This window comes from Schistocerca cancellata, chromosome 4, assembly GCF_023864275.1.
Source record: "Schistocerca cancellata isolate TAMUIC-IGC-003103 chromosome 4, iqSchCanc2.1, whole genome shotgun sequence".
Classification (NCBI taxonomy): Eukaryota; Metazoa; Arthropoda; class Insecta; order Orthoptera; family Acrididae; genus Schistocerca; species Schistocerca cancellata.
This window is the reverse complement of record NC_064629.1, coordinates 745,762,329-746,036,180: the sequence shown is the minus strand read 5'-3', so window position 1 is coordinate 746,036,180 and position 273,852 is coordinate 745,762,329. Positions and strand designations below refer to the sequence as shown.

Genomic DNA, 273,852 nt, shown 5'->3' with positions numbered 1-273,852 from the left:
TCAATTTGAAACTGGAAGAAGGTGCAGAGAGACCTAAAATGCTGCAGATACACCAGATGTGGAGTGTGAGTGAGGCACACTTAGACTAAAATAAAAGGTTAAAAATTTAAATGTGGATGTGTGCTGAAGTAAATTTAGAGTTTATAGAGCAGTAAAGAATGTGGAAATATGCTACTAACATAAGGCATGGACTGTTAAGTTATTTGCAATTGGCCAAATATGATTGTGTTGGTATACCTGTGGGAAACAATTGACACAGATTTATTGTACATTGAGGTGACATATTAGAACTTGGCAGTAGGAATAGCTGCAGGATAGACATTTTACAGGAGACTGTGAGGGAGGTCTGAGATTTAAATAGTGACTTTTAAATGCGCAACTGACAAAGAACCTACAATGAAATGAGCACCCTTAGCTGCTTATAGGCGTTGACATATGTCAACGGGGACAGATGAAAATGTGTGCCCCGACCGAGACTCGAACCCGGGATCTCCTGCTTACATGGCAGACGCTCTATCCATCTGAGCCACCGAGGACACAGACGATAGTGTGACTGCAGGGATTTATCTCTGGCACGCCTCCTGCAAAACCCACATTCTGAACGTATTGTCCTGCACTACATTCGTAGTGCCCCCGCTCAGATGGATAGAGCGCCTGCTATGTAAGCAGGAGATCGCTGTTTCGAGTCCCAGTCAAGGCACACATTTTCATCTGTTCCGGTTGACGTATGTCAACGCCTGTAAGCAGCTAACGGTGTTCATTTCATTGTAATTTCATTCTAATGAGATACATGGTCACCGATGGTATCTATTCTTTTGGTCGGACATGTCCGAAAGAACAGATACCATCTTAGTAACAAAGAACCAACTAACCTGCATATGAAAGAATACTGAAACTAAGTAACACTCTTGCTGTATAAAAATGTAAAAGTTCTGGTAGAACATGAATAATTTAGGAGTAAAGGAGATCACTCACTGAATAGCAGAAGTGTAGAGTTGTCAGAGGGCACACACAGAAGAGAGAGCATTTATTCCAAAAGAAAGAAAGCAAGCAATCTCTCTCTCTCTCTCTGTCTGTCTGTCTCTCTCTGTGTGTGTGTGTGTGTGTGTGTGTGTGTGTGTGTGCGCGTGCGCCTGTCAATAGCTTCTGGTGTTTGGCAAGTTGTCTCCTTTACTCCTAAATTACTTAAATTTCTGTTGCTGGGCTGTTGTGACAATTAATGATGTGGACAACTGCTGAAAGATAGAAATGTGATTTCTGTACAGAGAAATGTTGCATGTTAATAGATTGGAGGCTGGCCTAGAGCATATCTGTGAAAATAAATATGCGTATATATTTTATCATTGCAAGGGAATATGAAAGGAGTGTTGATGCTGGGGATAGTTGTTTAATTTGATGTACAAAAGACAAAGTATTAGTAAAATTACTGAGGTACTAACAGAAAATAGTATTGAGGTGGGCTACTCAGTCCAATATTAGTGCAATAGAGCGGACATAAAAATTAGGGATGGAAATGAACAAAACGAAATTGCATGACTTGGTGGTGGTGGTGGTGGTGGTGGTGGTGGTGGTGGTGGTGGTGGTGGTGGTCTCTTCAGCCAGAAGAATGTACTAACATTAGCCATGGTGCTATCGTAGGCAGCTTGCCCTTGCCTTCCTCTGGCTTATAAACTATCTTTCCATGCCCATGCCAGTTATAGAGTGACCTACTGTTTAACATGGACACCAAACCACTAAGAAACTCAGAATTTTTCACATTAACTTATCATTGCTAGGGGTGAAAAAAGTAATAACTGACAGGGAAAAAATCCAATGACTGACTGAGTATTGAAGCCCTAACCTATGCACTTTTATTGTGACATTACACTCAGTCACACTTTTGACTTATTTATTTGAGTTGCTTATTTAGCCTGACCAGGAACAACGCATACAAAAATATTACATAAGTCACAATAATTATAATTTGCACTATTAATAAAAAGTAATTGGCAATAATAATAATAACACTAATAATGGTGATAAAATAATGGAGAAATTAAGAATGATATTTATTAGTTACTACATAACAAACTCAATAATAATAACAATAATTTGCAATGATAATAAAGTGACACTAATTTATTATTATTATTACTATTAGTAGTAGTAGTAGTAGTAGTAGTAGTAAAATAATGGAGTTTTTAAGAATGATTTAGATTTCTTTAGCATTTGTGAAGCCTTGTTTTGTATTTTTTAAAAAGTGGGAGAGATAATGAAAGTGACAGTGGTTGCTGGGAAAGAAGAGAATCTGAATAGAGAACTTAGTAGACAGTGGGAGGGAAAAGTGGTGGGGGAGGGAGAGTTGATGAGAGTGAGCTACAAGAAGAGAGAGCTATTGTGACAGAAGGTGGACCATTAGCTGTCATCTTAAATTTGAAAGCATTTTAATTTCTCTAATAGTTTCAGTAAGATTGTTCCAAAGTCAGCTTCCTTATACAGAAAATGATTATTTTACATAATGATTTTTGTACTGTCTATTGTGACACCTTGAACCAAAAGCTGTGTAGTGCATTAAGTAAGCTTCTTGAAGATTTTCATTGCAGTAGATTTTATAAATTGATAATATTAAGTCAACCTTAACAATGGTATCTTTTCTTCACAGCACTATGATATTGTATCTCCCATTTGTTGGTTTCTGTTTTTATTCCGTTTTACAGAATTCTACTGTTATCACAATTTATATAATTTTATTGTACATGGTGAGATACATAGTGAAGTGTCTCTTTGCCCCAGTGACAAGTTATTTTATATGGACGTACAAGGTAAACCAGACCTCTTCTGTCAAATATTTGGAGGCCATTCAGGGAGACCATCTGAGTATTTTGGTATTGGGGACCCAGTCTGTGGTGGCCCATTACAGAGTTATTGCATTTCATTTGGTTTAATGGCACCACTAGCTTTGTATCTTTATTGTGCTGAAAATTGTACATAGCAGAGCAGATATTCATGTACACTGTGTGTCTCGGAAACAAAAACTTGTTCCATTCACTCGTGATACTTACTGTTCACAACAAAAATGCTCGTTTTACTCTACGCCCTCAAACTTGCTTTCAGTACTACATTGTTCTGTCTAGTGTTTGTTTTTCTTGCAGTGTTAGTTGTATGTTAATAGTGATACATAGCATTGTGGATAGGTTTACTGATGGAGGTGACTGATAAGCACTTCATGCACAGTTTCGCCAAATGCAGTGGAAGAATGGCACAATGAGACCTACACTGAATTGGTCATGGAGTGATAACTGCATCACAGTCCTTTTGCATCTGTACATAGGTTTCTACAAGAAATGAGATGTGTTGTACATTTTGTTGGTTGTGCGTTACATTCTTTTTCATTGTTGTGACGGTTGTTGCACAGAAAGGAAGATAATTGGGGTAACAAACAGAATAGAGGACTGTTTTATTGTTACTTTGTAATGGGCCACTGGAGGCTGTAGGTAACTTCCACCAGAATACTCGGAAGGTATCCCTGAACAACCTCTGAAAGTTTGTCAACAGATTTCTGCTTCCGCCTGTGTAATGGTAAATGAAATGGGACCAGGTCTTCTTCTTTTGTATCTTGTTCCCACATCATCACAGGACAGCTGCTATGCAGTTTGCAACTGTAGAACAGTGGAATGCCAAAAGATTGTCTCATAAGTACGTGCACTGAGCTGAACTGAAAAAGTAATACTTGTAAAGGGATCCAGCGTCATCTCTGAGTCCACTATGCAGTTTTAATCATCATTGAAATTACTTTTTATTGGTTATTTTCTCAGTTTCAACCAGAAAAATTTGATTTCTTGAATGTTTCATGACAAAGGTAGTTTGGTAACAACTAAATGATACCGGCTGTTTTTACAAGAATGTGAAATTTCTTTATTGTAAATTGAGTTTGTGGCCTGTAGTCTGAGAAAGAAACAGAAGTTTGCTGTAGAAAGGATTAGTAATTTTGCTGAAAAGAAAACCATAAGTCTGTATCCTGTTTGAAATTAAAGTGAGGGGGATTCCAGAAATGCACAGAAAAGAACCTTCATAACTATCAGGTATTTGAAATAGAGAAAAATTTTGTGACAAATAGTGAAGAAAGATACAGCATATAATTACTTAAACTAACATTTTCTGAATTCCGAAACTAAAATTGATTTGTAATTTTGATTTTCCTACTGATCTTGAAGTTTACAGAGGTGTTCTTAAACTTGTGCTGCCTCTACACTAGTCTCAAAATCAGCCTGTGCTTTGCCTAGAAAGTGTTCCTCTACCAATGAGACTTGTGGCTCGGTTCCTATGACTTCCTTTATTCAACAGACATTTCATGTTTGAGGTTCTGTGTAATTCGTTAGATGTCCTTAACAGTACAGTGTTTCACAATAGTAGCTCGTGTAAATTTCTGGAGCCCAATGTCTGCATTAATTTCTGAACACTATGTCTACTGTTCAGATTGTTCAGCGGAATTCTTTTTTCTGCTATGGTAAAATACGTTACACTCAGTTCTAAAGTTGTTGTAGTTTGTACCTTGCGCTGAGCAGAATGGCTTCTGCAGTGGCTGACAGTCTGAATACATATTTGATATGATGTGATAGTATACCATTCCTAAAATGGGAGATGAAGACTGCTTTCACTTGATCTTACTATTTTACTATTTTGCTATTTGTGATTGTGCACTCTGCTCAAAAGTATCTCAAATTTTTTGCCTAACAAAAGGCTTTATGAAGAGTATGAAGACATACCTGGATTGAAGTTTCCTGAATACAGGTGGTTGGACCAAATGCATCTACAACTATAACGGGTGAAGCGCATGGCAGAGGATACAGCCCACTGTACCTGGTATTGGGGCTTTTTCCCCGTTCCACCCACATGTTGAGTGCAAGAAAAATGATCGTTTAAACCCCTATGTGCATGTTGTAATGCCAGCCGGAGTGGCCGAGTGGTTGTAGGCGCTACAGTCTGGAACCGCGCGACCGCTACGGTCGCAGGTTCGAATCCTGCCTCGGGCATGGATGTGTGTGATGTCCTTAAGTTAGTTAGGTTTAAGTAGTTCTAAGTTCTAGGGGACTGATGACCTCAGAAGTCAAGTCCCATAGTGCTCAGAGCCATTTGAACCATGCTGTAATTAATCTAATCTTATCCTCATCATCCCTCTGGGAGCGATATGTACAGGATTGTAGTATATTTGTAGAGTCATCATTTAGAGTCGGTTTATGTAACTTCCTCTGTAGACTTTCTGTCTATCTTAGAGTGTCTGAAAGTACAGTTCTTTGAACATCTCCATGACTCTCTCCCATGTGTCAAACAAACCTGTGACCATATGTGCTACCCTTTTCTGTATACATTAAATATCCCCTGGCAGTCCTATTTAGTATGGGTGCAACATACGAGAGCAATATCCTAGCATAGGTTGCGTGAGTGATATGCAAGCAGTTTGCTTTGTAGATTGATTGCATTTCCTTGGTATTCTACAAATGAACCAAAGTCTGCTACCTACTTAACCCACAACTGAGCCTACGTGGTTGTTCCACTTCATGTCCCTAGTAAGTGTTACGCTAAAGTATCTATGCTCAGGTGACAAAAGTCATGGGACACCTCTTAATAACATGTTAGACCTCTTTTTGCCCAGCACAGAGCAGCAAATTGGTGTGGCATGGACTCAACAGGTCGCTGGAAGTCCCCTGAAGAAATATTGAGCCATGATGCCTCTGTAGCTCCCCACAATTGCTAAAGTGTTGCAGTTGCAGGATATTGTGTGTGAACTGACCTCTAGATTATGTCCTATAAATGTTTGATGGGTAGCCAAAGCATTCACTTGAATTGTCCAGAATGTTCTTCAAACCAATTGCAAAAAGTTGTGGCCCAGTGATATGGTGCATTGTTACCCATAAAAATTCCATAATTGTTTGGAACATGAAGTCCATGGATGGGTGTAAATTGTCTCCAAGTAGTCAAATATAACCATTTCCAGTTAATGATCAGTTCATTTGGACGGGAGGACCCAGTCCATTCCAAGTAAACACAGCCCACACCATTATGGAATCTCAACAAGTTTGCTCAGTGCCTTGTTGACAACTTCATAGGTCTGCTCCACACTCAAACCCTATCATCAACTCTTTCTAACTGAAATCAGGACTCATCTGACCGGAACACAGTTTCTGACCAGAACACAGTTTTCCAGTTACCTAGAGTCCAACTGATATGGTCATGACCCCAGGAGAGGCTGTAGGCAATGTGCTGTTAGCAAAGGCACATTAGTCGTCTGCTGCCGTAGCCCATTAATGACAAATTTTGCCACACTGTCATGACAGATGTGTTTATTGTACATCACACATTGACTCCTGTGGTTATTTCATGCAGTGTTGCTTGTCTGTTAGCACTGACAACTCTACCCAAATGTCGCTTCTCTTGGTCGTTAAGTGAAGGCCATCAGCCACTGCATTGTCTGTGGTGAGAGGTAATGCATGAAATTTGGTATTCTCAGCATACTCTTGAGACCGTGGACCTCAGAATATCGAATTCCGTGACGATTACCGAAACGGAATGTCCGATGCATCTAGCTCCAACTACCACTCTGCATTCAAAGTATGTTAATTCCCGTTGTGTGGCCATAATCATGTTAAAAACCTTTTCCCATGAATCACCTGAGTACAAATAACAGCCCCACCAAAATGCAGTCCTTTTATACCTTGCATACGCGATACTACTACAATCTGTATATGTGCATATCACTAACCCATGAATTTTGTCACCTCAAGTTTATATGAGCTTACACATTCCAGCTGTAATACACTTACATATTGATGGGATACTATGTTCCTTTGTTTTGTGAAGTGCCCAGTTTTGCATTTTTGAACACTGAAAGCAGGCTGCCAATAATTGCACTGCTTTGAAATCTTATGGAGGTCTGACTGAATATTTGCACAGCTTTGTTCAGACTGTACTTCGTTGTAGATAAATGCATCATCTGCGAAAAATCTGAATTTACTATTAATATTGTCCACAAGATCATAACATACTACATGAACAGAAAGGGACCCCAACACACTTCCCTGGGTTACACATGTAGTTAGTGCTACATCTGTCAATGATGCTCCATCCACAATCTGTTCTGGGGAAATTGCTGCAGATTGTGAGCTTCGTTGAAACTCCATGAGTGAGGCTGGTATTCTCAACCCTCTGTGCTAGTCACTAGAATGATCCAAGTATGACCTAAGAGCCCAGACGACAGGCATTGTTTGTTCCAACGTGTGCCAAAATCTGTAGTTGGTTGTACCCTGTTCCCTTTCAGCATGCTGAATGAGGCCTCCAGGCATACGAACTGAGCGTACCTAGTGTCGCTTCCAATCCCTTGTTACCATTTCCCTAAGTGGTACCATTATTTGCTGTAAAATTGAACTGTTGATGATTAATAGACCCTACCCTTTTGTGTTTGCCTCCTCTTGACACGGGACAAAGTAGGTTTCCCCAAAATAGGTGAAATGAGGCCCACTGGCTCAGTTTCAGTGAAAGACAGAACCTCGAACTTGTTTATTTGAGGGATTCATACATCACTCAAGAGTCCTCCGTCGCTGTCTACCTCTTAGAGGATTCCTGGACCCGACATTGACAAGTTGCTCACAGTCAAGTGGAGGGGTAATAAGGGGGCTTTTATTTCCTGCAGGAGAAACGTGTCCACAGGAGAGCATAGTATTTGAGGAGTCTTCGGTACCTCTGGTACACAACTCTTGGTAGCCCTTCCAGCAGACCCATTCACAGCAGTCTCCAGTCACTTGACAGTAGTTAAGGGCAATTTACTGTTGCTTACAAGTAGTAACCAACGCTTCCCGTGCCTGAGAACAGGACAGTGGGGCTGCATTATGCCTGGTGCAGTATTTTACAGAATAGTAAACAACGAACTTTAAACTAAGCTTGCTGATTCTCTGTTAATTTAAAAGTTTGATATGCTACAAATACTGTCAATGGTCTTTTCGAATTTCGGTAATTGCTAGCAAGAAAGAGAGATATCCATTACCACAACAAAAATTGGTACAAGTTTTATTGTAGTACTTCTATAGAACGTTTTTCTGGTTGTTGTTACTAAGGAAATTAGACAGTAAGTACTTCACGATAAATGTAGACAATATTCACTCTTATTTAGACAGAATTTATATGACGCGGTATTATTCACACTAGAATCACAAATACCTATTTATTATGAAATAGGTTATACGAAACACACGTAAATTGAGAAATCTTTGCAAGCATCCAAAACGTCTCAAACTATATATCAGTTCATACAGGAGCCGTGTGGGGGAAGGAAGGCGGATATGGAAGGCAAGGCGGAGCGCATGGCGTTCAAGGATTTGGAGGCCCTTGTAAAAGCGGGTGGGGGCGGAGATCCAGGCAACGCTGGCATAACAGAGGATAGGACGGATGTGGGATTTGTAGGTGTGGAGGATGGTAGAAGGATGCAATCCCCTGTCCGGCCAGACAGGAGTTTGAGAAGGCAGAGGCAGGAATAGGCTTTCTGCTGGACGGTCTGGAGATGAGGGGTCCAGGTGAGGTGTCGGTCGAGGGTGAGGCCAAGGTATTTCAGGGTGGGGGTGAACTGGATGGGACGACCATAAAGGGTGAGGTAGAAATCATGGAGGCGAAAGGAGCGAGTGGTGCGGCCTATGATGATTGCCTGGGTTTTGGAGGGGTTGAGACGGAGGAACCACTGGTTACACCAAGTGGTGAACTGGTTAAGGTGGGTTTGGAGGGTACGTTGAGACCGTTGAAGGGTAGGATAGAGAGCCAGGAAGGTGGTGTCATCAGCATACTGGAGAAGGTGGACTGGTGGGGGTGGCTTGGGCATATCAGCTGTATACAAGAGATAAGGGAGAGGACAGAACCCTGGGGGACGCCAGCCGTGGGGTAAAGGATACGGGAGTTGGTGTTGTGGAGGGTGACATAGGAAGGACGGTGCGAGAGGAAGGAAGCAACCAGACGGACAAAATTGATAGGCAGGGCGTAGGTTTGGAGATTAAAGAGGAGACCGGGATGCCATACACGGTCATAGGCATTTTGGAGGTCAAGGGAAACAAAAATGGTGGAGCAACAGGAGTTGAGCTGGAGGGACAGAAGGTGAAAAAGGTTGAGGAGTTGGTCTTCCGCAGAGGAGGGGGGTCTGAAGCCACACTGGGTAAGGGGGAGGAGGTGGTGTTGAGCAAGGTGCTGATGGATACGGTGGGAGAGGATGGATTCAAGGACCTTACTGAAGACGGAGGTGAGGCAGATGGGACGATAGGAAGAGGTGGCAGACGGGGGTTTGTTGGGTTTGAGGAATAAGAGGACGTGGGAGGTCTTCCACAGGTCAGGGTAGAAGCCAATAGAGAGGATGAAATTATAGAGATGGGCGAGGACAGTCAGGAAGGAATAGGGGCTTTCTTGAAGGTGACGGTAGGTGACACAGTCATGACCAGGGGCCGTGTTGCATTTGGACCGGAGGATAAGTTTAATGTCGTGTGCTGTGATGGGAGTGTTTATGTCAGAGGGGGGCAACTGCCCGAAGTACTGGAGACTAGGAGCAAGTAGAGCGACCGAGGTGTCGGCACATTCCATGATGGTGGGGAAAAGAGAATAATCAAAGTGGGGATCATCGGGGATGGAGAAGACCTCAGAAAGGTGGGAAGCGAAGTGGTTGGCCTTACTGAGGTTGTCAGGAAGGGGGCGATCGTTATGGAGAAGGGGGTAATGGGGAGCGGAAAGGGAACCAGGAAGGCGATGGAAGGCGGACCAGTACTTGGAGGAGTTGATAGGGAGGGTGGCGTTGAGTTGTGTGCAGGTCTGGCGCCAGTCTCGGCGTTTCGTTGCTGTAATAAGGTTCCGTACGTGTCGCTGTATTTGCCGGTGGCGTTGGAGTGTATCCCTGTCACGAGTGCGCAGGAAGGAGCGATAGAGGCGACGGGATTCACGGAGGAGGAGGACAGCCCCCGGAGGGAGAGTGGGACGGTGTGGGTGGATGGTTTTAGTAGGAACATGGGCCTCCACGGCGTCAGTAATTTCCTTCTGAAGGAAGGACGAGGCGTGGATGATGTCGTCAGGATGGCGATAGGTAACAGGGTGGCTTTCGACCTGTCTGGACTAGGGCAGAGCGGGTCCCTATATACGAAACCGGAGGGAGCGGCTATTGGCCGCTGTCTGCACGTGGCTTAGTGGTGGCGCCCTCGCTGCGCGAGAGCCGCTGCGCGGAATAGCCGCCGCGGAGGCGGAGCCCTCTATGGGCTGACCACGTCCATTTGTTCTGCCGCGTGTTCGACTTCCGCGGTGGAAGGTACTAGACAAATCTCTTATGGCTAACAAATGCGACTGGAGAGGATGTACACCTTGACTCTTTATGACACGACCTAAGATACTGCAACTCAGGCTTAAAAAAATTACACTTGTCCAGTCTACACTTCAGTCCTGCATAAGATAACATGCGAAACAAAGCACACAAATTTGCAATATGTTCTTCAGGTGTACGACCTGCTACTACAAATCGTCCAAAGCGTTTTAACTGTTTGGCACTTGTGCAGTCAGCTGTTCCAGATGCCATTGGAAAATGGCGGGTATGGAAGCACTGACAAAAGACAAACGCAAATATTAAAACAAACCCAAATGAGTATTTACTACACATACTTTTTGAGATTCTTCATCGAGCAGTATTTGAAGATAAACGTCGCACAAATCAATTTTTGTAAAGTAGCGTTCAGTGCCTATTTTGTCCACGAGATCCTCTGGGCGTGGCAATGGATAAGTATCAATGACAGTTTGTGGATTGACTGTAGACTTGAAGTCAGCACAGAGGTGAATGCGACTTGAAGGTTTGGGGAGCAAAACCAGTGGACTTGCCAATTGACTAGCTCGTATGGGCGCAATAACTCCACTACCTTCCAATTCCTTAAGTTCAGCCGCAACGTTGTCTCGTAATGCAATGGGAACAGTTCTGGCCTGGAAAAATTTTGGTTCAGCATTGTCTTTCAGAGTAATATGTGCAGCAAAATTGTTAGCGTTGTCTAAACCTTCAGAAAAAAAAGTTCTGGGAATTCCTTTAGCAAGCTAGCTGCACTGTCTTTTGCATTGAATGAAGACACTGACAACACATTGTCCTGAATGTTAAAGCCAAACAAATCGAAAGAATTAAGACCAAATATGTTTCCATACTCGCATGAAAGTAGCACTGTAAAAGTCACTGTTCGCATATGTGAGCGATGCGTGGCAGGCAAAGTACATTTTCCGAGAACGGGAATGTCTTGTCCATTATAAGCCGTCAGTTGCGTGCTAGTTTTAGGCAGGCGAGGGGAGCCTAACAGTTAATATGTGTGACGATTTATCAATGCGGCAGAGGCACCCGTGTCCAACGGAAATTTCACACGTTTCCCACAATGAAGTAAATGAACCAAAAGTTTGACTGGTGTGTCACCGAAGAAACTGCACGGTTCCTACTTTTACTAATGCCTGTTGTAGACTTGGAATATATTGCATGGGCCTTGTGACCAGATTTTTGTGAGTGGGCTGAATTCTTATGTTTGTTCCGTTGTAAACATACGGATTGCACACGTCCTTTGCTACCGCAAGTGCAACACTGAGTTTGTCAGAAGTGGCAGTCCTGGCGTTTGTGCTGTGAATAACACTGATGGCAAGACTTAATTCTGGTTGCCTGTGTTAGGACCGTTTTTTGCAATTAAAGAATTGATACTGAGCTGCTACCACATTTACCTGTTGGTCGTAATAGTTAGTTAACAAAGTGATAACTTGTTCATACGCAAGTTTACTCAGAGTGGCGTTAGGGAACAGTTTTTGTAGGAGCCTAAACACGGCATTTACTACTGTTGATAAGAGATAGGAAAGTTTCACAGTACCTGGTGCGCTGTGAGCTAGTAGGTGGACCCTGAACTGTGACAACCACCCAAGCCATTCCTCTTGTTCGTGAAACTGTTGAAAAGGTGGTATAGCAGCTGTAGGTGGTGCTTGTTCCATCGGGCGTGCAGCATTGGTCAGTAGCTGTTATGTTGCAAATGGAAATGAGCGTTTGCGGTCATTGACCGGGAGGCCCCTTACGGGGCAGGTCTGGCTGCCTTGGTGCAGGTCTTATTACATTCGACGCCATATTGGGTGACCTGCGTGCTGGATGGGGATGAACTGATGATGAAGAAAACACCCAGTCCCTGAGGAATCGAACCTGGGCCCCTTAGGATGGCAGCCCGTCACACTGAGCATTCAGCTATCAGGGCAGACTGCACCGTGTTGAGTAGAGTAGATATCTGCTGTGTCTGGAACTGAAACATCTGCATTAGCTGTGTGGCATCTAACACTTGGGGCTCTGGCGCCGGACCAGGGGGGCGGCATAGGTAAGGTGGGTATGTTGGAAGTGACAAATACAACAAACAAACAGACAAGGCAAGCAAGCAAAATGACAAAAGCAAAGAAAATATCTGCAACACCCACCTGAAAACGCTGATTAGCAAAAACGACAAGAAATTGTTAAAGCGAATAAACGCCCCTGCAAAGTAAAGACAAGAGGGAATTAAGGGTCCAGCAAAAAAAAAAGAGAAGAAAATTGTGTGGGCTCCAGGCAGTGGGTTTGGTGTAGAACTCGTCGCCAATGTGGGGTCCTGCCCACTCATCTCTTAGGCCAGTATTACACTATCAAATTTCTTTGTCAAAGAAATTTGATGGTGTAATAGGGAACTTTGTCAAATGTCAAATATTTGATCAAATCTGTAGATTTGATCAAAGAAGTCGCTTGTTTTCTGTTCACTGCAATGTGACATGTTACCACGTGGAGCATGCAGCGTTCTGTCATCTGTAGTGTTTTTATAAACATTGCCGGTAAATACAATTTGTGTGTACTGACAACTACAAAATTAATAGAGATGTATGAAGCTGATGTGGTGCTTTACAACGTGAGGTATCCTGAATACAAAAATAGATTAAGAAGATTGGATACCTAACCTAACCTAACCTAACCTAACTCTCTCCTGTAGCAAGGAATCAGAGTGCTTCAGTGAGCCTGTCTTCTGCAGATCCAGCAGTTCTTAACTGAGTATTGTGCTTTGTGATAAGAGGATACACTTCACTGAGCACATACAGAAATGTATGCTCATCCATTCTTAAGTAATTGATGTACGACTTAACGTCCTGCACTATAAGCTCCGCTACGGTCGCAGGTTCGAATCCTGCCTCGGGCATGGATGTGTGTGATGTCCTTAGGTTAGTTAGGTTTAAGTAGTTCTCAGTTCTAGGGGACTTACGACCAAATCAGTTGAGTCCCATAGTACTCAGAGCCATTTGAACTACACTCCTGGAAATGGAAAAAAGAACACATTGACACCGGTGTGTCAGACCCACCATACTTGCCCCGGACACTGCGAGAGGGCTGTACAAGCAATGATCACACGCACGGCACAGCGGACACACCAGGAACCGCGGTGTTGGCCGTCGAATGACGCTAGCTGCGCAGCATTTGTGCATCGCCGCCGTTAGTGTCAGCCAGTTTGCCGTGGCATACGGAGCTCCATCGCAGTCTTTAACACTGGTAGCATGCCGCGACAGCGTGGACGTGAACCGTATGTGCAGTTGACGGACTTTGAGCGAGGGCGTATAGTGGGCATGCGGGAGGCCGGGTGGACGTACCGCCGAATTGCTCAACACGTGGGGCGTGAGGTCTACACAGTACATCGATGTTGTCGCCAGTGGTCGGCGGAAGGTGCACGTGCCCGTCGACCTGGGACCGGACCGCAGCGACGCACGGATGCACGCCAAGACCGTAGGATCCTACGCAGTGCCGTAGGGGACCGCACCGCCACTTCCCAGCAAATTAGGGACACTGTTGCTCCTGGGGTATCGGCGAGGACCATTCGCAACCGTCTCCATGAAGCTGGGCTACGGTCCCGCACACCGTTAGGCCGTCTTCCGCTCACGCCCCAACATCGTGCAGCCCGTCTCGTGTGGTGTCGCGACAGGCGTGAATGGAGGGACGAATGGAGACGTGTCGTCTTCAGCGATGAGAGTCGCTTCTGCCTTGGTGCCAATGATGGTCGTATGCGTGTTTGGCGCCGTGCAGGTGAGCGCCACAATCAGGACTACATACGACCGAGGCACACAGGGCCAACACCCGGCATCATGGTGTGGGGAGCGATCTCCTACACTGGCCGTACACCACTGGTGATCGTCGAGGGGACACTGAATAGTGCACGGTACATCCAAACCGTCATCGAACCCATCGTTCTACCATTCCTAGACCGGCAAGGGAACTTGCTGTTCCAACAGGACAATGCACGTCCGCATGTGTCCCGTGCCACCCAACGTGCTCTAGAAGGTGTAAGTCAACTACCCTGGCCAGCAAGATCTCCGGATCTGTCCCCCATTGAGCATGTTTGGGACTGGATGAAGCGTCGTCTCACGCGGTCTGCACGTCCAGCACTAACGCTGGTCCAACTGAGGCGCCAGGTGGAAATGGCATGGCAAGCCGTTCCACAGGACTACATCCAGCATCTCTACGCTCGTCTCCATGGGAGAATAGCAGCCTGCATTGCTGCGAAAGGTGGATATACACTGTACTAGTGCCGACATTGTGCATGCTCTGTTGCCTGTGGTTCTGTCAGTGTGATCATGTGATGTATCTGACCCCAGGAATGTGTCAATAAAGTTTCCCCTTCCTGGGACAATGAATTCACGGTGTTCTTATTTCAATTTCCAGGAGTGTATAAGCTCACGTAACAAGTTTTGTTGAATGCTTTTATAGTGTCGTAAAATCCATGGCTTCACCCAGGTATGTTTCCTTTCTTCCCCCGCTTCTGTTCCGCATGTGCACACAGTGCAATTGTGGTTCATGCAACTGTTGAGGTTAATAAGAAGTTGTTGTTGTCAGCCATCTTGAACTTTGACGAAAAATATGATGACAGTGTAATACCCCTTTTTAGCGCCACATCAAAGATCTTTGTCAAATATGTTTGACGAAAATTTGATCACATCTCTGGTCAAATTTTTGACAAAGAAATTTGATAGTGTAATACCGGCCTTACAGGCTGCCTAAGGGATGCTGCCTTCTTAGATAGCTATACAATAACACAAGCAAATGAAATTAATAATTTTTATTACAGTAAAGAAGATTGACAATACTTAACTTTGGATTTACATTCTCTATGGATTTATATTTTCTTCGAGTAGAGGCCGCCCCTATCGTGTTGCAGTCCTAATCAGCGCACCATTGGCCGACATCTCACAGCCTTCTCTACTCTTGCATTCTTTATCTTTGTACCGGCGCTTGTGGTTAGCTGGAACACTGCTAACCAATGTGGACCATCGAAAGTCTTACAAAATATCTTTAGCTCGACAATTATCTTTGATGACTTCCCATGTGTTCTAATTAGAATTCTACCTCTTACCGCTTATCCTTTTGGAATAATTTTGTCGTACTTAGCTTTCCGAGATGCTCCTTTTTCTGCCAGCCTTTCTAAGGCTAATTTCCGTTTCTCCTTCAAACTCGTGTCAGTTCAATTCCGAAATTTCAGTAAACGCTCAGATTTGTAGACTTGTTACCAGTTAGCAGTTAGCATTTCACCAGTAAACCCCGAAATCTTTAAGGAATCTAACTCACACGTATAAAACAGCATCAAACGTCTATGCACGTTACGTGTGAGTTAATATGTTAAATACATTAACAGAAAATGTCTCAACACAAAGCAGGAGTTGTGCGACATAAACGGAAGTTGGTAGGTGTGTTTCTGCATCTGAAACGTGACGTCTGTTCAAATTTCGTGTCAGTTGCATTAGTGGCGCTAGGAGCACCACTATGAGGATGAGGATGGAAATCAGGTTTGCTGTAAGTACACACTGTAACAGTCGTGAGTGTTAGCTGCTTTTGAGATTGAACGTGGTGAGTGGATGTTAGTCAAGACAGCCTTTAAAGCAGCGAAGATGCCGTTTTCCACACCTCACTAAGTTTGAAAGAGGTCGTGTAACAGAGCTGCGAGAAGCTGGATGTTCCTTCTGCGATATTGCAGAAAGACTCAATAGGAATGTAGCCACTGTACGTGATTGCTAGCAGCGGTGGGCAATTGTAATTTGACATTCATTGGCGAAGTCATTTCAGTGACTTGGTATGGACTGTGGTACTTGGCTGAAAACTTTTTACTTTCACCTTGAGCAGTATACGGGTTTGTTAGCACAGCCCACTGACCAATTCTGTACTGCAGCAGTTTGCCTACATGTTGCCCCCTCTGTTCGTGACGTTTCATGACTTCACACGGACATTATGCAAGTTCAGGCTTTATCTTATCAAAGGGAGATGACATACACTCCTGGAAATTGAAATAAGAACACCGTGAATTCATTGTCCCAGGAAGGGGAAACTTTATTGACACATTCCTGGGGTCAGATACATCACATGATCACACTGACAGAACCACAGGCACATAGACACAGGCAACAGAGCATGCACAATGTCTGCACTAGTACAGTGTATATCCACCTTTCGCAGCAATGCAGGCTGCTATTCTCCCATGGAGACGATCGTAGAGATGCTGGATGTAGTCCTGTGGAACGGCTTGCCATGCCATTTCCACCTGGCGCCTCAGTTGGACCAGCGTTCGTGCTGGACGTGCAGACCGCGTGAGACGATGCTTCATCCAGTCCCAAACATGCTCAGTGGGGGACAGATCCGGAGATATTGCTGGCCAGGGTAGTTGACTTACACCTTCTAGAGCACGTTGGGTGGCACGGGACACATGCGGACGTACATTGTTCTGTTGGAACAGCAAGTTCCCTTGCCGGTCTAGGAATGGTAGAACGATGGGTTCGATGACGGTTTGGATGTACCGTGCACTATTCAGTGTCCCCTCGACGATCACCAGTGGTGTACGGCCAGTGTAGGAGATCGCTCCCCACACCATGATGCCGGGTGTCGGCCCTGTGTGCCTCGGTCGTATGCAGTCCTGATTGTGGCGCTCACCTGCACGGCGCCAAACACGCATACGACCATCATTGGCACCAAGGCAGAAGCGACTCTCATCGCTGAAGACGACACGTCTCCATTCGTCCCTCCATTCACGCCTGTCGCGACACCACTGGAGGCGGGCTGCACGATGTTGGGGCGTGAGCGGAAGACGGCCTAACGGTGTGCGGGACCGTAGCCCAGCTTCATGGAGACGGTTGCGAATGGTCCTCGCCGATACCCCAGGAGCAACAGTGTCCCTAATTTGCTGGGAAGTGGCGGTGCGGTCCCCTACGGCACTGCGTAGGATCCTACGGTCTTGGCGTGCATCCGTGCGTCGCTGCGGTCCGGTCCCAGGTCGGCGGGCACGTGCACCTTCCGCCGACCACTGGCGACAACATCGATGTACTTTGGAGACCTCACGCCCCACGTGTTGAGCAATTCGGCGGTACGTCCACCCGGCCTCCCGCATGCCCACTAAACGCCCTCGCTCAAAGTCCGTCAACTGCACATACGGTTCACGTCCACGCTGTCGCGGCATGCTACCAGTGTTAAAGACTGCGATGGAGATCCGTATGCCACGGCAAACTGGCTGACACTGAAGGCGGCGGTGCACAAATGCTGCGCAGCTAGCGCCATTCGACGGCCCACACCGCGGTTCCTGGTGTGTCCGCTGTGCCGTGCGTGTGATCATTGCTTGTACAGCCCTCTCGCAGTGTCCGGAGCAAGTATGGTGGGTCTGACACACCGGTGTCAATGTGTTCTTTTTTCCATTTCCAGGAGTGTATTTCTGCTGTAAACCACCTCGTATGGCGAAAGACTGCTACTTGTATGGACTTTGGAGTTGTATGCCAAGGCTATGAATTCAAGATACATATCCCGATCGTTATTAGGCTATTAACGTACTGGCTTAACAACCTATAAGTGGTTCTATTCACCCTCCCTGTTCAACCATTTGCTTGCAGATGTAAAGATGAATGTGAAGGAAACGAAACAACGCTTTGATAAATCTGATGTGAAATCTTGACGCCGATCAGTAATTATGGTATCTGGTACACCAAACTGAAGGATACAGCTATTTACCATGGCTTGTGCTACTGTGTTAGCTTTATGATCATTGCTACGCCTTATGAAAAAATGGTCTGTTATCGTTAGTATATACTTACTTCTACTGGTGTTCTATTAAATGGTCATAACCGAACTAGTTTGAAAGGTTTAGATGTCACTGATAACCTTCGTAATGGAATTTTGTTACAACTAAGGTCAGCCCTCTGCACAAAATGTATGCAGTTTTTCACATATTGTTCCACATAACATCTCCTAGTTCTCCACCAGAACTTCGCTGCAACTCATTTTTACAACGTTCTGTGACTGCCATGACCTCCTAACATGTGGTCATGAACTTGTTGCTAAACATCGTTTCTGATAGCCACGGGAACCATCAGGCATGGTCCACACCTTTTCAATCTGCAAAACAATCCATCGTGCATCACAAACTGTGGCTGTGACTTGAATGCCTGACAGCATTCATCATATTCTTGTGCATTCTGCCATTCAGCTACGCTTCTGCCTAATGCTTGTTGGACTGTGATGTTTCTACTTTCAGGACCAGCATTTGTATGCCTCTTACCTGGTTTATGAATAACTTCATAATGAAATTAATTTGGTCAGAGTGCTCATCTTTTCAGTCTACTAGAGGAATTTTTCCATCCCAACAACGATTTTAGCGATGCATGATGTCTTACCATTTTAAATTTTTGCCCATAGAAATAGCAGCAAAAATAGGTGATCCCAGAAATAGTTGTTAATATATCTTTTTCGGTAGTGTAGTTCTGTTCTGCCTTGTTTAGTTGTGAAGACGCATAAGCCACTGGGTGTTCTTTACCATTTACATTTTCACTCAAAATGCTACTAATCACACCATTGCTGGCATCAAATGAAAGGATGAACTCACATACTGCTGATATTAATTTGGGATTAGTTTTCACACCTCCACTAATTATATGTGTGAGGTAATTAACTTGTCAGTGCAAAATGGCAGTTATCCAAGCTGAGCGTCAGATATGCTGTTTGTAATCTGTTGAATATTACTTCTAAATGGCTCGTGTCTTCCTCCATACCTTTCGAAAATACTCTGATGTCAAGTAAGTAGACCATACACTCTTTAATCAATGAAGTAATCAGTCCAATAAGCTCTGAAATGAAGCTGGTGTATTCTTGAGTGCAAATGGGATTGTACAATACTGACAATGATCCATGGTATCATGAAGACATTGTTTGGCCTATCTTCTGAGATGATATCCACTTCTCAGGTTCATCATTAAAAAATATCAGCATTAGCCTAAATTGCCAATCTCTCATTAACACTGGGGATGGGATATACACACCTCAACAAAATTTTGGAATACCATGGAGTTTACTACAGGGACTTTTTACAGTACATCCATTGAGATGTGTACAATACCTTATTAACAAAGTAAATGTAATTCCTTCTGAAAAAAGAATGATTTTGCTTAGCTACAAAATTCATTACAAAACAAAGCAGCCTCTCTCCTAAGTGTACATCCTGGAACAAAAACGGCCAAAATCTTTATCTCATGATGATGATTATCAGTCTTTAGTGGTAAGTATGTCCTCACTGCAAATGGATGAGTTCTTCCATTCTGCGAGACATGCTCTGGATGAGAGCATCAAGTTTATCTTCGGGTGTGAGGTCCCACTCCTCAGTGGCAGTTTCAGTGAGATCGTGAAGGCTGTCAGATGAATTCAGACGCTGTGCAATGGCCACCTTCAACAGGTCACATGCATGCTCAGTTGCATTCATGTCTGTGGACTGTGCTGGCCAATGCATTTGGTTGATGTTGCATCTTTGATGATACCAAGACATTGCTAGAGTATTGTGCAGCCTTGCACTGTCATCGACCAGGATGAAGTTGTCGCCGACTTCAGGTCTGTAGGGCCTTACGATCGTTTGTAGAACCTCCTGGAGGTATTGCGGACCAGTCAAATTGCTGTCCCATCATTATCCCCTCCCAGAACATTACACTTCCACCTGCAAGTGGATGGACTTCCTGGATGTATCGGCATTCCTGGTGTTATGTAGCGCTTCTCCGAACACTAACACATGTAATGTTCAGCCACAAATCAATCCTGGTCTCGTCAACAAACATGACATTACTCCATTCTGCTATGGCCGGCCGGTGTGGCCGTGCGGTTCTAGGCGCTACAGTCTGGAGCCGAGCGACCGCTACGATCGCAGGTTCGAATCCTGCCTCGGGCATGGATGTGTGTGATGTCTTTAGGTTAGTTAGGTTTAATTAGTTCTAAGCTCTAGGCGACTGATGAGCTCAGAAGTTAAGTCGCATAGTGCTCAGAGCCATTTTAAACCATTCTGCTATGGTCCGCTGTTGATGTGCAAGAGCCTAGGTACTTCGATTGGAACTGTTCCATTGGTTCAACGCAAAACTTCTCATTGGTCTTCTGGAATGAAGACCACTCTGATGCAATCTTCTATGCATGTTTGGTCTGAGATACGAATACCTGTTGCCTAGGAGAAGTCATTTCCAATATTTCTGGCAGTTGATGATCGGCGCCTGTGAGCCAATAGTTCGATTCTGCATTGGTGTTATTATACAAGGACAACTATTGTGAGGTCTGTTGTTCACATTTCCCATCTCTCTGAACTTTCTCCAGATCTTAGACACGCCACTTTGGGTGACATGTAACCAATCGGCAACATCTTGCTGTGTATGACCTGCTGAAAGTAAAGCCACTATCCTGACTCTATCAATGTGTTGTATGCCTCTACGTGGCATGTTACTGCAGTGCTGAACACAACCTGAATGAAGCTGTTGTTGATAATGGACTGTTCGCGATGTGCCACTGCGGCAGGGGTATGATTACATGACTGGCAAATGGCCAGCAATAAACACTGTCCAGTATATGATCTCTAACTGGATAATGCATGAAGTTCCTAGGTCAATGAGACCTCTAGTGTCATAGACTACATTGTACGATAGTATTCCAAACTTTTGTTGAGCAGTGTACTCTAAAATCTTGAACATCGCTGGATGGAGCAACTGTAGAACGGAATCTTCTTTTCCTCACAAAGACGTGATATGCGTCAGTAGTCGCTTTTGCATTCTGTATCGTAGTGTCTATACTTGTTAGTACCATCTGCTGATTTTTTTTGTGACAATGAAGATACTTATCCCCCCCCCCCCCCCCTCGGGTTGCAGATGGCTTAGCACGTGGTATGGTTTTCTATAGACTGGTGTATTGTTACCCTTGGGTATACACTGAGGTGACAAAAGTCATGGGATAGCTATATGCACATATACAGATGGCAGTAGTATCACATGCACGAGGTATAAAAGGGCAGTGTATTGGCAGAGCTGTCACTGGTATTCCAGTGATTCATGTAAAAAGGTTGCTAACGTGGTTGTGGCCACACAACGAGAATTAATAGACATTGAATGTGGAATGTTAGTTAGAGCTAGATGCATGTGAGATTCCATTTTGGAAAGCTTTGGGGAACTTAGTATTCCAAGATCCACAGTGTCAAGAGCGTGTTGAGAGTACCAAATTTCAGGCATTACCTCTGACCATGGACAATGCAGGGGCTGGTGGCCTTCACTTAACATCTGAGAGCAGCAACGTTTGCATAGGGTTTCAGTGCCAACAGACAAGCAGCAGTGGGTGAGATAACGACGAAATCAATGTGAGACACTGTTTGGACAGTGTGGCGAAATTTGGCGTTAATGAGCTATGGCAACGGACGACTGAAGCACATGCCTTTGCTAACAGCACGACATCACCTGCAGTGCCACTCCTAGGCTCGAGACCATATCAGTTGGACTATAGGTGACTGGAAAACCAAGGTCTGTTGAGGTGAGTTCTGATTTCGCTTGGTAAGACCTGATGGTATGGTTAAAAAATGGTTCAAATGGCTCTGAGCACTATGGGACTTAACTTCTGAGGTCATCAGTCCCCTAGAACATAGAACTAGTTAAATCTAACTAACGTAAGGACATCACACACATTCATGCCCAAGGCAGGATTAGAACCTGTGGCTGTAGTGGTCGCACGGGTCCAGACTGTAGCACCTAGAACCGCTCGGCCACTCCAGCCAGCATGATGGTACGGTTTGAGTGTGGTACAGACCCCACAAAGCCATGGAACCAAGTTGTCAACAAGGCATTGTGCAAGCTGGCGGTGGCACCATAAAGGTGTGGGCTGTGTTTACGTGTAACTGAAGCGATCATTGAGTCGAAATGATCATGTTCAGCTACTTGGAGACCATTTGCAGCCATTCATGGACATCATGTTCTCAAACAACAATGGAATTTTTATGGATGACGATGCGCCAAGTCATCAGGCCAAAATTGTTAATTATTTGTTTGAAGAGCATTCTGGACAGTTTGAGTGAATGATTTGTTCATCAGACTGCCCAAAATGCATCCCATCGAACTTTTATGGGAATTAATATGGAGGCCAGTTTATGCAAAGAATCCTGCACTGGCAACACTTTCGTAATTACGGACGGCTATAGAGGCAGCATGGCTCAGTATATCTGCAGGGGACTTCCTACGACTTGTTGAGTCCATGACACATCGAATTGCTGCACTATGTCAGGCAAAAGGATGTCCAAACGATAATGGGAGGTGTCCCATGACTTTTGTCATCCCAGTGTATGGTGATGTGTTAAAGGTGTTGCTAGTAATAGACCATTTGTATTAAACAAATCCACGAGTTATCATAGTTAAGCTTCCATCTCTTGATGATCACTCACTAGTAAGTGATCCAGTTTTTTGCATAATGCAGACACACTAACAGATTGCTTACAGCTTTGGTCACCACATTACCTTTTAGTATCTTCCACATCCAGAACACTTAATGTGGAAATCGTTAGGCCCGTTGTCAGATTAATCTCATCCATGCCAAAATTATCTTTGCTAACAGGAACCATAAATTCACCATTTATATTACTAATTTATGTCACACTTCTGTGCACAAAACAACGCATTTTATCCATTCTGGATTACTCTCTAGCGGTTCCACCATATACAATACCTCTTGTGGCAAATTGATATCTACAAGACACCAAACTAACTTCCCTGTACCTGGCTTTATAGTATTGTAGGAATCAATCCTTAGCATATGTGTTCACAATGCAATTGGCAATCCCCTCATGATCTGTGCATCTTGTGATATTGCTTCACTTGTAGTTGATGGCCCCAGTGGAAGTAAAGTTCCTCTGAGTTCAGTTATATGCAACAAAATATCGATTTTAGTATGATGGTTATCAAGGAAGTACAGTCTGAGAATTGCAGAATGCGCTTCACCAACGTGGGGCAATACTTCCGTTTGCTCATGAAAACTTTTAGCTCCAGCGCTAAAGTCGAGCTGCGGTTTTCCTAATGACCTAACGTAATTGTCACCTATAATGTGAAGACCCGAGTCTCTTCCTGTATGAGAGGTCCAGACTAACAACTGACACGTGCACATCTGTGTCTACTAAAAATTTATGTTTCTTACCCAGTACTAAGCCTCATAAGCAGTATTCTGTCCCTGCGTACGTCTGTGTAGTACGTATTATGTTCTACTGGGAATGCTTTCCGACAGATGATGCATTCCCATTTGCATTTAATGGACGCTTTTTCAGTTCCTGTTTCCTTACTTCCTACTCCTGCACTCTCATGCCTTATGACCATCTCGATCGCAATAATAACACTCCAGTTGATGAAACTGCTTTCGCAGATGGCCTTTATGTGCATATCTGTAACATGTTACTTAGGAAGTGAAGGCCTGAATAGTGGGGTAAGGGGGTTACTGGGACAGTTTCAGGATGGCAGACCCATCTCCCCTAACCCTCTGGGGAATCCCCAGCCCTCCCTTACCACTGTCCCCTGGTGTAGCTGTGGCACCATCACACTGATGATGTTACTGGATGACATCATGGGCTCCCCTCACTCCGACCTTCCCTCCCCCACTTCATCTCCTCTGCCTCCACTTCCACACCTCCCCACTTGGAATTGGTGGAAAAATCACTCAGTCTGTGACAGTACATAGGGTACTTAATTTTTTTTATTTTGGGCGTTATCTTATTGGAAATTTGTGGGAAAGGCTCAGTCCCTCTCCCATCTACGCTCTTTTCCCCATTTAGAAATTGTTGGGATATCGCTCAGTCCCTTCTGAACTGTTGGTACAGAAGGACATTGAGTAGTTTATTTTCTTTACTATTTGTGCTATCCTGTTGAAAAATTATTTATTTCATCAGATTTGGGGTTAAAATTGGTGGTAAATTCAAACTTTGGGCTGGAAACAGAGCTGACAATTATCCTACAGCCTAGGTGTGTGACAGTTCGCAATACCACTCGAAATTCAAATTTTTTGTGGGAAATACTTGTCTGTATCCTAACTACAGACATGATTCAACACACAGCACCAAAACTGGTGTTACCCTGGCGGAAAATGTTTCAAAATTGTTGGTAAGATGTCCTCCTCTAATTACACTCTTACAGATAGGTGGGAATAACATATTGCGAAAAACCGTGTCTATGAATGTCCAAAAACATTGCTAATAAAGATCTAAACATACCGCAAACATGCGCTGCACCTACACTGTCCACTGACAGTTCTGAAGACAAACACCATTACTGCACTGCGCCAAGTGTTGGGACTGCTGACAGCTCTTGAGCAGAAACACCATTACCAGTACCACTGACAGGTTACCGCAGGGTTGCTCCCCACCTGCGATAGCCGACGTGGGTCTGGTGGCGGGAGAGGCGATTGCCACCAATACGGCAGGTAAGTAATATTATTCTTAGGTACTACATTGGGTGGTGGACAGCACACCAGAAGTAGTAATATGCTGAACAACTAATGATTCCCCTGTAGTCAAACATATGGGATTGTGCGACCTGTCCTCTTCCACAACCCTAGACCAACATCTTGGACCTACTGATGACAAACAGACCCGAACTTTTCGACTCTGTAAGCGCAGAACAGGGAATCAGTGATCATAAGGCCGCTGCAGCATCTCTGAATATGGAAGTAAATAGGAATATAAGAAAAGAGAAGAAGGTTTATCTGTTGAGCAAGAGTAATAGGAAGCAGATTTCAGACTACCTACCAGATCAAAAAGAAAATTTCTGTTCCGATACTGACAATGTTGAGTGTTTATGGAAAAAGTTCAAGGCAATCGTGAAATGCGTTTTAGACAGGTACGTGCCGAGTAAAACTGTGAGGGACGGGAAAAACCCACCGTGGTTCAACAACAAAGTTAGGAAACTACTGCGAATGCAAAGAGAGCTTCACTGCAAGTTTAAACGCAGCCAAAACCTCTCAGACAAACAGAAGCTAAACGATGTCAAAGTTAGCGTCAGGAGGGCTATGCGTGAAGCGTTCAGTGAATTCGAAAGTAAAATTCTATGTACCGACTTGACAGAAAACCCTAGGAAGTTCTGGTCTTACGTTAAATCAGTAAGTGGATCGAAACAGCATATCCAGACATTCTGGGATGATAATGACATTGAAACAGAGGATGACACGCGTAAAGCTGAAGTACTAAACACCTTTTTCCAAGGCTGTTTCACAGAGGAAGACCGCACTGCAGTTCCTTCTCTAAATCCTCGCACGAACGAAAAAATGACTGACATCGAAATAAGTGTCCAAGGAATAGAAAAGCAACTGAAATCACTCAACAGAGGAAAGTCCACTGGACCTGACGGGATACCAATTAAATTCTACACAGAGTATGCGAAAGAACTTGCCCCCCTTCTAACAGCCGTGTACCGCAAGTCTCTAGAGGAACGGAAAGTTACAAATGATTGGAAAAGAGCGCAGGTAGTTCCAGTTTTCAAGAAGGGTCGTCGAGCAAATGCGCAAAACTATAGGCCTATATCTCTGACATCGATCTGTTGTAGAATTTTAGAACATGTTTTTTGCTCGCGTATCATGTCATTTCTGGAAACCCAGACTCTACTCTGTAGGAATCAACATGGATTCCGGAAACAGCGACGTGTGAGACCCAACTCGCTTTATTTGTTCATGAGACCCAGAAAATAGTAGATACAGGCTCCCATGTAGGTGCCATTTTCCTTGAATTCCGGAAGGCGTTCGATACAGTTCCGCACTGTCGCCTGATAAACAAAGTAAGAGCCTACGGAATATCAGACCAGCTGTGTGGCTGGATTGAAGAGTTTTTAGCAAACAGAACACAGCATGTTGTTCTCAATGGAGAGACGTCTACAGACATTGAAGTAACCTCTGGCGTACCACAGGGGAGAGTTATGGGACCATTGCTTTTCACAATATATATAAATGACCTAGTAGATAGGGTCGGAAGTTCCTTGCGGCTTTTCGCGGATGATGCTGTAGTACACAGAGAAGTTGCAGCATTAGAAAATTGCAGCGAAATGCAGGAAGATCTGCAGCGGATAGGCAGTTGGTGCAGGGAGTGGCAACTGGCCCTTAACATAGACAAATGTAATGTATTGCGAATACATAGAAAGAAGGATCCTTTATTGTATGATTATATGATAGCGGAACAAACACTGGTAGCAGTTACTTCTGTAAAATGTCTGGGAGTATGCGTGCGGAACGATTTGAACTGGAATGATCATATAAAATTAATTGTTGGTAAGGCGGGTGCCAGGTTGAGATTCATTGGGAGAGTCCTTAGAAAATGTAGTCCATCAACAAAGGAGGTGGCTTACAAAATACTCGTTCGGCCTATACTTGAGTATTGCTCACCAGTGTGGAATCCGTACCAGGTCGGGTTGGCAGAGGAGATAGAGAAGATCCAAAGAAGAGCGGCGCATTTCGTCACAGGGTTATTTGGTAAGCGTGATAGCCTTACGGAGATGTTTAGCAAACTCAAGTGGCAGAGTCTGCAAGAGAGGCGCTCTGCATCGCGGTGTAGCTTGCTGTCCAGGTTTCTAGAGGGTGCGTTTCTGGATGAGGTATCGAATATATTGCTTCCCACTACTTATATCTGCCGAGGAGATCACGAATGTAAAATTAATGAGACAGAGAGATTCGAGCGCGCACGGAAGCTTTCCGGTAGTCGTTCTTCCCGCGAACCATACGCGACTGGAACAGGAAAGGGAGGTAATGACGGTGGAACGTAAAGTGCCCTCCGCCACACACCGTTGGGTGCCTTGCGGGGTATAAATGTAGATGTAGATGTAGATGAACTGACCTACTTCGCACTATCGCCACTAGACGGCGCTCGAAATTGTGCCGTCATGGGTTTTCCCCCTTCCCTCACCTCACAAAGGGCCGTTGCTAGTTGAAATCTGTCAGGCTATTTATATAACATTGTGGAATTCGGATCCTTTCTTTGTACCTGTTGGTCACGAGAGGCTAAGCCGCGACTCCCGGTCGTCAAGCCTCTGTAACCATGCCTGCCACTGGCTGCAGACACTGCGAGACAAGCAATTGTAACTGCAATTCCACCCCCGATATAGACTCGACAGTTTAAAAAAAATCCTCTTTATCCAATCCAAGACGGATATGTTGTTGTCCATACTCTTCGAATTTGTCACGTGAAATGTAGAGTCCTGCCTATTATGCACGTTATTTTTTTGACAGACAGAAGAAACTAGAGGAGACATGCGTTTTCACATCGCTTAAGTATCGTTCTTAGTGTGAAAATCCTGTACAATAGTATGGCGTAGGAGAACGAAGTCTTTCGCGACGGCACTGATATGTAAAACATCCCCGATTTTCTTACCACGTCAATTGACGCCGCAGGAAAACAGAGAATGTTTTACATAATATGGCATAGGCTATATTTCTTCCAAGTATTCTCCCATCCGTTAAAAAAAAATCTGTTTATATCAGCTTAATATCTGTTACGTTCTGCAGGACGAGAATATTAAACTCATTTTTGGCTCGTGATGGAATGCAAAGAGCATGCTCTATCACCGGAGGCCTCTCGTCACCTATGACGTCTCTGAAGGTGGCCAAGTAGCAGCGCAGAGGAGTGGTAAATATCAGGTTAATACTTCGTATCACTTTATAAATTCGGTTATATAGAAGATTTTATTAAGATGGCCATTTCTCCCTATGTATTTGGGAGATTTAAATTTAGTTAAAAGACCTCGCTGGAACGAAAAAACGTCTGATTACCACTCCAACTCGCGAATCATATGCGCGGCATTCTCGTCCTCGCTCCACCCGCCCGGCAGCACGTCATTGATATCAAACTGACTAATTATTTAAACTGATTATGAGAGTCGCTTTTTGCATGGTGAGTAATTTTTATCTTCCTGCAGTGGTATTACAATCGCCAGGTGACTCAAATCGGAATCTCTGGAGGGAAGGCGATGTTCTTTTCAAGGAATATTATTAAGAATCAACATTTGAAGCAGACTGCAGAAGGATTCTTCTGCCACCGACATACATCTTGTGTAAGGACCACAAAGGCAACATACGAGAAATTAGCCCTGATACGGAGGCATATATATAGTCTTCTTTTCCATCTCTGTATTTGCGAGTAGAATAGGACTAGTACTGGTACAAGGTGCTCTCCGGCATACACCTTACGATGGCTTGCGAAGTATGCTTTTAGACCTAGGTGTAAATTTAACTTACCTTTTAAGATGTCAGTGCATCCATTTGTAAGCTCACAAAACTCACGGAACAATGTTGTATCTCATTTGTCTAGAAAAACTCAGAATTTCTGCTGCTGATTGTCTCCCTCAGTAAAAACCTTCGTATTAGCCTCTAATTTCCTCATTGCAGTCACTTCGCGAGATGTGTATGGGAAGCTGTAATATGTTTGCCCCAAACACTTAGGAAAAGTGGTATAGGGCTCTGATCTCAACTCACTTTTTGTCAGAGTATCGCTTACCCGCCATATCATCATGAATCTTCCAGTCTTTGATATATAGCATCCGAACCTAATGATTTTGACGAGTAAGAGATGTCCCATGTCAAGTCACAGACACTTGCTAATTCTCTGGAAATCCCATCCTGTTGCGACAGCACTGCTCCGTTAGTTAGGAGGCTGTCCAGCCCTCTACCTGTCACTGGCTATGTAGAGAGCTTTCAAAAGGAGAAAAAAAATAGCACACTAACGTTCTGAGAGAAATTCACAACCATTTGCATGGTCGCATTCAGATATTGTTTACGATTGATACTGCTTCTAGTGATTTTTAGTCATTGATGTAATAGAACAGTAGTAGTTCTCTTCGGTTATTTTACATTGAATTATACACTGATGCTCCAAAGAAACTGGAATAAGCACGCGTATTCAAATAGGCAAAATACGGCGCTGCGGTCGGCAAGGCCTATATAAGACGACAAGTGTCTGGCGCAGTTGCTAGATCGGTTACTGCTGCTACAATGGCAGGTTATCAAGATTTAAGTGAGTTTGAAAGTGGTATTATAGTCGGTGCATGAGCGATGGGACACAGCATCTCTGAGATAGCGATGAAGTGGGGATTTTCCCGTACCACCATTTCACGAGTGTACCATGAATATCAGGAATCCTTTCTTCCAGGAGTGCTAGTTCTGTAACGTCCGCAGGAGAACTTCTGTGAAGTTGGAAGTTAGGAAACAAGGTGGTGGCGGTATTGAGGCTGTGGGAAAGGATCGTGAGTTGTTCTTGAGTACCTCAGATGGTAGAGCACTTGCCTGCAAATGGCAAAGGTCCCGAGTTAGAGTCTTGGTTCGGCACACAGTTTTAATCTGCCAGGAAGTTTCAGTCTGGTGAAACACCAAATCTCCGACATAGCTGCGGCTGACTGAAGAGAATCGTTCAACGTGACAGAAGTGCAACCCTTCCATAAATTGCTGCAGATTACAATGCTGAGCCATCAACAAGTGTCAGCACGCGAACCATTCAAGGAAACATCATCAATATGGGATTTTGGAGCCGAAAGCCCACTTGTGTATCCTTGATGACTGCACGACACAAAGCTTTACGCCTCGCCTGGGTCCGTCAACACCGCACAGCCATTGGACTGTTGATCACCAAAAACATGTTGCCTGGTCAGAGGAGTCTCGTTTCATATTGCATTGAACAGATGGACATGTACGGGTATGGAGGCTACCTCATGAATCCATAGACCCAGCATGTCAGCAGGGGACTGTTCAAGCTGGTGGAGGCGCTTTAATGGTGTTGGGCATGTGCAGTTGGGGTGATATGGGACCCCTGATACGCGTAGATACGACTCTTAGAGGTCACACATACGTAAGCATCCCATCTGATCACCTGCATCCAATTATGTCCATTGTACATCTCGACGGACTTGGACAATTCCGGACAATGCGACTCGCCACACATTCAGAATTGCTGCAGAGTGGCTCCAGGAACACTCTTCTGACTTTAAACACTTCTGCTGGCCACCAAACTCCCCAGACATGAACATTATAGAGCGTATCTGGGATGCCTTGCAATGTGCTGTTCAGAAGAGATCTCCACACCTGCATACTCTTATGGATTTATGGACAGCCCTGCTGGATTCATGGGGTCAGTTTCCTCCAGCATTACTTCAGACAGTAGTCGAGTCCATGTCACATCATGTTGCAGCACTTCAGTGTGCTTGCGGGGTTCCTACACAATATTAGGCAGGTGTATCAGTTTCTTTGGCTTTTCACTGTAGCATTCAAATCACTGTAGCTTACTGGTGTCGCAACTCTGCTATAGACAGAAGTAGTGGAACAAAGGGGGGTGGGGGAGGGGCACCACCCCACCCTCCATTGTTGCGAGATGTATCCAAGACGTCGGCGATGACGTCATCCAAGATGGTGACCTGTAGACTTAGAAACAGCGCATGACGTTTTCCAAGATGGCGGCCGCGACCTCAGCTGATGACGCAAGTACCGTTACACAAGATGGCGGCTTTTGGCAGGCATGTGCCATGCCCCCCTGGTGGGAAGTTTGAATCTTGGTGGGAAACTGAATTATGTGCTTCTACAGGTCACCCAGCAGTCCCCCACCGGCCCCCTTTCCGAATTTTCGCATGATGGCGCGTCATCCTCTTGGAAAATGGGTGGGAATTTCGAATTTTAGAGGAAATTTTGCTCGTGCAGCTGAAGGGAGTTAGTATGGTGTTGCCCCCACTACAGACTGCTCATAATTTCATTCAATTCGAATATAATTTGTTTAAATTTGTATATTTCTTTTTAAATTTGTTGAAATTTGTTTAAATTTATTATCTACCTACAGCAGTAGTGTGGTTTTACCACCACAAGAGGCTGAGATATCAATGCTTGTTGAGCTGTCTGTGTGGAAGGAGCATGTATTCAATTAGCGAGATGTTGGTGTCAGACAGGGAAAGTTTTAATAGCTGTATTACATGCACTCATCGAGCAGAGGAGTACATCCACAGCTCAATGCACAAAGAATGCAAGTGATCATTAATGCTTGAACATATGAAGAGTAAGAATACGACAAGCATTAAAGATGCATTACACTATGCATGGGAACATCTGTCTCTGCTGGAACTGTCTGTGATTTCTAAGACCTACATATAAGCTCCCACCCCACAAGAGACAACTGCCTTGAATCCAGCAGGCCAAAGAACTGAGATAGTTCGCGAGTTCACCGCGATAGGTCAGGTGATCGTGCAGTTCAGTCAATAGGAGTGCAGCATCATGATGATGTCTTGAGTTTTCTCAGCTGCACGTGTGTCCCAGCCTACCCTATTGGAGGGAATTTCTTTGTCCAAGGGCTGTGCCGATGTGCTCACTCCACTTGGGAATTGGCAGGAAAAGGAATCAGCCTCTTCTGAGCTACTGGAGAGACGAAGGAGTGTACTTTATTTATTTTTGGAACAATTTATTTAGCGATGGATTTCAACTAGTTTATTTATTATGCTGATACAAAACACTCACCCAGACGTGCTTGGTGTCACAATATACAGTTCACAGACCTGGAAACTACTCGTAAATAATGCAGCACACTGATGTGCAGAGACGCAAACAACTCGTAAATTACCGAAATAAATCAGTACACAGCTTCCAGACGTGCGAACTTCTCGTAGATCACCAAAATAATGCATGCGTAACACTATGCAAACACGCTCACAATGCTTAAACACCCGAAAATAATGCAGTGCACAAACACTCATTGTACATAAAAAAACGCAACGTATCAGCATCTCGAATCCTTTTTCTACTGGATGGAAAGCCTAAGTACACTCCCTAACATATGGAAACTGTCCAGATGCGGGAGAGAAGGTTAGGTTAGTGTCGTTTATTTATTTTGGTCGGGAAACTGACGCAAATATCGATCCTAGTTACGTAATTAATCACAAAGATCGGGCCTAATTACATAACTATATGCATAGCGCTATACAAGGACAACAAAGATGCGCAGTACGCCGCAAAAACTGACGATACCATACAGCTGGTGTTCTCCTGCTGGGAAAATATTTCGCAATACCACTCGAAACCAGCGACAGGAACACTCAAACTCTACCCTACATCTACAAGCTAGAGGGAAAAAAGTTGAGGTGTAAGCTACTATCTTTATTCTTTTTGGTGGGAAATGTGTTCAATTGACTAGATGCTGGTGTTGGACAGAGAGAAGTTTAAAAAGTATATTACCTGTAAGCATACAGCATCTATCGCTGTTTCGCGTCAGAGTCCACTACACATGCTACTAAAAATCACCCTGCAGCCCAGCTAACCGAAGCCAATACACTCTATCACAGCTGATGGAAAAAACGCATTACAGTTCTAATTACACTTCGAAATTGTCGTGAAAAACCAGCACTCGTACTCAACGGCTCACAATGCGTCACATGTACTGGGGAAAATCATCGTCCTAAAAGACTACAGAGCAGGCGGTAGTTGAACGTGTCATCTCCTCGATGTACACTCACAAACTGCCGAAAATCGAGGTCCTCCAAACACCTACGGGATGGATGGACCGAGGGAGCTACTCCACCAGCAGCCTCGCGACACGTGCTGGCCGCTGGCCGCCTTGAGTTGTGGTCTTTCGTCAACACAAAAGCAGGTATAGTTAACTAAACAATAGGAGATAAAAGGACTGCTTCCCCAAATGTATCTTGGTCATCTAACGTATAGTTTCGCGGCCGCCCCTAATGGGTAGGGTGTGCGGCTGTGGCGACGAGCTGTCACAGACTAGACACAATGCTTCCAATAGGCCTCTCGTTCTAGGATGCAAAACACTTTTGTTTAACGTTACTTAGGATGCTCCGGCTGAGACCGGGCGAGAGCTATGGTCTTGTAGAGAAGGCGACTGCTGGTCTGCGCTGGATTATTTAACATCAACTCGACTCTTATAATAAAGCAACTACTTAATAAAAAAAAAGAAAATACGATAATAAATGTCCTCTTTCCACGAAAATAGACAAAGTCCATTTTTATTTACTTTTATGAGCAAAATCGGTATAGTTTTTTACGTCTGATGGCACTCGCATCTCATTATTTTGTGATGTCTAGCGAAGTGTACCGCCATCGATCACAAATGATCAGCAGAGACATACCCATCCTGCGTAAAATCAGGATAAAGAAATGTCGACTATTTTGATGCGAGAACTACCGATCACAACAGATTGTCCTCGTTATTTCGAAATTAAATTTATCATGAGAGTCACATTGCATAAAGAGTAATTTTTGTTCTTGGTTTTTCTGTAGTCGGATTACATTCACCAGGTAGGTCAAATGGGAATCCGAGGAGGGAACAAGATGTTCTTTTCGAGGAACACTGTTGAGAAATGACATCTGAAGCTGACCGCAGAGGGATTCTACAGCCCACAACATACATTTCGCGTAAGGACCGTGCTAGTAAAAACACGATCGTCAGGACTACATTACAGTCACCATGTGAAAAAAAGAAGCAGTCTTGAATCTACAGGTACACACACCAGCCGCTGATAGTGTTACGATTACTAGTAGAAATGTTGTCAGAGATTTGGAATCAAGTCTATCCATTCAAACACTTACTTGCGTTAAATCCTGCAGAGACATCTTTTAACGATTACAGCCACTGGTGAATCATATTCGTGGCACACTCATATATCTATGTGATTATCCCAATTTAAGTCTGGCCTACACGGAATTCGGAGAGTGCTATATATAAGACCTTCTGCATCCTGTAGGGAAACAGGATGAGCTGAGTTAATGCGAGAGGAGCGCGTTTTGACCACTCTGTGGAAATGGGAACATGGTGTCATATCTCAGCCAGCCGTGTACAGTGCGTAAGACCAGCGCCAAACGAAGCTTTCCCATGCAACACGAGGTGGTAGGAGAGATAGTACGAGCCATTATCATGGTGAAACTTCCTGCCAGATTAAAACTGTGTGCCCGACCGAGACTCGAACTCGGGAGCTTCTGTAAAGTTTGGAAGGTAGGAGACGAGGTACTGGCAGAAGTAAAGCTGTGAGTACCGAGCGTGAGTCGTGCTTTGGTAGCTCAGATGGTAGAGCACTTGCCCGCGAAAGGCAAAGGTCCCGAATTCGAGTCTCGGTCGGGCACACAGTTTTAATCTGCCAGGAAGTTTCATATCAGCGCACACTCCGCTGCAGAGTGAAAATCTCATTCTGGAAACATTATCATGGTGTTTCTTGTTAGGAAAATTGGGAGGACCATCAACGGCATGGAGGATGGACGAAGGTTTTGCGACACATCTCCAAACTACATACAGGTAGTCCGAAGGAGATCTGTGTCTCTCAGGGTACATTCATGTCTATCACCCAAACATATGTAGCGATCCTATTAAATATACAGGTATTGATTCATTGGAGCAGGTGATTTGTGATCGAAGTCGCATCCGCAGACCGATGTAAGGTTTTATGACCTGTACTGTAGAATGACCATATCTGTCAGACTATCAATCACATGAGGGGGTTTCTGTATTGCTCCTTCATAAGCAGTTTAAAACATTGTTTTTTCGGTTGTAACACAACCAACCAGCATACACAGCCATACACTTTGTTTTTTCCTACCATGACTTAGAGACCCGTGTCAGCTGCTGCTAAACCGACATTAACACGTTTCGTTCCTCAGGCTCTCTCAGAATACTGAACGTTGCATATCATACCACAGGCTGTACAAATAAAACACAGATGCGATGGTTCTCACTGACAAATATGTGGAAGACATCGCAGCGGTTCCAACAACTATGACTTATACATTTAATCTCATCTTCCCCTCGAAAGGGTCGCAGACCTCTCGGTGCTCTGTTTCTAAAAGCATTGGTCCCTCATTTTGAAGTCGTGTACATGATTACTGTTCCAGTGTTGACCATCACCAGAAGGTGCTGTTCACAACAGGCGTGAGGAAGCACAAATAAAAAGAGGTACTGTCGTCTTATTGGTGAAAATAAATAAATAAAAGAAACACATGTGTAGGTTATCGCAGCAGATGGAAATAAGATGAGTTTGTAGCAATGAGGAGCGCTTCCAAACAAACCCCTATTTTCCGCAACGACAGATAGCAGATATCCAGTGTTCCGTCAAGATTCCCTCCAGCTTTGCGGAGTGGTGCCAGTCAATCATTAGTCGAGAGTCAACAGCGTACCGAGTGGATGGTCGGAACTGGAAAGACGCCATTCATATGGAGCGATGTATTGTAATACACACTTAAGTTGATAGCGAGATCAATTTTAGCAATTTTACCCTGAAGTCAGAGAGAGCAATATCCACCACATTCTGCAACCTGTGTAGAAACAGAGTGAGCTGAGTTAATGCTATAGGACCATGTTTTGACCTCTCGGTGGAAGTGGGAACATGCTGTTATCCCTCAGGATCCATTCACGACTATCATCCAAGCATTCTGTTATCGTTATTCTGTACCATCCAGCAGAGAAAAATTATGAACTGTAAAAGCACCATTCATTTCATCCGATAGATTTTTACCGCATCTCTCTCTTCCGTTATATCGAAAACGGATACCGTGTATGTGCCAGTATCGAGCATATGCTGCGATCCTATTAAATATACATGTATTGATCCATTGGAGCAGGTGGCCAGTACCTTGCACATAGCGGTGTAAAGTTTCATCGCCTGTACTGTACAGTACGAGAACCTACTCCCACATGTTATCAGTTGCAGGAGGTGGACCGTGTTTCACTGTTTGATAAACAGTTTTTTCTGCTGTAACACACTTTGTACACTGCCATACATTTTTCTTCCACTATGGCACTGACGTCTGTGTCAGATTCTAAACTGACATTAACACGTTGACTCCCCCAGGAAACTAGACATCGCACGGTGTAAATCACATTATGTGGTAATCAACAGCATACCTGGACTCTTGGGATGGAAAAGATACCGTCGATATACAGTAATAATAAGCTCGTAGGGGTCTAGGGCTGGTCCAAAATATTTACAGTAAAAAATGTCTATCTATAAATACAAAAATTAAACATTATAAGTCGGTAATTAAACCAATAATGCTATATGCCAGCGAAGCCTTGACACTTAAAAGAAAAACAGATATGGAAAACCTGAAGAAAGAGGAAAGGAAAATCATTAGGAAAATTCTGGGACCAAGATGGACCAAAGAGGGGTATAGATTACAGAAAAATTCTAAAATTGAAGAATATTCTAACATAGAGATAGACATGAGGAAGAGGCGTCTAAAATTCTATGGCCACATAATGAGACTTCCCGATCACAAACTTACAAAAAGAATAGTAAGATACGTAGCATCCCTTGTTAATGGAGGAGAATGGATCAAAAATGTAAAGAAAGATCTGGAATTAGCCAACATTACTACTGAAGACATGAACAAAAGAAACAATTTCAAACTTAAAGTTGACAAATGGGAGGTCAAACCAGAGACAAAAGCGCCGAGAACTGGAACAAAATGGAGCGAAGAAAGAAAAGCTGAATTCTCGCAAAGAATGAAGACCTGGTGGGCAAACAAGAAGAATAAGAAGCCCCAGAAGTGAACCATCTTCACTTAGCGTCTTCCATTTGGGAGCTTTACGACTAATAATAATAATAATAATAATAATAAGCATCACCCCTCCCAGGGTGGCCGAGCGGTTCTAGGCGCTACAGTCTGGAGCCGCGCGACTGCTACGGTCGCAGGTTCGAATCCTGCCTCGGGCATGGATGTGTGTGATGTCCTTAGGTTAGTTAGGTTTAATTAGTTCTAAGTTCTAGGGGACTGATGACCTCATAGTGCTCAAAGCCATTTTTGAACCATCGTGAATGTAAGCAGACTGTGCAGTACGTTCATTCATTGTTAATACTCGAACAAATACACCAAAGTATACCAGACAGCGGCCTACTTATCAATAACACTTCGATCATAGTGCATAACTTATGATTTTTCTCTATGTGGATGGGAGTCACAGGGCATTCTCGCATGCTTAGGATAAAATTAGAGACCGGAAGACCACCTCGCATTGTCTTTGACCAACGCACCCTACAGCTGACCAGAAGTAGATCACTAAATTCCACGTTTCGTGTAGGAACAGTGCGAACTACTGTCCATGCAAGAGCACAAGATTTCTTAGGATGCGCGAATGTCGAGGAGGTTAGCACCCCTAATCGGTGTAGAGTAGATATGAAACCGTTGTGATGATATAACAGACGATTGAGAACAAGAAACGGGCGGTTTTCATGTCTCATGGAGCTCCATACTGACGGAATTTGTTGCGTTTTACGTAAATCAACTGTGCTAGCAATTCTAAAGTATTGGTTCAAGTGGCTCTGAGCACTATGGGACGTAACTAGAACTACTTAAACCTAACTAACCTAAGCACATCACACACATCCATGCCCGAGGTAGCATTCGAACCTGCGACCGTAGCTGTCGTGCGGTTCCAGACAGTAGCGTCTACAGTATTGTTCTAGTGTCTGGAGTCATTACCAAGAAGGTATTGGTAAGAGAGAACATAAACACAGGCACTCCTAACGCTACAATTTTCTGCACTTAAAACACGCTATACTGTTAGATTGTTGCGGTTTCCGTTCTATTAGTCGTATGGAATGCAACACTGTTACTATGTAAGAAATATGTTTCCAGCGCATGACATACATTCTCCTTGCAGGTTTCTCTATGATAAACTATGGTGATAAACTGTTGATAAACTGTAAAATGAAAAACTACTTCCTTAAAACATCGATTCCTTGTGATACACCTATAATACAGCTTTCCAGATGTGTATAGCCCCCACTATTCACATCCAATGATGATTCAGAAATTATACCTTGCGTGCATCAGTCCTATATAAAATGATCTTTAGTAACAGAGAATGCCTCTTACAATGAAAGAGACAAACCCATAGCAGCGGTGTTTTAGATGTGAAATTACACGTCATGCCGCCACTAACTCCGTAAACAGGACATCTGTCAAGCAGATGTATACGTGGGGATTGTAGTACCTCACAAAAACCTGTCGCTAACTTAGAATCACCGTTGTTATGAAACTGAAGACTCGATTTTATGTCCAAGATGTGGCAGGGAGATGGTGTGCCTTGCATAAATCTTCGTTCATCTAGAGGAATGTTTCGAAACAGGATGAAAGTCCTCTGATGGCCGAGATGTTTGCTGTCATCTTAAAGGATGACAGAGAGTGGATGGAGTGATAGGGTGAGATGGTGATGTAATGTGATAGGAGTTAATGGTAGTATAGTTATGTAATTAGGCCCGATCTTTGTGATTAATTACGTAATTATGATCGATATTAGCGACAGTTTCCCGACCAAAATAAATAAACGACACTAACCTAACCTTCCTCTCCCGCATCTGGACAGTTTCCATTTGTTAGTGAGTGTACTTAGGCTTTCCATCCAGTAGAAACAGAATTCGAGTTGCTGATACGTTGCGTTTTTTTACGTGCACTGAGTGTTTGTGCACTGCATTATTTTCGAGCGTTTAAGCATTGTGAGCGTGATTGTATAGTGTTACACATGCATTATTTCGGTGATCTACAAGAAGTTCGCACGTCTGGATGCTGTGTACTGGTTTATTTCGGTCTCCGCACATCAGTGTACTGCATTATTTACGAGTAGTTTCCAGATCTGTAAACTGTATATTGTGTCCCCAAGCACGCCAGGGTGAGTGTTTTGTGTCACCATAATAAATAAACTAGTTGAAATCAATCGCTAAATAAATCGTTCCAAAAATAAATAAAGTACACTGCTTCCTCTCTCCGGCAGCTCAGAACAGGCTGATTCCTTTTCCTGCCAATTCCCAGGTGGGGTGAGCACATCGGCACAGCCCTGGGACAAAGAAATTCGCGCCTGAATTCGAAATTCCCGCCAATAGGGTAGGCTGGTGCACATGTGCTGCTGAAAAAACTCGAGATGTCATCATAATGCTGCGCTCCTATTGACTGAACTCCATGATCACGTGACCTATAGCAAGTGAGCTCGTAAACTGTCTCAGTTCTGTAGCCTGCTGGATCGGAAGCAGTTGTCTCTTGTGGGGTGGGTGTTTATGTGTAGGTTTTAGAAATTACACAGGTCCAACAGAGACAGATGTTTCCATGCATTGTGTAAAGCATCTTCAATGCATGTCGATGCAAAACATTTATTTACAGGACCGTATTCTTCCTCTTCATATGTTCAAGCATTAATGCTTGTTTCCATCCTTCATGCAGTGAGCTGCGATGCACTCCTCGCCTGAATGAGTGCATGTGCAGCTATTAAAACTTTCCCTGTCTGACACCAACATCTTGCTAATTGAATACATGCTCCTTCCACACCGACAGCTCAACAAGCACTGATATCTCAGCCTCTTGTGGTGGAAACACCTCACTAAGTCACTACTGCTGTAGGTAGATAATAAATTTAAACAAATTCCAACAAATTTAAACAATTAAAAAAAGATACAAATATATACAACTTTAAACAAATTATATTATAACTGAAAAGCAAATTTCCCTCCTAAATTCGTAATTCCCACCCATTTTCCAAGAGGATGATGCGCCATCATGCGAAAAATCGGAAGGGGGACTGCCGGGTGACCCGTAGAAGCACATAATTCAATTTCCCTCCAAAATTCAAACTTCCTGCCAGGGGGGCGTGGCACTTTCCTGCCAAATACCGTCATCTTGGATAATGGTACTCGCATCATCAGATGACATGATGGTCGCCATCTTGGCTGACTTCATTGCTGCCATCTTAGATACATCTGGCAACAATGGAGAGTGGGGTGGCGCCACTTCTGAATACTGAATCCACTACTGACAGGAGTCTACATCTATATAGGTATTCCGCAAACCACTGCAAGGTGTGGGCTAGGTCCTCACAGCATTATCGATTTCTTCGTTACTTCTCCAATCACATTAGTAATGATCGATTTGAAATGAATGTCTGTATACCTCTGTACATATCGTAATCTCCTGAATGATAGCTGCGCCAGATATAGGATTGTTAATGGCCAAGAAAGCCTTACTGTTGCAGCTCTACTGTATGAGCACTGCAGAAAGAAGATCTGATACATCTGCAATTAATCGGTATCTTATAGTTGTCTGTTAATATACCCCTGTACATATCCTAATCTCCTTCTTTGTATTCTTATGGTTACTACACTAGAAATATGACAGTTTAATCGTGATGGGGTCTTCGTTTATAGCATAGTGTTTCGTGAGAAATACATCACCTTTTTTTCGAATGGAGTATACCTCCTAAATATGAATCCAACAGTATCACAGACCTCCCAATACACTATCCATTGATTCATTTACATTGGTGCAACAGCCTCACACCTCCATGCATAATTGAGAGCTACTGCAAGAGTAGGGGGAGACTCGGGACTTAATCACAGAATTACTCATTTTTTACCCCTATACACTGTTCGATAGTGGGTAGAACATGACGATACTGAATTCCATCTAGAACACTGTTTATCTACCTGTATAGTACAGTATGCATAGTGACAGTTATTTATTTAGAAACAATCCAGTAGTTACATACTTATCCAACTATCTTACACTAAGATCAATTAACCATAAGTACAGGCCAGTCCAAATCAATGTCAGTGTTTCCTCCAGCAACATCAGTCATCTTAGTACCTCTTACACATGGATCCGAATTGTAGTCCAACAGTGTCTAGGTGACATACCGACAAGATTTGCGATCATTCACCTCCTAAACTGTCACTTGCTAGTGGGCACATCACACTCTCTTGAAAAATCTATGCAAATTAATTTGAGCATGACATATTCTTCTACTTTAGCTCACCGCCTTGTCAGTTCTTAGTGTTTCTAATGCGTCCCTTAAGATTCCTGCAAATGAATCCGAACCTGACAGCTCGCTCCAGATGGTTACTGCTGGGAATTTTACGGCAGTTAACACTTCAGATGATAATGTATGGGATTTCTAGTCCTATTAATGTATAGTAGATTTAGTTATGTTCAGGTCTGCTACCAGCTTCATCACAGGCCTTCCCACCTGCTTGCAGACAACTCCATCACCTATGAACATCTCTCACCTAAAGCTAATACACTGCAAGCGGCTGTAAAGTGCATGGCGGAGGATACATCGCACCAGTATTATCGATTACCCTTCTATCCATGTGTGACATGCTGATCCAGTAAAAAATTGTCAATATACTTCCACACATACCCCAGTGCACCCCCACGTTTCTGGGAGAAATACATCGTCTTTCCCAGAGATTTTTTTTCCTTTGTCACATATTCGAAAGGATTATGCAAACCAATATGATTCTAGCAGAATTCGCATGATGCTATTGCTTCACAAATCAATCACGTAACACGAACAGATTTGGGCTCACAGGATTGGTAGACAGCGACTATGCAGATCTGAGCGGTGGGATCGATGTTACTCTTCACCAGTACATATCATGTTACCAGAGACAGGTCTCTGCGTATTGATGTTGGGATAGCAGTTGACAATGATCTTAAAGTTACAGTGGAAACTGAGAATGTATAATGAGATACGAAGGTGAGGTTCGTTCAAATAGAGTGGGGGAAGTTATGTGGCAAACTGACAGCTGACGGCTATGTCCAACACATTCTATCCCAGCGTTCAAGTCTTCGTTTTTGCCCTTCTTAGAGCTCCTAAGCGAGTACGTATATCACAGTATTTAACTGGGGCGTAGATAATGGGGGGGGGGGGTCCAACCCTCCCCCCAAGAGCCATGAAGTTTTATTTTTCCTTTTTTTACGTGTCTTTACAATCGCGCACGTTAAAATACGGCAATTATTACTTGTAATGAATATGAGATTAAATTTTGCCTGTTGAACGCTTACAGTGACTGCAATGATTGTTAGACTGCAAAGTTTGGCTACAGCGAGAAGTGCTACGATGTCTATGAAGTTGCAATACTAAGAAGAGCTTCGGCTTTATACTTGTTGATACACTGCGTGGCGACTGTCTGTTCCGACTGCCGCCAACTCTAGTGATCTAACAGTCAGTGACAGCACCTTACTAGTGTGGCGAACTCATGTTGTGTGTCAACTGAAAAACAAATAGCATAACGCGTGTGCTTGAAACGAACATCTCTATTATGTGCTTCCATATAACTTTGTTACTTCCATGTGTAATTTATACAATAGCTGCTTATTATCTGTGTAGAAGCATGCGTAAAGCAGCATCATTGTATCGCAGATAAATAACATTCCCCCCTCTTACTCCCCTCCTCAACATGGGGAAAAAATTCTCCTTCGTGCTTTGTCCGCACCTCTTTCCACTGACGTAGAAGCTTAACTTAGCACTGACAACTTTTATCGACTTCTATCGATATCTACAGAGCGGAATATGGAATCTGAGATCACTTTAAATAAAAAAACTGGATATAAAAAAACATGGTTTAAATATCATAGCGACTACCATAAACTTCAAAGCTTTTAATACTTTAGACCATATCTGTGTTTAATTTGTAGTGATGTAGTAACAGTATACCCATATGTTTACGAAAGGGGCGGGGGGGGGGGGGGGGAGAGCGTAAATGGGGCACTTGTCCCCACCGCTTCCCCTGGAAAATGAGGTACAGAGTTTTTATTCATATATTGAGTGGATAACCATCAATGCTATTTGATATAATATGTTTATTGTGCCACCTATTCAATTTAGCTCTTATGGCATGACATGTCTCGAAGCTGTCTAACTCTTTTATATAAAAAATGAGGATTCTAAATCTTATCCCCACCTCACCTGCAAAAATTTCTGTGAACACCCATGGATTTCCATGGATTTCCATGGTTTCCACGACCTTGTTGTCTTTTCAGTGCCAGTTCTCCATTGACAGTCTGCAAGCGCCTACGAATATCTGCGATGCTCTGGTATTCCGTCAAAAGAGACTAGTAACATCTCTGTGCTTGGAACACCGGTCCTTTGCAGATGCCTTTTTTAGGGATATGTACAGCGATGCGACCTACTGGAACTTCATGAAACTATAGGGACTGAAGCGGGAATATTTCAAAATTTACCACAGCAAATTCCGCATTTTTTCATCCGAAATTGGCCGAGAAAAAATTGTTGCATTACTTTTGAACGCCCCTCTTATGTTCATCACCGACTCCCCCACTCTCTGTGTGGTGCAATAATATAATCTTCGTCTCTGTTGTCCGTGTCTACCTGTTCGAACCCCACTCTCTGTCCACCTGCTACTGCCTGCTCTCTCTCTCTCTCTCTTTCTGTCCATCTTCTCTTTCCTTTCTATGAGAGGCATTTAATAAGTAATGCAACACATTTTCCTCTGAGAGCAGGTTGGTTGTATCCAGGATTCCAATACGCCATATTATTCCCCATTCTTTTGTCTACAAAACCCTGTTTTTTAACATAATCTCCGTTCAATGTAGTGACCTTACGCCACCTTACTGGGAGGGCCTGTATGCCGACATTTTACCACTCCACTGCTCAACGTCGCAGCCAAGATCTTGCTGCATCAGTAACCTCCCAATCATCCACGTATTGCTTCCCCTAGAGTTCATCCTTGGTTGGACCAGACAGATGGAAGTAGAAAGGCATGAGGTCTGTACAGGGTGGTAGCCAGTCATGGAATATTTTAAGGAATTGATTTAAAACATTAATTTTAAAGGTCCCCGGCAGATCTTTACAAGTTTTCTCCCAGAGCAACTTCAGCTGTGCCTGTGTGACACAAGTTGCCTGCCTCTCAGAACCGAGGCAGTTCTGTCCAGTTAAAGATGCTGACAAGAGAGGCCTCGAACCGTATACTGAAACTGCTAGCGAATTCGTGCTATCAGTTTTAACCAACAGCGTGCATGGGAAACACGCCACGTGGGTGGACTCTGGAGGATTCTGCAGTACAGAACACAGTTACTTCACTCTCTTGTGATCCAGACCTCGAGCAAAACAGACGTCCTTTTGGGAGGCACAGCCTCTGGCTCTGTGCACTGTGGCCGTCCACCGACATCAATTGACATGAACCGCCTCCCCTTCCGTTGCCTGTTTTAATTAGTTGTTCGACCTCCTAGACTGGCCTAAACCTTGTAACTTCCGACCCTAGGCGCGCCCCTTGTATTCCGCATACTGAAATATATTTTCCTTATTTTACCTAATTTTCTGTACTGTCATTTAACGGCAGTCCTGGATGCCTACCCACAAGCCTTGACCCCTCGACCTCCTGTACATTGTCGTCATAAGCAAAATCCAACAAACTTTTTCCCCCTTCCGTGCCCATGTTCAGGGTGGATGAGGAAGAAAAGTCCAATCAAGTTTTGTGAACTCCTCTTGGGTGCGCAGACTTGTGTGAAGCTTTGCTTCGTCACGGAGAAGGAAAAATTCGTTTGCATTTTTGTGGCGACGAACATGCTGAAGTCGTTTCTTCAGTTTCCTGCAGGTAGCACAATGCGCTTCAGAGTTGATCGTAGCACTGTGGGGGAGGATATCAAACAGAATGAACCCCTTCAGAGACCCAGACGACCATCGCCATGACTTTACTGGCTGAGGATGCGGCTTTGAAAATGTCCTATGGAGGAGAGATGTTGTCGCCACTTTATGGATTGCCGTTTTGTTTCCGGTTCGAAGCGATGAACCCATGTTTCATCGCCTGTGATAACGTTCGACAAAAAATTGTGACGGTCAGCCTCGTAACACGCAAGCAATTCGGGTCACATGATGCTTCGTTACTCTTTACGGTCTTTACGGTCTCCTTTTAGGTGGCGAGGAACACCTCGAATGAGAGTGTCTGCAAATCCCAGCACTGCAGCAGTCACAGCCGGCCTGTTCTCTTTTCAGTGCCAGCTCTCCATTGACAGTCTGCAAGCGCCTACGAACATCTGCGATACTCTGGTATTCCGCCAAAAGAGACTAGTAACATCTCTGTGCTTGGAACACAGGTCTTTTGCAGACGCCTTTTTTAGGGCTATGGACAGCGACGCGACCTACTGGAACTTCATGAAACTATAGGGACTGAAGCGGGAATATTTCACAGTTTACCACAACAAATTCCGCATTTTTTTCAACCGAAATTGGCCGAGAAAAAAATGTTGCATTACTTATTGAACGCCCCTCTTACGTTCATCTCCGACTCCAAAAAAAATGGCTCTGAGCACTATGGGACTCAACTGCTGAGGTCATTAGTCCCCTAGAACTTTGAACTAGTTAAACCGAACTAACCTAAGGACATCACAAACATCCATGCCCGAGGCAGGATTCGAACCTGCGACCGTAGCGGTCTTGTGGTTCCAGACTGCAGCGCCTTTAACCGCACGGCCACTTCGGCCGGCTCTCCGACTCCCCCTCTCTCTGTATGGTGCAATAATATAATCTTGTAGGTACATTCAGCGACATATGTGGATACTGCCTGCTAAATACGTTGCGAATAGAGATAGTAGCAAACACAGAAGTTATAAATTTAAACGTCATGACGTCATGCCTGATGTGGTAGTTTTGCTGCATGAACAGTGAAGATGTAGTAAGTGATAAACTTTCTTCCTTTCATCGTTTTGTGGGGGTTGTGAGGAGAAACATTTTCGTAAAGGTTTCTAATTGTGTGTTAAGTTTGTTGCAAGCCACTAAGTACTCTCGTTCTCAAATGATGGGATGAATCAAGTCTGGGTATTAGTATATCCAAGCCTAAACTTCTTTTTCACACCCACCCCTTTTGACAGGTAGGTGGATCTTACCCCCACAACGATTCATTCCAGACAATAAGTGGTACATATACCAAGTTTAGCTGAAATCAATCCAGTGGTTTTGGAGGAGGTGTGGAACATATGTATGCAAATTATTTAATATGTGTGGATATCTTTCTTTTTTACCCGATTTTGATTAAATAAAACCTACATGGTGCCCAAGTTGATAGTCAGTTTACCTGCAAAAAACGTCATAATTCGTCTAGCAGTTTTGCAGATTATCGTGTTCAAACAGATAGACAGACAAGAAAATTTTAGTAAAACTTTAAATTAAGATATCTTTTTTCTGTAATCAGATTTTGATGAAATAGGTAGCAGGGCTAGGGCAGTGTGGCCCCATGTTGCATTGTTGCCAAATTTATTCAAGATGGTGGTGATAGATGTGGCAATGTAGCAATGACATCATGGTGAGTAGTTCAAATTTTGGCAGGAAAATCCAATAACCTAAGAAAATGGCAAGATAATTTTTGTGGGGATAAATAGCGAGAAAAAAGGTCACTTGGACTGTCTCCACTCACCTCTCCCTTCTCTCAATCTGGAAACTGGCAGGAAAAGGACTCACTCTGTGCTGAGCTGCTGGATAGGACAGAAGTAAGTCTTTATTTTGCATGCATTGTTTATTGAAACAATTTGAATTGTCACAACCAAAAGCTCCATCCAGTGTGTTCACCGTGAAGTCAGGAGTTCAACTGACCTAGTACACAGTACTGCCACCAGAGGGCGCTGTCATCCCTCCCCTCTCCCCTCCCATGACATAGTCCAAGATGGCGGTCCACAAAAATCGGGTGGCAACCAATAGGAACCCTGAATCTGGTGACATGTTAGACTTCAGCCAGTATCAGGTAATGACATTGGAGGGGTATAGGGCAGACTCAGCAACTCTGTGACCTCAGTCTCGCTCAGTCAGCCAGTAGCAGCAGAAGAAGGAGAAGGAGAAGGAGGAGGAGGAGAAGAAGAAGAAGAAGAAGAAGAACCATGAAGTGTCAGCATCAGTTGTGATCCAGCACAAACCTGCAGAATTGGAAGAAATGGAAAGTAAGTATCCCATATGAAATCTTTGTCTGTGGTTAGCATTATTATTATTTATTGTTGTTTTCAAGTCTTGGACCATATGTAATGCTTCCTCCTCTTTGATCAACAGTAGCCCTTGACATGTCCAAGCCTGCAGGGGCGAGCGTCAACATGACCTCTGCCACACCCAGACCTGCAGCAACCTCACCTGCCCTATTGTCAAGACTTGAACTGACCTGTGGACCTGCAACAGCAACAACCTCCAGCATGCCTGAACCTGTAGCGACTACGTGTGGTCCTGTAGCACACATAGCCGACTTGCTAGAACAGGACATGGATCTGTTGTTGTCTGTCCCACTCATCGATTTATGTGATGAGAACATGTGGTCTGTTCCCAATGCATAGAATGCTGATGGTGGTCCTAAACATCAGCAAGATGGAGGCCAGTACTTGTCACCAACATACGACTTATCCCAACATAACACCCTCATGCTAGTGCAGGCACAGAGTGCAGATGCTGTGGATAAGAAGGTATCAAGAGTACCTATGTTTTTCACTTCTACATGCAATTTAACTCCCAGTGGAACAAAATGTGTAAACGTGGGTATAGAAACACATTATGACTGGGGCTTGCATGTGAGAATAGAAACTGAAGATCCATCTAAGGGTGTTAAAGTACCTAATTCTGAGTTAGACTGGGGCGAGACATGTCTTGCAGAGAGCTACATCAATCAGCAGATGACTACAATTTGTCCCTCCCTGGACAATCACTTTACTGGTGTAGCACTATCACAACAGTGTGTGAGAACTCTGCACTGTGTGTGAAATCGGGTGACAAGTGTGTTTATCTATGGCACACCTCAGTAATGAATTTATACGATCTGGATACTGCACTACAACTTGCACTGGAGAGACTAAGTTGTTGGATGCGAACATAGACTCCGCATACAGTGATGTTGTAAACTTCCTAAAGGTACATAATGTACATGTTGATGATTTGGGGCAGTATCTTTGTTTTTACATGAACGCAGAACCAAAAGAGAAACAGGTTAAATGTGCATCTAAAACCCCGAGTATTGTGAGATACCATTGGCTTGAAGGAGATATGCACAGAGTTTACTCCATATCAAAAAGCGTTGTTTGGGAAATACTGTACAGGTGGAAAGAAGAAGATACAGAAAGGGTCTGACGCTTTTTTTTTTTAAATACTGCATCCGATGTGTGATATTTAAATAAATAATGTATGTATATATAACTCAAACTGTGTTTGTGTGTTTTATTTCATACCTCTCTCATTATAGTATAAGTATTACACTTATTAATATTGTCACGTAGAAGATGGTGTAATTAGATGAATGACGAACACTAACTGCACTTAACGAAGGTTTATTCAGCACTTATACAAGAGCATGGAGCAAACTGCCTCCGGCCAGAACACATACAGTATATATACAGCTACAGAACATTCCAGTACAATGATGCTTGACATTTGTGGATACATCTAGAATGTACTCGAACCGAATATAGAAATTAAAATTCGACAGCCCAGGTGAGTTTTGAACTCACAATGCTCCCTGTAACAGTTTAGTATCATAACCACTACACCAAAGTCCTACACAGCTTCTTCTGCAATATTGCTCAATCCGTAAGAGAACAGCATCTCGGTGTTACGTCCTCCTAGTCAGGGAACGAGTTATCAGTCCTGCATACTCCGATTCCCGATGACTGGTGCTCACCCCTGCCATGATCTTCTTACAACTTTTTTTGCCGCTACGCTCTTCGTCACCTTTCCGCTTGTTGCCTGTCGCTGGAGCTTCGAATTTACCCTGGGTTGCAGGGTCCTTGTAGGGATTCATTCGAAGGACGTGGGCCACATCTCTGATCTTTCATCATCTTATGTCGGGGTCGAAATCTTCAACTTCATAAGTAACATCAGACAACTGTCTTACAACCTTATGAGGTCAAAAGTAGCGCCTGAGGAGCTTCTTAGAGATACCAACCTTCCGAACAGGAGTGAAGATCTAGACCAGGTAACCAGGCTTGTAGACAACAGGGCGATGGCTCGCGTCATACTTTCCGCGATCGTTTTCTTGAGCATGCAGTGTGCGGAGTCGAGCTAACTGCTAAGCTTCCTCAGTTCTAGTTAACACCTGGCCGATGTAGTCGTCGTCCACGTCATCAGGATGTAAATGAAACAATCTGTCCATCGTCGTAGTCGCTTCACGCCCATGCACCAGGAAAAAGGGCGTAAATCCCATAGTGTCTTGTTTGGCGGTGGTGTCACTATTTCCTGGAAGGGCTTGATGTGACCATTGGCTCTCTTTCCAAACAACAAGAATGCTTTTATGATTAATGACGTTTTCACAAGCATGCACACACATTATGAAGGCCATTAGCAGTGAGAGCAACAGCAATCATTTCTGAGACATTTGTTGAAAGCAGGATGTCACGATTTCTGAGAAGGGTAACATGTGATGGATGGGGTGCCTCGTTAGGGCCATCAGGAAGAATGGATTCGGTCTTATTATGGGATACTTTCGTAAACAGTTTCTGAAAGCAGTGCAAAGACTTCTATAGTATGCGTCTGTCCAGAGGGAGATTTGTCTGTCAGCTACATTTACGTGAGTCGTCTACATAACACTGTCAATCTTTTAGCTGTGCCATGCTTTTGTTCCTCGAAGGCAGGTCGCTACATACGTTAATTGTATGTGCTGACCCATGTTTTGTACAGTCTGTTCTGTTAGGACAAGAATTTCCATGCAGACAAGCTGAGATATCACGAAAGCTCCTACAACAAAAGCACTAATTAACTATCACTGTGGCACTTTACAGTTTCCGGGAAGGGGTGATACGTAATGCATGGGCTGTCTCGTTAGGATCGCTAGGAAAAATGCATCCTGTGTTTTTCTGGGATGTTTTCATAAACTATTTCTGAAAGCAGAGCATAAGATTTCTATAGCGTGTCCAGAATGACACTTGGCTGTTATTTACATAGACATGAGATGTCAGTATAACAGTGATAACGTTTTACCTCCTCCTGGCAGGGTGGGTCACTAGGAAAACGTCGCACTCAACAATTAGGCCATGTCATGCAGCTGTCACATCTAGAAGTTCTCAAAGAGTAGTCGTTCACATCATGGGCGCCAGTCAGACGTGTCTCGCCTGTGGGACAGGTTGGCAATACGTAGCAATTTGAGGAGTGTGTCTCCTAGTGTTGATGCTAATCCACATGAGACCCACAGGTGCAAAGGCGACACATCAGTGCGCCAGCCATGGTGGCCAGGTAAACACGTTACCACCCTCTCCAAGCGTGCACGCCCAGATGCGTCTTGTCTGTGGGACATGCTGGACCTGCATCATTCTGCCCTGGACCTCTGTGGGGAACAAATCACTGATACGTCGCATTCAAATTTCTTAACGATAGTTTGAAAGCGTTTTTACATGCAATGATTGTTTGTGCCCTGCATTATTTCGGCTGTTTAAGCATTGTGAGCGTGTTTGCAGAGCGTTATACATGCATTATTTTGGCAATTTTATGCAGAGTGAATGTGTTTGTACGTCAGTGTACTGCATTATTTTGTGAACACGTCTGTAGGCTGCACAATGCGTAATTTCGACAGTTTACAATTAGTGAGCGTGTTTGCAGAGCGTTTTACGTGCAATATTTTGATAATTTACGAGTTGTTTGCGTGTCCGTACATCAGTGTAATGCATTATTTCGATAATTTACGAGTAGTTTGCAGCTCTGTAGGCTATGTATTGTGACCCCAAGAACGTCAGGCCGCGTGTTTTGCATCAGTGTAATAAATAAAGTAAGTGAAATCTACCAAATAGATAAATTGTTGGAGCTCCCTAACTGAAAGTAAATAAAGTACACTTCTTCCTATCCTGCATCTGGGTCTGTAGGCTAAGTACTGTGATCCCGACACGTCAATACGAGTGTTTTGTATTAGCATAATAAATTGTGTGAAATTCATCACTAAATAAATTATTGCAGCTTCCCACTGAAAATAAACACACTCCTTCCTCTCCAGCAGCTGGTTGGAGACTGACCGTTGCCCGCCAATCCCAAGGAAGAGGTGGTGGTTAGATGACTTACGTTAGTGGAGGTAGCCAAGTGACCTCTTTTCCTCACCGTTTTTCCTACCAAATTTTGAACTTCACGCCATGACATCATTGCGACGTTGGCACATATCGCCGCCATCTTGGATCCACCATCTTGAATAAATTGGGCAACACTGCTATGTGGGACCACACTGCTCCTGCCCTGCTACTGAAATAAAGCACATATGTTGCCTTAAGCTACACAGAAGTTACCAGTGGCCGGCCGGAGTGGCCGAGCGGTTAAAGGCGCTACAGTCTGGAGCCGCACGACCGCTACGGTCGCAGGTTCGAATCCTGCCTCGGGCATGGATGTGTGTGATGTCCTTAGGTTAGTTAGGTTTAAGTAGTTCTAAGTTCTAGGGGACTTATGACCACAGCAGTTGAGTCCCATAGTGCTCAGAGCCATTTGAACCATTTTTTTTAGTTACCAGTGACAATCTCACAGATATCTGTGTAGTAGTTTTGGAGATTTAGATGTTGAAAGAGGAACATTCAGATGCAGCAGTTTTATTGTTCTATTATTAGTATAGATTAGGCACTTATTTTGTCTTTACTTTCCACCTGCGATGGTATACTTACAATGTCTGTGTCCATGAATGCCTGCACTGTCCTGTAATAGTCTATCTAATCACTGCTGTAAGTCTAGTGAAACTTTGTGGTGGCGAAGAAAATCCGCCCCCAATATTGCCATTGACAGGTGCCTCATTCTACAATGATAAATAAGTGTGTAATTAATAGCACATAGAAAACTCCTTGTCAATTTGTTGTTTAAACGAGATTGTTGTGCACAGTACAGTGCTACCTGCTGACTCTGGGTCTACTACAAAGAAGTGGCCTGACACCCGATCCCTTATGAAATATTTGGGGTGCGTAGGCTGATAGAGTATAAGCTCGTTTCGGCAATCTGCACCTTGTAGCCTGCCCACATCTTTTCTTACGCTGTCCAGCTCTTCTGTAGTAAGCTGCTGTTACTGCTATTTGAATTGTACGTGAACTTCCAATTTCACGTCGTTGCGCCAAACTTCTGACGATACTTGCATATTTGTCGAAAAGGTGAGTCGCTGGTATACGGTGTGTTGTGTCCCTTCTACATCTACATCTACATCCATACTCCGCAAGCCACCTGACGGTGTGTGGCGGAGGGTACCTTGAGTACCTCTATCGGTTCTCCCTTCTATTCCAGTCTCGTATTGTTCGTGGAAAGAAGGATTGTCGGTATGCCTCTGTGTGGGCTCTAATCTCTCTGATTTTATCCTCATGGTCTCTTCGCGAGATATACGTAGGAGGGAGCAATATACTGCTTGACTCTTCGGTGAAGGTATGTTCTCGAAACTTTGACAAAAGCCCGTACCGAGCTACTGAGCGTCTCTCCTGCAGAGTCTTCCACTTGAGTTTATCTATCATCTCCGTAACGCTTTCGCGATTACTAAATGATCCTGTAACGAAGCGCGCTGCTCTCCGTTGGATCTTCTCTATATCTTCTATCAACCCTATCTGGTACGGATCCCACACTGCTGAGCAGTATTCAAGCAGTGGGCGAACAAGCGTACTGTAACCTACTTCTTTTGTTTTCGGATTGCATTTCCTTAGGATTCTTCCAATGAATCTCAGTCTGGCATCTGCTCTACCGACGATCAACATTATATGATCATTCCATTTTAAATCACTCCTAATGCCTACTCCCAGATAATTTATGGTATTAACTGCTTCCAGTTGCTGACCTGCTATTTTGTAGCTAAATGATAAAGGATCTATCCTTCTGTGTATTCTCAGCACATTACACTTGTCTACATTGAGATTCAATTGCCATTCCCTGCACCATGCGTCAATTCGCTGCAGATCCTCCTACATTTCAGTACAATTTTCCATTGTTACAACCTCTCGATACACCACAGCATCATCTGCAAAAAGCCTCAGTGAACTTCCGATGTCATCCACCAGGTCATTTATGTATATTTTGAATAGCAACGGTCCTATGACACTCCCCTGCGGCACACCTGAAATCACTCTTACTTCGGAAGACTTCTCTCCATTGAGAATGACATGCTGCGACCTGTTATCTAGGAACTCCTCAATCCAATCACACAATTGGTCTGATAGTCCAATTGTCTGTGGGGAACTGTATCGAACACCTTGCATCTACCTGTGAACACGTGTCTATGGCCCTTTGAGTCTCGTGGACGAATAGCGCGAGCTGGGTTTCACATGACCGTCTTTTTCGAAACCCATGCTGATTCCTACAGAGTAGAGTTCTAGTCTCCAGAAAAGTCATTATACTCGAACACAATACGTGTTCCAAAATTCTACAACTGATCGACGTTAGAGATATAGGTCTATAGTTCTGCACATCTGTTCGACGTCCCTTCTTGAAAATGGGGATGACCTGTGCCCTTTTCCAATCCTTTGGAACGCTACGATCTTCTAGAGACCTACGGTACACCGCTGCAAGAAGGGGGGCAAGTTCCTTCGCGTACTCTGTGTAAAATTGAACTGGTATCCCATCAGGTCCAGAGGCCTTTCCTCTTTTGAGCGATTTTAATTGTTTCTCTATCCCTCTGTCGTCTATTTCGATATCTACCATTTTGTCATCTGTGCGACAATCTAGAGAAGGAACTACAGTGCAATCTTCCTCTGTGAAACAACTTTGGAAAAAGACATTTAGTATTTCGACCTTTAGTCTGTCATCCTCTGTTTCAGTACCATTTTGCTCACAACAGCCTTCGTGAGGCTGACAAACACGGGACAGTGTCCTTCACTAGTGAGGGATCGGTTATGGGATAGAAGCGACTGACAGCGTGCAACCTCTGGATACGTGGTGGCACTGCAGTTACAAGTAGCAGCATTGGGCGATACGCTCGGGTGTCCCGCCTTCAAACAACTAACTCAAGCTACCAGAGCGAGACATGTTTGTATAATGTTGTAGCTCAAGAGTAATGCAACAAAATTATTTTAACTTAGACCTGTGCATGAAGTTTGCAAAGGGAAGAATCTTCATAAAAAATTCCATAATACATATGATGAACGGCAAAGATCACTGGACAAATTCTTCGAATTTATGAGGATGAGAAGAGATACATTCGACTATCTTATCAACGAATTAAAAATGGCTGTTTCTTATACGACCGCGAACTTTCAACAGCTGAGTCCATGTGGCGTCTGTGGTGTTATGGTAGCACATTAGGCTAGTAATCTGAATCGTCATGGGTCCTGGGTTTGACCATAACAACTACTTGCATTTTAACTGATTCATCTACACTCCTATAACTTGTTCTGTGTACCAAGTTTTATATACAACCTTTCCACTGCATTGCACAGTATATTTTTAAGGGCCTGGCAAAGCGCACCTGGTCTTTAAGTGTGTATGTACTTATTTCAGTATACTGGGTGTCTCAAACCATTTGGGTCCGGTGATAATTGGTCCAAAACCAATTATATTGAGATAGGGGACCAATGGTCGGAAATACATATTTAAAGTGTTATGGACATACACAACATAGCAACAAAAAGCTTATAGTAATTGTTCAAAGTGATGATGCCAGTCTCTGTGCACATATTGCAATGGTGCTTGTAGTTGTGCTACACACTCACAAAGATCCCAGATGTCTATTGTACACTAGAACAGGCAGCAGCTGATAAACAGCGTACTTCCCCCACCACCAAACAGACACAGTGTTCACAACTTAGCTCATAGTACATGTGTAATGTGACGACCGCATGCATCATACTGGTACATTAACTCGTGTCTCAGGCACACCACTATCCCTGGTGTCAGTTGTCCATACATTGGACAGTTTGTGATGTGTCCATGGTGAGATGTGTTACTGTGTACAGTACACACCTGCTACCCATATGTGAAGACAGAACATTACTCGTCATGAGAGTTGTCAGGCATGCATTTAATGTGTGGTGTGGCAGGATGTAGTGCCAGTAAAGCAACACAAATGTACAGAGAACGCTTTTCCAGCAGGTGTCATCCTAATTGGAAGGAGTTTATCTCCATAGATACCAGCTTACGAGAATGGGGTCGTTTATGCCACACTGAGCTGGCCAAGGTTCCCACCAAAGGCATGTCTGAACATCTGACTTTCAGGGGATTTTGTTGGATCATTTGCACTACCCAGCAATAAACACCTGTCAAATTGCTCATGAATTACACACTTCGAAGGATACAGTGTGCAGAGTCCTGGTGGGACAGGTATTAAACTAATATCATAATGACTGTGTGCAAGCACTGAGGCCAACGAATAATAAGCCCCACAGTCATTTTTGTCAATGGATTATCCGGCACAGTGCTGTTGTGCCAAGCTTCACACAGTTTGTATTATTCACAGATGACGCCTTATTCACTCATGGTGTTTTCAACAGCCGCAATAGCCATGTCTGGAGAGAGGGAAAGCACCAAACCACCCATATCGGTGGCCACCAGAAACGATTCTCTCGCGACGTATTTTCGGGTATTGTTCAGTATCACTTAACAGGACATTATTTTCTGCCTGCCCATTTGACTAATCCACATTACCTGATGTTCCCACGAGATGTGTTGCGAAAGTTCAGAGACTGTACCCCTCGTTGTCCGCGAAAGGATGTGGTTTCAACATAATAGTGCACGATCTGACTATGTTAATGTCTGCAAGCACCCGAACATCATGTACCCTCACCATTGGATTGAAAGGGGAGGTCCTGTCGCGTAGTCAGTGTGATTTCCAGGTCTCACACCCTGAGCTTCTACCTCTGGAGTTACATTGCAGCGATACTTAATGGTTCTACACTGCTGAGCTGCTTTTCTAAACAGTAATCCATACGAGCAAACGAATTGGGTCTTTATCCATGTTACTCATACTTTAGGTTCGTGGGATATGCACGGTTCTCTTTAAAAATAATAACTTGATGTAGTTATAGGGTTGAGCCACGCATGTCTGCTTTCATGTTCTGCAGCTAAATCCTTACAAATAGTAATCCGTAGCTGTGATGCTGCAGTCAAACAGTCTATGCCTTGGCTAGAATTGCGAGTTAACGAAATACACAGAAATACAAAAAAAATTTACATGAGTAGTTCAAAAATAAGGTTCTGGTCTAACATTTGCAATTTATGTAGAAGGCAGAGAAATATGTTGCATAATGTTTATTCAAGAAAGAACATATATATATTTTTAAAAAAATGGGAGTGGTCCTACTATATCAGTAAAATACAGACAGGAAGTACCCAAATCAAATGCGGCAAAGTTACGTTGAGAGCGTTAACATGATGGTAGCAAAATCCCCGTACTAAATAGTAATCAAAGATATGCAGGAAGTAAGTCCATTTTATAAACACAATACAGGAAATATTCACCAGCTGAACACACTTACGAGTTCAACTTGATGATTTACAAATTATTACATGCGATACAAAGGTAGTAGCTGATGCTCTGCCTTTCCTCAGTTCCAGAATAAAAGTGGGAAAGTTAGACTCCTACACCTGAGCACGATCAGACCTTTCGAACTAAAAATCCCTTCAGAAGGGAATTTATGGTAGCAGCCATTCACCGCCCAGAATCAATCACCTACATGATCGAATATCACTCGTTACCACAGGCAGGTCTTCCTCCTTCCAGAACGAGCATCCTAGTGTCCAGAATCACGCCCTTAAGCTCTTCACTCGAAAAGTCTCTGTCTTTACTTGACTCCCGTAAGTGTTCTGTTCCTTTCTTCTTTTCCATTGGGTGGAGGCCGTATCCTCCCCTAAAATAAATTGTCCTTACGTTCTAGAAACATGTGGTTCAACTTGACCACTTCCCAACCAAACAAAAATGTTGCAACAATATTTAAATAAAGGAATGTTACAAACATTCAGTCGCACCCAGATCATTCACACCAAGTGTAAATAAAGTTTTGTCCATAAATAACCAAGCTAGTATTCTTGCTCAAGTGCGCTCATGATGAATAACAACACATTGTCAAATATTGTTTAAATAATTATTTAGGCCTGCTCGTCATATGCATTATTTGTCAGTCTTAAAAATATGATGTCAACTAACACATGTGACTGATCATTTCTTAAATTACTATTATTTTATTATAAGTTGTAGCTAATATTTAAATAAGGTTACTGGAAAAAATAGTAAACCTTTCATTAAATAAATACACAAGTATGACAAAATGTGAGGTATTCATGCTGTATTCATTTTTTGTGCAGTTGTGGGGGATATGATGTTCTGAAAGATTTTCATAGTGGAAAAATATAAAAAGAGGTACAGTGGGAAACGTTTATCTGCTGTGAAATATTAACTTCTGTTTTAAAGATTTTGAAATATTGATGGTGATGAGACAGCAACCAGTCACAAATTTAAGATTCTTTATTCAAATAGTGTATGCTGCACATTTTTAATTTCAACCCTCTTTCAACATTGCCCCCTCAATGGGTCAGTTTCAATGTCCCTTCCTTCTTCCCCCATGTTTATGTGGTAGACATTACAACATCAGACCAACTCTCAATCTCATTATCACCATCAAACAATTGATTAAACACTTCCTTTGCCCCTGTTTTGTCTTTCCTTCCTTAAAGACCTCTTGCTACTTTATACATCTCCTGTGCTCACTAGTGAGCAAGTAATGACTTCAGTATTTCTCCATATTATCTCCAATCACTTACAGATTAGTAACTCTCTTTCGTCGATAGGCTTTAAATCACCCTCATCCTTCATTTCATCATTCCGATTAGCATTAAATATACTGTTCCTTTCCTCTGAAGTAACGCTATCAATAGTTGCAATATTCTAACAATTAAGAACACAACTTAAAACTTCGACTCTCTTAACCAAATCCCCACTCATTACCGCCAAAACACTATAATCTATCACAGTTAACTCCATTAATATCCGCTGATAACTCACATGCTTCACTTCTTAAAACATACATTGCATCTGTCAATACATAATAGAATTCACCATCAATAACTCCATCACTCTTTGCCTATACACAATATAAATTAGGTGTTTGGACAACATGGTCATGGAGTAACAACGATTAGTATAAATTAACATCGTATTACGAAAACAATCTTAATCGCGTTTTTTTTATTTTTTTATTTAGTGCCGCCCGGTTTCAGCCCATCGCAAGGGCCATCTTCAGAACGAACATACTGTAAAATTGCAATATATGTCTTAGACAAGATTAATGATAACTATCTTAAAAGCGTGGATTACGTAAATATTCTTTACCCACTTTTCGACTGCTGGTGGCGTCACATCTACCAAGGTGTGGTAGGAGACTGCAAGGAATTTACTTTTTTTTTTCCTTTATTGAGTTTCGATTCCCCCTAAAGGGGGCAGGCTGGCAGCAGCGTATTACGCCGCTCTTCAGCCTACAGAATTTGTTTTAAAAAGATGAAGATAATAAAAAAATAATAACAGTTGGCGATAAAATCGGTGACTTAAAGGTAAAATGGCAGAAAATTCTGGAGCTTAAAACATAAAACACAGGGTTGATGATGCTAATAAAATACACAGGAAGCAGAAAAATAATAGAGAGACAATTAAAAACACGGCGACAGTCTGGGTTCTGTTCGCAAGAGATATAAAAAGCATAGCCAGCGACAGCATGATTTCTGTTCGCAACACTGTGGAAAGACGCACAACACTGAACACTCACTTAAAAACTGTACTAAAAAGTTGGCACAAATATGACATACCACACCCGAGAGCAGGTGGGGGGAAACTGGTCAGATGACGGGAAAAAAGGGGGGGAAGGAGAGGAAAAGTGAAGGGGGAGGGGGGAAAGAAGCCAATGGAAGATGAGGATCCATAAGAGGTGGGGGGGTACCGAGCAGACGTGCCAGGGAGTGGGGAAGGCAGAGGAGGGGAGTACAAAAGGACTCGGTGGATGGGGGGGGGGAGAAAGGAGATAGGGAGAGGGTAGGCGGGGAGAAAAGGAATTTACCATATGTCTGGGTTTATATAGCAAGCTATGACCACGTGAGCATAAGCAACGCCTCTAGCGGTGACCAATGGTAGAGGTCTAGGCTTAAAAATTGAAGTATATATGCAATTTGTGTTAAAATTACAGTGTAAAAAACCATGTTCATTTTAAAGAACACTGTTAGATAAATAAACATAAAAAGTATGAGAAAAAACTTTTCAACGTCAAACTTATGAAAGAACGTTAGTAAGTTAACTTATCTTCATTCATGATGTATTATGGGAGAAGGATAACAATTTCCTGTCTGTATTCTATTTACTTTTTGCTTATTTATATCCTGTTTCTATTATTTAATAACGTAACAAGTTTAAGTGTGCCTATCTGTAATCCTATATACAGAGCCCTCTAGTCCAGGTACTATGGACGCCGTTACCATGGTAGCGGCCCAACATGGCTGTCCTCTCTGCTACGATGTTATCTGTTGCCTAGTCCAGGCCCTATGGACGCTGTTGTTATGGCAGCGGCGCACTTTGGCTGCCCTCTTTGCCACGCTGCTGTCCGTCGTTTAGGCAACGACAGGATCGATACATACTTTGGAGGGAATCCATCGTCATAGTGCAAAGGATATTGCCAGCCTACACTGTGTATATACGCATCCGCCAAAAATACTAACATTTTGCCTTAATATTTAGTATGATTGTATAAACGATATTTAGGGAGTGACGTGTATTGATTTTTATTTTAATGGATGTCGGTTGTCGTATTGCTGTCAGCTGCATAAAAAAAATTTTTCTGAGTTGTTGTGTTATTGTCAAACTGTACATTATGCTGAGAGAAATCCAAGCTATGTCCATTACTGGGTTATGGTATGGATATCATCATTAAAGCATCGTCGCGCTACATGTCACATATGATTATCATAAAACTATGTAAAACTTTAAAGTAAATGTATTAAGGTCATAATTAGATGTCATGTAACTAGAAAACTTATGGACGTCAGTTACAAAGGAATACATAATGGCAATTGTCGTATATATAGGCTGCTTTTTTTAATATATTAAAATCAGATTTACAAGAAAGGAAAAGTATCATCCTTACATGCAAATAATACTTTCGAAAAGCCCAAAAAATGTTCCATCGTAAAACTCCACTTGCTCATTCAGTAGAATGTTGGTTCCTGTTTATGATGTATGAAGATCTCCAAATTTTCTAAAATATCCGTCATCGGCCCTTTTTGGACTACATGTAGTATCTTTAAATCTTCATCAATATTTATTTCAGCGTGTTTGTCTGTATCTAGGTGCTGTCCAAAAACTGGTTTACTGCGTGATAATCCTAAAGTATGTTCTTTAAACCTTGTCTTGAAGTTTCTGCCGGTCTGCCCGATATAAAGTTTCTTGCAGTCCTTATATGTCAATTTGTAGATTCCCGATTTGGTCAGTATCCTACTTTTGGAATCTTCTATACTATGTCTTAAACTATTGCCGAGAATGTTGGAGGAGAAGACTATTGTGATGTCTGAGTTTCTAAAGAGTCTATTCACTTTATCAGATATGTTACCCGTATCCATTAGTTATCGCTATTTGCTTCAATATATTAATTTCTTTCTGTCTTTGATCTGGTGCTAGCGGTATCCTGTTCAGTCTATTTCAACATCTACATGTACGAGATTACTCTGCTATTCACAATAAAGTGCCTATCAGAGGGTTGTATGAACCACCTCCAAGCTGTCTCTCTACCGTTCCACTCTCGAACGGCACGCGGGAAAAACGTGCAATTAAATTTTTCTGTGCGAGCCCTGATTTCTCTTATTTTATCGTGGTGACGTTTCTCCCTATGTAGGTGGGTGGCGACAGAATGTTTTCGCAATCGGAGGAGAAAACTGGTGATTGAAATTTCATGAGAAGATCCTGTCGCAACGAAAAACGCCTTTGTTTTAATGATTGCCAGTCCAATTCACGTATTATGTCTGTGACACTATCTCCCCTATTTCGCGATAATACAAAACGAGCTGCCCTTCTTTGTACTTTTTCGATGTAATCCGTCAGTCCCACCTGATGAGGACCCCACACCGCACAGCGATACTCCAGAATAGGGCGGATAAGTGTGGTGTAAGCAGTCTCTTTAGTAGACCTTTTGCACCTTCTAAGTGTTCTGCAAATGAATCGCAGTCTTTGGTTTCCTCTACCCACAATATTATCTATGTGATCATTCTAATTTAGGTTATTTGTGAAACTTCCTGGCAGATTAAAACTGTGTGCCAGACCGAGACTCGAACTCGGGACCTTTGCCTTTCGCGGGCAAGTGCTCTACCAACTTTTTTTTTTTTAATCTGATTTTGTTCGCTGTTGTTCGTGGCATCTGCTCGGGGCGGACGTCGTAGGACGTCCAGTGAAGTTCGTTGTTGATCGATTAACTCAGTTTTTTTTGTTACAGAGGGCACTTAACCCTCTGACCGAACACGCTGAGCTACCCAAGCACGCAACTTTACAGAAGCTCTCCTACGAACCCTGCAGAACTAGCACTCCTGAAAGAAAGGATGCTGCAGAGACATGGCTTAGCCACAGCCTGGGGGATTTTTCCAGAATGAGATTTTCACTCTGCAGCGGAGTGTGCGCTGATATGAAACATTCTGGCAGATTGAAACTGCGTGCCGGACCGAGACTCGAACTCGGGACCTTTGCCTTTCGCGGGATAGTTCTGCAGGGTTCGCAGGAGAGCTTCTGTAAAGTTTGGAAGGTAGGAGACGAGATACTGGCAGAAGTAAATCTGTGAGGACGAGGCCTGAGTCGTGCTTGGGTAGCTCAGTTGGTAGAGCACTTGCCCGCGAAAGGCAAAGGTCCCGAGTTCGAGTCTCGGTCCGGCACACAGTTTTAATCTGCCAGGAAGTTTCATATCAGCGCACACTCCGCTGCAGAGTGAAAATCTCATTCTAGGTTATTTGTAATTGTAATTCCTAAGTATTTAGTTGAGTTTACAGCCTTCAGATTTGTGTGACTTTTCGCGTAATCGAAGTTTAGCTGATTTCTTTTAGTGAACAACTTAACACTTTTCTTTATTCAGGGCCAACTACCACTTTTCGCACCATACAGATATCTTATCTAAATCATTTTTCAAGTCGTTTTGATCATCTGATGACTTTACAAGATGGTAAATGACAGCATCATCTGCAAACAATCTAAGACGGCTACTCAGATTGTCTCTTATGTCGTTAATATAGATCAGGAACAACAGAGGGCCTATAACACTTCCTTGGGGAACGCCCGATATTACTTCTGTTTTACTCGATGACTTTCCGTCTATTTAACATGGAAAAGAAGAAAGCTCTTTTATATCTGTTTGGGTGGCATGATCCAGCATGAATAATAGCATCTGTTGTGGTAGGTTTCCTATAAATACTAAATATATGTTGTCCGTTAACATTGGAAATGGTAAGGTCCAAACTACCGCTGCTGCATAGTTCTACCTTAGAATTCACAGTACACTCGAATTGTTGCGCCGAACTCGGATCTACCTTTGACTCTGTTACATTTTCTCTACTCTCAGAGTGCTCTGATACTCTGCATTCTGGTCTACTACCTAACACATTAGTTTCACATTCAGGACACTTAGAAAATGTAACAGATCTACTAAGGAGACTGCCTACACTACGCTTGTCCGTCCACTTTTAGAATACTGTTGCGCGGTGTGTGGTCCTTACCAGATAGGACTAACGGAGTACATCGAAAAAGTTCAAAGAAAGGCAGCACGTGTTGTATTATCGCGAAATATGGGAGAGAGTGTCACAGAAATGATACAGGATTTGGGATGGACATCATTAAAAGAAAGGCGTTTTTCGTTGCGACGGAATCTTCTCACGAAACTCCAATCAACAACTTTCTCCTCCGAATGCGAAAATATTTTGTTGACACCGACTTACATAGGGAGGAACTATCACCAAGATAAAATAAGGGAAATCAGAGCTCATACGGAAAGATATAGGTGTTCATTCTTCCCGCACGCTATACGAGATTGGAATAATAGAGAATTGTGAAGGTGGTTCGATGAACCCTCTGCCAGGCATTTAAATGTGATTTGCAGAGTATCAAAAAAATGGCTCAAATGGCTCTGAGCACTATGGGACTTAACATCTGAGGTCATCAGTCCCCTAGAACTTCGAACTACTTAAACCTAACTAACCTAAGGACATCACACACATCCATGCCCGAGGCAGGATTCGAACCTGCGACGTAGCGGTCGCGCGGTTCCAGACTGAAGTGGCTAGGACCGCTCGGTCACGAAGGCCGGCTGCAGAGTATCCATGTAGATGTAGATGTAGATGTAGATCCTTCCACATCCATTCATAATTCATGCTTTCATAATGAGGGTTTGGTTCTCTTCCATAAAAAGAAATAACTGCACAAATACCTCCCTCGCAGATATCTAGATTAGTCTCTTCAACCTTCGAACTGCAGCACTTAAAACATCTCCCTTTAACAATAAATCACCGACACATAATGAAATCCATCACCAGCTGACGAGGCTATTGCTATGTCATCCTCACAAATACCTTCACATACTTCTCAAAATTCTTCTCCAGCTGACGATACTGGAGTATCGCCGCTTCACAGACAGCTTCGTGTACTTCTTCCTATACAAAATCATCAACACTACTTTTATCTAAATTACTATAATTGTTGCTACAGACTAGTGCCTCATCAGAATTCGTCATACATTCTACCTCCACCAAATTCCGATCCACCTCAGCCTTTCTTCTGATCACAGAATCTTTCAAAAAACATAGATTCATTCCATCGTTCACTTGTGTTCCACAAAATAAATATTTCAGCCGCATATCCTCATCAAATTTCTTACACATTTCACAACCTCTGTTGCTACCTCTCTATGGTTGCGCTGCTTAAAATTATTCATTTTATTCTTACTTGTTATAACCTCCAACATTTGTGGTTTCTTTGCCGAATTTTTGACACCCACAGAATTTTTAAAATAAGGTGTCTTTTTCAACAGCGGTTTATTCCGCCACCTCCGGACCTCTAATTTTCCCACCTCGCATTCTAACGTAGCATTTCTTGAGGCTCCTGCCCTTCAGATCTTCGTTCCTGGTTTTGATTTCCGTTGTGGGAATTCCAATTTCCCTTTCCTCTTTGAAAATTATTATTATAGCGATAATTATTTTTGCTATTATTGTCATAATTATTGTCGATATTACTATTCTTCCCGTTATGGTAACCATTTGCCTGTCTACTGTTCCAATTACATAGTTTGAATTTTAGTGCCTGTTCTAGTTTCTCAGTAAAATCTAAAACCTTGTCAATGGAATTTGTCGGACTGTGGACAAGATCCCATTATTAAAATTCTAGTAGTCGCCTGTTGAGAGTAGTAATCTCCGTCCACACTCCCAGCAGACATTTTATGTGTGTCAACTTTAGCCAGTTCACACACACAGAAATCCCGCATCGATCTACTACTGTGTCCGAAAATTGGGCCGTTTGGGAACTCATTTCTGAAGTCGCGTTTACTTCGCTTTACTCCAGCATTTGTTCAGGAAAAAAACTCCCAAACACTTAATAAGTAGTAAATGAAGCACTCAATGAATTTGCCCATGATTGTGCATTGCGCACAAGATGCTTTTAGTAAATTTAATTTTTGCCTCTTCCGACATTCCTCTCACAAAACCATCTCTATATGCACCAATAAAATCAACTAGATGGTAGTTTTCATTGTCTGCAACATATTTTGTCGTTCCTGAATTACCCGATGGAACACCTGTCACAGTAGTAGCCTGATTTGCTGCAAAGGAATTTAATTCTGCCCTCTAGTCTTTAAACTGCTGTTTGTGCTGCACAGCTTCTTCACTTCAAAATGTGCTCTCTTCTTACGCACCTTTTTCTCACATTCTACTACTCTTCCTGATAAATTTTTAACCAAGATAGTGGTCACTTCCTCAAGCGTATTTTGCCTCAGCATACAGTTCCTAATACTTTTCCAACTTTTCTCCGAAATCTGTTTCCACTGTATCGATTCTGATGTTTACTAGGCCAACATCCTCAGAAATCATGCCCACATTTGCCCTTATACCTAATTTTGATTTAATCATCCCTTCTATGCCAGATTTAATTTTTTCCACCTCAGCTTTTACATTTTCTGCCGCACTTGACCCTACATTTTTAATCTTCGTGCCTAGTTATGTTTTCACAGGTTGTATCTCAGTTTTTACAGACCCACCTCAGTACCCAACCCCCACGTTCTAGATTACATTGCGTTCATACTAGCGTATTTTGCCTCAGAATATAATTCCTAATACCGTTACCCAGCTCTTCCTATAACTTTTCCAACTTTTCTCCGAAATCTGTTTCCACTGTATCGATTCTGATGTTTACTAGGCCAACATCCTCAGAAATCATGCCCACATTTGCCCTTATACCTAATTTTGAATTAATCATCCCTTCTATGCCAGATTTAATTTTTTTCCACCACAGCTTTTACATTTTCTGCTGCACTTGACCCTATATTTTCAGTCTTCGTGCCTAGTTCTGTTTTCACAGATTGTATCTCAGTTTTTACAGAACCTACCTCAGTCAGTACCCAACCCCCACGTTCTAGATTACATTGCGCTCATACTAGATTGCATTTCTAGCAAAATTTCCATTAATTGTGAAGATGTACTGTCTGAAAACTTGCTACCCATCTTTGATTTTGGATTATTTGTCCTATCAGTAAGTTCCCTTTTGGCACACCCACATTCAGCCATAGGACTAAATGGTCCGATGATATTATCTGAACCACTCAGACTTGGTGGTTGCTCATTCATTAAAGGCTCAATTACAGAAAATGATTGTGAAGTTTCATGCATCTTAATGCTACCAGTGCAAGTACTTAACTCATGCTGACTGCTACTGCTGTGCTGCTGCTGAAAGCGTAGATGCTGCCAGTGCTGATGCTGATGACTTGAAGTCGCCTCTGGTAGCCTGTGTTGTTGTGACTGTCGTCAGTCCCCTCTGCTGCTGACTCGAACCCAGCATGCCTCTGCATAGCCTCCTTCTTCTTTCTTGAAGTTCTGTGTCTAACTTCCCACACCTAACTCTTCCTGCCAATCCTCAGACTCGCAACTGCTGCAATTCGTATGCTCAGAGCCTTCATGAAAACTGCCTATCATGTAGTAGTCTGCATCATACAATATTGTATAGTTACAGTTGTAATTCTAAATGGATTAGATTCATATCCCAGACGAGATAATGCCAACTGCGATGGTACCTAACGGTTTTCTTCTAGTGTAGGTGCTCCTCCAAACAGCATCCCACACAAGTAATCTAGTTGGGTATTTACCTGTGTTACTCATGTAGTAGGGCAAAGTTGGTTCTGGGACAATTTGTTTGTATGGATTGCATACATTCATCAGCAAACTTGATTGATTTATGACTCCCTGGGGATTGTCAGTCCAGAAAAACCCTTACTTCTCTCCATGCCCTTAACCTGTTATTATACTAATTCATGTACAATCCCCTGGATGTAATCACTCCTTCTCAGAAACCCCAGCCTTCCCCTGCCCCCTCCCTTTACCTATTGTTATGCTAATTGATTTATGACTTCCTGGGGTAATTCATCCTTCTGAGATACCACACATCACATTCCCCTCTCCCTCCTCTTTCCCCCCTCTGCGAAATCCTCAACTCCTCTCCCCTCCCCTCGCTAATATCAAATTACTTGACTAATTAAATCGACAAATTAATCAAATGCTGTCCCTCTAGGAAATCCCTTAGCCTTCCTCTCCTCTCGCCCATTTTCCCCCTCCCCTCCTCCACCTGTGAATTGGCCGAGAAAAGACTCTATCTGTGCTGGAGAAGAAGGATCTCACGACATGAAATTCAAATCAGTGTCAATAAAATTTTGATTTATATTCTTTATTTAAACCTTTGCAAATTTTTATAATGTGCCATTTGTTGTATCTTTTATATTATGGTTTGTAACCCTTTTTATCCTGTTGTAGGCCTTAAAGGACTGTAAATGCAATAAATGATGATGATGATGATGATGATGGCTCTTTATTTAAACAGTTTGTGGGAGACAGGACTCCCCCACTTGAGTAGAGCTTCATCTGCCCCAACCTCCAGTGATGTAATACCTGTAAGCACTGAGGAATGGAATGAAGTGTGGTATATTAGCCACCATTTGAGGTCACCCATGCACCTGTCTGTCATTCTGGCACAAAGCACAAACTTCTGTATGCCACGGATGTCGGCAGGAGGTGGCATCACCAGATGTTGGTTGGAACACTGAGCTCCGATAGCTCCTTCTGCTGTGGCACCTGTTGGGTGCATCACAGCCTGCTGCAAGTAAGTTATTGTTGGAGGCCTCACAGCTAGCCTCCACATTGGCCGTGGCTGGTCTGACTCGATGCATGTGCATCACCCCCTCTCAAGTGACTGCCTCCTGTCGAACAAAGGCAGTGGCAACATTCCTTTCTGGAATTTGGTACCCTCGAAAACCATCTCCACTCTCCCTCAAGTGGCTACTTCTTGTTTGTACATGAGCAAGCATGTCGAAAGATGCAGACAGAGGTTTTCATCCCTCCTCAGAATACAGCATTCCTATTGGCTAATGATGAAGCCTACCCCCTCCACTCTCGCCCTCATTCTGCTGTTGCATTACTTTGATTGTCAGTTTGCCTGCGTCATTGTTAACTTTCTTACAAGATGAAACTTTTTCAAGCAGCACCAGTGGCAGTGCCACATGCCCGAGGCACAGAGCATTACCAGCTAAGCACACATTTAATTCCTTGGCACAAGATCAGATTTCATAGTGCATACTTTCGTAAAAAAGATTTGCAGTGTCAAATCACAGTGTATTCAGATTTCAAAGTATATATTCATTATAAAAGTTTCGTAGTATCAATTCACTGTGTTCAGATCTGGAAGTATATCTACTGTTAGACATATTCTTTTCAAAAAATTTCATTGTTTACATAATATGTTGCTTATTCTTTGTGGTTGTAGATGATTTCAAGTAACAGGAACAGGGTGGGACAGAGCTTGTGATGCCATCCACATCACAGCTATTGGGTAAGTAGATATTTGTTCATCAAATTTTTTCCTTAGTTTTGTGTGTGTAAGGGTTTTGTTTCATTAGTCAATACATTGCTGTTTTAGGTGATTTTGGAAGCCTTGATCGATTGATACATGGTGGTTTGGGGGAGGAGATGCCTGAGTGGGTGGAGGAGATTGAGAGGAAGCTGCTTCTCTGTGAGGAGATGCTGGTTGGCCTGACAGATATGTCACAGAGACAAAGTGATATACAGAATTCATACATGTACTGATTCTGCTTACAATTAACCAGTATTCTTTCTTACCTTGCAGCAGCAGGTGATGTCCAGAACGTTGTACTTATTTGCCACTATTTTTCTTCCAGTACTTACACCTGTGGGACAATAGCAATCCCCACAGTGCACTGTAGTGTGGGTACTGAGGACAGTGAAGGAAACACCAACAAGATGTGGTCCTATGTGGCATGCTCCACTGTGTAAGATGGACCCCATTGTTGAATGGGAAGCCACTTCAGAGCAAGCAGCCACAGCAGTTGCCACCCCACCCCTGGCCTCACACCAGCTCCTCTCTGTATCCAAGATCAGCCACAGCCAGGCTGCTCACACTGGGGCAATGCATGTTCTCCTCCTCCCCTACTTTCATTCCCAAACCACAATGTATGCAGAACCTCCCTGCTCCACACAGCAAGCAGAAGCATCGTCATCAACTAGTTGTACTTATAGTATTAACAGTAGTAATCTTTTGGCTAGTGGCAGTTATCACTCCCATCTTTTCCATGAAGGACATCAGATCAGTAACCACAGTTAGAGTACTCGATGATTGTGGACGCCTTTGAGGAGCCAACCGTGTTCACTACATCAAGGGCAGGAGGGTACTGTGACCCTGTAGGATCTCTGAAAGTATGCCTTCCTGTTCTGGAAAGGGAGCTCCTCAAGGTTGTTATAGATCTACAGTATCCCACCACTAAATTCAGTGCTGTGTTGTGCAATGAGCTGTCGCACCACTACAAACAGGCCTCTGTCATTTGGTCCACACTGAGTTCTACGCTGGACTGGTTTTCAAAGATGGAAGTTAGTGCGTCAGCTAAAGAACTCAGCCAAATACTACACCTTGATATCAGATGCATGTCTGTGATCCAGTATATGGAGGAGCCAGCTATATGAAGCTTCCTAATGATATAGCTGACAAGAAAACATTGGAGAACCAATAATTTATGAACCAAATTGTCCAATACATATTGTAATTCCTGAAAGTATTCAGAATTTAGTAATTACTGTAAAAGATGAAAATTACAGTTTAATTTTCTTCAATGGTTCAACTGTTACAGTTATTTTAAAAATGATTTAATAACATTCTTTCTTAATAAATCATGAACAAAATGGTGAGTTATCAGTTTTACTCTCTCCCAGTTAATGGGAAAACGAAGAATAATTTAAATATTCCAAACAAAGAAACAGAAATTCATATTAATGTTGGTGATGGATGGGTTCATCCAAATCACACACAATTATATTTGATATTTGATGTTGTTCATGCAGAGGGAACAGATTTTTTAGCATATGATGGTAAATCAAATCTTAAACTAATTGATTATTATGTAATAAAACTGTACGGTGTTATTACAATCAAAAGAGGGAACAATAATCTGTCTAGAATATAATATCTATTTATTTCTTCATCATTTGTTGTTTGACTAAATTCGTCTTTATCAAATGAATTAACTATGGAAGATCATATTCTTCACAACAGTAAAATTGAAAACAAGCAAAATGAAGTACTTTATCTGTTAGAATTATTGCGTAAATTTTTTTAAAGATGTTCAAGAAATAATTTGAGAACTAGATTTAACACTAATTTTCACTTGGAGTTCAAGTTCTGACGATTCTATTCTTAGATGGACAAGTAATAATGATAATAGTACACTTCCAAAAGAAGGTAAAAGTGTCGTAAAAAGTATGGAAATACATGTTCCAGTTGTTAAATTTGAATTAGAATATTCACTTGAATTAGGACAAGAAAGAATGCAAAAATTCCAATTTTTTTCTTTCAACCACAAACTGTAGTGTTTGCAGAACTGAATGGAAAAAGAAATTTTGAACTAGACATTACTAATTTTTACAATTATGCAGAATTCTATATGCCTCACTTTAAACGAAAAAAATAATCAGTTAATTGATTCTTCTCAGTTGGATCATATTAAATTACAGAATATCTATATAAAGAATGGAATAAACGAAATTTTTCCTCAAGAATTATGGAATTTAATGTCAAATAACTTTTGAAAATCTTTTAGAGATTTTAAAAGAATAACACAGTTAAATAATGATGACAATGTAAGACCATTCAATTTTATTCAACATTACCCTACCTACGTCATAATATGACTAGAATAAATATTTTTACCACACAAAAAAACAATGAAATTATGTGCCACTTTTAATGAAAAGTACCAAATGATACAACTGCATGTGTAATTTTCTATGGTGAAGAGAATTTGACTTATGATTCACAATATAGAATTTTAACTGAAAATTTTTAAGCTGGAAAATTTAAATTTAAAAAAATTTAAAACCTAAATGTTTTGTACACAAATAAAAGCAAACAAAATGAACATGAACGATAGCATTGAAAATCAAATAAGTGAACTTAACAGTTACAGTAATCATTATGCAGAAGTGTACACTAAATTACTTGAACTGAAAAAAATAAATCTTACAGTATTTCAAAAGTTGAAATTCTGAAAATTAAGTATGGTAAAAAGTTTTATTACTTTTAGATGATAAATTAAAAATTACTCTCCCAGACCATTACACTAAATTCTTTTCAGGAGATGAAGATAAATTCAAGAATATTATTAGATTAAATTTTATATATCGAGGTGAAACACAAAATAAAGACTGTTCAGTTTATGTTATCGAACCTGAATGATTTATTAATTTTTTCTATTTTTTAAAATTTCAGCCAAATAAATTTACTTTGTTGAATATTACATTTTAACTGAATAATTTTAATTTTTTTAATTAAATGATCATTTTGCGCATGGGTATAGATAAATTTTTTAAATGGGGGATACAGTAAAACTAAAATCGTATTTTCATATCGAGGATTTTTTCTAAAAATATGTGCTCTTTGGTCCAGAACTCTCATGCATATACTACTGACATCTTTATCCCCCATTCCATGCCATATGTACCGTGGTGGGTTCTATTGCTTATGTTTCACCAGATCACTACTGGTGACCGACACATGTACCCCTGTGTCCAATAATACCAACTCTGCATAGAATTTCGTAGCATCCAATCTCACTGGGAATTACTGTAGGTGGATCCAGGGTTCCCACTGACGTTTAACACCTTTTTCTTCCCCCGTCCTCTGTTTCTATGACTGTTACATGCTCTTATTTTATTCACATCACCCTGAGGCTGGCAACACTGCCTGCTTACGTACGCTGTTCGTCCACACCTGAAAATCTGTATACTAGCAGCAACCACTATCCATTTACCCCGCATTCCAGTCGACAGATCGATTTCCTCACATTTTATAGCTAACCACACTACTGTGTGGAAATCCGTCAGGCCCTCTGTCTTTACACCTCTTGAAATTTTCACATGGAACCCTCTTAAAAAGCATCAAGCACCCTCTACTCATATTCTTGCAAAATAATTTGATTGACTACAGCATCCTATCCTAATTCATAGGTACATCCATTAATTTTCCTCATTCTATCGGCAAATTGTTTTTCAGTTTCCGTATTTTTCTTAGTTATTACCCCTTATTGTGCTCTATAGTGTCTGACTCAATTTCATTGTATATACCTCTGAAATTACCTGCCTTTAAATTTTTTGAATTTTGTGTCTCACTTAAGAGATTTTTTATATCATACATAAGTTTTAGCTTTCCCTGTAAGTCTCAGTTTTGCAACACTCAATAATTCCTTATCAGATCAACCTTCCATCCCAGCCAGATTTCCAAGGTCTCCCACAAAGATCTATAGATCCCCGGTTGCCTTACCGGATAAAGGAGCAGTTTAACTTGCAACTGACAAATCTACACTCCGTTGTGACGATTCCGATTCTACCAACCAATGCTGTCCTGTATTATCCACTGTTTATTGTGCTACCTTTTCTAACCATATGCCTACAGCTTCCAGCTCTGGCTAGTGGCCGATACAGAAAAACCTCAAGGAGGAGGGCGCTAAAGATATCCTGAGCTACCTTTACTTTTACCATAATAAAAAAAAAATCAAGTCAGATGCAAAGTTTAAGAAAGTTTTATTTAAACTGATTATACACATTTACAAGACAACGCCATCTTATGATATAAAAAATTACAATTGTGATTCTCCTCCTTAAATGATGATTTCTACCCGCCTATTCTTCCTGGAAAAATTGATTAAATACGTTGTCAATAGGACAATCAATGTCAGGGTGAGTGTTCAACAGAGGTAAGCCATCAAGTCGATCCTTCTTCATTGTCGACCTCAGTCATGTCTTTGCACGCCGCAATGTTGAAAAACTTCTTTCTACTGTAGCAATAGATGCAGGTAGACAAGCAAATATTTTGTACAGTGCGTGCAAAGTAGGCTAGTCAGATCTAGGACAAACAGACAACATTTGCATAACAGAATCACGATAATTAAGGGCGTTTATGCTCTTTGCTTGTACTGAAGATTCTCTCCCATTAGTCTCTTTTTAATCATAAAGTGTGATTCTTCTTCGAAGACTGGTAGTTCGGTTAAGCACTGATTCAATTTATGTGCCAGATCATTACCATCATGTTTCAGTAGTTGTGAGAGAAAAAGTATGTTGAATTTTAAATGATAAATATCTTTGTCAGAAAAACATTCTTTCATGTCAGTCGTAAGATGGTCCAGTGTTGGAATAAAAACAGTTCTTTTCCAATCTGTCATAGCTACATAGGAATGCATAACTACTCTACAGCTCGATTCAGTCGAGTCGACTGACTAAAGAAACGAACGAATAGCGTGCGGGGTGACTGGCGAGGGCGGTGTGGGTGGCAATGTGGGCGGCCCCGCAGTGGACGCGGGGGGGGGGGGGGAGAGGGGGTGGCGCCCCGTGTACCCCCAGTGTGTATCCGCCACTTGCTCTGGCATATCTTGCATCTCAGGTTCTGTCGAAACTTTGTCCTTGACAACACTCATGTAGAGAACTAACATTCACAAGACAAGAAAACAAAATACATTAACTTAACTGTTACATGTAATCCTGAGCCTTCTCGACCCCCTGTATTGCGTAGCCGTATGCCCCCAACGATTACATGTGCCACATTTTACTGAAAGTACCACATTTTACTGAAACTGATTCCGTACAAGGTGCTGAGTGGTCCTCATGTCACAGTGCGCACATCTAACAGGCACTAACCAGTTGTGACTTCCATTACCTCCAAAACAAGGTAGATCCATTGGTTCTCTATTAACAACAAAATCCACTTGATAAAATGCACGACTGTCAAACCTTTTCTCCATGACTAATATATAATCAAAATTTTTGGACTCACCATACCACAGGCTGTAGGTTCATACATTGCTTTAAGAAGGTAATGTCAATGTTAGGTCTTGCCCACTCGTCTCGTATAGGGTGCCTAAGGGATGCTGTGTCCTCCGAATGCTATACAACAATTCAAGCAAATAAAATTAGTAGTTTTATCTCTATAAAGCAGATTCACAATGTTTAACTATAATGTACAAAGGTGTCACAAGCGTTGGGCGACATGCAACATAAATGCGAGTCCTGGCTATACACAATGTTCAAACAAGCAATGGATATGGATCACTACAATCTGATATCGTAGCACTCTCTGCTAGAATGGCAGCAGCGGCGCTTATATTCACTTCTCGCAGGCGTCGCTCCTGTCGTGGCGCGGCCCTAATCGCAACCTTCCGGTCGTACCCCGCCATCCAGCCTGCGCTCTGGCGAAAACGTCCCCCAGAAAACGACCAGAAGGGTACGCGTCCACCTTCCGGTGCCGTGAACCGGGTAAAGAAGGTGGCGACTGCTGCGGGTGGGTGGGTCCAGTTGCAGCGGTAGGACGCGAGGAGGCGAAGGCTCCGTCTCCATGGGGTCGTCCTGCTGTGTCGTGATGACACCCTCTGGCGGCTGTTGTGGCCGTGCTGTCTGCTGGACCCGTGAATCTGGGGGAAGAGAGATTGAAAGATCGTCGTGGACATGGCAGAGGCAAAGTTGAATTTGATGGTGGCGCTGCAAGCCATGTGGACCTGAAAGAAGATACACGCAATCGCCAAGTCGACGGACGATCTCGCCTCGCACCCACCGTCTGCTGCCGCTAAAAACCCTGTAAAAGACAAAGTCATGCAGCGTGAAGCGATACTTGCGGCCTTCCTTTGGCTCTGGATGCTGAGGAGGGTGGAGCAGGTGGAGCAGTGTCCGATGGCGGCGACCGTTTAGAAATTCCGCCGGCGATGGGTCATCTCGTGGCAACGGCCTTGCCGCAGTGATTACACCGGTTCCCGTGAGATCACCGAAGTTAAGCGCTGTCGGGCGTGGTCGGCACTTGGATGGGTGACCATCCGGGCCGCCATGCGCTGTTGCCATTTTTCGGGGTGCACTCAGCCTCGTGATGCCAATTGAGAAGCTACTCGACCGACTAGTAGCGGCTTCGGTCAAGAATGCCATCATAACGACCGGGAGAGCGGTGTGCTGACCCCACGCCCCTCCTACCTGCATCCTCCACTCAGGATGACCGGCGGTCGGATGGTCCCGGTAGGCCACTCGTGGCCTAAAGACGGAGTGCATGGGCCATCTCGTGGGTGCAGACGATATGAGGCTTGATCGCTGCTTGAAGGTTCTGACAGAATGTTCCGCTTTGCCGTTTGACTGTGGAAGAAACGGTGCACTAGTTAGATGCTGTATGCCATTACGTCCACAGAATGTTGCAAATTCATTTGACGTGAACTGAGATCCATTGTCTGACACTATTAGTTCACGTAAACCTTCTAGGTAAAATATCGATGACAACACCTGAATTGTGCTACAAGACGTCGTCTAGTTCATTGGCACAGCGAAAGGGAACTTGCTATTCTACTAGTTTGTCAGGATCAGAGTGAACTGAGCAATGCATCTTTAAGATTTTGAAAAGCTCCTTGGCACTCATCTGTCCAAACAAAGCGTTGCAATGGAGCCGCGATTTGCGCAGCATTCGGTATGAACCGAATATAATCGTTCATTTTCCCTAAAACTGACTGCAATTCTGTGATATTGCGAGGAACTGGCAAGTCTCGTATGGCTAACAAATGCGACTGAAGAGGATGTATACCTCGACTGTTTATGACATGCCGGCCGGAGTGGCCGAGCGGTTAAAGGCGCTACAGTCTGGAACCGCACGACCGCTACGGTCGCAGGTTCGAATCCTGCCTCGGGCATGGATGTGTGTGGTGTCCTTAGGTTAGTTAGGTTTAAGTAGTTCTAAGTTCTAGGGGACTTATGACCACAGCAGTTGAGTCCCATAGTGCTCAGAGCCATTTGAACTTTTTTTGTTTATGACATGACCAAGATACTGCAATTCAGGTTAAAAGAAAAAACACTTTTTGAGATTCTTCACCGAGCGGTATTTGAAGATATGTGTCACACCAATCAGTTTTTGAAAAATAGCGTCCAGCGCCTAATTTGTCCAAGAGATCCTCTGGGCATGGCAGAGGATCAATAACATGTCCGTTGGTTGACTGTAGACTTAAAGTCAACACAGAGGCGAATGCGACCTGAAGGTTTGGGGAGCCAAACCAGTGGAATTGCCCACTGACTAGCTTGTATGGGCGCAATAACTCTGTTATCTTGTAATTCTTTAAGTTCAGCCACGACTTTGTTCTGTGATCCAATGGGAACAGTTGTGACCCATCATAATTCCTGCTGAGCATCGACTTTCAACGTAATATGTGCAACAAAATACACTCCTGGAAATGGAAAAAAGAACACATTGACACCGGTGTGTCAGACCCACCATACTTGCTCCGGACACTGCGAGAGGGCTGTACAAGCAATGATCACACGCACGGCACAGCGGACACACCAGGAACCGCGGTGTTGGCCGTCGAATGGCGCTAGCTGCGCAGCATTTGTGCACCGCCACCGTCAGTGTCAGCCAGTTTGCCGTGGCATACGGAGCTCCATCGCAGTCTTTAACACTGGTAGCATGCCGCGACAGCGTGGACGTGAACCGTATGTGCAGTTGACGGACTTTGAGCGAGGGCGTATAGTGGACATGCGGGAGGCCGGATGGACGTACCTCCGAATTGCTCAACACGTGGGGCGTGAGGTCTCCACAGTACATCGATGTTGTCGCCAGTGGTCGGCGGAAGTTGCACGAACCGTCTCCATGAAGCTGGGCTACGGTCCCGCACACCGTTAGGCCGTCTTCCGCTCACGCCCCAACATCGTGCAGCCCGCCTCTAGTGGTGTCGCGACAGGCGTGAATGGAGGGACGAATGGAGACGTGTCGTCTTCAGCGATGAGAGTCGCTTCTGCCTTGGTGCCAATGATGGTCGTATGCGTTTTTGGCGCCGTGCAGGTGAGCGCCACAATCAGGACTGCATACGACCGAGGCACACAGGGCCAACACCCGGCATCATGGTGTGGGGAGCGATCTCCTACACTGGCCGTACACCACTGGTGATCGTCGAGGGGACACTGAATAGTGCACGGTACATCCAAACCGTCATCGAACCCATCGTTCTACCATTCCTAGACCGGCAAGGGAACTTGCTGTTCCAACAGGACAATGCACGTCCGCATGTATCCCGTGCCACCCAACGTGCTCTAGAAGGTGTAAGTCAACTACCCTGGCCAGCAAGATCTCCGGATCTGTCCCCCATTGAGCATGTTTGGGACTGGATGAAGCGTCGTCTCACGCGGTCTGCACGTCCAGCACGAACGCTGGTCCATCAGAGGCGCCAGGTGGAAATGGCATGGCAAGCCGTTCCACAGGACTACATCCAGCATCTCTACGATCGTCTCCATGGGAGAATAGCAGCCTGCATTGCTGCGAAAGGTGGATATACACTGTACTAGTGCCGACATTGTGCATGCTCTGTTGCCTGTGTCTATGTGCCTGTGGTTCTGTCAGTGTGATCATGTGATGTATCTGACCCCAGGAATGTGTCAATAAAGTTTCCCCTTCCTGGGACAATGAATTCACGGTGTTCTTATTTCAATTTCCAGGAGTGTAGTTAGCTGTGCCTAAATCTTCAGAAAAGAGTTCCAGGAATTCTTTTAGCAAGCTAATTACACTGTCTTTGGCATTGAAAGTAGACACTGACAACACATTGTCCTGAATGTTAAAGCCAAACAAATCAAAAGAATAAAGAGCAAATACGTATGTTCTCACACTAGCGTGATTATAGCGCTGTAAAAGTTCTGCGCTGTAGCGCAGGCAAAGTACATTTTCCGAGAATGGGAATGTCTTGTCCATTATTAGGCGTCAGTTGTGTGCTAGTTTTAGACAGGGGTGGGGAGCCTAACAGCTCATATGTGTGACGATTTATGGTTCAAATGGCTCTGAGCACTATGGGACTTAACATCTATGGTCATCAGTCCCCTAGAACTTAGAACTACTTAAACCTAACTAACCTAAGGACAGCACACAACACCCTGACAGCACGAGGCAGAGAAAATCCCTGACCCTGCCGGGAATCGAACCCGGGAACCCGGGCGTGGGAAGCGAGAACGCTACCGCACGACCACGAGATGCGGGCTGTGACGATTTAGTTATGTGGCAGAGGCCCCCGTGTCCAACTGAAATTTCCCACATTTCCTACAAAGAAGGAAATGAACAAAAAGGTTGTTTGACTGGTGTATCACCGAAGACTTGGAATCTTTCTTTCTTTTTTCGCTTACGCCATAGTCCCACAGCGATCGCAGGGTCGGCGTAGTTACAACGGATTTGGCAGTGTTAGTGTTAGGGATGGCCAGATGCCCTTCCTGCCGCCACCCTGTACCCCCCAGGATGGGATCAGTGTACCCCAACTGTCTGCATTGAGTGTAAATCGTCAAATAATGCGGTCGTGTTTCAAATGTCTGCGACGCGTGTAACTGAGGCGGAACGTGGGGACCACCCCAGTATTCACCTAGCGGGATGTGGAAAACCGCCTAAAAACCACATCCAGGCTGGCCAGCACACCGGCTCTCGTTGTTAATCCGCCGGGCGTCGACCCGGGGCCGGCGCGGCTACCCGAGTCCAGGAAGCAGCGCGTTAGTGCGCTCGGCTACCCTGGCGGGTTTGTTGCAGACTTGGAGTATACTACATTAATGTCATGGGCCTTGTGACCAGATTTTTGTGAGTTGGCCGAATTATTATGTTTGTTCCCATGTAAACATACAAATTGCACATGTCCTTTACTACAAGTGTTCTGAGCTTGTCAGGAGGAGCAGTCTTGGCGTTTGTGCCGTGAATAACACAGAGGGCACCACTTACTTCTGTTCGTCTGTGTAGCCGCTTGTTTAGCGAGCAGCTGACGCAGCGTGGCGAGGCATTTACTCGACGTGCCTAGCGCACCCCCACGGTGCGAAATGGGGCGATCGAAAGCAAGGGACTCAATCCGGCTAATACCTGATTGCTCAAATGTATGAGCCGACAAGGCACCGGAATCGTACTGATCTAGTATTTGCACTACCTGCTGAAATGATAGATCTTACTGTTTCAAAATTTGTTCTCTGAGTTTGACATCAGGTACACTGTACATGATTGCATCACACAACATAATATCTGAATATAAAGCACCACGGGCATATTGAATTTACATTTGTCATACCCTGCAAATCTGTTACCCACTCGCGATAAGATGGTTCTGCCGTTTTTTGCAATTTAAGAATTGATATCTAGCTGCTACCACATTCACGTGCTGGTCATAATAGTTTGTTAGTGAGTCTATAACACTGTCATACGCAAGTTCACTCAGAGTGGCGTTAGGAAAGAGTTTTTGAATTAATCTGAATACTGCACTTCCTACCTTGAATAATAGATACGGAAGTTTCACAGTACCTGGGATGTTGTAAGCTGGCATATGGGCATCGACCTGGAGCAGCCACTCGAGCCATTCCTCGTCTTGTTTAGTATACTGTCGAAAAGGTGGTATGTCAGCTGTAGCAGGCGGTGCTTGGTCTGTCTGGTGCGCAGCGTTGGCGAGTAGCTGCTGCACCATGTTGAGTAGTGCAGAAATCTGCTGCGTGTGAAACTGAAAAATCTGCATTAGCTGTGTGGCATCTAACGCTTGCGGCTGTGGCGACTGAGCAGGTGGCGGGACAAGATCGGTGGGCATATTGGAAGACACAAATGCAACAAGTAGACAAGCAAGAAATCTAAATAACGACAAAATCAGAGAAAATTTCTGCTACGCCCACCTGAAAACACTGATTAGCAGAAACAAGAAACTGTGAAAGCAATGAAGCGCCCCAGAAAAGTAAGGACAAAATACAACTAAGGCGCCAACACAATATACACAAAATGCCGTAGTCGTCAACACGGAGTTCGAAGGAGACTCGTCGCCAGTTGTTGGGTCTTGTCCACTCGTCTCGTATAGAGTGCCTAAGGGATGCTGCGTTCTCGGAATGCTATACAACAATTCAAGCAGATAACATTAGTAGTTTTATTTCTTGTAGAAATTGACAATGCTCAACTGTAATGTACAACGGTGTCGCAAGCGATGGGCGACATGCAACATAAATCCGAGTCCTGGCTACACACAATGATCGAATAAGCCAGGCTCATCCAAGAATTGCGCCCGGCGGGCGCGGCTGCGCTCCGCGGGCGCAAGGCGGTAAAGTTCAGCGCCCTGTACGCGACCGTATGTCGCTAGTGTCCGCATAGGAACGAGAGAGAGAGCTGCGGAGCGAGTGAGACCGCACACCACTGCTCTACGCTGGACTGTCCCGCGGTCATATTCAACGTAAACAAAATAACAGAGGAAGTGCAGCTCTGTAAAAGTGGTCGATGAGCGGTAAAAATGAGTGTGAAATCTTATGGGGCTTAACTGCTAAGGTCATCAGTCCCTAAGCTTACACACTTACTTTACTTTACACGTGGCTAAGGCCTTATCGACCATACACCAGCTCTACGAGCCTCTTCCAATTATTTCTATCCAGGGAAATTGTTGTCCAATCAGAGTTGATGCCCATCCTAGCTGCATCTTCCCGGATATTCTCCATCCACCTAATTCGAGGTCTTCCTCTTCTTCTCTTTCCTTCTAATTTCTTATTGGATGCTATTTTGGGTAGTCTGTTCTCCGGCATCCTTGCTACATGACCATCCCAGTTCAGTCTTCTCTTCTTTAAAATTTCCACAATGGTACTATGTTTGTACAGCTCCCGTAGTTCTTCATTTTCCTTACCCTCCACTCCATGACATTTTCATGCTTACACACTACTTAACCTAAATTATCCTAAGGACAAACACACACATCCATGCCTGAGGGAGGACTCGAACCTCCGCCGGGACCAGCCGCACAGCGTCCAGACAGCTCGGCTAATCCCGCGCGGCTGAGCGGTAAAACAAGCAAACCATTTACTGTTTAGGTAACAATTCGTGTTCGTGTATCAGAATTTCTACGGAAAGCTTTAGAAAACAATATCCAAAACAACAACCGGAGAACAACTTAGTAGTTTTCTGATCCACAGGTTGATTCTACTAGTATTGCACATGCACACTCGTCATAAGTGCAGTAGGCGTCTTTGGAAGATATATCAGTTTCTTAAATGAACTAGTGTCATAAATATTCTATTTTAGAAATAATTTTACGTAAGGGATATAGAGTCTCATTCTTACTGTTAGTAGTTACAAGTAAATATTTTTTGTTGTACTTCGTGCTACAGCTTTCTGTATCCCTTTTCAGAGTTTAGACATCGGATCGTTAGTTTGCTGTTTTGTACGCAATAATTTTAATTGACCAAGTTTGAAAACTTATTAAAAAATAGAATTAAGGTTATAAAGACATTTAATCCTTACAGTCAACACTGTTAAAAAAGACAATTAACATTTTACACATTTTTCTTTTTATAGGAAATGATTTTGCCTAGGTTTGGTACAATATTCCGGACTGCTAACCTCTACGAATTAGTCACATTTTCATCGCTAAGTAGTGAACGGTGCTTAGCTTTAGCAAGCCTTAAAATGGAGAAAAAGCGCTAACAAATATACGTGGAACCAAACACTGAGAGAACTTTGGCCGCATGCTTGTGCAAAAGAGGATACTTCTCTCGTGGAAAACAGCTGTAAAAGTCATCCAAAGCTTTACACTTAAGAAAACGGTCCTTCAGGCGGATATCGCACTGCAGCTCAATCATCTCTAGTTGAAACACTTGTCAGACGTCCTCTCCCGGAAGGGAAGTGTCCACAATTCTCCTCGCGCAACTGTTTTTCCAACAAAATAATTTTTTTATTTTTTTAATGCTTGAATCGTCTGCACTAAATCAACAACAGAGTGATTTTCGCCTTGGAGTGAAATGTTCAAAGTATTTAAATGACCAGCTTGGTCACTCAAATAAGTCAAATTCGCCACCCACTTAAGATCACGATGTAATTCCTAAAAGTTATTGATCTCGTCCCTCAAGAAGAAAACCGATGAAGAACCTCAGCCATCGAACTTCGGCGGGGTAGGGGATGTCCGCGTATTCCACTTCGATATCAACCAGAAATTCTTTAAATTGGCGTTGTGTGAGTCCATGCGAGCGAAGATAATTAACCGTTCGAACAACTGTGTCCCTTACATTTTTTTATGTTGACAATACTCGCACAAAGTGCCTTCTGGTGTATGAGATAATGGACTGCCGCGAATAAGAAACAGCCCACTTCAGCCATTTTTGACCTGACCTAGCCGGCCGGAGTGGCCGAGCGGTTAAAGGCGCTAGTCTGGAACCGCACTGCTGCTACGGTCGCAGGTTCGAATCCTGCCTCGGGCATGGATGTGTGTGATGTCCTTAGGTTAGTTAGGTTTAAGTAGTTCTAAGTTCTAGGGGACTGATGACCATAGCAGTTAAGCCCCATAGTGCTCAGAGCCATTTTTTTGACCTGACCTAACCCAGGAACCCAGTGCGTATCTCTCGTAGCGCAGAGGCTTCATCCGTTGTTACTCTGGTCAGGCGTTCCCATTTTAAAGGCATTGACTCGAACTCGTTCTCCACGACTAGAAAAATATCTAAACCCGTGGTTGTGTCTTTTAATGGTATGAGGTCGAGAAATTCTTCGGTGACACGCAGATTGTCATCGACACCCCGAATGAATATGACAAGCTGATATATGTCCGCAGCGTCCGTAGACTCGTCAAGAGCGATAGAAAATGCAACGATGTTTGCTGCTCTCTCCATTAATTGCTGCTCCATATCTGAGGCCATATCTTCGACTCGGCGAGCAAGGTTTGAGGCGAAAGAGCTATTTTTTCGAATTTTTTCAAGAGGTCTGCTGGACAAATGCAACCCGCCGCGTCGACCAGGCAGTCCTTGATGAGATTCTCAGCCACAATTGGTTTCCCTGCTTTCACAATTCTCAGCGAGCATTTGTAACTTGCGCGCAAACTTTGCCCACCTGCCTCCTGTTCCTACCACAGCCACAAAACCCTAGAATTAATTTTGTACAATCCTGTTTTTAAAACACTTTTATCATTTTAACAATTCATCGTTTTATTCATTGAAACCTAAATAAAAAAAACTAAAAAAAAAGATTGGTTTTAGGTGCGTTTTCCACCAGTTCCACTGAAAAGCAGCCATAGACGCTAGCAAGTACAGCGAAATGTGGTCGTAAAATAAATTTTTATGTATTGGAATATTTGCGTTTTAATTAATTGAAAACTTAGATCAAACTACAACATATGTTTTCCCATTCATCAAAACACAAATACACAAAAACAAAGAATGACACTTAATAACACTTTGCTGTCCGAGAGAGAGTTTGTGGCGGCTTTTCGGAAAGTGGCGAAAAATAAGGCACTGGAAACTTTTTTTTTTTTTAGTGTCTGTGCGACGTGATTTAGTTTAACCCAAATATAAAAATTAACCAAAATGTTCCTCGTTGCCGGGTTCGATTCCCGGCGGGGTCAGGGATTTTCTCTGCCTCGTGATGACTGGGTGTTGTGTGATGTCCTTAGGCTAGTAAGGTTTAAGTAGTTCTAAGTTCTAGGGGACTGATGACCATAGATGTTAAGTCCCATAGTGCTCAGAGCCATTTGAACCATTTTGTTCCTCGTTGCTGACGATCCGATATTCGATAACTGGCCCATTGATAGCTGACATATCGGATTATAAAATATAGTTTTATTTATCATCTTTATAAATAATAAAGAGTCATACGATAGGAAACACTTACTTCATTGTAATGCTGATTGAAATTTTCTTTCAGTTCTTCAAGCTTTGACTGGCTTTCCTTTTGCTACAAATTCTCCAACTGATTTTTGTGACAGGTATTAAAGTGCCGTTCAGTCGAGTACTTCTTTAAATACGTGAGGGTCCGATGACACACGAGACATTTGGCAAGATTTTCGACAGCAGTACAAAAGAAACTAATTTCTCACTCGGATTTAAACAGTGCGGACGCACCGCTCCTTCTTCTTCTTTTGTGTGTTGCTGTTAGACCATCCATTCCGGTCCACTGTAGCCTCATGTCTGTTGACTAACGGCTTTGTGTCGTATCAATGCTTTTGTCCGCTGCTGTCCGCGGCGGTCTGTCTTCCGTACGAAGCGCGCGTACAGCTGTATGGAGAGGTGCAGCGGGCGAGCCGCACGGTCAGCTAAGCGACACGGCTCGGCCACTGCAACATACCAGGCCACCGCGGGCGCTACCGCCCCAGGGGCACAGTTTGGGCGAGCCTCAAATAAGCAATGGATATCACTACAATCTGTTATCGTAGCACTGTCTGCTAGGCCGCGCTAATACTGTCCACTAATGTCAGGCCGAGGCTTGCAGGTGTCGGTCCTATCATGGCGCGGTCCAAATCAGCGCACCTTTGGCCGACATCGTTTCACCACCTTCTGTTGTCTCGCTTTCTTCGTCTTCCTTCAGGCGTTTGTGCTTACGCCAGAACAGTCAATGATCTGACACCAGTATTAGATGACCCATCGATTGTCACCCATGGAGGGTGAAATGAGACGTCAGGAGAGCAGTGGATTTGTTTAATTAACTCCTTTATTCCGGCCCTCAGCCACGGTACATCAGGAAAAGCTCGGTGAAGGCGTCCAGTTGCCTCTCGTGAGAAAAAATAGATGTCTTGCATCGCTGAAAGCGAAAAAATTAGGGCCGAGTGTGTCGTAGCTTGACTGCCGCTGTCAGTTACGTCTCCAACTGTGACCGTGGTGACAGCACAGCAGCGCAACTGACGATATTGCTTAGGTGGCTGAGCTCCCCCCAGCGAGCTGGAGGCTCTGCGCTCTGGCAGTGGCTTTCTCGTGACTCAGGGCAGGCTGCCTGTCCCTTGGTCGATGTCTCTCCAGGTGTCGCAGATTCGTGTCGTAGGCTGTCATACTGAGACAAGAATATTTTAGTACACGAACGGCTGAGTACTTACATGCTCCAGACTGTATTCGTTTAGGGCTTAAGGCACATACTCTAAACACTTCCATGGTGCCCAGTGAGGAAAGGCTTCCGTCTTTCCACTAGCGTACTCCAGTGTATAACACTGTTTATGGCTCATCTGAAGTTTTATAATTTTTTTTTGCCTTAAAATTTTCACATATTGGTGTTATATGTAATGTACGTAAATACTATGTAAATTGGTTATTACGTTGATTAATTTTCTGATGACATTTTGTATTTAAAATTATTTGTGTGTATAAACTGTTCATGTTGATGTAAACTTGACAGTTGTGAGAAATGGTCGCCGTGCGGGATTAGCCGAGCGGTCTTAGGCGCTGCAAATGGCTCTGAGCACTATGCGACTTAACTTCTGAGGTCATCAGTCACCTAGAACTTAGAACTAATTAAACCTAACTAACCTAAGGACATCACACACATCCATGCCCGAGGCAGGATTCGAACCTGCGACCGTAGCGGTCGCTCGGCTCCAGACTGTAGCGCCTCGAACCGCACGGCCACACCGGCCGGCCTTAAGATACGTTGTGCAAGACGCGACAGTTGGCTGCGACTGCGACGCTGCCCCCTCCTCTTTTCCCACCCTGGCAGACGGCGACACGGCCGCAACACGACAGAAGTCGTCGCTGTTTCCCAAGCTCCGGTCGGCGGCTGCGGATTCAAATACATAAGAAAAATAAGAATTCCGATTTTCTTGCTGTAAAAAATACTGTATGTTAATGCAACAAAGTTACATCGGCTCCCAGAGTTAGTTTTTCGATGCAGATTCTCTTTTTACTTTAAAAAATTGATAAGTATCTCTTCCAGTTTTGCGTGTTTTTTTTTTTGCTGTATATTACTTCTCTATCAATTGTGAAGAAAGTAAAAGGCACAAAAAATTGATGTTTGCGTATCCTACAGTTTCACATCACAGCTTGATAATGAGGTGTCTATTTTTCCGATATTCGTCACAGTTATTCCGATACTTAATTTACAACTAACCTAATGCATAAAATTTGAATTGTGTACAGTGAAAAATGTGGTCGCTGGCTACTTTACGTATGGTTCACGTTAGGTCATACATCGTTGCCGATGAAAAGAAGCTAACATATCGAAATTATTTTTAAAGTTGAGATCAGAATGATATCGATCTCCGTTTCCGAGATTTGGGCTCATGTATCTTCGGGAGCGTCGCGACTAGCCGCCAGTTCTGTCGACGCGCAACGTGAATCGTGTGGTCATCACACGATAGAGAATGCATTTGTTTTGTTTCGCTGACACATTTGGACCTAATGAAACCATTTTATGTCATATATTTCCCCGGTATGAGTTACTAATATTTCTCCATATGCTCTTGACAATTTCATTTAAAATGCCACGAAATGTAGGTTTCTTAAAAGTAAAGACATGCTGCCTTCAATATATTTTCTTCTCATTATTGGGAAGAGGATAAATTACTCACCTCTAGTATTTTCTTCTGAACCTGGACGAGGATACTCAAGTAGAAGTAGACGTCCTAACAAAACCAACAAATGTTAAAAATTTACGTTCTTCAACAGAGCGAAAAAACTTTCAAATTAGTTTAATATCGCCTTGCCATCAATTATATTTTTATATGATGTGGTAGGTAAATCATAGCGACACTGGGTTTGAGTATTACTTCCCGTGAATATCGCATTGTCGCTTCACAGTACATCATGCGAGAAGTACAGATGGGAATGCCATGTGTCGCTCAGCTGTATTTGACCTTCACTTGTCAGTAGCGGCGCGTGTTTCCTAAGCTGCGGTCTGTCATTGACATGATGGAGAGAAGTAGAGCCACATTCGATTTCACTTTAAAGTACTTAGATATTTTACAGCAAGAAGAAGACGATGACACAGTTACGTTGTTGTGGCTCCACGAGAAAAGGAAAAAGAAGAAGGTTCATTGTCTTTTTGCGACATGTGGCGATGATGGCTGTTACAACATTTTGATTAACAGGCACCTTTTAAATGACGATACGAAATTCAGACATTATTTCAGATTAAGTGTCAGCCAGTTTGCTCATGTTTTGGAACTTATAGAAAGTGACATACAGAGAAAATCGTGCAACCGGGTCAAGAAACCTATCAGTGCAGCTGAAAAACTCGCAGTGACGCTAAGGTACGTGTAGTTTTATTATCTTATGTACGTTTGCGGCGCTGGGATCAGAACAATTGATTGTTCATCTGAAACTTTTGATGCAGCTTGTATTTCTTTTGTCAGGCTTTTATCAGATTTATTTATATGAATTCAACTTTCGTATTGTCTTTGAAATCAGTCCCAGTGATGGAAACCGTCTATCACTTCATTCAACTGAGAGGGCAAAATATTGCAGACATATCTGGAACAAAGTCTCTCTTGTTATAGCTCGTTAAATGTATCAACAAAAGTTGTAAGGAAATGCACGAGAATGTGTTCTATAATATTTACATTTACGTAAATTCATCAGATTCGGTTATAAACCGTATTCCAGGGAATATGGAAAACAATACTCTTTTACTTATCGCACATTTACTTTCGTTCATATGACCTAAGCTAATTTTTATGGTGCACCACAAAACCGATTGAATTGGTATGAATGAAATTATTTCAGCAAACACTGTTATGCATTTCAGTTTTCCTTGACTGGCTCGACATCTTTCTGGCAGCCGTACGTCTTTGTGTCGTCCGACTTCCATCGCAACACTGCTCACTGGTGCAGTGCTGCGGCAGCTATAGCAACAGTCGCGCGTCGCATCCCAAACTCGAACTGCGCATGCGCCAGCAAGCAACTTCTGACGTCACGTAGCGACCCGTCGCAGTCGCTAGTGTGCGTCGCGTCTTGGACAACGTACCTTTAGGCGCTGCAGTCATGGACTGTGCGGCTGATCCCGGCGGAGGTTCGAGTCCTCTCTCGGGCATGGGTGTGTGTGTTTGTCCTTAGGATAATTTAGGTTAAGTAGTGTGTAAGCTTCGGGACTGATGACCTTAGCAGTTAAGTCCCATAAGATTTCACACATATTTGAGAAATGGTCACGCTTAGAAACGATGTAAGAAATACATTTTATGTAAAAGCAAGTGTGCTTTTGTTTGAAACGAAAGTGGAGAAGGTGGCAAAGGCGAATTGACGCGCTACCTAGAGCAAGCGCGGCAAGTAAGTCACACAGTCTGTAGGCAGCAGTGATTGAGGAAAAAAACCTTTGTGTAGCAGGAGAAACTTTACAAATTTTCCCAAAAATGCCTCGGATGAAAGCTGCAAACGGCTTATGGCATAGCTGCGAGTTGTTGGGCTACTGTACGAAGAACTCAACTACGCCAAGAAGAGAAATTGAGCTCTAAAAACAAGAGTTGGCAGCCCTGCAGCAAGGCGACTAGCGCGAGTTTTGATGTTCTCGTAAAGATAAGTCATTTTAGATTATAAAAACATATAGTTTAGTATTGTTAACGTGGTAAATAGGTGTATTAGTGTGCCTTTTAGGCGTACCATTAAAGGTTTCATTTTTGTTTACGTAATATAGCAGAAAACGCGAAAAGATCGTGCAGTCGTATTTTCTGTTTACGTTTTGCCGAAGAAAATTTATAGAATTTCGTTTAGTCGTTCTTTGCTCTCTCCAGAAATTTAACTGTAGCGTACCTCTTCATTATTTAATTCACATTTCCGGAAAGTAGCGTAAAGTTTAAGTTGTTGTTTGAGAAACTTTACACTGTCGTGTTTGTTTACACACAGTTGCGTATAGGTCAAATTTGTGGAACCATATTTTCGTGTTTATCTGTAATTTTACTGACTTATTCTTAATAAACTATTACGTTTATCATGAGTGAAAAGTGCCTGACTTTCAGTAGAATTGTTAGGTCGGGGCTTTGGTGTGATGGGTGCTGTAGTTTTTTCCATGTAGGTGACCGAAGTGGCGTGGGAATTGGGGAAGTAAATTAGGCTCATCATTGGTTTTGTAGGATGTGTAGTAGAGATAGGAAAATACTAGAACAGGAGGGGAAAATAGCCGCCCTTCAGGCTGAGTTAGACAAGGCCAGTGGAGATCTTGACAGGTTAAGGAGGGAGAAGGATAAAGAGACGTGGGAAGTGGCAACAGGCAACAGGAGGAACAGGCCTAGAACTTTGTCTGACAGCTTCGTGGTGAATGTGGAAAATAGATTTGACCTGTTGCTTCAGTCAGAAGCTGGTGAGCCTCAAGCAACTGCAAGTGTAGACAGGTCACAACAAACTTTCAGCAGCAAATTGAAAAGTAAGAATGTAGGGAAATCAGTAAAGAGAAAGAAAGTGTTGTTGTTAGGTAGTTCCCATGGAAGAGGTGTTGGCTAACTTTTGCAGGATGAACTACGACCGGGATACCAGGTCACCATTTTTTTTAAACCTAGTGCTGGTCTGTAGGATTTAGGATCACTTTGCAAAGATTTCACTAAGGAAGACACCGTGGTTATAGTGGGTGGGCCAGGTAATAATACTGACAGAGATCCTGGGTACAGTATAGAGTGTGACTGGGCAAAGATTGCATCAGCATCGAAGCACATTAGTGTTGAGTTTGTATCTTTTCTTGGGCGCCATGACCGACCTCATTTGATCACCTCTGTCAAGAGAGTTAATTTGGAGTTGGAACGGCTGCTTATGTCGGATGCAGGGTCACACATTGGCGTGGTTCCTGTTGATTCTCTCAATAGGTGGGATTATATTAGGCATGGCCTTCGCCTCAACAGGACAGGGAAGGGTAAACTGGCTGGGAAAACAGCAGGAAAGTTAAAGGGGGGAGGCACTGTCATGAGTGGTAAAATACCAGTGGTTATAGGGTTCAGAAAAGGCCCTTTTTAGGGTAGGGAGGACAGAAAGAAACCAAATTTTAAGAGAGGTTAGAACTGAGACAAACCTTCAGTTTTAGAAAGAAACCAAAAACCATAATTCTAGCTTATTACATCAGAATAAACAGCTATTGGTTAAGAATTTTCAACAATCAGCAGATATTTCAACTCTACCCAATTTTAACTCAGTCAATGGGAAATATCAGCTATCTTTATTGCATCAAAATATTCGAGGACTGAGAAATAAAATTAATGAATTAATTATCTGCATACATGAATTAGAGTCCTCAAACTCAGCTGACATAATCTGCCTCTCTGAACATCATGTTACCACTGGTATAGAACTTTTAAGTGTTACAGGGTTTAGGTTAGAATCTCACTTTTGTAGAGCAGAATTGGAGAAAGGATGAGTTGCCACATTCATCAGGAACTGTCATAAATTTAAGAACATAGACATTCATAAATTTTGCCTAGAACAGCATATGGAAGTATAGAATTTGACAAAAAAATCCTTCATAATATTAAGTATATACGAGCACCTGCAGGCAACTTTAATCTGTTCATAAACCACCTTGAAGCTGTACTGGCCCATTTAACAACCACAAACAAAGAAATAGTGGTTGCTTGTGATTTCAATGTGGATTTCCTTAAAGACTCTCCCAATAAGAACTTATTCGAGTTAGTAGCACTATCGTTCAATTTAATTCCCACTGTAAAGTTCCCCACTAGGTTAGCCAATTGCTCACAAACAGCCATTGATAATATGTTTATACAAAAGTGCAATGAACAAAATTATATTACAAAACCAACAGACAATGATCTCTCAGACCATGACATGCAGTTCTTTCTGTTAAATGTTAATACTGAACAGGATATAAAATCTGTTAAATCTGAGCTCAAGAGGGCAATCAATAAGCAAAAAATTGATTATTTTAGGACACTCCTCAGAGACATTCACTGGACTGATGTTTACAGTGGTCATTGCATGAATGAAAAATATAACACTTCCGCTAATAGAGTGCTTACCTCATTTGAGCACTGTCCCCCCCCCCCCCCCCCCAAAACTAACCAAGGTTGGAGCAAAGTCTACAAAGTAGTCATGGATTACTCCAGGAATAGGGGTATCTTGTGAAACAAAAAGAAAACTGTATCTGTCAATCTGAAACAGTTGTGATGTTTATGCTATAGCACATTACAAGATATACTGCAAAATATTAAAGACTGTAATACGAATATGAAAGCAAATATATTACAAGGAAAAGATAGTCATATCAGATAACAAAATAAAGACAATATGGGATATAGTGAAGGAGGAGACCAGTAGAACCAGACATGAAGAGCGACAAATAGCATTGAGAGTAAATTATACATTGGTGACAGATGTGTACAGTGTTGCAGAACTTTTTAATAAACATTTTATAACTGTTACTGAAAAGATGGGGTTGTCAGGTTCTGTAGGTTCTGCTATGGAATACCTCTGACCAGACATTTCAAGTAACTTCCATAACATGAATTTGACCCTTACTACCCCAGCAGAAATAATGTCCATCATAAAATCTTTAAAATCAAAAATCTAGTGGGTATGATGAAATATCAACAAAGCTAATTAAAGAATGCGATTCTGAGTTAAGTAACATATTAAGCTACCTGTGTAACCAGTCGTTTATCAGTGGAATATTTCCTGAATGGTTAAAATATGCTGAAGTTAAGCCACTGTTTAAGAAGGGAGATAAAGAAATATCATCAAATTTCCATCCAATTTCACTTTTGCCAGCACTCTCAAAAATTTTAGAAAAAGTAATGTACAATCGGCTTTATAACCATCTTATGTGAAATACCATACTGTTAAAGTCACAGTTCGGATTTCTTAAGGGTTCTGATATTGAGAAGGCTATCTACATTTACAGTGGAAATGTGCTTAATTCATTAGATAAAAAATTGCAGGCAACTGGTATATTTTGTGATCTGTCAAAGGCATTTGACTGTGTAAATCACAATATCCTTTTAAATAGATTAAAATATTATAGTGTAACAGAAAATGCTGCAAAGTTCAAATCTTATATCTCTGGCAGGAAACAAAGGGTGTTATTAGGAAAGAGACATGTATTAAGCTATCAGGCATCATCCAAGTGGGAACTAATTACATGTAGGGTCGCTCAAGGTTCCATTTTAGGGCCCTTAGTTTTCCTTGTGTATATGAATGACCTTTCATCAGTAACATTACCAGATACCAAGTTCATTTTGTTTGCCGATGATACATACATTGCAATAAATAGCAAATCAAGTGTAGTCTTAGAAAGATCGAGTAATACAATATTTGTGGACATTAATCACTGGTTCCTAGCCAATTCTTTCTCACTAAACTTTGAAAAAACACACTTCATGCAGTTCAGAACTTGTAATGGGTGTCCCATGAGTATATGCCTAACATACGATTACAAGCAGAGAGAAGAAGTGGACAGCGTTAAGTTCTTGGTATTACAGCTTGATAATAAATTCAACTGGGAGGAGCACACCACAGAACTGCTGAAGCGTCTTAACAAATCTCTATTTGCTATGCGAATTTTGTCAGACCTAGGGGTTATAAAAATTAAAAACCTGGTATATTATGCTTACTTTCATTCCATAATGTCATATGTGATTATTTTTTGTGGTAATTCGTCAAGCCAAGCTAAGGTTTTCTGGGCACAAAAACGTGCAGTAAGAGTTATATGTGGTGTGAACTCAAGAACATGCTGCAGAAGCCTGTTTAGGGAACTAGTGATACTAACTACTGATTCCCAATATATTTATTCCTTAATGAAATTTCTCATTAAAAATATATCACTTTTTCAAAGCAAAAGCTCAATTCATGGAATAAATAATAGAAATAAGATAACCTTCACAAGGATTTAAAGTCACTTACTCTTGTACAAAAAGGTGTTCACTATTCAGGAACACACATTTTCAATATCTTGCCAGCAGCTATAAAAAGCTAAACAACCAATGAAATTCAGTTTAAGAAAACCCTAAAGGATTTATTGGTGGCCACCTCCATCTACTCCATTGATGAATTTGTGTGTGTGTGTGTGTGTGTGTGTATGTGTGTGTGTGTACACCTATTACATGTTTATTACCTTAATTCAGTGCATGAAGTGTTTGTAAAGTGATTCTTTCATATAGTGTTCATTAAAAAATGACAATCATTCCACTTGGGATCTGTGGAAGGTACATTAGCTTATTTGTTTCAGTTGTAAATATTTGTCATGTATTATTGTTTTTATGACATGTTCTACATCCTGGATGACCTCCTCACTATGGACCAATTGGAATGAATGTAAATCTAATCTCTCATCTAATACTTGCAGGCCACACTGTGTGACTAGTTGCTATAATTGTTCGCCACTCTCAAGCCTACAGCCACCAGATAAGATTTTTTTGTATTCTATGTTTGTACAACGTGAACCATTAACTGAAACTGTGAATAATCATTCTTGAACTTAAAAGAAATTGGTTCACACTGTTGTTTCATCCTAATCATACACCTATATAGGGCTCCTTCCTCGTGTTCTATTAATCTGAGTATCCTGTTGTACAAATTTATGAAAGCCAAATTAATATAAAGAGGCACCATTTAAATTGTTTTTGTGTAAATAATGAGAAAGTTTTATTAAGTATTGCAAAGTTTGCTTACATAAAATTCAATCGGAGTGAAGCCAAGTTACTAGTATCTGTTAAATGACTATACAGAGTTAGTTCAAAGAATAATATGTTCTGAGAGTAAATTCTAATAAGAAAGAGGTTTCCTTGAAGTGAAATGTTCAGTATAAAAAGTGTGTGCTTTAGTATCTAAGTATTTTAGTATTTAAGTTTTTGATTATGGAAAGTGTTTTTCTGAAGGTCCCCCCTGGCCAAACTTGTTTAGCTTCCTTAAAGTTATCTACTGGGCTTTTTCTCTTTTAAAAACGTAATGTGTAAGGGTGTAGTCCAACATTGCTTAAGTGGAGTGATATTTATTTGAAGAAGCAGCTTAAACTGTAGCAAGAAAATAGGCAAAATACATACTTCTGCTTTTCCAATACTTCACTGTTTCATTGCCTTCATAATACATATTTTAAACCACTAAATGAACTTCGAATTGAGTTTTCCTAGTTTCAGTATAACACTATTCATACTGCGTTTCTTTAGACACAGCACACGGTCAAATCCTATAAAAAGAGTAACTCTGTTGATTAGCTTTTCCTATTAACAGCACTATCCTCCCATAGCGCACTTATTTGGAAACTAAACTAAATTTAGTAAGAGGGTTATATGTGGCAACAAGGAGACAGTGTTTTCTGTTCTTTAGGTTAAAGCATATTAAATTACAGTAGTAGTGGTAGAGTTATAAGTGTCGCCTGTTGCTGTACGACATCCACCTGGCTCTGCTTCGCAACACTTTTCAGCCTTGTTTTGCTTCACAATGCATAACACACTAGCCTGCCTGCGGCTGCCTCTGTTGCCACTCACTTCCCTCCTAGCGCACTTTCAGACCAAATATAGTCGATATGCTACAATACAGTTGATAATTTAAAAGAAACAGCAGATTAATTATTAACATTACATTTGTATGTTACAGTTGATAATTTTTTTATATCATAGAATGGGTTGGCTACTAACAAGTCATGCAGTGTTATTTTGAATGTTTGTTCTGGTAGATCTTGTTCAGTTTGTGGAAGCTCATTAAAAGTGATATTGACAGTCTGTGGTATGGCGTATAAATACATCTATTACTTCATGTGTTGTAACAATATGTATTTTCTCTGTGTTATGCTTCTGGTGCATATATATATATATATATATATATATATATATATATATATATATATAAAGTTTATTACTGTCAAGACTTTTTGTACATAAAACAAATGATATTATGTTTTGCAAAAACGAAAAATTTATTGTTCTGATGTATATTTGAGGTACACAATCCCTAAGTCACCTTGAAAAATAAATTGCTCTTGTCAACTTACCACTAAAATACTGTACACGTTGATCCCAAGACAATTTGTTGTCTACATATACCCTCCAAAAGTTAACATAACTTGTCTTGCCTGATGGAAGCTAGTCTTTTAGACTAAAAACTATGTGATGTGTTCTGTTTTCATTCAGTAAGAATCCATTTGCTTTAAACCAGTAGGATGCTTGATCAATCGTCCTGGCAACACAAATTTTAAGGCTGCTAAGATCATCACATTCAAATTCTTCAGAGAAAGCTGGAACTATAGAAATACCTTGTAACTTGAAGGTGAGTCTGTATCTCCATTTGTGTGTACTGGAATTACCCTAGACAGTTTAAACTCATCAGGAAAATATCCCTTAGATATACACTTGTTTATACAATATGTTATGGAGTACACAATACAATCAACTACTTTCTTTCGCCTGTTACAAGATATGTCATATACATCTACACTGATGTTTTCAACTGTTTTACTACTCTTAGAGAGAAATGAGGTGAGACCTTGGAGAAGGTAAATATATTTGTATTTGTTTAGGACCTACAATTTTTTTAAAAAGTGGTCCTGATGGATTGATAACAGGTTTGGTAACAGCATTTCTTACTTCTTCAACTGATTTAATAAAAAGATCATTCGATTTTTAGGGACTGATATTTAGTTTGTTTTTTGCATTTTTGCCAACACTATCTATTAGTTTTCATGCAGCTTTCCATTAACAGGGGAAATTCTCAATCTGCTACAATTCTGTGTTTTTTCCGCTTCTACAATGGCATTTTTATACTTATTTCTACATGCAACATAGGCTAATCTGGCACGGTCAGTATTCAGACTATGAAATTTATTGTACAACAACATAACGTTATTTTTCAAATTTGTAAGCTGATCAGTATATAATAGATTTTGTTTGCTTGGGATCTTGATTTTACAGCCTTTGTCTGTTGAAACTTCCTGGCAGATTAAAACTGTGTGCCAGACCGAAACTCGAATTCTGGACTTTAGCCTGGCTGAAGTAAAGTTGTGAGGACAGGGTAGCTCAGTTGGTAGAGCACTTGCCCAAGAAAGGAAACAGTCCTGAATTCGAGTCTCGTCTGGCTCACAGGTTTAATCTGGCAGGAAGTTTCATATCTGCACACACTCCAATGCAGTGTGAAAATTTCATTCTGCTTTTGTCAGTTACTTTGCATTTATTTATGGAGATGTTGTCATCAAACTGTATCAAATATGATTTAAAACCTACCAAATGTTGCCTTTGCTCACAAACCATTACTTAAAGTGTATTGCGGGTCACCATAACATTGGCCAAACCAGTCTCTCTCAGCAAGAGTCCCACAAAGCCTGATAATTTTTCCATCAGTAACAGGTCTGATGATGACAACCTTTGGGACAAGGCCTAGTCATATTAACCTTTCAAGAGGGAATCTATTTACATAGTTTAAAGATACAGAATTATGATCAGGAAATGGAAACACTGTCATATCACATGATTCTTCAGTAGTTTTAAAGTTGACAAAAATATTGTCAAGGCAGGTTCGATCTCTTGTGGGCCTATTATTGATATAGTGTATATTGTGCTAGTAGATTTTTCACTTCTGTGACACTAAGTTTACGTGGTGTTACATCAAAAATCGGCATTCAGAGCTCCACCTATTACAATGTCATAATGCATCCATCTAGTCTCTCTAAATACATCTAACATCAAGTCCAATTTTTCTAAAACTATGGTGATGATACCCTTGGATGATCTGTACAAGGGTATTATTACTAATTTAAAACTTTCAATAACTATATCATAGCTTCAAAGTTCTGTTCTTCACACAGAAAATTTAGATCCAGTTTAATAACAGAGCAACTGAGTCATTGGTTAACACAGATTGCGACATCACCTCTTACATGCAGTTTTTTGCAGTAACTGTTTGCCAGTTTATAGTTGTCAAATTGAACAACTGTAAGATCATTCTCAGTAGTCCCATATTCACACAAACAAAAAACTCAAACTTATTCTCGAATCCAAAATCATTTATAATAAACTGTTTATCATTTGCTCCTTGGATGTTCAGATAGCAAATTTTTACATCAAAACTGTGATTTGTTTTAAACATTTTGTCAAGGGGCTATAAAATTTTTAGGCTTACCATTACTTATCTTATGGGTTTCTTCCTCCTGCCTGCTTTGACTAAAAAATCATTTCGACAGAGAGGAGGCACTGTTTCCCACTTATCCACAACACTGGACAATATTTCTTCTATATTAGCTCTCTTCCTTCCTTTTGATGGTACTGTTGTTGCTATTACTATTGTTGCTACATCTGCTGTTGTTGGTGCTGCTTCTGTCACTGCTGTTTGTGCTACCAATTTTGTTGATGTTTTTACTGTAGTTGGCGCAGATGCTTCCAGTTTTGTCAGTGCTGCAATTGTTTTTCATACAGATGTTGGTGTTGCAGCCACTAGTCTCTGTTGAATCTTCAGATGATTGTCCATATGTCCCTAATGTAGATGGCGATGTATCAGCTGCCAAATTTTGAAGGTGATGTTCGTCATTTGGATCAAATGATGAATCTTTTGCTGCTGCAGGTGATTGTCACGTTGGTGATATAGTTGCTGCCATTCCTGAAATACGGTTGGCACTCTATTGAGTTTTCGTTTGAGCTATTTCCGTAGTAATACCACTTTTCTGTTTTGTTGCGTTGCAGAGTACAGATAACGCTATTTTGAGCACCATGTTCACACAGTTCTTTCTGCAGTTTGCTTATTTTGTCACAAAACGTAGCTGTGATACATTGCAAACACAAAATATCTTCAATGATTTCTTCGTTTCTATTTATTATAAGCTCATCACTGGATTTCATCAGTGAAACATCGCCCATATCTGCACTCGAATCTGCGGAATTTAATTGTTCAAGCCTTTCTCTCATTTTATACTGTATTTTGCACTTAAGTCACAAAGAACACAGTATTTTGCGCCTTTTACACGAATGTTTTCACATATCAGCACAATTCTTTATCATGTTTACATACATCACTTGAATAACTATTCAACACAACCAGCCGCCGTCTTGTCAACTTTTGTGCTGCCTACTAAATTTGTTGGCATCACGCAGACCTTACCTCTCATTTAAGTTCACTAATTTAACAAAATATTGCCCTTTGATTTTATTTTCATTGTCTGAAATGGTACCACCTAATAGAGAATTCTTTTCTGCAAGTATATTACGTGCCAGCTTTGGGATGTGAGCTGTGTCAGGTATGTAAAATACCTTCATGTCATTATCTGAAGGGTGGGGTAACCAATACTGTGTTTCCTGTTCATCACATTTGATCCCTAATTACGCCATTAAAGAACGATTTATGGCAATACCACCACAAACCACAGCTTCCATAGTAATACCAGTGTCTTCAGGTTTTCTGAGATATTTTTGAACCAAATTTACTTTCAAGTTTTCATGTTGGCTTTATACGCTTCTTCAGTAGCACATTCTCTGCTTGCACTCTGTCATATTGTGCTTTCAACTTTTTAGGACTTGGAAGACAGTAACTGTGGTCATCACAAAGAGATGTCGGTCCTCTAGGCATTGAAAGAATGCAATTACATTGTAAGATTATAACAATTATCTTACTGGATAAAAATAGAAATTACCTAATTCAAAGCAATAAGATCATGAAGTTGAAGGTTAACCCTTTGGGGACTTTATAAATGATTGAGAATGAAGCAAAATTTACTAATAACATTTTTTTTATTAAACCATACATAAATTATGCTAAACAAGTTATTGATTGAATATCGTAAAAGAACTAACAGGTGGTTTGGGTACACTGGACAAGGATCCTGGGTGGCAGAAGTGAGTCAAGTACTCTGGCCCTAAAAAATGTGGATAGCGCAATGTAAATTGATCTGACACTGAGCAGACTTTGTCTGATCAAATCTACTGTAGTTTCGCTACATAGGTGCAGCTGACAGCAAGTTGCGATTGAGATCTGTACACTTTGACAATTCCGGAGCGACAGTGCATTACCCTGTTTGATTTGTGCGGCGATGTAACTTGCAGCTGGCCAAATGTGTGCGTTGGAGGTGAGACGTGAGGCGGCATCTGTGAATCGATCGCGGTCATGAAAGAAATGCAAAAATCTCACGTTCTACCGATCAGGCAGACGGATCGCAATTTACTCTCTACCATAGCCCTGAAAACATGGTAGATTTCAGTGTGTGACACACCCATGGTTGTACGAAGAACCAATTTGGCTCACTTATACGACAGAGCACGCAAGGATACCAAACGTCAAGACTGGTACACCAAAAATGAGTAAGTGTGCCCTCAGCAAACGAGTAGTCCGAGACGTTTGAAGTCATACTGTTGGTACAGTATGAATCTCACTACAGACTCCTCAATCATCAAGCACATAATTCTCAAATTCTCAGTGAACAAGGAAATCGCATGTGTAATCTGTTTGTCTTAGTACCTACATTTTGAAAATTTGTATATTATTTTTACGGCATGAAAACAAATACAGGCACATAATCATAGCATTAATAAATGTGCAGAAAAATATATATCTCACGATCAAGACAGGTCAATTGATACATACAAGAACACTAAAGGTATTACATAATGATATTACAGAAAGATATCATATCACTCCTTCCACAAGGGCCCCTTGGGAGACAAATTTTTACAATTGAAAATGTCACACGAATTGAGAAAATGGCACTTATGCAGATGCACAAACCATGACCAGTAGGACAGAAGAACGGCAATTTGCGCCAGAGTAGAATGGCCTCTCACTCAGCGCATGACATGGAAGAAGTGGCAGCAGACGTCTCTGGAGTTTCCTCTCATCTCAAGGTAGCATAGGGCGACTGGGCAACAACTGGTACCTTTGGCAGCTTCTGGATCACAGCTGGACTCTTGGCATCATCCTGATCAGGCAGCTGTAAGCTGTCAGAGACTGGCGTGACAGTATTGCATTTGACATGCAGCCCACCCCCTGGCGTAGAAATCCATTCAGCGTTAGTGGACAGCCCTGCTCTTCCCATTTGTCTCTGCATTGGAACGCACACCTGCTGGCACGGGACATCGGATTAGTTTGCCTTTTGTCGACGGGACACCTTACTCTCAGCACCCCACTGAGTTGGTTAGGCTGTGATGGCACGCTACTCACTTGCCCCTTGATTAGCAGCCTGGCGGGTCGTTGGCTGCTAGGGGGTTGTTGCCGGGGTGAGGTGGCATCCCCCTATCTGCGCTGGCTTGTGACATGCCGCATACAGTGGTAGACGCCAGGGCTGGGTGACGTAGGCACATCAGCTGGCAGTGGCCGGTCGCAGCGGGCGGTCCAGTCCCTGCTCACCTGGGCTGCCACAGCTGATTCATTCCGACTGTCTGCTCCCTTTGCCCCTCAGGCGGGCCACAAGATGAGACGCAGGCCCATGAGGCGATGCAGGGGGACTCACGCCAAATTCCTCATGGCAGTGTGAGCCACGGTGACAATCATCGCAAGTTGGATCACAGTTTCAATACGCAGTTTGCTGAGGAACTTTGGCTCTGGCACAGATGGCGACTACTTCTGCTATGTTAATAGATATAAGTTCAGAATCGAATTCCGATTCTGAGTTTGAGTTCGAAACGGTGTGTTACATCGCTTTGATGAAATAAAAACCAGAAAAAAGTGCGTACATGAAATCGGGAATTCGCTTTAACTAAGGAATTTGATGATGAAAAATTCACGAACTATTTTAGATTAAGGCGTGATCAATCCCAAGAAGTGCATGGTCTCATCAAGAATGAAATTGACAGACAGGGATGCAGCTTTACAAGGCCGATTGGAACCAAGGAGAAACTAGCTGTGCTTTTAAGGTAAGCTATTATGATTAACATATGACTCTCTATATAAAAAAGGTTCTGTTGGTTTGTGTATAGCCACTAACCTCCGAAAGCTCTTGACTGATTGCTTTGAAATTTTGACACAACGTTGCATTCTAATACAGGATGGTTTTTAGGTACCAGTTTCTTTAATATATTATATATAACCTATATACATGTAATTTTTCACTATTTTTCGTAACAATGATATAAAATTGTATAAATTCATATATTACACCTATATATATATATATATATATATATATATATATATATATATATATATATATACTCCTGGAAATTGAAATAAGAACACCGTGAATTCATTGTCCCAGGAAGGGGAAACTTTATTGACACATTCCTGGGGTCAGATACATCACATGATCACACTGACAGAACCACAGGCACATAGACACAGGCAACAGAGCATGCACAATGTCGGCACTAGTACAGTGTATATCCACCTTTCGCAGCAATGCAGGCTGCTATTCTCCCATGGAGACGATCGTAGAGATGCTGGATGTAGTCCTGTGGAACGGCTTGCCATGCCATTTCCACCTGGCGCCTCAGTTGGACCAGCGTTCGTGCTGGACGTGCAGACCGCGTGAGACGACGCTTCATCCAGTCCCAAACATGCTCAATGGGGGACAGATCCGGAGATCTTGCTGGCCAGGGTAGTTGACTTACACCTTCTAGAGCACGTTGGGTGGCACGGGATACATGCAGACGTGCATTGTCCTGTTGGAACAGCAAGTTCCCTTGCCGGTCTAGGAATGGTAGAACGATGGGTTCGATGACGGTTTGGATGTACCGTGCACTATTCAGTATCTCCTCGACGATCACCAGTGGTGTACGGCCAGTGTAGGAGATCGCTCCCCACACCATGATGCCGGGTGTTGGCCCTGTGTGCCTTGGTCGTATGCAGTCCTGATTGTGGCGCTCACCTGCACGGCGCCAAACATGCATACGACCATCATTGGCACCAAGGCAGAAGCGACTCTCATCGCTGAAGACGACACGTCTCCATTCGTCCCTCCATTCACGCCTGTCGCGACACCACTGGAGGCGGGCTGCACGATGTTGGGGCGTGAGCGGAAGACGGCCTAACGGTGTGCGGGACCGTAGCCCAGCTTCATGGAGACGGTTGCGAATGGTCCTCGCCGATACCCCAGGAGCAACAGTGTCCCTAATTTGCTGGGAAGTGGTGGTGTGGTCCCCTACGGCACTGCGTAGGATCCTACGGTCTTGGCGTGCATCCGTGCATCGCTGCGGTCCGGTCCCAGGTCGACGGGCACGTGCACCTTCCGCCGACCACTGGCGACAACATCGATGTACTGTGGAGACCTCACGCCCCACGTGTTGAGCAATTCGGCGTTACGTCTACCCGGCCTCCCGCATGCCCACTATACGCCCTCGCTCAAAGTCCGTCAACTGCACATACGGTTCACGTCCACGCTGTCGCGGCATGCTACCAGTGTTAAAGACTGCGATGGAGCTCCGTATGCCACGGCAAACTGGCTGACACTGACGGCGGCGGTGCACAAATGCTGCGCAGCTAGCGTCATTCGACGGCCAACACCGCGGTTCCTGGTGTGTCCGCTGTGCCGTGCGTGTGATCATTGCTTGTACAGCCCTCTCGCAGTGTCCGGAGCAAGTATGGCGGGTCTGACACACCGGTGTCAATGTGTTCTTTTTTCCATTTCCAGGAGTATATATATATATATATATATATATATATATATATATATATATATATATAGAGAGAGAGAGAGAGAGAGAGAGAGAGAGAGAGAGAGCTGTAATATATGAATTTATACAAATTCTACCATGCGTGAAGTCCAGTGCAACGTTGTGTCCAAATTTCAAAGCATTGGAACTAGGGTTACTATATATCCAAATGAAGCAACCGAGGGTATTATAGTCTTTATGTGAATACAATGGCTTAATTTTTTTAATATACAAATATAAAAGCATATTTCTCGCTTCCTCGAACTTTCTTAAGTAACTATTCCTTGGATTAATTGTTTTCATAGATTTGAGAAAACGTGAGGTCTTTACATGATATAAAAGGCACTGTCCTAATTGACTGAGTAATTGACTCATAACGCCCAGTCGAAACCATTGACGATAGTGTAGGATGTATACACATTTCCCATCCATATTTAGCAACTGCGGAAGTATAGCCGGGTCCGCTAGTTGCCTATACTTCTGTATGCGATATAATATTGCCATCACCAATGGCAGAGGGTAACAGTTTAGTGTTCATAGAAAACTCTTTATTGAATAAACATAATAATATTCAAATGGCCAAAATATTCTGTAATAACACACAAATACCGTCTGCACAGCAAATGTAAATAGCAAACTTTTTACTAACATTCAGTTTTCAGAGAAATCATTAATAAGTGTGAGCAGATCATGCCGATTTAAGACCGTAGTTAAAGTGCTTTGTTGAAACTCACAATTATCTTGCGTAGAAAGCGATGGACTGTTGGAATGTAAAGAATGGGATGGAGTTGATGAACTAGAGTAGGATGGACTGGAGGATTGGTTACTGTACGGAGACAACTCGTGATATGATGGCTGCTGAACTGTGTTGGACTGTGGAGTTCTCACAGGAATGTTGAGCAACGAGGCCTCCATTTCTGTAACCACACGGAAAATGTCATTTCTGATCACATACTGAGATGACAGTGGCCTGCATCTGGTCATCTGGTACATTGACATGAAGAAGTGGTACAGAGGATCGCTTGGAGCACTCGTTTGTGTTAACAGATTTCATCTTTCTTCTGATCTCGATCTTCTTCGTTCTTCATGTTGTTCAATGCTTCGTTTGAGTAATCCAGCAATAGTGTCTTTCTTCATTTTTTTTTTTTTTGTTTTTGTTTTTTGCAGATGTCGGTTCTTGTGGCGGAGGTGAAATTTCAGGAAGTTCAAATGGCTCTGAGCACTATGGGACTCAACTGCTGTGGTCATAAGTCCCCTAGAACTTAGAACTACTTAAACCTAACTAACCTAAGGACAGCACACAACACCCAGCCATCACGAGGCAGAGAAAATCCCTGACCCCGCCGGGAATCGAACCCGGGAACCCGGGCGTGGGAAGCGAGAACGCTACCGCATGACCACGAGATGCGGGCAATTTCAGGAAGTGCCCGTGATTGAAGTTCGTCCCGCGCACTTCTGACTACCTGCTGCATGTTGAGTGATTCCTCACCCTCGTCGACTACATCAGTTGGACTACCAGTGACACAATTTTGTGATGTGGTTTCATTATCATCAGTGATTCGTTTAGGTTCCCTTCTCGTGTTTTATTGGCCATATACGATTGTAGAAATCCCATCTGCTTTTGAAATTTCCATTCTTTAACCGATTCAGCCGGTGCCCCACTTTTCATGGATTTTTGCTGTCTTCTGAGAGCATCTCTCAGCAAATGTCTCAATTTCTCCCACAACGCTTTCGCTTCAACACCTGCAACAACGATGTCAAAAGAGAATTTCGCTATGTCAATTATTCACTTTTTAATTAAAAAATAAACAAATGCAGCTACAAATCTATCACTCCTTTTTTAATTTTTTTCTTTTATGTTCTAGGTATCTGGCGACAGGAAACACATACAGAACTATTGCATACAGCTACAGAATGGGAGAACGAACGGTCTGTAACATCGTATCGGATGTATCTCAAGCTGTATGGAAAGTAATGCAACCAATATTTATGCCAGAACCCACAAAAGAACAGTGGGAATCAATCGCAGCTGGTTTCCAACGAAGATGGCAATTCCCACACTGCATAGGCGCCATTGATGGGAAACATGTAGTAATAAGAAAACCTGGTAAAACTGGATCCTCCTATTTCAATTATAAACACACTTTCTCCATCGTGCTAATGGCTACCGTAGACTACGAGTATAAATTCATTACTATTGATGTTGGGGCACAAGGGAGGTTCAGTGATGGAAGTATTTTCAATACAAGCGTTTTGGCGGAAAGAATGATGAAACGCACTTCACACCTTCCGTCACCTGCAGCACTACTTCCAATACAGGAGGCAATGCCTTTCGTATTTGTAGGCGATGAGGCATTTCCTTTATGTGAGAATTTGATGCGACCTTATCCAAAACGAAGCATCACTGACAATTATGAAAACAAAGTGTTCAACTATAGACTGTCAAGAGCACGCCAAACGGCAGAGTGCGGTTTTGGTATACTTGCTTCGCGTTTTCGAGTTTTTCGAGCATCATTTGAAATTAAAGTAGATAGCGTTATCAGTGTTGTGAAGGCAGCCTGTGTGTTGCACAACTATTTAATTACTTCTAAAGCTGAAATAAGTGGAGACGACACTATGGAGGATATGCCAGAGGATCAAATGCGAGCATTATTACAATCAAATGTAACACGAAGTTGACAGAAAGCTTTTACAATTTACAGAACTTCACTACATACTTTAACACTACAGGAATGGTTAGTTGACAAAGGAAAAGTGTTTCGAAAGGAAAGTACTGAGAAACTAAGAATATCCATACAGCTACGACATAATGTTTCAAATACGTAAATTAACTCATAATATTTATGTCATGCTTCTATTTTGTGAAACAATACATTGGTACATGTTAATTGCAATAAAGGTTTATGTTGGGATCAATATTAATTAAAATTTTTAATTGATTTACTCGAAAAATGTTATTATTATAAACCATCCCGTACAGCCTGCAAATTCAACCACCTCACACTAACACCACCAATTTCCAAACCTGACCCATGGACATCCCTTTCATATCGCTAGGCCTGCTACAAGTGGGCCACATAAACACACAGTACCTACTGCCCCAGTGTAACGACTGTACAGCATGTGCGCCGACTACGTGGATGTGCCAGTGCTGGAGCAACCACCAACATGCTGCACCCACAACATTTTTAGTTTGATAAAAATAAAATGAATATTTCTCACTTGCCTTTATAAAAAGTAGAGAACTATTATACCACTGAGATAGAAGTTAAAATTTCTGACCTCTAAACAATGTCTTTTTTTTTCCAGAAGGGTTTGCACATAGCATGGAATCCCTTCTTTTCGGCTTGCTTTCATTTCCTGAGAAGTGATACGCTACAAGACGCCTGATTCCATTCGTCAACAGTTGTTTTTAAATATGTCCTTGCCAATATTGAGCAATAATAAAGAACAATCCGAGATACAAAGAAGCCGATTACTATTTTTTTAAACATAACAGCAGTGTCGTTTAAGATTTCAGTGCAATTGTTTTCACCTATTTGGATTGCTATCGTTTTGTTTGTTGAGACCATGGTTTGAAGGATACCGGAGCTTTTGTTGTTGACTGACGTGGTTGCAAGCCCTTATGTGGGAGAGATTTTTATTAAATTTTATTTTTTACATGTTTAACAAAGTTTGGTAGGAGTGGCTGACTAGCTGGCTGGCTACAGGTTCTCACGCCAAAGAAGGCACGAGGAGGACCATATGGCGTGAGTCAGAAGGGGCAGAGTAGCTGGTGAGAAAAGCCCTTGCTGTCGCCAGGCCTACTGTATATATAGCGAGAAGTGGGCAAATTTCATTATTATCAATTAACAGAAACAGTATTTTCGCATACAGACATTAGCAGAAACAGAATCCTATTAGGCATCAGGACTATCCAACAACAAATCAATTTAAACAGTGCTAATAGAACTTCGTGTCATTCCCTTTACATATCAGAAATGTACTCGGACGACAGTTTCGATTCTATATTGATATCAAAGGTGTGGTTAAATCCATCTATTCCGTTTTCACTGGTAGATATGGAGGGCTACACGCTAGTAAGGAATGATATTGTAAGGAAGCTAGGCATCTTTTTTGATAAACATTTAACCAGGACAGAGCACATCACGAAAATTTGCTACAGAGTTTTAACAATGTCAATGTAGAATGTTAACAACTAATTACAATGCAACTGACCATTTCGTATGTCCGTTTCCTTGGCCACTTCCTCCCACTTCTCAGCTTTCAGCTTCGTTTTCAAGTAATCTTCATGGCTTGTATCATACAGAACTTTGCGAAAACGTATGGCTTCAATTAGCTTTTCCTCCATTTCGAACTACCAACAGTCAGAACCACCGTGAGCCTCGCAGTAAACTGTGTACAGGAGACTGCGGTCCGCAAGGTCATCAAGCGCAGGAACTGCGTCACGTCACGCTGCGCTCTAACGTGCGCAGGACCATTCAGTTGTGTGGTTGGCAAAAACTCACCGTGAATCACCCTGCGTCACCTCACGGACCTGCGTCTCATCTTGCAGCCAGCCTGAACTGGCTGGCGTGGGCAGTAACGTCCAGTCTGCCATGTTGGTTCCGGAGTCTGCACAAATGTCATTACATCGGTGTAATCCATTTACGGAAAAAGAAAATAATGATGAATACAATTTTTTTCTTCACTTAATATATTTATTTATTTTATTACTAAGGACACAAATCAAAAAATAAATTTAATGACTGCAGGGTCCTGTTAACGTTGTATGTACGTAAATTTTGTGGTGTAAGGTTTCTATACTTGTGTCTGCTCGTGATTCTGTTGGGTTTTTGGTTAGTTCTACTCCTGTCATGCACTCAAATTTTACGCTGGCGTTTCTTCTATACCTCCACCAAACGTACAGACTTCTTCCAATACTAAATACTAACTTATTGTATTACCCTATGCCTTTGCTAATACTACCAAAGCGCATTTTCATGCATTTTTATTCCGTGTATACTCCTTTATTTTTCGATGTCCGGCGGTATTGTCGCTGACGCTAAGTGGCCAGGAAGTGCGTCTACTCACTCAGGTGTTGGTGACTTGCCTGAAACCTTTTTAAGTGGCATTTATGATTATATAGTACAAGGATGCCTCCGGTCTCCGGTGTCAGGATCGCTGCTACTGAAATGAAACACAAGCATACTTCATTATATATATACACTACTGGCCATTAAAGTTGCTTCACCACGAAGACGACGTGCTACAGACGCGAAATTTAACCGACAGGAAGAAGATCCCGTGATATGCAAATGATTAGCTTTTCAGAGCATTCACACAAGGTTGGCGCCCGTGGCGACACCTACAACTTGCTGACATGAGGAAAGTTTCCAACCGATTTCTCATACACAAACAGCAGTTGACCGGCGTTGCCTGGTGAAACGTTGTTGTGATGCCTCTTGTAAGGAGGAGAAATGCGTACCATCACGTTTCCGACGTTGATAAAGGTCGGATTGTAGAATATCGCGATTGCGGTTTATCGTATCGCGACATAGCTGCTCGCGTTGGTCGAGATCCAATGACTGTTAGCGGAATATGGAATCCGTGCCTTCAGGAGAGTAATACGGAACGCCGTGCTGGATCCCAACGGCCTCGTATCACTAACAGTCGAGATGACAGGCATCTTATCCGCATGGCTGTAACGGATCGTGCAGCCACGTCTCGACCCCTGAGTCAACAGATGTGGACGTTTGCAAGACAACAACCATCTGCACGAACAGTTCGACGACGTTTCCAGCAGCATGGACTATCAGCTCGGAGACCACGGCTGCAGTTACTCTTGACGCTGCATCACAGACAGGAGCGCCTGCGATGTACTCAACGACGAACCTGGGTGCATTAATGACAAAATATTTTTTTCGGATGAATCCAGGTTCTGTTTACAGCATCATGATGGTCGAATCCGTGTTTGGCGACATCGCGGTGAACGTACATTGGAAGCGTGTATTCGTCATCGCCATACTGGCGTATCACCAGGCGTGATGGGATGAGGTGCCATTGGTTACAGGTCTCGGTCACCTCTTGTCAGTGGACGTTACATTTCAGATGTGTTACGACCCGTGGCTCTACCCTTCATTCGATCCCTGCGAAACCCTACATTTCAGCAGGATAATGCACGACCGCATGTTGCAGGTCCTGTACGGGCCTTTGTGGATACAGAAAATGTTCGACTGCTGCCCTGGCCATCACATTCTCCAGATCTCACACCAATTGAAAACGTCTGGTCAATGGTGGCCGAGCAAGTGGCTCGTCACAATGTAAGTAGGCGGTTTAGGTTCTTATATTGGTAACGCCACCGCCACGTAGCGCTCTGTATGAAAATCACTGGCTGTGCTGTGTGCAGTCTGTGGCTGGGTGGCATTGTTGGAATTTGCTATTGTAGTGTTGGGCAGTTGGCTGTTGACAGCGAGTAGCGTTGCGCAGTTGGAGGTGAGCCGCCAGCAGTGGTGGATGTGGGGAGAGAAACGGCGGAGTTTTGAGAGCGGACGATCTGGACGTGTGTCCATCAGAGACAGTAAATTTGTAAGACTGGATGTCATGAACTGATATATATATATATATACTTTTGAACACTATTAAGGTAAATACATTGTTTGTTCTTTATCAAAATCTTTCATTTGCTAACTATGCCTATCAGTAGTTAGTGCCTTCAGTAGTTAGAATCTTTTATTTAACTGGCAGTATTGGCGCTCGCTGTATTGCCGTAGTTCGAGTAACGAAGATTTTTGTGAGGTAAGTGATTTGTGAAACGTATAGGTTAATGTTAGTCAGGGCCATTCTTTTGTAGGGATTTTTGAAAGTCAGACTGCGTTGCGCTAAAAATATTATGTGTCAGTTTAGTGTTGATCAGAATAGGTGAAGAGCGAAATGTCTGAGTACGTTCAGTTCTGCTCAGCTGTTTGGAAATTAAATATTGTAAGAGGTTTATCAGCACAGTACTTCATTAATTTTTCTAAGGGGACGTTTCAACAATACGCCAGTCACTACTCTTGATGAACTGTGGTATCGTGTTGAAGTTGCATGGGCAGCTGTACCTGTACACGCCATCCAAGCTCTGTTTGACTCAATGCCCAGGTGTATCAAGGCCGTTATTACGGCCAGAGGTGGTTGTTCAGGGTACTGATTTCTCAGGATCTATGCACCCAAATTGCGTGAAAATGTAATCACATGTCAGTTCTAGTATAATATATTTGTCCAATGAATACCCGTTTATCATCTGCATTTCTTCTTGGTGTAGCAATTTTAATGGCCAGTAGTGTACATATATTTTTTCTAATATAAGTCTCATCCATGGACCATCATTTCGTCTTTGCTTCCTATTTGCGGGTCTGGGGTTCGCCACTCTACCGTGACTTGCCTTTGTCCGTGCTAATTCCCCATACACAATGTTTCGCCGATGGCGCTCACATAGCTCTGGCAAAATGCCACCACGAAACAGGCTACAACGCACTATGTAAGTAGGCTGTTTATGTTTTCTTTATGTAAGTTTGCTGTTTATGTTTTTTTATTGGCAACGTTACATAGCACTCTATATGAAAATCACTGGCTGTGCTGTGTGCAGTATGTGGCTAGTTTGCATTGTTGTCTGCCATTGTTGTCATGAACTGCTATAGCTGGATGCGAACAGCGTGTAGCGCTGGTCAGTTGGAGGTGAGCCGCCAGCAGTGGTGGACGTGGGGAGAGAGATGGCGGAGTTTTGATAATCTGTAAGACTGAATGTCAATTATGAATATTAAGGTAAATACATTGTTTGTTCTCTATTAATATCTTTCATTTGCTAACTATCCCTATCAGTAGTTAGTACCTTCAGTAGTTTGAATCTTTTATTTAGCTGGCAGTAGTGGCGCTCGCTGTTTTGCAGTAGCTTGAGTAGCGAAGATTTTTGTGAGGTAAGTGATTTGTAAAAGGTATAGGTTAAAGTTAGTCAGGGCCATTGTTTTGTAGGGGTTATTGAAAGTCAGATTGCGTTGCGCTAAATAATATTGTGTGCCAGGTTAAGCATAGTCTTGTATAAATTGTTCTAAGGGGACGTTTCACATGTAAAATTGTTCAAAGGGGACGTTTCATATGTCGACCCTTAGCCTAGGATACCTCACTGGAATCTTCTGATTTTTTCTTGTAGTTTGTGTATTTAGTGTAGCTTTTGTTTATTGCTAGTGCGTAATTGTAGAGAGAATCTCCTTTGTAGTTGCAGTCTTTCATTGTTGTACAGTAAAACAGTTGTGGCATGCATGTAGCTTTGCGCCAAGTATTTCGCTGCTGCAATTAACTAGATATTATTTTCAGTGGTATCTTAATGTGTTCTCTTATTTTTGCTATTCAAATTGTGCTTTTCTGTGTTATCGTGTGAAATATTGTGACAATAATGGCGTGTGAAAAACGTAACACTCGGCTCCAAAGTAAACTAAGAAATGACAGTGAAGACGAAAGCAGTGTGTTGGCCCCACCATGTAATGAGTTAACTAATGTTCAAAGTAGTAATTTGGTAACTGTGCATAGGGAAATGGAGCGGGCGTCAAACAATGGTGTAGCCAGTCAAACAGGTAATGAACAGGGAAGCATTATCGATCGATCGGTCGGCAACAGCTCGCCTCAGGAATCCGAAATGATAGGACACAATTTTGCAAATACTGTAGATTCAGGTTTTGCGTCCTCACCGTTTTCTCAAATGAGTCAAGACACATTTTCTGCTTGTCAAAATGTGAATGTTGCCGGTGAAAATCCACTGCCAAAAAGCATAGAGAAACAGATTCCAGACACTAATACATTATTATTGCAATTAATGCAACAAATGGAACAAAATCAGAGACAAATGGGACAAAATCTTCAAAAGTTAGACACAATGGAACAAAATCTTCAAAAGTTAGACACAATGGAACAACACCAGAGACAAACACAGCAACAGTTAGACGCAGTGGAACAAAATCTTAAAAAGTTAGACACAGTGGAACAAAATCTTCAAAAGTTAGACACAATGGAACAAAATCAGAGACAAACACAGCAAAAGCTTCAAAAGTTAGACACCACACTTGAACAAACACGTGAAGATTTAACTACTGAATTACATAACATTGAATCGAAATGTCAGAAAGTCTGTAATGATGTAAAAACACAAATTTGTGAGCATTTCCAACCTATTTTTTCGCGGCATGAAAATACATTACAGAATCACGAAGCAGCCATAAAAGAACTGCAAACTATTGTTCATGAAAATCATGAGACCTTGCAAGCTAAAATTGACTCAGTTGCATCTACCGATTCGGTTACGCAACTTGCAAAAACTCAGGAAAACTTAAAGGACACAGTAGAAAGACACATGGGGGAAATTAGTTCATTATCAGAGAAAGTAGCCGAACTTTCGGATCAGGTCACTAACTTATCTACAAAGGTAGATGATGATCTGAATGACACAAGACCCATAGCCTTCACTGACACAGAAGAGTATGAACAAATTAGAAAATTCAAACAAAATCAAAATCAAATCAACACACAGTACAAAAGAGAAATGCGGGAAGTACAAGATCAGCTGACACAGGTAATACAAGAATTACGTATTTCAGAGGACACTCGCGCTCCAACACGGGAAGAGGAACTTAGAAATACGCAAAAGCCACAAAATAATAACACAGGGCATTTCGGTAATTATGAAAGAAATTGGCAAGGTACACCGAATTTTGAGATGGAACCGCCGACACGATATGCTACTCGCCGACACGATGATTTTGACTATAAGCTGTTCATTACTACACGTAAATTCAAAACATTTAAGAATTCTGGCAACGACATTCATCCACAAGCATGGCTCCATCAATTCTCTCATTGTTTCCCTCCCAACTGGTCACTGGAGCACAGGTTAGAATTTATGTGTGGCTACTTAGAGAATGAACCAGCTGTAAGAATGCGATCGGTCATTCACGATTGTCACAGTGAAGGAGAATTTTACCACGCCTTCCTCTCAGCATATTGGTCACAAGCTACACAAGATCGCGTAAAACATAGCATCATGATGATGAAACACTTTGAACAATCTGAATTTTCCAGTCTTGTCAAATATTTTGAAGACATGTTGCACAAGAATCAGTACCTGTCAAACCCATACAGCCCCTCAGAACTCATCCGCATTTGCTTAATCAAACTGCCTGAACATTTACGACATATTATTTTGGCAGGACGTTGCAAAGACGACATTGAAGCTTTTCAGGGACTGTTACAAGAACTGGAAATTGACACAGACAGTCGCGGGATGCGAAAACAGGAAAACAATCACTATAGGTCACATCCGTCACAATTCCGTGACGACAGAAACAATAAATGGCCACGACAAACCTATTCTTACAACGTAAATCGTGACCAAAACAGACACCACCCATATGACAACCACTGGCAGAGTAATAGTTACAGGGAAAGATCACCTTTCCGCGGTAATGACTATCACAGAGACAATCAGAGAAACAGACAATATGGGAACCAATATAACTATTATCAAGGGACACAGAATAACTTTAGACGCAACGGTCCAGCACGCAGTTACGACTCAGGCAGAAATTCTCCACCACGTGACCGACAAACAAGAAACTATGTAAACTACCGACATGACGACAGACGATATGATCGTAACGACAGACCTGAATTGCATCAGAACTGGCGAGATTTAAACAGAGCAGAGCACTCTCGTCACGATGAATTTGTAGAAGTTAGGTCTCCAAATCCCAATAACGACGCGCGCCAACAAAGAGACAATAGGCAATGACTCACTCCGCTGGCAGCGACAATATGTACTTATGAAACTGACGACGGAGCTGCCGTAGCTAGTAATTACGTAAAAATGGAAGACATTAGGGACATCTTACTCCAGGAACACGACGTAAAACATAACAACATTGCATATCCTGTGATTCACATTACTGTAAATGACGTAAAATTTACGGCAGTACTTGACTCTGGCAGTCCCATTTCAGTAATTAGTGAAACAGCTTTTAGCAAATGCAACAAATCGAACGATTGCCCCACACTTCCGTTACGTAAGATTAAATTACAAGGTGCAATCTTTGGAAAAAGTGTAGATGTACGCCAACAAACCAATTTAGAATTCTTTTGCCAAAGCCACAGCTTCTCTATGAACTTTCTTATTGTTCCATTATTGTCGACGGAAATTATACTGGGAGTAGACTTTTTGAATGAATACAAAGCAATTTTAAGCTTTCACGATGCTGAAATAAGTTTAGAGAAAGAAGGTATGTCAATAGCTTTGAAATTTGAAGACTGGCTCTCAAACCATGATGAGGAAATTAATCGGCTTTACCTTCTGTTAGATAACAGTTCGGAATTTTCTACGGAACTAGACACTAACAATCACTCTGCAAGTACTGACAGGGATGACATCGACGGCATATTTGAAATTAATGAGTTAATTCAGAATAAAATTCAGACAATTGAGAATTGTAATGACACTGATAGGCAGGACCTTTTTGAGATTTTACAAGCACATTCCACAGTTTTTACTCACAAAACAGGAACAATCAAGGGGTTTCAATACCAATTTCGTGTTCGTGAGCATACTAAATTTTGTGTTAGACCATACGTAATTCCAGCACATTATAGGGACCGTGTTAGAACAGAAATACAATCTATGCTTGACGAGGGCATTATTGAGCCTGCAGCAAGCTCATACAACAATCCGTTACATGTTGTTGAGAAGAAAAATGGATCGATCAGACTTGTCTTAGATTCGAGACAAATCAATACTATCATTATTCCTGAAACAGACAGGCCGCAGACGATGGAAGAACTTCTTCAAAATTTTAATGGTGTAAAAGTGTTGTCTTCCATTGATCTCAGATCCAGCTTTTATCAGATCGAACTTCATCCAGAATGTAGAAAATACACAGCTTTCCTTTGTTTCGGCGTTTGTTATCAGTTTCGGAAACTTCCTTTTGGTTTGAACATTTCTTCAGCAGCATTCATTCGCGGGTTAAATTCCATATTACCTGAGTTCTTAAAACGTCACATCACCTTATATGTGGACGATATTCTAATAGCAGAAGCTTCATGGGAACAACATAACCGCATACTCAACAGTTTGTTACGTATTTTTGCAGAATCTGGAATTACAGTTAACTTGGAAAAGTCTGAATTCGGTAGGACGAAGGTGAAGTTTTTGGGACATATTATTTCTTCTGAAGGCATTCAGCCGGATCCTGAAAAGTTAGAAGCAATTAGAGCCATTCCAGTTCCATCCACAAAAAAACAAGTACGTAGTTTTCTAGGTCTCGTAAATTTTTACCGTCGTTTTCTGAATATGCAAATTCTAGTTACACCAAAACTTTGTTCTCTCACTGGAAAAAATACTATTTGGAACTGGGACGAACAAGCACAGTTGGAATTCAATTCTTTGAAAGAAGCGTTACTTCACGCGCCAATACTAGCTCATCCAGATCTGTCACAAGATTTCTGCCTTAGCACGGATTCTTCCAAAGTTGGTCTTGGTGCCCATTTATTTCAAGAAGCCATAGAAAATGACACTACCATACAGAAAACCATTGCTTTTGCTAGCCGAGTGCTAACAAAATCTGAAAAAAATTATTCCGTTACTGAATTAGAAGCTTTAGCTATCGTTTGGGCATTTAACAAATTTCGTTTCTTTCTTTCTGGTAAGCACGTAAAAGTATACAGTGATCATCGTGCATTACAGTTTCTTATGTCTTCAAAATTAAATCATGATAGGTTAAAACGTTGGGCATTGTTTCTGCAAGAATTCCGCTTCACAATAGTCTACATTCCCGGCAAGGAGAACATTGTTGCGGACGCGCTGTCACGCGCACCGGCTGGGCTTGAGAAAAGTAACACAGAAGGCAACCTCGAGAAAAATTTCAGTATTCTTTACATTCAGAAAGTCGCCTTTGAAAACTTCATCACCACATCTTTAAAGGACATTGCTCATGAACAAGATAAAGATCCGATTTGGAAAGATATCAAAAGTAAATGGCATGAAAAGACACACACTCAGATTCGGCATTATTACCTGGTTAGAAACAACATACTCTTCAAACGCTGCACTGTTGATGACAAGCTATGGGTACTTTGCATTCCAGACGATTTTGTTAATAAGCTCATTTGGTACATTCATTTCAGCTACGCACATTTTGGCCCACGAAAATGTTATCATATTCTTCGAACGACTTGTTATTTTAACAATATGGAAAAGCGAATTCGAAGAGTCTTGTCTATTTGTAAACTTTGTCAAAAGGCGAAACCATCTACTATCTCACATCGTGCTCCGTTGTTTCCTATTATTCCTTCCAAATTAAAAGAATTTGCTGCTGTTGATCTCTTGGGACCCCTTGTTACAACATCGAATGGATTTTCGTACGTTCTAGTCGCTGTTGAACTTACTTCAAAATTTGTTTCTTTCACTCCGTTACGTAAAGCCACTGGACGGTCTGTATCCAACGCCTTTGTTAAAAATTTCTTACGTGAAGTGGGACACGTTAGTAAAGTCATTTCAGATAACGGACCGCAATTCAGATCTGCTGTTTGGTTACGCATGCTTCGGAATCATAAAATCAAACCTGTTTTTATTTCATTGTATTCACCACATTGTAACCCGTCTGAACGGATTATGAAAGAAATCAATAAGCTTTGCAGACTTTATTGTCACAGAAAGCATCAGCATTGGGACAGATATTTACACTTATTTCAAAATGTGCTGAATGAAATGCCTCATGATTCCACTGCTTTACCACCTACTCTTGTACTGAAGAATGTAGAACCTCCGAACAGAATCAGAGAGCTTGTACCTTTCCCGAATACACGTAAACTTCGACACAAAGACATAATTGATTTGGCTCTTAAAAATATAAAATCTGCAGCAGACAAAAGGAGAAAACTACACGGTAAAGCAAATGCAAAGAAATTATATATTGGTCAGAAAGTTCTCATTAAAGCTCATTCATTGTCACATAAGAAGAAACACTTGAGTCACAAATTCTTTCTAGTTTACAATGGACCTTACAGAATCCGACGTATACCACATGATAATTGCGTTGAAGTTGAAACTCTGCGTACTAGGAAGAGTAAAGGTTTACACCACATTTCTCATGTAAAACGATTTATTGACAGATAATCTGCTTTTTAACTTTGTCTTTGCAATTTTCACTTCACACCACTTGTACAATTTGTCACACTGAGAAACTGGTAACATGCAACTATGTTTTAAAGCTAACTAACCATCCAGTCAAGAACATAGGTAACTTAGACAAGTAATTGCGAATGCATTATTATTGCGAACAGACGACACATTCCTCCTTGTTAGTTGCACGATTACATAACGAATATACGGCTTACATACTTAGAACATATACCAGCACTGCTAATGAAATTTTCATGCAACATTTTGGTTTGCTTGAGAGTGGATTCAGGATTTGAGGTGCTTTCTGTGAAATGCCAGATGACACAGTGGTTAGTTTATGTGACAGCTACACGATTTTATCACGACGCTGCTAATGCGTGACAATTTACAATGTTGCTTTTGCGGTGTATCTGTTTTATATCTGCACAGTTTTTTCTGAATTCTTCTATAAAGTGAGACATGTTTTAGTGGTGACTTTTGTGCTATTGCTACAAGGAGACAGCCTTTTCCGTAGGACAACAATACGTTACAGCACAGTACTTTCCTCATCACGGCAATAAGCGTAATAACTAAGTTATCTATACGCAAAGCATTTCACTTTTGTGTATCATGAGGTAAGTACATTGACTTCTACAGAACTTAGCTTTCGGAGGACAATAACTACGACACTTCCCAGAGATTATCTTACAGCAACACGCATATTTAGCGCTACTGGACACGTATTTGAGTGATTAATTTTGTACTTAAAACATTTATTTTTAAAGATTTTTGAATTACAAAGAAAGTTTTTCGTGATACATTTCATTCCATTGCTGTAATCTGTAACACCTGAGGATACAATTACAAATCCTCAGGGGGGTACACGTTTACTTTGTGTACCATGTGTCTGGCAAGCACAAGGAGCCCTAGCTAATATGGTATTTGCTTATACAATTTAACACATCGGTACCATATTTCTCTAACACATAAATTACACAGCTATCTGATCATTTAACAGAGAAACAAACATCTTTTTTACTACGTCAGTGACACATGTTTACGCAATTACAGAGTTGGATTACTTCACACTTAAGAAATTGTATTTTGTCTGTACTTTGTGAACTGTTCATATTTTTTCAGAACCATTGTGATACTATGAGAGCTTTGAATGATGTATTTGGTATGGGATCATGATTTTTAAAGAACGTTTGAGGTAGATGACACTTTTGACATGAGCAGAGAATTTTTTTAGATTCTGAAATTATTGCAGAAAGCTACGACGTTTTTGAGATTTGACTGAGGTGTTATGATGTTACTATTGCGACGACGATGTGTATTATGCTGCTGAAGTATGTTTATGATCAATAAGCTAATGCTATATGAGTTATTTGATTATGCTACGTATGTTATGATGAAATATTGAAGAAGTGTTGACGAATAAGGTAAGGAATAATGAATAGAAGTTAGGGACTCTTGACTTTTGAAAAAGGATGTTGGAAACCAAGAATCGTACTTTAAGAGTTATGAAATGTGTGTGTAGATGCGTGAATGTATCACAATGCCGGCGAAAATTTTTTTGGACACTGTCATATTCATAGGATTTCTACACATTTGCAACGTAAATTCTCGACCTGTGAAATTTTTATATGAGACTGTCTCTGTAGCGGAAACTGCTGTCGTAAATATTTCCGTAAGAAAGTTAATTGACCACCTGCACGTGCGTCGTCGGGACACAGCTGTGTCAAACACCTGGAGAACAAGCCATTAGGGTGTGCCTTTCATCGCTAATGCGACACCCTCGTTACTTGAAAACATATGATTTTTGTAATGCGTTGTGGGCACACAGCTGTGTCAAACACCTGGAGAACAAGCCATTAGGGTGTGCCTTTCATCGCTAATGCGACACCCTCGTTACTTAAAAACATATGATTACTCGCACTTTGTGCTAATTATTGAAATGCTTATGAATTAATGGGAAATATTCGTACATCTGTACACCTGATTATGACAAGTGTCTTTCTCCGAGAGTTGAGTGCTACTGACTTACGAAATGCCACATGACTATTGAATGATATTTTTATGCTTTGCTTTTCATAGTTGCTTATTTCATTTAATATCTGGTTTCCAGCTGTGTTGCAGCATTAGTTTTATAAAATAAACTTAGATGCATTTGCTAATGTGAACTCTTTCTGTCAACAGATCTATTAAATAATTATTTTATGATCCACATTCTTTAAAAAAGGAGCACTTGGAAAGGAAAGAACAATAAGAAGTAACTAGTAACAGTAACACTTAATTTTCTTTTCAGGTACATGGTAATATTTTTTTTACAATCAGTTGTTATGGTGCACCACTTTAATTACATAGACATTAAGATGTGAATATGCATTTCCCTTGTCTGCATTGTTGTTTCCTGTAATATTTTTTCTGCTTGAGCTATGTCATGTTTAGGTATAAGTTGCTGCTGTTTGCCAGGCATAGTGTTATTGAATTTGACTTTTGCTAATTTCTTAATGCTGCTTGCTTCGCAAATCTGCATTTTTTTTATTGCTGTTTATATTAACTGTTTTATGTGATGCTGCATTGCCTCGTCCCTTAGTTTAGCATCTGAGCTCAGTAGATTTAAGTTAGCTTAAGAGGGGGTAGACTATATAAGAAACTGACTATGGAGAATAGGTAAAGAATGCAATGCGAAGTTATATGAAAAAGATTTGGGCCCAAATGAGTATTGTACAATCAGAAATAATTAGTATGAAAGAAATATGAATAGAATACAGGAAGGAGGTATAAATAGGACTTTTGGGAATAATGATGAACGAAGGGAGATCTCCAAGCAAAATACCGCAGTAAACCAAACCCTGTCCTTTCCTCTTTGCTGCCTTTTCCAAATATGTAATTGTGTATTGTCCTTTCCTTTTGGTGTCATCCCTCTATATGTTTGTGTAACCTTGTATATTTGTGTTTTTCCTGTCTTTATGTGTTGATGTGTTTATGTGCTGATGAGAGCTATGTTGTAGAATTTTTCTAATACTCTGTTATTTTCTTTGTAAAGATGCTTAGACATTATTTATTCTGTTTTGTTTTAATGCTCATGTGTGAAGTTGACGTTTCAAAAGTGATTCTGATCTTTTATTTTTGTACTCATGTCATCATTCCTGTAACACTGATGTATATGTTTATTTCTATTCTTTTGTAAAGCCTGTACTACAAATGTTATCTGTATTGTTATGTTTTTAATTATGTATTTTGTACCTTTGTCATTGTATTCTTATGTTATAAAATTGTAATTGACAGCAGTTCATCAGATTAAGTAACTTGTAAGTTCCATCTCACTGCACACATTTCTGTTGGTCATAGTATATGGACAATATGTGAGAAGTAGGGACTGATAGTGTTTGCACGTGTGTTAATAATTCAGCAAGGGACTGGATAACAGCATTGCTGGTTCTAAGGACAATTCCAAAAACTTTGTGAGTGCACAAGTGGTGGTTATGGACTTGTTATATTAACTGCAAGACTCTTCACTGGTGATTGTGCACCCACACAATCGCAACAGATGGCTGCTGGCCGTCTCTACAAGGACTACAGTGGGTCTGCATCTCTGGTGGCCCACCAATACCACAATCTCTACCAGGACTACAGTGGGCCTGTCCACACTTTCTACAAGGACTGCAGTGGGTCTGCACCTCTGGTGGCCCACCAATACCACACTCTCTACCAGGACTACAGTAGGTCTACTCTGTGATGACCTATCTACCAATCTTCTTCAAAACGTCGAATGACTCTGCTGTGGTTTGCTCTGTTGTGGCCCATTACCTGTCTGCATGTCAAGAGTCAGCACTGTCTTTCCGTTGGAAGGACCACACTACTTCTTCAAGACTGCATGGAAATCCACTACTTCTGTGTGCAATTTTTTTTTACTAATGAGACAATCTGAAAAAAAAACTGTAATTACTATTGTGATGAACGATCAGGACTGTCTTTGTGGACTGTGAGAAAATTTTAGCTTTTGACCAACATTGTATAAATAAGTGTGTGCATTTGATATCTTTGTTATTGTAATTATGAAAAATTTTATCAAATCTTTATTGGCCACTGCCCAAAAATATTTTGTAAAATTTTTTGTGGGGAGCATGGGGGCTATGTAAGTAGGCTGTTTATGTTTTCTTTATGTAAGTTTGCTGTTTATGTTTTTTTATTGGCAACGTTACATAGCACTCTATATGAAAATCACTGGCTGTGCTGTGTGCAGTATGTGGCTAGTTTGCATTGTTGTCTGCCATTGTTGTCATGAACTGCTATAGCTGGATGCGAACAGCGTGTAGCGCTGGTCAGTTGGAGGTGAGCCGCCAGCAGTGGTGGACGTGGGGAGAGAGATGGCGGAGTTTTGATAATCTGTAAGACTGAATGTCAATTATGAATATTAAGGTAAATACATTGTTTGTTCTCTATTAATATCTTTCATTTGCTAACTATCCCTATCAGTAGTTAGTACCTTCAGTAGTTTGAATCTTTTATTTAGCTGGCAGTAGTGGCGCTCGCTGTTTTGCAGTAGCTTGAGTAGCGAAGATTTTTGTGAGGTAAGTGATTTGTAAAAGGTATAGGTTAAAGTTAGTCAGGGCCATTGTTTTGTAGGGGTTATTGAAAGTCAGATTGCGTTGCGCTAAATAATATTGTGTGCCAGGTTAAGCATAGTCTTGTATAAATTGTTCTAAGGGGACGTTTCACATGTAAAATTGTTCAAAGGGGACGTTTCAACTATAGGCGATGGCTCATATCGCAATGAGTCTTAGCGTCTAGCGTCGACACGCGCCCAAAGTGTGGACCGCTAACACAATACGAAACACACCCGAAAATCGAGACGCACGTGCTCTATGGTACGATTTACCGTCTTGACACTACGAAAAACATAAAGTGACGTATATCCGTCCCTTGGGCAGTGTACAAGAAGCCACGGAAAGTAAACAGAAACAATTTCATCGACCATGGTGATAATTGTGAAGGCTCTTTTACGAGAATACTATGACAGAGTACGATGCTCAATTGCGGAAATCGGACAACAGTTGTGAGGTATAAAGAAATAATAGCAGTGCCCAGTTGTTTGGAGTATTCAGTATTGCAACTTGCATGGTTTGGTATGCCACAAAAAGTGGCAATTGTTGATGACATATCACTTGCAACGGAATTTTAATTCTATCTGCCACCTGCCAGTGAATGTTGGCGGGAAGATGTCACAAATACACAACTCTTTTGACCATGTTCAACACGGACTCATGATGAAAACAAATCGAAATGACAAATAAACAAAATAATACCGAAACAGAACAAATCTAAAATTACGCTAAACAACACAATATCAATATTAAATTACATTAAACCGTTCATCCATGAAGACTATTTACATACTGTACCTTCTCTTCCCGTTGCAGTTCTCTTGTACCTTCGTACTCTAACAGATTAATATTGCTCGTTCCGATAGTTTTTGCGGCATTGTATTGAGCTGAGTCCACAGCCGCTGTGTATCAGTTCCTGTTTGAATTTTCTCTGCGTGACCCCTGCGATGGGTTAGGTGGCCTCAATTCCATACATTCGCTACGTTGGTCATTCCATTGACCTTGACCCTTGTATTCCTGACATTACTTTGCTGTTGGGCCCTAGAATCCTGTTGGCCCTGGTTCGAGTTCTGTTGCTCTCTCCAGTTTCTGCTTCGTCGGTAGTAGTAGTTGTTGTTATGATCATAATTTTCTCGTCTTCCTCTATTCTCCCATGACGGCTGGTTATTCCCATTGAAGTATGAATTTTTCTTTCGATTCGATCGATGTTTTCTCCCATTTCGTCCATCGTCATTCCTCTCTGCCGAATCTGACCAGTTACGGTCATTATTTTTACTTCTTTCCCGAGAGTTGTGAATTTCATTCACGTACTCGAGTTCGCACAGCGCACTCTTGAAAGCTTCAGTTGAACCGCTGCATCTACCAATGAGCAGTTGCTGCTAACGTAAATGTGATTTAATGTAGCACGCAGTGGTTAGCAAACTGGACTCGCATTCGGGAGGACGACGGTTCAATCCCGTCTCCGGCCATCCTGATTTAGGTTTTCCGTGATTTCCCTAAATCGTTTCAGGCAAATGCCGGGATGGTTCCTTTGAAAGGGCACGGCCGATTTCCTTCCCCATCCTTCCCTAACCCGAGCTTGCGCTCCGTCTCTAATGACCTCGTTGTCGACGGGACGTTAAACACCACTAACCTAATGTAGCAGTGCCTTATAATTTCCTCGGGACTGGACGGTTGATCCAAGAATCGGTTCTTCTTGACCAGGGATTCGAAGAATTTGATCGGACTGCGGAATCCTGACGCTTCTAAGTCCTTTCCTAACATGATCCCCTGTTTTATCGTTTCCTGTGTGTCCTGCGACCAGTATGTGTTAAGGAATGCGTCCTTAAATTCTTGGTAGGAGCGACAATTCTCCGCAACTCCGGGCATATGTTCTGCAGTCGACCCTTCTAAGAAACCACAGATAAACTGGAGCTTCTACTTCAGTGGCCCAGATTCTGGTAGCACATGATCGTACTGTGCCATCCAGGTCTTTGGATGTAATGCGTTGTTTTCCTCCTTGTAGACTTGAAAATTCTGGATGGTCAAGAAAAGTTTGTGGTAGAAATGCTCGACGTATCCGCCATACGAATTTTCTCCCTCGTCTGCAGCGCGCGATTCCATGTATCCGTGCCCCTGCGATCCTCATGCACTGTTATGGTATCCCCTCGCGTTGTCAGATTCACGTAATAACGTTTCTGACCACCGTAGATGTGTTCAATTGTTTTCCGGCTCGGTCTCTGACACTGCGTAATGCCGACGGAGCATGTTCTATTACGCGTTTCGCCGCGGTAGGAGCATATTCCTGCTGCGTTCGCCCATGTACAGGGGTTGTGTTCTCATATAGCGGTTCGGAGAGTCGCAAAACATTTTCTGCACTCCTGTGATGATCTATATGGCGCTCTACCGGACGAGACTGCAATTGCGCGACCCGCTCATGTGCCTGCCGTTCGTCCTTTGCCAACTCGTTTTGTTGCGCGGCGACTCGGGTCTGCTGATCTCTTAACTTGAGAGAGTTCGGCCTGTTTGATTTCTATTTGTTCTATGTGTTCTGTTTGAAATGGGGCATTTGGTGCGTGACTCTCCTGTTAATAAGAGGGAGAGATTGAACAGATGATATCATTGGAAACAGAAGGGGTAGGACACCCGCTCCCAAAATGGTATTGCAACATTACAGCCATGATAGGGGACACCTTACCTTATATTTGCGCTCCCTTAACAAAGACTCTCTTTGCCCACTTATAGATTCTGACAGTTCAGTTTCCCTTCTTGACTACCAGGGCGATTTCATTTTCAGGTCAAGAGTTAATATGTCACATCACTATTTCAAAGTTTGCTGCAGAAAATATATGTTGGAAATTCCACATGACACCTCTCCAAAACTACAATATTTTGAATTTCTGGTTATTTGTTAAAACTCTACAGACCTCTCTAAATTAGAGAATTCGTGAAAATGTCATAACGAAAGGGAAAATTGAAAAATTGTAATTAAGAAACGAAAGGTCATAGAGATCTGAATTTATTTTAGATAAATACTTTGTTCACAATAGTATGAGACATGATTAATACATATGCACTTCTGGGCTTGTTTTTCATATTTGTTTCTTTCATAAATGAAGTATGAAAATTTGTAACTTTTTGCTAATTTCAAAATTATGTTTTGAAAATATGAATAATCACAGGATGTTAACTGTCTAGAGAAATGATAAAGTGGGAGGACTGCTAACTGTTGGCTATGACATTAATGCATGAAATTCTTAAACTGTCAAAATATTTGTACATAAAGAGGAAAGAACCTAATTTTCTTTACTACTTAGACATTATTTTCTCCAAAACCCTCCTCCTAAATGTTCTGCAAATTTCATGGTACTTTAGCTTATCATTGTACTTAGGGAATGTATAATCATAGTCAGCAATACTTTCCTATACAAAATGTGAGAAGTTTTTTCGGTACACCCAGCTCCACTCTCAAGGTCAAAAAGTCATAGACACATCAATATTTAAATTGATCAATTATTTTTCCTAAATGTCTTGGAAACTGGTATTTCTGAGAAAAATAATTATTTTACAACATTATAACTGAATGGGAAAAAATTCATAATTTTGTTCAAGAGCATTTTATAACAAAAATGAGATATAGAATGTTTATACCCATTTTCCTTTTTATGATATTATTCACAAATTATTATTTTCTTCTGTCACAATTTTACTTTTTCATGACATTCCTTGAATTAAAATTGTCTATAATGTAACAGTCAACACTGCACTGTTGAAAGGAGTTCATTTCTTTTTTTTTTTCATCTGCTTCTCATTGAATTTGTGTAGCCAAACTGCATTTGCGCGTGGACAAGGATGATCCAACAAGAGCAATACTTTGGAAATGGGAACTGCACACTCATCTTTTGATGATGGCCATTTCAAAGCATTAGCAGGACCATAAGGTGTCATAAAGGAGATGGTTATATCTTGCAACTCAGGACAGACACTTACTATCAGTCCCACCTACCACTGACTGTCATGCACACAAGAAATGAAGTGGCTCACTTGAAAGTCTCCTAATGTACAGGGTGTTACAAAAAGGTACGGCCAAACTTTCAGGAAACATTCCCCACACACAAATAAAGAAAAGATGTTATGTGGACATGTGTCCAGAAACGCTTAATTTCCATGTTAGAGCTCATTTTAGTTTCGTCAATATGTACGCTCAATGGAGCACGTTATCGTGATTTCATACGGGACACTCTACCTGTGCTGCTAGAACATGTGCCTTTACAAGTACGACACGACATGTGGTTCATGTACGATGGCGCTCCTGCACATTTCAGTCGAAGTGTTCGTATGCTTCTCAACAACAGATTCTGTGACTGATGAATTGGTAGAGGCGGACCAATTCCATGGCCTTCACGCTCTCCTGACCTCAACCCTTTTGACTTTCATTTATGGGGGCATTTGAAAGCTCTTGTCTACGCAACCATGGTACCAAATGTAGAGACTCTTCGCGCTCGTATTTGGACGGCTATGATACAATACGCCATTCTCCAGGGCTGCATCACCGCATCAGGGATTCCATGCAACGGAGGGTGGATGCACGTATCCTCGCTAACGGAGGACATTTTGAACATTTCCTGTAACAAAGTGTTTGAAGTCACGCTGGTACGTTCTGTTGCTGTGTGTTTCCATTCCATGATTAATGTGATTTGAAGAGAAGTAATAAAATGAGCTCTAACATGGAAAGTAAGCATTTCCGGACACATGTCCATATAACATATTTTCTTTCTTTGTGTGTGAGGAATGTTTCCTGAAAGTTTGGCCGTACCTTTTTGTAACATCCTGTATACTGGGGTCTCTGCATTTTACACACAGTAACAGTCTGTATTTCGTGGAGAACCGTTCTTGCAATGTATGTGCCACTTTTGGAATCAACACAGAAGTGACCTGGTTTAATTCCTAGAACATGCTTCATAGCAGACCACTCTTCTCTCTTTTTTAAACAAAATTTCCTTAATGTGCTTTCTTTTAAGTCTAAGAGTTTTTTATTTGTTGATATGGTGTGTTCAAATCCAGTAGCATATCTTAAATCATCGACAGTTTCATGCTGGAGATTAAATGTTGTTGCAAGATATTATGGAGACCTACTACCTCATTGCATGCACTTTTCCATTATGTGTTGCTGAAAATATCCATTTTTTGTCTTAATTCCTGCACTACAGTGTTGACCAAGCTCATAAAGCTGAAATTGGTTTTTGAGATGACATGCAACTCCATCTGTCACATACTCATGTTTAGGAAATGCATGGCTCCTAGATGTTATGTCATAAATTTTCATGCTGACAGTGTAGCATGCATATGCATTATCATGAATGAAATCATCACTGACAATAGCAAAACAGTGTGATGTTCCAAGGAAGTGAACAACACATTTGATTATTGATACCTGTGGTGTGCCTTTGGCAACTTTGAATTTAGTTCTGCAGTGCAACAGACCAGTTCTCAGCAAAGTTGAAATGAAGAACTAAAGTGTGAGTATTCTGGGATGTGGCTGATTTTACTTCTCTATGGTCTGTCTCTGAATCTTCTGGCTATGGTGGTGAGCTGTTCCTTTCATGACCCAATGCCTAACCTCTGTAGCAAACTTCTCTGGCTTTACTGTCTTCTTCACCAACTCTCTTCCCTCCCACTATGCATAGGTTACACCATTGTCAGTATCCTGAAGGTGTAATGCTTCAACAGTCATCACTTCAACATCAGGACACATTACACACTTCTGCAACCAACATTTATCTTGCAGCTCTTGACATACACACAAAAGCATCAGGCCCATCTCTGTGCACTTTCCTGTGGCACAGCTTATGGCGAAACAATCAAGTTTTAAATTAGAGCAGTAAATACATGTGCATATTTCTTTCACTGGCTGGCATTTTATCCATTTTGGTTGTAAGAAACCAGTTTTTAAATTCAGGTTCTGCTTTTTCATTAGGAGATACGCTTCTCTTATTGATCTTGTCATATATTTTTTACCTTTATAACTTTTTCACCATTTTAACTAACAGGAATAACATCAGCCTGGTTAGGACTTTGTCTGCTGCAGTCTTTGTTATCACTTAGGTCATATTCCACAGTAACACAGTAAGCATATCATCTTGCATTGGATGTCTACAGTGAGAATCTGCACATGCCCAAATACCTTTCTCATTCTTCGTTTTACGAGCTCTTGAATTCAAATAATGTGGAGAAGTGGATATGTATTTCTGTACCTGCTGCTTAAAGTAGCTACCTGGAATCATTGTCAGTAACTGTACCTTCTGAGTATAGGTGGATACTGAGATAGCAGTATTTTGTTTCTGAAACCACACATCACATTTTGTGCACATATCACTATCTTCAGGTTCTGCGCCACGTGCATCTACATTAAACACTTCACAAAGTTTTGAAGATGTTGCTTGTATAAAACTTGTTCTTCCACATTTCTTTTTATGTACTGTTTTATACTTGTGCTTCTTACCTTTCCTGACGTTGAAGGGGGATGTAGTAGGGGTTACTGCAGAAATGCTAACATTCAATGCATCAACAATTTCACACCCAGGAACATAAACATCTGTACTGTCATCTTCAGTTTCACATTTTGGTGATGGTGATCATTCAGGTGGGTTGTCACTAAATTTTTTCTTGTAGTGAGTGTAGCAATGCCTGCACAATGCATGTGATGCTAATACTGTTACTTGAGGACCAAGCTATTTCTGCAATACCCCTGAAATTTTCCAACAACTGTGATGTGTTTTTCACTTTTTTAAGCACCACCTTCTTGTGTCTTTTTTCATAGTCCACACACCTCACTCTTTCACTACTGTATTTCCTCACTAAAACTGTATCTAACAAAAAGTTCAAACCAAATACAAAACTCGTTGTAGAATGGCTTATGTGCAAGTTCTCATTCGTTTGTTATAAACAGAAAAGCGCTGTAAACAGTGTTGCCAACATGCATGTTTGCACTAGAAAATCAGTGATCGAAATATGCAGAATGTTGAAAAATTGTTAACACTTTACTCAGAAAAATACTGCCTGCTATGTTCTCACTGACTACTAAAATATTAACCATCAGAAGTTAGTGAGGCATTACTATTGTCGTCATAAAGAGTTTAAAGGTAAAGTAGGGGAAGGAGCTTTTCTGCAGAACCCCAATGCCACCTTAAAAAGGGAGGCAGATTACACCAGTAAATTGGATCTGCAGTCTCTCGGTCCCTTTGAGATCTTGCAGAATTTAATTCCTGTTAACCTTCTTTTGCACACTTTCCACAGGGGTAGATTGTTGCAGGCTCACATGAGCCAAGTCAAGGAGAATTAGTTTGTTCTATCAAAGAAAAAAAGGGGAGGGAGAGGGCCCTTCCCTTTTCTAGTTTTGGTGGGGCAGGTTGAGTCTTTTACAAATTGCCTGCACATGAGTTCGGGGCTACAGATAGAGTGCACTGTGACCTAGGGGGCGTGGTGGTGGTTCTGTGATCGAGGAAGCGTGATGTTTCAATGGGCAGTAGTAAGCTGGGACCAGTGGTGCTTGGGCAGCGACGACCACCTCTCTCAATGTCAAGGGGGTTACATGGCTTGAATTTGTGGTGAGGCACACTGACTTTGGGCATGTTGACGTGTACGCACATGGAATATGTCACGTCACAAGACACAACGCGATCATGGAACTGATTTTCGTCATTTTGCATTCGCTAGCGGTAGTTGTCGGCTTATTTGGCTCACAAACCATACAGTTGCACGCCGTGTGGTCTAACACACTGCTTTCCGAGCGGGAAGGCGTACCAGTCCCTGGCACAAACCCTCCCGGCGGATTAGTGTCGAGGTCTAGTGTGCCGGTCAGTCTGTGGATGGTTTTTAAGGCGGTTTTCCATCTGCCCCGGCGAATGTGGGCTGGTTCCCCTTATTCCGCCTCAGTTACACTATGTCGGCGAGTGCTGCACAAACGCTGTCTCCATGTATGCATACACCATAATTACTCTACCACACAAGCATTTGGGGTTACCATTCTCTGGGTTCGGTGTGTGGCGTAGGTGGAGTGAGTGGACTGCTGTAGCCTGTTGTGGGGTTGTGAACCACTGAGGGCTATGGTGGAGACGAAGCCTCTCCATCGTTTCTAGGTCCCCAGTTCAATACAATACAATACAACCATACAGTTTGTTCACGAAAATGGATGCATGTAGAATTCCTATGTTAGCTCTATTAAAATGCACATTTCCTTTCTTGACCAAATGTTAGTCATCCTGTTCTGCCTGTTGTATTCATTAATAAAAACTTCAATGTCTGTGAATATGTACATGTCCGCTCAGAAAGAACATCAGCTTAAAGTTCAAAAAATCGAACAAACTCATTCGTGACAGAGAGTGCAGTTGTATTTGAAATGACACCTTCCAAGGGTGTGGCTTAACCAAAATCAAACATATGAAAGGACTGGGTCAGGGTTTAAAGTACACATCATTCACCATTTTACAAACTGTATTACCATAAAAAACACTATATATCCTAACAGAAAAAATATCAGAGATCAGCAGCACTTGCAATAAACAACGATTATAGATTGAAAAACAGTTTGGATATGACACTGGTTATAAAATTAAATAGGACCTTTTATCAAATTATAATTCTTCATAGACAAACTCACAAACTGGAAAGTTTTAATGTCAAATCATAATGAAATGTTATCGTCATTTAAGCCACAGGCTGTATATACACTCCTGGAAATTGAAATAAGAACACCGTGAATTCATTGTCCCAGGAAGGGGAAACTTTATTGACACATTCCTGGGGTCAGATACATCACATGATCACACTGACAGAACCACAGGCACATAGACACAGGCAACAGAGCATGCACAATGTCGGCACTAGTACAGTGTATATCCACCTTTCGCAGCAATGCAGGCTGCTATTTTCCCATGGAGACGATCGTAGAGATGCTGGATGTAGTCCTGTGGAACGGCTTGCCATGCCATTTCCACCTGGCGCCTCAGTTGGACCAGCGTTCGTGCTGGACGTGCAGACCGCGTGAGACGACGCTTCATCCAGTCCCAAACATGCTCAATGGGGGACAGATCCGGAGATCTTGCTGGCCAGGGTAGTTGACTTACACCTTCTAGAGCACGTTGGGTGGCACGGGATACATGCAGACGTGCATTGTCCTGTTGGAACAGCAAGTTCCCTTGCCGGTCTAGGAATGGTAGAACGATGGGTTCGATGACGGTTTGGATGTACCGTGCACTATTCAGTGTCCCCTCGACGATCACCAGTGGTGTACGGCCAGTGTAGGAGATCGCTCCCCACACCATGATGCCGGGTGTTGGCCCTGTGTGCCTCGGTCGTATGCAGTCCTGATTGTGGCGCTCACCTGCACGGCGCCAAACACGCATACGACCATCATTGGCACCAAGGCAGAAGCGACTCTCATCGCTGAAGACGACACGTCTCCATTCGTCCCTCCATTCACGCCTGTCGCGACACCACTGGAGGCGGGCTGCACGATGTTGGGGCGTGAGCGGAAGACGGCCTAACGGTGTGCGGGACCGTAGCCCAGCTTCATGGAGACGGTTGCGAATGGTCCTCGCCGATACCCCAGGAGCAACAGTGTCCCTAATTTGCTGGGAAGTGGCGGTGCGGTCCCCTACGGCACTGCGTAGGATCCTACGGTCTTGGCGTGCATCCGTGCGTCGCTGCGGTCCGGTCCCAGGTCGACGGGCACGTGCACCTTCCGCCGACCACTGGCGACAACATCGATGTACTGTGGAGACCTCACGCCCCACGTGTTGAGCAATTCGGCGGTACGTCCACCCGGCCTCCCGCATGCCCACTGTACGCCCTCGCTCAAAGTCCATCAACTGCACATACGGTTCACGTCCACGCTGTCGCGGCATGCTACCAGTGTTAAAGACTGCGATGGAGCTCCGTATGCCACGGCAAACTGGCTGACACTGACGGCGGCGGTGCACAAATGCTGCACAGCTAGCGCCATTCGACGGCCAACACCGCGGTTCCTGGTGTGCCCGCTGTGCCGTGCGTGTGATCATTGCTTGTACAGCCCTCTCGCAGTGTCCGGAGCAAGTATGGTGGGTCTGACACACCGGTGTCAATGTGTTCTTTTTTCCATTTCCAGGAGTGTATTTTAACAAAGGACACAGTTGGGAGAACAGTAATGGGTACAAATAAGTTAAATTCAATTTTCCATTGCCTTTGACAAGAACATTACAAACTTTCCCCACTGGGTTGACTCAACATTTAAACAACCATGAAACTAGGATGACACAACCTGCATTTTAGAATTACAAAAATATAACAAATATGAAATACCAGCACTAGGTGCTGCCTCTGTACCCCATGCAAGAGAGGTCACAGTTAACAATGCACAACCAGAATGTTTGACAGGGATAAATCCCCTAAGCATGAGGTTTACGCCATGCAGCACAAATTATATTCTTTTCCTCTTGCAAGATTTGACTGGTAACACCAAACACAACAAACAGACACAACATGGCGATGACCTGACAAAATAATGAATAACTAAAAACAATCAGTTGGTATATAGGCTCCTTGCATACGAAGTACAGTCAACTGTGGACAAACCAAGTGCTAGGTGCACAAAACTAGTGCCGTTACAACCCCCAACATTAAAAAAGGGGGGACTGCCACATTAAATTAGCTACTAAACAAAAAGAATGAGCAGTTTACAATGGGAGTAGCTTCCCATAGCAATTTAAAAAACTTTCGCCAGTTTAAAAACAAATGGTACCAAACTGACATAGAATAACTAAGAATGAGAAAAACAGCACTTACATAAAAGAGTTACTAGATGACGTTTACGTAAGTTAGCGAGTGCCGACCTCCACTGACTGCTTAGGACTTTAGAATGAAGTAAACAGCAGTTACATGAAACAGCTAACAGATTACTGGTACATAAATTGACGAGATTCGACCTCCTGAGTAAAGGTGGTATAGGCCGTGTGGCGCGTAGAAGCACAGTTCCAAAGGCACTATGGCCAAGAGTCCCATAAGATGGCATACCACGCTGTGCCTGACGCTGTAACAGGCTAAAAGCGTGTCTAAGTCGCGACCACCACTACACACCAACACTCCCGCAGTTATGAGACTCAGCGAGAAGACTAAAGACGAATAATTATTATAGCACAGACAAAATTTGGGTATCACAAAAGATGATAGAATAAAAAAATAATCGCAGAAGTACTACCGAGCATGGACTACCAAACCTAAACAGCAAGAAATTTTCTACTCAATTGGACTCCTCTCCGATTTACAACAGCACCGGGAGCGAGAAGGGTGCGTCAGTGAGTCTCTTACACGGCCGAAACAATCACGCTCACTGTAAAAGAGAAATTTATCCTTTCAGACAAGAAGTAGGTTTCTCAGAGCCAAAATTCACATTAGGCGGACAAGCAATGTGGGAACTTAATTCCATGGCCAGAAAACAGCTACCATGCGCGACCAGATTACCACATGGCAAATTACTCAATTTCGGAAGACCTGAGTGGGCTCTACACTAAAAAAGCCCTTGTACACTTCCCCTTAAGCAGTCGGCACGATGATGGTTTTACGCGATCGACTTTCTAGTCTTAATTGACTCTCGAGACAGGCGTATGTACTGGAGTGTCCCTGGCGTTTAATTCACGTACTTAATCTCGTCTGCTTCGAGTGACCACTTTAGTTTACACATCAGCGCCAAAACTGAGTGTGTTGTGATAACTGTCTGCTGTGCAGCTAAGCCTCTGAATGGTGAAAGTTTTTTATGAAAAAAATCGAAATATAGTAACAAAATGCAGGAACAGGCAATGATAATAGTGTTTATTAATGACCAAAGCAGAACTGACAGTGGAAGTTCCTCTCAAAGGTCGTGTAGTAAATGCTTTACACGCCTAAGAACTGACAGAATAGGAAAAGTGTCTTCCTAACATTTCAGAATATATATATTTATTTGCTCGAAAATATGTACTTGCAAACACATTAATCAGTATCAATAACGCAGTAAATAGAGCCTTTTTGGTTTATCCTTTGTATTTTGTTTTCTTCCTAAGTACCCAATAACATCGAACATTATTTTTCTCGTCAAATAATTCTGACTTTATCACTGTTGAAATAATTTTCATTAAAGCACGTTTATCGATTTACGGTCTTATTTATGCGTGGTGTAGGCTTTCTCCCTGTAAAAACAAAATACCTTTTTTGGTTTCAGATATTTGGTATGTCTAGAAGGAGAAGGAAGAAAATACCAGGAGCTTATTAACTTTGAACTGTACCACAAAACAAAGCAAACAACGAAATAAGAATTAAGAAGACACGAAAGAACAAGATCAATTTCTATAACAGGAACCAGAGGACTACGATGGGTTAACTTCCGAGAGAAGGCGCGTGTTGCCGTACGTATAGTCGTACTGTGGGAGATTGGTAAACACGGCGCCTTTGAAGCTATCACATGCCGCACACTACATCAATGAACGGAAGAGAGATCGCATAACACTTTCATAATAATAAGAACGTCATGTAACATATTCAAGAGCGTTTTATAAAATAAAAATGCTAATTTAAATGAAAGTAGGTAACTGCGTAACTCGCGTCAAAGATATTATACCACCATCTGGCGGCTTCTCTGTGCATACTGCATATACTATGGAAGAGGGAATTTTGTCGTGTGCTACGGTTGTTACTTTGTTGTCAAATGTTGTATGTCAACAGTAATGTGATTGGGTGGTCTCGCGTTTGGTTATTTCTTGTAGGTTATTGCGTGTGATAACGTTGGTTTATTCCCGTTATTATATCATAACGGGACTGTGTTGTGGCGAAGTGTTTGTCGCTTTGGTGTTAAACGAAATACTACGAGAGAACGTTATTTCTTTGATATGAATTGGGTTTTCATGCTGTATCTGCTATTTACCGCCCTTCATGTTGTTTCACTAGATACAAATGGCTACTGTTCGTCTGACAGATTTGACGACGATGACAAATGCACGAAATTACCATCCTCCAAGGTTAAAGGTACGGTATTTTAGTACTTTAAGGTACTTTATTTTGAGCTGTTTGCCAGGATATGAGCATTGTTGTAGAAGTTGTATGCTTCCAGTTCCATACATTTTTAAGATATGTGTAGTAAATTTCGTCTGTAACATAAATTGATAAACTGCTTCAAAAGTTTCGGCGTTTTATTTAATCTTGGGTTGTTGCTGTGAGATGGACGTCTCGGTACTTAACTTTGTACGTTTTAATAACTTTTGTGACGATAATAACAAGAACATGCAATTTGCATACTTGTCTATCTTCATACCTCATTTTGTGTCTTAAATAAAAAAAAATGTTGTTTGATCCAAATTGAGAAGCAAAGAAAACGACTGCCGTTCAGGAGAAAAAGTATGTTTTTGTTATGACTGTAAGCCGTCGACATATTTGTGATAATCCCGTTGTATATTCAATAGCAATGTTGTTGTCAACATGACTGCCAGTTACGCGAAAAAAGTTAAGTGATTGTAAACTCTATAAAAATCTTTAGCCTTGTGACACACTCTTTTGTACTAGTACGAAACTATAGCTACAACGTCATAATATATTTACTTAGCACTTTCTCAACTGTATTTGTACGTTATTCTCAGTAAACCATAACGATACAAAGTACCTTTTGCTTGCATCATTTCACCGCCTGTGTATTGTACTGTCATTTCATAAACAAAAGGAACAATTTTCTGCATTCGTCCATAAGTACCATAATTTTTCTTGTTTTGTATTCGAGGGAAAACGGCAATGTGTAAGTTACGGAAGTGCACAAAATTGTGATCCTAGTGTTCACACTGAAGTCGTGCCACCTGTCTTGGTGTACCTTTATTTGATTCTCTTTAATACTCTTTTGCCAGTCAGTCAAATCTTCCATTAATTGTAAAGTTGACATTCAGACCTCAGTCTCCTGCCCATATACGATGGACAAGTATTACTCATATATAAGTGGCTCTTAAAAATAAACTACACAAAATTTTTTGTATAATCAACAATCACAGGTTCAACATTACATCTGGTTTCCTCTACAAACATACAAGTGCTGCATAGTGGAGGACATGTGGGGCTATTATATCTCATCACCATTTGTGCTTTATTCATGATACTGGGAAAAAACAGTTGCTCACATTCCTTTAAATGTTCCCTTGTTTCAGTGATGTTTGCCATTGTGGTACTTTCATAATTTGTGTGATGAAGTAAAATGTTCATAATGTTGCTCAGTGGTGCTATATTCCCTAAATTTTAGTGGTACATGGTTCCTTTCTTTTAGTGTCTTAGAATTTGTTGTGCATTTCTATAATCCTGTGGGACTGACAAAGTAAACCACCCATAGATCTTTGTCTAGTAAAAGACCTTGGTTAAATTCATGGTACTCCCTGGGTATTTTCATTGATAGGTCTGTAAGGGTAGTGCACACAGTCTCGTAAGGCCTCTTAATGAACTACTTAGGCCTGAATACGTAGGGGTAGCTCCATTGTTTGAAAAGCTGACATCTACGTGTTGCCATTAGCACAGGATCCCCTTTTTCTGTTGAAACTCTACAGACGCCCTTCCTTTGCTCATGTCTTGAATGGCATTAATAACAACATGTTTTTGTGATTCATTGTGAAATATACACGCTTTTTAAAGAAATATCTCAGTGCTTGTGCAGTTCTCTTTTTTAATGTAAAGACAGATCACCACAGGTTTTTATTTGTTTTTATTATTATGAGGGGATCTTCAGATATTCGTGCAATAAAAAGCAGTATTACTTGTTTCTCTCTGCCAGCAAGAGAATGACTTCAAAAGTTCTCCATCTGATTGTACCACACCACCAGGCTATGAGGATCTAAAGATGGTCTTGTTGACAGAGCGAAACTGGTAATAAAAAGCAGAGAATAAGCAATCTGAGGTGGTTTGCCTCTCCAGTAATTCCTGACTCTTGCTGTGTTTCCTGCGGGTGGTGCTTCTGTTTGCTAAATTTTCTTATTATTTTAGTTACTGTGTCATCTTCATTTTCAATGAAATGTAATGTGTATCAAACAAAAGTTTGTTTTGTCATCATATTTTTTTTTTATTTCTCACCTGTTTGAAAGACATTTCTGTAGGCTATAGTTTTGTCCATTTAAATATATATATTATCATTTTCTGGTTATAATTTGTTTTAAACACACATTTTTTCTATAATACTTACATGAATATCATCGTTTTAAGGCTTGGTAGCATTTACTACATTCAACTTAAAATTATCAATAACACATCAAATGAAAGAGTAACCGAAACAGTTTTCATTACAAGTGTTCAATGTGAGTACCATTCACCATACAGCACACATTAAGTCGCTAGGCAAGTTCTTCCCTAACACTGATCAGTGTTGCAACAACTGCTTCAGTCCCGTTTGTTTAATTGGGTTGATCAGCAGGTAGTGGAAGCACATATGCATGATCCTTTATGAACAACCAAAGGTATCGCAGGATGTCGGATTGAATGAATGTGGAGGCCATGCAAAACAGACTGTGTCATCCAGCCCATGGCAGCCAATCTGGTGGTCGGGTACTATGCCATTTAACCAGTCGTGTACTCAGTTATGTGAGTCAGGTGTGCACACCATCTTGCTGCCAAATAAGGTTCTGTGGTTCAGCTTCTTCCAATTGAGAAAAGAGCCACCAGCTACAGTTGCTTCACCCTTAAACTTTCCATCAAGATATGACACAAATAACATTCAGTTTAGGGGTGTCTCGTTGCAACTGTACCATGTCGTGGGGATTTGTATTGTGTGTGTTCACATTTCCACGTAGGTGAAGTGTCAATCACTGAAGATGACATGATTCAGATAATCTTCATCATCGTGTAGCAACATTTCATTTGCAAAATTGGCACACTAACCATAGTCTGTAGTAGGTTTAGAGCTTTAACAACTGTAAACGATAAGGACATAGTTATAAGCGTCTCCATAAGTTTCCACAGTCACGTCACCGGCATTGCAAATTCAGGACTAGCTTTCGTAACTGATTTCATAAGACTGACTCACTTGTTCAGCATGCCCTTCAGCCACTCTTGGTCATCCCACACTGTTTCCTTTGCAGAGACAGAAGGTCTCTTCAAGCTCCGCCGTGTGGGTCTGGGGGTTAGAGTAGGCCCGAGGTATTCCTTCCTGTCGTAAGAGGCAACTAAAAGGAGTTTCCCACTTTTTGGCCCTTAACGCTTTTTGGGACTGGTATTCAATGCCCACTTAACTTGGCTTCCCCATCTTCAGGACAAGCAGTGGCGGCACCTTATTATTATTTGATGCCTGAGCCACACCAACTGGGGTGCTGATCTTCTTACACTACTGCAGCTGTACAAAGCCCTCTTACAGTCTCATATTAGCTGTGGTTCAGCATTGCTCTCCACACTGTGCTTGCTGGACCCTATCCACCACTGTGGAATTTGGCTCGCGACGGGAGCCTTCCGAATGAGACTCGTGAATAACATCCTTTTGGAAGCTGGCTTTCTTCCGTTGCGGCTCTGGTGGCAACTATTGCTTGCAAATTATACCGCCGGCATTCATAGTTTGCCCCGACATCTGAATTACCGTCTCCTTTTTTCTAACACGGCAATCCATCTACCGCAATGGTGGCCCAGAACTGGGAATCCCCTCGCCGTCCATGTCTGTTCGCTTCTTAATGAACTTGACATTTTCCCCCTACCACCTTTCCTGCAGGTCCATTTCCGTACAGCTCCATGGTCCATACCTTTTCCATGACTTCGGCTAGACCTATCGCAAGGCCCAAAAGACTCCGTTCCACGTTAGGCCCTCTGTCAGCAATTACTCTCTCTTCTAAGCGAGTTCCAGGACTCAGAAATAGTCTACAACGAGGGATCAATGGTCGCCAGTCTTGCTGGTTTCACTTACGTTCACAATGTACGTACTGAACAGTGCTCCTTGACGGATGGCTGCAGTGCTTTCACTACAGAGTTGATAGCCATCTATCGTACCCTCGAGCATATCCGCTCTTGTGCCAGTGAGTCCTTTTTCATCTGTAGTGACTCCTCTGGCAGCCTACAAGCTCTCAACCAGTGGTTCCCTCAACACCCTTTGGTAATGACTATCCAGGAGTATCTTTATGCCCTCAGGGACAGTGGACATTCAGTGACCTGTATTTGGATCCCAGGAATCTCGATATACCAAGCAGTGAACTTGCTGATAGCCTGGCAAAAAAAGACTACCGATAAACCAACTCTGGAGATCAGCCTGCTGGAGACTGATCTCTGATTGGTCTTCTGCTGCAAAGTTTTCGCGATCTGGGATACTGAATGGCACACCCTCAGTATCCCAAACAAACTCCATGTTATCAAGGAGACAACGAATGTGTGGCAGTCATCCATGCAATCCACTTGCAGGGACTCTGTTGTCCTTTGCCAGCTCCGCATCAGCCATACTTGGCTAACACATGGTCATCTCCTACGTCGCGAGGACCCACCTTGCTGTCGTCGTGACTCCTGTATAACTGTTGTCTGCCTCTTGCTGGATCGCCCAATTTTGGCCACTCTGTGGCGGAATTTTAACCTTCCCAGCACTCTACCTACAGTGTGGGCAACAATGCCTCAACGGCCGATTTAGTTTTACGTTTTATTCATGAGGAGGGGTTTTTATCATACCATGTAAGATTGGGTGCCTGGCCTACTCTCCGAGGCCTACACCCTCCCTTCCTTTTACGTCTTTGTTGCTTTTATTTTGCATTTTGTTTGCCTTGTTGTTTGTCTTTTCCCTATGTGTGTTCTTCTCGCATTGTCTTTTATGCTGGTGATTTTAGTATGTTGCAGAGTGACTGGCTCATCGTTTTTTATCCTTGTGATCAGCCAGCCCAAGCCATCTGCTATGTCATTTTACTGCCTTCCTCTACCTTTCCTTCTAGTGTATGTTTTCCCTTTTTTTTTCGCTTCTTTCATTTTCTCTTTCGGTGTGGTTCCCTGTCGGTTTTACCTCCTTTTACTTCCCTCAACTCCTTTGTTTTTAATTGTTTTACCTTGAGACTTGTTTTCTTGAGGAACAAAGGACTGATGACCCTGTAGTTTGGTCCCTTTATACCCCAAACCAATCAATCTCTTCAAGCTGATGATACCATCTACAGATGTTATCACTTAGAGGATTACAGTGGAATGTAAAATGGAATGCATGTTGCGCCATAACTACAGATTCAGACTTTACAAACTGTAAAACACAAAAAGCTTTCTTTTCACAAGTACCTCTTTTTGCTACTAGCACTTGCTAACAGAATACACAGGAAACAGTGCATGCAATCTGGCACGATGATACAAACAAAACTGTTTTAGTTGTTTTTTCATTTGACCTCCCTGCCGCCATTGGATAAGCAACAGCCAGCAGCAAGTCATACTCTTAGCAGACTTATTTGTTTCATAGTTTAATTCTTAATTTCTTTGCGTGTTTTTGGGTACTTGTATAGTTTAATTCGCAAATTTCGGGTGTATTATAGTAGTTGAGAGTTTTGTATAGTGTAAATTTACATAGTCATCAGTCATCTGTTTGTTTTGAACGGCTTTTGATATAAAAAGAGGGGAAAAATTTTTTTAGGTATGGATAGGGACTGCGCCTGTTGTGTACAGATTCAGGGGGAATTGACCACCATCTATAAACAGCTGGAAGCTGTGTTGCCCGTAGTCGACAGGCTCCAGGCTGTTGCCCTGGGTGGCGGTGACATTGGGACACCCGAGGCAAGCATTTTGACGCCTCAGGAACCTGTAGCATCACCTGGGATCTCTGATGCCACTGCACCCTCGGATTCGGACGTCTCTGCCACTCGACACGTGGCGGGGTTGCAAATCCCTGGGCGGAAGGTGAAAGTTGTTGCTGGCCGCAGGGCTGTACCCTTACACCTCTGTAACAAGTTTGAGGTACTGCCCACTGCTGGAAGTACTTCTGAGCCAGCAAGAGTGGCCTCACCTGTTGCGGCAGTGGCCGGTCTTCCTGAGAGGTCCGGACAAGCACAGAGGGTGGGATTGCTTGTCATTGGGAGCTCCAATGTTAGGAGGGTGATGGAGCCCCTTAGGGATATGGGAGCTAAGGGTGGGAAGAAAGCCAATGTGCACTCCGTGTGCATACCGGGGGAGTCATCCAAGATGTGGAAAGGGTCCTTCTGGATGCCATGAAGAGTACAGGGTGCAGCCAACTGCAGGTGGTGGCTCATGTTGGCACTAATGACGTGTGTTGCTATGGATCAGAAGAGATTCTCTCTGGTTTCCGTTGGATATCTGAGTTGGTTAAGACTGCCAGTCTTGCTAGTGAGATGAAGGCAGAGCTCACCATCTGCAGCATCGTCGACAGGACCGACTGCGGACATGTGGTACAGAGCCGAGTGGAGTGTCTCAGACACTTCTGCGACTGTGTAGGCTGCAGATTCCTCGACTTGTGTCATAGGGTGGTGGGGTTTTGGGTTCCGCAAAATAGGTCAAGTGTCCACAACACACAGGAGGTGGCTACACGGGTAGCAGGGGCTGTGTGGTGTGGACTGGGTGGTTTTTTAGGTTACACAGTCTCGGGAAAGATGAAAAAGGGCTCCAATCTCAAAGGGTACATGGCAAAGAAACGACGAGAATCGACCAAGCAACAGTCAGTATTGTAGTTGTAAATTGTTGTAGCTGTGCTGGAAAAGTACCAGAGCTTCAAGCGGTGATAGGAAGCACTGAAGCTGAAATTGTTATAGGAACAGAAAGCTGGCTAAAGCTAGAGATAAATTCTGCCGAAATTTTTACAGAGGCACAAACTGTGTTCAGAAAGGACAGATGAAATAAAGTAGGTGGTGGTGTGTTTGTGTATGTTGGTAGTAGTTTATCTTGTAGTGAAGTTGAAATAGATAGTTTCTGTGAGTTGCTATGGATAGAGGTTATACTCAACAGCCGTACCAAAATAATAATTGGCTCCTTCTACCGCCCCCCGACTCAGATGATATAATAGCTGAATGGTTCAAATAAATCTCGAATCTCATTATAAATAAGTACCCCACTCATACAGTTATAATTGGTGGAGACTTTAATCTACCCTCGATTTGTTGGCGAAAATACATGTTCAAAGCTGATGGTAGACAGAAAACATTTTCCAAAATTGTACTAAATACTTTCCCTGAGAATCACTTTCAACAATTAGTTCATGAGCCCACATGAATTGTAAATGGTTGCGCAAACACACATGACCTCTTAGCCACAAATAATCCTGATCTAATAGAGAGCGTTATGATGGATACAGGGATTAATGAACACAAGGTCATTGTAGTGAGGCTCAAAACCACTAAAAATAAACGCAAAATATATCTATTTAAAACAGCAGATAAAAATTCACTTGATGCCTTCCTAAGAGAGAGTCTCCATTACTTCAAAGCTAATTATGTAAGTGTAGTCCAGATATGGCTCAAATTCAAAGATACAGTATCGACAGCAATAGATAGATTCATACCGCATGAGTTAATAAGAGATGGGACTGATCCAGCATGGTACACAAAACACATTAGAACACTGTTGCAGAAGCAAAATTCAGAAGAACGCAAAATTCCCAAGCCTGGCTAAGTTTCACAGAAGCTCGAAATTTAGTGCAGACATTAATGCGAGATGCTTTTAATAGTTTCCACAATGAAACATTGTCTCAAAATGTGGTAGAAAAGCCAAAGAGGTTCTGGTCATGTGTAAAGTACACCAGTGGCAAAAAACAGTCAATAGTGTCACTGCGCAATAGCGATGGAAATGTTACCGATGATGGTGCCACTAAAGCGGAGCTACTAAATACAGTTTTCTGTAATTCCTTCATGAAAGAAGACAAAGTAAATATTCCAGAATTCGAAACCAGAACAGCTGTTAGCATGAGTGACATAAAAGTAGATATCTTAGGTGTTGCGAAACAACTCAAATCACTTAAGAAAGACAAGTCTTCCAGTCCAGATGGTATACCAATCAGGTTCCTTTCAGAGTATGCAGACACAATAGTGCCTTTCTTAGCAATCATATACAATCGCTCACTTGACGAAAGGTCTGTTCCTAAAGACTGAAAAGTAGCACAGGTCACACCGATATTCATGAAAGGAAATAGGAGTAACTAACTGAATTACAGACCCATATCACTGACCTCAAGTTGCTGTAGGATTTTGGAGCATATACTGTACTCGAACATTATGAATCACCGTGAAGAAAATTACTTATTGATACATAACCAACATGGATTCAGAAAATATCATTCTTGTGCAGCACAGCGAGCTCTTTATTCCCATGAAGTAATGACTGTCGACAAGGGATCTCAGATCTATTCCATATTCCTAGATTTCCAGAAGGCTTTTGATACTGTTCCTCACAAGCTACTATTAATCAAATTGCGTGCATATGGAGTATCGGCTCAGTTGTGTGAGTGGATTCATGATTTCCTCTCAGAGAGGTCACCATTCGTAGTGATAGACGGTAAATCATCGAGTAGAACAGAAGTGATATCTGGTGTTCTGCAAGGTTGTGTCATAGGCCCTTTGCTATTCCTGATATACATAAATGATCTAGGTGATAATCTGAGCAGCCCCCTTAGATTGTTTGCAGATGACATTGTAATTTACCATCTAGTAAAATCATCAGACAATCAATTGCAATTACAAAATGATCTAGAGAGAATTTCTGTATGGTGTGAAAAGTGGCCATTGACACTAAACAAATAAAAGTGCGAGGTCATCCACATGGGTACTAAAAGAAATCTGATAAATTTTGTGTATACGATAAATTGCACAAATCTAAGTGCTGTCAATTTGACTAAATACTTAGGGATTACAATTACGAGCAACTTTAATTGGAAAGACACATAGAAAATATTGTGGGGAAGGTGAAACAAAGACTGTGCTTTGTTGGCAGTACACTTAGAAGATGCGACAAACCCACTAAAGAGACAGCCTACATTACACTTGTCCATCCACTGCTGGAATATTGCTGTGTAGTGTGGGATCCTTACCAGGTAGGATTGACGGAGGACATCGAAAAAGTGCAAAGAAGGGCAGCTCGTTTCATGTTATCGCGCAATAGAGGTGAGAGTGTCGCTGATATGATATGGGAGTTGGGGTGGCAGTCACTGAAACAAAGGCGGTTTTCTGTGCGGTGATATCTGTTTACGAAATTTCAATCAACAACTTTCTCTTCCGAATGTGAAAATATTTTATTGACACCCACCTACGTAGGGAGAAATGATCATCATCATAGAAATAAGAGAAATCAGAGCTTGAACAAAAAGATTTAGGTGTTCCTTTTTTCCACACGCCATTCGAGAGCAGAATGGTAGAGAAGTAGTATGAAAATGGTTCAATGAACCCTCTGCCAGGCACTTAAGTGTGGATTGCAGAGTAACCATGTAGATGTAGATTATTTCTAATTGTAAGCTGAATGTAATAAATGCTGCAAATCCTCCACACCCTGATACTCATTTTGAAATGCCTGGTACATGTGGCCTATTTGTGTGTACCTGTATAATCTTCATTTTCTAAGCTGCTGAATTTATACCTTAATTAATCCTCATATTATTCCATATTCTTCCAAAGTTTGATCTTATCAGTTCCTTTTCCTATTGCTTTTTTGTGGAAGAATGTGTGAAGGACAAACATGTTGCTCTTCATGGCAATTGTACAGATATATAATCTGTCTCGAGCATCATAGCTAAAGTTTCCCACTGAAGACTAGACCTTTAGCTTTATCCTATTTCTGTATTAAAACCTCCACTTACCACCAGGTAAGAACAGGGCAGAAACGTCAAAAATGTGATGCCACAGAACAGTACTGAATGTTAAGTGAATTATCTTATAACTGAAGAACAGTTATTAAATCAAATCAAGGAGTAAAGAAATTAATCTTGCTATTTGGATTTATATAGTCTTGCTACCAAAATTTATGCCTCTTGATCTCTTTCCTCAGTTACAATGTCTATAGTTACCTTATACTACAGCTACACAACCTTTGCACTTTAAGATCATGTGTGTTCATTTTGTACTGATTTGCTACTATGTGGGGGACTTCAAAAGGTAAGTTACACAATAAGGAATATACGTATTGAGATGCCAATGTCAAAATACCTAGACTCGTGAACAGAGGTCGACAAGAGGTTCGTGAACTAACACCACTTATTGCCCGAACCGCCCGTTTCTGAGCCAAAAATATCCTTTTAGAATGAGAAGAGTTACCCCAAAATATAATACCATATGACAGTAGCGAATGAAAATAACCAAAGTAGACTAATTTTCGTGTCGAATGATCACTCACTTCTGATACCGTTCGAATAGTAAAAATAGCAGTATTAAGTCTTTGAACAAGATCCTGAACGTTGGCTTTCCACAACAGCTTACTATCTATCTGAACACCTAGAAATTTGAACTGTTCAGTTTCACTAATCATATGCCCATTCTGTGAAATTAAAATGTCAGGTTTTGTTGAATTGTGTGTTAGAAAATGTAAAAACTGAGCCTTGCTGTGATTTAGTGTTAGTTTATTTTCTACAAGCCATGAACTGAGGTCATGTACTGCACTATTTGAAACCGAGCCAATGTTGCACACAACATCCTTTACTACCAAGCTAGTGTCATCAGCAAACAGAAATATTTTGGAGTTGCCTGTAATACTAGAGGGCATATCATTTATATAAATAAGGAACAGGAGTGGTCCCTACGCTGATCCCTGGGACACCCCCCACTTGACAGTATCCCACTCAGACCCCACATCACAGCCGTTATTGACATTGTGAATAATGACCTTTTGCTGCCTGTTGCTAAAGTAAGAGGTGAACCAATTATGAGCTACTCCCCGTATTCTGTAATGGTCCAACTTCTGGAACAATATTTTGTGACAAACACAATCAAATGCCTTAGTTAAATCAAAAAATGTGCCAAGCATTCGAAACCTTTTGTTTAACCCATCCAGTACCTCTCAGAGAAAAGAGAATATAGCATTTTCAGTTGTTAAACGACTTCTAAAGCCGAACTGTACATTTGATAGCAAATCGTGTGATATAAAATGATCAATTATCCTTACGTACATTTTGCAAATACTGATGGCATAGAAATAGATCTAAAATTATCTACATTATCCCTTTCACCCTTTTTATAAAGCGGCTTTACTATCGAGTACTTTAATCGCTCAGGAAACTGACCATTCCTAAAGGAAAAATTACAAATATGGCTAAATACAGGGCTAACATGTGCAGCACAGTACTTTAATATTCTGCTAGACAGTCCATCATAACCATGAGAGTCCTTGTCTTCAGTGATTTAATTATTGACTCAATCTCCCTCTTGTCTGTGTCACAGAGGAGTATTTCAGACATCAATCTCGGAAAAGCATTTGCCAAGAGAGTTATATGATTTCCTGTAGAAACTAAATTTTTATTTAATTCACCAGCAATGCTCCGAAAATGATTGTTAAATACTGTACATATATCTGATTTATCAGTAACAGAAATATTTTTACTGCGAACTGACTTTATATTGTCGACCTTGTGCTGCTGACCAGACACTTCCTCACAACTGACCATATGGTTTTAATTTTAGCCTGTGAATTAGCTATTCTATTTGCATACCACATACTCTTTGCCTTCATGATAACATTTTGAAGCACCTTACAATACTGTTTTGAATGGGCTACTGTAGCTTGATTGTGACTACTTCTAACGTTTTGATATAATTCCCGCTTTGTTCTACATGATATCCTTACCCCACTAGTCAGCCACCCGGGCTGCCCATTACTGCTAATACCATGTTTAGAATGTTCTAATGGAAAGCAACTCTCAAAGAGCATGAGAAATGTGTTAAGGAAAGCATTGTATTTATCATCTATGTTATCGTCACTATAAACATCCCGCTACTCTTGTTCCTTGACAAGGTTAAAAAAAACCTCTCTGATGCTGTTGGATTAACTTTCCTACATAGTTTGTAATTAAATACGACATTGGTTTGAGTACAAAAGCCTATTAGTGTTAAAATTTGTGCATCGTGGTCTGAAAGGCCAGTCACACTTTCACTAACACAATGCCCATCTAGTAATGAAGAATGAATAAAAATATTGTCTATGGCTGTGCTACTGTTCCCCTGCACCCTAGTTGGAAAAAACACAGTTTGCATCAGATCGTATGAATTTAAGAGGTCTACCAACTTTCATTTTCTTGCACCATCTTATACAAAATTTATATTGAAGTCACCAGATATCACTAGTTCCTGGTACTTCCTACAAAGTGAATCAATAACCCTCTCTAGCTTGAGCAGAAACGCTCTGAAGTCGGAGTTAGGGGACCTATAAACAACAACAATTAGAAGTTTAGTTTCACTAAATTCAACTACTGCTGCACAACATTCAAATATCTGCTTGGTGCAGTGTCGTGATATGTCTATGGACTCAAATGGAATACTGTTTTTTACATACAGAGCCACTCGCCCAACCCACAAGGACCTCCTTGAGAAACAGCCAGCTAATCTGTAGCCTGGTAAAGGAAGCCTCTGAATTGTTAGATTATTTAAGTGGTGCTCTGATATACCAATAATTTCATGCTCAACATCTATAAGCAGTTCACTAACTTTATCTCTAATGCCTCTTATATTTTGATGAAATATGCTAATTCCTTCTCTACTTGGAAACATTACAACCTCGGTAGGCGAGCCCTTAGTTAGAGGAACTTCCTTTAAGCAGGTATACCTATCAACTGACTTCAATCTAAAAAAGGTGCACCTCTAACACCAACTGCTACAGGAATTTTTCCATGAGTGACACCACCATCACCCACTACACTGTCACCTATAAGCTTAGCCAGCATCCCCTTCCTATACCTATTGAGGTGCAGGCCATGCCTAGTGAAACCCGATCTACTGATAGACCCAACTGGCACCACTGAGATGTGACCCATCCTCTCTGCCATCAGCGCCCTACCAGCCCCACGTTAATGCGCCTAACAGTTGCATTAAGGTGAGGTCGATCATGACTCTGAAATAGTTGCACGAAGTGCACATTAGTCCACCAGTTTGAGTAGCTATCTTTACCAGCTCACCACCTACATCATATTCCCTGCCCCTATCAAGACTGTTCCCTGCTCCTCCACCCATTATCACTACCTGATCCTCCTCCATAAAATTCTTACATAACTCCCCTATGCTGTCAGTCACTTGAGCCAACACTGCACTAGGCTTCACAATGCTGGTGACCTGGTACTCACTCCCCAACACTTCTTGCAACTGCTGACTCACACCTCTACTGTGAGAACTACCTAGCACCAGAACCTTCTTCTTTCTGCTAGACTTTGCGACTAACCTAGGCCTCCTAATTACTGAGGACTGCTGCATGTTCCCTACATCTACAGCTATAGGAGGCTCCTCTCCATTCAACTCTGACAGTTGGTCATATCTATTGCATGTACGCAAAGTAAAACTGTCTGAATACCTCCTCTTCCTAGCTGCCTTCTTGCCAACTGCCAGTTCCCATTCCCCACCACCCTTCACCCTCCTCAACCTATCTAGTTCCTCCTTTGAGCATTGTAACTGCACTTGAAGGGCACAGATCTTACGCTCCTGCTCCTCTGTCAACTTATTTCTACTACAGATTATGCATTCCCAGGAGAGGATCTCAGTAAAATGACCACTGGCTTCCCCACTACATTCCCCCCAATGAAAATACTTTGAACAAATCCCACACCGTAACCCACTACTCACAAACCTATGACAGAGCCCACACTTCTCACTCATGGTAAAATTTTGCAGTTACTGAAAAAACTATACGTCTATGTTACCAAAGTTCAGTTACATCAGTAGAACTATTTAAGAACTAACAATAATGGTCTCAAAATTCTCTGCCTATTAAGAAAGCAACTACTCATGTTAATACTACTACACCACAGCTAATACCAGTACCAACAAAATTTCACAAAATTATTAGCTGAAACCAGCTACACAGTGTTAGTATAGAGTACATGTTTTGGGTTTCCTGCACACATGGGTCTGTTGCGATACAGTTAACAGGTGCTTCACAGTGTGGGGCTGAAATGGCTCGGGAACTGGAAATGTACTCCAAAGTAGGAGTAGGTGGGACAGTGCAGTTCTTGTGGGCAAAAGTCTAAATTGCACACAGATGCACCAGTGATGAGTATGTTCACACAGTGGTTCTCAAATGACTCCATGACCAAGGAGCAGATTTCTATCATCAAGGAACTGAATGCTCTGCAGAACTATCTGACTGTTGGTTACAGAGACTTGGTGATGATGTTGAAAAATAGTGTCATATATTTGTGTCACTTTGAAATGTAGTGCAGCATTCAGTAACAGTTGTATCACTTGTCATAATAATGTGCGAGTTACCTTTTGGAGTCCCCTGATATTTATGTAAATTGTAATTTAACACTCTTGCATCTTTCTGCTGTCATTAGGTTACCATTGGCTTATGTAACACAGTGTTAGTATTATTAATTTACTTATCCAAGGATCAGTTTACAATAATATAGGATTTTTCATCATACTAAAATTACAATTTAACTATTAAATTCTGTGTGCACGTTTGTACGTAAGAGGTGTAACATCACATTTTAGTAACTGTAAAGTGTAGATTTGTGCAGTTTGTAGCACAGTTGTCATTTCTGTTGAACAGGCAGCTACATAGTTCAATAAGACATCAGCTTCCATCGTTGGCATGTCAGGAAGGTAGAAAGTTTCATATTTAGCTTTCTGTGTGTGCTTTTATAGTTAATTCATGAAGACTTTGGCTTAGAGCTTAATGTGTAACAGTCTTTTCATTTTGCCTGTCTGTAACTCAGTGTATCATCTTTATGGTAAATAGCAATCTATCCTTTCCGTAATTGTTCACATTCCAACGTTGACTTTCCATTGTTCGGTTACTGTTGTTATGGTGGATAGGATGTGTGCCCGCTGCGTGTGGATGCAGGAAAATCTGGCCGCAGTTTCCGAACAGCTGAAGACACTTTCAGCTGCCATCGGCTGTCTTCAGACTGCTGCCTCAGGGTGAAGCGGGGGCAAAGAATCTGGCACATTACATGGGACACCTCAGGTGTCACTTGTTTTGCACACGGGCTCAGCTGCTGAGGCACCTTGCAGTGTACCCAACACAGTGGATCTGCCCCCCTGCAGGGTGAGTGGCAGGTGGTAAAATGTTCATGTCTCTTGGGGGTGGAGGGCCAATGTGGAGGATGGCAGGCTGTCCTTGCCCATTAACTATGTGAAAGGACAGGTGTCAATTACTTCAACATTGTCTGAGCAGGCACACTAACAAAGGGAGGGCGAGGTTGGTAGTTATCGGGAGCTCCAATGTTAGGCGCATTATGGAGCCTCCTAGGGAAATAATTGTCCAGGGCTGGAAAAAACTTCAGTGTGCACTCGGTATGTCTGCCAGGGGGCATCATCTGAGCTGTGGAGGCAGCCTGTTGCTACTGGGTGTTCAGGGTGTAGTTGTTTGTGACTTATGGCTCAGATCGGCACCAGTACTGTTTGTCACTTGGGTTCTGAGGTCATCCTCAGTTCATACGGCCTGCTGGCAGAAATGGTGAAGGACTACTGGTCTTGCACACAGGTTGCAAATGGAGCTCACAATTTGCAGTAACATTCACAGAATTGATCGGGGTCCTCGGGTTTGAAGCCGAGTGGATGGTCTCGAGCAAAGGCTCCGTTGATTCTATGTCAGTCTTGGCTGCAGATATCTGGAAATGCATTATCAGGTGGAGAATTGGATTTCTCCCTTTGACAGGTCAGGATTGCACTACACAAAGGAAGTAAGTATTTATGTAACAGAGTACTTGTGGAATGCACATGGGTTTTTTTAGGCTATGGAGTAGTTTGAGGTCCTCTGACGAACGTACGCGAATCAGTATGCAGAGAGCAAGATCAGACTGCATACAAAGTAGACATTTAGAGTGAAAGAATTTTAACAGTAAGTTGTTGAATTATTCGTAACAAAGCTAATGAATTTACTGTCCTTCAGGGAAGTTGTCATGCTGAAATTATTCTCAGAACTGAGAGTGGTTTGAACCCAAAGTAAAAAGCTCTGAAATATTTATCAAGGCATGGATTTTATGTCAAAAAAGACCCAAGGAAATCCAGTATCTGCAGCAGTCCTACTTTCAGTTCTGGGTCTTGCTCTGCTGCATCAGTGAAGAAGAAAAGTGCTCAGACAAAAGAATATTGTTTACATCAGACCTGTGTTAGTTTTGTGCTAGTTTTACATCCAGATACCACACATGAACTTTCATGATCAATACTGATCACTGCTACACTCCATAGAAGAGTAGATTTTCTTCCCTCCCCAGAATTACTAATGTGTGAAAGGACACTGAGGATCCCACAACTGACAATATTTTGTAAGGGATTTCATTCAGGAGAGCGATGGTAGGGTGTGGGGTCATGAAGGGACTAGCATCTGATTGATACTCATCATATCCATAGTCCAATTAATTGAACATATTTATTCTTACCGCAATACATGTGTACACACTCGCAGTCGAGGCCCCAGCTGCCTAATGGCTTAAATCTGGCACAGATGTCACTAGCAGTGATGCTTTGTGTCAGGCAGTCATAAAGTGTACACGAGTGGGCCTTCAGCTCCGAAATCCCATATCAATGATGTTTCGTTGAATGGTATTCACACTGACACTTGTTGATGGCCCAGCATTGAAATTTGCAGCAATTTGTGGAAGGGTTGCACTTCTGTCATGCTGAACGATTCTCTTCCATCGTCGTTGGTCCCATTCTTGCAGGGTCTTTTTCTGGCCGCAGTGATGTCAGAGGTTTGATGTTTTACTGGCTTCCTGATATTCACGGTACATTTGTGAAATGGTCGTACGGGAAAATTCCTACTTCATCACTACCTCAGATATGCTGTTTCATTGCTCATGCGCCAACTGTAGGCCTAATTCCACATTCGAGCTCACTTAAATCTTCATAACTTGTCATTGTAGCAGCAGTAACCGATCTAACAACTTCACCAGTCGCTTGTTGTCTGATATAGGTATTGCTGACCACAACACCATATTCTGCCTGTTTACATATCTCTGAATTTGAATACACATGCCTATACCAGTTTCTTTTATAGTTCAGTGTATATTATTATTATTCATGTTAAAGCCAAGTTATATGGGCATTTTTGTAAAAGCCGCCACTTGTGTTGCTTTTTAAATATCCCCTGTTAACATCTTGCCTTCATCAGATAACAAATTATAAGGAACAGCTTCTTTGATATAGGGGCTTTTTGCTGTTAAAATTAATTTTCTGTTAACCATGTGAAAGTCATTTTTATGCTTTGTATTGTGGTTGTGAATTTCCATGTTCCTGTTTATAACCTTAGTATCTTTTTTCATGAACATAATGATTTCCAGCATATACAGGGCATAAACTGTGAGAATATCAAATCTAGTGAATAGGCTTTTGCAAGATGTACCTTGGTTTTACCTTGGATGTGGTCAAGGCCCTCTTCTGCTTTATAAAAACCCTTTCCACATTAGTGTGGCACATCCCACCCCACAGTACTTCATAAGACAAGGAAGGACATATTAATCCAAAATATAGAGCCATTATGGCTTCGGAATTAAGGTATAGTGGTAATCTCCTTAATACATATAGACTGGATGCTATTTTTTTACAGACACGGTCAATTTTCTGCACCCATGAAAGTCATTTGTCTATGTAGAAACCCAAAAATTTACATTCCAAACGGGATTTTGACACAATTTCATCCTTCAAAATGTTGTGCCTATTTGGATGACTTGGCTTAAAGTGAATAATATTTGTTTTTCAATGTTTACTTTTAAGTTATCTCTTTCAAAGTGAGCTCTAGCCTTTTCAAAAAAGTGTTGAATTTCTTCGATTAGGCTGAGCTCACTGTCTGCACAACAGGCACCAGATGTGTCAGCGACACACACAGTGATGAAATGCTTATTTTCAAAAGAACTTGGGTTATTATTTACATAACACATGAATAGCAGTGGACCTAAAATGGAGCCCTGAGGAACAGCAAAACACATATTTCTGATTCTTGACCGTTTGCAGTATTTTTCTGTTATCATGTATATTTCCTGTCCACTGTCATCAGTATATCATATATAATTTCTGTAGAGTGTCATCAGTAAACCTTGGGAGTTTTTATTTCTTCTCTGTAAAGTTTTTATTCCTTTTTTCCAAATTTCTCTTTTGTTTCCTCCACTGTTTGCTTTATGTATAGGTTGAATGGATTATTGGGTGGGCTGTAATCCTGTTTCACTCTCTTTTTAACTACTACCTTCCTTTCATGTACTGACGCCCTTAGAACTGCAGTCTGGCTTCTATGACTGTGCAAGTCACCATTGGCATGTGGCAAAACTCTTCTTGGAGCCCGACGGTATTTCGCCCATCTTATGTGTTTTGGTTACCTCACTGATCAGCTTTGACATTACTGGTTGTCTAAGAGTTCTTAATAATTCCAAGTGAATGTCATCCATGCCAAGTGCCTCATTCTGACTTAGGTCCTTCAGTGCTCTGTCAGTTCTTGTCACAACAGTATCACCCCCCCCCCCCCCCCCAAAACTCATTTTCATCTACAACACTTCCCTTTCCATAATATTGTTTTAAAGTTTCTTCCTTTTATGTATTTCTTCTATATATTCCTTTCGGATTCCATTCATTGCTTAGTACAGACTTACTATCTGAGCTCTTGATATTCATACAGCTGTTTCTTTTTTCACGAAAGGTTTCTGTAATCTCTCCGTATGCAGCACCTATCTATGTCATGGTTGTACATGCTCTATAGCTTTACATTTCTTATCTAGCAATTGTTTTGTCATTTTGCACTTTTTATCACCCTCAGTTTTTAGATTTCTGTATTCATTTTCCATGATTCATCTGTTGCATTTTTGTATTTCCTCCTTTCTTCTGTTAAATTCAGTATCTTGTATACTATGCAAAGGTATCTACTGTACCTTGTCTTTTTGCCAATGTAATCTTCTGGTGCTTTCATTGTTTCATCTATAAAAATTGCCCATTTGTTTTCTATTGTATTCTGTTCCAGTGTTTTAGTCAATAGTTGCATAGTGCTCCCTTTGAAACTCACAACAATCTCCATCTCTTTCGACTTAACTAGATCCCATCTCCTTAATTACCCACTTTTCTGCAGTCCTGTTTTAATCTGCATTTAATAAATGATAAATTATGGCCAGAGTCCACCTCTACTCCTGGAAATGTTTTGCATTTTAAAAATCTGGTTTCTAAATATTATCTGTATTACCATTATGTAAATCTGAAACCATATGATGTGTCCAGGTCTCTTCCATGTTTAGTCTTCTTTGGTGATTCCTAAACAAAAATCTTGCAGTGATAAATTGTGCTCTGTGCTAAATTATACTAGGTGGCTTCCTTTCTCATTACTTTCCCCCAGTCCCAAATCTCTTCATCATTTCCAGAGCTAGTGTATGTGTATACTTGTACTACTATGGTGGACATTGGCTTTGTATTTTACCCAAGAGGAAGGTATCATCTTTAAACCATACAGTAGAGCTGCATATTTCAGGAAGTCAGTATCTGTAGTTTCCTCTTGCTTTCAACTGTTTTGCAGTACTGGTAGAATAAAACCATGTTGTATAATAGTATGGTGTGAAATCAGTCAACCATCTAGACTGTTGTTCTTATATCGAATGAAAAGGCCACTGTCCCACTTCAGAAACCATAAAAAACAAGTGTGTTCTCTCCATCCACAGTACAGCTATCTGTGTTGTTGAGGCATGCAAGCCAACACATGTGGAAAGATTCGTGGTTCAAATGGCTCTGAGCACTATGGGACTCAACATATTGGGTCATAAGTCCCCTAGAACTTAGAACTACTTAAACCTAACTAACCTAAGGACATCACACACACCCATGCCCGAGGCAGGATTCGAACCTGCGACCGTAGCAATCCCGCGGTTCCGGACTGCAGCGCCAGAAAGATTCGTGGTTCGTGTGAGTATATATAACCTACACAATATTTCTGGGCTGTGACACTAAGTCGAGAAAGAAAATTCTTTTTTTGCTATCCATATTTCAGAGTTGTTATGCTAGTTCCACACACTTTTCTGTTTTGAGGATGGGAACCAGGTGATAAGAATTTATTGTTTCAGAAATCACATAATGTTGGACACACTATCCAGTTTGATTCTTTGTAATGGCTGTGACTCTATCCTATTGATATTATTGTAGAGGAAATTTCACACTGGAAACAACAAATAATTATGTTAATGTTCTCAATCCTGCTCTTTAGACATAGCATCTACCTTGTAAAAGTCAAAATATGAGATATGCTATAATGAAGTATTCCATCAAAACTAAAGAAATGTCTTCTTTGCTTTCAGATAACAGTGAAAGTTTCAGTCACTATAAGACACTGATAAGTGATGCAATAAAGAACTATGTTCCTTGTAAACAGGAAAACTGCAGTTGCTACTTAACAGTCATTGATGGTGATTTGAAGAGTTTTGCTGGAGGTATTTCAAAGCAGATGATCGATTCTATTGCAGATCGGTGAGTATTATTAACCCCTTTCTGTTCTTTATGTGCAGGATTTTGTGTGTTACAGGTTTTTATGTTTGACAGCCACACTACCATTTTTCCATCAGACTTTGTCTCATATTTGGTGTATTAATTGTGTTATCACATTGTCTATCATTCTTGCACTGTGATGTGTCCAGTTACTTATAAGCTGCTGAGATAAGTTTGGCACCACTTGCATGTGTACAAACATGTCTGAATTTAGGTTTGTGGAGATCAACTAATGAAAGAATAAGCCCCATAAAACTAAAAAATAACTTTACTGTGAAATAAAAAGAAAACAACAACTAAAATGAAGGCTATCTGTTTGAAGGAACACGTTTGAAATAAAAGCCTGTTGCTTGATAACACCCCATTCTCTGTTTTTCTACTACGTAGATTCTAATGTGCTTTTAATTCTCCTCGTTTGCTGTCCAGAAGACACTGTTGCTCCAGCTCGACTTGCTATTTGATGGTAGCACTTTTGAGGTCATCCACTGTGTGGCGACTCTTGAATTCTGCAGGCACTGTTCATAGAATGTGTGTGGTGTGCACTCGAACAAGTGTCTCAAAGACAAACAAATTAACTGAAATGTTGACTGTAAGGGTGAACAATAATTTGGAGGATCCTGTATTTATGCTCAACAGCCCTCAGTGTACCCTCAAGAGCGATGAGAAGCATTCGACATCTATGCATATTACCGATCCAAAATGTGACTGACACACCTCTCTGCTGAACCAGTTAGACTGCATGCCTGAGATATGCATTAGTACTTTGCTGACTCTTCTCCCTTCAGTGGTGATCATGAAGCATCAGGAAAGTCTTGCATTTGTCAGTGAAGAGAACCAAATGCTGATGAACCAGGTTAAGTTACAGATACATCCTTGCCCAAAGTTTTCCTACACTACAGTCCTTAGGGGGAGGAGGGGTGGCTTGTAATGGACATCTAAAGACCAAACTGATCATGTGGGAATGGCTGCATATTGTCTGGGCTGTTATAGCCCTCTCAGTTGCCTCCATACTAGTAGTGCACAATTGTGTTGCATGCTGTATTGCCCCATTCACAGTTAGTCTCAGCACAGTCTGCTGAACTACTCTGAGAATAGGTACATAGTGATTTCCTGTGGCCAGAAGACTACTGAAAAAGAGATTTCTGAGGCTGGGTTACTTTGTTTACTTCTGTGCCTTATGATCTCTAGCTAGTCACCCTCCTTAAAAACTTCATAGTGGTAGTTCTAATAACATTTTCATTTCCTAATGTTGCTGCCCCAGTCTAGTTGCCATGTATCAGTTTTGTTATTATTGACATCAGTTGCTGTTCAGAGTTATATATATGACCCACTGATGTAACTGAATCATTGTGAATTCTTTAAATTTATTCTTTTCTTTGTAATTATGAGAAGCACTCATTAAGTAATGTGACAATTTTTTTCTGAAAGTGTGTTGGTTTTTTTAGGGTACTAATATACCATATTATTCCCCCATCTTTTGGCTACAAAATCATATTTTTTCAGTGAAATCTCCATTCGATGCAATGGCCTTACACCACCTTACTAAGATGGCCTGTATGCCCACACAGTACCCTGTACGCCCACATAGTAGTCTGTATGCACACACAGTACCCTGTATGCCTGCATAGTACCACTTTATTGGTCAACATTGGAGCTGACATCTTGGTGCGTAAGTAACCTCCCCGTCATCCACGTACTGCTCCCCATGGAGTTTATCCTTTATTAGGCCAAACAGATGGCAGTTGGGAGGTGCGCTTTGTGGTGATGAACGTTTTGAAGTTGTTCTGAGATTGCAGGAGTCACAGCTGTGTGCGGCTGGTCGGCATGCAGGAGGTTTGACAGGTTTGCACGACCTAGTTGTGATGATGACAGATACCTTGACCAGTGATTCACCATGTTTTTGTTCACTGCCAGGTCTCCGTAAACATTCTGCGAGCACCTACGAATATCTGTGATGCTGTAGTTTTCTGCCAAAAGAAACTTGATGACAGCTCTCTGCTTGGAATGCACCTCCATTACAGATGCCATTTTGAAAGCTGTGTATAGTGCTGCCACCTATCGAAACTTTTGTGAAACTGTATGGGTGAAGCAGGAGTATTCCACAATGTTCCACAGCATATTATGCATTTTTTCAACCAAAATTGCCTGAGAAAAAAATTTATTACATTACTTATTGAACACCCTTTGTATAATGTGACATAAATATTAATACAAAACAGGAAACAGTTTAGAGTTTCTGCTGGATTATGTGTGCCAGTGTTCTTCATGCAGTTGAAATATTAAGATAATAGTGTATGCAACACCTATAGGCTACATGTAGAGTGTTTTAAAAACTTACTAGCTATAAATAATTCTGTATACCGTATTTACTCGAATCTAAGCCGTACTTTTTTTCCGGTTTTCGTAATCCAAAAAACGGCCTGCGGCTTAGAATCGAGTGCAAAGCAAGCTGAAGTTATGAAAAATGTTGGTACGTGCCCCCACAACTAACTTCTGCCGTCGAATATATGTAGCGCTACGCAGGCATGCTTTGTAGGCACAAAGATAAATACTGGCGCCAAAACCTCTGCGTCAGTAAATAAATTTTTTAAAAAGAAGTGGAAGACGAGCTTTTTTTCTCCGCCGCGAGTTTCGACCACTGCATTTTCATACATTATCCACCGAAGTAAATACAAATTCCGTATTGTTCATCTTCGAATGTGGGCACAATTTCAGTGTACTACGAAAATCTGACTGGCAAGACTGTTTGGGATGTTTGTCAATATGGCCAACTCTACGTTCTGAATTTTTTCCTATCTGTGAGAAGAGATGGTTGCTAATAGGAACCTGATGAAATTTGAATCACATACAGTATTCTCTTCACCATAAGAATAATACGAATATAAACATTTTGCCATGTATTCTTTCGTGTTTGCTGCTATCTCATTTAAATCCTGTCTGCCTAATAAACTACGAAACTAGAGTGAGACAACAGCAAACGCGGAAGAATATACGTATCGTGTCATGTTTATGTTCGTATTATTCTTATGCCTAATAGTGATGCAGTCAGAAATGAAGCACGGCAAGTGACTAGATTTTTAAATCTAAGATGACTAATTTCTGTGCAGAATTTGATGTAATAAAGAAGCGGCCGCAAAGATTTTCAAACGGAGAAAAATTTTCGCCTAACTCTCGTTCAGAACATGTTCTATCATACGCAGTCTATTATTTGATTGTTGTTGATCATTATCAAAGAAAGCAGCAGTGTAAGTAACAACAAATAGCAGTCTCTTGCCATTGTTTGGCTAATGAGACGATTCCTCTCTCTCTCTCTCTCTCTCTCTCTCTCTCTCTCTCTCTCTCGCGCACAAAAGCAAGCCATGCCGTGAGCCGCGACAGGCCGTAAACACGCACTATCAGAATGCGACAAACAATGCACGACACAGTCCAGTAATGCATTTTCTGCTTAAGAGTGACGCAAACACCTATAACAATGAAAACAGCACTTATCAGATCAAAGCAAAATAAGCAATCGATTCAAACCAGATGAAGCACGTGAAAAAGGAAGGGTACCCGTATAAATACGGACGGAGCGCCTGACGCATAGCAATGGCTACGTGGTAAAGCTTAACTGCTAAGCTTACGACTCGAACCAAACTACTGTAGCTGTATCGTCATTCATTCGACCTAAATTGTGTCTCATATTACAATGGACCAACTTTGTTTCGATTTGGAGGTGCGGCCTAAAACTTTTCTCTCCCCTTGAATTTCGAGTCTCGAATTTCAGTTGCGGCTTAGATTCGGGAATTTTTTTTTTTTTTTCCTTTATTTCGAATCTCATTTTTCAGGTGCGGCTTAGATTCGAGTGCGGCTTAGACTCGAGTAAATACGGTACTTGAGGCACTGAGGCCATGCATGAAATGTAACACATTATTTGTTTAATTACAGAATTAGTGTGTTTCGAGGGCGACTTTTAAAATTTGGAGAATTATTGGGTTGATCCATTGTTACACTGAGAGGAGTAGTGTTTTCTGTAGTAAATTTGATTCTTTTTGGAATTGCATGCAATATTAAAATGGAGGGAGGGCATCCATAGTCCAGCTTTGCAGGGTATTCATTTACTATCAGCTGAAGAGTTGAAAAGAGCATTTCTGCTGTGTGGCTTTTAAAGATTTCAGTGAGGAATTATTTGAGTGTGTGTTTTGGGCAGTTGCATTATCACCCCAAAACCTTGTGCACAATTTATTTGAAGAAACACATAGGTTTATCTGAGTGCCCAGTGACAGATGAAGTAAACCTGTCCTGTGCTTGGAGTCTGATTGCGTTGTAGCACCATTGTCATATACCAGTGCACTCCGGGGATTCTATTGGAAGTGTCTAAGATCTTAAACAAGTTTTTGAGTCACTTGGGTCTTTTAACAGATGACTGCTATACAATCTAATTAATAGAAGACTTTCGGTTCAAGTTTTTGTCAATAACTCCTTGATACGTTTAATATGGTGTTGTCAGAATAAATATTCAACATGGTTACACGTGGCTATACAATTTGTCTCTTATGTGAAGTGGCCTGGAATTTTTTTCCCCTGATGATGCTCATCCAATAAAACTGGTGAGCATTGAGGGGTGGGGGGTGGGGGGGGGGGGGGACTTGGGTGTGTCTCCCTATGTGGTTTGGAAGAGTAGGGAAGTGGCCAAAGGCTGGGTTCCATAGAATCTTATTGTACCATGACATGTGTTAGCACAAAACAACCTAGTCACTAGCATTTCAGCAACCACCTCACAATCCATCTGGTTTTCCTCTCTCCCCCTGTGGGTTCGGGGGCTAGAACAGGCCCGAGGCATTCTTGCCTGTCGTAAGAGGCGACTAAAAGGAGTCTCACACTTTTCAGCCTTTGTGTGATGGTCCCTTGTAGGGTTTGACCTCCATTTTTCAAAATTTTCCTGAAGAGCGAGCCAATTGGGGAAGGACGCCTTACATGGTGCATAGTCTCCATCATGCGCTGAGACAGCTCGCATCCTTCATTGACGTGGATCTGCAATTCCGCTCATTCTCCAGCTGTTGGGTGAGGTCACCCTCCTGGGTGTGTTTTGTTCATGTACCATGTTGGTTGTAGCCCCCTGACCACACAGCGATCGCTCTGCTGATGCCTGCACAGTTAACTCCCCATGTATGCCAAGGAGTAGACGCCCATCACCCTGGGGCATCGGGACTCCCAGCAATGGCCCTCGTGCTAGGTGGCCTTTACTGCGGCAGGTTGGCGCCTGTGGGGATGGCCCCTAGTCAGAGTGGGCGGCATCAGGGTGGATGACACGCCATGAAGCGTAGTACGTCATCTCCTGCTGGTGGTCAAACACCAGCAGTCTCTAAGCAGTCAAGGCCTAACTTCAGTGCTCAGAAATACGACGCCAGCCAAATCATGTCCATTATAATTATCCGGGGTCCATAGCTAGCTTGAAGATGTCTCCCGTAGTCGGAGACGAAACGTTGGGAATCGACACAGAATTCATCAACTGACCACGGCATAACAGCCCGGATAATTATAATGGACATGATATTTCCAGCCGTGAAAGTCTACATTTTAGTGCCGGCCAAATCATCATCCCCCTCCCCCCACACCCCGGCCAAACCATGGGAGGAACACCAGGCTAAGGATGGCAGCAAAGCTTATTCACCCCGGTACCTCGTATGTACGAGAGTTGATGGGGAATCTTTCTTGTCAATGAAACCTCAGTTTTTTGTGGAATACTTAGAGGTCAAGTTTGGGGAGGTGGAGGACTTGTCCAAAATGTGGTCTGGGTTGGTCTTGATCAAAACAGCATCCTCTGCCCAGTCACGGGCACAACTTGCCTGTGTATCATATTTTACAGGGACCTTCTTTTGCAGTCTGCCGATGAGCTGCACTCCAATTTAGAACACCGAGGTGTCCATTTCGTCCAACGCGTACACCGGGGTCCGAGGGATAATCAGGTTGCCACTGGTGCTTTCATCTTGGCCTTCGAGGGTGACACATTACCCGAGAAGGTCAAGGTGATGGTCTACCGCTGTGACATAAAGCCGTATATCCCTCCCCCGATGCGGTGCTTTAAGTGCTGGAAGTTCGACCATATGTCTTCCTGCTGAACTTCCAGCGTCACCTGTCAGGATTGTAGATGTCCTTCACATCCCAGTACCACCATGTGCCCCACCATGTGCCCCACCTCCCATCTGTGTCAACTGTGGGGAGCACTATTCGCCTTGCTCGCCAGACTGCAAGATTCACCAGAAAGAAAGAAAAATAATGGAATACAAGACCCTGGACTGACTGACCTACACAGAGGCTAAGAGAAAATATGAGAGGCTTCATCCTGTGCATATGACGTCAACCTACACCACCATTACGACAACGGTTCTAGCACCTTCCGTTCCGCCGCTTACAGAGCCATCACATTCCACCTGCCCCCTTGATGGTGGGAGGGGGGGGGGGGGGGGCACTTCCCTCCCTGTTGCTCCTGCACAACCTACCCAGATGGGCTTTAAACAAGGCAGACTGGGTAGCCTTCACCTCTGCTGTCACCGCTGAATCTCCCCCACATGATGCAGGTCACTACAATGATCGTTTCTGCAGCGGAAAACACGATCCCTCATTCTTTAGGGTGCCCCCAGCAAAAGATAGTCGCCAGAAGTTGCTGAGGCAATTAAAGAGCGTCGGCGGGCTGTACAGTGACATAAGTGACACCCTTCCCTAGAGCACCTAATAGCCTTTATGCGGCTCTGTGCCCACTTTCGTCAGCTTATAAAACAACGGAAACAGGAGTGTTGGGAGAGGTACGTGTCGACCATTGGGTGCGATACGTCACCTTCCCATGTCTGGACGAAGATCAGACATCTTTTTGGGTACGAGACCCCAACAGGTGTCCCTGGCATTAACATCAATGGCATGTTATCTACTGACGCAATCGCAATTGCTGAGAACTTTGCTGAGCACTGTGCTCGAGCCTCTGCATTGGAGAACTACTCCCCAGCCTTTCGCACCCTCAGAGGGTGGATGGAAAGGAAAGTCCTCTTGTTCACTACAGGCCACAGTGAACCCTATAACTCTCCATTTACAGAGTGGGAGCTTGTCCCGGTCAAAACCCACTTGACGCGGATAGCTATCGGCTCATCAGCCTCACCAACTTTCTTTGTAAGCTGCTGGGGCGTATGGTGTTGGCGGTTGGGCTGGGTCCTGGCGTCACGTGGCCTACTGGCTCTATGTCAGGGCAGCTTCCGCCAGGGTCGCTGTACCACCGATAATCTTGTGTCCCTCGAGTCTTCCATCTGAACAGCCTTTTCCAGATGCCAACATCTGGTTACCATCTTTTTTGACTTACATAAAGCATATGACACGACCTGGCAACATCATATCCTTGCCACATTGTATGAGTGGGGTCTCCAGGGCCTGCTTCCAATTTTTATCCAAAACTTCCTGTCGCTCTGTACTTTCTTTGTCCAAGTCGGTGCCTCCCATAGTTCCCCCCCATATTCAGGAGAATGGCATGCCGCAGGACTCCGTGCTGAGTGTCTCTCTATTTTTAGTGGCTATTAACTGTCTAGCAGCAGCTGTAGGGCTGCCAGTCTCACCTTCTCTGAATGCAGATGACTTCTGCATTTCGTACTGCTCCTTCAGCACTGGTGTTGCTGATTGGTGCCTACAGTGAGCCATTCGCAAGGCGCAATCATGGGTTCTCTCCCAAGGCTTCCAGTTTTCAGCCACAAAGTTGTGTCTCATGCATTTTTGTCGGCGTGGCACCATTCATCCAGAACCAGAACTTTACCTTAATGACAAAACAGTCACTGTAGTGGAGACATATTGATTCTTAGGACTGGTATTTGACGCCCGATTGACTTGGCTACCTCACCTTCGTCAGCTTAAGCGGAAGTGCTGGCAGCACCTCAACACCCTCCACTGCCTGAGTAACACCAACTGGGGTGCAGATCACTCTACGCTGCTGCAGCTTTACAGAGCCCTTGTTCAGCCCACCTTGACTACGGAAGTCTGGTTTATGGTTCGGCGACGCCTTCAGCGTTGCATTTACTCAATCCAGTGTACCACTGTGGCGTTCGCCTAGTGACGGGAGATTTTAGAACTAGTTCAGTGACCAGTGTGTTGGTGGAGGCCGGTGTCCCTCCATTGAACATTAGGCATGCACAACTGCTTGCCAGTTAATTTTGCACACATTCGTTGTTCTCCTGCGCATCCAAATTACTGTCTCCTTTTCCCAACCATGGCGGTTCATGTCCCGCATCGGCGGCCCAGGTCAGGGCTTATGACCAGTTCAAATCCAGTCCCTTCTGTCTGAACTGGAGTTCTTCCTGTTACCACCTCTCCTCAAGATCCATTCACATACACCTCCATGGTGTACACCTAGGCCGCAAATTCTTGTGGACCTTTTGCATGGCCCTATGGATGCCGTTAACCCTGCAGCTCTCCGCCACCACTTCCTCTCGATTCTCAACATGTACCGGGGCCATGAAGTGGTTTACACCGATGGCTTGATGGCTGACGGTCACGTAGGCTTTGCGTATGTTCTTGGAGGACATATTGAACAGCACTCCTTGCCAGATGGCTGTAGTGTTTTGGCTGCAAAAGTGGTGGCCATATCTCATGCTCTTGAGCACATCTGCTCATGCCCTGGGGAGTCATTTCTTCTGTGTACTGACTCGTTGAGTAGCTTACAAGCTATTGAGCTATTGACCAGTGCTACCCTCGTTATCCTTTGGTAGCAGCCATTCAGGATTCCATATATGCCCTGGAACGGTCCCATCGTTCAGTGGTGTTCGTATGGACCCGAGGACATGTCGGAATCCCAGGCAATGAACTTGCTGACAGGCTGGCCAAATGGGCTACACAGAAACTGCTGTTGGAGATGGGCATCTTCGAAACTGACCTGTGTTCTGTCTTACTCCACAGGATTTTTCAACTTTGGGAGACGGAGTGGCTTAACAGTACGCGAAACAAACTGCATGTCGTTAAGGAGATTGCTAATGTGTGGAAGTCTCCCATGCGGTCCTCTTGCAGGGAATTAATTGTCCTTTGCTGGCTTTGCATTGGCCATATGTGGCTAATGCATGGTTACCTCCTCCATCATGAGGTCCCACCTCGGTGTCGCTGTGGTTCACAAATGACGGTCATCCACCTCTTACTGGACTGCTCACTTTTAGCCGCTCTGCGGCAGTCTTTTAACTTTCCCAGCACCCTACCTTCAATGTTGGGTGACAATGCCTCAACAGCAGCTTAAGTTTTAAGTTGTATTTGTGAGGGTGGGTTTTATGATTTGATATAAGTTTTAACACTTGTCCTTTGTCCCTCTGTGTCCTCCACCCTAGTGCTTTTAGGGTGGACAATTTAATGTGTTGCAGAGTGGCTCGCTTCTCCTTTTTATTCTCATGGTCAGCCAGCCTTGCGTATCTCTGTGGTTTTCTTGTCCGATTTTGTCAATTTTAGTGTTTGTTGCCCTTCTGTCATTCTTGTGGTTTTCTCCTTTCTTCCAGCTGTGTTTTGTACATCTCGATAATTTTACTCCCATCCTTGTGGAATTATTTTAATCGGAACGAGGGATCGATGACCTAGCAGTTTGGTCCCTTCCCCCCCTCTTTTAAACAAACCAACTAACCATTTTCCTCTATTCCCAAAATCAAACAGTCTGAACTCTTGGAAGCAACCACAATTTCACACAAAGCATTTATTAATATACCTCACTCGGAGATGCATTGAGGGACTATTCACTTAGTGGTTTCAGAAAAGTAACATCTGCACACAACTTCAAGCAAACTGTATTCGAAAATATCAAGTCAAGCACTCTGAAAAGCATTAATTTAGTCAGCTTTCAGGATTGGCTGTTGTTGATAGTACCTAAGCATTTACTTAATATGTTGACTGATAATTTGGACTAGATTATCCCCAGAAAAATAGAGTAAGTTATGTACTGTACCATAATGGCCAAATTTTGTGATTATAGTATACATGATAATCACTTTGATTTTTGGAAGAGTTTCTGAGATTGCCCTTTAAACATTCACTCAACAAATTCTATGAGCATGAAACAGAAACATAGCACCAGTTGCTATTTTTTCCTAGCTATACTAGGCCTTTCACTACATTTTCCTATCAAAATTGAGGTCTATGAACCTAATGCTGTAGTTAATAAATGGTCCATGCCATACTAAATTAAAAGAAGGTGTGGGGCTCTCTCCCTGTCTGGTAGAAATCATTAATGAACTCTACAAGGTTCAGTTCTTGTATAATATATTAATGAGAATTTAAATAAAAAGAAAGCATCTTGTTAAACTACACAGTTCAGCACTTTCTGCCACTGGTGCCATTAAACGTCTCAGAGAAATAAATTGGTAAAATAAATTATTTGCATTCAGTAATTCCCACTGTAATTATATTCTAGTGAAAACTCGATCTCAAAAACAGAACATATTCTTTGCACAGAACTATGCAGCAAGAATATTATTGAGTGTCATCTTGTAGACAGTTTTTAAGTAGACCTTTTTGCTACTACCTCACATTTTTATACAGTAGAGAGAGAGAGAGAGAGAGAGAGAGTGAGTGTGAGGTGGGGGGAGGTGGAGGAGGGGGATGAGGGGGGGGAGGGGGGGGAGAGAGAGAGAGAGAGAGAGAGAGAGAGAGAGAGAGAGAGAGAGAGAGAGAGAGAGAGAGAGGGGGGGGGGGGCAGGAGGGGGGATCTGATGATTATAATAATAATGATGAAAACTACTGGATTTAAATGTTCTGTTGACTAACTACTTAAATATGTTGTGAAGCAACTGTCTTTTCAATCTGTGAACCATATGATCAAGTAAAAAGTCAATGGAAACTTTTTTGTCTCTTGTACCGATGACTTCCAATGACAGCAAAGAAACAGTGAGAGAGTTTATTTTGCCTGTGGGGTTCCGTGCTAACAGGCATTGTAATATGCAAGTTGTGGAGTGCAGGGCATAATTGCCAGTGTAGACCTTTGCAACAAAGCAAAACAGTAAAGTCAAAACAGCCAATAGTTTATACAAGGGGCACTCAATAATTAATGCAACACTTTTTTTCCGTCAGCCAATTTCTATTGAAAAAATGCAGAATTTACTGTAGCACATCATGGAATATTCCCACTTCAGCCCCTATAATTTCATGAAGTTGTGGAAAGTGGTGGCACTATACACAGTCTTCAAAATGGCGTCTGTAATGGGGGTGTATTCCAGACAGAGAACTATAAATGAGTTCCTTTTGGCAGGAAACCAGAGCATTGCAGATATTCGTAGGCACACGCAGAACGTCTACAGAAACCTGGCAGTGAACAAAAGCACGGTGAGTCACCGGCCAAAGTGTCAGTCACTGTCACAATGAGGTCGTGCAAACTTGTCCGATCTCCCACGTGCCGGTCAGCTGCACACAGCTGTGACACCTGCAGTGTAGAAACCTGCGAACACTCTTATTTGAGGTGATCGACAGATCACAATCGAACAACTTGCTGCACAACTGGACGTCTCTGTCGGTATTGCTGACATGCTCGTCCACCAATTTGGGTACCGAAAGGTGAGTGTCCACTAAGTTCCTCGCCATCTAGCAGAAGACCGTAAAGAGCAACAGAGGACCGTTTGTGGGGAATTGCTTGCACGTTATGGGACCGATCGTGACAATTTTTTGTGGAACATTGTTGCTAGTGATGAAACGGGTTCATCACTTTGAACCGGAAACAAAACGGCAATTAATGGAGTGGTGGTGAGGCAACAATGTTCCACAAAAAATTGTCACGATCGGTCCCATAACGTGCAAGCAATTCCCCACAAACGGTCCTCTGTTGCTCTTTACGGTCTTCTGCTAGATGGCGAGGAACTTAGTGGGCACTCACCTTTCGGTACCCAAATTGGTGGACGAGCGTGTCAGCAATACCGACAGAGACGTCCAGTTGTGCAGCAAGTTGTTCGATTGTGATCTGTCGATCACCTCGAATAAGAGTGTTCGCAGGTTTCTACACTGCAGGTGTCACAGCTGTGTGCAGCTGACTGGCACGTGGGAGATCGGACAAGTTTGCACGACCTCGTTGTGACAGTGACTGACACTTTGGCCGGTGACTCACCGTGCTTTTGTTCACTGCCAGGTCTCTGTAGACGTTCTACGTGTGCCTACGAATATCTGCAATGCTCTGGTTTCCTGCCAAAAGAAACTCAATTATAGTTCTCTGTCTGGAATACACCCCCATTACAGACGCCATTTTGAAGACTGTGTATAGTGCCACCACTTTCCACAACTTCTGAAGAAAAAGTTCAAATCCACACCCTCAGCTGGTAAAATCGTCGTGACGGTCTTCTGGAACTTTGAAGGGGTTATTCTCTTTCGTGTCTGGTGCAATGATCAACTCTGATGTGTGTTGTGCTACACTGAGGGAATTGAAGAAATGACTTCAGCATGTTCATCACCACAAAAATGCAAATGAATATCTCCTCCGTGACAACACGAGGCCTCACACCAGTCTGCACATCCAATGTACTAAGTCCGAGGCTGCCCTTCATCGAGTGTGTCTCCCAAATTTCGTTGTGCCATCAGAACACTAATATACTCCCACACCTAGTTGGAACACCATCTGTTGTTCTGAATGTTTCACCATAAAATGAACTGAGGGTGATTGACTTGCCATCTTCTACAGACTGGAAAGTTTTGTATTTATTTTTATATTGCCTAATCTTTAACCATTTACTCTTAATGCACATTTTATTTAATTTCGACTGAAGATGTTTCCTATCCATGAACTACTTTGGAAGTTTGAGGGCATATATACCAGGTGTACTAGTATGAAATTAGCGTTAAGATAAAAATGTGTCAATAGGGAACATTTGTTTTGAATGAGCCTTAATTTTTTTTTTTTTTGTTTGGTCGGTATGACATCTGTCAAAGATATTTAGTATACATCGAGTCACAGAACAAACGACATCATATGTTTTCATCGTGTTAACAATGTCGAATTTTGTACCAGAAAGTGACGATTTGCGGAAAGCATTAATTTTTTGTTTCCATTTGAAAAAAAGTGCTGCAGAGTCACATCGAATGCTTGTCGAGGCATATGGTGATCGTGCTCTATCAGAAGCAATGTGCAAAAGATGGTTTCAATGGTTCAGAAATAATGATTTTGATGTAATAAATGAAGAACGTGGAAGACCATCAAAAAAGTTCAAAGATGCTGAATTGCAAGCAATATTGGATGAAGATGATACTTTGAGTCAGAAGCAAATGGCAGTAATGCTAAATGTTGCACAACAAACAATTTCTGACCATTTGAAAGCTATGAGAAAGATCCAAAAGTGTGGAAAATGGGTGCCACATGAATTGAATGAAAGACAGATGGAAAACCGAAAAACCATTTGTCATGAAAGAAAATCAATTTTGCATCTAATTGTTACTGGCGATGAAAAATGCATTTATTTTAAGAATCCTAAATGGGAAAAATCATGGGTTAATCTGGGACAGCCATCAACATCGACTGCAAAACCAGATCGATTCGGCAAGAAGACAATGCTTTGTGTTTGGTGGGATCAGATAGGTGTGGTGTATCATGAGCTTCTAAAACCCGGTGAAACTGTGAATGCTAATCGCCTCAGACAACAAATGATCAATTTGAACTATGCATTGATCGAAAAAAGACCAGAATGGGCCAGAAGACATGGCAAAGTAATTTTTTTTACACGACAATGCACACAAAGCAAAACTGGTTCAGGATACAATCAAAACACTTGGCTGGGAGCTGCTACCCCACCTGCCATATTTACCAGACTTGGCCCCTTCCGACTACCATTTGTTTTCATCAATGGGACACGCATTGGCTGAGGAACACTTTGATTCCTATGAAGAAGTCGAAAATCGGGTGTCTGATTGGTTTGCTTCAAAAGACAAACATTTCTATTGGCGTGGTGTCCACAAATTGCCAGAAAGGTGGTCAAAATGTGGTAAATGTAAACTCCAGAGTACGGTTATTGATATTAATTTATGAGCAGCCGTGAAAATCCGTATAATTTCCAAACTCTTCAATATTAGCATTCAGCAGTTAGTGAACAGAGGATGGAAATGTTGCAAGTTAGAGAAATTTATTAAAAATAAATCTAATGGAATGAATGATACAGAGGGTAATTCAGCCTGCTGTGCACTGCTGTGGCATGTTTTGGATGGACTGCTGCAAAGTTTTATTGCTCCATGTTAGTCTTCTCATTAACACCAAACTGTGTGGTTGAGTTCCTGTAGCACACAGTGATCTTGTAGCAGTTCATTTCTTTAGAATTCTTTGCAGTGAAGTGAAAGGAAATATCTGGTCCAGATTTCATTTTCCGTTGTTTCCAAGCAACACTCACTATTAAACCACTTTAAAGAATTTAACATGTACTAATGAAGCACTCTTTCTCTTAAAGCTTTTGTTGTTTATGGATTCGTATTTCAAAAGTTTTCACTTCCTAAGCAGGCATACTGGAGTCCCATTTGAGAAGAGCAGGGTTTAAATCCATGCCCAGCCACACATATTTAGTTTTTTAGTAGTTTCATTAAATAACATAAGGCAAATGCTGAGGATGTAGTAAATTTTCCTCACTATCCTTTCATATACACATGTTTTTCATCTCTAATGATCTTACCACCAAAGGGATATTACAATCTGTTTGTCTTCTTTTTTTCCCCTAAGCAGGCATAAAACGTCATCAGATCATCTGCTAGTGATTTGTCTGTATACACACACACATTTAAAATTTAAAATAAGAGTATGAGGTAGAGTATCATCTTGTTTTGTCAAATCTGAATGATTAACTCATATTGTGTTCTTATTTAGTTTTCTTAATTGTCTTAGGATTAGCATAGTTTTCTTAATTGTATTAGGATTAGCAGCCCACTAGGAATGGGGATTCCTTATCTTGTGGGTACTTCTGAAGAATGTTGGCTCTATAACAATTACAAAAGTCTCATTGTCCTACTGATTCTCTCCCGTTCCTAAATCGTCAAATTTTTATTGCATCCATACTTCAATGCTCTGTAATCTATGCCATGAATTTAGCAAATAAATGAGTTAAATTTCCTCTTAATTTTTATAATTTTGCTTTTCAGGGGCACAAGGTACCAAGTGATAAACCATCATTTGTATCGTGAGGAAACGTGCATGTTTCCAGCTCGCTGTGCAGGTGTGGAACATTTTCTTCTGGAGCTACTTCCAAAAATCCCAGATGTTGAATTTGTTCTGAACACCCGAGATTGGCCACAAATAAGCAAGAATTTTGGTGTGCCGAAGCCAGTGTTTTCTTTTAGCAAGGTTTATTTATATTTAAAATTATAGTGGTTGATGGGAGTAAATGTGAAAAAGTTTATATTGGGTGTACTAATTGTAAGTAGAGTGTTCATATCTGTGCTCTTGACCCATTATACTGAAATTTATTTATGAGCTTTCACAAAAAAATTACCTCTATTTTTACAACACTTTTGTTATGGTACGCAATTTTGTTACTTTTTAATTTGGATATGTCATAGTTCCTGAATATGAGCGAATGAGTGTTTGTTGCAGAACTAGGAACAGTCATCACGGAGACTTCTTTTTCTCTCAGCTTTTTGTGTGGAGTTCTTCAGAATTCTACATCTATGTGACTACTCCACAGTTCACACTTAACTGCCTGGCAGAGGGTTCATTCAGCCATTTTTCACACTACTGCTCTACTGTTCCACTCTTGAACAGCACACAGAAAAAAATGACACTTAAATCTTTCTGTCCAAGCTCTGATTTTTCTTATTTAATTAAAGTGATAATTTTCCCTATTCAGGGGGGTATCAGCAAAATATTTTCACATTCAGAGGAGAAAGTTGTAGATTGAAATTTTGTGAATAGATCTTGCTGCAACAAAAAACGCCTTTGTTTTAATGATTGCTACCCCGATTCACATATTGTACCCATGACACACTCTCCCCTATTTCGTGATAATGCAAAAATAGCTGCCCTCCTTTGAAAATTTTGATGTCCTCCATCAATCCTATCTGGTAAGGATCCCATACCACACAGCAGTACTCTATCAGAAGTCTACTTAGTGGATTTGTTACAGCTTCTAACTGTTCTGCCAATAAAACAAAGTCTTTGGTTCGCCTCCTCACAACATTATCTATGTGATCATTCCAGTTTTAGTTGTTCATAATCGTTATCCTTGGGTATTTAGTTGAATTAACAGCCTTTACATTTATGTGATTTATCATGTAACTGAAATTTAATGGCTTCCTTCTAGTACTCACACATTTCAGTATTTAGGGTCAATTGACGCTTTTTGCACCATACATATATTTTGTGTAAATCATTTTGCAATTAGCTTTGCTCTTCTGATGACTTTACTCAATGGTAATTGACAGCATCATCGCAAACACTCTAATAACGTGGCTACTCAATTTGTCTCCTAAATCACTTATATAGCTTAGGAATAGCAGAGGACATAGAACACTTGGGGAACACCAGATATCATTTATGTTTTAATCGATGACTTTACGTCAGTTACTGTGAACTGTGACCTATTTGACAGGAAATCATGAATCCAGTTGCACAATTAAGTTGATACTCCTTAGGCACACAATTTGATTGGTAGCTGCTTGTGAGGAACAGTATCAAAAGCGTTCTGAAAATATAGAAATATCGAATTAATTGGAGATCCCCTCTCAGTAGCACTCATTTCATGAGAATAAAGAACTAGCTGTGTTGCACAAAAGCAAAATTTTCTGTATCTGTGCTGACTATTTATCAATAGATAGTTTTCTTTGAGATATTTTTTTGTGGCTCTGAACACAATAAGAGACACAGTATTAAGAAATCCACTGTTTATTCAGTCATCGTTTGAAAGTGTAAACATAAGTAGACAATACAGATACTGGACACACATCATTGCCAGTGCACAGCAATATAAAGAGCATTTGCCCACCAGGGGCCACTAGCTATCAGCTGCAGGCAGTTGAAGTGCCAGACTGCATCAGCGGCCTCTGGTGGGGCTCTGGAATAGCCGAATCCCGCAGTGCGCAAACTGTCTGGTGTGCACTGTGGTAGTGGCACTGAGGGTGTAGTAATGTGCAGGTTACTACACCCCCTCCTTCCCTGGGGGTTCGGGAGGAGGGAAGAGCGACTAGATGCCTGTGCCTTCACAATGTGCTGATAGTTGACACATCCATAATGTCTGAAGCAGTTTTCCTGGGCTCGCACAGTTCTGGGACTGTGTTAACCAGCGAGCAATGACGGAAGTGGAGGTAGCATGAACCTGCACCTTCCTCCCCCTCCAGAAAAGCAGGCACACTACCCCAACACCCTGTAGGCAGAGGCAGAACAGTGGCATACTCATCTCCAGGTGCCGTGTGCTGGGGAGTCACAGTGTCTGGAGGAAGGACAGGCGGTGCCGGCAGGAAGGCGGCAAGTACCAGCATCAGTGTGGATGGTGGCTGCATTAGTGTGGCAGCATTTGTGTTGATTCAGAAGATGCCTGTCAGTGTGGGAGGTGCTGCATTAGTGCAGGAGGTGCCTGGAGGTCCCCACATCGGTGCAGGAGGTGCCTGTGTCAGTACAGGAGGCTCCTAGGTCTGGGTAGGAAGTGCCTGCATTGTTGCAGGAGCTACCTACATCGGTGCAGGAGGTGCCTACATCTGTATAAGAGGTGCCTGTGTAGGTGCAGGAGGTACCACCCGCATTGGTGCAAGAGGTGCCTGCATAGGTGCAGGAGTTACCCACTTTCATGCAGGCAGCACCTGCGGGCACGCCAAAGAAGCCTCCTTGCTCCCTCCCTTCAAAAGAAGGAATTTAGTTTATTGAGAGACCGAACTGTGCCATCTGCCTGGGGGGTGGTCCTCTGGCTGGAGGGTGGACTGGCACAGCGTGGTCAGCATACTGCCCACAACGAACTGTGATGCCAGTGGATGCAATTACTGGAGGAATGATCTTGAAAGGAATGAGCCAAAAATTGAGCTCCAGTGTCCAAAATCACTGTACAAGCTAGGCCTGTGAGAAAAAATGTTTGACAGTGCCGTGACAATCACTTCTGCTGCTGTAGATAAGCAACAAACAACACAGAAAACTTGAAAAAAGTGTCAACAACCAAAAAATGCCTAAGGAAGGTCCAGCAAAGTCAATATGGATTCTGTTGCACAGTAGTATGGATGTCAGCCAAGGGGAAAAAACAGTGTGCATAACCACTTGTTGATTTGAACACTTGCAGAAGGCTGCAACAAGGCATTCCACATCGCAATCAGGTGTTTAAGTGCTGAGTCTGCAGCTACTGGAGATGCAGTCCTAGAGCTGGTGAACATCAGTATTCTGTTTTTCTTTTGCGTCAAGATGAAAACACAGTATTTTATGATGAGCAAACCACAGATCGGACAGCCTGGGTAGCCAAGACAATACATTCGTATTAGTGTGCCACAGTGTAGGGCAGAGAGACAAAGAATATGTTGCAATAACAGAAAATCTGAAAGTAACGAAAGTGTTAACCAAAACAAATGCTCACTATGAGGATCATTAACAACCAAACAAGTGCTAGGACAGATAGGATAGGCTACAGTGTTGGCAGCCGTGGTGGCTCTAAAATTACCAAGAGTAAGAATATGTTGTTTAGTGTAGCTTGTCAGGCAGTGTTGACAGGAGCCGACATTTGGGAGCACAGCCATGCATACAACTGAGAGTAGAAGGGCAGAATAGCTGCTGCAGTATACACAAGGAGCTCTCTCGTGTCGCACAAAGCCAGTGGGGCACGACAGAAGTGCCGCACAGTGCCCTCGTTGCTGCCAACTGGGTTGTCCGTTGCGGCAAGGTTTCCTGGTGTGAACGACAGCAACTTCCTCTTCAGCTGGCGGGCTTGTTGTTATGCGCCGAAGTGGTTCACTGACGACAACTGTGGCATCCCCTCCCACTTTGATTCGATGTCTCACTCCATGGAAAATGGCATTGTAGGACAGATCCCGACAGTAAAGGGTGCGCTGATAAAATACTTCATCAAATGTGAGGCAGGGGATTGCATCCCTGACCACAGAGTCTGCATAGAAGTCGGTGGAAACTGTAGGTAGAAAATGACACAGAGACTGATGTGGCTGCTTGTGGCACGGGCAAAAATTACAGATGAGCAGTAATAACGCGGGTGCACACGCAATGATAAGAAGACGACAAACTACACGTGACAACAAAGGAAAGTGAAGATCATCCCTGCGAAGGGGCTAATCGACACAACAACAAAGAGAGGGGGCCTGTTCCATTCCAGAAAAGGGGGCCGAGTGGCACAAAAGCTAAGAAGGATCAGGATGGGAAAAGGAGTTGGACATGGGGCATATGGTGGTGTTAGGAGACTGAAAAGACTGTTTCCAGTCACCAGTGGAGGTTTTATTTTGCCAAAAGCATATGCCTAAGGGGTACACTAAACTCGAACTCAATACGGCAACAGGAGGCTGCCGCTGTTAAATTGAGAGTCATTACGCCCCCAAAGGGAGAAACTAGTGGACACATCCCATCAGGGACCCAGCTGGCAGATGAGAGAGCATTTTCACCAACCCATCCAGTGTGCCCCACGTGATTGGCCCCCAGTCCTCCTATGGGTGGGCAGGGGGTGCTTCAGTGGGCATCCCTCTGTCAGCGGTACTCGACACTGTGTCCATAGTCAGTGGTGCTACTGTGGGTCGATGTTCATGTGGCCCAAATGTGGGTGTTACGCAAAATATTCAGTACTGTGCTGGCTCAGACTCAGCCACTGTCTTACCAGAGATGCAGTACCTTATGTCACATGAAAGACAATTAAAATGAAAAATTTGAAAACCCATTTTTCCTCTGAATAAAACTGCTCACCGTGCACATTTCTTCCCCCTTCTGAAAGAGCCATTTTATGGATTCCAAAAATGATTTACAAATTATAAAACTGAATGCAAATTTAAATGGCTCCCACAGAAAGTCCTGCCTACATTTATGGTAATATGGGCCCTTAGAAATATCGGGGGGATTGAATTATAGCAAATCGTTTAAAAGGGGCATAGTTTACGAATCGTATAATTCATTAAACTGATTTGGTTTTGACATTTGTGAAAGTCATGTGTAGAATGGCTACATAAACTTTTTACAAAATTTTAAAAAATTACAGAGAAATGCCCTTGAATTGGGTCTCGAAGTGGGCTCGATGACGCGATGCCATCATTGTGAGGGTGGTGTCAGGAGGTCGACTGTTGTCAGAGCTGGTGGATGGCATGAGAGTGTGGTCAAGGTGGTGAATGGTACAGCGGCTGAGCAGCACACGACCGGGTTCTGGGGCTGCGATGTAGGGCTGCAGTCAAAACCGGCAGGGCTTGTGCTACTGTAGGGGGTCGACAGGCTCAGTTAGTAGGCCTCACAGATTACGGGCAATTGTAATACTCTAGGACAGGGCTCACTCAGTGAAAAACCCTCGGAAGAATTCAGGGTGTAGGGCCATTTAGAAAGGAGCAGTAGCACAGTTATTATTGACATAAATGCCATGGAATGGTCTTTGTTTGACAAAGACAGGCCATGTCTGTGATTCCAGTTTACAAAAATGTATAATCATCTACATTTCTTAATAAAAATTGTCAGATAACCCTTGTGCCTGATATGCACAACTTTTAATGTTCAAATACAAAATTCTTTGATAAACAATTATTCACTATAGTGACTCTGCGTGACCTTGTGCCAAGACACAAAATTTGACCATTTAAAGGCAACATCAGCATAATAACACAAACCACTATTTTGTAAATCCTAACATAAAGGAGGGCCATACCTGAAGCTTGCCAAAGGAGAGCCATGCCTGAAGCGTGCCAAAGGAGGGCCGTGCCTGAAGCGTGCCTAGGTATTGACCACAATGTTCGCCTGATGGCTACTGCTCGGGTACTGGTTGAGGTCATGGCTTAAAACATTCATGATAGCCAGGGGTATACGAGATCCGTACAATGAGGCAAACAAGGATTAGAGGTAGAGGGACAGTTGTAGCACTGGGAATAATCCCTCGGTGTGTGTAATCTTTGTAATTCCGTTCAGTGACGTACACTATTACATGATCGAGAGTGATTTGTGCATGTTCTTTAGCTAATAATTTGTAACTGAATCTAAAAATCATGTCTTAGAATTGTTGGGTAACCCTGGCAAGCTTTCTAGCCATGTTAACACAGTAGGTACAGTACTTCAGCTAGCAGTACATAAACGGTTTATGACTAGCATTGTGGGAGTAAGTTAAATGAGCAGAAAGCTTAACATTGGGGATAACTGTGTCACAAGAAGAAATGTTAAACAACAATCCACTGTTAGCTATAACAACCCGATAGGTCTGAGACTTGAGTGTAGACTAATACCAGATCTAAACTACTGAGATAGGCTGTGGCACAAAGTACAACAAACTATTTCAGACAGGGCGAACCAATGTTCGAGTAGTGTAAGGGCAGTAAAATGGCAAATAGGGGTTTTAGTCTCTTCTAGTAATAGAGTGATTTCACAATTCCTTATCCCAGTAATTAAGTCATTTATAGAACACGTGATAATTAATGTTGGTACAAGACCGAAAGTCATTAAGAGATATCACTGCTTGTGTTTGATCATCTTTACTAATGACTAGGACATCCTGGGTTTGCCAGAGGATGTGTTTGCAAGAATATGAGGGCTATTCAGAAAGTAGGGATTGTATCCATCTAACGCTGCTAGGCGCACGACGATTGTGTATATTTTGGTATATGCATGCTCGGCAGCTCAGTCAGCACCCATCGGTGACAGCAGGAACATCTCTGCGTGTCTGGTTTTTTTGATATTCAAATTTGAAATGTGCGCTGCCATCGAAAATCCCGCTAGTTGTGAGGTGCGATCTGTGATACAGTTTTTGTTGGCAAAAAACCTAAAACCTACAGAAATTTATTGTAAACTGTGCAAAATGTACGGAAACAACATACTGAGAGAATGTTCTGTCTGGAAATGGTGCATTCAGTTTAAAAATGGCCAAACCAACGTTCGTGATGAAGAGAAGAGTGGACGGCCGAGTTTTGTGACTGACGATCTTGTCGCTAAAGTTGATTAAACAATTCGTCAAAACCGTCGCTTCACAATAACAGAGTTTTCGCTTTCTTTTCCACAAGTTTCACAGACTTTGTTGTTTGAAATTGTCACTCAAAAGCTAAGCTACCACAAGTGCTGTGCTGAAGTCTCAGGCGGCAGAATTTTATGTTGAAGGTCTTTCAAAGCTTGTCCACCACTATGATAAGTGCCTCAATGTGTTTGGTGACTATGTGGAAAAGTGACTTAGTTTTTTATAAATGCCAAAACGTTCCCTACTTTCTGAATAGCCCTCGTATTTCAACAGGTAATAAGTGAGGGCTAAGGTTTTGTTGTAAACCTATCTGAATAATAGCGTGCAATGTAGTAGCATGTAATTGGGTTGCGTGGGTGTTATACAATAGAATTTGTAGTGCCTTAGTTACTTCTGGGGTAGCTTGATGGTCTTGATCTGGGTTTCTTGAGCGACAGTCGGCATCTTGGTGTTTTCTTCCAGTCTTGTACACTATGGTAATGTCATACTCTTGAAGACGTAGTGCCCACCTGGCGAGTCGTCCTGTTGGATCCTTTAGACCCATCAACCAACAAAGTGAATGACGGTTTGTAACAACTGTGAATGACCTTCCATGTAGATACTGTCGAAATTTGTACATGGACCAGATCACAGCAAGACATTCTCTTTCTGTAGTTGAGTAGTTTCTCTCGGCTTTTGTAAGTGTCCTAAAAGCATACGCTATAACCTTCTCTTTTCCATCCAAAATTTGAACCAGAACGGCACCAATCCCATACCCACTGGCATCTGTAATTAGTTCTGTAGGTGCTCTCTCATCATACAGACCAAATACAGAGTCAGTCGTCAGAGCTTTTCGCAGCACATCGAAGGAATCTTGTTGAGCACCACCCCAGATAAATTTGGCATCGGCTTTTATCAACTTTTGGAGTGGCCTGGCTTTTATACAAAAGTCTTTGATAAAACGACGGTAATAAGAACATCATCTGAGGAAGCTTCACACATCTCTAATACATTAGGAAACTCCGTTATAGATCTCACCTTTTCTGGGTTTGGCTGCACACCTTCGTTTGACACAAGGTGTCCAAGTATTTTGATTTCTTTTGCTCCAAAGAGACACTTTCTTGGATTAAGTTTCAGTCTGCCTTGTTGGAGACACTTAAGAACGGTCCTCAGTCTTTTTATGTGTTAATCAAATGTCTCTGAGAATACATTACACAAACCAAACGGTGTTACCTTAAACTCATACAGGCCCTCAGGGCTGATGAATGCAGTTTTCTCATGATCAGCCTCGTCTACTTTGATTTGCCAGTATCCTGAGTACATATCCATGGTTGAGAAAAACTCAGCCCCCTTCAGACAATCTAGTGTATCATCAGTTCGTGGAAAAGAGTAAACGTCCTTTTTAGTTATCTTATTAAGCTTCCTGTAATCAGCACAAAAGCACCAGCTGCCATCCTTCTTCCGAAGCATTCAGAGAATTCTTGAAGAATGGCAAGTAGCTTCTTCTGTTGTTCCTTAGTAAGATCTGGTCATAGTCGAGCTAGAAGATCTTGTCTCGTGTTGGTAGCCCACAGACTCGGCATGGGAGGTTTCTATGATGCTCAGCTGTTCGGCAATTAACGGCTCAGCGTTTGCTACACACATGCCCCTTGGAAGGATCTGCGATTCTCAGAGACAGTTAACTATCCACAATTCACCGAATCCGTTCTTAAATGTGACGACAGAGTCTGGGATGATCAAGTTATTCTTCAGTGGTATGCTTCTCTTCCATTCCACTACAAGATCCATGTGTTGATGCATGGCATGACACATGACAGGTAACTTTCTAGAGCTGACTGCAGGAATGATCACTTCATCCAGCACACAGTCTCCACACACTCGGATGCGCATCTTCCTGTCCACAGTATCTCATCGCGTGTAGCATAATCTTTGAGCGACAACAATCCATAATTGCCTGAGAAACTTTCATAAAGTCCCATCCGAGAATGACGTCATGACTACAGTCTTGTAAGATGATGAATTCTAAGGGCTGTGCATGGCCACTTATACCAACACGAATGACAAATCTTCTTGTAGGTTTTACATATTTCCCACTAGCTACCTTCAGCAGAGATGTTTTGTTGTCGACGAATATGGTTTTCTGCAACTGGCGACAGTACTTCTACGAAATGACTGAATATGATGCTCCAGAGTCCACAAGAGCTTGGGCTGGTCAGCCATTCCATGAGGATATCGACCTAGTTTCCTATCATTTTTGTAGTGATCAGTGGCAGAGGATTTTTCTTTTCGGCGGCCTCACCTCCAAGGAAGGTCGCACCCTTTAGTTTTCCAGGTTGCAGCGGCTAGGTGATCGGCTGGAGCTTCTAAATGGTGATGGAGACCTTGATCGGCGAGTTGGGGAGCATCCTCTCCAGCGACTGGCATGTGGCAATGGTGACCTACATTGTCCTGCACCCACATCTTCTTGTTCATCTCCATCATCCCGGTCTGCTGTCTTCGAGTGCGGACGTCATCAAATATCTGCCGCCTTTCTTGACAATAGCGCACCACATGTCCCGGTCGTCCCCAGTGGAAAGATACTGGTTGGTTATCCTGGGTCCTCCAGACATCAGTCTTCCGTGGTGCCCAAACAGGTTCCTCATGTGGCATTGTAGGAACGTAACTTCACCTGGGTCTCGACTTTTTAAAATGGAAGTGAAGGACGAGAGATTGGGTTCAATGTCTGTTCCACTTCCTCCCTTATGACCTCTTAAAGCGTCTTGGTTGTTTGCTCGCCGTGCAATCCAGGTGCCTTCTGAACTTCCTCTCTCACTATCTGATGAAGAACACTTGTGAAATCAGTTCCTTCCTCCATCACAGACATCGATACGGTGTTTGGAAGCCGTTCAAACTTCTTATGTGTAATTCTTTTTTGATGCATTGTCTCAATATACTGACATCATTTTATGAATTCGTCTGCTGTTGAAACCTCCTTCAGGAGTAGAGCTTGATACATGTCCTCAGCAACACCCTTCATGAAATGTTCAACCTTATCTTCCTCCTTCATTCTAGGATACTCTATTTTACACAGCTCCAAGACGTCTTGAATGTAGGATGCTGTAGTTTCTCCTGGACACTGTGCCCTGTACTTTAATTTATCTTCAGCCTTGCACTTTTGTCATTGTGTGTCGCCGAAATACTTGCAGAGTTCCACCTGGAATACTTCCCAGCTTGTGAACTTCTCCTCGTTGTTCTCATACCATTGCTTGGCAGTGGCCTCCAAGTAGAAAAATACGTTAGCCAAACACATAGTGTCATCCATTTGTTAAATTTGGCTATTCACTCATATACCTTCAGCCACTTGTTTGCATCTTGGCCATCATCACCAGAGAACACGGAGGATGTCTTACATGGTGGCACACAGTTGCTGTTATCGTAACGTACTCTGCTTCTTCTGTCTCTGGTAGATTGCAATCTGTTGAATATGGCTCGAACTCGAGTTTCTCGCCACATAAACAGTGGCTCTGTCGTGACCTGATGGGAGCCACTGTGTTGTCAATAGTGTGTGCCATCACAAGTTCCAGTACCCAGCATCTCCACCTGAATTTACACATACAAGAGCGCACAGCAAACTGCCTCCGGCCAGAACACTTACGGTATATGTACAATTACAGAACATTGCAGTACAACAATTCTTGACGTGTGTGGATACTTCCAGAATCTACTAGAAACTAAAATTTTACACTCCAGGTGAGTTTTGAACTCATGACCCTCCATGCAACAGTCTAGTATAATAACCACTACACCACAGCTACTCAGCTTCTTCTGCGACAATATCTTGACTGTTCTTTGGACTTCTGAAGGTTTTCGCTTTTTTAAACATTTTTTCCCTCATCTTTTTTGGCTTTTTAAATTCTAGTCCCAATTTTGGGTTTGACTTCCACTTTGCAAATTTTACAGAAGTGCTGTTTGGGAAAGGATACCTTACTGTGGTACATTAACTCTCCACTGTGTGCTGTTATCTTTTGCACCTACCAATCAAGTGGATCTACCTCTGCACCAAAATCCAGCACAGTAGCCAGTCCGTTGTGGTGGGGTTGTCATGAACCCTCTCAGTGATAGCCCAGTGACTACGCAGGGTTCGCACTTCAGATGCCTGAGCTGTAACCTCCCCATGTCAGCCAAGGAGTAGGTGCCTGTCCACTTCGGGGTACCAGGACTCTGGGAAATGGCTACTGTGCCAGGTGGTCTTTGCCTTGGCAGGGTGGCGTCCACGTGTAGAGCCTCTGATTGGAGTGTGTGGCATAGGGCTGGATGATCCACAATGAAACGGATCAAACTTAATGGTGGCTGTGCCAACACAGCCGTGATGGCCGTGCCGACACAGCCATCTCGTCAATCAAGAATAGTGATTTTAATGCAGAAGTTTACAATCCTATGGCATTTCTGTCTTTGCCTCAAGCTGAGAGCCAGGTAAGCAGAATTGGAAGTGGACAGTTTGCTGAGTTCTTGGTTTGTGCCCAAAATGACGGTGAATCTTTTGCAATGACAAAGCCACTTTTTCTCATTGAAAATTCCAAAGAACAGTTTGGATAGCTTGCGGCAATGGAAAAAACGAGAAATGGATCTTTGTCGATCAAAACGTCGCACACCAACTGATCGTGGGCACTTCGGGCCTGTGTGAAGTTGGGAGATATACCAGTCACTATTTCTCCTCATAACAAGCTCAATAAAATTCGAGGTCTTGTCTTACATTGAGACCTAATGCTACAAACTGACGAAGAGTTGCATACTAATCTGGTGTGGTGTAGAGTCCGTTTTGCTTGCCGCATCCAGAAGGGACCCAAGGATAATAAGAGTGGACAATGGAGCTTTTATCCTAGTCTTCGACAGCAACATTTTACCTAAGAAAGTTAAGGTCACAGTTTATAGGTGTGATGTCATGCCTTATTTTCCTCCTCCGATGAGATTTTTAAAGTGCCAAAGGTTTGGACACATGTCCTCCCACTGTTCTAATGAGGCTATCTGTAGGGCTTGTGAACGGGCATCTGATGAGGGCAGTCCTTGTGGCCAATCCCCTCAATGTGTCAACTGTCCGGAACCGCAATCTTTTCGTTCACCGCAATGCTAAGTGTTCAAGAGGGAGCAGAAAATTTCAGAATATAAAACACTTGACTGCGTGTCTTATCAAGACACAAAGAAAAAGTTTGAAAGACTTCATCTGACTGATATGGTCTCAAATTTTGTGACTGTTGTGTCACGGTCCATACCTCACAAGATTACAAGGTCTTGCACAACACCTCCTGGCCCTGGTCATATTCCAGGACATGCCGTACAGTTGGGAGAAGGAATGTTGGCTCCCTCGCCCCCCTACACCTATAACACTAGCAGTTTCACCACCATTGGTGTGGCCAGAGATGCCTGGTCATCCTCTGGCATTGTCAGGGACAAGGACACCGGTCAAGGTGACCCCCATCCCCCTCTCCAGACACGAACCAGCGGCAACAGGCTGTGGACCGATGAAAACTATGGTCCTCTTCGCTCCCAGAAGATAAAATGGGGAAATCCTTGCAGAAATCGAAGTCTCACAAGGGTAAGAAGGATAAGCAGAAAGATAAACTACTTTCTAAGGCTTCAGATGTTCCACTCCCCAACCCTGGAGAGTTAGAGCCTATGCACACTGATGATGGATCACGCAGTCGGGTGGACCACAACCTGGTAGCGAAGTTATCACTCCCATCTTTTCCATTTGCCACTTTCTCAGACCTGACTCCAATGCTCCTTCAATGGAACTGTAATGGCTACTGTCACCATCTGATGGAACTCTGTTATTTATCAGATACTTACTCTGTATTGGCATAGCACTTTAGGAAACACGGTTTACGGCAGCCCAACTCCCTGCTCTGAACAACTGCGAACCATACTGTACCGATCCTGTTAATGTCGAGAGAGTATCCGGTGGGGTCTGTACTCTCATATGCTGCGATATTTTCAGTGAGTAGGTGCCCCCTACCACTGCACTAGAGGCCGTGGCCATTAGTGTTTACTGTCAGTTGGGATGACAATATGTAATGTTTATTTACCCCCAGACGGACCTTTCAATTATCATGAGCTGCTAGTGCATTACATGCTGTCTATTGGACTTATTTACAACCATCTTGTGATACTTGGCTATTTTGTGGACATTAATTTGGACTTTATTCCTTTCAGTTTACGTTTGGGTTCCACACCAACACATCTATTTCATTAATGCGATGCTGTCTTTATTCGAGTCGTGTTGTGACTTCTGCGAGGAAACCGAGAGCGTGGTTCGTAGTCGTGTACCTCTCATTCAATACACTGTCAGTGTTCTGCAGCACTAACATTTGAATTATTAAGTAAATCTCCAGAGTGCATTAATGGCCAAGAGGCCTTCAGAAGTCTTTATTTCTGTTTAGATCAAGAAGAGTCAGGCTCTGTTATATACATTGATGGATTTGATCGTAATTGGTGTTGAATAATACCTGAGTTGTTGAGGGAGCAGACTTAAAACATAGAAAATGAGGTGTAGATGGAATCGTGCTTGCTCATGTGTCGAGAAAGAGGTGTGTGATAAAATGCACGTCTCTTACTGCATGTGAGGCAAGTGTAGGTGCACAGCAACTGGGTACGGAGGAACTAAGTGCACCTTCAGATGTGGGAATCAGACTAGGAGGGGCTTGTGGGAGTGAATAAAGTTGAACAATTCAGAACTGCACTAAAATTACAGTATATCAACCCCTTCACTTTGCACAGTGGAGCGCCTGCAAAAACATATCTGTATGTGCAGTGAACTTGAATCTCGTAACAAAATGAACTTTGTTGCCAGAAAATGAACCGATGCAGTAGTTTGCAGTGCAAAAGTGTGATGTAGACGGTCTGTACAAGGCCTGTTCAGAAAACAACCTGACTTTTAGTATTCAGCTTATAGACGTTTAAACCATGTCTCCTTCAGAACACTCCTGTTTTCTATTCACACTCTTATCCTAGTAGAATTTCTACTTTATCATGCACTCCTGGAAAGCTTACGCTGGACTGTCCTTCAGTGCCCATCACAGATGTTTCTTAATGTCATGAGTGGTGTCAAAACTGTATCTCTTCAGCACTGATTTTAATTTTTCGAGCTGGAAAAAGTCACTTGGAATGAGATTTAGTCAATTTGAGTGTTTAGGGGAAGACAGTCATCTGATTTCTGATACTGAACTCATATGTAAACAAATCTAAGTGGGGAAGCACATTATGGTGAAGTAAATATATAATTGTTTTGCCAGAACTATGGGCTCTTTTTGCTAATTTTGTCGAGCAACCTTTTAAAAATGCTTGCATAGTAATGATAGGTGACTGGGGAAAAAAAATTGAAATGCATAATTCCATTGAACCCCCCCCTCCCCCCCCAAAAAAATAAGAATACAGTAATAAACACTATAAGCTTCACTCAGTCATTATATTTAGGCTGTTGCATTTTCTTTGATGTGGAGATCTTTCGCCAACCCGCACTGATGACTGAACTTCTCTCTCGATGCTGTAGCAGCAACCCCACACTCTTCTCCTTTGATGACCCTTTACAAAAATGTTTTACCATTGTCAGTCTGTTCGATGCATTCCTTGAATGTATCACTCAATGTTTCTTCTGCTCTGCAGTCATCAACTGCGAACCTTCACTGCAACTCATTCACTGTTCACATTTTTTTACTTAAAATCCAATAACATAAACAGATTGAGATCTCAGGTTCTCTGACAGGTAGAAGATGGTATATGTTTGCCAGATCCTTGATTTTGCAAATGCAAGTGCACCAGTCTAAGTCTTGGCTTTTCTGGTTGAGGGTCATCTTTGAGTTATTATTTGAGAGAACCGTACTTAAAGATTGTGGTCAACCTAGATGATCATCACTGTAAGCTTACTTCAGAAGTTCAAATGTTACTGAAAATGTTTGCTTCACTTTTTCACAAAATTTCTTGTTGCATTGCTATATTTGTAAATGAAACATTACAAGAATAACAACAAACACTATACCATATTTTACTCAAATAGCAATAGTTTGTAAACTCAAATAGCAATGAAGACATCAACAGTGTGGTTTCTTGGGCTACTGCGATGGATGCTACCACCGGCAGATTTCTAGGACATGTAATTCCTCCACAAAAAAATTTTGGTATTTTTAACAAATCTTTTATGCTTATATAGTTACTAAAAACCATTGTCATTTTGATTTCATTGAATCATTTCACCCTCCAGTAGCCAAATTTTGCTTATTTTCCACACATTAGTCATCAATGTGAAATTTCATTAGTGCCACTGATAATCTTATCAGTTAACTTGCCCCAAAATAAATCTTTGTGCCAGTTTGAGTACAAAACTGTAGTTATTTGAAAGAAAATATCTTAGTTGGAAATAGATAATATAAACAGTCACTTAAAACATGTTTGCAGACCAGCCAGTATTATGACATAATGTATCCTGCATGGGCGTTTTGGGAAGGTGGACCAGCAATACACTTGTATCCAAGAGGCCTAGGAAGATGGGATCTTCATCGGGAATCTTTGGTGAAAGCTGCTGCTAAATGGCCTTGGGAAAAGAAGAAACCAATTGGCTTCTTTCGTGGTTCACGAACTAGCCACGAAAGAGATGAGTTAATTATGTTATCACGTGAACGTCCTGATTTAGTAGATGCACAGTACACAAAAAATCAAGCTTGGAAGTCAGAAGCTGTAAGTATTTTTCTTTATTTCTAACATGTAATTTGTGTTTTCATATCTTGCACATGTTTCCTTTGGCTCCATTGTAAGAGTGTAGCGGCAGGAAAGTTATGTTGAGGTACATTAACATAATTGTATATTAGGTATTGTGGTGCATTGGGTTGCATATAATAATCTTTCCTCAGTGCTAAAAATGTCTGAAACACATTTGATTAAAACATTTCAGAAATGTGAACCATAACAAAAAAATCAGACAACAGAAAAAGCATATTTTATTTATCCATTATTAGATTACAAAAGGAAACAAACATTACAAGAATTTTATGTTCCATTGAGCCCGCAGCGTAATACATCAGTGTAAGACATAATGAGCATTCATTTTCATTATCATAAGAATTGGACAGAGCATTGCCAGCCATTTTAATGATGAGTAAAACAAGAAAATTTTTCAAGATGAAGAATCAAACATTGATTTTCTCTTGTTATGAGCTAGCACATTAGTCATTAGGCTAGACTGAATCAAGTGCTCATTGTCACTGAGGGTTCCCTCTTAGGTAAATTAACACAGAACAAGAATTTTGTGAACTAATAACTTCAGTCTTGGGTTATCAGACAGGTTGTAAACAACTGTTCCTTGCAGCTAGGCTACTCCCACATAAGGTAGCTTCTGCATACATGTGTTCCGATATTAGACGAGGATATTTCTGAGTGACAGCAAGGTTTGAGCTCAAATTCCATGTATAAATTTTACCAGAGTTGTTAGTCACTCTGTACGAGATTTAGTAGTGGAATTATGAAAAGGTGAAAGAAGTTTTGCTACAAGAATGTTTTTTTGAAGGGTTGACATTTGATTTCTTGATTTTTTCCTTCAGTTCTTCTGAATTTTCTGACCCAGAGCTCCTCTTTAAAGGAAGGAATGAATTAACTTTTGCATAATTACCAGAATAAAGACCTTTTTTTTAAGGGGGGAAGGGGGGGGGGCTAAAAAACAAGATTTGCAGTAGTATTTCATTTGTTTATTAACTTTTGGAGGAGGGGGGGGGGGAAGTTGCTTATAATGACATCAAATTTGAACGGAATAATATTGAAGAGGGGCAAAACGTTATTTGGGGGGGGGGGGGGGGGGGGAGGACCGTAAATGCACTGTAAGCATCATAATGTGAATGGGTTCTGGCTACAAGTGACAGATGAATCGCAATACAGTGACTAAGGTGTGAGTTGCACACTAAATCAAATGTATTGTACAGTGTGCATGGCCGCGCAACTAAGGTACATGTTGGAGGGTACCCTGTACCACTATGTGTCATTTCCTTTCCTGGTCCACTCGCAAATAGAGCAAGGGAAAAACAACTGTCTATATGCCTTCATATGAGCCCTAATTTCTTGTATCGTACCATTGTGGTGCTTATGCACAGTGTATGTTGGCAGCAGTAGAATCATTTGGCAGTCAGCTTCAAATGCCAGTTCTCTAAATTTTCTCAATAGTGTTTCTCAAAAAGAACGTCGCCTTTCCTCCAGGGATTCCTGTTTGAGTTCACATTCAGCAGCTGTCGCACTGTTAGGGAAGTCCATCTACTATAGCTAGGTCATACCGCATCGATGGGAAAAGTCAGCTTTTAATTGACCTGAGGCCAATAACCGCATAAAAGGCAACAGTTAAATCGGCTTTTAATTGTTGTGAGACTGGCACAAGAAATTAAGAAACAGCTTGTTCCACAACAGATCAGTGTGTCTCAGGGGTCATATTCAGAATGCACGGCACAATGCATGTCTTCAGTTCAGCTATGTTTGTAATTGTAGCACTGGACATAGCATCTTCCAGATAATCCCACAGCTAGAAGTCACGCGGCTGAAGATCAGATTATGTGGAAGGCCAGGCTGTAAGGAAATGATGGCTGGTAATCCTAGTATTTCCAAAATGCCTCTGCAGTAGCTGCTTCACTGGATGTGTAATGTGTGGTGGAGTGCCATCTTGCATAAAAATGAACCTATCCAGACATCCGTGCTGATGAAGGGTTGGAATGATGGTGTGGACACTCATAGTGTTTGCCAGTGACAGGGCAGGTAACAAAAACCACAGAACCCACCTCCTCATAAAAATATGGCTCTATTATAAACGATACCATAAACCTGCACCACGCAGTTCTCTTTGTAGAATGAAGCAGTATCGGTTGATGTGCCAGCAGTTTTTCCATTGTTCTTATTGTGTACTTCTGTGTATTGACATGTCCATGGAGGTGGGAATGGGCTTTATATATGAACAATAAATTCTAGAGTCAATGTTTGTCTTACTGTTAGGTCAGCACGAAGCAACTCACAAACATGAGTAATTTTGTATGGCTAGCAATGCAGAATGTTTTGTAGAATTTTATGCACTGTGCTCACTGGCATGTCCTAAGTTTGGGCGATTCCCTATGCACTACACCTTTGCACACCACCATTCAACTCCTCCTGTAATGCCGTGGCACATCTACTGATGTCAGATCAGTTGTTTCCCCCTCTTCCACGCTGCACTTCAAAACAACTTGTCTTTTCAAATTTTGTAATCATTTTCTCCAGACTCTTAGTATACATTGGACCAATGCCTTTTTTCATACCTTTGAGTGTCAGGAACTTGTGCAGAGCTATCAGCTCACAATCACAGTTCATGTAAAAGATCTATACCAGCAGCACACAATCCTGCATTGACACAGTCATGCCAAGCATCTCAGGCACAAACTGAGGAACAGTCAGTACTCTGCACCTTTTATTTTGCATATTCTGCCACTTACAGCACCACCTAGTAGTAAAATTTTCGTTTTTTTTTTTTCTTTTTTTTCCTGTAATATTTTCCCCTTCTTTGATAATATTCCGTTCAAATTTGATGTCAGTCTGAGCCGTGTTCATTTTTTACAGTGTTTTGGAACTGGAATTTAAATTATAATCACCCTGTACATTCATTACATTGAATTTCCCTACATAATGTTATATTTATCATTCATAGCTACTATACTGTAACGTTACAGGTGGCAGTTTCACAGTAAAAACTAAAACTTGAAGTATTTACTGTGAAACTGCCACCGGTAATATTACAGTATAGTAGCTATGAATGATAAATATAACATTATGTAGGGAAATTCAATGTAATGGATGTACAGGGTGATTATAATTTAAATTCCAGTTCCAAAACACTGTAAAAAATGAACACGGCTCAGACTGACATCAAATTTGAACGGAATATTATCAAACTCATGTAGAAAACAAAAGGACGGTGCCCCAAGAAGCCCTTCAACTTTAATTTGATAATCTGGGGCTTACTGACTAAATATTTCAATCCTCCTGAAACCTTATTGAAGATGGGACCTGCAGGATAGTACACGCGATTCTGTACAGTGGCTAAGAAAAATTGGTTTCGTCTTGCATTCCTTAAGTAGACACTGTGGTTCCTTTTCAGTGAGTCTACAGTTTGTTTCTGTGAGCATGATGCAAACTTTTGAGAATGATGGAAAAGGGCAAATATATAAATTCAAGATAAGGCACCCTAGTCTGGAAATAAATAGTCAAAAGTTGTGGTTCTATGGGGTTGTGGAATAAGCAGAGGCACTTTACTTGTATTTATGAACAAATAGAAGGGTAGGGAAGTTGACATGTTGTATTGGGTCAAGTGCCTGTATAGAAGAGTTCAAACTCTCACTGTGTCTCTCAGAGTGTTCAAAGTGTTCAGTGAATTGGAGGAAGTGGTACCACAGTATAATGACAAAAAATGGCAACCAACTGTATAGACTTCTAACTTGTATAAAATGGCAGTGCTTGCTTGAATGGTAGAACATTTGAATATAACACTCACTTCTCTGATCATTTGTCAGGAGATTGTCAAAAATATGTGAGTACATTACAATAAACTGGAACTGCTATTTTTACAGAATTAACACGCTGTCAGAATGAAACATAGTTGTGCACTTTTAATAATTTTATCATACACAAAGCATCTAATCTTGACTGTTGTGATGAAGTTCTGTCAAAACTGAAATCTAACAGACGTTTTTACATAAGTTGGTCCAACAGTCCCTGTTAAAATATTCGTCTGTAGAGTATAAGAAGCTGCCTATCAAAATGTTTTTCAAACTCTGTTTAAACTGTGCTTTATCTTGAGTGATTTGTTTGTTCAGATCATTTCTTTAGTTCATTTACTTAAATTTTTGTTGAAAATCTAGTTGTGTAGCAGTGACAGACACATTACAGCTTAACACTTTCACATACAGATGTTTTTACATCATTCCAAAGAGTCTTAACTGCGAAACTAAACCAGTTTCAATTGGTAAGGCAGTAGTTTACAGTGAAGATGCAACCTTGTCCGTCTAGATGTATTTATCTTATGGCACATATTAGATAATATGATTACTTGGTAAAGACAATTTTGTATTGTTAAAGACAATATTTTCAACAAAATAAGCATTCAGCATGGGAAAGTTTTTGAAGAAATTAATATTATTGGATTCTAAGTCATGATTTAGTACCATGTTACCATGTACAGTGCCATGAATGATAATTTGTAAATCTTTATATTAGGTTGCTGCATAAGTTTAGCTTTTTTGTTTAGCATGTTGGTATTCTGGTTGCCATGGATTTATTTATTGATTATCATTTTTTATTTGTAGTTCACTGTTATTATTTGAAGTGACATATTGTCATTTTGTCACTTGGAGATAGTAAGTGCTGTGGATGCTAGAAAATGTAGTGGCAAGTGGAGAAATTGGAACATTTCTAACATATTCTTGTGTTTGAGTTCAATAGGAGGGTGACCATGCTTGCTCGTCATCAGTTGACTCAGGAACAACACTGACCACTCCTGTCCTGTTGACTATTCCTGTCTTGTATCATTACTGGTGATGACAAATGGTGTCTTTATGCTAACATAAGGAAAAGAAAGGAATGGTTCAGCTCAAACAAATCAGCAACTCCCCGTACAATGACCTGCTTGCATCCACATTTGCAATGTTATGCATCTGGCGGGACAGCGATGGTGCGGTGTACTGTGAATTGCTTCCTGAGGTGTAACCAACACTGCTGATGTTTATTGTCAACAAATGAGATGTCTTTCAGACACAGTCCAAGAGCAGTGACCAGGAAGACTGCGTGAAGTGATGCTTCGCCATGATAATGACCACCTGCATCTGCTAGACAGACAAAAAACACCATACAAGAGTTAGGTGGGGAAGTCACTCTGCACCCATCTTATTCATATGATTTTGTGCCCTCAGTTTTTTATGTTTTCCATTCTCTATCAAACAGCCTTCAAGGCACTTACTTTCCAGATGAAAATGGCTCGAGAAGTTCTTATCCTCAAAACCACGTGATTGCTACAGTCATGGAATTGAAATTTACCCCAGCATTGGCGGACTGTTGTAAATAGTGAAGGAGAATATATTATTGATGACTAAAGTCTCTCTTATGTGTATCTGTTGTGTTTATTAAACATATAGAAAAATGCTACAAACTTATGCACCAACCTAGTATAAGTCCATTTGGTGTCCCTTCTCCATTTTATGTAACATATGAAGATCTGATTAAGTTTGTTTGTTAATTCTGTAATCTGGGCTGTTCCTTGGGCTCACAGTCAGGCAAATTGGACAACCTTCTTTATATTTCTGTTCGCGATCTTAACTTTGATACCTGAGGATTCATAATCATGTTATATTTCTTCTCACTAGCCAAGATGTGTACCATATTGACCCGATTATAAGACAAGGTTTTTTCCCAATTTGTCATTCCAAAACTACAGAGTCATGTTATATTCACAGATTTCACTATTACTGCTGCGGTTAACATTTTTAATCTTGTTTAATAGAGTATACAGAGGTCATGTTACTTTTGCAGGTGAAGCTGTGGGTATTGAGCTCACATGCAGATTTATTTTGAAGAATTTGAAAGGATAGGGCTGGGCAATTGGTCTTGTAACAGGCTCAAGATTTCCCAGTATGCCAGAGCGCTCAGTACAGTATCAGTGTTGCTGGAACATTCACATGACATTTGACACACGCAGTCACACAGCACTAGTGCAAGGGATACTATGAACTAGCCACTACAACAATGTATTGCTCTGCTTAAAATTTGACTATATTGTGAAACATGGGAGGAAATAGCACCAAATTGTATGTTATCAACTCTTGTTGTATTTTATCACGTTTGCAATAAAAGGTCTCATACATGTATGGATACCCTGTATAAACATAATGCTGCTTTTTAAGTAAATGTAACATTCAAAAACAGTAATGTTGCCCCTCAAAAACATTACTTGATTCTGAACCCTGATCAGTATTTTATTTGATTATGAGAGACTAGAATGATTCACTAAGTGAGTTGCAAATGACAAATTCAGTCGCTGTTCACATATCAGAATACTGGGTAAAAACATTACCAGCCTTTAATCAGATTTAGAACATAATGCTGACATTCAGATGCAACAAGAAGGAAAATTTATCGAGAATGAAATGTCTAACATGCAAAATAGATCATATTAAACTGACTGTAATTGTTGTTGCGAGAATAAATTGCAGCAGCTAGACCTGTCATGCAGATAGTATCAACAGACATGAGTAGATTGCGGGATGAGCGCAATTTCAGGTATTGGACTGAATTGTGATTGCGATCTTTTATTTATGTTTTAGTTGCTGTGTTGTTATGTATGATTTGCAGTCCATGTTTCACAGTTACTCAAGCAAAGCACTGCAAAAGAGTTTGAGGGAGAACAGTGATACCAGCTTGGCTGTGAGAACTAGATGAGTGCGGGGAGGAGTGTAGTGAGTGATGTGTTGCCAACTATGGGAATCTATACAGCATACTTTGGGTTTTTAGGAACATCTATCATGTTTAAATTGCAGTTTGCCTCAATCCATTTGTAGTTGGAATTGAATTATCTGTAAAATTGGATGAATGCCCAACAACAGTTTTCATTTCTGCAGGAGATGGTAAAAGGATAGATTTGGGCCAGTGGCATACGTATGTTTTTCATGCTAAAACATTGTCTACACTCACCATGATGTATGACGGGAACAAAAGGGGGCATATCAGCTGCTGGTTATACAGGGTGTTACAAAAAGGTACGGCCAAACTTTCAGAAAACATTCCTCTCACACAAATAAAGAAAAGATGTTATGTGGACATGTGTCCGGAAACGCTTAATTTCCATGTTAGAGCTCATTTTATTTCGTCAGTATGTACTTACTTCCTCGATTCACTGCTAGTTGGCCCAATTCAAGGGAGGTAATGTTGACTTCGGCGCTTGTGTTGACATGCGACTCATTGCTCTACAGTACTAGCATCAACAGGTTAGTGTTCATCATGAACGTGGTTTTGAAGTCAGTGCAATGTTTACAAATGCGGAGTTGGCAGATGCCCATTTGATGTATGGATTAGATCAGGGCAATAGCCGTGGCGCGGTATGTTTGTATAGAGACAGATTTCCAGAACGAAGGTGTCCCGACAGGAAGACGTTTGAAGCAATTGATCGGTGTCTTAGGGAGCACGGAACATTCCAGCCTATGACTCGCGACTGGGGAAGACCTAGAACGATGAGGACACCTGCAATGGACGAGGCAATTCTTCATGCAGTTGACGATAACCCTAATGTCAGCGTCAGAGAAGTTGCTGCTGTACAAGGTAACATTGACCACGTCACTGTATGGAGAGTGCTACGGGAGAACCAGTTGTTTCCGTACCATGTTCAGCGTGTACAGGCACTATCAGCAGCTGATTGGCCTCCACGGGTACACTTCTGTGAATGGTTCATCCAACAATGTGTCAATCCTCATTTCAGTGGAAATGTTCTCTTTATGGATGAGGCTTCATTCCAACGTGATCAAATTTTATATTTTCACAATCAACATGTGTGGGCTGACGAGAATCCGCACGTCATCAACACAGATTTTCTGTGAACGTTTGGGCAGGCATTGTTGGTGATGTCTTGATTGAGCCCCATGTTCTTCCACCTACGCTCAATGGAGCACGTTATCATGATTTCATACGGGATACTCTACCTGTGCTGCTAGAACATGTGCCTTTACAAGTACGACAGAACATGTGGTTATGTGGACATGTGTCCGGAAACGCTTAATTTCCATGTTAGAGCTCATTTTAGTTTCGTCAGTATGTACTGTACTTCCTCGATTCACCGCCAGTTGGCCCAATTGAAGGTAGGTAATGTTGACTTCGGTGCTTGTGTTGACATGCGACTCATTGCTCTACAGTACTAGCATCAAGTACATCAGTACGTAGCATCAACAGGTTAGTGTTCATCACGAACGTGGTTATGCAGTCAGTGCAATGTTTACAAATGCGTAGTTGGCAGATGCCCATTTGATGTATGGATTAGCACGGGGCAATAGCCGTGGCGCGGTACGTTTATATCGAGACAGATTTCCAGAATGAAGGTGTCCCGACAGGAAGACGTTCGAAGCAATTGATCGGCGTCTTAGGGAGCACGGAACAATCCAGCCTATGACTCGTGACTGGGGAAGACCTAGAACGACGAGGACACCTGCAATGGATGAGGCAATTCTTCGTGCAGTTGACGATAACCCTAATGTCAGCGTCAGAGAAGTTGCTGCTGTACAAGGTAACCGTTGACCACGTCACTGTATGGAGAGTGCTACGGGAGAACCAGTTGTCTCCGTACCATGTTTAGTGTGTGCAGGCACTATCAGCAGCTGATTGGCCTCCACGGGTACACTTCTGCGAATGGTTCATCCAACAATGTGTCAATCCTCATTTCAGTGCAAATGTTCTCTTTACGGATGAGGCTTCATTCCAACGTGATCAAATTGTAAATTTTCACAATCAACATGTGTGGGCTGACGAGACTCCGCACGCAATTGTGCAATCACGTCATCAACACAGATTTTCTGTGAACTTTTGGGCAGGCATTGTTGGTGATGTCTTGATTGGGTTCCATGTTCTTCCACCTACGCTCAATGGAGCATGATTTCATACAGGATACTCTACCTGTGCTGCTAGAACATGTGCCTTTACAAGTACGACACAACATGTGGTTCATGCACGATGGAGCTCCTGCACATTTCAGTTGAAGTGTTCGTACGCTTTTCAACAACAGATTCGGTGACCGTTGGATTGGTAGAGGCGGACCAATTCCATGGCCTCCACGCTCTCCCGATCTCAACCCTCTTGACTTTTATTTATGGGGGCATTTGAAAACTCTTGTCTACGCAACCCCGGTACCAAATGTAGAGACTCTTCGTGTTCGTATTGTGGACGGCTGTGATACAATACGCCATTCTCCAGGGCTGCATCAGCGTATCAGGGATTCCATGCGATGGAGGGTGGATGCATGTATCCTCACTAACGGAGGACATTTTGAACATTTCCTGTAACAAAGTGTTTGAAGTCACGCTGGTATGTTCTGTTGCTGTGTGTTTCCATTCCATGATTAATGTGATTTGAAGAGAATGAATAAAATTAGCTCTAACATGGAAAGTAAGCATTTCCGGACACATGTCCACATAACATATTTTCTTTATTTGTGCGTGAGGAATGTTTCCTGAAAGTTTGGCCGTACCTTTTTGTAACACCCTGTACACAGCCAATGAGAGAGTGACGGGTAGATGATACTTTTGGAAGCAAGAGACAGTATAACATTATCTTTTCAGAACAGAAGTAAAATCTAATATGTATTTGGATCAAAAAATCTGTTATCAGGTCCCACCATAACCACAACCTCAGAAATGACAACATATTCGGATGAAACTGCCAAATATTTATGACAACAAAGGTTTAAATTTAACAGCTGTACTACGAGGGGTGATGATTAAAAATAGTGATACCTCAGATGACAGGATTAATAAGTGAACATATAGAAAAGAAAATGGTTTGCCAATTAATGTAAACCATTTCTTTTCATTTATTTTATTTCTCCTTATATTATCAGAATGTAGACAAGTCAATAAATGACATTAATTTAGAATAGACATAATGTTAACTTTTTAGGCAGATACCTTATGCCATTGAAACAGTTTTAATTTTGATAGGTCAGAAAATGTTAAAAATAAATTTTTCACAAGAAGCCTCTTGAAGAAAAGGGGTCTTTTTATAATCACGGTCATCTTATACTAGAGTAAATGTGGTACATTCACTAAAAACTATGCAGTAAAAAAACAGTGAGCGGCTAATAGAAGAAATTAAAAATATCAATACCCCCATTGAGCCCAACTAGTATCATATGACATACACCTATACACAAACATGCCCATTACACAATCACTCAAAAGTCATCAGGTGAAATGTCATAAAACATAAACTATCATTGCCTGAAAGTGTTGAATTCATGGATGCTCTTGACCTAGTACTAAACTACAACTATTTTACATTTAATAATAAAATGTACATGCAACATAAAGGTAGGTGTGTGTGGCAACATAAAGGTAGGTGTGTGTGTGTGTGTGTGTGTGTGTGTGTGTGTGTGTGTGCACGCGTGTACGTGCTGAAGCAAAAACTCTTGCAATAAAATCACACTCTATGGATAAAATTATTAACTATGTTGATAATACATTGCTCTGGGTAGATGGTACACAAATGATATTAACAACATTGTTGATATACCCAATAAACAGGACAGAAGTATGAAATTCACTTGTGAATGTGAAGCAATCATAGCATCAGCTTCCTAGACTTAAACATCAGTAAAATAAAAATTTACACACCTTCTAATTCCACAGAAAAACATCAGATGACACCAACACGCACAGTTCATCTTGCAACCTCACGACACATATACATGCTGCATACAGAGCACTAGTTAACAGAGCCAACAGGATACCATTTGATAAATATGTGAAGCTGAATGAACTCGGTAAATCAAATGAATAGCTGCAGCAAATGGATATGGTGAAACTCTTTGAGAACCTCTTGTAGAAAAGAAGAAACAGTAATAAACCGCTGCTTTCGTACCATTCACAAGCAAAGCTCTGCTACAAAATAGCAAACGTTTTCAGACTGCTAAACTTAACATTGCCTTCACAACACAACACTGGGACACAACATAAACACACAAAAACAGGCACCTATAAAATAATGTATAATACATGCAAAGCCCTCTATGTAGGCTAAACTGGGAGAGACTCCCAAAAAAGATACAGTGAACAAATAATGCATGCCATATAAACAGTTAAAATAAATCAGCAATAGCCACACACATTAATGCCAGTGGCCTCCCATGATATTGTGAATGATATTCAAATTTTAGGTAAAAAGGAAAAGGGACACCAAATGGACTTATCAGAAATATTCATTCACGGTACTGCGGGAGTTGCTGCCGTCAGGGAGGAATCTTCACAGTACATCGTGAAGTGTTGTGCGTTGGAGAGAACAGAGTTGATAGTTCAGATACTCTGTGGTTTAAATAAATTTCCTCATTTTTGTAGTAGTGTTTTTTTTTGTGTTGAAAACTAACAAAAAAGTTTATTGAAGCATTGTAGCTGGTGTGCATCATTTGATTAAATCTAAAGAACTGGAATTTCTATAAAGTGGTGACCATACAAGTGAGTAAAAACAGTAAAATGGACATGTAGAACCAATCAGTATCATCAGCTTGAGACATGACTGCAGGGTAGTTGAGAAAGGAGTTGACAGCCTTCTGGGACAATTTTCAGAGACAAATCAGAGACCCGCAATTTGCAGTGTCAGAGTGAGGGTGTCCGATGACCAGTCTGTGATCACCACACTTTGGCTTGCAATGCTGGCATTTGAACAGATTGAAGTAACAGACAAACACGTGAAATGGTGAATGCATTAGATGCCAGGGCAGCTACACACACACACACACACACACACACACACACACACACACACACACTCTTCATACTCGAACCACCAGAAGAGCAGTATGCATGTTTGAAGAAGTTGTTACACCACATGTGTAAACCGTTGGCTCGGCACATTCAGCAAGTTTTGCACAACTGGCAAATGGGGGACAGGACTCCCTCCAAGTATTGGTGGCACTTGCATGGCATTGTTGGAGATGCAGAATTACCAGATGGGATGCTGTGGCACATAAGGTTAGTATGGCTACTAGGCAGTAAAAACAGTAGTTGTCATTTGAGAAAACTATGGTTTTTACTGTGCTGATAGCATTAGTGGACAAAGTTTGTGGAACATTAAATATCTTACGTACAGTGAGTGTTGCATTAGTTGCTGATGAATTCGAAACATGAGAGGTGGCAGCTTTCCAGAGAGGGCAACAGTTGGGTGTAAGTAAGCAGCTGCATGAACTGCAGAGACAGGTGTCCTGCTTATTAGAGCACGATAAGAGCTCACCCAGGCAGTACATAAGGAGTGACAGTGGGATGAACTGGAGCAGTTTTCAGCAGCAGGTATGTTGGTATCAAAGGCAAAATGGCAACGGAGCTGTGAGATGCATGTCACCATGCACCTACCCAAATGGCATTGGCAGCCAGCAGTGGGCACAGCGGGCTGTGAGACTTGACAGAAGCGCTTATAGCAAGGAAGTGAGTAACTTATCTCACTTACCTAGCCCGTCCCGAATGTAGTACATCAGAGACGTGAGGGCAACCACTACTGTCTCATAGATTGTGGGTTGGACCTTAGTGTACTGCCAGTAGGAAGCTGCATAGCAAAGGACACGTCCCCTCAAGTAAATCTCATGGCAGCAAATAAGTTACCAATAGCCACACAGGTTAAGTGTACAATAAAAGAATTCTGATTGGATTTTTATTATAGCAGAAGTATCATATGCCATACTATGTGTTGATCTTCTGTACCACATAGAAGTGGAGGTCAATATTAGTGGCACACAGATTTGCAAAGGCAGTGAGGTGGTCATGGGCAGGGTGAAGCACCATGCAGGCTGCAAACTGTGCAAGTGAATTGGTATCTTCAGGGTGGAGCAGTGCCAAAGTGTCACCTGTACAACAAGTGTACACTACACAGTGCACCATATTCAAACAACACTGAGTCAGCCGCTGTCACAGGACCATGGAAGTTAACAACAGACTGTTTTGTAATAGTGAAGGCAGAGTTCAAAGACTTACTGCAAATGGGCGTGTTACATAGGTCCGACATCCGGTGGATCTCACCATTGCATTTGGCGAAGAAAAAGTGCGGTATGTGGAGTACTAGTGGTGATTGTGGGTCACTTCAAACCAGTACAGTCCCAGATCGCTACCTGATGCCCAATATCAGGGATTCTATCAACTTAATGGCAGGGATGACAACATTTGGTGTAATTGACTGCAAAAACGCAGACCATCAGATTTGGTTGCAAAAGATCACATACCAAAGACAGTGGTAATAAAACCTTTCAGGTTCTTTGAATACATGCAGATAACTTTTGACCTGAAGAATGCAGCGCAGATATGGCAGTGGTTTATCGAGATACTACGAGGATTACAAAATGGTTCAAATGGTTCTGAGCACTATGCAACTTAACTTCTGAGGTCATCAGTCGCCTAGAACTTAGAACTAATTAAACCTAACTAACCTAAGGACATCACACACATCCATGCCCGAAGCAGGATTCGAAACTGCGACCGGAGCGGTCGTTCAGCTCCAGACTGTAACGCCTAGAACCGCATGGCCACTCCGGCCGGCGAGGATTACAGATGATATATTAGTATTCTTGAAGTTGGCACGATTACATGAACACCACCTTAAGGCTGTAGTCAAGCACATAAATAAACACCAAGTTGTGATTAATGAGATAAAATTTATGCTCTGGTGGCACCAAGTAACATGTTTTGTCAGGATTATCTGTTCTGGAATAATGACTGCAGTATGCCAGGAAATGTTTTATACATGCCGTTTCACAGCTATGATCTATCTTATTTGCTGGGATATGTTTTCCACAGTTATCTGTGACTGAAAGAACTTCCTTTTTTGATATACAATAGTAAATTCGACTCCAGCTGATGTGTAATATACCAAGAAAATACTTATTGCAAACAATGTATTTTCCTCATTGAGGATTATAGTGGTAGGTGTAAGATTTTGATGTTCCACTGCCATCACTGCAATGGGATCGAATAGCTCTGTTTACTTTCACTGAACCCTAAAGATAAATGTTCTGTTTCAAATAATCCCCCAGTTTCCAAAATGAATAGCATACAATTTTACTTCGTTCATTAGGAAATTTCTCAGGACACCGTGTGGGGCAATGGCAATCACAATATTTTAGCAGGTACCTTCCATTCTGATTGATACTTTTCACCACCATTTTGCAAATGTTCTTAATATTCTTCTTTTGTTTATGTTTGTGCCTTCTCCACTTTCTTCCTCTTCCATCATTTTCAGTTAGCTTAGACTGTGAATATATGTTGGGATATTCTACAACTGGTGAAAATGAAAATGCTCCTTCAGATACCAAAACAAATAAAAACAAAGTAAGCTTGGTACAGAACTCAATACCTGACAGTAATGATATTTATCAAGTAATAAAATGCAATTATTGATTTATGAGAATGCAGTGGAAGCAGATTATTATAATCATGCACATACCATCAGTAGGATCATGAGCAAAATCTCTACTTCTTGCACTGCAAACTTTATGTTTACTGCTACTGAGTTTGAAAAGAGTATCTGTAAAAAATATAAATTGTATAAGGTCAAGCCTCAGTTGTACAATCATTTTTTGAAGTGCTCTCCTAAACGACAACAACAAAATAAATAAGTGACAAGATACACTTTAAATCAGTTTGTTAGTGTATAAAACATAACCTCAAAATGAACAAATATGTGTTTTCATTCTATGAAGTAATATAACTGTTATAACCTTTAATTCACTAATAAATTGCGTGGATATACAAACGTAGAAACAATAGTGGGTTTCATGCTACCAACTCCGTATCTGTCACTCAACTGCCATGCCGTGACCTGCGGCCGGCGCCGTTCATAGCCAGGTGGCGCTCCTGCGCTCAGCCGAGCTGCGGAGCGCCTCTATCGCCGTGTTTGCATACTGACGTAGCGGCACTTTTAAACCTCGTGGCACTGTCACAACACTTTTCCCCCCTTGAAAAAAAAAAAAAAACACACTCACTTCCTTGGAGGCACGGACAGTGCGGAGACATCCATGGCCTCTTGGGAGACCCCGAGAAGATCCCGCGGAGAAACACGAGAATATGGTCGAAAATGTCCAGGACGGAAGCTTGTGCGTGGAACGGGTGAAAACTCCGGAGCAGCATCCATAGGTGTCGTGGACCTGGGGGTGTGCTCCAGCAAGATGGGTCCCGGAGAAGGCGGCGTCGCGACTGGGGCCGGTTCCGGCGTACTCTGAAGCGGCAGCGACGTTGGCTGCAGCGACACGCACGGGAGATCGGCAGCAGCGACAGGACTGGCTTCTCGGGCTGGTGGAGGCGAAAGAAGGGGCGGTGGCACCGGCGTGGCCACCACTCGTGGGCGCATCTGGTCGTAATGATGAACAACCATGCCGTCGTCCGTACGTATTTCACAAAGCCGGCGGCCGCGAAGAGCCTGGAATCCATTTAGGGCGAGATCCATACCCTCGTGCCCACACGTCGGCGCCCACCGAGTATTTTCCCGCGCTAGGGGATACAGTACTAGGCCTGACAGGGTGAAGCAGGTGCAGTAGAGTGCGCGGTTGGCGGCCATGCAAGAGTTCAGCAGGGCTGCGATCACTCAGAGGCGTGAAGCGATAAGAACTCAGAAATTGCAACAGAGCGTCATCGGTAGAAAAATCAGTAAGGAATTTTTTCATCTGGCTTTTGAAAGTGCGGACAAGGCGCTCGACCTCCCCATTCAATTGGGGATTGAAGGGAGGTTCTGTAACATGATGAATCCCTTGTCCAGTACAAAAATCACGGAAGGCCTGCGAAGAGAACTGAGGGCCGTTGTCCGTGACAATCGTAGATGGAAGACCTTCTAGCGCAAAGATTTTGGACAAAGCCAGCGTCATCGCTGCAGTGGTGGGCGATGGACATCGAACCACAAACGGAAACTTCGAGAAGGCGTCAATCAACAGTAGCCAATAAGTGCCGAGGAAGGGGCCGGCAAAGTCAGCGTGCACCCGTTCCCATGGCTGCGCTGGATCAGGCCGCAGAGAGGGCATTGTACGGGGTGCAGCCAGTTGTTGAGCACACTGACCACATGCAGCGACCATGTGGGAGATGTCCGAATCGATACCGGGCCAATAAACATGCCTGCGGGCCAGGGACTTAGTCCGAGAAATCCCCCAATGGCCTTCATGCAATAGTTTGAGAATATCTTTGCGAAGAGAAGCTGGCACCACGACCCGTGGAGATGCGCCATCCGTGGCCAGAAGAACAACACCCTCACGAACAGACAGACGAAGGCGCAAGGCATGGTAGTTGCGAAGGGGATCCGATGCCCGGCCCTTGGTCCTGTCCGGCCAACCCCGTTGAACAAAACCGATCACCTGACGCAGGACTGGGTCCCGCGCAGTAGCCGACGCGACCTGCGAACCTGTAAGCGGAAAACCCTCGACCGCACGATGTTCTTCCTCATCAATGTGGAAACAGAGTAGTTCATCTCGATCGAAAACCGGGTCGGGGCCCATCGGCAAACGCGACAACGCGTCAGCGTTGGCGTGCTGGGCCGTGGGGCGATAGTGAATCTCATAGTGAAAACGAGACAAGTATAAGGCCCAACGTTGCAGGCGGTAAGCTGCCTTATCCGGAAGCGATGTCGAGGGGCTGAACAGAGAGACCAGCGGCTTGTGGTCGGTGATGAGGTGAAACTTAGAACCATACAAAAAAACGCTAAACTTTTTTAGAGCATAAATGATAGCGAGCGCCTCCTTTTCAATTTGAGAGTAACGCCGTTGGGCATCGTTGAGGGTCTTTGAAGCATAGGCGGAATAAGAACTGGCCCCCAGCGAGCTTGGTAAATAACTCCTCAGGACGGGGAAGAGGATAAGTGTCAATGAGGCTCTGAGCGTTGACAGTAGCTTTAAAATCACCACACAATCGCAGACTCCCGTTGGGTCTAGAAACCACCACGATTGGCGATGCCCATTCGCTGGAGGTAACAGGAAGGAGAATCCCTGAAGCTGTTAACCTGTCTATCTCAGCCTTGACAGGTGCACGCAACGCCATCGGAATAGGGCGTGCCCGGAAAAACTTAGGGCGAGCTGTAGGTTTAAGAGTAATGTGGGCTTCAAAATCCTTGGCACAACCCAGACCAGTAGAGAACACGGACGAGAATTCAGAACACAATCCATCCAGCTGTTGATACGGAATATCCTCAGATATGAGGTGCACATCATCATCAATGTAGAACCCAAACAACTGGAAAGCATCATAACCGAACAGATTTTCAGTGCCCGCATGATCCACCACATAAAACGTTAGGGGCCGAACAACAGACTTGTAAGCAGTGGAAGCATCAAACTGGCCAACGATAGGAATTTTCTGTTTATTATAAGTTCTCAGATTTCGCGTAACTGGAGACAAGGGAGGGGAGCCCAACTCCAAATACGTGCGAGAATTAATGAGAGTTACTGCAGAGCCAGTGTCCACTTGCATGCGAATGTCTTTATCCAGAACACGAACAGTAACAAACAACTTATTTGTTTGAGAAAGCACACAGTTAACATCCATGTCCGATGCCTCGTCCTCGTCGACAGGAACGTGAGGGGACTGACACACATAAGCAATGTGGCCTTTTTTCCTACATGAATTACACGTGGCCCAACGTTTTGGACACGCGGCCCTGTCATGCTGTATGAAACAACGTGGACAAGAAGGAAGGGCGGAACGAACCTGTTTCTGTAGTTGCTGTTTTCGCGGCGAGCGTTGCGGCCCAACGCGATGTTGTTTATGCGAGTGAACCGCCGCCACATCATCGTTCTCCTGGGAAACAGGCAAATTGTCCGTGTTGAAAGTTGACTGTACAGCGCCTACATCACACCACGCGTCTATTTGCGCGCCAGCAGTGTGAGACACTTCAAAGGATTGAGCGATGCTTAGAACTTCCGACGACGACGGGTTTGGCAGTTGTAGGGCACGTTGCCGAACTTCTTTATGAGGAGCAAGCCGTAGAATAGCATCCCTAACCATTGAATCAGCATAAGACTCATGATGAGTGTCCGTGACAAACTGACATTTCCTACTCAGACTGTGTAGTTCCGCCGCCCAAGCCCGGTAAGATTGATGGGGCTGTTTACGACACCGGTAGAACACCACACGGGCGGCAACGACGTGGGTGTTTTTTCGGTAATAGTTAGACAATAAGTCACACATTTCTTGGAAGGACAGAGAGGCAGGTTCCTGCAGAGGTGCTAACTGAGATAGCAGCTGATAGATCCGTGGGGAAATCCAAGATAGAAATAACGACTTACACATCGGAGCGTCGACAACGCTGAAAGCCAAGAAGTGTTGCCGCAAACGCTTCTCATAATCCTCCCAGTCTTCAGCGGCCTCGTCGTAAGGGGGGAACGGAGGCGGAGAAGAGGATGACAGACGATGAGTAAGCGTCGTCGACAACGCCTGAATAGCAGCCGTCAGCTGTGTTTGTTGTTCAATGAGCGCTTGCATAAGCTGTTCCATGTCCGCCCAGACACGAACGCACAATACTGCAACGCTGGAAAAAAAAATATCCGACCTCGTCGCCAAAAAGTGTTATAACCTTTAATTCACTAATAAATTGCGTGTATATACAAACGTAGAAACAATAGTGGGTTTCATGCTACCAACTCCGTATCTGTCACTCAACTGCCGTGCCGTGACTTGCGGCCGGCGTCGTTCATAGCCAGGTGGCGCTCCTGCGCTCAGCCGAGCTGCGGAGCGCCTCTATCGCCGTGTTTGCGTACTGACGTAGCGGCACTTTTAAATCTCGTGGCACTGTCACAACAATAACTAGTAATAATTTTGGTTGACTTACCTAGGACCGAAACAGATGATGTGTTAGACAGTGAATTAGGAACATAATCTTCTTTGGTAGACATGCTATTGAACACACACAATGCACAAAAAGAATGGGCTTGGGTCACTATGGCAATGAGAGTTTCTTACAGCCCGCTTCACATAGGACGGCGCTTCCACGCATAGAGGCAGAGCAATAGGAAGGCATGGAGGGGATAAGGTTTGCGAATGCGTGGCAGTGGCAGAGAGCGGGCAAACAAAGTCCGTGTTGTCGAACTGTGTTGCTGCGGACAACAATCATGTTCATTTGCCTTTGGTACATCATATTATATGTTCAAATCTCTGAGGGAGTAATACATTTTAAAACTGATTTTAATCATTCGTCTACATGAGAGAAATCTTGCTTGTGAGTCTTGAGGTTGTCTACACTGCTCCACAGCAATTTACTGTGTAACGTCAGAAGGCGAGAACAGATGATACAGCTTTGTGAATATGTCAGGAACAATTTTTCTCAAAATGACAATTGTGTAATGACAAGATCATTGGAAATAGTTGCAATAATTGCCATTTATTGTGATTTGGACTGTATTATAATGGAAAATGTAATACATAGCAAAATAAACTTCAAACTCAAACCGAAATCATTATATCTGTTCTGCCTCATATAATTTTTTAAATCTATGTAACGCACTTATGTAGGTGTGTTTCACTGCTGTTCAGTGTAAATCACTATGCATGAAAAAGAATTACTGGTAGCAAACACTAGTGGAAAAGACTATCTTAAAAATTGTCAGTACGTTATCATATTGTTCAGTGTCAACAGGTATTATAAGTTTAAACTAACTCATTCTACATTACAGTGGGAGAACGTATTTATGATGCATTGAACAAGCTAACAATTAACCATCTTCTGTGAATAGCTCGATGGAATGCTGACCGATAATGTCGAGAACCACCAATATTTCAATAGGTAACCCTCCCTTTCATTTTAAGGCTTTTTCCAATTTGCGCCATGAAAATGATAGGGGTTTACGTGTCAAAATATGGGAGCTTTTTACGAATTTGTCCAGTCACCTTCTCACAAGTAATACAACAGGCTGGGAAAAGTTTAACTTCCCCTTGTACAATGTGTTGAACATTATGGTCTGAATGCTTCTCAGGCTACATATTCCTAATCAATAAAAATTAGGAAGTTCTAATGTACAGTGTATGCAATTGAAATGTTGTCAAAAATGTTTTTAAACCACGAGTCTTTTAAAACCAAGATAGATCATTACTTTGCTTTGTTTCAAAGTTTAATCATAATATCATCTGTTATCTGAGTCCATGTCCAAACCATGTGATCCTAAATTTAGTATGATACGTTCAAGGCTTTTATGCATCTTCACCTCCATGTGAAAGTCTTATTTTTGAAACTTTTCAGCATGACACACACAGTGTGCCCACACTGAAGTGGGATGTTGTGTGTTGCTTCATGCCCAAGCCTTTCAGTGTGTGTTATCTTGAATGTTTTGTTTTTTCACCCATGTAGCTCGTAACCTGTGTGCAAATTAATTCTATCAGATTATTCTGACAGTAATATGTGGGTAAACGCAAAACTGTGTGACCACATTCTCATGCAAGAAAGTCAAAATTATACATTCTGTCATGTGACTTCTATAAATTAATGAGCTGCGGGAGTTCACCATGAGTCTGGCTTATATTGCCCAGAATATTTTTATTTTTCTGCCAGAGCTCAATATCCCCTCTCCTGGTGCTCGTACATAGTCATTTCTCTGTAACATCTGAATGATAACTGGCACGGTAATTATAATGACCGACTTCTAAGCTAGATGTGGCAAGAATTGTTCATTGAATCACTTCTTGAAAGTGACAACGTTCATTTTCGAATGGTGGTCACTATTGTTTTTCTTACAACTAAATACAAGTTTACTCTCAGGAAACAAATCAGAAGAAGAGGCAGCATGCAGAATAAGTATCTGAGAACCTTTTCCTAAGGGAACTTTAAAACTGCCAGTACCATCACTCATTTTCCAGCAGGTATTCATGGAATGATTCAAATCCACCCATGTTTCAACAAAGTAATACACTGTGGAACTAGCTCCTCCTCTTGTATCGTGCATCTTTTTAATGGACATGCTTTGTGCTGCTTCTATGTAACTTCTGTCAATTAAAAACTCTCTTCTTAACATGTTTAAAACCACTGTATTTTAAAATTCTCTACATCGATGAAGCATTACCTTACTCAGGCATAATTGTAACAAGTTTTTGTGATGTTTGGTATTCCCTTCTTATATACATTTCAAACATGGAGCGCTTTAAAACATCGTTGTCAAAACCATATATTTGTATTACAGGTTTCTTACAATTTTGATGATTTTCAGGTGGCATGAAAACAAATTTTCCTGAGGTCTCTACAGTTCTGACACTTTTGTTTGCTATTCTCTGTATAGTTCTCTTGCCGATATGTGCTTCTGCAGTTCATTCATGAGTCTCCAAAATGTCAAAAATAGAAGTATCGCTTTCAGACTCACATTTGAAGAAGTTATAAATGTGGTATATAAACCACCTCGACTGCTTGTGAAGCACTCCCTGTTCTGCACTCATAGGCAGCACACCGCACCTGGTACACATGGCGCTCGGGGACCACAGCACAGCTACGACACCTGAGGATGGGCTTGTAAGAGTCCGAAACAGATCCTGTGAAAATAAAGTAATTTACAACTGAAGTGGTATTTTCAACCTCTGCTTGTGAAGCATCTACATCTACATGATTACTCTGCAATTCACAATTAAGTGCCTGGAAGAGCGTTCATAGAACCTGTTCAAACTATTTCTGTACTGTTCTCCCCTAGAACAGCGCCCAAGAAACACAAATGCTTTTATCTTTCCTTGTGAGCTCTAATTTCTCTTATTTTATTATGATTAACATTCCTCCTTATGTAGATGGGCGCCAACAAAGTATTTTCACACTGTGAGGAGAAGGTTGGCAACTTAAAGTTCATAAGAAAATCCTGCCACAACAAAAAACGCCTTTATTTTGATGATTGCCACCCCAATTCGCATATCATATTCATGACAGTCTCTCCCCTATTTTGCGAAAATACAAAACTAACTGCCCTTCTCTGAAATTTTTCGATCAATTCTATCTGCTGACAGAAATACTTGAGATGAGGGCAGAAAAGCATAGTGTAAGTACTCTCTTTAGTAGACCTGCTGCATTTTCTAAGTGTTCCACCAATAAATCACAGTCTTTGATTTGCTTTCCAGACAACGTTATCCATATGATAGTTGCATTTTAAGTTCTTTGTAGTTGTAATCACTAAGTATTTAGTTGAATTTACAGCCTTTAGAATCATCTGTTTTATCCTGTAAACCAAATTTAGTGGATTCCTTTTAGTACTCATGTGGATGACTTCAGACTTTTCATTATTTAGAGTCAATTGCCACTCTTCTCACCATACAGATATCATGTCTTAGTCGTTTTTCAATTTGTTTCGATCTCTGTTGACTTTATAAGATGGTAAATCACAGCATCATCTGCAAACAGTTTGAGAGGACTGCTCAGATTTTCTCCTAAACCGTTTACTGGATTGGGTAGAGAGAAGCACCTATAACGCTTCCTTGCAAACACAAGATATCACTTCTATCACATTCGATGATTTTCCGTCGATTACTACATACAGTGGTCTTCCTGACAGGAGATCATGAAACCAGTCACACGACTAATACGATACTTCATAGGCATGCAATTTAATTAAAGTTGCTTGTGAGGAACTTCACGTTTATTGCTGTCACATGACATTTTCGTTTAAAAATCACACCAAGATGTTTTGATACACATTCACAGCTATACTGCTACAAGAAAGTAATATTGACATATGAGTAAATAATTTGCTCGCTCTGTGAATGAAACTGCATTGTCGCAAAATATCGCAACAGCGCACTATCCCCTGAACTTAGCTCACAAACAGATTTCCCACACTGTATCCTCTCACACTCCTAACCTCTCACTACCCCCAAGAACACGCTACAAAGGAGCATGCCCCTATTCACGAAATACCATCCCCACTGTAGTGACTGAACCATATCCTTCACCGGGTCTTTGACTATCTGTCATGCATGGAAATCATTCCCACTCCTCTTAGAGTGGTATTCTGCTGCCCACCTGACCTATATGATATCTTGGTCAGTCCCTGTGCCACAACCACTCTGGTCCCTTTTTACACAGATTTTATCCTCATGGAAGACCCACATGAGAGACCTGTCCAAATTGTCCACCTAGCACATTCTACTCTAGTTCTGTCATGGGCTTATCGGATCCCGTAAGAGGCAGGGCCTCCTACAAAAGTAGCCGTGTCGTATACCAACTCTGCTGCAATTTTGCACAGCATTTTACATTGATTTGACTACCAACTGACAAGCCACTCGAACAAATGGCCCCACTAAACTGTGGCCGTGTACAGAGTTGACCGCCTGATGGCGGAATACATTGTCGAGAACGACAAGCTTGATTCCGACAGCCGCTTTGCAACTCAGGCCATCTGGATTCTTTCCCCTGGCACCGACTTTTCGTAACTGCATACTTGGGAGCTATCTTTGGAACACATCCTTCATTCCTGTAATCCTCTTGGCTTCAATCTCAGCTAACCCCCAGCACCTGCACTCTCTTCTCCGTGGTGTCCTCTTCCACAATTCTGTCACCACTTTCCAACCCAAGCTCCTGTACCATTGTCAGTGCGCACTGCACAGACACACTGGTTCTGCTGTGTGTGCGCGCACCACATTCCTATCCTGTGCACCTACTGCCTCCCTCTGATCTTTCAGCCACTCTTCGCTAACTTTCTCTCTTGCTCCCTGCCTCCCTTTCCTTCCCTTGTCCTCTCAACCCAACATAACCCTACATCACCCAGTCTACGTGCCAAATCACGGTATCGACAAATTTGTGTGTGTGTGTGTGTGTGTGTGTGTGTGTGTGTGTGTGTTTTCCCTAGCTTGAAAAAGAATTCGTATGAAAGCTAACGAAGTTTGCTTGCTGTTGTCTTTGTTGTCTTAACTCTTAAATTATATACATTGTGCCAGAACTTTCCATGCCCTATTAAGCAAAGGTCATTTGATATATCACTGATAACCCTTATTTCAGATTCTTTTCCCCAGCTGAAGTATCAGAAAACTACTTCTAGGGACGCTCTGACTAGTTTAGATGATGCTGTACCTCCTGGGCTGATTACTCCTTCAGTTCTGAATGCCCCACTGACCTGATGAAAGCTAATGATAGCTGTAACTTTGACATATATATTTATTTTCTTTGGACTCTTCGAGATGACTAGAACATATGTCCACCCTTCTCAGCCAAATTGGACATGAGGTCTGTGTGTGTGTACTGTGCATATGCTTTTCAATAAACCAAGCTTTTCACTATTTTTGTATGATATTGTGGTCACAGTTCAGTTGTACTGCAAACCCATGGATAAGCATGATATGTCTGCCTGTGGAAATTTACGTATCTATTTGTTCATTATTAGTGACCGGAAAACGTAGCATCTATCTTTGGCAAAATTCACATCTGCTTTTGCAAAATTCACGTCTATTTTTGTCGAAATTCATATTTATTTTCTTTGTTTGTAAATGATTTGATGCACAAATTTAAAAGGTTGTCACGTTACGTGAGTGTAGACAAGCAAATTATTAGTTCTTTGAAATTGACTGTTAAAGAAAAGTGCTCATTGGAAACTTTTTGACTGGAATGTTTGCTTTTGCAAAAACTTTAACACATTTTTCTTCTGAAATGGCCTTTGTTTTCTTCATTTGGCTGTATTCAAGCTTTCAAAAATAATTGTTCAGTTAAAAGGCAGCAGCATTTTCCCTCCAGTTAAGTGAAAGCGTCTCCAATATAAGTTTGGTCTGTATCACAGTTTTCCTCTTTCAGCTACGTAGTAACATCTTCATCATCAATTCCTTCTCCTCCTGGAAGGTTGTGGAACATACAAAGTAATTGATAATTCTGAATTGACTGGCTCATTACTGTCGTCCACTACTGGATCCAACTTGACATCAATGGATGGCCACAATTTTCTCCAGCTCTTCACCATGGTAGCGCTCTCTGCTTTGTTCCATGTTTTGACTGCTTGGAAAACAACATCACATATGTTAGTTGCTTTCCATGCTTTCAGCATTGTCTCGATTGTGTCATTTTCACTTTTGTTCAGCCAGGAGACGAGAAGTGAATGTCGATAATGACGTTTAATTTATTCCAAAATTCCCTGGTCCATGGGCTGAGTTAGGGCTGTCACATTGGGTAGGAGAAAGAGTGCTTGCATATCATGGGACTTCAGAGAAACATCTGAAGGATGACTGGGAGCATTGTCAGTTATAAGGATAGCTTTAAGTGGAAGCTTTTTCTTCTTTAGCTCTTTTCTCACTGCTGGTACAAACGTTTCATGGAACCACCAAGAGAATTTGTCTGTCCATCCACACTTCCTTCTGGGTGCAATACTGCATTGGTAGAGTTTATGTCAGTGTGTTGAAAACAATGTGGATGTTGGGATTTTCCAATCACCATAAGCGGTAGTTTATAACTCCCATTTGCATTACAACATGCCATTAATGTTATGCACTGTTTCTGTTACTTGTAACAATGAGCTTCCTTCTCGTTCTTGGCGTCTAATGTTTTTGAAGGAAGTATTACTTGTTTTTAGTTTTATTTTTCACTGGAGTTATTTGCGTATCACCTATTCATGCATTTGTTACATTCTTAACATTAGTTTTATGTCTGTCTTGTTATAGTACTTACCAGAGTTCTGACACCCACTGCTCTTTAACCATTTGTATAGTTATCAATAACTGTGTAAGACTGAATGATAATCCCTCACTCAAAATTAGACATGGTTTTCCAAGTGTTCTTCAACATTCAAGTTATTGTCAGTAGTGATGTAAGCAAGTAACACACAATCTATTTGCAGGATAAAATATTTCTAAAAAACAATAAAAAAATATAGTAGGGCTATTGCAACAAATGAGAGTTCAGGATGTGGAGACACCTGAATACGTAACAGTGACTGGGGCGTAGCAGCATAGTTGGGCTGCCATAGGACGAGGCATGTTTTCTAAAATGGAAGCCAAACTCACAGCTGTGGTTTGGTGCTAGTAAAGCTCGCTGTCCTAGAGCAGGATATAGTTTTTGAGAAAAAGGTGACCAAATCTGTGTTTATCACATAGCAAATGCTGGTAAGCAGCATCACCTTCTAAAGAGCAGCGTGCCAGCATCCAAACTGACATATAAGCTTGGCAGTAACCAGCATCAGCATTAGAGAGCTTGGGTAGTCCCACAGAATAGTCATGTGATTTTTTTGTGATGGGTGAGTTGCTGTGTACAGTGCCTTCTCACCAGATAGGTTACAACTACACCAGGTGGTGTATCATTGGTGAATTTATAGTATACTACCATCAGCTATGCTCTTTACAAACATTCAGAATGGAATAAGTTTGTTCAGTGATTTTTTATATGAGGACTGTTGTAATAGAACTCCAGAACTAGAAAGAGCTGGATTAAATTTTATTGTATGTTCATGCATATAGAAAGAAGCTTGTAACACAACTTACATGACAAAACTTCATTTCACTTCCATAGTGCATACAGGAGGTCTGTGGCATAACCTATGAAGCTTTGGAATGATCTGTCCAAGAGACATTTTCTGCAGTTCTGTTGGAAGATAATATGTGAAAATTTCTAATGAACTTTCAGATTATTAGAAGTGTATCTTTATTTCATTGTATTTGTGCTGAAATAAGTAACTAGTTTCTTTCAGTTCATGTGTTGTGCAACTACTGTCTAATTTGGAAGAAGCAGTTGCACAGTTTGTCATATTCATCTTGACTGCAAGCATCAGTGACTAGTTTCCTATATGTCTTTCTAAAATCTATGCTCTGATTGTTTCTGTGTTATATTTAATTGGGCATGTCAATTCAGTTGATTAAAAAATTACCTAGAATGGAAATGACATATAAATGAAACAACAATCAAATCATTATTCACAGAAAAAGTGTCTACTTACTAACAGCAGCAGGGAGAGATACATAGGAAAATATTCCCTGCATGACTTCTTGTTTGTACTGTCTGTGCTGCTGTCTATTAATTATGAATGTGATGCTATGTAGTTACTTTTATAAAGTGAGGCTGCTTCTTTTTCCTTCAGGACACCCTGTACGCAGAGCCAGCTGAAGAAGTATCACTAGAAAGACATTGTGAATACAAGTATCTATTTAATTTCCGGGGAGTTGCAGCCAGTTTTCGATTGAAACATCTCTTCTTATGTAAGAGTTTAGTGTTTCATGTTGGTGACAACTGGATTGAGTTCTTTTACCCAGCTCTGAAGCCATGGGTACATTATATACCAGTTAGTAGTACAGCGTCAAGAGAAGATATCAGGTGAGTGCTGTTTCATATATTTCCTTTTATTCAGTTTATTCACATTCAATGCTTTCTGGATGTGTGCCACCTCTAATTGACATAAACAGAACATTAAATTTCAACCTTGAATGCAAGTGTGTGTTCATGGCTGTGAAGTGTGGGTGCTGTCATTTTGCTCTTAGGGTGCTTAAGATTGTGTATTCATACACATTTCTATATTTCTATCATGTCACTGTTCATATGGAAGCTGTTGTAGTCCTTGGCTGCATTAGATTGTTACAAAGTGTTGTAAAAACATTACTCAGATTATTTCTTTCACTAGAATGTTCTTCTGTTGAGCGAGTTATTGATGATTTTGTTGATAATGTTGAATAGTCAGTTGCAATGGATGAGCTATTTTAGTCACAATGATGACCTGTGGTCTATACAGTATTGTAGCTAGATGTTACATTTTCATGATGTTTGACACTGTCATCACGTTGTTTTATCATAGAAAATAACAGTTCCTCGTAATAGGCTGTCTGACAAGAAAAGTGAAGCACCCAAGATAAGATAAGATAAGATAAGATACTTTATTGTCGCATAACATGTTTTTATACAATCATTCGATTGAGAAAATTGGTGACTCGTCAGTCTTTAACCTAATTTGTTACAGTATTTTATATACTACAGGAAATACGTCATACATACATTGCTTATTATAATAAAAATACAACATTATATTTTAAATCTTTTCGTAACTCATCGAATCATTACTATCGCCTTCACACACCTATGTGAAGTATGGATGTACTGAACGGGATACAAACCGCCATATAATTCTATATATAAACATGAATATACAGTGAACGTGTATACTTTGTATCTATATGGCTTCGAAAGTATACCATTTGTACTTGCATCTTTACTCCCTATTCCTATTTATAAATTCTTCTAAACTATAACATTGCTTTTTATTCATTTAGAAATTCTTCCAGACTATAATAACATTTGCTTTTTAGGTATGTGCCAATGGTCTCCAATGTGGATTCCCCAAATATTGACCTTATCTTATTTCTGATCTTCAGAGCCATGTAATATGGAGTATTTTCATACACTGTGAGTCGGTGACAAGGTAGCATGTATTTCAATTTATGTCTAGTTTCATAGGCATGTGTGAATGTATTTCCTTCAAACAGATGTGAGTTTTTCTGTTCAAAGAGAAGTATTTCGTATATGAAGATGGAAGGGATTGTCATGAAGTCCAGGCTTTTGAATAGTGGTTTGCATGAATGTCTACTATTGGTTCCTGTCATTGCTCTGATTTTAGTTTGAAGATCGAAGGAAGTTTGTCTTTTCAGCACCCTAAAATATTATTCCATATCTTATAAGTGTTATGAAATACGCGTGGTATACAGTTTTCTTCACTGTTAAATCCGTTACTTTGTGTAGTACCCTCATTGCATAAACTAAACTATTTAATCTCTTCGGTAAACTGTCCACATGGTCAGTCCACTGCAAGTTTTTATTTAAAGTTATCCCAAGAAATTTTACAGAATCAACTGTGGTCAGTACTTTACATGAATATTCTATTTGTGATATACATTCAGTAGTTTGTTTGGTCCTGAAGTGTATGATTTGGGTTTTTTCAAGATTTAATTTCACAGCATTATCTTTTATCCATTGTTCAAGTTATTGTAGAGTTTGTTTTGTGGTCCTTACTAATTCGTCAATGTTTTTGCAGCAGACTACAGCAGTTGAGTCATCTGCATAAAGTATTGTATCTGTATTTAATTTGCTAGGCATGTCATTTATGTAATATAAGAACAGAAGAGGTCCTAATATTGAGCCGTGGGGCACGCCTGCTTGAATTTCTTTCCAGCTAGAGCAAGTTTTCTCTCCCTTTTGATGTATCACCACCCTTAGGTATCTGTTTTTGAGATAAGATGAAAACCATCTTATATTTTTTCCATGGAAGCCATAATATCACCTTCCTTATTGTACTTTTCTAATTGATTACATACTATTCGTTCAACTATTTTAGAGAAAACTGGGAGTATAGACGCTGGGCGGAAATTTACTAAATCATCTTGTTTTCCCTTTTTGTAGACTGGACAGACTTCAGCATATTTCAGTCTGTCTGGAAAGCAGCCCTCATCAAATGATTGGTTTGTTATTTTACAGAGTTGACTCCACAGGTTGAGAGAATATGACAGTATGAGCCCACTTATCGGTATGACATTACACCCCCTTTGGCCTAGATGTGTGGACTGCTTTGGTTAGAATGTCATAAAACTGTTGTATCCTCTCCTGCTGCGAGTTGGCCCACAACTATTGTAGCTGATCCTGGATATTTGGCACTGAGATGAAGTTTACACCTGAGGTCGTCACACGTGTCCTATTTGGGACAGATCTGGAGATTTTGCTGGTGTCCTATTTGGGACAGATCTGGAGATCTTGCTGGCAATGGGATAGCCTCAGCATTATGCAGACAGTTCATAGAGTCATGTGACGTGTAGACAAGCATTGTTGTGAAACTTCCTGGCAGATTAAAACTGTGTGCCCGACCGAGACTCGAACTCGGGACCTTTGCCTTTCGCGGGCAAGTGCTCTACCATCTGAGCTACCGAAGCACGACTCACGCCCGGTACTCACAGCTTTAGTTCTGCCAGTATCTCGTCTCCTACCTTCCAAACTTTACAGAAGCTCTCCTGCGAACCTTGCAGAACTAGCACTCCACTAGCACTCATTCTGTAAACATCCTCCAGGCTGTTTCCATAAAATGTTGAAAGAACTCTTTAAACTTTAAACGAGTGGTCATCACAAGTACTTTTTAGCAAAATGCTCACTTAAAATCAAACAAATAGTGCTGACGCACAGCGCTGAAGGGTCAGATAAAGGGTGCAGTTTTGTCACAAGATGATAGAACTGGGGGATTGTAGACGATAGAAATGCTCAATGTTGCTCAGGGCATTTAATGTCACTCGCCAGGAAATGAAGTGCTAAACATTTTTTTGGTACTCTTCCCAGTCCTCTTGGCCTTAATTAAATGGCTGGAAAGCCAGGATTGCTGGAAGTGATCGTAGGTGTGATGGATCCATCTGCTTCTGTATGAGCTTGTGCTGCTGCTCAAGTTGTTATTTCCAGAACTCAAAACACAGCTTATCCATTGTGGTTGAATGACTCGGCAAAACTGGCTGACAGATCATATTCTGGCATGGGATGCATCGCAGTTCGAGAAAGTCCTCGTTGCCACTGTTGTTAATCTGTTTATCCAAAAATACAGATTTTATTAAGCACAAATTATTCACAAATAAACCAAAGAAAATAGTAGGTCTGACTTTTTTGGAAATACACAAAAATGAAAAACTTCTGGAAGTGGATACTTCTTAGCCAATACAGTACTCTGGAATGTCAAATAATTTATGGGAATGCAACCTGGTGACATCATCGACAAGCACCAATATTTTGATAGGAGCACGCATTGCAATTTTAAAGGCCTAACTGCCACAAGTTAGTGCTGTGCAATGGAATTTAAAACCTCAGTTTGCAAAGATGAGTGATGTCAGAAGTTATCGATAGTGAATTAATAATCTACGGGTGAAGTAACATTAATTCTATCCCTCTGTTTTTTGACAAGGGAGGGAGCAGGTTTCAATGTAGAGTTTAAACAAAAACCATCATTTGTATTTGAAAGGTTACTTGTTAATTTCATTTGAACCGCTTCCATAATAACACTATCCCAGTAGCTGAAAGTGCATGCCAGAATCTCCGTGTTGTTATATTTCATGGGATGACCAGTGCCAAGACACTGTTCTGCAATAGTGGATTTGCTCGGCTGTTGTAAGTGTAAGTGATGCTCAGTACACTGTTTCTCCACAGTCCTGATAGTCTGACAAATATGTGATATGCCACAGCTGCAAGGAATACAGTAGACACCAACCTTATGCAACCCAAGATCATCCTTTATGGAACCTAAAAGAACCCTGTTCTTCGATGGTAATGAAAAATACGTTTCACATCAAATTTCCGCAAAATACAAGCAGTTCTGTTCAAAATGCCCCTTGTGTAATGCAAAAAGACTGTAGAATTTGGTGCCACCTCAGTATTATCGCCACTTGTCCAGTGCACAGTTGGTCAATAGCGCAATGCACATCTGATCTGTCTTTCACTATAACCATTCTGATGAAAGGTGTCTTTAATGTGGTCTAACTCAGCTGACAAACTCTCAGGCTCTGAGAGGGACACGAGCCCTGTGAACTGAGGTTTGAAGTACTCCTTTACACTGAGCTGGACAAGAATTAGCAGCCTGTAGATACAAGTCAGTGTGAGTAGACTTCCTATAAATGGCATGTCCGCGTGTATCATCAACCTTCCTCCTGACCAACACATCAGCCGTTCTTTTCCACCTCCATTGTGAAACAGATGTTCTGGTTCAAATTCTCACTGCTGTGAGGCCAAACAATAAAAGTATAGTCTACATATCAGGGGGGGGGGGGGGGGGGGCATGCAGCTTTCAGAGCTGCCGACCCAATCTGTCTGCTCGTAGTACTGGTCATTCAATATAAATGAAATGGAAGTGAACACATGTGAAAATAGGTTCGTTAATTCAACACCAAACCTAACTTCAATCAACCATAATGAATCAGACAGAGGAACAGTAGTGAAGACAAAGACCACAAGAAAATTTACTGGAACGTCAGAGTCATTCAAAGAAATACCCTCTAATTTGTATGTCTTTGCAGGGTCTCATAACTGGCTTTGTATGACATTCGCTAATTCTCACAGAATTGTCATCTTTAATCAGTTTATCTGACATAACTTCTGAAGTACTATAAATACAGTGAAGGCCTTACTACTCATAGCTGGCATAAAATTTTGTATTGAAAAGTGTCTGCGGACTTTTTTTTTGTGGGGCTATTGGCTGTATGTGTAACCCTCGTGTTCATAACAATATTATGAAAAGCATAGGTTGCTACTCACCGTATAGAAGAGACGTGCACAGCAAAAAGAATGCTATAAATTTACGCTTTTGGCCAAAAGGCCTTCTTTCGAAAGAGAAAAACCACATAAATTCACACAAGCACTACTCACACACTCATGACCACTGCCTCAGGTTGTGGCCAGACTGCACACTGAAACTGTGCCTGATGGGAGCAGCAATCTGGAGTATGTCTTGGGGGTAAGTAGTAGGCATGGGTCAGGGAGGGGAAGTGAGAGCAGGATAGAGATTTGGGGGGGGGGGGGGGGTATTGTTGCTTGTGGGAGCTTGTAGACACATGATGGGGACGGGGTAGAACTGCTAGGTGCAGTAGGGAGGTATGAAGGTAGTGGAGGGGGGGAAGCGAAAAAGAGAGAAGTGGGGAAGGGGAATAAGACTAGTCAGTACGCTGGTGGAAAAGATGTCTGTGCAGTGTTGGAGTGGGAGCAGGGTTAGGGATAGGCAGGTGTAGGATTAGGGACTAGTAAAGGTTGGGGCCTCGGGGTTATGGGAATGTAAGATATGTTATAGGGAGAGTTCCCATCTGTGTAAATGAGAAAGCTGCTATTGGTAGAATGCATCCAGATGTTGCAGGCTGTTAAGCAGTCACTGAAGTTCAGCACATCATGTTTGGTGGCACGTTTGGCAAGTGGGTGGTCCAGCTGTCTCTTGGCCACAGTTTGTTGATGGCCATTCAAGCAGACAGACAGCTTGTTATTGATGAAGGTTTCTCGGGTCTTCAGCCGGGTGGTAGCGTTGATATCTCGTGACGTTTCGGGAAGTGTCATACTACCCATCTTCTGGCGAAGTGTCGAGATTCGCGGAGAGCGGGCTATTTATATGCGCGGTCACACCCCTCCACTAGACCTCGGGTGGCTACGGTGGACCAGCGGTGTGCGCGTGGTGGTGGGGATGGCAGGCGCCCCCCGCGACCACGTTCAGTTCTCGGTGTAAGCATTCTGTCTGCGTCTGCGGCGGAGGACATTGACGGGCGTGCTCCCGACAGATTGCCGCTATCGCAGGGTTCCATGCTGCGTTGAGTTGGTATCCCTCGCCTCTGTTGACCAGATTCTCGTCAATCCTTATTTCTATGGATTCTTTGATAAGGCTTTCCCAAAAGCCAGATGCTCGGCACAGTACCTTCGTGTTTTCGAAGTTGAAGGTGTGTTCTTCATTGATGCTGTGTTCTGCTATGGCTGATTTTTCTGTGTGGCCTAGTCGCACACATCTGATATGTTCTTTGCAGCATTTAGATATGCAGTGCTGTGTTTGCCCAATGTATTGCTTTCCGCATTCGCATGGTATACTGTATACTCCTCAGGATCTTCACAGACCAAAATTACCATCCCAACCTTATACAGAAGCAGATCTGCTGTGCCCTGTCTCTCCAGCCACCTATCCCCTCCCACAGTTTGGCTATAAGGGAGCACTCCTCTCATGACCCAATACCACCCATAACTGGAGCAACTTAATCACATTATCCGCCAGAGTTTCAGCTATGTCTCATTGTGTCGTGAAATGAGGAATATCCTACCCACTATCCTTATTATCCCAGTCATAAAGGTATTCCACTGGCCACTGAACCTATGCAATTTCCTAGTCCATCCTTACTCCATCCCTGCTCCACACATCTTGCCTCTTGGCTCATATTCCTGCAACAGAAGTAGCTGCAAACCTGCTCCATACAGCCTCCCACCACCAGCACCACCACCGCCACCAGCACCACCACCACCACATTTTCCGGTCTGTTAACAGGCATCCTGTAAGCTATTAAACGCAGGGCTACTTGCAAAAACAGCCATGTAATTTAAAAACTTAGCTGCAGTCACTGTGTTGCATTCTACATGGGCATGGCAGTCAACAAGCTGCCTCTCCACTCGAATAGCCACCAACAAACTGTTACCAAGAGACAGCTGGACCTCCCAGTTGCTGCACAAGCCACCAAACATGACACGCGCGTGCGCACGAGCGTGTGTGCTCTCGCATGCAAGACCTTTTGACTGAAAGCTTAGCAATCTTTTCATTGATTCCTTCCTGGACTTTCCGTTGTGTGCTTTATGTTATTACATGTACATAGCAATATTTGACCACCTTTAGCTCACCAACTGAATCAGTCATTATGGTTCCCCATCTGATAGTTAGGTGAGAATTCCAGCAACTGTTTGTCAGACTCACTTGCATCCTTGCCGCAGCTGAGAGGCTATTACTTGCTAGGACCCTCCAACAGGTACATCACCAGCTTACTGCGGGGCTTCATTTACATCATAGTTATTTGGGGGGGGGGAAGTATTTCCAATTCTTTGCACTGACAGTGTTGTTGCTCATATGTGCCCGAACAACTTGAATTGCATTCTGTCTGATTTGCATGGAGCCCACATAATGTAGCTGTCTTGCAGGTCCTCTGAACTCTTTGCTGTATAGCCGTGTGACTGTACTAAATGGATACCACAAGAGACCACTAGAGAACACTGTTCTGTGTGGCAATCAGTGATGTAAAATAGCACCATAGTATTGCAAATACTGGGAAACATGTTATTAGGGATGAGACAGCCCTTAATGCTTGTAAATGCAACTTAATTATAAGATGTGAAATTTAAAAAGTGTTACCAGACTCATTAGAATTTGAGACTACTCACTCTGTCACAAAAATCATACAGTAATCCATAGGCAAAATTAAATATCATTACGAACAATATCTGGTCTCCTTAATTTCTATAACAACTTGAAGTATTTTTCCTCTCCGAAAGGCTTTTACACTCCTTCTAAATGTCATTCCTTTGACAAGTGTGTAACGTGTGCGTGGGGCACACAATACTCGTTAAAGCCTGTTCTATGGTAAGTGAGTGGGGTTCACCTTACGAGGCAGGATTTTCATATAGATATCGACCGCGTGTACCTGAATGGTGGTGAATCAGACTTACACCCACTCTGTAATAACAATGATCCGTCAAGTAAGTTCAAAATGCAATTACACGTCAAGATGGACCAAAAGCAACACTGACGATGCTACCAATTTTATAATAATATGGTCGCCAGCCTAATTAGGCATTAACTGAGTTTCTTCCCTGTCCAAGTTGGTGTATATTCATGCAAAACAACAAGTAGTAACACTACATAATATAGTAGAATTTTAGAACCAGAAAATCTATTGAACTGATAGTTTCACGTTCTGTACTGATATGGAAAAGCCATGAATACATAACACTACACTATAATGTATACTACAAAACTTCGTACTGTCTATTCATCTGATTAAAATCGGGCATAGGTTACCCTAGAAATAGCACTTTCGAGCCACACACAAAATGTCAATTTTGATAAAGATAAAACACCGATAAATTTTGACTTTTATATTGACTTTACTTTTGCTAGTCAAACCAATTTAGAACACTTCAGAATTGAAATGAGTAAAAGGGGGGGGGGGGGGGGGGACCCTGAAACTGTTATGATCACTATATTAAAAAAAATTGATTACTGAAATTATCTTGTGTTCAAGATTTCCAGTATATGAGTTACTACTCTTTTTATCTTATTTACTTCTCATTTAAATACCTTTATATCTGTCTCGAAGTAATTACACTTCATTACTATATCAACTTTGTTAGACCTTCGTTATTCATTTACTGGTTCATTAACAAAACAGTTCTTTAAACACCATTCTAACAGAACTAGGTCTGCAAGTAATTATTATTAACACAAAATTTAATTTTTCATTTCGGGGCACTCGGATTGCACAACATTTAGAAAGGACCCTGCCTAGGTTAGTTGTGACGATAATTAAATGAGGGGAAAGTTCTGGTAAAATTTAGGTTATTATTGAACAGTTCACTCTATGGTCCATACGCATACAGTACTAAAAGTTTCGACCTGCTTGTATTGATGCGGCGGTTGGCGGGCGGCGAGATGGTGAGGCACAGAGCACACATACAATCACAGCTACGGCTCTTGACGTATCGGCACTTTAATTCTTCTTAGCGTCGCAATACTTTTCCATTTAGTGCCTATGGAATATTGCCATGCTGTGTGGGCGTTGGAACAGCGAGGCTCAGTGAAACTACGTCTTCCTGGAGAGCCTCCTCGCTCCAGAAGGTGTTGCTCAGACCAATGCCAAACTCCAACTACTACTGCTGAGCCCGTTATGCCGTACAGTGCCGTGCGCATTTTCCCGCGCTTGCCTGCCATCCACCTTTTACCGCTCCCTTACAGACAGGGTATTCACCCGAGGTTTTGCATTCTACATATCCTAACACATTGCCTACGCATGGACCAGACGCACAGTTACAATTTTAAAAATCTTACAACAGTCTCAACATTTGTTACATTTCAATTCTATTACAATATTGCTTGACATTTGACATAAACATTAATATTTACATTGAAAATTGTTTACAGTTTTCTTAACACAATGGCATGAAACAAAAAAGAAATGAAATCAGAACAGTAATTACACTAATTTATCGAAAAATCAGATGGAAAAAAAATTTTACTTATATGTACAATAGTACAGCGTCGTTGTTGTTACAAGTGGTTCTGCATAAACTGGTTGTTGAACTAATACTTAAAACAAATGTGATTAACAGAGCAAGCGCTCTAAGAGAACCTCAACATTAACAAAGTATTGCCAGTAATTCACTATACTCATGATTCATGAATAATTACTTGTAAACTTGTCTTAACTTTAACCACTTAACATATTGATTTCTTTCTTTCTTTTTTCAAATTATATTTCAAAAAAGATATATTTTTTATTAATGAAAAACATCCTATAATGAATGATATCATATATAGACATATAAAGATACGTTATAAAGCTCAAAATAATGAGTTACAAAATTTTGAATATCACCAATAATAAAATCCTAAGTATACACATGCACCGGACTTTGACTAAAATATCCTGAAACTTGAAGTAATTTCTTAGTTTCTGTGTTGTTATGAAGTCTAACCATATAATTCACTACGGTTTCCTGTGAACATAAATGTTGTAGGCTCTGGGTGGAGCACAGTGGATGTAGGCCCTATTTATCTTGTGCCTCAGTTGAGTATTTTCGCTCAACTGACAAACTGTCATCACTTTCAGTCTCTAATGAAGTAACGTCACATTTTTCTTCACTTTCTGAGCTGCTAAATTCAATGTCAAACTCACGATCACTATAGCCATCCTTTTATGAAAGCATTGCCTAAACATGAATATAGGATAGAGGCTGAAAGTGCATATTTTGTTGTCAAGTATCCAAAGCTGCACACAGTAAAGATGATATCTAGTGGCAACCACCTCAACAAAAACATGACAGCCAGCCTACAAATGTAGGACCACATACTCTCTAGTGGCCGAACATTAAACTATCAGTGCTGTAATCAACATAAGCGGGGTTTTATATTTTCGAAGGTCTGCTCTTAAGTAGGCCGAGTATACTCGGGCTTTTAAGTTTCTGTCAGAATTTAAAAATGGGTTAACTTGCAGTTTTATGTTAAAGGGTTAAATAACATGACGAACCTGTTTGTTCTGGATACGGACTGAGACCCAGCACCTATAGCCATTGCTAACTGAGCAAAGCTTTCATGACTGATGGGGTCTCAATCACAGCAATAATTGTCATTGCTGACTAGACATCAAGAGACATGAAATATCAAAGTTTTTGCTAGTAACAGTTAGCAAATCTGAACTTGGAAATAAGTGACAAAATTTTTTTTACTGAATCCTATTAACTAACCACGAAAGTCATTTAATATACACTGCCGTTTGTGGAAAGTGCAACACCGAGAAGGAATTACCTGAATAGCACCACACTTGGTGGAAGTGGCAACAGGTGTGCAAGCAATACAAGGTAGGTTTTGCAGAGAGATGGGGTACACGCAGGCCGAGCAGAGCCCTCTCGTGTCGATCCGACAGGGTCAGTGTTGCGCTTAGTGTAGTTCGTGCAGAGCTGTCACACAAGGTGGAAACAATACAGTGAGTGTCAGTGTGCCTCATCAACGTCAAAGGGAGCCATACCAGCATGTAAGTGAGTTCGAACAGGGCAGAATAATGATCGGTCTCCAGGAAACGGCGTCATACCTTGGCAATTCGGCTTGCACAGGGTATGCTGCTACAACATTGATGCATGTGTGGAAGCAGTGGATAGAAATAGGTCGTACGCAGTGACGAGCGGGAACTGGACCATGGAACATGACCACAGCACAGGATGGCCGTCATCTTGCCCACATGACCATTACGGACCATACAGTGTCATCCACAGTGTTGGCTCATCGCTGGAGCACTGCAACAGATGTGAACTTGTTTGCATCAACGGTTCGTCGCCATCTGCTGCAGGTTGGACTGGTTGCACGTATGCCATTATGGTGGCTTCCATTGTCCAAAAACCGTAAGCTCCTCCGACTGCAATGAGCACGTGAACACTATCACTGGGGTGCTGAGTGGCAACATGTAATCTTTTCGGATGAGTCCTGCTTCAAAGTGTCCTACATTGATGGCGGCATACGTGTCTGACAGTTCTGTGGTAAGCGCAACCTGGAGGGCTGCATTGTGGAGCGGCATAGCGGACAAACACCAGATGTGATGGTTTGGGGTGCCATTGGCTACAACAACCAGTACCTAAGGAAGGTTGTGGAGCCTTAGGTACTCCCCCTCCTTCACGCATCTCCACAGACCACATTCCAACAGGACAATGCCCGGCCACATATTGCGAGGAATGTACAGGCCTTCTTCGAAGAGTGATGGGTACCATTGCTTCCCTGGTGTGCATGTTTGCCAGACATGTCGCCCATCGAATATGTCTGGGATATGGTCGGTCGGCACCTCGTGTGTTACGGTCCTTCAGTAACTGGTGTCATGGATTTGTGGGCTTGGATACAAACTCTGTAGAGGGAAATCCCTCAGAACATATTCAGAACCTTATTGACTCAATGCCACAGCATATAGCAGTTATAATTGCAGTGCATGGTGGCCACATGACATCCTGAACAGTAGGGCTCAAAGGACATGTACAGATTTGAAAAGGTAATCATTTGTTACTTGTCATGTACCTAACGTGTGATATTAAATAAATTGAATTCATGTGTTTCCTTCTTGGTGTTGCAATTTCCACAAATGGTAGTGTACTTTCATTCACAAGTATCAAAGTGTGCACATGCTTAAATCTGAAATGCCATGATGTAAAGTTTTGTGATGGGGATTCATACCCAGCATGTAATTGGATTGTTATCTAAGTGAAATCGGATGTTAGATACCATATTTTTTTCACCGGCAGTTAGATGTTTGAATCTGAAAAGAGTATATAGTTCTTTTTACCTGACAGGGAATCAAACCTAGCACTTACCACTGTTGTTTTCTATCCATTAATAGACATTAAGTATCATCTGTTTGCTCACCACCAAGTGGCCTATTATTATTATTGTTGGCAAGCACATGAAGAGACATTAAAAATGAAAATTATTTTTCACTAGTAGTCCAGTGTGCACATGCAAGGACTTGAAATAAAATTATGAATATTTTGTGCTGGACCAGAATTTGAACCCAGGTACATGCCTTGGTGGAGACCTAAAGGAGTTTGCAGTGTAGGGGAAAACAAGGAAATGATTGAAGTAAGAGGGGCATTCAGTAAGTAATCCAACACTTTTTCTTCTTGGGCAGTTTTGGTTGAAAAACTATGGAATTTGTTGTGGGATGTCGTGGAATATTCCCAATTCAGCCCCTATAGTTTCATGAAGTTTCAGTTGGTGACAGCGTGGTACACAGTCTTCAAAATGGCATCTGTAACAGAGCTACATTCCAAACAGAGGGCTGTCATTGAGTTTCTTTTGGCGCAAAACCGGAGCATCATAGATGTTCGTAAGCGCTTGCAAAATGTCTACAGCAGGGCTTAACAACTGGCCGGTTTTGAGCGCGAGTACTCGCGTCTGCTCAGGCACGTGCTCGCGTGCAGGTGCAAGGTCGCGGAGTAGGGAGGGAGGGGAAACGCGCGCGCACGTTCGAATAGGGCCGCAGCGTGCCTATTGAATTCGCGCCGACTGTGTAACGTTTAAAGTACTACGATCCGCTCTAACAGTCACTTCGCTGGTTAAGAATCATGTCAAGTCGCCGTTGTGTAACCCCAACCATGCTTTCGCAGTTCAACCCCCATTGGGAGGAATTGTATCTGTTTACAGAAAAATATGGTGTTGCAAAATGTTTAGTATTTCACTAAATGCTGAATTCTTTTAGGAAATTTAATTTGCAGCGACATTATATGTCGTACCATGCGAAAGACTACGGAAGTGGAAAATGTGATGGACCAGATCTTGCACAGGAAGTTATTAAACTTAAAAGGAAGCTCTCCGAAGAAGATCTGGACGACGAAGAAAAATCAACTGAGGCAGCTCTCAGAGTGAGTTACAAAATTGCTTTGCTTTTAGCAAAATCCCTGCGCCCATTCACTGATGGCGATTTAATAAAAGAATGTTTGGTAGTTGTAGCGGAACATTTGTGTCCATCTCAAGTTGAACAGTTTTGGATTGTGCCATTATCTAACATGACCATTATGCGTCGCATACAGGACATGGCAGACGACGTCCAGAGCCAGCTTGCAAATATCTGTAAAGATTTTATGGCGTATTCTCTAGCTCTGGACGAAAGTGTTTATATCACTGGAACAGCGCAGCTTGCCATATTTATTAGAGGTGTTAATAGAGATCTTCAGGTGAGGGAGTAGCTCCTCGATGTAGTAGCCATGAAGAACACTACAACCAGAGGTGATATTTTAAGTAGTGTTGAAGAAAGTGTTGAAAATATAGGATTGTCATGGAATTCTTTAGTTTCAATGTCTACAGACGGTGCACCAGCGATGACAGGGAATCAGGTTTCGTTGCGCTGTTGAAGGAGAAAATGCAAAAACTGACCGTGCCGAATGAAATAAGGGGCGTTCACTGTGTGATCCATCAGGAAAACTTGTGTGCAAAGAGTATCACTCTAAAAAATGTGATGAGTGTTGTTGTTTGTACAACCAATTATATAAGGAAGCATGGGGTACAACACAGGCAATTTAAAAGCTTTCTTGAGGATGTAGAAAGCCAGTATGGTAGCCTGCCTTATTACGGCAAGGTCCGCTGGCTTAGTCGTGGCGAATTATTAAATCGATTTTTTTGCCCATTAGATGAGATAAATATGTTCATGGAAATAAATAACATGTGTGTTCCTGAATTGAAAGAGCCTTCATGGAAATGTGATCTCATATTCTTAGCAGATTTAACTAGCCATCTGAATACTTTGAACATTTCACTACAAGGTAAAGATCTGCTAATTACTCATTTCATAGATCGAATACGAGTTTTTAAAATGAAATTGACACTTTGGGTGAGACAGCTGGAAACAGGAAATCTAGCTCATTTTCCTAAATTATCATCCGTGCAAGATGTTCACAAAGACTGTGAACGTTATTCACATAGTTTAGTTGCCCTTAAGGAAGAATTTGATCAACACTTTCAAGATCTGACAGCACTAGACAGCGATTTTGATCTGTTCTCCTCTCCATATTCAGCGAATATTGAAGAGATTCGTCCTGAGCTGCAACTAGAAATTATTGACCTGCAGTGTGACAGAGAATACAAATTTCAGAACAAGAAAAACATTTTGGAATTCTACAGACACTTCCCTCAGGATAGATTTCCTCGTTTGCACAAACTGGTGGCTACAATAATATCAATGTTCGGTTCCATGTATGTTTGTGAACAACTGTTCTCTGCAATGAAATGTAACAAGACGCGCCTGAGAAATGCATTGTCTGATTGAAATTTAAACTGCACGCTGCGCCTACAATCCACAAGAACAATTACTCCGAACATAGACACAATAGTAAAGGGCAAAAAGCACAAGATAACTGAGAATCCCACACTTCAGTGACACCTTTTATTGTGTAACAGTTCACAAATTAATACGAATGTAGAGGCATACACTAAGCTGACAAAATTATGTGACACGTGTACATTCTCCTTTATTTGTTTCATTTGCCGCAGTAATAATTCGTGAGTGATATCCCTGCAGTTGGCCGCGGATTTACATTGACTGGCGGCAGCTGTTGTGTGCCCCAAGTGACTCTCCCCACTCTCCGCTCTGCTCCGGTAGTGGGGGTAGTGTGCTCGCGCTGCTCTGTGCTCGCGCCTTGCTGCTCACAGCTTGCTCCGCGAGCACGTATGTTGTGAAGCCCTGGTCTACAGTGTTTCATTACTTATTGAGTGCCCCTCGTATATTCTTCTGAGAGGGTCAAATACTGCAAAAGTGAAAATCTGAATTTGAATCCTAGTCCATCACCATAATTTACAACGTCTCATGTTCAGTCAAAAGAAGAGCCCCCTGACCTTAAATGCACATTGGTTAATGAAATGAAATAAAATTTCTAGAGTAAGTAAGGCTACTGGTGACAGCTTTTCTGTTTTCCACGATTTTGTTATGGCCCAACTTAAACCAGCTCTGTCCTAGTTGGTTGTGAATATGATGTTTAATATGGATTCTGAACTCTGGTGCAACCTGGCATTTTTCACTTGGCATTACAAGAGGTGAAGTAGATATGTTTGTGTCTGTTACAAATGGAGGACTTAGACCACAGTATCCCACAACTGACCAACTCATGATTGTGTTGTAATGAAAGATGTGTTTGCCTTACAAATAGACGTGGTGAAGAAAATCCAGCTCTCTGTTAACTGATTAATTATCAGCAAGCTTCTGACATGGAAATTTGCAAGTCTCGTTCCAGCGGGATGTAAAGATGCTGCTAGCAATCTAGCCCATACATAAAGCCGTTTTGAAATATTCACTATTTCAACAAATTTCTTACTGTGAGAAATACCACTGCAGAGTATGAAGTTATCAGAAAATTAGTTTATTACTGTCATTGATGTTATTTTCTTCACTCCATTGCTGCTACACATGTGCTTGAAGGAAACAATTAATGCTTTTTGATCATTTTTAGAAGCAGTTGCCCAGAAACGGTCGTGAGCATTAGTTACATGTGAGATTGGAAGACCAGGCTCTGGACGGCCATGTGGCACTACCAAGAGGGAAGACCATTATGTTCCGTGTATGCCTCTGGTGTTTTGTACTGCATCTGCTGCAACAATTTGAGCAGCAGTTGGCACCATAGTGACACAATCAACTGTTGCAAATCAGTTAATTCCAGGACAGCTCCGAGCCAGATAGCCTGTAGCATGCACTCCGCTGACCCCAAACCACTGCTATTTGTGACTTCAGTAGGGTCAAGCGAGAACTTCTTGGAGGGCTTGGTGGAGGTCTGATGTGTTTTCTGATTAAAGCTGGTTCTGCCGCGGTGCCAGTGATGGCTGTGTGTTGGTTACAAGGATGCCAGTTGAAGACACAACCAACCTATCTGCGTACTAGACATACTGGACTTACTCCTGGAGTTATGGCTGGGGTGCAATTTCATATAACAGCAGGAGCACTTCCACAGCTATCCCACACACTCTGACTGCAAATTTGTTCATCAGTCTGGTGGTTCCACCTGTTGTGCTGCCCTTTACGAACAGCATTCCAGGGGATGTTTTCCAACAGGATAACTCTAACCCACATACTGCTGTTATAATCCAACATGCTCTACAGAATGTCAATATGTTGCCTTGGCCTGCTCGATAATGACCCATCTCCAATCGAGCACTTCTGGGACATCATTGGATGACAGCTCCAGCGTCATCCACAAGCAGCATCAACCATCCCTGTATTGACCGACCAATTGCAACAGGCGGAGAACTCCATCCCACAAACTGACACCTGGCACCTATACAACACAATGCATGCACATCTGCATGCTTTCATTCAGCACCCTAACAGTTACACCAGTGATTATGTACCAGCATTTTGCATTTGCAATGGCTTATCTTGTGCTTACATTAACCTGTGATCCTGCAATGTTAATGACTTGGTTTTTAATATTGATTGTAATCATGTTTAAATGAAGTTAATGGCAAAAATAGTAACATGTTCCTTAAATAACTACTTTTGTGTGTCAAGATAGGAGGTATTCATGCTATATTCAGTTGATGTGCTATTGTGGAGGATATAATGTTCTGACAAAAATTTGCATAATCAAAAAGATATAAATATATAACTAATCAATAAATAAATTAGACACAGGTGAGTATCTTCAATGGATGATAGCTGTAGTGCTGAGCTATCTTTCAAGACATTGTTTGTTAAAATCTCAAGAAGCATTTAAAAGTTGTTAATGTCAGTGTTTACAGTGACAGTATTTAGTCACTGTAAAAATCTTAACTTTTGTAGTTTTTGAGGTATATTCTTAACATATATTCAACATTGTTGACTAGGAGAACAAGATCATCACCAAAACCCAAGCAGTTGAAGCTTATATTATTTTTAGCACTTCCAATTCTTATGTTCTTTGGGTTATCCTTCTACCATTTCTCATTATGTATTCCAGTGCACAATTGAGCAGTAATGGTGGTAGGCAGTCACCTTGTCTTAAGTCTGTTTTTATAAGGAATTTAAGATACTGAAAATAATGTTGTATCATTGGATGCACCTCATTTTTTTCTGAGATTGCAGAGGCATTCAGGTTTGATTTATTGTGGAACTGTGATTTATTATTGGATTTCTAATAGTTGTAAGTAGCTATATTTCAGACTGCATATCACCCAGCACTTTGGGTATGCAGCCTACTGATGTTGAGCAGAACAGTAAGGGCAAGACAGGAGAGGAGCACGCAGGCACTGTTGTGATGCAACCCCCCCTCCCATGTGGTATCCAGTGTCAGCTGACAAGGAGAAGTGATGGTGGCTACTTCATACTGAGCTTCTATCTAATTTCCTGCTCCCTTAAATACCCTGATGAGCTTCAGTAACATACTGGCAACAATGACTAAGCCCATGAAGTTGTTCTGCCTGAGATCTGTACGGCTGTTGTGGCCACTTTTGACAGTGATAGTGATAGATAATTTGAGTATGTTTGCAGTGATACAGTGCAACTGACACATTTCTGTGCAGTACTTGCTGCCAATGTGCAGCAGCCTATTAGGCCGGTCATGGAGGCATGCACTGTTTAATTAAGCACACTCACTGTATAGGGTTACGAAAGAGAGACTGGCAGGTTCCTGAAGAGGAGCTAGCTGACACAAAAGGTGATAAACACAAGGAGAAATCCGTGACAGAAAGAAAGCCTTACTCATGTTGGGGTCGGAGACACAAAAAGCTCGCAAACATTGCTGAAAGTGTTTTACATATGCTTCCCAGTCTTTCATAGTATCATCAGACAGAGGAATCGGTGGGGATTGCATCAGTGGTGGTGAACCATTGTGCGTTGATGGTGCTGCCTAATTGTTTAGTGCCATGGAGAGCACCTTCTGCCGGTTGGTGAGATCTCACTGCTGTTCGGCAAGAAAATGAAGAATTTCTTCCAGTGGCATGTTGGCCATAGTGAACCGCGAAACGAAACTTGCCAAGTAGAATACCTCACTTGTTGTCAAAATATTGTACTGTTGAGGAAACACAGTATCAGAAAGCCCACCAACCATCTTTTATTCCCCTACCACATGAAAGGATATACTGAGACATTGACTAAAATAGTAAGCACTACCAACACATTTAACCAAAAAGTACATTCAGTCACAGTCATACAGTGAAGCATACATTAGTCACATAAACATGAGTCTGCCCAAGGGCCCGGCATGACGGCTTACGTCAGGCAGTTTTGCACAAGGTACAGCACTTGCTGCACCAATGTGCAGCGGCCTATTCAGGCCAGCTGTGGAGATATGCACTGTTTAATTAAGCAGACTCACTGTATAGGGTTACAACAGTTACTGAATTTCATTCTGGCCATTTGCAGATTGAAAAATGAGAAAAGGGCATACAAACAGCAGCATTTCTCCCACGAGATCTGAACTGACGTGTAAATAGCCAGTGCGTTAGAAGTCAAGTGTGTTACCGCTAAGATTTCAATCTACCGTTAATATGTTGGTGAAAATACATTTTTGAAGTCAGTGGTAGGTATAAAACGCTGTCTGAAATCGTACTGAATACCTTCTCAGAAAATTATTTTGAATAACTAGTGCAGGAGCCCACTCAAAGTGTAAATTGTTGCCAAAACGTATTTAACCTCGTAGCAACAAATAATCCTGACCAAATAAGGAGCATCATGACAGGTACAATGATTAGTGACCACGAGGTTGTTGCAGCTAAACTGAATATAATAATAAAATAAACGCGAAATACATCTATTTAGAAAAGGAGATAAAAATTCTCTTGGCACCTTTCAATCTGACTGTTTAAGTGTGGACCAGATGTGGTTTAAATTCAAAGAAATAGTAGCAATGGTGATTGAGAGATATACCAAATAAATTAATAAGAGATGGTACTGATCCACCATGGTACACAAAACAGGTCAGAACCTGGGAACCGGCACTGGCGGTACTAAGGCATCGTCGGCCGTCCGAGTCAACACAGATGTAGAATCAAAGTATTTGCGGCCGCACTTTTCCCACATTGCCAATGAGAAGCCCGTGGCCCGTTCGCACAGTAGGGGGCACTGGATGTTGCTGTGCTCTATGATTCGTCTGCGATGACGTTATAGCCTCAACCCTTGGCGCCTTTGCTTTTCTAGCGAGTCAGCGTATGTTCGCGAGCCATTGCAGCAACATCTTAGTAAGCACCTGAAGATGACGAGTGGCTGTCTCGTCGAAATATTGTGCAGCATACACAACATTATCTGACGCGACGCTCATGAACCAATGAAGCAGGTCAAAACACAATTGCAGAAGCAACGAGAAAAGCACGCCAAATTTAAAAGAACGCAAAATCCCCATGTTTGGCCAAATTTTACAGAGTCTCGCAATTTAGCACAAAATTCAATGCGAGATGCTTTTAACTCTGACTCAAAATGTGACAGAAAACCCAGAGAAATTCTGGTCATTGTGTAAAATACACCAGTGACAAGACACTATCAATACCTTCACTGCGCGATGATGATGTTATTGATGACAGCACCACTGGACCAGATTTCAGTTACATAAGAACCTAAAAGTTGTAAACTCAACTAAGTACTTAGGAATTACAATTATGAATAACTTAAATTGGAATGATCACATAGATAATGTTGTGAGTGTGTACATACACATACGGTCTCTAAGAAATTTATTATATTGGAACTTCAAAAATGGTTCAAATGGCTCTGAGCACTATGGGACTAAACTGCTGTGGTCATAAGTCCCCTAGAACTTAGAACTACTTAAACCTAACTAACCTAAGGACAGCACACAACACCCAGCCATCACGAGGCAGAGAAAATCCCTGACCCCGCCGGGAATCGAACCCGGGAACCCGGGCGTGGGAAGCGAGAACGCTACCGCACGACCACGAGATGCGGGCGTATTGGAACTCAAAAGAAATCTGCAGCAAACCGATGTTAGGGATATTGGTCTGTAATTTTGCTGGTCCGTTCTTTTATCCTTCTTATTTACAGGAGTCATCTGTGCTTTTTTCCACTTGCTTGGGACTTTGTGCTGAATGAGATATTCACGATAAATGCAAGCTACATAAGGGGCCAATGCCGTAGAATGCTTTTTGTAAAACCAAATTGGTATTCTTTGTTTCCAGCTCTTTCATTTGTTTCTCTATGCCAGGGATGCTTATTACTGTGTTGTCCATACAGGATTCTGTACGATGGTTAAACAACGGTATGTTTGTACAATTGTCCTGCATTAGTGATTTCGTAACTGCGAAATTCAAAACTTCGGCTTCCCTTTTGTTATCTCCTAGTGACGCACTAGAATGGTCAACAAGTAACTGAGTGGAAGCCTTGGATGCACTTAGTTATTTTAGAAAGGATGAGAATTTTCTCGTGTTTCTGGACAGAACTTTTGCTAAGGTATTACTTAGGTAGTTTAATGCTTCGCGCATAGATCTCTCTACTAACCCTAGCCTGTCGTTATTTGCGCATTCTCTTTTGAACCGAGAGTGCAACAGCCTTTGCTTCCTCAGCATTTCCAAATTTCATTGTTAAACCGCAATGGGTCTTTTCCATCCTTAATGCACTTACTGGGCACATACTTCTCCAGAGCGTGATTTACCATATGTTTAAACTTTGCCCATAATTCCTGTACGTCCATCACACTGGAACTAAATGGCATTTCATTGCCTAAGTGAGATGATAACAACAGCTATCTGCTCTTCTTGGGAGAAACTCTCTCTTCGCCTTCTTGAATGATTTATTAACTTTTGTAACCGTAGTCACTAGATATCATGATCACTAATCCCCATCTGTACTGATGCCGTCAGCAAGTTGCATCCTGTTTGTAGCTACAATTTCTAAGATATTTTGATTGCATATGGGCTGCCAAACTAATGGCTCAAGACATTTTTCGGAAAACTTGTTTGGAAGTAATTCGCAAGACTGACTGTCTATATCCATTGCAATGAATCCATAGATGTCCCAGTCTATACTCGGTAGATTAAAGTTGACTCCAACTAGTATAAAGTGATCTGGGTATTTACATACTACTGACTGTCCACTTCCTTTGCATGACTCTAAAACTGTCACAGTGGAATAGGGTGGCCGGTAAAAACATCCAACAATCAACTTGGTTTCATCTAGATCTCCTATATGCAACCAGATAACTTCACTGTCACACTCAATTTTGACTTCAACAGAGACAATATCTTCGTCAATTGCAAATAACACTCTCCCTCCTACAGCATCTAATATATATTTCCGATATACGTTCCATGAGTCTCTAAATGTCTCGGAGCTTTTTACTTCAGGTTTCAGCCGGCTCTCGGTCCCTAGAATAATTTTGTGCACAGGAACTTTCCTGGAGGGCAGTAAATTTGGGAACTTTATTATGAATACTTCGACAATTTACTGATAAAATTTTGACAGTCGAAGCATCTTTACTCTGAATGTGGTCAGATTTTGCTATCTGCATTTCATCTAACAAGTGTTCATCAGAGAACGTCAACCTACCGCTTAGCCTAAAAACCCGCTATGTGCACTCCACAAGTAGTCTGCTACCTGAGTAGCTGCTTCCTTTGTGTAGTGCACCACTGACCTATTAAGGGAAGTCCTGCAATTCTCCACCCGGTCATTCAGGTCCAAAAATCTGCACTCAAGACATTCACAGAGTTGACAAAATTTCTAGTTGAGAACTGCTACACGGCTCCAAACCAAAGGACTCAATTGACTCTGGGTGCAATCTCCACTTGCACCCAGCACGCGAGGCCAGCAGTCTTCACCACCGCTGCAAGCTGTCTGTGTGAACTTAGGGTGAACTCATAACCGAAGCAACAGGCATCGTCGGTGCTGACGTGAGCCATAGCTTGCAAACAAAGGCACCATGCACTCTCGATAGCCACACACGAGGTAGTCTCCACATCTCAGATGAGGAGCTTCCGATAACTAACAAACCCCTTCCCACATGTGGCTGCTTGGACCCTGCTGAAGGAATTGCCACATGTTCACTAACAGGGTGAATGGGCAAGGCCAGACGACCATTCTCCACATCAGCCCTCCACCTCGAGCGACACGAATATGTTATCACCCATCACTCAGCCTGCTGTGAAGGCAGATCCACCACGTCGGGTACACTACGAGATGTCTCGGCAGTAGAGCCCGTGGGCGAAAGAAGTGACACCTGAGATGTCCCATGCAATGCACCAGATTCTCCACTGTCGCTACATCCCACGCAGCAGCCTTAAGGTGGCAGGCCATAGCCAAAAAGCCCATTCAGCTGTTCGCAAACTGTGGCCAGCTATTCCTGCGTGTCCACACAACGTGCACACATCGTACCCACCGTAGCAAGACTAACTGCAGAAGCAAACTATAAAAAGCAGACAATAACCTAGATATGCAACTTCCTACCCTCCAGACATGTCACCAATGGACACTGATGCCCTAATGAGTTGTGTATCTGTATGTTCGGAAGAAATGATAACTGTGCTACAGACTGCTTGATTTGCACTTGTAGTTAAAAATGCGAATTAAATCACCTAAGTGGGAAAAACCTGAGCAAAATTTAAGAAATGCACTACTAAGAAACCACAGGAAAAGCTAAATAAGTGACTCACTGCTCTGGTGATGTGAACGCACGACAGCTGAGGGTCTGACTAACTGCAGCAGATGAGGATCTGACTGACTGCAAACTTTACACTGGTATACCTGCAAATATCGTGTCGGACCTTCTTTTGCCTGGCATAGTGTAGCACCTCGATGTGACATGGACTCAGTAAATCGTTGGAAATCCCATGCAAAAATATTGAGCCATACCACCTCTGTAGCTGTCCATAGTTGCGAAAGTGTTGCTGGTGCTGGATGTTGTGCACGAACTGACCTCTTGATTATGTCCCATAAATGTTTGATGGGATTCATGTTGGGCAACCTGGGTGGCCAAATCATTCGCTCGAATTGTCCAGAATGTTCTTCAGATTAGTTGCGAACAGTTGTGGCTAGGTGACACGACATCATTGTTCGGGAGGATGAAGTCCGTGAATGGCTCCAAACAGTCTCCGAGCAGCCGAACATAACCATTTCCAGTCAGTGATTGGTTCAGCTGGAACAGAGGACCCAGTCCATACCAAGTAAACACAACCCAAACCATTATGTAGCCACCATCAGCTTACACAGTGCCTTAATGACAACTTGGGTCCGTTGCTTCGTGGGGTCTGCACCATACTTGAACCCTGCCATCATCTCTTACCAACTGAAATGGCGACTCCTCTGACCAGGCCACGGTTTTCCAGTCATGTAGGGTTCAGCCGAAATAGTCACAAGTCCAGGAGAGGCACTACAGGTGATGTCGTGTGGATAGTGAAGGCACTCGTGTCGGTTGTTTGCTGTCATAGCCCATTAGCGCCAAATTTCGTCACACTGTCCAAACGGATATGTTCGTCGTATGTCCCGCAGTGATTTCTGTGGTTATTTCATGCAGTGTTGCTTGTCTGTTAGCACTGACAGCTCTACACAAACACAACTGCTCTTGGTCATTAAGTGAAGGCTGTCAGCCACTGCCTTGTCCTTGGTGAGAGGTAATGCCTGGTCTAGGCCATAATCACATTAGAAACCTTTTCACATGAATCCCAGAGTACAAATGGTAACTTCGTGAATGCACTGCCCTTTTATACCTTGTGTGCCCAATATTATCGCCATCTGTGTTAGTGCATATCACTGTCCCATGTCTGTTGTCATCTCATCACTGTCTCATGACGCTTTTCAACTCATCACTGTCCCATGACCTTTCTTATCTCAGTGTACGTTGTGAATTCTTTATCTTAGCCATCACTAGTAGACAAGGGAGCAATGTGTGCTGCAGTGGGATGTTATCTTCGCGATAATGTGTTCGCCCCTCAAGCGGAAGATTGTGATATTTTTCGGCTCTAATCCCACTGGAGACAAAATTTTTACATCTTCTGTGAAAGAGCCACTAGCAAGAGGATTGAGAAACAGCAAAGAAATCCTAAGATAAATTCTCTCCCGTAAGTTTTGTCACTACCAATTCTGTACCATGTAGATCTAAATGTGAAGTACTTGCTGAACTGCACAATTGTTAGTGCCTGCTTATCTTACTTCCGTCAGTTGTATTGACTCAGTGGTGGCATTGAATGATTTATTAACTGAATGTTGTGCCAGCCAGAGTGGCCGAGCTGTTCTAGGTGCTTCAGTCTGGAACCGCGTGACTGCTATGGTCGCAGGTTCGAAACCTGCCTCGGGCATGGATGTGTGTGATGTCCTTAGGTTAGTTAGGTTTAAGTAGTTCTAAGTTCTAGGGTACTGATGACTTATTTTCCATGTTAGAGCTAATTTTAGTTTCATCAGTATGTACTGTACCTCCTCGATTCATCGCCAGTTGGCCCAATTGAAGGAAGGTAATGTTGACTTCGGTGCTTCTGTTGACATGGGGGCATTTGAAAGCTCTTGTCTACGCAACCCCAGTACCAAATGTAGAGACTCTTCGTGGTCATATTGTGGATGGCTGTGATACAATACGCCATTCTCCGGGGGCTGCATCAGCGCATCAGGGATACCATGCGACGGAGGGCGGATGCATGTATCCTCGCTAACAGAGGACATTTTGAACATCTCCTGTAACAAAGTGTTTGAAGTCATGCTGGTACGTTCTGTTGCTGTGTGTTTCCATTCCATGATTGTGATTTGAAGAGAAGTAATAAAATGAGCTCTAACATGGAAAGTAAGCGTTTCCGGACACATGTCCACATAACATATTTTCTTTCTTTGTGTGTGAGGAATGTTTCCTGAAAGTTTGGCCGTACCTTTTTGTAACACCCTGTAGTTGTGTAATTAGGCCCACCCTTTGTGATGAATTATGTAATTTAAGATCGATATTTACGCCAGTTTCCCGACCAAAATAACTAATATAAGCTTCAACTTCTTGGGGTTTGGTGATGATCTTGTTCTCCTAGTCAACAATATTCAAGAAACGAGGCAACAGGTTAAATCACTAGAGGAAATACCACAGAAAAATGGCCTCGGAGTATCATTTGAAAAAACAAAGATTATGCTAACTAACCTACCACTTGGAAACAAAATTACAATAGGAGAACAAGAAATAAAAATTGTTGATAAATTTAAATATTTGAGTGAAATCATAACTTGCAATCTAAATGAGAAACCATCAGGGCAAAATAGAATAAAAACTGAACAAACAAATTACATTACCAAAAACACATACAACAAGAAAGCCTATCCACAGATGCAAAACTTCCTCTCCCGCATCTGGGCAGTTTCCATGTGTTGAGGGTGCACTTGGGCCTTCCATCCAGTAGATTGAAGGTTCGAGTCCCGGAAAGGGCACAGCCATTTATAAATTCCTGTGAATTTCAAGTGTGTCTGGTGATTTAATTGCGTTAGGGGGGTACAATAGGGCTTTCCACCCAGGAGGACCAGGGTTGGAGTCTCGGAAAGGTCACCGCCATTTTTAATTTCCCGTCAATTCCAAGCACCTTTGGTGGTTTAATTGTGTTAGAGGGGTGCACTTGGGTTTTGTGCCCATGAGGACCAGGGTTCGAGTCCCTAAAGGGAACCACCAATTTTACTTTCCCACCAATTCCCGTAGGAGGGGGGAGAGGGGAGGGGGTAGGATGTCAGCACAGCCCTGGGACAAAGAAATTCCCGCCAAAGTTCGAAATTCGCGTCAAAATTAAAAATATCCGCCAATAGGGTAGGTTGCAGGAGAGGGAGGAGGGGGCTCGGGCACAGATGCAGCTGAGAAAACGCGTGACGTCATCTGGGTGTGAGGATGGGCGTGGTCGGGGGTGGGTGCTGGCGGGGGTGATTAATTGATCAATTTCATTACATATCAATTTGATATCAAAGGTGTGCTTGTGCAACCAACTCCATACTACTCACCTTTGGTATGTTTTGGAACACCGACTTAATGCCAGGCCTCACGGACCAGCATCAATATCTCTCCTGGTTACAGCACTCCGTGAAGAATGGGCTGCCATTCCCAGAAAACCTTCCAACACCTGATTGAACGTATGCCTGCGAGAGTGGAAGCTGTCATCAAGGCTATGGGTGGGCCAACACCATATTGAATTCCAGCGTTTCCGATGGAATGCGCCACGATCTTGTAAGTCATTTTCAGGCAGGATACTTTTGATCACATAGTGTATTTTGAGCAGTATCGTTTGTAGTAGCCACCAGAAAGATCGCGGGAGGCGCACATTGGCACGGCGCGTCATGGACGGTAGTTGCCGCAAGTAGAGTCCCGTCCACCAGAGGGCACGCGAGAATTCGGACGCTCCCTCTGCCGACGTAACAACACGAACAACAACAACAACTCCGGCAGGACAGGCAGAGCGCAGTCAGTCAACATCGGGCATGCCTAGGACACAGTCCCGGTCTACGCTAAGTGAAGTGCGACGTAATGTGAACAGTGTTACTACATTGTTCTCTTAGGTGACAACGCGGTTTCTTTTCAACTGATGAACAGCTACAGGAACACAACTTGGGGTATCTCTTAGTCAAAACACTTATGAATTGGTATCAGACAGAAAGATTGACCTGGCTCAGATTGTGTGGACTTTGTTTTTAATCCTCTTCCTGCTTAGACAATGAACTCTATTCAGGAAATCTGTGAACGTCGTTGGTTAAGATGGTTTAAGAAAAAACTAAATTCCTTCACCTCTGACAACGTTAAAAGAAATCTTCCTAACGATGGTAAGTAACGGTTTGTGAATCGAATGCTGGCTGCATTTTACCGCATTTCGCTTGTTGTAAGGGAAAAAAATGCAGAAAAAAATATCTCCCGGAAGGAAAGGAAGAACGAAATTAAACTTCCAATGTGAGTGATCACAAAAACAAGTGAAACGAACAATGAAGTTGGCAGTATGGACACACTGCTGGTACCAGTATGATGTTCCACTACCTGGCGTCTGAAATTGCGCAGGGTCGGTTCAGATCAGGTCTATACATAACTGGGAGCTACCGTAATATTACGTTCTGCAATCCATATGCATTTTCTGATGAGAAAGGACATTGGCAAACAGTCTTAGCTACATTGGATTACTGAAGCCGGTGTTATGCAGTTAGAATTTCAGGTTAGGAACAAATTGTAAGGTCACGGGGTCGGATGCGAGTTTTGCAACTGTGCAATATTTTTCTACTTTTTTGAAATGGGGACTAGATTTACTCTAATTCCACGAAAATGTGAACTTTGACCACTTAAAATACTAAAATTTGAGTTTATTGAAACAAGAACATTGATCTTCTACAGAATTTTCTTCATTATACTATTTGAAACCGATGACATCGACCAAGTCATCTGGAAAGAATGACCGTGACATTTAACGGACGACATTAACATCCCCTGGCTTTTGAAGTGGGAATTACCGCCAGTTTTAGCATTATGTGTCGTTGCTAAGCCCAAGCAAATGAAGTAATGCAATATGATTTCTGATATAAAGTAACGTCTTCATCGATTAATTTAGTTTTAATGTAATCAACAAATAATTGGAGATGTCCGATAGTAACGTGAAAAGTATTCCGTAGACACGGAAAGACTATATACATTGTGTAACAAAATTAATGGATCACTTTTTCGGAACCCCATACTTGTCTCGCATTGCGACGGCTAAGTTTGAAATGTGACGTAAAGGTGCGTAGAACCTTCCTCTGTAATGGAGCAGTAGCGTGGCGCCCTGTGACATCTCCGTTGCACTCGACAATGTTTCAGACGGCATGGTTTCCGCACGTGCGAAAGAAAGGCCACAGCTCAGAAGTTCGTGTCAGGTGTAAGGTGAGTTAATGAAGTCACATTGGCACCAAATCTCCCCAGCGCCACCGAGTACATGTCAGACGATGAGAAGGTCATCACAGCCCCTCTTACCCACATTTCGACCCTCCTTTTGACGTCTCTACGATGGAGAACAGAACCGTGACACTCGGCACTAAAATCACGCTGTTTTCTCATCAGTGGACGAGAAAAACGTTTCAGACACACCACTGCTCAGAATCACCATAAAAAGGCATCAGGGAGTCACATAAAGGGCGTCAATGAAACCACCCCTTTCGCTCAGGTATTGATTCCCACAGATTTTGCGGTCAAAAACAACAGTTTGCAGTGTGACGAGCAACAGGAAGATGTTCTAACAGCCGCATCCCCACGGAACGCGATCGCATCCCTTTGGAGTACAGTGCGACAGCAATTTTTTCTCTCATGTACAGGTTGAAACCGCTAGGTACATTCAAAACCATTTTTAGACGATCCAAAGCAGCAAAAGGTCCTTATGCTGTTCCAGCCCTCCTGTTTTCTGCCTTCCTGTTATCACAGGGGAATCCAACATCAACATGTGTGTGAATAAAACAGCAAAGGGTCCCTGTAAGACCCTCCAGTTTGGCAACACCCTCAGTGCCACCTACACACATTACAAATTTACCTGTCAGAAACTTCGGCACCAATACAGCCTGGTGCCTGCTCTAGCACCTAAGAGTCAGGCAGCCCTTTCGACACTGCTCGTCTACCTTTGAGCGGCAGAGCAGCCGCCAGGCCCAAGTGGTGTCGAAGCTCCTGACAGGTATATTTGTAACATGCCCAATAAAGATGTGTGAGTGGCACTGAGGGTATTGTCAAGCTGGAGGGTCTCAGAGAGACCCTATGGCACTTTATTCATGCACGTGATAATGTTGCACTCTTCCTAGATCACACCACAGGAGGGAGGAAAATGGGAGGGATGCAAAAGAGTAAGTACCCTTTGCCGCTTTGTATAGTCTTCAGATTTCATCGAACGGTTTTGAACGGTATGTAGTAGTTCCGACCTGCACACGAAAGCAAAAATTACAGTCACACTGCACTCCAAATGGGTACGATCGTGTTCAGCAGGAATGCAGCTTTACGGTGTCGTTAGAGAAGAGCTGAAACGTCTGAGGGTGTTAGCAGTGCCAAAGTTCCTCGAGAATATCTTCCTGTTGATCACTGCTCTGCAAACTGTCGAAATGTGTGGGAATCGATGCCCGAGAAAAATGGGTCGTTTTGTTGACACCCTTTATGCCACTCCCTGAGGCCTTTTCATGTCAGTTCTTAGTGGCAGAGTGTCCGAACGTTTTCCTCGGCCACCGATAAGAAAACCGTGTGGTTTCGGTGCTAGATGTCCTGTTCTGACCTCTGTTGCAGATGTGTCAGAAGGGGTGAAATGTGGGTAAAAGAGGCTCTGATGACCTTACCCTCGTGTGAGACGTCCACAGTGGTGTCAAGCAGATCTGTGTTGAATTTTGGTATGAATATGGCATCATTAACCTACCTTACATCTCACACGAACATCTGAGCTGCGGCTCATTTCCACATGTCGACACCTTGCCGTTTGAAGCATTGTTGAGTCCGAGGGTGACATCTCGGGTCACCGCACTTTTGCGCTATTGCGGAGGAAGGTTTTATAAACAGATCCATAGCAAAAAGTTTGTTGTGTCATTTACAGTTAAAACAAATGCACAAATAATTATTAATGAATCATGAGTACAGTGAATTACTGGTAATACCCAGTTAATGTTGAGGTTCCCTTAGAGCACTTGCTGCTGTTAATAACCATTTTTTTTAGTTCAACAAGTAGTTTATGCAAAACCACTCACCTAGGGAATGACATTTACCAGGTGTGAGGAAAACATTTGAGAGAGCAAAAATATTTAAAACTGTCATAGAAACGGAGGAGTCCAGTACTTCTCTCAAAATCTCTTATTCGTAACAATATTTAATTTTGCCTAAAGATTACTGTATGATTTTTGTGACAGAGTGGGTTGTCTCAGATTATAATAAATCTGGTAATGCTTTTTAAATGAAATGTATTCTAATAAAGTTAAGTTTGCAATTGTCTCATCTTTAATAACATGTTTCCTAGTATTTACATATCACGGGATTATTTTACATTCGGATTGATTGTCATACAGAATGCACCCATGCTGCTACAGAAGACGAGTGGCGAGCCGATAAAATTAGGAAGTGGATAAAGCTAGAGAGTGAACTTGGACATCAGGGACAAGCTACTTATCACAGCTTGTCAGCTGTCAAACAAAGAAAAGGTTCCTTTGCAAAACGTTGTTTAATGTGTATTAATTTTCCAATTTTTGTAGCCGAACAACTCTATCACAAAGAGTTTAGAGGACCTGCAAGACAGCTATATTGTGTGAGCAGCATGCAAATCAGGTGGAACACAATTCAGGACATTCGGGTGCTTTTGAGCACGATACTACATCTACAGGGTTATTACAAATGATTGAAGCGATTTCACAGCTCTACAATAACTTTATTATTTGAGATATTTTCACAATGCTTTGCACACACACACACAAAAACTCAAAAAGTTTTTTTAGGCATTCATAAATGTTCGATATGTGCCCCTTTAGTGATTCGGCAGACATCAAACCGATAATCAAGTTCCTCCCACACTCGGCGGAGCATGTCCCCATCAATGAGTTCGAAAGCACCGTTGATGCGAGCTCGCAGTTTCGGCACGTTTCTTGGTAGAGGAGGTTTAAACACTGAATCTTTCACATAACCCCACAGAAAGAAATCGCATGGGGTTAAGTCGGGAGAGCGTGGAGGCCATGACATGAATTGCTCATCGTGATCTCCACCACGACCGATCCATCGCTTTTCCAATCTCCTGTTTAAGAAATGCCGAACATCATGATGGAAGTGCGGTGGGGCACCATCCTGTTGAAAGATGAAGTCAGCGCTGTCGGTCTCCAGTTGTGACATGAGCCAATTTTCCACGGGCTACGCGTGAAACTTGCCCACACGCGTTCAACCGTTTCTTTGCTCACTGCAGGCCGACCCATTGATTTCCCCATACAGAGGCATCCAGAAGCTTTAAACTGCGCATACCATCGCCGAATGGAGTTAACAGTTGGTGGATCTTTGTTGAACTTTGTCCTGAAGTGTCGTTGCACTGTTATGACTGGCTGATGTGAGTGCATTTCAAGCACGAGATACGCTTTCTCGGCTCCTGTCGCCATTTTGTCTCACTGCGCTCTTGAGCGCTCGGACGGCAGAAACCTGAAGTGCGGCTTCAGCCGAACAAAACTTTATGAGTTTTTCTACGTATCTGTAGTGTGTCGTGACCATATGTCAATGAATGGAGCCACAGTGAATTTATGAAATCGCTTGAATCATTTGTAATAGCCCTGTATTTTGTACTGGCCAAGTCACAATGTGGCACAAGGCAGATTTTGTGTGTGTGTGTGTGTGTGTGTGTGTGTGTGTGTGAGAGAGAGAGAGAGAGAGAGAGAGAGAGAGAGAGACACTTATTTTTAAAAACCTCTGTGGATACAAATAATGGAAGGAATAGTAACCACTCACCATAAGTTGAGGCAGTGAGTCTTCAACAGGCGCATAAACAAGATTTAAAACTTTGTTAAAGTTGCTAAAAAAACACACACACATACACACACACACACACACACACACACACACACACACAAAGATATGCATGGCTAAATTGTCCAGGCCAGCTGCATTGTCCTGGCACTACTGCCTGATTGGGGGTGAGGTGTTAAAAGGAGCAAAGGGGTATGGAGTGGGTAAGTGGGTAAGAGAGGCAGTATGCCACACGAAATGGAGGATTGGGTTAGATGGGGAGGGGAGGGAAAGGATGTGGGAGAGGTAGAACAGAGGAAGAGGGAGATGATGGGGTGAAAATTGTGAGTGTAGATTAATGGAGTAAAGTGAAAGTTACGGGGGCAGGGACTTGTGGAGGTTGCCACCAGGAAGATTGCAGGCTCGAAAGATGTGTTATAATGACAATATCCATCTATATATCTCAAAGAAGTTGGTATTAAGTAGGAGGATCCAGGTGACATGGGTTGTGAAGCATTCACAGAAGTTGAGCGTGGTATGCTCACCAACATGTTCAGTCACATTTCGGCACTGGAGATGATGGACAGCTGGTTGGTTATATTAGATTAATACTTATTCCATAAATCATAAATACAACACCTTGTAATCATGTGGGGTGTGTCTGTTTAACAAAAGGTTTCTTTACGTACCGTAACTCTCTCTCTCTCTCTCTCTCTCTCTCTCTCTCTCTCTCTCTCTCTCCCTTTTTTTTTTTAGTTGTAAGATTACTTTTGATGCTATTTGCTAAGTGACCAAAGATATTTGTGGCAGCATATTCACCCCCTTTCTGTACCAAACTTAGATTTAACCCAAAGTAGTGAAGCTCAGCCTTTCTCCTAGTGTTGTAGCTCTGCAAATTGCTATTGCCTTTGAATTGTGTTGGGTTATTATTATTATTATTATTATTATTATTATTATTACTACTACTACTACTTTTATTTTATGGCCTTCGTTGGACCACTCTAGTCACTTATACAAAAGTTTATCCAGGTTTTGTTATTCTGTAATACAATACAGTTCAAAAATAATACAATAAGACAATTCGATAGTGTAGTGATTATACAGGGGTTATTATAATTTATTATTATATGAAGGGTGTTTTGCACTTCTGTCTGCCCAATACTTCTCCATTTTTCAGATATTTTCTTTCCTTTTGTTTTTTTTGTACAAGATCACTCTTTGTGTAGCCCTGTTATTGATCTTTGTTTTTAGTCTGGTTTGTGTGTCTTGCAGTATTCTTGTTTTCTTTGTTCTGTGTTTTGTAATTTGGAGTTCTCTTATAAATTCATTAATTTCTATGATCTATTTAATGTTGCTCTTATTATTCCACAATTTTTCTACTATTCCCTTATTAATTCTGTTTTCTGGTGTTCTCATCAGATCTCCAGAGAATGAGATGCGCTTGTTCCTGTTTGTGCTCATTATTAGTTCTGATTTCTTGCACGCTGTTTCATTTGAAGGTATTCTCCAGTGCTCATTGTTTATTTATGCACGTCCTAATTATTGTTTGTCTATATTTAGTATTTTGTCAGGTTCTGCTGTATTAACTGTTTTCAAGATGGTTTCAGCTGCGTAAATTAGTTTTGGGTGTGTAACTATTTTATAATGTTTTAGTTTTGCATCTGTGGATAGGCTTTCTTGTTGTATGTGTTTTTGGTAATGTAATTTGCTTTGTTCAGTTTTTTATTCTATTTTGCCATGATGGTTTCTCATTTAGATTGCAAGTTATGATTTCACTCAAATATTTAAACTTATCAACAATTTTTATTTCTTGTTCTCCTATTGTAATTTTGTTTCCAAGTGGTAGACCAGTTAGCATAATCTTTGTTTTTTCAAATGATACTCCAAGGCCTTTTTTCTGTGGTATTTCCTCTAGTGATTTAACCTGTTGCCTCGTTTCTTGAACATTGTTGACTAGGAGAACAAGATCATCACCAAACCCCAAGCAGTTGAAGCTTATATTATTTTTAGCACTTCCAATTCTTATGTTCTTTGGGTTATCCTTGTACCATTTCTCATTATGTATCCCAGTGCACAATTGAACAGTAATGGTGGTAGGCAGTCACCTTGTCTTAAGTCTGTTTTTATAAGGAATGGTTCAGAAATTTCTTCTCAAAACATTGCTTTTGATTTGGTGTTGGTTATAATAAGTCCTTGTAATTTAATTAGTTTTGGGTGGAGTCCCAGATTCCTTAAAATTTTTAGCACTGAAGGTCTACGCCTTCTTAAAATCTACAAATGTTATTGCAAGAGGTTTGTTCCATTTCATGTAGTATGCCATAATCAGTTTGAAACTAATGATTTGCTCTGCACAGATTCTTTTTATTTATTTATTTATTTATTTATTTATTGTTCCATGGGGCCAAATTAAGGAGAAGTCTCCATGGTCATGGAATGAGTCAATACATGAAATTATAACACGATAGTAGAAACAGATAAAATGAAATATAAGTAACATATTCAGGCGACAATTCGTAAGTTTAAATAAAGAAAATCAACAATGTAACACTGGAATTTGCTTAATTTTTCAGCTCTTCCAGGAGCTCCTCGACAGAATAGGAGGAGTGAGCCATGAGGAAACTCTTCAGTTTCGACTTTTGTTTGGGCTACTGCCAAGATTTTTGAGTTCTTGTGGTAGCTTATTGAAAATGGATGCAGCAGAGTACTGCACTCCTTTCTGCACAAGAGTCAAAGAAGTGCATTCCACATGCAGATTTGATTTCTGCCTAGTATTAACTAAGTGAAAGCTGCTAACTCTTGGGAATAAGCTAATATTGCTAATAACAAACGACATTAAAGGAAATGTATACTGTGAGGGAAATGTCAGAATTCCCAGACTATTGAATAGGGGTCGACAAAGGGTTCTCGAACTTACACCACACATAGCTCGAACAGCCCGTTTTTGAGCCAAAAATACCCTTTTTGAATCAGAAGAATTACCCCAAAAAATAATACCATATGACATAAACGTATGAAAATATGCGAAGTAGACTACTTTTCGTGTTGAACTGTCACTTCTTTCAGATACTGTTCTAATGGTAAATAAAGCAGCATTTAGTTTCTGAACAAGATCCTGAACATGGGCTTTCCACAACAGCTGATATCTATCCGAACACCTAGGGACTTGAACTGTTCCGTCTCACTTATAATATGCATATTCTGTCTGATCAAAATATCGGTTCTTGTTGAATTGTGAGTTAGAAACTGTAAAAACTGAGTCTTACTGTGATTTAGCATCAAATTATTTTCCACAAGCCACGAACTTATTTCATGAACTACATTATTTGATACTGTTTCAATATTACACACAAGATCCTTCACTACCAAGCTGGTGTCATCAGCAAACAGAAATATTTTTGAATCACCTGTAATACTAGAAGGCATATCATTTATATGAATAAGAAACAGCAGTGGCCCCAGCACCGACCCTTGGGGAACACCCCACTTAACAGTGCCCCATTGGGACTGAACATCACTACCACTCTCAATATTGCGGAGAATAACCTTCTCCTTTCTGTTCTTAAAGTAAGAGGTGAACCAATTGTAAGCTACTCCCCTTACTCCATAATGGTCCAACTTCCGCAGTCATATTTTGTGGTCAACACAGTCAAAAGCCTTCGTTAAATCAAAGAAAACTTTCATTTAATCCGTCCAAAACCTCACAGAGAAAAGAGAATATAGCATTTTCAGTTGTTAAACCATTTCTAAAACCAAACTGTACATTTGACAGCAAATTATGTGATTTTAAATGCTCCAGTAACCTTGTATATACACAACTGGAAATGGAAAAAAGAACACATTGACACCGGTGTGTCAGACCCACCATACTTGCACCGGACACTGCGAGAGGGCTGTACAAGCAATGATCACATGCACGGCACAGCGGACACACCAGGAACCGCGGTGTTGGCCGTCGAATGGCGCTAGCTGCGCAGCATTTGTGCACCGCCGCCGTCAGTGTCAGCCAGTTTGCCGTGGCATACGGAGCTCCATCGCAGTCTTTAACACTGGTAGCATGCCGCGACAGCGTGGACGTGAACCGTATGTGCAGTTGACGGACTTTGAGCGAGGGCGTATAGTGGGCATGCGGGAGGCCGGGTGGACGTACCGCCGAATTGCTCAACACGTGGGGCGTGAGGTCTCCACAGTACATCGATGTTGTCGCCAGTGGTCGGCAGAAGGTGCACGTGCCCGTCGACCTGGGACCGGACCGCAGCGACGCACGGATGCACGCCAAGACCGTAGGATCCTACGCAGTGCCGTAGGGGACCGCACCGCCACTTCCCAGCAAATTAGGGACACTGTTGCTCCTGGGGTATCGGCGACCATTCGCAACCGTCTCCATGAAGCTGGGCTACGGTCCCGCACACCGTTAGGCCGTCTTCCGCTCACGCCCCAACATCGTGCAGCCCGCCTCCAGTGGTGTCGCGACAGGCGTGAATGGAGGGACGAATGGAGACGTGTCGTCTTCAGCGATGAGTGTCGCTTCTGCCTTGGTGCCAATGATGGTCGTATGCGTGTCTGGCGCCGTGCAGGTGAGCGCCACAATCAGGACTGCATACGACCGAGGCACACAGGGCCAACACCCGGCATCATGGTGTGGGGAGCGATCTCCTACACTGGCCGTACACCACTGGTGATCGTCGAGGGGACACTGAATAGTGCACGGTACATCCAAACTGTCATCGAACCCATCGTTCTACCATTCCTAGACCGGCAAGGGAACTTGCTGTTCCAACAGGACAATGCACGTCCGCATGTATCCCGTGCCACCCAACGTGCTCTAGAAGGTGTAAGTCAACTACCCTGGCCAGCAAGATCTCCAGATCTGTCCCCCATTGAGCATGTTTGGGACTGGATGAAGCGTCGTCTCACGCGGTCTGCACGTCCAGCACGAACGCTGGTCCAACTGAGGCGCCAGATGGAAATGGCATGGCAAGCCGTTCCACAGGACTACATCCAGTATCTCTACGATCGTCTCCATGGGAGAAGTCTTTTAAGAACATAAACAATTCAGCACATTTCTCTGAATCTTATCAGTGTCGAGAGATCGCTTCTGTGTGTCTCTACATCTACATCTACATCCAAACTCCGCAAGCCACCTGACGGTGTGTGGCGGAGGGTACCCTGAGTACCTCTATTGGTTCTCGCTTCTATTCCAGTCTCATATTGTTTGTGGAAAGAAGGATTGTCGGTATGCTTCTGAGTGGGCTCTAATCTCTCTGATTTTATCTTCATGGTCTCTTCGCGAGATATACGTAAGATGGAGCAATATACTGCTTGACTCTTCGGTGGAGGTATGTTCTTGAAACTTTAACAAAAGCCCGTACCGAGCTACTGAGCGTCTCTCCTGCAGAGTCTTCCACTGGAGTTTATCTATCATCTCCGTAATGCTTTCGCGATTACTAAATGATCCTGTAACGAAGCGCGCTGCTCTCCGTTGGATCTTCTCTATCTCTTCTGTCAACCCTATCTGGTACGGATCCCACACTGTTGAGCAGTATTCAAGCAGTGGGTGAACAAGCGTACTGTAACCTACTTCCTTTGTTTTCATATTGCATTTCCTTAGGATTCTTCCAATGAATCTCAGTCTGGCATCTGCTTTACCGACGATCAACTTTATATTATCATTCCATTTTAAATCACTCCTAATGCGTACTCCCAGATAATTAATGGAATTAACTGCTTCCAGTTGCTGACCTGCTATTTTGTAGCTAAATGATAAGGGAACTATCTTCCTATGTATTCGCAGCACATTACACTTGTCTACTTTGAGATTCAATTGCCATTCCCTGCACCATGCGTCAATTCGCTGCAGATCCTCCTACATTTCAGTACAATTTTCCATTGTTACAACCTCTCGATACACCACAGCATCATCTGCAAAAAGCCTCAGTGAACTTTCGATGTCATCCACAAGGTCATTTATGTATATTGTGAATAGCAACGGTCCTATGACACTCCCCTGCGGCACACCTGAAATCACTCTTACTTCGGAAGACTTCTCTCCATTGAGAATGACATGCTGCGTCCTGTTATCTAGGAACTCTTCAATCCAATCACACAATTGGTCTGATAGTCCATACGCTCTTTGTTCATTAAACGACTGTGGGGAACTGTATCGAACGCCTTGCAGAAGTCAAGAAACACGGCATCTACCTGTGAACCCGTGTCTATGGCTCTCTGAGTCTCGTGGACGAATAGCGCGAGCTGGGTTTCACACGACCGTCTTTTTCGAAACCCATGCTGATTCCTACAGAGTAGATTTCTAGTCTCCAGAAAAGTCATTATACTCGAACATAATACATGTTCCAAAATTCTACAACTGATCGACGTTAGAGATATAGGTCTATAGTTCTGCACATCTGTTTGACATCCCTTCTTGAAAACGGGGATGACCTGTGCCCTTTTCCAATCCTTTGGAACGCTACGCTCTTCTAGAGACCTACCTTTGCGTACTCTGTGTAAAATCGAACTGCTATCCCATCAGGTCCAGCGGCCTTTCCTCTTTTGAGCGATTTTAATTGTTTCTCTATCCCTCTGTCGTCTATTTCGATATCTGAAACAGCTTTGGAAAAAGACATTTAGTATTTTGGCCTTTAGTCTGTCATCCTCTGTTTCAGTACCATTTTGGTGACAGAGTGCCTGGACATTTTGTTTTGAGCCACCTACCGCTTTGACATAAGACCAAAATTTCTTAGGATTTTCTGCCAAGTCTGTACATAGAACTTTACTTTCGAATTCATTGAACGCCTCTTGCATGCCCTCCTCACACTACATTTCGCATCGCGTAATTTTTGTTTGTCTGCAAGGCTTTGGCTATGTTTATGTTTGCTGTGAAGTTCTCTTTGCTTCCGCAGCAGTTTCGTAACTCGGTTGTTGTACCACGGTGGCTCTTTTCCATCTCTTACTATCTGGCTTGGCACATACTCATCTAACGCATATTGTACGATGGTTTTGAACTTTGTCCACTGATCCTCAACACTATCTGTACTTGAGACAAAACTTTTGTGTTGAGCCGTCAGTTACTCTGTAATCTGCTTTTTGTCACTTTTGCTAAACAGAAAAATCTTCATACCTTTTTTAATGTTTCTATTTACGGCTGAAATCATCAATGCAATAACCACTTTATGATCGCTGATTCCCTGTTCTGCGTTAACTGTTTCAAATAGTTCGGGTCTGTTTGTCACCAGAAGGTCTAATATGTTATCGCCACGAGTCGGTTCTCTGTTTAACTGCTCAAGGTAGTTTTCAGATAAAGCACTTAAAAAAATTTCACTGGATTCTTTGTCCCTGCCACCCGTTGTGAAAGTTTGAGTCTCCCAGTCTATATCCAGCAAATTAAAATCTCCACCCAGAATTATAACATGGTGGGGAAATCTACTCTCTCTGATAATGTAACCTCTGTCCGAGTGAAAATTATTCTTGCACATTCTAATTCTACTGCTTCTTTAGTAACAGAATCCTAGCATGAGAAAGCGTGCATCAAGATTTTGTTTTTATTAAACATTAACGTGTGTTTATTTATGGGACTGTGTTCAGAAACTGCTTATTTCTCAAGTCTTTCCTGTTTAATGTGCCTTTGGTTCTCTGCGCAGCTGCTGGTAGTGGTACAATTAGACTGACAAATGTAGTTACTTCTGCACACACAAGGAATCTTGTAACTTTCAGGGATCCCGAGATCGAGACTGTCACTAACCGGGTGCTGCATCTCCTTTTTCGCAGGTGTTTGGGAAGTGGCTTCTATGCTGCTTCTTCCCAGTAACTTACCTATTTTTCTAGATGTAGTGCAACAGAAAGAAAAAAAGCACATAGGAAGATAGTCACATGGGAGTTCAACATTTTCGCATTTTCATTCCTTGGAGAGTGCTAAGTTTACATTTCAAACCCCACAGTGATTATTTCATAACGCATGCTTCTGATGAATAATCTCAAAACTGAGATGGTCTGTGTCAGAAACTGTTGTAGCTGTATATTAATGTATTTAAAACATCTCTCTTCTGGACTTGGTGGTGAAAATTCTGTGTGCCAATATATAAATCGGTGTTGGTTGCCCTGCAGTATACGGAGTTGCTGAGATGTCCATCTGATATTCATTAAATGGAAAGATCTAAAAGTAGAAACTTTCCTTCTCTTTCTGTTTCAACAGTGAACTGGGTGTTTAAATGCATGCTATTCACATGATTGACAAACTGCTCCAGAGCTTTGGTGCCATGTCATCAGACCATAAAATATCATTAACATGTTGTTCACTCCAGTCGATTTTATGTTATGTTTAACTATAGAAAACTTGAGCTCAATCTCTCTGTCTTGGCAGTGTTGCAGAAAATCCAAATTGCTCCACACCTCATCAAGGTGGTTAGGGAAAATCTTGCACTGGATATTCCATGGGGATAGGACCCCATTTAGCAAGGTGTGTAGGAGCTGGTATGGCACAACGATAGTCTAGATATTGTATGGATTAGTTGGGAGAAGTTGGGAAGGATTATCCTCATTTCAAAGCACCGTGAAAGGTAGTTGAAGTGCTAACAAAGGATGTGGTTCACTTCTGCACAATGTAGGATGTAACTGCAGTAATAATAGAAAACCATGCAAAATTTATAGGTGTGTATGTTAAAACAAACTTGGATTGTAAATCACAAGTTTATTTCATTTTACACACACAGATTTATCAACTTAAGCTTTGCATGCGATATCAATGTTTTGATCCGCTATGTTAGTTAACTTTGCTTACTCTTTCATTAATGCCATACAGAATAATGTTTTAAGGTGTTATTTACATCATGTTGCAAAATTATTATTATTATTATTACTAATGGTGCATACAACCATAGTTCCTGTAAGCAAATGTTAAAGCATTTCAGTATATTAAGAACAGCCTCACAGTGTGTTTACATCTTTATGGAGTTTATCATTAATAACTGCTGACAGTTCAAAAACAACAACAGCACACATAACACTGGGAATCAAAATTTCCCTTGTCTGTTACAGAAAGGGGGGAAATTATGTAGTTATGCAAGTATTTCAGTACATCCAAAGTGAATTAAGACACAGAGTACTTTTTAATGGTCAAAAAATCATTCTTGTAACGTTATTAAATTCTATAGTGTTTCCTGATTACAATATACATTACTGGATTTAGAATGAAAACTAACCACTATATACCAAATTTTAGAGTTAATTTCAATTACAAAAGACTCGCAAGATAACCGTTAAGTTTTTGTTTCCAGCAATTCTGTGTGTGATATATTGTGTTTGTTGGTTTCAAGTATCTGTAAATGATCATCTTTACTCCTCTTTACTGCTGGAGTGGTTTGTTTACATCCTACTGGAATTTTGTTATACAGATTTTTCTTTTTGTAAATATTCACTAGTATGCTGTAAATACTAACAGTGCTACACATCAGTGAACTTGATAAAAGAAAATTAAGGGGTAATCAGTTTACAAACAGAGCAGTCCATACTATTGAGATCAACCCTTGTATCAGTTATTCAGGAAACAAACACGCACATGGCTTATCTCCCCTCTGTGTACTTCAGAAAATCTGGTGGTGGAGAGAGGGATCCAGATGGCCCGGGTTGTGAAGCAGCCATTGAAATCAAGCATTTTATGCTTGGCTGCATGTTGTGCCAGTGGATGCTCAACTTTTTTCTTGGCCATAATTTGGCTGTGGCATTCATTCTGATGGACAGCTGGTTTGTTGTTCAGGGATTACATGCCAAATATTACCATGGACTGGAACAACTAAGCCATATCCTACTCCAGGGTTTTGAGTATCCATCATGGTGCGGAATGAAGGACATATTATCAAAGATGCTTCCCACCTCTCCAAAAGTAGTATTCTCTCACCAACCCAACCTGCATGATATCCTGGCTTGTCACAATGGCACTCTCACTCCCATTTCTACTCCCAACCCCTTCTCACAGGGATATGCTCACTGTAGAAGACCCAGGTTTAGTGATGTCCAGTCCACCCACCCAGCAGTTCCTACTCAAGTCACCTCACATGCTGCTTCTACCCCTTTAGAGGCAGGGCCACCTCTGAAAACAGCCATGTCATAAACTAGGCCTGTTTAGGAGGTGGCCCATGCTCACTTGCCACCTGGGTAGTGATTGCTCATGGAAAAATGTGCCTGTCAAATATCATTACGTTGCGTGGGCAAAGTCCAAACTGTACTGTCTTCAGAGGAATGACTGTGTTACATTCGTTATAGTCTTAGACACTAGTGTATATACCCGTACATAATAGTGCAGTGCTTTTAGTGGAGAGTACCTCTTCATAAATCTATGAGAAGAATTGTTGTGACTGGGTTAGGAGCTTCAGAGTGAAGGTCAGACACACCATCATCAGTCTACAAGACATGAGTGCAAGATAGCTACCTACAGTTATATCTTTTAGATATATAGTGCTACAGGCAGTTGCTTGTTAAATTTTGTAGTAAAATTAGTCTTATAGAATCATTAAAAAAAATTTCCTCTTTATAAATTTCCACAGCTTCACAGGTTTGCAACTATGATTAATAATTAGAATCCTTTGACATCCAGTGATTTTATGTTTAACATGTGGGTACAATAATCATGAGATATAAGTGGATGTCAATTTAAACTTCATCTGAAAATAACTTTCAGCACAAGGGTTTTTTGGCCCTGTAGACTACGCGCTGCATCAACAATCTGTTTCCACCGCCTTCTATCTCTCCCAGCCTCTCTCCACCCTGCGGAAATTCCTAATGCCGCGATATCCTTCTCTATGTCATCTTTCCACCTTGTACGAGGTCGGCCCAATGGTCTTGTTGCCTGGAGAGTTCCTTCAAATGCTTTCTTGGTGACTGTTGTTTTCCATTCTGGCCACATGTCCAGTCCATTGCAGTCTCCTACTTTTCAATTTCTGGATGATAGTGGGTTGCTTCATTAACTGATAAATTTCATTGTTCTTTTGAATTCTCCATATGCCATTCTCCAACACAGGTCCCAAGATTTTTCTCATTACTTTTCTTTCGTAAACATTCAGTTTTTCTCTTTCATTCTTTGTAAGTGCCCAGCTTTCTGAACCATACAGTACTATGGAGCAGAAAATAGTGTTGTATATCTTCGTCTTTGTGGTGACTGACAAAGCTTTATTTTTGAGTGGGTTGCTTAGAGAGTACAGACATTTTGACCCTGAGGCTATTCTTTCTTTTATATCCATTGTTATGATCCAAGGTATTTAAATTGGAGAACTTCTCTGAATTTAGAATGTTGGTCAATTTCAAAGTAAGGATTTGGGTTTATGACTCGACCTATTTCCATGTATTCAGTTTTCTCTTGGTTAATCAAAAGCCCGATTTTGCTGGCACTGTGCCTGAGAGATCTGTACATGTCTTTCAGTTCTTCTTCAGTTTCACTCAGTCGTATAGTAAACGTATATCATCTCCATAAGCCAGGAGTTTTACTTCACTGTGTTCCAATCAGAGACCATTGTATAGATGTAAATTACTCTACCGAACCACTTTCTCTAATGCAAGGTTGAAGAGGACACGTGAAAGAGCATCTCCCTGTCGTAAGCCTCTTTTAATTGGAAAGGTGGGGGATATGGATCCTCTGAACTTCACTACTGCCTGGGAGCCATCCATGCACAGTTGTATCATCCTAATGATTTTACTGGGTATACTAAATTCTCGTAATGTGTTGTAGAGGCTACTTCTGTGGATGCTGTCATAGGCTCGCTGGAAGTCAATAAGAGACAGTGGATGTTTTTGTTAAATTACCAGTATTTCTCAAAGATCTGTCGTATAGTAAACAAATTATCAGTTGTGGAACGGTTTGTTTGAAATCCAGCCTGGTAATCTTGAATAATGTTTTCTGCGTAAGGTTTAAGTCTTTCCAGAATGGTCATTGACAGGATTTCATATGTTATGTTCAGCAAACTGTTTCCTCTAGTTTTCCAATCTTCAGGCAGTGTTTCAGTTTTCCAGATCATTGTGATAAGGTTATAAATTTCTTTGTGTAGTTTGCTTCTACCCTCTTTTAACACCTCTGCTGATATCTGGTCCTGGCCTGCTGCCTTGTAGTTTTTGAGCTTTTGAATGGAGTGGGTCACTTCCTGTTCTGTGAGTCCACATTCGTCATTATTAATGCTGCCACTCTCAGACATAGCGTAATTGAAGGTTATGTGCGGATCAGTGCAATTTAACATTTCTGAGAAATACTCTTTCCATCTTTCTAGGATACCTTCCAGCTGCGTTAGCATATTTTGATTTTTATCTTTTATGAATAGGTCTTCACTTTGATAACCTCTCTTACTTTTCTTTGTATACTGAAACAACTTCTTTGAGTTTCCATTCCTGCTTCTATGGATTCTAGGACTCCAGTTAGATATTTCCTTTTCTATGTTCGTAGAACTCTTGCTGTTTCTCTTCTAACCGCATTGAACATCTCCCTCCTGTCCTCACTCCCCTTATCATGCAGCCATAGCATCGTGGCTTCTTTCCTCCGCTCTACTGCTCTCTGACACTTTTCGTTGAACCATTTCTGTTTCTTCGTTTTCTTTTTCTTGCTCATTTTTTTTTTCTGCATCTGTTACTGCAGTCTTTATTCTTTCCCAAGCCTTCTTGATACTATTTTCCTCCTCAGCTTCTTGCAATGCTGTAAACCGGTTATTTATTTCAATCACATAGGCTTCTTTAGCAGACAGTTCCTTTAGTCGTTTGATGTCTAAATTAGGTTTTGGTGTGGCTTTTGGTTGTTGATTCCAAACCATCTTAATTTTCATCTTTTCTGCCACTAGGAAATGATCTGAGCCAATTTCAGCTCCTCTGTACATTCTGACATCTCTCATAAATGAAGTGAAACGTTGATCTGTCATAACATGGTCAATCTGATTTACTGTTTTGCCATCTGGAGAGCACCATGTACCTTTGTGTATATCTTTGTTAGGGAACATCGTCGAGCAAATTCTCATATTCTTTGACAGTGCAGAGTTGATCATTTTTAATCCATTTTCGTTTGTGGTCGAGTGCTTGCTATATTTTCCTATTGTGGGGATGAACATATCCTCTTTAATGGAAAAATAAGTACAGTCCACTAAGATAATTCTCATATTTCTTGTTGGAATACTTTCGATTACTCTCTCTAATTCTTCATAGTACTTATCTTTCTCATCCTCAGTTAAATCTTCAGTCAGTGCATGGACATTTATGAATGTTATATTGTACCACTGGTGTTTGATTGTTATGTAAGACATTCTATTGTTAATGGAGTGGAATTCCTTTAGCCGATTAACAATCCTTTTCTTAACAGCAAAACCAGTACCAAATTCATGATGTTTTTCATCTCCCTCATGATGTTTTTCATCTCCCCCATAAAAAATGACACAATTGTACTCCGTGTGTATCTCTTTTCCAAGCCACCTAACGTCCTGTAGAGCTACAATATCTGTCTTGTATGTTTTTAGTTCAGATATCAAAGTTGCTGCTGCAGCTGGTTTATTAAGACTATGAACGTTCCACGTCCCAAATGTGAAACAGTGTTTCTTGTTTCTATCACGCAAATTCCAGTTCCATAGTGTATGTCTGTTTCCTTTGAATCCATTATCCGAGGCAAATCGTTGATGTGAACCAGTAGGTATAGAATCCCCTGGCTGCGTTATGAGCACTGTGCAGGTTAAGCTTGGCGATGGGGCTGCCACTTCACAGCTTCCAAGCTTGCTAAGTAACATTTTGGATTACCATTTCCTAGGCAGATTGCCTTTCCCAGGCTCCGAGCTCTGCCTGCCCAGTAGAGATGCCTTCCGCCTCTTCTACCATTGAAATGCCATAAAAAAAAAAAAATTATCTTCCAGCATCCAAGCCTTTGACTTCCTCTTCACTGGTTTTGGTTCACCCTGGGTATTTTATTTCCCCGGTGCCCAACATATCTGGTGAGCATTCCCCTATCCGCTACCTGGGGAGGCGCCCGATGGGGGACCAGCAACCCCTCACGGGAGGACTAATATTTTACAAGGACTAATATTAGTGTTCGCAAAATACACTCCTGGAAATTGAAATAAGAACACCGTGAATTCATTGTCCCAGGAAGGGGAAACTTTATTGACACATTCCTGGGGTCAGATACATCACATGATCACACTGACAGAACCACAGGCACATAGACACAGGCAACAGAGCATGCACAATGTCGGCACTAGTACAGTGTATATCCACCTTTCGCAGCAATGCAGGCTGCTATTCTCCCATGGAGACGATTGTAGAGATGCTGGATGTAGTCCTGTGGAACGGCTTGCCATGCCATTTCCACCTGGCGCCTCAGTTGGACCAGCGTTCGTGCTGGACGTGCAGACCGCGTGAGACGACGCTTCATCGAGTCCCAAACATGCTCAATGGGGGACAGATCCGGAGATCTTGCTGGCCAGGGTAGTTGACTTACACCTTCTAGAGCACGTTGGGTGGCACGGGATACATGCGGACGTGCATTGTCCTGTTGGAACAGCAAGTTCCCTTGCCGGTCTAGGAATGGTAGAACGATGGGTTCGATGACGGTTTGGATGTACCGTGCACTATTCAGTGTCCCCTCGACGATCACCAGTGGTGTACGGCCAGTGTAGGAGATCGCTCCCCACACCATGATGCCGGGTGTTGGCCCTGTGTGCCTTGGTCGTATGCAGTCCTGATTGTGGCGCTCACCTGCACGGCGCCAAACACGCATACGACCATCATTGGCACCAAGGCAGAAGCGACTCTCATCGCTGAAGATGACACGTCTCCATTCGTCCCTCCATTCACGCCTGTCGCGACACCACTGGAGGCGGGCTGCACGATGTTGGGGCGTGAGCAGAAGACGGCCTAACGGTGTGCGGGACCGTAGCCCAGCTTCATGGAGACGGTTGCGAATGGTCCTCGCCGATACCCCAGGAGCAACAGTGTCCCTAATTTGCTGGGAAGTGGCGGTGCGGTCCCCTACGGCACTGCGTAGGATCCTACGGTCTTGGCGTGCATCCGTGCGTTGCTGTGGTCCGGTCCCAGGTCGACGGGCACGTGCACCTTCCGCCGACCACTGGCGACAACATCGATGTACTGTGGAGACCTCACGCCCCACGTGTTGAGCAATTCGGCGGTACGTCCACCCGGCCTCCCGCATGCCCACTATACGCCCTCGCTCAAAGTCCGTCAACTGCACATACGGTTCACGTCCACGCTGTCGCGGCATGCTTCCAGTGTTAAAGACTGCGATGGAGCTCCGTATGCCACGGCAAACTGGCTGACACTGACGGCGGCGGTGCACAAATGCTGCGCAGCTAGCGCCATTCGACGGCCAACACCGCGGTTCCTAGTGTGTCCGCTGTGCTGTGCGTGTGATCATTGCTTGTACAGCCCTCTCGCAGTGTCCGGAGCAAGTATGGTGTGTCTGACACACCGGTGTCAATGTGTTCTTTTTTCCGTTTCCAGGAGTGTAGATTCATTGACGTTAGTTTATCCTTCCAAGCTGCCTTATTCTGATTCCTCTTACCCTTCCCCCACTTTCTTCCCATTCCCCCACCATAGCTCGCTGTGAGCCAGCCATTCACTCACTGCTGAGAAGTGAGTGAAAGCCAGCTCACCCAAGCAGACCAGTAAACAGGCCTGTCATATACGAACTCTGCTGCAATCACTGCATGACATTTTATGTTGGGAAGATAACCAACATGATGTCCACCAGCACAAATGTCCACCAACAAAATGCATTTGAGAACAAAGTTGAGCCGGCTGCAGTGGCCGTGCAGTTCTGGCACTGCAGTCCGGAACCGCGGGGCTGCTGCGGTCGCAGGTTCGAATCCTGCCTCGGGCATTGGTGTGTGTGATGTCCTTAGGTTAGTTAGGTTTAAGTAGTCCTAAGTTCTAGGGGACTTATGACCTAAGATGTTGAGTCCCATAGTGCTCAGAGCCATATGAACTATTTAGAACAAAGTTGACCACACAGTGGTACAACATGAAGCCAAGCACAACATGCTCAATTTCAATGACTGCTTCACCACCCACACCACCTGAATCCTTCACTCCATCATCAGCTTTTCGGAATTACGCAGATGGGAGTTATCCTTGCAACACGTTCTTCGCTCCTTTAACCCTCCTGTTCTCATTCTTTGTTATCCCACTGCTCCCACACCTCCAACCAACAGTTTCTCCTTCCTCTGTCCTGTCACCTCCCTCCACCAACCCATGTTTGTCACCTCCATTATGCACTACATTTCACCGGCTCCATTGTCCATATGTCACATGCCTAGCCTGTGCACCTGTCACCACTCCCTCCTGCATTCATAGCCAGCAAACACAAGGGGCAGATTAATGAAGTTTTGTTGGTGGGGACAGTTGCCTAGAAGAGGAAGAAGGCCCAGGGGTCCTCTCCTTGACCGTTGAATAGAAAATCATAATTGTAAAGCATGCTGCTATGGCAGATTGGGAAGCCCTGCTAGTATTTAGTGCCCACAATTCAAACACAGAGGAAGCACAGGTCACTAGTACAGGTAGTATGTTCTCTCAGGTACGCAAAGTAAGATGGCTTGGGGAATACTGAATTAAATCACTAAATCTACTGACCAAGACTCTAAATTCGCATGCTTAAGTTTACAAAAATTACCATTTGATTTTAATTTAGTTTCAACTCTCGAAGGGGGTGATTGTCCCCTCCAACCCCATTTAACCGGCCCTTGGCGGACACCTGCTGCCTTCCTCTGAGGTGTTAGCTACCCACCCTCAACCCCTCTTCCTGCCTCCCACCAATCTCTTACTCTAGCCACCCCACACTAGTCCACGTGCCAAAATGCAATCCCAGCATTGCGTGTTCAGCCAGCACGATGTAAGACTCTGTGTGGGGGCTGTGGGTGTGGAGGAGGGTGGTGGTGGCTTGGATGTGCATGCTCTAGTTCAAGTTCGACACAGGATTTATACTGAAAGTTAGTAAGTTTTCTTTCTCTTTTCTCTGTGACTGTCGATGGCTCAGTGCACCTGCTATTCGGTGAGGGGTCTCTTTTACTCCTAAATTATAAATATAAATTGTGTAATAGGTGAATACAAATTATAACAATACATACGAATGATCAACATGTATCCATATTTTCACTTGGAAAACGAGGTCTGGAGAACTTGAAAATAACTAAATCCTTAACTCAGTGGTAGTATATTACGGTCACAAATATTATGCTGGACTTTGTTTTACATCTTTATTTAGCTAAATATAATTTTTTGTTTGTTTTAAACAAGAGAGATTTTTCTATCTTTCAGAAATCTTCTGGAATTTGCAGAGAGTGAGCCAAATTTAATGAAAAATATAGCGGAGAGGGGTCACCAGTTCATAGTGAACAATCTAAGAATGAAAGATGTACTGTGTTACTGGAAAGCTTTAATGAAAAAGTATGCAAAATTATTGACATTTCAGCCAAAGAGAAATAAGTCTCTGAAGGAAATAAAATGAATGTGTATATTCTTGCTGATATCTTTGCAATTTTTGGAATATGTTCTCCAAATAGGGGAAGCCCTGAGCAGCAGACAAGTACGTAGAATATGCATTGCTTTTGGCACTTGTGTGTGTGGCGGGGGCGGGGGGGGGGGGGGGGGGGGGGCACATAGGTGCAAGCAAACACACATTTTTTTAGCTCCAGTGAAAGTCTTTGTCTGAAATCTAATAAGCATTGCCACCTATTTTTATTTGCCTATCCAATGCTCAGTGCATTCTCTATTTGGTGAGTGACAAGTATTTGATGAGTAGTCATCTATCCTGTTATACATTTGATCTTCCATCCTGGATGTATTTTTTTGCAATTTTTGCTCTTCCTGTCTTGCAGTTTTTGTAATGCAGTGTTAAGTGTCTAGCATATTGTATTGTATTCGTAGCTTGTTACTTTTTGTGTAACAAGTTTAACATATCTACATGTTCCTATGTATAAGTTACTTTGATAGGTGTGTGACATTCAATTTGCAGTTTTACATAAACTAGTTTGAAAGATATACATATTGCTGTCCACTATGTATCCTTTATATTTCATGTAATAGAGTTAAACTGTATCATTCTTATTAGTCTAGTTGTTGGCCAACTAGTACATACTTAAAAAAATGAATTTTCTCACAATGAAGTGGATATAATAGTTTTCCACTGTGTCCATGAAATGAATTGCTCTCTTGGGGTGATTGCATAATTTTTTTCCACATTATACACTATTGTTCAGAGACACATACACATTTTTTCATGTCCATTTTTCCAAAAACAATCAAGAAATGAGTGATGAGAATAGAAAGTAGATTTAGTATTGATAGAGGTCTGCAGGTTTTTGAAACTTAAACTGTGAATAAAATCTTAGAGGAATTAGTGTTTATAGTCACTTGTCAGTAGGCTGAGTATTCAGTAACTGATGTTTAATACTGATAATTTATGTAAATGTGTTTATTGTTTCTTTAAACTGGACTAGAAGTTCTGCTCTCACTTAGTTATTCATTGACAGCACAGTTGCACACCACTACTCAGAAATGACATTTTCTAAATATATGTTATCATTCTCATGTATCAAATATAACGCATTATAAATACAAGGTGTTTAAAAAAGAATGGTGCAGTTTTAAAAATGAATAATAAGTAGATTTATTATTTTATGTGGTCAGACCTTACAGCATGAGCAGTGGCAGCTGTCCAAGTTTTTGATGCATTAATCACAATCCTTCAATATGTGCACACTTGGTCACATGACATGCGTTTACACAATAATTAAATTCTCCCCATGGGTCATTCTCACGAAAAAGGGGTCTTTTGACAAACAAGTTTTTTAAAAATAAAATGTTTTAAAAACGTTTATTTAAAAAAATCATAGAATAATACTTATGTTATGAAACTGCATAATTTCTCCAGTTCAATAAATCATCTTGTGGCAGAAAAAAAATTATAAAGATTTTCCATGTTCACAGCCATGATAGTGTAGTTCGATGGCCATGATATTTTGGTCTACAGACATGACTATAAATTAGATAATCACTTGCACCTCCTTTGTTAAATAAAAATGAGCTTAAACTTCAGTTACAAACTTATTAGTCTATATATATAACCATAGCTGAGCTTTGATTTAAGCCATATTAGGCCATTAAGTTATTTTCCATTTCATTTATACACAGCTTAATTCATTATACATTACATTAACTACATTTACATTTGTTTAAATAAATAGTTTCCAGTTAAATCTGCTTTTAATGTAACATATTTTTTCCAATGCTTATAAATTTTTAGACCCAAGTAGTAACATAAACCTTATAAGATTCACATAAAATTAAAATTAATTGGAAGAAGAAACATTATTCTAAATTGTACTTGTCAGTATTTACTAGCAAATATTGTTGCTTGTTATTCATAACAGGCAGTTATAATTTTCTGACTATGTCTGCTCTATCCACAGTATAATAGTGATCAGATTCTGGCACAAAATGACTGTTCTTTAGTCTACAAAGGTGTTTAATACTATACTCATTGTCACTAAATTTGGAATCAGTCATAACTGCATATTGATTTATCTTCATTTTCGCAGCCAATTTAACAATTACAAATTCGCTGAATTTAAATTGGGATTCCAGCAAACATGCATCATTCTGGGGAGCGTCCTCATTTGTGTCAGAATAAGTGTCACTATAGCCCAGTTTCTTTCTTGTTTTAGGATCGGAGACACTTGGTTGAGGGAGATCAGTTTTATAAAATGTAAATTTGGCAAGTGTTTTAAAGTAATTACAGTAAATAGTATTAAAATTATTTTATTAGTCATGTGTTCCTATGCATATGTCACAATTTTAACGTTACAATATCATCAGAGTAATAAATATATAAAAAGGGATACTTCTTGCAGTTTTTAATTTAATTTGCCCTGTAGTAGAATATGAACAGTGAATAGTAAAAGCACATTTTGCGTAACTTAGTTTTCTTGCCCAGATAGTTGACTTTTTTTCTGAACTTCGGGCTATTTCCTGTTTGCTCAAAGTTCCTTTTAACACAGGAAATTTCTTGGTAAGCATCTTTTCAATCTGAGTTATATCATGATCTTCAATTCTGTAAAGGATAATTCCAGGACAAGATTTTTCAAGTTCTTGTAAATGTCAATATTTGTAATATTCGTACTGCAGGCAACCAAATTGTCAGCCATTCTTTTTAAACAACCTCCAACACCATCTGGGATTTCTTTACCGTGGTCTTTCTCATAATAATGCCAATGCAAACTTTCAGTATTGAGCTGTCTTACCAAATGTGTTGCAGTAAGATGAAACATATTTCTGTTTCAGTACTGAGTGCCTGCACTGTCACTTAAAAACTGGACATTTTTTATTGCTGGAACTATTTGTTGTTTCTTTAATATTGGTGGTTGAAAATGAGCACGTATTGCAAGTGGGTCATGTTATAGATTACTACAGAAAGTACAGAATGACTGACACTGTGCTGAATTTTCAGTTTTAGAGTAGTAATACTGAACACAGGTGTTTAATGTAATCTGGTTTGTTGAACCTTCAAAGTGAACTGATTGTAGTTCATTAGAATATTTACAGTTATAATTTTTAGAGAAATCACAGTGAAGTAAAATCTCATGCACAGACAAACTGTTTTTAATCACTCTGACTATGTTATATTGCTGTTTTATATTATGTTCATGCTGCATAAATGAGGGCAGCAAATATTTTTTTTCTTTGTTACAAATTCTTTCTTTCCAGCACATAACTCACTGTTGTTATCCTGTTCCATAAATTCTATTACCCATTATGTGCATTATTCATTGTAGTAAACTGTGAAGTTGCTGAAGGCAGTTTATCATTTTTCATTACCTTAAGTGAAGAAAAACTTCCAACACCCTTCATTAGTAGAGGTAGTAGAGTCAGACTGGAGCACTGTACTCCATGGAGTACCCCAGGGATCTGTTCTTGGTCCGTTGCTGTTTCTGATATACGTAAATGACCTACCTTTTTCATGCAATACATGCAAGTTCACCATGTTTGCTGATGACACCAGCATTTTGATTAGTAACAAACAGCTCACTGATATAGAGGTTGATGCCAACAAATTACTTACAGTACTATTAACCTGGTTCCAAGTGAACTCGCTCACAGTAAACCTGAGCAAAACAAATTATATCCATTTCAGGCTTGACCACAAACTCCCTCAGGAGATTACTGTTTTAAATAACAATAATCAGATAGAAAGGGTACACTGCACCAAATTCTTAGGCCTGCACATAGACAGTAGGCTCAACTGGGACCACCATGTCCTCGAGACTGTAAAAAGGCTGTCCTCAGCAATTTTTGCCATTAAGACAATCTCACAATTTGGAGACATAAATGTCACGAAGTCCACATACTTTGCATACTTCCACTCCATTATGTTTTATGGCATCATCTTCTGGGGCAATTCACCCTCATCTAAAAAAATCTTCCTCATGCAGAAAAAAGTAGTCCGTATAATGTGCAGAGTACCCACGAGAACCTCCTGCCTTACGCTCTTTAAAAAACTTGGAATACTTTCCACAACCTGCCAGTATATTTTTTTCCTAATGAGTTTCTTGGTTGACAATCCTGCCCACTATGAAACCAATGAAAGCGTCCATTATCAGAATACAAGAAAGAAGGCTGACCTCCACTTTGAACTAAAAAGTTTAACTCGGGTACAGAAAGGAGTGCATTACTCCAGTGTCAAAATATTTAACTTATTACCGAGCTATATAAAAAGTCTACATAGTAACAGTACATAATTCAAAAACAATCTAAAGACAATTTAATCGATAAAACGTTTTACTCACTTGATGAATACATCAACAGAGAAAAGTAGTCTTTGTATGTATTTATATTTACTGTTGTTTGTTTATGTTCTTTTTGTTTCTATTTGTAAGCATATACTTACTGTGACAAATAGGCTTTTGCAATGAGATAAACTTTGCATAATGTATTATTCCTATGACTTTATTTTAGTTCATTATTATTTTTGCAAGTCTTATGTAATTTATGTCTAGTTCTGCTCTTGAAAACTAATTGATACCATGGTCTGTGAACATATATTACTCAAGTCGTTCTACATCCTAGCGTCATATGCATAACAGGGTCTATGGAATTTGTAGATAAAATAAATAAAAATAAAACTTATATTTTTGATAATTTTTCCACTAACTACTTTTATAAAGTTTAAAGGCATGGATTTTTTAAAATCTTTCTGAACTTGATTCATTATAGCTTCACCTAACTAATAGTAATACTGTTGTAACGAACACTTTTTTCCCCTTGTACAATTTTCTTCACAGTTCTCTTTGGAGTATTTTCTTTCTTCTTGAGAAGCCTGTGATACTTCTTCTCAACCTCTCCATTTTCTTTTTATATTTATTTTTCTCTTTCTTTGGCATTGTTATTTTACTTTTCAGACCATGTACATTTCTTCTTCTTACTTTCTTTCCCACATCTCTCCTTACAAACATTCCTTCTCTGCTTGATCCAGGAGAAGCTCAACTTACTCTTTCACTTGGTCTTGGAAGATCATGCTCATATGGTTCTGGACTGTAAGGTGAGATTTATATATTTTGAGCATCTCTAGAACCCCCCCCCCCCCTCCCCGTTGTTTTATCAGGATTTTCTGGTCTTCTTTTCTCTCTATTTGTCATGTCAGATTTTTTTCTTAGCAGTATTTTACTTTCTGTGTCTTTTTCTTCTGTTCCTCGTGTTTTTGTGGTCATTTTTAATCCTTTCCCTTGCTCTCCTCATACTAAAGTGCTTTCACTATCTTCTTTTATTAGTTTTACTCTTATTTATTCCTGAAAGTAGACTGATTGTCTATTAAACGTTTGAGCTAAAATATTTTTTCATTTAGTAAGTATCATATCCCATTCAAGCAATACGTTTACATAATACCCTAAAGACTAAAATTATGAAAGTTTGTGAATTGTAACTGTAAATATCTTTTTACCCCTATGAATAACACCAAATAAAACAATCACAACAGCATACACTTTATTGTTTTGTGAGATACCTATCTAAAATATACACAAGCATACATTCCACTTGAATATTTTCTGTGACCTTTTTTACTTGGTAATATGTAATAAAATAATGCATTCCTATGTCGTATGGGAAGTTAAATAAAGCCTAGCAAAAAAAAGTAGCTCATACAATGAATTATTACAATTAGGCTTATTTAGTTATAGTATAGGCTTATATCATCTTAAACTCAGAAATTAGGATTTGTAAAATAAGAAAATGTGCAAAGTTTTATGACCTGACTTAAATGTTTGTCATATCCATAGACATGAATGTCATGTCTGTGGAGACACATCATGTCCATGGATGTGACATCTACGGACATGACAGATTTTATAAAATGTTGAATTTAAATTGGTACATTAAATTTATAGATAAAATATTGTATAATTAATTTAAATTAATCAACATATACCTTTCATGTGTACATAATTACAGGTTATTTTATATCTAAATGTAAAGTGGTAGTGGGCACGGATATAACACAATGAAGTTAACCATGCACAAAAATTTACCTTAACAGTAGCGTTTCCTCTCACAAGTAAGTCAGCAACTACATACAGTAATGTCTGCTTGCTAGTCTTCATCAATATTATGAAAAGTACTACTGCTGCCCTTTGTTATGATTTATAGCAATTGACATCTGTGTCTGTGGACATGACATAAAATTTGAGGACATGAGTTTAGAATACTTTAAAATTTAGTCCCTTTTGCATACCTCTTTTAATGCTATGTTAATGTCTAATGTTTATACTTTTAGAAAATATTATTTTAACACTTGTAACATTTAAGAAATTTATTTTAAACTCATCGCAGGTGTGCAAACAGAAGCTGGGAACAGTCCATGGACGTGACATGTCACATTATGTGGTCAGTTTTTAAAAGTAAATTAAAATTAAATAATGAATTTTTTGTCAATATAGTACCTTATGATATTTGTTTTAATAACTTTTATATATATTTAATAGCCAGTGAAGATTTCTATGTCACATTTGTGCTGGGACAAGAAAGATCTGTTTTTGTGAGAATGACCCACATACATGGTGTGGCATGTCCTCCGTGATTTTCTTCATGGCATTCTTTATCCGTGATTGTCTTCATGGCATTCTTTATCCAATCACACACTTTCTCAAGGAACAGGAGCTTGGCAATACGTAAACTCAGTCTTTCACAAACCCCCACAGAGAGAAATCACAGGTAGTTAAATCCAGCGAATGGGGTTGTCAAGGGAGAAGCTTGTTGTCTGCTGTTGCAGCATGTTCAGTCAAGTGTTGGTGAAGAACACAGTTATGAAGCTCTTGTGCATTCGTGTGAAAACAGGGTGGAGCACTGTCCAGTTGCAAAATTTAATCATCATCAGGGTAACAACCAGGTTTCCAACATGTCTAGAAATGAGTTAACTGTCACAATTTGTTGTTCTGAGAAAAATGGGCTGTGCACTTTTTCCGCATGACACTGCACAGAAAACATTCACATTGGAAGAGGCACATTGATGCTCCATCAGAATTTTCTTGCTTCCCCAGATATGAATGTGTATGTTTACCTTGCCAATTACTTGAAAAGTGGCTAAATCACAGAAAGTGAGTCTTCCTACAAAATGAGTGTCCTCCATTTTTAACTGCAGCTCTTCAAAAAAGTCATGTCTTTTCACTTTGTCTACTGGTATAAGGGCCTGCACTAATCCCACTTTGTACAGCTTAAAATATAGCCACTTATGCAACAACTTTCACACCGTAATCTCTGGCATGAACAGTTCCATGCTTGCTTTACTTAGTGACTTGCAAGGACTTCAGACAAATGCCTCGCACACTCTTTCAGTGTTTGCATCAGATACATTAGTTCAGCCAGGACTCTACCCCTTAAAAAGGCATCTGGTTTCCCTGAACTGTCGATACCATATACCTATGTTATTCTTGTGTGGTGGGTCTTTCATAAAACATGCAGGAAAGTCATACTTGACTGTAATCACCGACAGGGACATCTCAATATGGAGCGGCCATATAAAGTAATAAATCCATTTATTCCAGAATGAGATTTTCACTCTGCAGCGGAGTGTGCGCTGATATGAAACTTCCTGGCAGATTAAAACTATGTGCCGGACCGAGACTCGAACTCGGGACCTTTGCCTTTCGCGGGCAAGTGCTCTACCAACTGAGCTACCCAAGCACGACTCACGCCCTGTCCTCACAGCTTTACTTCTTTCAGTACCTCGCCTCCAACCTTCCAAACTTGGAAGGTTGGAGGTGAGGTACTGGCAGAAGTAAAGCTGTGGGGATGGGGCATGAGTTGTGCTTGGGTAGCTCAGTTGGTAGAGCACTTGCCCGCGAAAGGCAAAGGTCCAGAGTTCGAGTTTCGGTCCGGCACATAGTTTTAATCTGCCAGGAAGTTTCAATCAATTTATTATTAATTTTTAAAATTGTACCATTCATTTATAAACTCTCTTTATTTATATGCTTATTTAAAGCACTGCGGCTCCTTCCCCTTCTCCCCCATATGCACGCACAGTAATAAAACTGATACATACATACATTAATCCTTGTTCCATAGATCATGAATACAACATTTCGTAATGATGTGGAACGTGTCCCTTTAACATAAGTTTTCTTTACTCAAAATAATTAATTAATTAATTTTTTGATAGAAGCTTCATTGGCAGAACACATCTCTGCCCAGTTGAAGAGTTCTAATTCTCTTCTGAATCTTGTAATTTCTCTGTCAAGGCACAGTGAGCAGTGCTCTAAAGTGAAACATCTTTAAAAATGTGGGTTATGTTGCATTGAAAAGCAGTGCTATATCTTTACATTATTTAAAAAAAAAAACATTTCTTATGTAGTCTCACTTGATGAAACCCTTTCTAAGAAGTAATAACGTTTATTCAAGACATGCACTGGAACAATTTTTCTGAAGAAATCGAGCACATAATGTGTCCTTGAACTTCTTTTGAAGTTAACTATATAATTTTAATCCTTCATAGAATTAGAATATATTATGTTATTTATTTTTCCTCGTGTGTTAATTATGCCTGATATACATTAAACAGTAATTATTTATTGAACTTCAAATAATCCCTTATGCTGATAAAATTATACATTAGATGAAATCTATTTCAGTTTCAGTCTAACATAGGGGTCATTCTTCTGAAATTGTTAAATAATATTAGTTTATAATTCAAAAATAAACATTACATCAATAAATACACAAATAATATTGAGGTTTCCAATATGTTTTACATCAATCAGTATAAAATAACTTTTTCACAGTTTGTGGTTTTGATGATCCTAATTTTGTTGTGAATCATCTTGCATAATATTGCCGACAAATTTGTATGTATTTTTGTGATCAGACAAAACTATTCTGAGTGGGTAATATGGGTTTTGAGATGCCATAATGTTTAATGCTGTGCTGTGTATACTTGAATGGCACTTTGACTCTGAAGCTACTCCATATATAAAATCAATAATTTTTCTTTTTTATGGCTCAAGTTAGTTTTAAGAAATGCATACTCCTATCCATACCATGTAAATTTGGCAATATTGACATTATCAAATGATTACTTTAGTCAGCAATACAATTATAACATTCTCTCCCCCCCCCCCCCCCCCCCCCCCCCAAGTTTTTGTCATTACCTGAACCAATTAATGCTACTACTGTTACAGGAGTTGATTGTATCATAGATGCATTCTGATTTGCAAAACTTGAATTATGTTATAAGGTAGAAACAATGTTTTTACACTATATGTAACTCTCTCAGTGATCTTAGAAAAAAAGGCGGAATTATAATTGGAGTACTGTTTTCAGTTGTAGATGTATCACCTTTCATTAACATAACTATACAGGGTGGATTTTTTTTAAGTGTCTCATATTCTTATAGGAGACAGCACTGGTCAAAATTAGAAAAAGTCCTATAATCAGACGTCATGTTACTTGTCAAAAATGGGCAATATTCAGTGATGTAGACAACCTTCCTGTTGACATTCATTGGTCGTTTGTTACTGGTTGTGTTTGTCTCTGTACTTACTACACTGACTGTGATGCTGTTGACAGACATAGCACTTATAATTGTCTTCTACAACAGTTATTCAACATGTACTGTTTTGAAGTTGTATTGGCTTTAGAACAAAATTAGTGATTTTCGGGAATGTTAAAAACGTGCACAATGAAATGGATTCTTGTTATTATGCAGGATGTGGCAGATGTGATATGCTGCAATGATTTAGCCAACAACATTAATAGATAGGCACATGTCATGTATAATGAATGACATCCACAAAACTGCGTTCCATCCAAAAAAATATTCAGTAGGTTGTTCCTGTGACTTTCAGACATAATGTCATCACATGATAAGGACGAAGAATCACAGTAGGCTTTGCATAATTTGCATGCCGTGTAGGCAGGAGAATGTGTTGCAACAAATGGATTATGATCCTCAAGCAAGTGTGCAAAGAATTGGAGTTGCTGAAAGCATAAACCAGACTTGCGTGGTCAGTTTTCCATGTCACTTACTGTGTCTGCAAACACTTAGGCCACAATACCAACATTCCAAGTTATATTTCTGCTGGTGGATTGTAAGATGATGCACTGAAGATCTGCAATCCACAGCTTGCATTTTAGTTCTGGATGAGATGGGTTTCACATAGAGTTTGCAGTTAATGCAGAGCAAATACTTCAGCAGTTGTGGATGCTAGACATCAGATTTAGTGTCAATGTGCGAGCAGGAATTTTGGGTGACAGACTCATAGACACACAGATTTTATCAGACAAACTAGCAGTCACTGCTGATTGCAAATTTCTGTGTGACAAATTACCCCAACTATTGGAGAATGTTACTCTTGCAAAAGACAACCAATGTAGTTTTTGTGCAACAGGGTACAAACCCATTTTTCGCACCTCATATCTCAGGACCTAACAAAGTGTAAAGAATGGCAGATTGGTTGAGGTGGTTCAGTAGCGTGGCCTCCTAATTTGCGTGACCATCCCTTGGAATTTTAGCTCCCGTGGAATTGTAGCTGTGCGGACATTTAAAGGAACTGATGTATTCCACACCCTTCCGTTATGGGAGCTTGAGTCCGGGCATTTGACCAAATTTGAGGGCAGTCAGGTATGTTTGAACATGTTTGTGATTCAGAGGGATGTGTAAGAATAGAAAACAATCACTAGATTGTGGACATTTAGGTTAAAACTTACTCTTTTCCTGGGTTCCTAGTTTTAAATAAATTTGTTCTTGTGCTTTTCATGATTAATTAAATTTAAAACCATTAATTTTATAACTGAAAACAGCATATTTAAATGTCAACACATATTTTTACTAATTTTAGCTTTAGAATCTTAGATTTAATGTCAAGTAAAATTCTTACATTTTCAAAAGATAAGAACAGCATACAAGAATCAAAAATTGGGAGGACTGAACGTGATTTTAAAAAAATCTGTAGCTCACAGAATCATGGTCAACTGCTTGTTTCCACAAAGAAAGATTTTTGTAGGCCCCTGACATAATCAGTATCATTAAATCACGTAGGCTGTGATGAGCGGGTCACGTAGCTTGAATGGATGACGGCAGGGCAGCATGCAGAGCACCTAGAGGGAAAACAGCCTGTGGGGAGACCGAGGCATAGATGGGAGAACGATGCGAAGGCTGATTTGAGGAGCCTAGGTATTGAAGGTGAATGGAAGGAAATAGTCCAAGACAGGGACAGATGACGAAAATACGTTGCTTGAACTGACCACAGATGGAAAAAAAAGAAAAACACACATACACAAAGGGAGAGCCATTGTAGTAAAAAAAAACCTCACCTCTTTCCTAGCTTATACACGGATTCTCACTGTAGGAAAGCGAACCAACTGTCAAATTTTTTATCCACCTGCTAAACTAAACTAGTATGTGGTGTATCGATAGACGTATAAAGTGTAACATTTCATTGTTCAAAATGTATTCTAGTTTCAGTGTATGATAGTTCAACAGAAGAAAATGCTGAAAACAGCTAGTCCAAAGTCTAGTCATATAAGACTGTGGCTGCCAGAGTTTCTGCACTATACAATAAATGAAAAAGTTATATTTTACTAAGCACACAACAACGACATTAATTTGGATATGAAGTTTTTCAAGGTGGATCCTTGCATAAGTAGTTCTCTGTTGACTTGCTACATCAAATACGAATAAAATTCCAAGCTTTCGGTGATTGCCTCCATCATCACCGTCATGGGCTAAAAATGACTGTTATGAACTGGAGAGGTTCGTACTTTTGTACCCACGGTGTGGCATGTGATTGGCTGTATTATGTCATGGTGCCAACACAGAAATCCGGAGATTTTTTTTTTGTGCTCTCTATCCAGTATTGATTGCAGTGCCATCCTCCATATCAGGTGGTAAATTGTGGAAAGTCTTCCTCTGTGATTTTCTTTATCAAGTGCATGCTTCCATGCCTTGCTACATGTGTAGCCGGTGTCTCTACTGAAGTTGTTTTCACAAAGTCTAATTTCAACTGCTTCCCTGATCACAGAGTTCCAGTAGGCCAATGCGTGAGCAAGTATTCTTGTTTGTTCAAACAAAATCTTGTGCTCATATAACAGGCTGTTCTCTGCCATTACTGATTTATCCAAATACTTGTATTTAAGGTGCCATGGATGCTCAACACAGTATCAGTCCGTATAGTGTCACCCACATGATTTTGCCAGACTCTCGGGCCAAGATTATCCTTGATTGGTAACAATTCTTCTGGACTTTGCTCCAGCTCCACATAAGCTACCAGTGGCTAAGATTACCAGTGGAGTGCAACAAGTGGTTCGGCACCTCTCTGAAGAAGTGCAGATGAGGTAAGGCTAGCTACCAGCTGGATTTTAGTGACACACAAGCCCTGCTAATGAGTGGAGAAACATGGACTGAGATCATTGGAGGAGGATGAAGAGGTAGTTATCTTACCAGCTGACTAGCGGAATGTTACAATTATCCTAC

General features: G+C 41.7%; 1 protein-coding gene, 1 non-coding gene and 1 pseudogene across 2 annotated transcripts; all 3 read left to right on the top strand.

Annotated features, from left to right (window-relative positions):
• The first annotated feature begins 74,457 nt into the window (after nt 1-74,457).
• On the top strand, nt 74,458-74,575 carry LOC126185542 (5S ribosomal RNA; annotated as a pseudogene).
• A 7,269-nt stretch (nt 74,576-81,844) lies between these two features.
• On the top strand, nt 81,845-81,926 carry Trnas-gga (transfer RNA serine (anticodon GGA)). Its single transcript is given in 2 exon segments — nt 81,845-81,882; nt 81,892-81,926. It is a non-coding gene; the product is annotated as a tRNA-Ser (tRNA).
• Nucleotides 81,927-133,297: 51,371 nt separating this feature from the next.
• LOC126184943 (O-glucosyltransferase rumi homolog) lies at nt 133,298-261,461 on the top strand. Its single transcript, XM_049927616.1, has 6 exons — nt 133,298-133,669; nt 153,987-154,155; nt 169,249-169,450; nt 184,614-184,892; nt 211,915-212,147; nt 261,156-261,461. The coding sequence occupies exons 1-6, from the start codon at nt 133,534-133,536 to the stop codon at nt 261,343-261,345; spliced, it is 1,209 nt and encodes a 402-aa protein (XP_049783573.1). The 5' UTR covers nt 133,298-133,533; the 3' UTR covers nt 261,346-261,461.
• The last annotated feature ends 12,391 nt before the right edge of the window (nt 261,462-273,852 follow it).

Excerpts from the sequence above, each read along its gene's own strand:
- LOC126184943 (XM_049927616.1), top strand. The coding sequence starts at position 133,534 with ATGAATTGGGTTTTCATGCTGTATCTGCTATTTACCGCCCTTCATGTT. Across the intron at positions 133,670-153,986 it reads ACCATCCTCCAAGGTTAAAG|ATAACAGTGAAAGTTTCAGT; the intron begins GTACGGTATTTT and ends CTTTGCTTTCAG. Across the intron at positions 169,451-184,613 it reads CAGTGTTTTCTTTTAGCAAG|ACCAGCCAGTATTATGACAT; the intron begins GTTTATTTATAT and ends ACATGTTTGCAG.